We start from the raw sequence: 288358 nt of genomic DNA, 5'->3' as shown, positions 1-288358 counted from the left end.
TCCAACAAATCTAAACGTAATAGACCTGTGGGGGTCTGAGGCTCTTTTAGCTCACCCAGCTACTACCCAAGCCCTAGCCTCCACTGGTTTTACACATCTCTGCAGAACTCTCTTCAGCAGTGGTGTTTCAGTAGGTGGCACTCTGTCCTTGGGGTCTGCCTGGAGCCCAGCATGGACTTCCAGCAGACGAGAAAGTCAATTCTACTTCAGTCCCTTGGCTGTTGCAAAGGGTTGCTTTGGTCAGTACTGCAGCGTCCCTCACCCCCCAGCTCAGCCCTTCTCTCCCTCCATCGTGGCCGTGCTGCCCTCTAGGAGGGCTGAAATTCAGTGGTCAGTGGAGCAATCTGTCTGAAAGCTGTATTAGTTTCGCAGAGGCAATGGACATTGTCATGTTCAGTAAGCAAAGAGTTAACCTCTTAAAGCACTGCAAATCAGCTCTAGAATGACACAGGATTTTGTTATATACTACTCAGTTAGTATAAGGAAAAAACAAAGCCCACACATAAGAAGGAAAAAAGGTGCAGTCCAGGGTTCAATATTCAGCTGCAGTGGCTATCTGGAAACCAAATTGTATTCATTTGGCTTTCCAGAAAGTACACCACAGAGGTAGTTGATGACAGTAACAGCTGGTGCCCAGGACAGAGAATCGCGCCCGAAATGTAAATCAAGGGACAGGGTAGTTTGATCAGTAGGTGAGCGAACAGCTGTTTGTCTGCGGAAGTCAGTACAGAAGGATCATTAACTTCTCCTTGAAGTCACTTTCTTGTACTCAGGAAACTTGGTGAAGGCATGATTACTGTTGGTACCACCCACTATGTTTTCTTTTGCTGTTTATCCATGAAATTCATTTGCACTGGGTGGATTTGCAGGCAAGCTGTTGTCCAGGCTCACGGGGACTCAGGACCAGGTTATTGTTCTGCATGGATTTTTCAGCTGCATTCAATGACACTATTGAAAACTCACTGATTAAGAGATTCAGCTGACATGTATAACAACAGAAAGTCTACAGGGATGGCTAGTAAGAAAACCAGGAAAATCTGCACAACAAATACTTGGTTAAAACTGTGTTTGGAAAATGGATGAACATTTATTTCGGTAGTAAAACTTCATTCTAGAGGAAACACAGTACAAAGGCAATCACTACGCAAAGGCAGAACACTGTCTTCCATTTTCTTAGAGCTGCTCGTTTCTAATGTTGGCAAGTATCTCCTAAAGTAGCTTAATGAAATGAAACAATGCTTGATGTCGTAATAGGGTAGCATGGTAATTGCAATCAAATTTAAGAATTAACAATCATACTTTTACTATGAATTCGCATGGCTTTCAGCACCATAAGACTTAATTTATTCAACACTTGTTCTCAATTAAAGTTATAATTACTCAACCTTATTTTTTCCTGCCCCCTAATAACTTACAGGCAATTGAAAACGAATGTTTGTATTTATGAAGCAACGCAAGGCTTGTAGGGGAAATAATTTCTTTCAGCAGCCCAACAGAGCAGGCGACCACCCCAAAATATCACTCTGGTAAAGTAGATTGGTAAATACTAGCAGGTTATCCAGAGAGCTATAGTCATAACTTTGCATTAAGAGACAGTTGGCCAGAGAAGGTGTGCACTGGAAGATTCACACCCACCTCATCCAATTCAGTCCTGCTCCTTACAAATAACACAAGTACATAGGTCCATCATTTCAATGACCAGTTATTGTTTAGGAAATAATCAAGAAAGAAGTGGTATTTTCTTGTCATTCTTTGAAAGCACAAGGGATTATCACAATCTCAGATCCCTCATGACAGGCAAGGATGATCAGAAAAGGAGCCTTTTCTGTGCCTTCTTGCCATCCTCCTGACTTTTATATGCTGTTTAAAAGTCTGGAGAAGCTGTGCTCCTCTGAGCTGAACACAGACACCCCAACATCCTTAGGAGAGTCTTCCTCCTCTCCAACTGCTACATTACAGCTGCATTACAGCTTACTCTTTTGCAGTTATTCTCACAAGATAAGAAACCACAGATTCTAAGACTAGATTTCTTAAGGAAAGGTGAAAAACACACCTTTTGTAAGTAACAAATGGGCAAGGAACAAAGACTACAAGTTACCCCGGTAACCAGACCCACAAAAACACCATTAGAAATTTTGGATATTTGTAGTTATTCCAGATGCCTACAAGTGTTTTTCAAAATCACTTGTTTTAAAGGAATAACAAATCATGATCACATAAGTAAATTGTTAAAGTGGCATGGACAGCTGGTGCAATACCTGTTAAAGAAACACGGAAACCCATTCTCCAAGTAGCCCTCTCAAAGAGGACATTTAACAGGAACCTGTGTTGAATGTGGAGCCAATGAAACAGGCTCCACATATGTAGGCTTGTACCACTTCAGAAGACCACTCCAAAAACTACAGGAGATATTTGAACCTGATGTCAGCTGCTTATCATCTGAGGTTTGCGGCCTGAGGTTTTTTTTTCTAGTAGTTTAACTTAGACTTAGCAAAACTGACTTCTCTCTGAATCTGCTCTCTTTGCATGCTTATCTCTTGTTTTCCCTTTCAACTTCTTAATCCTATTCCTGGGTTTTTCTTCTTTCTTCTACTTTTAACTCTCCTTGTAATCCATCTAACATAGTTTCACTTGACTAATGAGGAGTACCTCCTTATTCCTAATTCTGATTGATGCTATACATTGTTAAGTGAGAGCAGTATCTAGAGCTTGTGGCCAAGCAGAACTACCTTTTGCTGCTGCCATGAGTTAGACTTTTACCATCCCAATATACATTTGAGCAATATGCTGACTGTGAAAGACACAAGCCTTCCCTCTGCTTCTTTAATGTGGAACTGAGACCAGTGAGAAGGAGAAAACAGGGATTCCACCATAAAGACACTGACAGAGCAGGAATTGTTGCAGAGGGTGATGGATACAGATAACCATAAAAAAACTCAGCTTTTGAAGCTTCCGAAAGCAAATGTTATCTTCCTCCTTTTCATGGCTATTATAATCACCTGACTTCCATTTGGTTACAAGAAGTTTCAGATTCACTCTCTCATAACTTAAATTTTTGTTGTATTTTTACCTGCACTGTACAGGTCACTAAAGGGACCAAGTGGGGCATTTGAAAACATCCCCTGAAACCTCACTTGGAGGACTGTTAAATGTCCCTCTGTGGAATACAACATGATGGTCTGGCAACCATCAAATGCTCCTGCAATGAGCAACACTTGGTGCCTTCCTGGCCCAGTGCTCACAACAAGTAAGGCATCAGTAAGCAGAGAGCAGATGGAAACCTCAGTGTTCACAGCACATCAGGAATTCATGCCAGAACTTCCTCCCTCCTCTCTTTTAATTTTTATTAAAGCTGCTGCATTTTTAGTAGTTTGTTGCTGTCAGTTTATAATTATATTTATCTGCACATAATGTTAATCAGATTTTTTTAAAAACCTCCTTTTGGATCTCCATTTCTAGAATTAATAAACAAGTTTCATACTAACGCTATGTATTTATGTAAGACATCAAATGGAAGGATTTTGCTCCTGAAACTTTTCCTGGTTTATTAATCTGATAGAGCTGGAGAAGAGATACTGTAGCCCATACAAACCTTGCTTGTATGTATAAATCAGTTTAAAAAAAAAGTCTCCAGTAGTTGTCTATACTTCAGCTGTCCTATTTTTCTGTGAGCATTCTGGTCTCTTAATATTACTCAAAGGAGAAATAAAAACTCACAAAAATTAACTCAGAAAAAGAAGTCTCAAATAATATTAAGAATTTTATTTCAGCCTGCATGAAGTTCAAGATATTTCATTTGCCCTCAATACATCCCATTGTGTAAGCGATTCCACAGAATGAGGATTCTTACAGACCATACATGACATGGTATCTACCCTAAACCCTACATTTCCCCCTTCCTGGTCCCCCCTTTCAAATTTAATTTGGGCTTTCAAAGTTGTTTTTTGAATAGGCACGGGGCAGGGGGAGGGGGCAGCGTGGAGAGGGAAGGGTGATTCACTTGCTAGTTTTGTAATTGTGTTTGTTCCCATACATATTGTTCTGTAATGACGCATACTATGAACTCTCAGTAATCCTGGAACCAGCATTTCAGCCCAGGCTACACCCTTCCACTGGTTAGAAAAAAGCATCATCATGTTAAACAACATTCATGTAAAACAAATGGTAGAGCAAAAGACAATGACAAATAAACAAAGGAAGAGAATGAACCAGAGAGCGGTTTCAATGAATGGCATTAAGTATGAAAAGCAAGTTTTCCTCCTGGCATAATTCTTTAGTATTAATCTGTGTTGATTTATGACCTGATCACAATGGATATTTTTGTATATCTGAACTGAGAAGAGAGAAGCATGCCTATAGAAAGGGGCATCAGCACACATGCACACAAGTTGTTACTGTGTGTTTCCTTCTTTCACTAGTGAATACACAGGTCTTGGATGTAGATTTTTCCTCTCTAGAACAAGAACATCTCATATACTTTGTCACTTAGCAATCTGACAATCATAAGGGGATTTGAGAATTTAGGATAAAAAAAATAAACCATTTTACAGATGTTTATTCACAGCGCATTACATTAGACATTTCCAGAGGTCTGATTATCTTCTTATCACATACTCATTTTCCAGACAGAGAACCTACACAGCATCGCTTCACACCTGTGGAACAACTAATGGAGGCACAGCATGCCTGCTGCCTTCCAGCTAGGTTGGAGTGCATTACTTTTGAATGCTCGTTATGTTTGGTTTGATTTTTGGTTTGGGTTTATACACGTATGTAACATATGCCCATCCCTGCAAAGTCCAGTAAGACCAACCCCAGAAGTCATTTGGACTGTAGTGAGCAGCAGCTCAACCATGGAGATACAATCCAGTTTGCTGTATCCTTCTGTATCTTATGGACACTAAGGATGAGTTTCTGACAATTGTTCTGTTTCCCTTAACTGTTCCCGCTGTTCCGGTGTTGTTTGCTCTCCTAGTTGGGCACAGACATATCCCATTTCAATATGTATTAACCTCACAGGGAGTAGAAAGATACACAAAAGGAGAACCATTTGGTGCAGAAACAGTCACCTGCTTCTTAATTAGAAGACCAACTGTCCAAACAAAAGACTGAATTGCATTCCTGGTTTACTGTGATAGAGTGAAAGGAAGCCTCAAATTACATGATTTACAAAGAAGATGACACCTCTGCTACAGCCCACCTATTTGCAGCACGTAATCAGGAGATGGCAAGGTCAGATTTTTACACAATGATGAAAATTTGGCAATTCTTTTTTCTCTCTTCTTTTTTTTGCAACTTAAGGGATTACTAAAAGCCTAAACATCTCAGACCATGTATGTTAAAAACAAACAAACAAACAAACAAACAAACAAAAACCAGCAAAAACCAAAACTGAAAGTCAAGTAGCTTGTCCCAAACAACAGAAACATGAGAAACATGTCCTTGGCATGAACTTCTTTATTCTTTTGTTGATTACTGCAAGACCTTCCATTTCTCACATTTCTTACAGATAGTTTTAAACTTCATAATTATAATGGTATTATGAAATGACTGTAACTTGATTTAGCCAAAACCTGAGTGTGTATAGTTCCCACTGCCTACAGTGATAGTGATGGGAGAGGAGTGTTAGAATACTTTAAAGTTTTTATCTGTCAAGCAGATAAAAACTCTGGTAGTGCCCCCTGCACCCAATCAAAGTGAGGATTTTTAGCTAACCAGATTGCATTTATATTCCGAACATTAGTGCTAACAGAAATCTGTGCATGTATAAGCATGCAACTGTCTTAGAAGAAATGACAGTCTTTTGTGCGCACACACCACCCTCTCCTCCTCCTTCTTTTAAACCAAAGCTTTTCCATGTGATTTGGGATGTGCAGAGCTAGCATACTATCTTCAGTGATTTGCTCCAGCCCAGAGGTACATACATCATATGAGAGCTGTCAGCACAAGTTGTTGCTGCCTGGGGCTACATACTCAATATGTATATATATAATAGAATTCAGTAAATATATCAGAATTCGGTAGCTGTACCCACCCCCTGACTTTTGCAGCATTGTCTAAAAACGATGCAAGTCTTAGCATCCTGGGCTCACTGCTGGAGTCTCTGCCCAGGCAAAACTACCATTCAATTCAGAGAGCGCTTTGCCTAGGTAAGCCCTAAGAACCAAGAGCATTACTTTTCCAGGTACCAATCCTGATCCAGGAATGTAGTTAAGCCTACTCGTTCTGCTGGGTCAGCCTGAGGTAAGATCAGAATCTTTTAAGCATGAGTCCCTTATTCTGGGCTTATGCAAATAGGAATGTCAGGATTCACAGGCAAACTTCCAAGATCTAGGTCATCCTTTGACAGGAGTCAGGGTCTTGCTGCAGCAAAATGTGTGCAGGCTACATACACACACTACGTGTCTTAAGGGAAGAAGAATAATTAACTGCAAGTTTGAGAACAGGCAGAAGGAAGCCAGTTGGGGTAATCTATAGTAGACCATCCTATTTGCAAGGAGAGAAAGTGTCTGTTGAGCAGCTGCTCTCAGACTGCACCAGCTCAAACATTTCATCCCTCTGGACCAAACAATTTTACTCAGGCTTTGCCTTGAGCAGAGTTTGGATCTTGCTCCAAATCTTTACCATACGAGCAAGAAGATACACCACTCAGCCCCAACTACTCACTTAATACCCTGTTGCACTGCCCAAGAAAGAAGGCAGCAAATGATGCTCAGAAAGCGAGGAGTGAAATGACTCCCAGGTAATTTTGAATGTTGTAGAGGAAGAAGATGGGGTTTGTTTATTCTTTGGAGAAGTCTACGTATAATTTCAAGGAAATTCACTTGGCTGTCTGGAATAAGTACTAATTCTCAACAGAAAAACTTGATAATCTGTCTCCTGACAATTCTGCTTAATCTTTGCTTGTTATAAGTAACAATAACATATGTTACATATTTTGACACAATGAATATTTTAAACTGATTTGAATGAACAGATACATTAAGCTTTCTAAAATGAGAAATGTGCAGTTTCCCCTCTCTGGCAGCCTTTTCAAGCTGATTGTGAGCTAATGCAGGTTGCAAAAGCCTTGTTTTACTTGTTTTACTTTTCCCTGAACTTACAAGAATAAAGCAATCAGGATACAAAATGCTTGTGCTGTGCAGGCCCAAGCTCCAGTCACAGATTAATTAAGCAAGTACATCCTAAGCATTTGGCATTTCTCTCCAAAATCAACAGCCTGCATTAACAAAACCCTGTTTGCTGTCATTGAAATACTATTGCTGTTGATACAGTTTAGGTGTAAATGCTAACAGCACAGCTGGTGTTTCATGAGCTCTTAATATCTAGGTCCTTAAACTGAAAAGTTTCATATCATAGACAGCTAGAAGCTAGGGCATCTGTATTGACTACAAAAGGACAATGCTGTCTGGTGCCAGAGCTTTCTCTGTGATCACAAAACAATTTCTCAGCCATTGCTTTAATTCTCTTTTAACAGAAAAGAATGTCTCCTGTAGATCCCTGCTGTTGATTCATAAAATAGCCAGGCTATGCATCGTGACTACTGAGATCTTTTGTAAGTTTTAATACATATCCAGAGCTATCCATTTTCAGAAATGTTACTTTGTTGTTATTGCAAAGCATCTAACAAAAGATCAAGAGAACAATACAGAATTTCTTCTCCTTGAGTATCTACAACAAGCTTATTACAACAGAACTGAATAGCTGAAGTTAAAACAATAGGAACCTCTTCCCACGTATAAGAAAAATTGCTGCCAAGTCATCTAAGACCTTTTGGAGCTACCATTAATGTGTTGATAATTACATCAATCCATTACTGGCTTGTTGCTTAAAGAAAAGAAAAAAACACCAAATATCAAGTTAGAAGAGAAGGCAATCTCCATGAAATAGAGAGGGTTTTCAGTTCCCATTTGTAGTGTACAAGTATTTTCCAGGAAATACAGAAATTACAAACCTACCACTTACACTCTCTGTAACATTAAGGATAGGGTACTGTATTAATATTCTTCCATAAGGAAAAGGAAAAGATAGTGATCCCACAGTAACAAGAAGCCAGACATACTGAAAACATTTAATCATTTCTTTAAATGGCCTGACTACAATCCAACTTCCACCTCTCTGCAACTTCTGCACAGCTCAGACTTGTTTCTGCTGTGTGCCTGCTTTTTGGTGCAGAACATAAGCCAACACAGGAAATATGTAACATGACAGATTTTGTCACAACTGGGTCTTGCAGTTCCATCTACATTAAGCATCAATCTCTGGAAAATGAAGGAGGTCACTCCCTATTTCCTCCTTTCTCTCTTCAAATGATTCTTTAATACATCTTTATTATTCAAAGACATCTTATAGGCTTTCTGCACAGACTATTGAGCATTGCCATGTAAGTGGTCACACACACAAACATGTTAAAATCATTGGTGGCCACAGTATATTAGGCAGGAGCCCTATGGACTATTCCAGTGAGAAAGAGTGTATTGAAGCACTGAAGACAAGAAATCCACTGACACTGCTAAGATACTTCAGTTTGTATGACTAGAGGTGATTATACCAGCTAAGTTAGAGAAGAGAATAGAAATGATATAAAAAGACATTGAAGACAGAAGTTATGAAAAGAAGCAAAACCAGCAAGGTCCATCACCAAGTATGTGAAACGTGGAAGTGCTGCAGATGGCAACCTTCTATTGATCATTTCAGACCAGGGGTGCAAGGGAGCACTAACTCTCTCACAGCTCTTCTGAAAATGAAACCTTCATCTGGGCAGCCACATGCTATATTGGAGGTTTGGTTGTTAAGGATAAGACTTCACATCTCTATTGCATGTTGCATCCTCCACTCAGAAGAACTTACTAGTATTACTGGCATTAAACAATAAAACATACCAAGTGTCCCCAAATCAAAAGATTTTGTAAAAGGATAAATTCCAGGTCATTTTCATTTGATTCCTTGGTTTAAGCTTTCTCCAAGCTTCTCATTACCAGTGCTTTCGTTTCTTCAAGGGAGGGATAAGATGCACGGACACTTGGGACAGTGGGAAGAAGAGGAAATATCACAAAACACAAAGTAAAGCTGCAAGCATTTGTAATTCTGAGTGCTTACCTCAGAAGCACGTTATTAGGATTAACAAGAACGATTAGTGGTGTAGAATGCAAGACTGTGTAATTCACTGTGGGGGAAGTTCTGCATCTGTCCAATGTCCATACATTCGTGTTTTGCAGTTGGCAAGCCCTCACATGCAGTTGCAAGTATTTATACACCCACATAGACATGGTTTAGGTAATTATCATGCTATTTACACTACTCAAAGGTGTGCACTTCCATTTTGAATGTTGGAAATCTGTGGCCATGTAGAAACAGAAACCAGATATTTTGGTTGAAAAAAAATGAGGAAAATCAGACTTCTTTTCTGTCCTTGCTATCCTTGGGCAGGCAGTCCCATCCACTCCTTTGTACCTGTTCCGATGTTTTCACTGACCCAATTCAAGTTATTAACCTGGCAAAAGATATTTTTGTTGGTTGGATTTTCTGTCAATTTTCTGCTTTGAGCAAAGGGGAATGGAGGCTCCTCTGCTTAATAGTATTGGTAGCACTAAACTGTTAAAATCAGTTCAATCCAAAACACGCAACTTTGTATTTAAAGTCATGCATAATCAGCCACAGTACAATGAAAGAGACTATGATGTAAAAAATGACTCTTTTTCCATGAAAACACATTAAAATAAACAAACATACACTTGTATTTAAATGAGAATGAATTTTTAAAATTAAAATGTGGGTCTCCCTTCATGTTTTACCTCTTTTACCTTTTCTTTGCAAGGTATACAAGTTAAGTCCTACAAATCAGTCTTTTGCCTTTGTTGTTTCAGTGACGTCTTGTTAATAACAAATCCCATATACGACCAGTAACCATGATAAATTGGCACATTAAAGAGCTCTGCTGGGGTAATTTTAACAAGTGGCTTTGTTTTTCCTCGTACAAGTAACACACTTGAAGGAGGAAAGAAATTACTTAATTTTTGAAATAGCAAATGACCTCTATTTCTCTCATACCAGTGAGCAGAGAAGTCATCAGCAAGGGCTAATTGTTACTTTAAAATTAAGGTCTTTGTACAGAAGAGGAAAAATTCAGAGTTCTCCTGGGACCACTGAGTCCCTGCTTGGATTGTGCTATGGGAAAAAGAACTGGGGCTGTTGCTCTAAGCAGGATTTTTTCTGTCCTACCTGCAGGCTAGGCTCATCCATGCAGGATTTTTTTACTGTAACATATGTTGTATTTTCATAGAGCTGAAGGGCTTTCACAAACTTACCAGTTTGGTCTGGACTGGAGCAGATAAAGGTGCTGCCACCTAGCCTGGACCAAGCATTAGTGATTTGTAAAGCAAAAGTCTTTGATTTTCACACATGCTGCAGTAGTAATTAAGTTTCTTCCCAGACAAGGATGAGATCCTGATAAAAAGTTGCAGGTTCACTTGAGTCAAACCTATTGCCTAGAAATGTCTTCTTTATTAAGAAATAATCAGCTGTCTTTCCAACAGCTAGAGAAAGCTGTCTGCACAGGGCTCAGATATGCTAGTTATTTGTAAAAGAAAAAGAGTAACGGAGAGGCTCGCAGACAGTTTCCAAGGTTACTCAGGAGGGTCTGCTAGACTGCTTCTCCACTCACCTTCCCACATTCCTGCAGCTCTCCTAATGGAGAAGCTCTGCTGGGATATAGCAAGCTCTAGACATCACTCCTCACTTGAATGGGTAAGACCCTCCCTGTTTGGAAGACTGTTTGAACATTCAAGAGGGACAACATGCATTTTTTCCTGGTCTCTTCTAAATCCATTTTTCAAAAGTTTTAGGGTCTTTTCCCCTTTCTTTTTCCTCTTATCCTCTCTAGTCAACTGGATTTTTCTCAGCAATAGAAAACAGCTGATCAGTCCTAACAGGTAAATATTAAAATGTCGGTCTGGAGAAATACAGTCTTTTTCTGTTCACATTCTACAGTATTTTCACTTGGAGCCCCATTTAAATTTGGAGCAATTCCAGGACCCAAATGGGAAAATAGCCTTTCACAAGCCCTTGGTAGGCAGAATAAAGAAGCTATTGAATGGGCATTGATAAAGGCAGATATGACTCCTACTTCTAAGATCAGAGAGGTACTTATACTTGGAGAGTTTTTTTCCTGTAGTCTATTTTTTACATGATCTAACAGACCCTTCCTTTGAACAATATCAGTGTCTATGACATTTTATCAACTGAAAACATTCCCTCCTCAAAAGTTTCCCCATACTCCATGTAGTGGTAATTCTCTAGATTACCCTTGTAAGTACTGAAGTGAGTACTTATCACTGCCTTAAAGAAAAAGTGGGATCAAAGAAAAGAATTTTTAAAAAACCTTCAAGCTACACATTCACTGTTTCTCCACAATCAAATGGGACAAAATATTGGACTGTAGCTCAATTTTGGCAAATATACTGTGCATCCTTGTGGGAACAGTCAGTTCAGATGGAGCATAAGACATCAATTATTTTCTAAGGAAAGCTTAAAGTATCAGAAGTAAAACCAAAGTGATATTCTGGTTAAAACACACCTCACATTCAAAGACAGCTGCAACATTTTGGGGATTAATATTCTACCCATGCTTCTCTATGTGTTTTCAAGGTCACCAAAGTACTTGCTGAATGAAAACTTTACAGAACCATTTCTCTTTCCTTAAGGATTTGACTGAACAAAAAAAAAAAAAAAAAAGCGCCTGCAGATGCAGGGGACAGCAGAACTTCGTCAGAGAGCGTTTTCTACTGGATGGGAAAAATCTTTGGCTATTACACCATTACAGGTTTCTCTGGTGAAGTGCATTTGTTCTGATGAAACAGAAAATGAAGGGGGCAATGAAGTTGACTACCCTTTACGTTTTTGTAAAGCATAATTTCCCACACAAACATCTTACAATACCAGAGTGCTGATATTTCAAGGATGGTCTCAGTATAAAAATAATTCTGAAGTTTTTGGACAGGCCAGACTGCTAGCAAAATAATGTGCATGCAGACACATGCAGATATGTCTTCATAAGTCAAGATTAATTCGCTATGCTGTTTAATGAAAGATTTGCCTCAAGTACCAATGCCATCTTAAAATATATGCACAAAGAGTGCTATCACTTTAGTATAACATGCAAAAAACCTTGAACCTTTAATTAAGCCTTATCTTCCCCACAATATAGTGAAGCCACTGAAAGGAAGTAAGCATGAACAAAACAGAAACTCAATTTTAAATAGTCTGATGGGAAATCCTTCCTAATTTTATCCACCCAACTGCTACACTCCAGCCTTCCTGTTTCACTGTTTAATTTCTTCCCAAAGAATCCACCATCCTCTACAAAATCATAACTTCTAAGTTTTTGAACACAGAGCCCAACAGAATCTGTCTTTTCTCTCAAACAAAAGAAACAAAACCCCCCACATACTACAACCACAACCATTCAGACTTTTGAAGCCACTGCAAAATGCACTAACTCCTCCACACCACTTCTGTCCACCTCACACCTCTTTATGTGTTACTAAGTTTCTAAGATTAGTTTAGAGAAAAGATGTCATCATTCCAGGATAGTATATTTCTTGCTAGGAACTATATTTGATACAGTAAGTTATAAAAAATAAGAAAACTGAGATGATAACAGACTTTTACTCAACTCCATAGTGTCCAGGGTGTCACAGATACTATGACAATGTATGCTGAGATATGCCACAGTAGACTGAGGAGAAACACACAGAGAAAAACACAGCTGTTGTGGACTGCAAACTAGCTAGTTCCTACAGACAGGTCATGATAAATTGGGGGTGTGTGTGGTTTTTTTTTTTTTTCTTTTTACAAAGAAAAATAAAGTTCACGAGTGAATGAAAGTCCTGCAATGAACTGCCTCATGAGTGGCAACCAAATAAAAGCAGCACTTACTACATTATTCATCCAGCAGTCTTGTCGGAGATATTCAACATGTTTAGTCTTATGCTAACGTTTAAAGAGGAGGAAGTGGTACCATCAGATAAACTGAACATGTTCATAGTAAGGAAAAAAAAACACTGAAAAAGAATTGGATGAGGAAAGCCACTTATGGACATAGATGCAACTGGTTAGATTCAATAACATTTGAAAAGTTGAGAAACCATGCAAAAATAAATACATATTCAGCAACCATATGGGAAATCTCTGTAAAGCCCTACTTAAACTAAAGTACACACACATTTATTTCAAGCAAAGAAGAAACAATATGTAGTACTTGGCACCACACACTGTTTTTATTTATCTGGGTGGGCTTAGGCTGTATGTGGCCACTATAATAACTAATAGTCTGGGGAGAGAAATATTAAGGCAGAATTAACAACTTTCCCAGGCTATGCACAAAATCTAAGCCAGAGCTGCCTGGTAGTTGGCAGTCAATTTTTCTAAGAATAAGTCAATTGTACCCAGAAAGCAAGCAAGAGGCATGGCAGCAGTTCCTTATGCTCACTCTGTTTTCAACTTTCTACAGCAGAAACTTGTTTTGTTAAGTACCTCAGCTGTGAAAACGAAGGATTTAAATGAAATATACTCAAATCCTTGGGTTTAGTCCTACAAGGAAACCTCTGTGCATGAGTAAATCTCTTTGAAGTCAGTGAATACCTTGAGTCCTTTATAGCGCCTGCTTGCACACACTCAGTGGTGCATAGTCATGGTCTATTTGGGGAAGAGGATGCCACATGCCTGGAGCACCCCCTCCCTGTGGGTGCAACCATTTGAGTCACAAACGTCTGAGAGGTGAGTGGTGTCACCTATAGCAGAAATACGCCAGTTTCATGTAGGCAGGAAAAGGCAGAAAAAAAGACTATTATACCAGACTATGAAGAGCCCTAATCAACCTCTTCACAAAAGAATCACTCTGCTGAAATAGTTTCCCACTGATTTTTCCTTGAAAGAAAAATTACATTCTGTTGCAGGCTACCTCTTCTGTCACCCAAGCTCTGAATGAGAGATACGAAGTACATATTTATTTACAAGGTCTGAAACGCTGTATATTGCCCTCACAAAACAGGTGTCTATGTACCTGATTGGTTTAATCTTGTTCCCCATTGACATGTCTAGAAATGGAAACAAAGCAGTTTGACTAAATACATAGCCATTCACAAGTCACCAGAGATGTACAAATGTGTTTGCCTGTTAATGTGAGTTTTATTATTTGAGCTATGAAAATGAGATACACTAGAGAGCCAAAGGATTACATCTTTTTAATTAAAAAAAATTAGAGTAATCATCTGGTTGGAAGATTTATTCTTTTCTAATTATATGTCATTTTGTAAGTTCTCTTGGGTTAATAGAACTTATTTCTTAAATGCTAGTGATCTGAAAACAAGACTGTGCTGCGGGACTTGTTTCAAGTACAGTGCTAGAAAAACTGTTTCATTTTTCACACATAATATATATCAGGCACTTATGTAAAAGGTTAGAGAAAAAATTATTAATGTTTTGATGTAATCAAGTGCTGGAGGTCAATATTTTGAATTCTAAAAAAAATTTGCACTACGCCTTGGGACAGAGTTAAACACAGCCAAAGGATAGGGAAAGGTTTTTTTCATTGAAATTGGGACAGCCTCTGGGTGAAAATCATTCAGCAGAATTTAACAGCCAGGAAAAAGCTGCTCTGAAGCAGCATTACACTACTTACTGAAAGAGACAGTATATTTTTGAGGTAGGTGTAGACCAATTAGGCCCAAACTAACATTTTACTTAGCAATGATTCACCTTGCCCCAGGATGAACTGCAGTCTAGGAAGGCCACTTATGTTGTATGTTGTCTTTGGAATGCTATGGCAGATCTCACCAGGCATAAACATGAAAGCAGGGAATACGGCCCAGAATCTGCCTCTTCCCTGCTTTTGAGCTGCCTTTCTTTTGCGCCTTGAGCCAAGGTCACGTCCTACACCTCTCCAAGACAGCCACTGTATTTTGTGAGGGACAACATAGGCCAAGGAGCTCCCTTGGTTCTTGCCCTTTCCACCCACCTTGTCAGGGAGTAGATGTCACCTGCTCAATTAAGAGTGTCAGAGCAAATAGTTTCTTTTTCCATGCAAAATCTTTAGTTATCTACATTGTCATGGGTTAATTAAGGTCACAGAGCAACAAGATGTGAACATTACCTAGGCTTTTGTGCAGAAAGAAAGATGGGAGGGTGAGGCTCAGTCCCAAATGGAGCAGATGCAGCTGGAGGGAAGCAAAAAACCCCTTTTATGGTTAGCAATTACACCAAGTTAGGCAAAGGTAAGGTGGTGAACTCCCACTTGTCCTGAGCACATTTATAAGTAGAGCTGTGTATGCCTCATAACCATGTAAGAGTGTCAGATGAACATTGTTAAAATCTTCATTATCATGCAGTAAGATGCACAGCACAGTTTTCTGATGATTCAGTTTATGAAGAGGTTGTGCGAGCTCTTCCTTTCCTGGTAACAGCTCTCGGCTTTTCACCTTTAGTGTCAGCCTTAAAATAGAAATATCTGTCAGTTTTGACAGTGACAAAACCTACAGAAACATCCCTGATCCATCAGAATTAATCTAAATGCAATTCTCCCTCTCTCCCAGCAATGCAAACAAACTATTTTTATCTCTGTCACATCTCTTCTGTTTTCATGTTTTCCATAATGGCATTAGACTCAATAACAAAGTCAAATGTAATGTAAACACTCAGTAAAGACTTCTTTGAAGCTTGGTTAGCTCAATGGATTGATTGACCAGGATTCATGTCTAGATTTTGAAGCAGCCAGAATGAGTTTGGCGGACTGAAAGTAGGACTGACAAAAATTTTTGCTACCTTATCCTGATGCAATGTGGCAACGAAAAGCATTATCATGAGTAACCATGCACTTATTTCCAGCACCAGGCATCGCAGCAAGAAGATCAAGCACTGTCTTCTTTCAGTAACAAGCTCACTTCAAGTCCACATCATTTTGTACTACTAGAAGCCACCAAATTATTTGCAAACAACCTGTCCAGTGAATTTAGCCGTGTTTTCTGGCCTGCTTCCTACAAAGACACTCACTATTCCAACATATTTGTTATTTCCCACAAACAGCCTGGCAAAAGGCAATCTAACAGCTCCCAGGCACCTCAATTGGCTTCAGCTGATCAGGAGACCATGTCATGTCCACTGACCCCTCCCCAAACTAGTAACTGCCAAATATCAACAGCTATTCTGCACTAACAAGGAGAGCAAGAACACATCCGAGATTGACACCTCTCATGTGCAAAGTCAGAACATGTGGAAAACTTCTTTTCACCATGGAAATGAATCCCTGTTTATGAAGGGGAGGTTTTTATAACAGTAGGTTATCACTATTATTTTTAGTTTGTAAGAGTTGTTTTCAGCACACAAAAGAAGCCAGGTCCTTGGAGGGCTTTCATCTCGGCAGAACAACTTCCTCCTCATTACAAGCACAGAAATATATCTATTTTCTCTATGTGCCATCTGTAAACAGAGGATGCAATTTGTTAAGGGCCCCTCTTGAGGTTTTACATGGCCTGTAGACACCTGTAGTGGGGAAAATTAGTTCAATCATTAAGAGTACCAGAGTACCTCCAAAGGCCACCTAACTTGCTAAAATATTTCCTTTCTTACTAGGCTTAGGATAAGCTCCAGCAGAGAAGGGGCAGAGTTTTTTGCATTTTTTTTTAATGTGTTAAAAATTCAATCTTGCAAGCAGGGAAGGGCAAGCTGTTGAGTCTAAGACCACCTATGCACAAGCTGGATTTTGCCTTGAGAGTGCTGGAACTGCATTTTGTCATTCTCCGAATATTCCTCTTTAAAGCAATAGGGCCTTCCATATGCTTCCGTATATTAAGCTTACATAAAGCCTTCGAGGCACAAGCACATTGAAAGCTACAGGCAAAATAAAAATATATTTGTTATTGTTTAGTATTACAGATCTGGTTGTGGTCCTTTTATTGTCTGATTCACTGAGCAGCCTCTCAATGAAACTGAAACTGTTAAAAAGATACTTGGGGATATATTCATGTTAAGAACAAAAGCTTTAATTCATTTGGAAAGGTTTGATGTTCTCAATAGAAAGAGGATTTGCTCTGCAGAAGCACAAGGCTGATAAAATTGTCAAAATTTATGACTCTTACTATTTTTTGCATCCCTTAGGAATGGCTCTTCACCTCTGAAAAAACATGTTTTAAGGCTATGCTGGAACAGTAAAAGGGCTGATTGGTACACCACCACAGAAAAGCAAGTTAATTTATCACGTAACAGCGTCATGGCATATCTGAAAGTAACTCAATATCACATGCAAAATTCAGAATTTACGGCAAAGAAGCATAAATAATAATACCAAGAGAGAAAGGACTTTTGCATATAGCAGCGATTTTTGACACATCTATTAATAACAGGATGAGAAAGAAGGGAATAACATTTACCTTCAGCCTAATTTGCCTTAGGAATGATAATGTATGGCAGAATTGAGCAGCAAGCCGGCAAAGAACCACAGGTCTATGAGGTGCTGACAGGGGATTTTGCACTTCCAGGTAGCTGGAACTGAGCAAGAGGCTGAGCTATAGCTGCCCTCAGATATCTCTGGGCTCAGGACAATTGCACCAGCTACTGCTCTGCCCCCAGGTAATTTTCATATCTTGTATTTGAGCCCTAAACTGCAATCCAACTCTTTCTCCTCCCAGAAAATCCTTAAAACCAAAGAGTAAAAACACCAGTGAGCAAGTTTGACTTTGTCAGCCAAAGTGCTTCTACTTTTAGCTGACTGAAAGCCATGTTTCTTCAGAATGGGAAAGTAATTGCTACAGTCTGCTATTTAACCCTTCAAAATTGGAGTGGAAGTGTGGATTTCAGAGGTTGTTTCCTGTATAATACAATAAAAAGCTGAGAACTGCCATTCTCCTGCCACTCTGGAGCTGTAGTGATGTGAAATTGTAACATAGTGGAACAGAAGGACTAGGGTCATCCTACTTCAAACAATAACATTTTAATAGTAACACATACAACAGTACAGCACACTCTTGAGAGATGCTCTTTTATATAGTGTAAATACATGATGTTGATGATATTCCTTCATTGTGCTTTTCCATGGCATCTGCTAACCTCAGTTGAGCTCAGCAACCCAATGTGCGGGATCTAGTACAAAGACTTCGTCTTTCCAGTACACCCAACAGTATAAAACTGCATCATACAATGAGATGTAAGGGGTTCGTCACTGTCACAACAGGGTTGTCAAACCAAAGGGTTTCTATGAAAGGCTAACAAGCTTTTTTATCAGGGGAGAAGTGAAGTTTTTTCAATCTGTACAGTTGAGGGTTCATACGCATTTTTTCCTTTGACATTATATGGCATGAAATGGAAAACATGTCTTTAAGGTTATTGCCCACTTGTGATAACAATAACCCAAACCCTTGGATACTATCACAGCCAAAAAAATTAAGACTAACTAGGTACATGAGCTCCTGTTAAAAGTTGCCAATGACACTCCACTAAAGAGTTCTCACAGGTCATCTTTCATAGAATCATAGAGTCATAGAATCATAGAATGGTTTGGATTGGAAGGGACCTTTAAAGGTCATTTAATCCAACCCCCCTGCAATAAGCAGGGCCATCTTCAACTAGATCAGGTTGCTCAGAGCCCCATCCAACCTGACCTTGAGTGTTTCCACGGATGGGGCACCTACAACCTCTCAGGGCAAGAGAAGACAGCAGAAGAGCATCAGGGAAGGTACAGCTGCAGAAATGGCTTTCCAAGCTGTGCACGTGTGCCAGTATTGCATTCATCTAGCACTCGGGATCCTAGAGTCACTTCCTAGGTAATTTCATAGAAAGGTATCTTTGCAGTGAAGATCCCCTGCACAACCTTTCATTGAGTAGCTAGGGAAGGTGTGGACCTGGAACAGAGAATAAAAATGACACCAACTTCCAAATACCTCCCATCTCCCTAGCTACAGCCAGTTCAGCTATCCTTCATGTGAAAGACATATGACACTCTTCAGAGAAACAAAAGGTTCTAGATATACTTGCTGTGAAAAAATACTTAACTTTTTACTCTGTTCTTCTCTTGTGGCACTTCACCATGTGCTGAAACTGTGTTAGGCAAGACATTCACCAAGCATGTTGACCTAGGACTAGAAATGTCACGGGCAAGTTCCATATTTTTAAAGCCAGCCAGATAAACTAAAAATCTCTGGGCAAGTTACTGGCCATCAAAGCCAATAGAAGGTTCCCTGTTCATTTAAATTCATTGGTTTACTCTTTATAATTAAGTCAAGTCCTCATTAATACAATTGTTGACAATTGATTATCAGAAGTGAAATAATTAATTAATATAGCTATTTAACATGTTTGTCTTTTTGCCCTGACACTAAGGGTCCAACTCACTGGGAGAATCCCACGGATTTTGGTAGGATTCTATCTATTTTATATTCTAGTTAATGATAAGAGTAGTTAGCTTACAGTTTGCTCACCTGAAATACTTATTATTTTTCTTTTATTTCTGATGGCTTTCTGGCCATTTTGTGCAACTTCCTTAGTTGAATCTTTCTTAGTTGAATCTCACATTCAGTGAGATTCATTCTGAATTTAAATAACAAATCATGTCTTCAGACTTTTTTCCTGTATTGGTGACTTCTTTTCAGATCATTCATGTGAGTAATCCTAGTAAAACACATTCATCCCTTGCAAACCCATTGAAGTCAATGCATTTACCTCCATTCTGACTTTAGATTCTTTGCATTCTTTGGTCTTCTAAATAGAGATTGAGTTTTACTATACATCGGTATAAAGAAACACCTCCTACACACCCTGCTGTGCATAAAGGCAACTGGGGCTATTCATGTAAAGTTAGCAAAACTTATCCCCTAAGCCTTATGATAGAGTTTTCTTTATCTGGTTTTCCTTACATCTGCTCCACATCGCCTTTTTTTTTTTCTGAAAAAAAGATTTTCTTTCTCTTATTTCTTGCCTGAGGAAGAAGCATTTTCTCAAGGCTATTAACCCAAAATCCAAAGTTGAGTGATAACTGTGAGTTAGACAGCTTAATGGACCAAGATCTGGCCTTTCACCTCTGTCAGTGGTAAAAATGTAAGAAAGACCTTTGTTTATTCATATTATAGGTACAGGGGACACAGCTGTGAACAATGGTCCATAAAACTAATTTCTTAATGACTTAAATAGGTGACTTGGAAAGCCTGATGCAAGGTTTGTGTTAGTGTGTATGGTGTATAGATGTGTACACAAGGATGAGTAAGAATTGGATTCTTCATGTTGGCACATCATTGAGCGTTTTCCAGAGTTAAAACACTATACCAGCTATCAAGGAGTTATGTCAAATATCAGGGTACTATGTATTCCCTAATGCTCGTTTGCCTAATTAATAAAAAATAAAATAGTAGATTGTACTGTAAGGAGGTAAAAAAAGAAAGTTTTATCCTAAGGTTAAAGAAATTGCAACACCCTTAAAGAGTAATCTTAATTCAGTGCTGAAGCGTTTGATAGAGAGAAATATAATTAGTGAATGTCTTAAAGCACTAAAAAAGGTTCAATTTTAATTATATTTAGAAAGTAGTTTTTCTTTTCATAAGAAATCTATGCCATGACCAGACAAGGTCTCAATAGTTCAGTAGGACTAATGGATCCACAAAGACCCTCTTCACACATCTACTGCAATGCCTCCTCCGCTCTTTATACTCTCATTGTAACTATATGCTTTCTGACAACTAACAAGGGACGTAACTTAATCCACACCAGCAATATCATACTCTCTGGTGCCATCAACTTAACTCCCGTACTCCATTAATAGGAAAGATTTCATTACTTCAATAGTTCAGGAATGATTTGCAAATTAATTGTGTTTTGAATCCTTCTAATACAGAACAGTGTTCTTGAGTTTATCTGCCAAATTAATCCCTCTGAGTGCACCTAAGAGAGGCAATAATCTTGGGAAATAGCCAGGAAATTGGACCTAGCCTCAAATTTCAATTGCTTGTATCAATGTTGTTATTAGTTTCTGGTGTTAGGCTTGAAAATAATCCAATTAAATTGCTTCAGGAAATGGCACTGTATGATAACAGACGTTTGGCTTCCTGCATGTGCAGAATGTGTGTGTGTGTGTGTACAAACTAGAAAGCCAAGGCAAACATTTCAAAGGAACAGAAGACAGTGTAATGAAAAGCAGTGTATTTCTTGTTAGATGTATACAGATTAGGCACATTAAAATCAAATAATATTTATTATAGTCTGAGACATTGCAAGAACAATGGATTGATCATTGTTGCTGAACACTTTATTTTCTATAAACATCCCCATGGTGTTGAGGGACTGCTGGGCAAGGTGAGAAAGATGAAATGTCTATTTTGAATTAGTATCTATTACTTTGCACTGACAAAAGTACATTTTCTTTCCACAGGACAATCATTATTAATGCTTTCAATCTTCTCAAATCTTTTAATCTTTTCAAAGGCTCTATGCAAATTTGCTTTACATATTGCTCACAAGAACAGCAGTCTCAAAACGTAATTCATCAGTGTGAAGGAGAGAAGCTTAAACTGTGACCTCAGATTCCTTTCAACTCAAACATTGACATCATCCTTGCCCTGTAAACTCATCAATTGCCTTTCCCCTCCCCCCCAATGTGACATCATAAAACATGACATTGGACTGGAATTACTCATGTCCAAATCTCTGTAAAGACTCTGTACGATTATCTCTACTGTCAGAGATCTTGTTTTACAGCCTATGATCAAACTTGTGCATGCAAATACCTAAGGGGCAAAAAATAATAATCAATCAATTATCTCCCCATCCCAGCATTTTGGTTACATAGTAGCAGATACTACACGCACACAAGACCTTTTTCCTTTTAGGCATTTTCTATTTACTTTCAGCTGATGACACTTGTGGTCACTCAGTTGTAACATAGAGCATACTCATATTTTACTAACCAAATACAGAATCATTTTAATGGGTAGAAGCAGTCTTGGGCCAGTTCATCTTGTCCCACTGGAGAAAAAGGAAGCAGGGTCAGGCTTTTCTCTAAGGTTAACATTTACTGTTACTAGGAGGGAGGAGACTATTTCCTAAAAAGTGACTTGGCAGTCATATCCTCAGAGGCTTCACACCACTCCTTTGCAAAGGTACTTCCCATTCACTACTGGGACAGGTAAAATCCTATGAAAATAAAGGACTGCTGTTCCAGCAGCAAAGGCGACAATGGGTAACATGTCTGCAAGCAATGGACCCAACTCAGGGCTCATGCCAGCCCCCCCCAGGACAGTTTCACAGTAGAGACATCTGTGAGAGAAATCTATCCACTTGACAAATCGTTTTCCAAAGGGGCATGGAGAGGCTAAATCTGCCTCTAACCTCACTAAAGTCAATTCACCTTTTCAGTCAATGCAGTGGAGAGTACAGTCCTTGGGATATGTTATGCCTGGTCTGCATTCACACATCTGAGTTTTCTTCTGCCAGGACTCTGTAGAGCTCACTCATGGGGCTCGCCAGCAGAAAATTCAGTTACAAATCTATGAAAACAACATGCTTGACTCCTCTTTGCTCTAGGCCATGGTTTTACTCTAATATTTACCTGCTTCAGAGTCTGACCTTTTTTCTGTATTCCAATGATTGACCTCTGGTGAACAAAATACCTCTATGCAATACTCAGCTGGCAAAAGACACACACTTTGAACAGAGCCAAACCGGAATGATGATGGTAGAAAAATCTTGTTTGGTTCATCCCTATTAGTTTTCCTCTTTGTCTCTTGTTTCTCCTCTTGGTTTTTGTTTTGTTTTGTTTTGTTTTCCTGCAAGTTTGATTTTTTTTCTTAACCTTGCAGATGAGCATTTAATCTCCACATCCTTTCATTTCTGCTTGAGCTGACCTTTTCTTTCTCTTTTGGAGCATGGGTATGGGGGACAAAATGGGTTAACTTCACTTCAGGATGAGCACAGAGCTGATCTAACTATGAAATGAGTGCCAGCAAGATGGCAACACAATCACTCCTGTGATGTCCAAGGAACTTCTACAGGGAAAACTCAAATATCCTCATTTTTCATTTCTTCAGTCAAAAAGAACAAGGTCAGTTTGGAGCCTGGTGGGGTTTCGTTTGGCCTTTTGGGGGGGTTTATAACTCCAGTTTGTTTGTTCAAGCCATATGGTTTTGCCAAAAAGAATTTGCTTGTGTTTACCAGGAACAAACAGTCAGTGGAGCAAGCATTCATTATGATAAATAGTGTTTGGCATGAAGGGACAAATCGGAGAAGCACAGCCACTATAAAAGCTGTTCTTTTGCTGAAAGAGAATGTTAATGACACTCGTTCAGTGATGAACTAATTCAAAACACTACGTTACTGGAAAGAAATCCTTGACTTCAAGAAATATGCTTGTGTTGCTGTTGAGTCAGAAGCTGGCAGGAGCAACACTGACATAAATATTTTCTTAAATATGTACTTTTTTGCTTTTTCTATGCATATTTCATGACCCTAAAAGAGGTCACTAAAGAGTGTCCTAGTTTTTTTTTTGTATTTCAAATTGGAACTATGCTCTTGCCATAGTCTACCAAGTTCTTTCTCTGTCATTTAAAAGCAACCAAACAAAAAGCAATCAGCAATTCGTCCCATCCTCAGTGATGTGTTTATATATCTGAGTCTAATAGTTTAGCCTGTCACACCAATAATCCATGTTTTGCATGTTTCCTAAGGATGTATTTAAAAATTCAGTGGTTTGGATCTGCATGTTTAAAAGGCTGCCTTTTTCCTCATGTTATAGTGCTGCAGTTGTACTCAGCAAAGGTGCTTGGGCTGAAGCCTGCTTTCCTCAATGAGTGTTCAGCAGGGCATCTTGGTTTGAAGAGTCCACAGAGGCGGGAACCACCTCCTCTCTTTCCAAACATCTGCAAGGCAGTAGCATTTAGGACATGCTGCTGAGCTTCAGAGAGGGGAAAAAAAAAAAAAAGAAAAAAAAAAAATGGAGAACTTCATAAAGGTGTCTCTTTGCGTTTTTCTGCATTCAGATTTTCTCCCTGGCTGGTTGTTTGCTGTTGCAGGATGGAAAGAAACTGCCGCTTCATTGTACTTTTTTCTTAATTTGCACTATCTAAAAAACCCAGGTTTTTAAGGATGTGAAGTCCAGTCTCCAGAGTCAGCACTGGACTGAAGTTTCAGAGCCTTAATTCTGCCCCCTTGTGCTCATGTATAATGGTACAATCTTTAACTGAATTACCACATGCTATTTTTCCACAGAACTCCAGCCTCATTCTGTGCACAGGATGGACTGCCTTCGCTGAATAATAGCTATTCAGTACTCCTGCAAGATCTTCTTCATTCACTGTGGCACATGCCTTATTTACTCATTATTCATAATGCCACTGTGAAGACAGAATTATTAATTTACTTTTGATGCCACTCATCCATTTCACAGCTATTCTGCAACATTTTGAGACTACTGGGCTCAGAGACAGAAGTTGCAAGATTCACCTCCAGTGCTGCATGTCCTACCACTCCCCTTCCGTCCCCGTCATCACATGCCATGCCCATGTCAGTCTTCTCTCTCCCATCCTCCAACTTTTGAACCTTGTTTCCAACCTCTTTAGTCAGCAAATCTGTCTCTCCTCCCTTTCTTACTCCCAAATGGCAGCAACGTCATGACCCCGTGCCTGTGGGAGCAGTGATTGCGGGTAAAGCCCTGCTCAGTCAGTCCAGCAGCATGCACGTTCAGCGCAGATGGAGTCTTTGGAGAACTGGCTGCTAAACTTTAACAAGTCTCTATGGAGCATGTGAATAAGATTTTTCAAAGGCTTATAACTTGGCCAAATTTAAGCAGTTTTTCATAGAGATGAAAAAGCACATTCCTGTCACCAAGGCAACCCACTTGCCTAATTTCAAGTTCCTCTGCCAAAACATTGCAGCGCTAGCATTTCTCAACAAACACTTTGCAAGAATTTTTCTCTCTCTCTCTCTCTTTTTAGAAAACATGGCAAAAACAATATCATTTGCTCTAATCCTCTTCTCAGAAACAGCCGAACCAGTTTTACTCAATTTTTCCAAAGACAGTCTGAGTCAGAAACACAGCATGGAAAACTTAAGCCCAAATCATTAAAGTCTGGCAAAGCTATAAGCAACTAGAAATGGGATCTTTACCCTGAGAGGTGTCAGGCAGCCAGAGAGATAGATGGAGCTACCAAATGCACCTAGAAAGGGAGGTATCTTGAATTTTGGAGGTGTTCGTGTTTCCTTCCTCATTTCTTTTACTTAGATAACAAATAAAATGTCATGATTCTCTCTGTTTCAGCTCTTGGTTGGGTTGCTACACTCCTTTTTTCTTTACTTTTGTGGTAAGAGAAGATTTTTCTTTACTTTTGTGGTAAGAACACAGACAACTGTCACAAGATAAATCACACTAAAAATCCTGAAGTAGCTAAGCAAAAGGCCTATGAGGAAATAAAATTCAGCTCTGAAGCTGATTGTCTGGGTATGAAGGCATGAGTAGGGGTTGGCCACAGTTGGCTATATCTTTATTAGATTTATATTGCTGCAGTATGCGTGCAGAGCTGGCAATCAAAAAGCAGGGCTCTAGTGTGTGAGCTCAGTCCAAACACGGAGTTAATAACTTACTCCTACTCTCTGGAGCTTCCAAGATACAAAAGAAGGATGAGATAGCAGTAGAACAACCCAAATGCTGCACAATAAACCACAGTCTCTGCTTCCTTCCCATCTGTACAGATTGAGAGCAATTTTACACTCCAGGCACACAACAACAAAAACCAGACACTGCTTTCTGTTGGGAAGGTGGTGAGGGGGAAAAGGGATGCATCTTTACAATGTTATCTTCATGAAGAAACACACACACTTACCTGGTGACAGCTGGAGCTCAGTTTGCATCTCCTGCCCTGCATCTGCTCAACTTAAAACAAATGACACAGAATTACTGAAGACAAGAATCCCACTCCCACAGCCTGCCACTAGTGTCATGAGGGTATAGTAGCAGTGGGCTGTGGCTCACTGGCTCTTTTTTTTTTTTCACTTAGCAGGCAAAGAAGAGCCCATAGGCTATTTCTGGCAGGGGGGTCACCTTTATTTGAGTGTGTTTGGAAAAAGCAATGAGTGAGTGATTGAATTTTGAAATGCTTGGAGTCCCTTTGTCTCCTGCCGGAAGGCTGTCAACATAAAGGGGCCTTGCTAAAACACTGATAAAGTTTGCAGGGTGGACTGGGAGGGCTGAATCCTAGCTTCCATATACTACCATATGGGCACATGATAAGTAATATACGCATAGAGGACAGAAGAAAACAGGGCAAAGGTAAACATGCACCCTGCACCACAAGGTGAGGAAATTGAAGACATGTACATTAGCTCCCTTCTTTCAGTTACTGCAGGTCCCAGGCAGAACCACAGCAAAAATCAGGATGCACCAAGTATTTGAACTGCACAGCTGAGCTCTTTGAATTTATGTGGAGGGAGGACATCTTCTTGCCAGGTTCAGGAGAATACTTGGAACAAAAGGATGTGAAAACAATTATGACAGAGAAAAGGTGTAGTAGGACCTCCATGAAAAAAACTGCATAAAGTGACTATTAGAAATCTGAAGCCAATGCACAGGAAGAGATTCAATGAGGAGTCTGGGCATCTGACTATAGAGTCAGAGAAGAAAAGTGGGAAAGAGGAGGCAATTTTGGAGCCTTCCTCGTGCACTGACTTGTTCTTTAGATGACTAAGTTGCATAAAATTAGATATTATTATCTTCCTTGCCACAGCCTGACACCCTTTCTTCTGGCTGGCAAAAGCAAGCAGTCAGAATCAGGCAGTGGTCAACAGCAGTAGACAGAAACTTCTAAGATCTCCCACTCCCATCCCTGGTAACAATTACTTTATTTCACTTCTTGTATTGTATTGTTTGACTTTCCAAAGCCATGTGCCTTAAATATGTCAATGATAGAAGCAACATTCCTAAGACTTCCCTTTCTGTCAGTAATAGGAAAGACAACCATTGCACATAGAAGCCAATACATTATGTCCCTGTTGTATTTGGAAAAGACATCTTTATGATAAAAATAGCAATGGTGCAGTAAGATAAAAAAGGAAATTACCGAATACATAAGACCTTGTCCAGTAGCTTGGTTACTTCTTTCTTAAGGACTGAATTATCCATTAGATAACATTGTCCTGAAAGAGGTATGATTTGCTACTAAGCATGAAAAAAAATTGACCTTTTTTTCTAGTCATGAGGTGACAAAAATGCTTCAACAGTTTTTGAAAAGTGACAGGTCTCTGAATTTCCAAAGTCTCATGACTCTAAAAATACTGTGTCCTCAAAATTCCCAGCACTGAGGCTATTATCCCTTCTACATGGAGACAGGCAGTAAACGTTAGATAGAAAGAAACTAGTTTCTGAAAACTGTATATAGGAAGAAGACTCAAAAGGTTTTCTTAATTAACTGTAAAGCCACTACATTACTATGTAAGATCAGGGAAAAGGAAGATGTTCTGGATTTAAACTTGAGAGCTCTGGAGTTGATCAAAATGGGGGAGTATTTTTCTGCCAGATTTTCATCAGTAAACATGCTTGCTTCACTGCTTTCCTTACTGCAGGTCCACTTACCTCTCTGTGGAACCCACAAGGGATGCAAGAAAAATGCTGCAGGTCTGTATCTTCCTGCTTCAGACAGCAAAGCGGTGGTCAGGTCCACCTGTGCACTCTACAGCAGCTCCCTTTAAGAAGCAATGTAGGGAGCCACAACACACCATAAGGTACCTAATTTTTGTTCTTCCTTTTGGATAGGTTCTATCACACACAAGTGCCAATCTATGTTTTCATGGTATGTCTCCCGTTTTCCCCACATTTGTATGTTTTAACGTGCAAATCAACATCTGCAGTCTGCTTGTGTCTTTCATTTTCCTTCCCGGGACTTGAAAAAGAAAAAAAAAAAAAAAAAAAAGGCTCTGTAATCAGGGTCTTGATACATTTGTTTTGTTGAATTCTATTCATTGACACAAGAATCAGAACAATTGTCTTCCCTAATCTGCTGTTCATAAGGCAGATAACTTCCAGGGAACTGAAAACACAACCTGAATTTCAAAGTAGCCAAATAGAGCAAGAAGCAGGAGCCAAAGCTCAAAGAGCAACACTGATAAAGTAGTGCCTGTTACTGGCAGGGCAAACACCTTACCAGGAAAAAACACTGGCAGACATCTACTGTGGAGAGCAGCTCAGCACCAGCCAGGGAATGCATAGGATAACCTACAGGTTATTTCTCCACTTTCCTTTTTACCTTCCTGCCATTCTGCTCTCTCCTTACTCCACTATTTTTTGGTTGATTAGAATAATAATTAACATTAATTAATATCTGAACACTACTTCAATTAATATCTTAATAAAATAAAGGAATATGGATTTTTAATGAAAAAAGGAGCACTGTGTATTTTGGTCTCTGGCAGGAAGGGAGCTGTGTGGTTACTACGAGGTAGTTTCTGCTTCTGGGTTTCTGGAAAGTCAAATAAAGGCAGCTAGCAGCATTTTATTTATAAAATGAAGCCTTCAAAATTATGACTGGTTTTGCTGGTTTGTGAATTCAGTATCACACTACGCGAACAGTCCACAAGAAGAAATTAATTCCAGCTGAATTAGCATTTAGCAGAGAGGACTGTCCTACACAACAAGAAATGTCTTTGTGTTCCCTGAAATGTATGTTGAGGATGAGTTTTTATCATATTTTGAAAGCCAGTCTTTGTATTGCCAAAGCCCTGCAGCTAAATAAATATAATTTACTTGTTAAAACATAGCTGTACTTATCTTCATTGAATTTCAACAAGCAGAGATGTTAGCAAAAGATGGGAAGCTTTCCAACATTTACTAGTGAACTGCAGAAAGAACTTATTTCAAGATGTAAAATTTTGCTTTTCATCTTCCACTGAAGACCATGGGAGCTGTCATTACTCATAAAAGACAAGGGTCTGGTTAGTCAGCGTTTATTTGGAACAAACTGGATTAGCAGCTGTCAGTCCACCTTGTTCTGCAAGTCTGCTAAGCTCTGCAGGCAATACTAGAAACACAGTTTCCTCTTCTAAAGTCCCTAGTGTTGCTTTCAGGTCATCTGACACACACTCTTCAGATTATAAGAGTTCATGTCTGAGCCAAACAAAAGAGCAAAGTAATTTCTAATAGCCCCCACCCCTCCTTGCTTTAAAATACTGTGATTTCCTAAAGCAGTGACTCCCTCAGTTCCTCTTATTAAACATATGGAGACTGGCCAGGTATTTCAAGGCTTGGAGTTCACAGTCATCCTCCTGACTCAGAGTCATTGCGCCAGTCCAGACCCAGAGCCATCAGAACTCAGAAAAGCTGCAAGGCTGCCTGGTTTTAGTTTTGATTCCCTGCCAGCCTAGGGACAGGGTAGCAGAAAGGTGGCTGAGAACTATTGGTGCAAGTCTCTGAAAATGTTTGGAGGTCCAGAGAGGAAAAGTGTCTCCTACCAGCTCTGACTGGCACTGGAGTTAACTCAGCAGATTTACACCACTGAAACACCATTTCCTATACCTGTAAATGGAGTCTTTCCAGATTTGCACCAGCACAAACAAGATCAGAAAAATCAAATCTGTCCCTCAAAGGAGTTTTGGGGAACTGAATTCTCAATGCCACAAATAAATCTGATGTTTACTAAAGATCAGGCCAAGATCTGGTTGCTGTATTACTACAAATCACATTCAGCTTTATGTCCTAGGAGAATACATTTTAAAAGAAATGCTAAGGCTTAAACTTTAGTTTGGAGATACCAAAAATCGATGTAGATTAAGGTATTAATGAAATGCTTTCATATAAATCCTTAATAGACCCTTTTCTATCCAATTCCTACTTTGTTCCCAGCTGGTAGACTCATTATCATCCTTTGGATCCTTGCACTACACTTATGTGTTGGTCTGCTCTCGTGATCATGATCTCAAATGTAAAAAGCTGGGTGTTGTTTGATTTTACCGCTCCAAAAACTGCAGCTTACTGCTGCAAGTAAAAATTATCCTACTTTGTTAAGAAACAAATCAGAATGGATGCAAATGATTAAAGAAGTAACCACTGCACCTCAGTCTTCATAATCATATAGATTTTCTTAAACCTCTGCCCCTCCAAAGCTAAACAGGAGGTCTTGAATATGCTAATTCACATTTCCATCCCCAGCTGGTACAGCAGGTGCATATATGTCCAGATATCTGACTGAAATAAACTCTTTATGCTAGTTCTGTCTACTTACCTAACATAATTAAGGGAATTGCACTGTGTTAAAATTTGAACATACATTACTAACATTACGCATAAATTTCAATGTCCTGTAGACAACCATTTGTCTAAAATGACTGGTTTAAGAGAATTATCACATTTCAGAAAGCGGTATTTAACTTTTCATTGAGTACTACTGTCCAATAAGCAATTCTCTGCCCTTTTGATGGCCCTGTATGACAAGCTGACATCTAATACACTTTCTACATCTCAAAGCAGGTGTTCTGTTGACAATAGAATTACACAGAATAAACACTGCCACTACACACCAACAATGTGATTTGAAACAAATATTGTAACAAGTATGAATGAAATATTTTCCTAATAATATTTGTCAGCTTCTGTGCATTTCACTCTTCTGCACTATTACCAATCAGCCAGTCACAGAGCCTCCACAATGCTTTATCCATCACAGAAAAGCAGACTTGTTAGAAGCATGCCTATAGTGCCAAGTAAATATATTCTTTCTTATTGTAGTTATTTATGGTTACATATTTGTTTCCTGGCAGCACGCACACATGATGCTGAAAAGTAAAATTCTCCTCTTTTATTATTTACAAAGGAAACTACATCAGAATGCCAGAGTGATTTCCATTTTATCTTTTATGTGTCCTGTTGTGCAGAAAGTGAACTACTGCACAATGTTTTTCTGCATAATACTGAGGCTGTTCCTTTCAAAAGTAATCTGGAATGGCAGCATTGTCAGCCACTCCAGAAGGGCTGGCTTCACGTCTTTTCTTTTCCCAAATCAGGTATTATCTACCATCTTTTACTGCTATTTCATGTAAGTATGGCCAACAAAGCCAGAGTCTGTTTTCTGAACCAAGATTTATAGTGCTCCATGCTGCACAACTGCATTCTGTTGTACTGTAAGTGATAATGTGTCTTACAAATCCAAACATTCAGTAGTTTCTGATACACCCTGGCTGCTAAATAATCATTCTTATTGTTGTGGTAATTTAATAACTAATCACCCTGTATGTCAATATCCGAGATTCTGCAGGAACATTTGAAGTGTTGCATTGAAGCTGCAAGTATTGCAAAAATCAAAGTACTGAACACATACCGTAAAAAATTTATTTGCTAGGTATCAAAATACTTTTACATGTGCTAATCTTTACAACATGGTAGCAAATCAATTTGATTAGTAAACCAAGATGTAATTTGTTGCATGTCCTACAGAAAGCTCAAGAACCAAGCTGATGAAATCAGGACTACAGGACCCATGCTGAACAAGGTGGTAGATTTCCACAGTCCATAAATTTGGGCCTGCATAGCATATCTGCCTCATCCTGCTCTATGTCTTTTCCTTCCCATCTCTCTGAATGCCTAACTAAGCTGATAATTTACTTTGAAACAGTTCCTGCTACCTGACCTATTGTACCTCCCTGCGTCTTACGTGCCATTGAACAACATCAGTGCAGAAAGAATGTCCTTTTCTTGTGTAATTCCTCCCTGTAATATCATATCACCTTCTTCCAAGAGAATTATTTTCATTTCCGTAGGAAATAATCTCAGTGTATTGTCCTCTTGAGATATCTCATGATACAAGCTGACCGAGTGAAGTAATAATAATAATCATGCCAAAAGAAGCTGCAAGTTCCTGTTTACATTGATGTCAGTATGTGCATTGTGTAGAACAGAGCAGGCTTTACATAGAAAGATGATCCTGAGTAATTTTTTTTGCCACTGGGAAATTTAAAAACCTGACTAGTAGATAATACACTTACGGCTTCCAGAGTCCTCCAGTAGGTTTAGAGGTATATTTTCCAGGCTGTTTCTGAAAAGTAATAACTGGCAAATGCTGAGACAGGGCGTGCACTAGTTTGTGATCCCAGACAAGAGGATCAGAGATCAGCCTGGAGAAACAGCAAAAAGATGACAGCTGAAGAAGAATCACTAACAAAATGTACAGTCAGTTTCTACTTCATTAAATTTGTCCTGGATAAATGCCTAGCTTTGTTTCTCCTGTAGATCATCCATGGGATAAGTCAGAAACTGTCAGACTTTATACAATAGACCAAGAGTCCTCTACCTGTTGCACTGCAGACTAACAGGTATACCTGTTCACAAGCACTTAACATACATTAAAGAAAGGAAAGTATCCACTTCTGATGTGAAAGGGGTGTTTGGTATATTTTTGTGTCCCTACCCTTCTTTCCTCTTTCCCTCCTACCCAAATCTCAAGCTCCTATTTAGAATGAAGCATCCACATTTTCTTCTTGTTAACAGCAGTGCAACATTGGTGACTTCAGGGAAACTGCTGCTTCTGGAGCCTTATCACCAGCAGCTGCATCAGCCCAGACTGCTGCATCTGGCCATTATAAGGAGCCTCCTATGACAAAAAGTTTTCCATTAGGAAACATTTCATACAATGGATGATGTAAATTGTAATGATTGTAAAGTGGTATTGAAATCTCAGGGTGTTAACCAAGTCCATGATTAGACACTACATGGTGGCCATGGTGACCCACATCTTGGAAAAGTCCTCAGAGCAAGACTGCTGAAAGACGTGGAACAAATTAACTTCTAGGCCAAAAGCAGTCACCCTGTCTAGTCTTAGATTGTATATAGATAAAGAACACAAAGTGCACTGCACAGAAAATCCAAGGCAGAAGTCCCTGAAAACTGCAATACTGGCATTACATTTGCGGAGGCACCCAAGGCTCAACAACAACTGGCATACTGAGAAAGATGCAGGGAGAGAAAAAGTTCTACATCATCCTTCAAGATTTTGCAAAAACTAGTTCTGTAGAGTAAAAGTTTTGTCACAAGTGGCGTTATTAGCTCAAACAAACTCTTCCTAGAAGTACTGGATATTGCAGCTGGAGATTATGATCAGTTAAGCCTGGCACAAGAGTTTTTATTCATTTTAATTTGGACACTGGCAAACCAATCCAGGTGTGGCAAAACTATCCTGGTAGTTTCCGTACAGACACAAAAAGGTCACAAGGAAAATGCATGGGTAGGGAGAGGGATCAGAGCTCCATAACCAACTTTTTCCCATTAAAGGCATTGATAAACAGATTGGGCAGAAACCAGAGAACAAAACAGAAAAACCAGCACAGGTTGTAACATCACTGTCAAGTTAGCACCAATTTTTACAACTGTCACACACACTGCTTGCTGGACTTCAGGTTTTATAACCAGTTCCACCATCAGTGGTATTCAAAATTAGAAAAATGATAATTCGCTTGTTCCCTTTCCTCTTCCAGTCAACTAGCTTATAGGCTTGACAAGACTGATCCTAGCTGGGTGGTGAAGCTTATTAAAATGTAAGAACAGCTCAGTGTTGTGCAAAAAAACAACACAGACCAGGCCCACTGGCCTGTCTCCTACTGCAGTGATAAACAGAGCAAGAGGGCCAGCATCCATGTCATACACCCCCTGCTATTCTGTTAGCTTCTTATTTCCAGCTCAGGAGACATGGCAAATACGAAGCAGCTTGCCTTTTCAGTGAGCCCCTGCGGATCTCTCTGCTGGTGCACCCATCCAGTCTCTCCTGGAATGAAGGTGAATTTTTTGTGCTTGTAACGGCCTCAGGCAGTAGCTCCAGTCTCCAATGTGATGCATGGAAATGGAGGTGCTAATTTCATTTGATTGATACTCAGTCTTGTACTGGAAGAGTCCTACCTGCTTTCCTCATGCCACTTGAGAGACTCCAGAACACCCATGCATCAGTGTAAGTTATCCAAACCTGGGACTGGATAGTAACACATTAGAGGTATCCAAAATGTTGCAATTTTTCACAGCTTTTACACCAGTGAGAATAAATCCAGTACCCTGTCCAGAGAAATATTACATCTTGACACTATCTAAGCCAACAGAAATGAAGATTTGGTATTGAGCTACCTCTGCTGGGTACACTGTGCACTGTGGTTTGTACAAATCACAATGGTAGGACTTTATGCTGCTGCATCGTAACTCAACCATACCATTTTAATAGCTTCAATTTTAGTCCACCATGGATGCTGGAAAATTTTTTATGCAATAGAAAGTTCAAATGATCTGTCACTTCTCCTGGCAGACTTCCCCTTGCCGCTCTTTTGGTTCACTTACCTGATCTGACCAGTAATCTGCCCATCATTGAGCTGAGCATGAAACAGCTCCATGCCCAGGTGAACAGTTTCAGCCAGAATTAGACTCAGCTAATTCCTCCTCTGTCCTCTGAGTCTAGATTTTCATGTAGTTTCTAATCTTCCAACATGAAAGCCATTACTGATCCTGTCATGTTATCACAGCTACATACATTAGATACCTGGTGCGTTAAACTGCTTTAAAAAGGATTTTTATACATACTTTGAAACATAAAGCAACTCCTTTGTAATGCTACATCTTGAGGAAAACAGAGACAGAGAAGAATGAAGATCAAGGAGACAAAAAATTGTATCTATCTTTTCTTTTGCTCTGATTCAGAAAATTAAAAGGGAACAACCTTACATTTCTCACTTTTGACCACACAGTCAGAAAAATCAAATCTGTATTTTCTGCCTTTCCTGGGTGCTGTGGAGCTGAGTGCCCTTCAGAAAGGCAGCACTTGTAGGTGAGATTCCAGAGGAACAAAACAGTGGTAAAAAATGGTCTGCAGGGTAGGAGATCTGCAATGATATTTTTCAGGTTTGGCTGACACTTTGATCTGCCAGTTCAGATGCTGGAACAGGACCAGACAAACCAGACTCACTGCCCCGAAACTCTTCCTTGGATGCACATCTCTTTCCCAGTGTGCAGTCTCAACCTTTGTATATCCACTCAGCAAATATTACAGTCAGTGTCTCCATTCTGGGCCAACGTGTTCTCTTGGCATATGCTGAGGAAAAAAACATGGTATATCCTTCTGACATGAAGACTATGACATGCTGTCCAAAGTCAGCAAAAATCCAAGTCTCCCCCAAAAAATGTTGGCACAATCATCTTCCTGATATCCCTATCAACTGTTTTGATGTTCTCATCTGAAATACCTAAGTGCAAACAAACTCCACCTGCAGTAAGGTCCCCATCTCCAAAATACTCAGGTAACAGTGGACCAGTGGATTTCAGACCCACAAGAAATTAATTATAAGGCTACCTTGCTGCAGGATAACCAGTGTTTGGTCATTGATGCTAACAAAAGGAGGTCTTCCACAGAGAGACAAGAATTGTTTTATGATGGTATAGTACCCTTTTCTCTATGAACTCCTCCAGAATGGGTTGCAAACGCAGACCTACAAACACATCAGTAGGCTAACACCACTTCTGTCCAAAGGACACACAAATTTTCCTGCAGCGCACTGTGGTATTTTACAGAGACGTAATCTGTGTTTAAACCAGGCCAAAAACTCAAACCAGTCACTATTCTCTACATGATCACTAAAATCCTTTGTCTTGTCCACTTCCATTACTATATGAACTTTTCATAAGCAGGCAGCCCTCTATGTCAAGAACTTTGGAAAACATCATATTGTCTTAATTCTCGCAGACTTACCTCTCCTGCCAGCTGCTTTTCTCCAGGGTCTGAGTTGCTATATAATAGAAGTAATGTCACCTCCTCACTGATTTCAAGTAGGTTTGTGTCCATACTGTGATTTCCCCCAAAACCAAGCAAGTAGGAGAATGTGTACAAATCCACTGAGATTGTACACATAAAGCACAGCAATGTGTGAGAGGGGGATTTCTTGCTGCAGTATGTAAACCAATGAGCTATTGCTTATTGAACCATCTGCACTGCTGATCCAAACCCCAGTCTGCTGAATACAGCTTTATATAAGTTTGAAGGGACAGATCCCCAGAGTCAGTGGGAATAGGAGGCAATCACTGTTTTGCAGGTTCAATGTTATTAAGTAGAGTGTTTCTAACACATAGTACTCTTAATGCAAAGAAGCTGTAGGGTTTATTGTATGCCAAGCAGAGATCTAGTAACTGGTCTTCATCCAAAGGTTGAATTTTACCTCTCCCACCCAGGAAACAGGTAAAAAAAGATTTCTTTTGCAGAGAAACTTTTGACAACAAAATCACAAAGTATTAAAAAAAACACCACTTTTAAACATTAATAAAGTATTATTGAATAACAAGTAGATTCTCAGAGTGGAATTGCAATATACTGGCACACCGAAGGACTTTGTAAATGCTGGAAATGAGGATATATTTGTCACATGAACTGTGCTTCAAATGGAGCTGGACCAGTAATATTTATTCAATTGTCAGTTCACTGATTCTATTTATATTTTAATACTTTGTTCTAAAATATTATCACTCCAGCCACTAACAAAGGAAGGAAGATAATCCATTAATATACATGATTTGTAGAGTATAACTTTCCTATGTAGATATACATTTTAAAGATTCACATAGGCTTTGGTTGGGAAATCACTAGAGGGGCAGATTATCTCTATGTGGTATCTTTGGGCATGGGAGATGTAAATTCATTTCCCATCTTATTGCACCCCCTTGATTAAACCACTTCATCTCTCTGTGCCTCAGTTTCCCATCTACAGAAGGAGGAATGTCTGTGCCAGTCTTTACTTACTCAAACCGAAGAGCACTCAACAATATTACTAATAAGTAAGGAAGTGAATGCTTGCTGAATTAAACCTAAATTCAGCCAGAAAAGCAAAGCCAGGTAACTAAGGGGTTTTGCTTTTTTCTTTTCTTTTTTTTTTTTTTTTTTTTTCATGAGTACTCAGTAAATCCTTCAGAAACAATTTGAAAGACAGAAGCAAAACCTGCCTCAAGATCTCTTGAAAGGAGATTGGAACTATCAAAACACTAAGCTCAGATCATGAGGTGAATGCAGCCTAGCTCAGCATGCAGCACTTGCAGCCCTCAAGTGCTAAGCTGCCTCTCCCTGTGTAACTTTTGTCTCCCTACATGTTAAATGGACAAGGCAGGCATCTTACTTAGACATTTGCATAGTCTATTGTGGATGCACAGTTGATCAAACAATGCTCCTATTGCTCTAATCAAGCAACCTGAAAGCTACCAGATGATTACAAAATACAAATGCCCGAAGCAACCCAAAGCCTCAAAAGACAACCCAGGGAGCCTCAGCCCATGGCACCTTCCCTGCCCCAGCCACAGGGCAGCACAATGTTACAACAGCCCTGCGCAACTAAACAGTTTCCTTTCTGCAGAAAGGAGGTCACTAACTGCAGTAGAGATAAAGTTTGAAATTCTGGTTACAATATCAAACCAACATTTAAGAAGTAGATCGGCATCTTTTCTGCAGCCAGCACTTCCAGGCTTTACTGAACACCCACTTCAGATGTCCACTACAGAGAGAACTCACGCTGACAAACAGGGAGAAGTTCAGAGCTAGCCAACAGCTCCTATCAGAAGTGACAGTTTCTTACTGAGAAACACTTCATATATTTCATATTATCACAAAGACATACATTTTAATGGTTTGTGATAGCTTTACCCTGACTTCTAAATTCACTTCTTCACATCACTTCCCTACCTTTATCCCTACACGGATATTTACATTACTGCTGTTTACTCTCTACATTTCTACTTCATCTTCCAAAGGTGTCATAATTCACACCACCAACACTGTTTCAAATTAATCTTTCTACTCACAGCAACTGGATATCATCAGTGAATAGGTGAGAGCTTTATTCCTTCCCAAAGCTTCCTGTCAAAAAAAACCCAACCTCAAGCAACTAACCCTTAAAAAGCACCCATGTAGCACAGAACAACCAACTTCTATGTTTTCCACTGTGATTTTACTGGGCAATTAATTTCAGATGCCATTTATCTGTGACTTAAGAAGATACTAAGAATTTAATCTCTAGGAATGCACTTATTGTTGATTACACCTGTAAAACCTCTGGAGTTAATCAGGGGCTACTTAAGAAAAGAAGAGAGCCAAGGTATGCCACCCAACTATTTTCTGTGATCACAAACAAAATCAAATAATTTAAATAATTTCCTTGATGTGTCATTATTGAACAAATTTGGGTTTTCTTGGGGCTGATTTACCATGGCCATGGAGTGATGATCTAAGCCACATCTGTAAAATGACCTTCACTCCTCTCCTTTGAGTACAGGCACATTGTCCAGGAGAATGCATGTTCCCACTAGCAACCACAGTCCAGAGGAAGGAAACATGCTCAGCAATGAATTCCTTTTGCACCTCAGTAACTCATACTATAGCACAAAAAGAGTCAAGCTGTCTTGGTGCTTTAATTCCTTATGTCTACATTGCAATAGTCCGATATATGGGTGGAGACATTAGGTAGAAAGTCTCTGACAGAGATGAAGAAAAATCGTATATCTTATAAAAGAATATTCTGATGTAGGCATGCATTGCAGAAAAAAATACTGTTTAAAAGCAGAGAATCAGCTTCCACGAATCTACTTTACAAGTTTTACTGTGAGTGAACGCTAGAGGGTACCAGTATTTAAAATAGATCATAGCTATAATGGTAACTTGCCAATAGGGGAAAGCAACGCAGGAGAGAGACATGTTCTTCCTCTCTCCAGTCTGAAAGAACACATTGTGTAACTTGTGCCTGTTATTCTGTGTGATGCACAGCCTCCAAGTTATGAATTAAGTTATACAGATGTTGTCTGAGTCCATTTATCTTGTCCCTGACTTACAGACATTGGCTGAACTGTAGGGTTTGTAAGGCTGGTTAAAAAGAAATTCAACTGCAACATTTTTTATTTGCAGAGAATTATCATTTTGGGTGAAAATAAAGCCTTGATATTGTCATTAAAACATGTTTCAGGCAGGAAAGTTGGTTTTCCTTAGCTGAACTCCAATATTAATTTGCTTTGTTTTTACCCAGGAGCATCTTCAGCATAAATGAGCTTTGATGAATGTTCAAATTGTCATCAAATTAAAAAACACACACACATAAAAACTTCTTGTAGATAATAAGTATCATTTAAAATTGCTCTGTCCAGAGAATAATTTTTTTAAGTACTTGTGCAATTGATGGAGCACAAATGCACAGAACTTCTGCTGGTGAATACAATACAGGTGCCAAATTCTGCTGGTGAATACAATACAGGTGCCAAAGTCTCTCTGATATGAAAAGGATTTAGATAATGAACTAGTTTTATGGATTTTGTTCTTCCTTACTTAAAAGCAATTCATATGAGATCAAACTATTTTTTGCTGCCCACCTGGCATGCACTTCTGCAGTATGACAGAAAAATCTTGACACCTGAAATACCATACACAGGAGGAGGAATACAGGACAATTATAAACGTGCTAAAACTTTGGATTCAGGAAACATCCCTGACCACAGTACATTTGGTGATCTGTGTCCCTTAGAACTTCAATTCCTTCTTTTCCATGTCAGGTAAACTCTTCTTACAGAAGTCCAGTCTTGTACTGCTAGTATATGAGGCATGGATCTTTTCCGAGGTTCATCAATAAAATGACATACAGAAATAACACACAGTGCCTGCCTGCTTTATCACGCCTACCTAGAGCAAGTGCTATTAGTCTTTTCTTTCATGAGCAATTCAGCAAAACATTTAAAAATGCAAGGGGGGTAGAAAAGATAATAAATTAAGATCATAAGATAAATGAGGGGAAAGATTTACACCTTTCAAGTAGAGGCCTGAGAGCAAAGTCTTATACTGACATTCTACAAAGACATCACATGATAATCCCAAGAAATTATTTAGTGCTGAGGATAACACTGCCACTGAACAATGAAGGAGTTTGCTGGCAGAAATGCTGAAAGACTGACATCAATCAAAGTTAACTGCAGCATCTTTGCTCATGCTGCGCATCCTGGAGGGCTGCCAAAGTGTGTCTCAGGTGCAACTGATGATGAGGCTATAGATGACTGTGATGATGACTGATGTGACACTTGTGGCAATGTTTGGCTTCTGAAGGTATCTTCGGTTTCCTTTCTCTCACTTTTTGTTCTTTTCTTTTTAAATATAGCCTGTTATTTTATTTATTAATTGGAGCTTAATAAAGACGCATACTTCATCAAATTAAAAAAGCCTAAATCTTACAGCCGAGGCTAATACTGACAGCATTCTCTTTTTCCCTCAGCTGGCTGATCAGGACCCTTTATTCTCTTTTAACTGCCCCATGCCTTCTTTGTGAATGTTAAGGAGCCAAATTAATTTTACATATTGCTATGAAACAAAACAACTCCATATTTAACTGGCGCAAAGGGAAAGGAAATAAGAGGCCCTTTCTCTGACCACTACCACCTTTAGAGTGGATTTCAGTTCAACTCATTCTTGTACAAAAGAAATAAACAACTTAGTTTACCCACATGGCTGTCACAAACTGCACATAATGCCCAGAGAGTACTCACAGTTATTTATTGCAGTTTATTAGCTTGCTCTTACCTCACTAGTTCATGCTGAAGGTAAAAGGAAGTCCCTAGCACTGGAGAGGGTTTGTAGACAAATGGTGCAGAAGGGAAGACTGTAAGAAGTGCTGTACAATGCAAGCTTCATTTAGCTTTGGACACACTTTATGAATAGGTCCCCAGTGCAGGCACAGCATGTGCAGTCTCAGTCTACAGCAAGACCTCTCCATGCAGCGACACTCCATAGAAGCAAAGTAAAGATCTGTGGAACATACAGAGACATTAAAGAAGTCAGTTTCTTTTACTATATTGGACATGAGAACAGTAATGTAACTCTTGCAATTCACTCTCTGCTCTTTAATGTAATAGCATACTAATGTCACATAAACCTACCCCTAGTGCTTTAGTTCTCAAGTTGTTGTTGAACTGGATCCCATGAGAGAAAGGAAATACATTTCTTTAGCCCTAGGATGCTTCCCTTGCCACCCTTCAAACAGCTGCTGCGAAAAACGAGTCAGCATAACTTTAAAAAGGTCCCAAGGATCTTTTGTCATAGGAGGTGTTAGGGACCACTAGCAGCTTCTCTGTTATTATTATAATTACCTACTCGTTAAACTAGTTAGAGAAGAAACAGTTACTGTTAGCACAGGAATTGGCACGATTTGACTCCCTTTAACAGAAATGGGGCAATTAACACCTCCGATAAGTTTCTCACAAGACATTTCAGAATTCAGAATTACAGTCTTGCACTGCTTTGCATTTTGCTTGCCTTCTCCATTAGACTTGGACATAACTTTGCATTTATAGGCTCACATCTTCACTTTTTTTATTCTGAGGCGGGAGGTGATGTCTGCAACCCACAGCACATAAAGCACTAGCTGTGCATTGGGTATGGCCCCACATATCAAGTGGTTGATTAGGAGGTATCTTCTGTCTTTCACTTTATACAAGACAAGTTCAGCCTACCTGCTTGGAAACACTGTTTTTTAGTCTTATCTGTTTTATATGTGTTCAGTCTGTGCTTACATGTGGTGTTGAGTTTTTAACTTGGATAAGTGACAGAGACTTGCTTTTCCTTGAAACAGATGTAGGACAAATACAGACCAACTCCATGCTGATTATTACACTCTAGCTCTAAGTGAAGGAATTATTCAGCACATGAGGGAGAGATACTTGCTGTCTCTCCACTTTAATAATAAGTAATTCTACAGGACTTAAAAAGTCCCCTGAAGTTATATCCAGGAGAACCAGAGGAGAAGCTGGATAGGACACAGATCTGCTCCTTAAGAAAGCAGAACTGTGAAATTAAAAGTGTGCAAATGGTAAGGTGGAACCTATGAGCAGTTCGTATATAGCAGTGACAAATTGTCTCTCTCTGCTTGTGGATCAGCATCCCCTAACACAGCTGCCTTCTGCAGCTTAGATGGCACAGTCTGTCACAAGCATGTGGCTGCACCTGAATGAACTGACTTATCAATAGAAATCATTATCATTCATAGAATCAGAGAACCACAGAATACCAGGCTGGAAGGGACCTCAAGGATCATCTGGTCCAACCTTTCTTGGCAAAAGCACGGTCCAGACAAGATAGCCCAGCATGCTGTCCAGCTGAATCTTAAAAGTGTTCAATGTTGAGGAATCCACCACCTCCCTGGGGAGATTATTCCAATGGCTGATTGTTCTCATTGTGAAAAATTTTCCTCTTGTGTCCAGTCAGAATCTCCCCAGGAGTAACTTGTACCCATTACCCCCCAGCTTTTCCATGTGACTTCTTGTAAAAAGGGAGTCTCCACCTTCTTTGCAGCCACCCTTTAAATACTGGAACCTGGTGATGAGGTCTGCCCTAAGCTTTCTTTCCTCAAGGCTGAACAAACACAGTTCTCTCAGCCTTTCCTCATATGGCAGGCTTCCCAGTCCTTTGATCATCTTTGTGGTCCTTCTCTGGATCCTCTCCACCCTGTCCACATCTTTTTTTTATAGCAGGGACCAAAACTGAACACATTATTCCAGGTGCGGCCTGACAAGTGCTGAGTAGAGTGGGATAATGACTTCCTTATCTCTGCTGGTGATGCCCTTGTTGATGCAACCCAGCATCCTGTTGGCTTTCTTGTCTGCAGCAGCACACTCTTCACTCATATTGATGTGCTTGTCCAACCAGACCCCCAGGTCCCTTTCCACAGAGCTGCTCCCCAGCTGGGTAGATCCCAGCCTGTGCTGCACTCCTGAAGTATGTTTCCCCAGACCTTATATTTGTCTTTGTTGAACTTCATAAAGTTCTTGTTAGCCCACTCTTCCAGCCTACCCAGGTCTTCCTGCAGGGTGGCCCTCCCTTCCAAAGTTTCCACTCTCCACTCAGTTTGTGGAATATTCTTTACAGTTAAGGATCCCAGCCTTATTGTGATCCAGGTTGCAGTGGCATACAATTGGAGAGACTGAAGTTACACAAGAAGCCTGAACTCACTGAGCTCTTTCTTGCCTCTTCCTTCTTCCACACCCTACCTACTCCTTGCTGTCCTCACTGGTACTTGCCTTGTTCCACAAGCTGATTTACAAATGCTGCAAAACACCTGTTCATAAAAACAAACTGGAACAGTAAATAAAATCAGCCCAGGGGTCTGAGGAGGGTTTCATGGGTGCAAATCCTGGCACAAGAAGTGGGGATAGAACAGCATAATGGGTGGAGACAGGTGGAACTCAATGACTGACACAAATCTCAATCTAAACAGATCCAGAGAGACTGGAAAATATGCCACAACCCAGAGGTTTGTGACTCATCCTTTTCTTTAAAGAGTCTTTAACTCCAATCATATTGGGAACTGCTTATGCTTGAAATGACACAGGTCCATGTTAGTTTTAATGAAACACCTTTGACAAAGAGATGGTTATCACCTGAACAAACAAGTTTTTCAACTCTGGAGAGGGGGTGGTAACTAAACAGCAAAACCAAACAACAAATTAGCTGGTGGGATAGTTTAGATTAGGATGAAAACACAAGAAATGGATCAGGACCACTTGATGAATGCATATGGATGTTAAAAAAGAAATGGCCTTTAAACACCAATTTGAGTACTAAGAAAGCAAGATATCTTTTTTTCCTTGTACAGCTATACACTGGAGGATGAAACAGAAGAGAACAGGAGCAGAAGGGAAAGTTTAAAAAAATTTCCTAGAATAAAAGGCATGTTCTGATTTGCTGGAATAGCTGCATGAATCCTAGACGCAGCTGGTTCATACTGACATGTGCTTAAGGAGTGGTCCAGAGCCACAGATAAAATGAGGTATGAATGAGCAAGCAGGTACTTCTTATTTTGACTATTTCTCTTTCTTTTTTTACTAGCTATTCCTTCTGTGTGTAAACCCAGAAGGCTTCTTCACATCTGAGAAAGCATAAACTGCAAAATTGTAGAGTCCATATGGGTCTTTAGAGTGCAGTGTAATCCAAATGCAAATTCCTTTTTTTGCAGAAGCACGGTGCTTCTAGAAAGCATGTCAGAAAGTCTAAGGCAAATGACACTGCTGCAGCTCATGGTCTAGACAGCACTCAGGACCAATGTGAGGGGAAAACTATACCATATGGCAGCCTGACAAAGATCTCCTGGATAGCTTAATCAAGGGCTCAGCCAGAAAGACTAGCCTATATCTTAAAATATTTGTTTTACGTGTTTTTTACAGATGAAAGTAGCATGGGACAAAATAAATGTGGATTACATTAAAAGGAGCCACAAAAAAAACAAAAAAAGGGAAAAAAAAGGAGTGACAGAAAAGAAGAATCAGGAAAAGATCAAAGGACATAGAGAAATCTCAGGGATCAGAATAGTTTTGTGAGAAACAGTGAAAGATTGAGAGAAGTGTGGAGGAAGCAGCAAGCAAAGAAGAAAAAGTGTCTATAACCAACCAAAACTGCTCTAATGGCAACAGCATGCCCTGCAACCTCCCAACGGCTTAGTTTGATCCGGTCCTGCATGCTAGCCTGCTCTGTGAGCCACTGGGCAGAAGGGAGCTGCCATCCCTCTATTACATGTTTCAGCTAGCAACGGACTCTCCCATTCTCCATTCAAGGTTCTCTATTTCTGTATAACCCAGAGGACATGACCTGAATTTAGGTTGTGAGCCATGTAAGTGAATACATGTTGTTCGTTTGCTTTTCTGCTTACAGCTTGTGCTGTAGTATGTAATTGGGCATCACTACAGTTTGGTTCTGAATGAAACTCTTATTATTTATGCTGAAGTACCGTAGAACAGCACCATGCCCATGCTTGCTGCATTTGCTGGATCAAACTCTCTCTGTCTACTGTTTTAATTGATTACTAATTCTAAATATAACTTTACTTTCAGTTCTTATACTTGGCTGTATGTCCTACAAGTTCCTAGACCCTTTCTCTATCTACTGTTCTTCATGCCCTCAAAAGAGCTGTTGGGCAAAAGAGAGCTCAGGAATAGCTAAAAATGTTATGAACATACTGACTGCCTAAGGACATTAGTTTGGATCTCTATCCTTTGTTAAGCCAGCAATTCCCTTGAAATATTCAGCAGCATCACTGTCTTTGATGAGAACTGGCCAATGGCTGAAAAAAATTTTTTCAGGGGATGGAAAGCATATCGCAGGCATTATTTTGCTGGAAAATCACATTAAAAATCCTTATTAGATTCCTCCCCCTGACTTTAACAGTGTTCAGAAATGGTTGCTGACTGTGTAAAACAAGAAAACAGACTGATGCAAAATACTTCAAAACAGTCCTATAACCATTGATTGTGTATGACTTGTACAGTGATGATAGAGTGCTTTCATCCATCCACACACAAGATCCGCACTCTGTTTTGTTACATAATATTTTTTCATTTAATTCCTGACACCATTGAGTTACAGCTGACTTTTAGATAAAGGATATGGAACAGATTTCAAACACTGGGAAGGAGCATTTGTATCCAAATTTCCAGGTCAACTGTTTATACAGAGGGCCATTGGAAGAATTTACATTTCCCCACCTCTAGAAACCATAAGTTTATGTAACTGAGACCTTGGCTCAAGTCCATCTCTGCATCTGCCATCTAACACAGGCAGTAAACTGTCCCCATGCTGTATACTTTTACTTTCAAAACATCCCTTCCGGGTAGAAATAATATCACACACATACCTTTTCTTTCAATTATAAAAGTGGTGTTTTCCCTTGATCGGTAAGACTTTATAACTGACTTGGAGGCAAATGATTACAGCTCACACCTTTTTATTACTCCAAAGCAAAAGAGAAAAGCAAGGTATAACCAGAGTGAAATGCTAGAATGCTAAGTCAGGATGGAAAATAAGTCAAACAGGAAGCTGGAGCTGCCTTCTTTCCTTTTATTTCATAACTAGGCTGCCATGTTAAATATCTTTGTAGAATAAATAGTGCAAAATAGCTTTTTCCTATTTTACACTCTATTGTTGAAACCAGTTAAGATACACAGCAGAGTATGCAGGGCTTCTGTGAACACTTTCATCAGGGAAGCAGCCATTTCACTGTCACTTCACCATGGACACTATAGCTGTCAGCTTACACTGCAATGAGTTTATATTATATTAATCAACACCATTAAAAACAGGTTCCAATTACAGTTTTAATACAAAACAATATAAGTGCAAAGTATTGTTATTATCCTTCTATCTGCTGATCTCAAAGTGCTTTTCATACATTACCAAGCCAAGCCCCATAATTCACAATGATATAATGTTTCAGGAAGTCAAAGCAAGTTGCAATCCATGCTGCTTTTCTGGGTCAAATACTGCTTACAGAGTCCTTTACTCCCTGCAGTAGGTCAGTGATACTTTCTCAGGAGTTCACTGCATTGCCTATGTGGTTTACTGAGATACTTAGATCAGGATTCAGAGAGGTTCTTCAAGGCGAAATGAACCTTTTCTCTTAATCACAAAATCTCCTATCTGTCTTGGAAATTATTTATATGATCCTTAAATCTGCACTACCTGAGCAACAGAGAGCAAAGAATAGATAGGTCTGGCTTCTGCAAGTTTGAAAGGTGCTTTTGGAAGAGGGAAATGGAGATAGAAATGGTTAGCAACCAGAATAATTTGAAAAGCAAAGAAAGAGTGCTGATCCTAGAGATAAGAAAGGAGATGTCCTCCTGCTTTGGGCACTGGGACTTAATGTTTTCCTTTACTTAGATTTTCAGTATGTTCTGCTCAGTTCTAGTGCCTGAAGAGCTCCCATAATTCCTGGATTGTGCTTAAAAAGACTCAGGACCACTGATTCTTAAGGAAAACAAGATAGTTCTCCTTCCAATACAAACTACCAATACAGTGGTGGTCAGTTACAGATCCTGTGTATAACTGGTTTGTAAACAGAAAAAAACCAACCAAACAAACCAAAACACTATAGAAACCCTCGCCACTTTTAAAACAAGAACATTGCAATAAAAAGGGCTTGTCTTACCCTGGGTTGGGTAAGAGAGGCAAATCCAGATGGGGTAAGAGAGGCAGTAGTGAGCGGAAAGACTGTATCATATGCATAATGCAAATTAGTCATTAGAAAGACCATTCTCATGATCCTTCCTGACTTTCCTTTGAATTCAAACCAAGGTAAAATGCTATGATTGGAAGAGTGAAGCTTGGTAAAGATGTGGATACTGAACAGCTGTAGTTATTGTGTTGGATTTACCCTCTTTGAAAGGTAAGGGATGTAACTACCAACCCACATTTAAATTAGTTATAAAAAGAGACAAAGAATGGCACGTTTTGGAGTGCAGAAATCTTGTTCATAAGCTCACAGGAGTTATTATCCTTAAATTCTCTCTCCAGAGCAGGTGAAAAATTGAACAGAAGGTAAATATAATCCTCAAACATTTTATTCCTTTCCTCATTGTCAACTATTCTGCCTATAAAACTTACCTCTGTCTGGATGTTCTTTGACCTGAACATGTGTAATGTTTTAAAAGGAGCATTCAAAACAGACAGCATGGCTTCGTAGTCTCAGTCTTTCCCACAAGAGGATGTTATGCCAATTAGAGATTGGATTTGTTACCTAATGCAAAATGCACTGGCCCTGTTGACAAGTAATCTGGGATACAGTTAGAAGACAAAGTTTGGAATAGCTTAGCCTGCTTTTTGGCTTTCAGCTAGCTGAAGCAATTTCTGTTTGCTATGTATATATTTATTATTCATAGACTACACACTGCTGTATCAGGATCATTCCATTGGAACTGTTCTGTGAGGTCTTGCTTGTGTAACACAACTACATAAGCACTTTTGCTGCTCCACAAACCTGTAGATATTAACCCTTCTGCTCCTTATCAAACAATGTGACAAGATCTACAGACAAACCAAACAAACTGTGGATCTACAACAGTTCACACTTACTTTTGAACAGAACAACTGCAACAACCACTTCACAACTTTGGCACAAATCTTTCTTCTAATAAGCACAATTTGAAATTTAAGAAAATAAGCTCAGATGCTAGATTATAAATGTTTTCAGATCTATTGCTGCTTACAAGCCTGGAAGGAATGGAATAAAAGACATATTTTCAAGAGTGTGTGCATGTATTTGCACATAACATTCAAAATGTTTGCACTCCTGTACTAGGATAAAATGTGTTACCACAGCATACCAAAAGCAGAGGACTAAATTGAGGTTCACCTTTGCAAATTAGTCTGGTAATATGATCCTTCTGGATGATCTTCTCATTTATTCTTTAGATATAACAAAAAAGCCATGATACATTGCTAACTTTCCGTTTATTCAATGTTTCTGAGATGCTTATAGAGGAATTCCAAAGAAGTGTGCAAGTAAAAGCTCACTACAGAAGAAAACAGCAAGCAGTCAGCCACTAAAAGAGGAAGAAAAGAGAAATGGACTAGTCAGTTTTGCTCTGGCCCTGATACAGCTACACCAATACTCTCAAACTCTCTTCTTCATGAGGATTCACGTTCTCACTTTCAAAAGTGAGCTTCTAGTTCCACTCCCTGTTGATTCATTTATGTTCAACATTCAGTATATGTATTCCTTCCACTTCTCCATTACTTAGATGCGTCTGTTTCTGTGTAGCCTTTCTTTCTAAATAACCTGTCTCTCGCCCTAACTTCCCTTAACATTCTTAGAATGATTCCCACTGTGACCTTTAGCACCTCAGTGCATGTTTTTTTGTGCCAGCAACCTACAGTCCCTTCTCCATATATAAATGTCACCGCCTGAGCAAGGATTCTTCACATTAAGTTCAAATCACAGGTCCGAATCCTGCAAACCCTTCACATGCATAGTCCCTACTCAGAGGTCTCCCTTATGTGTAAAGTGTGCAAGATCAGTTTTCCAGTTTGAATGTAATGCTTTTCCATTGAAAGAAGTTGGATTTGCATTTCTATTCTGGCCCTGCCTCATTGACATTTCCAGCCCTATTTCTTTGTATGCAAAGGATAGATTTATTGAAAAAAGGGTGCTTTTTTTCCCCATGAAAACGTATTTTCCAGTGCCACAGAGAGATGTATTCTGACTTCTCTGATTTGAAATTTCACTAAGATTTTTATTTGCATGAGACTAGGGCATAACTATGACCCTACTAGGGTATCATTCTGAATTTACATCTTCTGCAGTGAGTGTGGGGGGAAGGTTGAATCAGTGTCATCTGTCTAAACAAATGGAATTTAAATGTTCATTTCCACAGAAAAGGGTGAAGTGTATTCATTTCAAATATCAGCAACAGCAAAGCCACCACACAGTTTTGAAACAGTGATAGTATTTCGGTATTTTAATTAAAAGGACATTTGCCATATGCAATGCAATATAATCAAATGAAGGAAAAAATATTTATGATCAATTAACACTACCAACTGTCAGATAACTCTTTATTAAAATCAAATAAAGGCATGGTAGTGAGAGTTCTATGATAAGCAGTAGAAGTACAGGACACACAGGATACTTGTCTTCCTTAGCCTCACCATTCTTCCAGCTATTCAGCCAATTCCAGAAGGACATATAAGGCTACCGAGCCATTTCCAGAAACCCTTCTTTCCCATTTTAGAAAGATTTTGAAATGCTGGACCCTAAAATGGCAACATTATGATTTATGGAAAAGCTTGTACCAATTGATTGTACCAATCAAAATTGTGTAACCTTCTAAACAGTATCAAAATAACTTCTTTGGCTTCCACAAATGAGGACAGAGGAGAAAGTGAAAAGAACCCTTCCTATCCTGATAACTGACCAATCACCCCATGGAAAAGATTACTATGCAGGCAAAATACGAGTTCAGCTATATAAAAAGGCAGGAAGCTTGGGAAACACAGATGAATTTGGGAAGAGTAGAATGTAGAAGCTCAGTGACATATAAAAAGCAAAATTCTGGCTCCACTAAGTCAAAAAAAGAGAAGTTTAAAATAAAGAGGAAAAACAAAGTATAGGAAAGAAAAGTGAGGGCTTTTTCAGGACAAAGAAACAAGCATCAAAAATGAAATACAGAGAATAAGGACGAATACAGGTGAAAGAATGAACTGAGAGGGAATGCTTTAAGGTGAGAGGAAGGAGAAAGACAAAACAAGAGAAAGAGGAGAGACTGCCAGGTGGAGCAAAGGGAAAGGTTCCTGAGTGAAAGCAATGACTTTTTTTTCCATCCTTTAAAAAGCTTGACAACTTCTTTGGCAGAAAATGCTTGGCAGAGGAGATAGGAACAGAGCAGGAGGTTTTAGAGGAAATTCAGAAATAGCAAAGAATTGAAGGAAGAAAGGTCATGCTAGTTTAAGAGAAAAGGAAAATAAAGATATTGGTCAAGTGACAGAGAAATGGGTAAGAAAAGAGAAAATCTTGTGTGGAATTGAAAACACCATGATGCTCACAGTATCTTTCTTCAGCAAGGCATGGTGACACTAAAGTAGGGCAAAATCAGTGAAAGATGGAACAGTAAAAAAATACAAAAAAGGATACCTTTTAAAAGGACCCCAAGGAAGCAAAAGGAAAAAGGTACAGTGAAGGACAGAAGATCAGGCAAGAGAGCTAAGAACAGCTAACAAAATGAATTAGAACAAGTTAAGAGGGTCAGAAGAAAGTAATTCAGTGAAACGCTGCAGTAGGCAGAAATCACAGTGCCTGGCTAAGAGCATGGGTCCGTACAATGACCCCAAGATACTGCAAGGGAGGGTAGGTGGGACACCATGGCATGAGAAGGACCTTCACTGTGGGAGCCACAGTTCCCCGAGCCTGACTGGAAAACTGAGGAAAAAGGGAGAGCCAGAATTACCGAAGGAATAGGAAGGAGAATCAAAAGAATGGCAGATGAGAGCAACAGAGGCAGATGAGGGCAGAGGAAGGAAGAATCAGATATGACAGATCCCATCTGCATTGATATGTCTTGTTACTTCTTGGGCAACTTGCAGTAGTATTGTGAAATGTTGGGAAAAAAGAAGCTGAATTCGGTTTTAACCATTCCTCCTAAAAAAGTCCCAAAACACTGGAAAAGCTTCCAGTAATCCAAGTCTATCTCGGCTATAAACCAAATTCAGATTTCAGATTTGAATGGAAACCCAAAGATATCTGGAATTATGTTTTTTTATGGCTTTAAACATTTATGAATTAAATGAAGTAGCTCTTTAAAAAAGAGTACACACTCATATACATACATGATAAGGATGATTTGTTCTCTGAAATACTGCTCCTGGGAAGATATGAAAACATCTGATGAAACGTGTAAGGCATGTATCACCTTTGTTTGTTGGACTGCACATATATATCAAGCACATCTTAAAAAGAAATCATATGATAACTAAAAGTGATGGTTGTTGCAAAAAATTTGACACTACACATCTTAGTACAGGAGAAATTTCTGAAGCAGAGTTTTCAAAGCAAGGCTAAAAGAAAGATCTTGCAGCTCATAAGGAAACTACAACTGTTCATTACAATGACAGATAATTGAAATTACTATTCAGATTTTTAAGACTATACAACAGGATATCACAAATGCATGATTTGTATTTAATCATTAAATCTCATTCCTTTGTGGCTCAGAAAGCAACAAGCATACAATCAGTACATAACTTTTTCATTAAACAGAGAATTTTTTGGGCTTATTAAGAATTCAGCTGTGGCTTGCCACATGTTCTGCATAAAGAGATGCACTAAGTGTCCTAGGAAAAGCACAGTTTCTTCCCTCCTTTATCCTGGGGCAGAAATAAAGGACACAAGCAGCAATTCGATGCACTGTCACAAGCAGCCAGCAGTAAACCTTTCTGTATCACAACTCCAGCAGCAGATGCCTTCCATCTGAAATGAGGCACATCCAGAGTGGGGGATGATTATTCCTGCATGGAGGGTCTGTGTTTACTAACCATTAGCCACTTGTTCCTTTCAGAATTTCTGAAAGAAAATGAGGAGGAAAACTGCCTGATCCTTGAACATAGCTGCTTTTCAATGCAGTCAGCATTTTTTTTTTCTCCAGGAAAGGATACCATTTTGTTTTGTAACTGTGGAGTGGTTTTGCTGGACAGTTCCTCTATAGAAGAAACCAGCAAGATCAGCAGGAGAGAGTCTGACATATCCTTGACTCATCCTACTTCTCCTTAATGCTGCAAATTACCTTGCAAAACCCCAGGGAGGTACTGCAGTCCTGGGTGGAGGCTTGCTCCCCCCTAGCAGTTTCAATTCTCATTCTGTACAAGGCTGCTGGCTAATTAGTGGTTGGGTGCAAGCATCAAAAAGCCCCACTCTTTTTGGTGTTAGTTTATAAAAAATAGATATTAAAGCAAAACACAAACTCAGTTTCTGAGAGGCTTCTGAAGAGAGAGAAAAATGGTATCTAAAACAGATGTGAGGGTCATTCCTGAAGAAATTTTAATCAAGTATTTCTGTATTATTTGAGCTTTTCTGTATTAGACTTGAGTCTGATCCTGGAAAGTACTGAATGCCTATGATCCTCAGGGAAGTCTGAGACAGCTGTCAGCATTGGGCACCATATAGCCATACTTGTAAGTTAAAGATGTCCCTGGCTCATTCATAAAGCCTAAAAGTGGCATTTTGGGGAAGGGAACTGGTGCTTTATCCCCTTCCTCAGACTTACTGGATTTTTGGAAAAGACAAATTGAAATAAATCAGGAAGAGTTTTCCCACAGTAAAGAATGAAGGAAGACTTAGTTCTTTAGAGTCAATAGCTACACCATAAAAAATCCCAGTTTATGGACAAGATTTACATTTCAAGCACTTTGAATAGTTCTTCAAAATGTGATGGCCTTTGGCAGACAGTTGTACTATTACTACTGTCAGAGCTAAGTTGATCTGTATTCTGTGATTTATGTTTCCTGGGACAAATATTTTGAAAAATTAAATCCCTATCTGGAGTCAGAGTATTATAATTTGGGGAATGTTCAGTCCTGGGCTATTGTCTCACTCTCTCCCCCAATCTCAGATATATCCAAAGTTACAGAAATTCTCAGTGATTACATTCTGTCAGTCTCTGTAAGAGTGTAATGTATTGAAAAGCCACCTTATTTGCTCAGTACTACTATCTGATCATCTAGATAGTCTGGTAGCATTCACACCTACCCTCCCCCTTTCTTCCTTTGTCATCAACATTTTTTTTTGCATTTGAATAATAAAGTAATTAACAGACAAGTGCCTGTAAAAGTATTTAAGGTAGAGAGACAGACAACAAGGAAACAACCAATAAAATTCCTGTTCCTAAGATAACAGATCTTATTTAGACAGCAGTGAGCTACCAAAAAAAAAGCCCAACAAAAAGCTGTCATGACAGGAAACATGACATGACTGCCAAAGCATTTCTAACTAATTCAACATGTGAAAATCTGTTCCAAACTGCTGTGAAGGGTTGGTTCAAGACACGTCCCGAAGAAGGCACAACAGCTGAAACATTAGCATGTCTAATCTGATACAGCTAGGCAAGCACAAACTTTTAACTGATGCACATACAGTTTGTGTGTGTTAAATGAGGGTGAATGGACTTTAATTTCCCTCTTCCGGTCTACTGGCAGCCCCAGATCACTTTAAGGTAAGTGACTGGAAGAAAGTTAAAGATCACAGCTTCTATGACCAACTTTCTTACATAACTTAACTCACTGAAAGAACTGAAACAATGGTTAAATCACAACTGTTACTGCTATTAAACTAAAAATTAATATTGTTGTTTCACTCTTAAAAGATTTTGGTTTTATCTCTACATTTATTTATGCATGGAACATCTTGCCAGCAGAAGACACACACAGAGAGAAATAGGAGAAGAGGTTCATTATTCCATAATCCCAGCTCCTATGTTCTTGCAACATCCTGGTTTGCAGATTCAACAAATGAATTTGCAGTAATCTTTCTCCTTGTGAGTTATGCACTCACCATCTTCAATCCACAGGTATATTGCCACCAAATTTTTGTGTACAATAGAAGAAAAAATTAGTAGTCTTCACTATGATCAGTCTTTCATTTTTCTTAATGAAACCAAAAAGCCAGAAAAAGGAACCCATCTGATAATCTTGAAATTTATACAGTTTCTAGAGGAGAATTAGAGAACAAACAATAGAACCCAAGAATGTACCCTCTGTTTCTTAAGCACTCAAGTTCTTAAAGATTATTTGGAACAGGAGATAGTTGGGCCATGTAGGGTCAAGTAATATCTCTTATCAGAGACATCGTTGATCTGTAGCTTATGTTATAAGCCTTGAGGGCAGGTATTTTGGATGACCAACTGTATCAGTTGTCAGTACCCCAATAAAACTGCAAGAAGTGGAGAACATACGGAGGATAGCATAGGTGTGGTACAAACAGCAGCAGCCCGTGGGACAGCAAAGCCTGTAGCACGCTGATGGGGAAAGGGTTGGTGTCACAGAGCCCTCTCTCTCCCAGCTGTGCATAGCTGGTGCACTGGCACCAACTCTAGCAGGCCTCTGGCCCTCCAGGAATTACATTAGCTCACCAAGCCACAGTTGAGTTATTCAAGGTTCATTTTCCAAAATCCCGCATCTCCCAGGCACAAGGAACATAAGATCTGCCATATCAAGTTGGACAAAAGGTTTTTCTAGCCTGCACATCCTGTCTTCACTGGTGGCCATATGCGGATGCCTAGGGAGAAAATACCTGAAATCAGATTATGAGTATCATTTCAGTCCACTGATTTCTCATCTGCTTTTGAGGAGACAGTGAAGCAATATTCATTTATCCTCCATCATTTTAGCTCAGCTAATGGGTTTTCTCTTAATCCTCCCATTTCTCCCCCCCCCAGAACCTGCATAAATAAACTTTTCTATCTCACAGAATGAAAAAAACTCCCAATAATACACTATTTTTAAGGAGGCCATATGTAGCTATTCATGTCCACTGAAAAATCTGTGAAGCACCCAGCGTAATTGCAGACATGCAGCATCTGTCTCCTCAAAGAAAACAAAAGGAGAAACACAACAGAAGTAGCCTGTCAAGCAAAGTGATGGACCAAGTAGCTATACATGATCCCTCTCACTGCAGCTGCTTGTCACTGCCATCACTACAAAGCCAACTCCAGACAGTCATGCTGAGGAAAGGGAAGTTCCTGCAGTAAATCCAGTCTACATAGGAAAGAGTAGAGCTCAAGCAATTTAGAAAATGTTTCTGCTCTTTCTATTGTGCATTGTATCACAGCTTGGTCTTATTTTGGTAAACTAACCTACTTACTCCCTGTCCCCTTTTAGTGCCTCCTGCCTTCTCTTAAGACTACGAGTTCTTTAGAAAATGATGGATGACACCTGTGGTGATCATTCAAAGGATCTGCTTTATTTTCTATTTGGTTTTAATTGGCTGTGCATAATAACAAAAAGGGCTTCACAGCCCCCTGCCCACAGTCTCTGCCTGTGAACCTCAGCCCTTAAAGGCACAGTCCACAATGCCACAGCATTCTCTTGAAGCTGAGAGAGTAACATTTAAAAAGGTACACAGTAAACAGACAGACTTACATCAACCTCATAAACGTACAAACTGTTGTCTATGTAGACACACAGCTAGTTTATAGTTGCATATTGCAGTCAGTTATGTTTACAGTATGGTACAGGCACTTACTTAACACCATCTGTGCATTGGCTTATCTGAGAGCAACCTATCTGTGAGAAACAGGGACCATTTTAAGATGAGCATGTTAATTACTGGCGACTGAAAGGTGACAATTGAGTCTCTTTGGGCTTCTTTTTTTCCCCTCTCTGTCCCTAGCTGAGATAGGTGTTTTAACTCAGTTACGTAGTTTAAATCAGCATAAGCCAATCCTAATGCCCTAAAATTGGTCCTAACAGCACAAGCTCTTGTGTGGCCACTCGGTGAAATGGATTAGGAAACTGATGCAGGTTAAAATTAACTCAGCAAAGTAGGGAAAGGGGAAAAAAAAAAAAAAAAAAAGAGAGAGAAAGAAGGCACAGCTTTAACACCTTGAGGAGGAGGAAGAGGGGAAGAACCAAGTAGTCCTGGTGGGAAGAGAGCACATATCATTTTTGCAATAGTGCCAGTTCATGTTAGCTTACATTATTTGTGGAATTTAGATATCAAAGCATGCTTTTTCATGTCATATTAAATCCAGTCTGACTGTGGGATGCCACCAAATAGGGTAGCCCTGTATTCTTCACATATGTCACTCCCTTGCCTCTTGCTGGATCTCACAAGTGTGGTGTATATCAGGTCATCTTTAGTGGTCCCATTTGCTCCCCAGTTTGCACCCTGTAGACATGCAGTGTCAAAGCTAGTGCAAGGATGGGGGGAAGGTGAAGGTGGTGTGGAGTGGGAGGAAGGGCACTCAGTGTCAGCCTGCAGTTAAATCTGATTAAGGATACAGTGAAATTGCACCCAAAGGCCACAGAGGCAACAGAAGAGTGTCTTACTCAAAAGCTCTTTTCTCCCACTTACTCATACTGGTCTGACAAGCTTTGAAGGCAGATTTTGTCACAAGGGCACTGGTTATCAGAGTTTGGGACTCCTATCATGCCCAGCTTCTCCAGGAAAGATTCACTTCTGGTTAAATCATTAAAAGACAAAACCACAGCTATTATTTGTTTTGGTTTGCTTGGTTTTGTTTTCTGGAGTATAATCAGCAGAGAACATGAAGAAAGCATGTACACAACTATTCATCCTACCAACTGAACTTAAAACGCCACGTTCTCATTGACTTCAGTTCCCTGAAACGTAGACAGGAACCACGGAGCTTCCCTAAAATGCTAGCACTACTTCTGGGAGCACGTATCTGGTTGTGCAAAGCCTTGGGGTCCTCACCCTGTGACACATATTGCCTGTCTGGGCAAACTCGCAAATACGGTATGTCTCCTCTTCAAAAAGGGAAGAAAGAAGCACCCACCTAACTAGTGGTAATGTATTACATTCTGTTTCCTACTTATTTATTCCTTGGTGAATGAGATCTATACACAAGTTAAGGAGATCCACGCTTTTTCTCACCCTCTCCTCTTGGCCTTGTGATTCATCAGCCATGCCTTCATGAGAAAACTGATGGATTAGGGCATATATGCTGTATACAAAATATTGTAGACTCATTAGAAAAACTAGTTCAGTTCAAACTCACTCTGTGGATACAAATTTGTTCCAAAAAAAAAAGTATTTAAAGGGTAACTTTGTCCTGGCAGATTTTCTGCCAGATCACATATCACCTGTCCTCCTGCAGTGAGCATGAAGCCAGAATAAATAGTGTACCATGTGTTCTACCTAATTTGACAGAAATGCAGTCATACCCTCAGGCCTGATCCAACCCAAATCTGTAATAAGAGGTCATCTGGTGGTGTACAGCTCTGATATTCCTGAACAGAGAGCCATAGCCCCAGCACAATAAAACTAACTAAATCCTCTTTTAATCCTCCACCTAAAGTTGCAGGGGATTTCTAGCAGCACAAACCATGCCACATGGATTGTTTTCTATTTTCTCAGTTCTGAGCAGAGTGTTCTGTAAGAGTTCCTCAACTCCTTCCTCAGTTGCTCTGGGGTCTTGAATCTACTGACGAGCTCCAGGGCTCAGCACAGAGTACCGCAGCAAATTCCTGCCTATCCAAACATTTTACTCCCCTGTGCCTGCAGTGAGGAGAAGCTTAGCAGTGGGAACCTACAGTTTAATTGCTTACTTTCAGAGGTATTGGCTTTTTTTCAGTGTAAACAAAACTGCTTTTTGTGTAATTTGTTGCCAGAAACAATGTCCAAAGTAATTTAATAGATGCTCTAATTGCTTTCAAATTAATAGTCCAATCATTTCCCATATTGCTCAACACTCCCAGAGAAAATCCTCTGAATTAATGGTGCTGTTGTTACTCTCTGTGTCTGTGGTGTGCTCCACATGCATACACTGCAGCACTAATGCAAATTCTTGCCGACTCACAGCTCATACTGCCCCATGCTGCTCCGCTGGACTCTAAATCTGCAGTACATGCAGTCCTCTGTGTTTCTTTAAATGGTTTTTGTGTAACAACTTTTATGTTCTCCACTTTACTAGAATATTGACTACCTTCCATAAATTTTCATCAGGATATGGGGAAATCTCTTCTTTTACAAATTCCAGGTATCTTCCTAAAGTCTTCCCAGCAGTCTGGAGTGTTTGAAATCTGGCCTCCTCAGGGGATTCAGAACCCAAAATTTCAAAATCAGTTCTTTCTGAGTCTGTCTTATGAGGAGAAATTGTGAACTCCTGTTATTTTATCTCTTGTCTGATGCTCTTGTTTAAAATCATGCCATTCATATATATTTTCAACTTCCCATGGAGTGTATCATTCTTCAGATAGAATTAAGTTTTCTCAATATTCTATTCTGCCTGAAGAAATTATTCAATTCAGAATTATTACACCCATCCGTTGCCAGAGATAATGGGAGCTTTTGTCTTCTTCTTTGCTGCTTCCTTTATTTGCAATGTAATCAAAATTAAATGGAGTAAAGTACAGCTTAAATCTTCTTTGGTTATTCTCTTTACTCACAGAGAATTTAAGATGCGAGGGGTTTCTAAAGTTCCTTCCTTCCATGCAGCACTTTCACAGATTTGTTTTCTTTGTGGTACATTCAGGTTTCAGTTTTCCCCAGAGGCAGCAGTTTTTGCAGAACATCTGTTTTATTTGGTGCCCAGATTCAACTTGAAGTGTCAAATGAAGACAGAGGAACTCTCCATCAGCAGGGGCCAGACAGAAGCAGCCACATCCAGCAAAAGAGGATGGCAAATGTCATCAGCAGGACCTGGAAGGTGGGGTAGGATTGAGCTTTACCCTGCCTCAGTCTCTAAAGGCTGCGGTTTATGGAGCTTCCATATGGAGGCTGCAAGTGTGTGAAAGAGCTGCAACCTCATTCTTGAAGCTGGTCTCTCTGCCTGTCTTCCACATCTGCTCATTTATTCTGGAGAACTGAGGAAAGATGCCATAAGTAAGGAGAGGGTGGCCAACACCAATATAAAGCTCTCAGCCTCACAGGTCAGGCTGCCATTAGGGCACTGATTAGTACCAACAGTGGGGAAGGAAGGCAAATATGTATCACACACTATAAAATATTAACAGAAGAAAAAAATACTTAATAATAGCCAGCCTGTTCCACATTTGGTCTTATAATATGACTTCATATCAGTATCCACCATTGAAAGCCATCCTGCTCAATAATTCTGAGTAGCCATGCTCCCCTGATCATGAAAAAAAAGACAACCTTTCCAAAGAATGCTATTTCTGTGAGAAGGTACTACACAGGCACCAAGACGTACCCTATAGACAGACAGGGAGCAGAAGGTAAAGGATATGAAAAGGGATGTGATGACAAGCATGGAACAAGGCAAAATCAGTTGACATTTTGAACATGATTGTGTTCTAGTATATAGTCAGCAAAACTGGACAGGAAATGTCATGAGTACAGGCTTTCTTATGCCATTTACAGTACTTCCCGCTTCCAGGCACACCAGATACTTCACCAGAAAAGGCTATTAGCTTTCTACTGTGCAAAGAACAAGGAAGTACAAAAATGCACCAAAAAAAAAAAAAAAAAAAAGATATTAAAGTAATTAGCACAGTGTTTTCAACCTTTGAAAGAGGGCTGCTCCCACTGCATCTTGGCTATGACTTTGAGTTTATTTCATCTTGTTTTTCTTTACTTTACCCATTTTCACTACAAAAGATGGTCCCAATGCACAAAGCTTGCATGCAAATCTTAACTTTCTTAACTTTGGGTATGTCTGGATATAAGGATTTGGTTCAGGCTGAGTAGAAATAACCTCTGGTCTGAATCTTACTTGTATTTGAAAGTCTGAGGTGCCTGGAACTAGGCTTAGAGGCATCTCAGTCTGATGTGCACATATAGAATGAGAAGTCTTTAGAATTTTAGAATGAGCCCAAATCTCAGGAAAAACAAAACACTTTAGATGATGCAACAGGTTACTGGGTCTGGCTAGGATGGAGTTAATTTTCTTCACAGCAGCCAGTATGGTGCTGAGCTTTGGATCTGTGACCAAAACACTGCTGACAACTCACCAATGTTTTAGCTACTGCTGAGCAGTGCTTGCACAGCATCAAGGCTTTCTGTGTTACTCTGTCCTCTAGAAGCAAGTAGGCCAGGGATGGGCAAGAGGCTGGCAGGGGACACAGCTGGGACAGCTGACCTCAACTGACCAAAGGGATGTCCCATGCCACATAACATCATGCTCAGCAACAAAGACTTGTGGGGGAGTCTTTTCAAAGTAGCCGTTGCTCAGAGACTGGCTGGGCATCAGCCTGCTTGTGGGAGGTGGTGAGTGATTGCTTTTGCATCACTTGGTTTTTGTGGGTTTTTTTGTTTTTTTCTCCTTCACTTATTTAATTGTCTTTATCTTGACCCATTGTGGTGGGTCGACCCTGGCTGGATGTTAGGTGACCACCCACACCACTCTATCACTCCCCCTCCTCAGCTGGACGTGGGAGAGAAAATATAATGAAAAGCTTGTGGGTCAAGATAAGGACAGGGAGAGATCATTCACCAATTACCATCATGGGCAAAACAGACTCGACTTGAGGAAATTAGCTTAATTTATTACCAATCAAATCAGAGTAGGGTAATGAGAAATAAAACCAAACCTTAAAACACCTTCCCCCCATCCCTCCCTTCTTCTCAGGCTTAACTTTACTCCCAATTTTCTCTACCTCCTCCCCCACAGCAGCACGGGGGGGTTGCAGTAAGTTCATTGTGAGTTGTCTCTGCTGCTCCTTCCTTCTCAGGAGGAGGACTCCTCACACTCTTCCCTTGCTCCAGCATGGGGTCCCTCCTACAGGAGACAGTCCTCCACAAACCTCTCCAATGTGGGTCCTGCCCGTGGGCTACAGTTCTTTACAAACTGCTCCAGTGTGGGTCCCTTCCATGGGGTGCAGTCCTTCAGGAGCAGACTGCTCCAGCATGGGTTCCCCACAGAGTCACAAGTCCTGCCAGCAAACCTGCTCCTGCGTGGCCTCCTCTCTCTCCACAGGTCCACAGGTCCTGCCAGGAGCCTGCTCCAGCATGGGCTTCCCATGGGGTCACAGCCTCCTTCAGGCATCCACCTGCTCCAGCATGGGGTCCTCCATGGGCTGCAGGTGGATATCTGCTCCACCAGGACCTCCATGGGCTGCAGGGGCACAGCCTGCCTCACTGTGGTCTTCACCATGGGCTGCAGCGGAATCTCTGCTCCCACGCCTGAAGCACTTCCTCCTTCTCCACTGACCTGGGTGTCTGCAGGGCTGTTTCTCTCACACATTCTCACTCCTCTGCCCGGCTGCAATTGTGCAGGGTTTTTTTTCCCCTTCTTAAATATGTTATGACAGAGGTGCTACCACCACCACTGATTGGCTTGCCCTTGGCCAGCGGCGGTTCTGTCTTGGAGCCGCCTGGTATTGGCTCTACTGGACATAGGGGAAGCTTCTAGCAGCTCCTCACAGAAGCCACACTTGTAGCCCCTGCTGCTACCAAAACCTTGCCATGCAAACCCAATACACCCACGAGGTTTTTCTCACATTTGCTCTTCCAGTCCTCTCCCCCATCCCAATGAGGGGGGAGTGAACGCGCAGCTAGTGGGTGCTTAATTGGTGGCCAGATTCAACCAACCACAAAGAGGAAAGTATATAATTTTTCAAAGAGAAGAAATGAAAATAAAATTATTTCTGTGCTAATTCTATTGAATTGAAGTAGAAATGAAATAGGAAAAACACTCTTCACTTTTCAAGCCAGGGTATGTTCAGGGGCTATACCCTATGGCTACACTTAAGCACGTAACAAACATTTGTCTCAGGTTCCACTTCATCACTAGCCTCTAGATTTGGGTAGCCTGATTAGGTTTCCACTCCATAAAATTGGGCTTCCTAACTATGAACAGAAGTTTTATCACTGCTCATGTCTCAAGAACAAATATTGAGAGAGGCCTATAAAACTTTCGCTCCTCTATAGCAAATGCACTATGCAGACACAAACTAAGTTTCACAACACAAGAATGAGACAGATAAGAATGTTTTATTATCCCATTTTAAAGAAAAGGAAATCAAGAAAGAGACAAGGAGCCACCTGAGCAAGGCTACAGAGAGTTAGTGTCAGAGTCAGGGCTGGCTGGCCTGCCTTCAGGTCTGTGGATGACATTCTGCTTCTGCTGATAGTCCCTGTAGTTTTACTTTGTTTCTTTAGGAATCCTGAGATAGCAGAACATTCAGAGTAGGATATGTTTGATACATTTGCTACAATTATGTTAAAAATACCTACTCATGATGAACCACTACCTCTGTCATGCATGACTGATATACCAATTTGTGCAGCTCAAAAAGGCCAGAGAGGTCCATAGTTTAATTTTGTTTATTTATGCTTGCCAATTTAATCCTTTCTTTAATAATTCAACAATGGCACTGCTGCCCCTCCCCCTTAATTAGTCACTGGCTCTTTAAACTGAATGGTGATGATCGTAAGAGTTTCTTCATGTCTTTCATGTTATAGTAAAGGACTCTCAGATATTTTTTCCCTTAAGTCGTTGTTGAATTTGACAGCAGGACTATTCATTGCAGAACTAGCTGCAATTAAAGCAATTATGCAGATCGCATGTCTTTCCAGTTTAATAGCTGGGGGTTTTGTTTTGTTTTTCTTTTTTTTTTTTTTTTTTTCTTCTCTTACTGCAGCTTCTCTAAGCCAAACAGGAGGATAAGGAAAGACAGACAGACAAGTGGACCACCTACTGACTAGGTCCCACCATGGAATTGGAGAATTTGTTAAATACCTTTGTGCCAGAGGAAATTCCTGCGGGGTGCTTTGCATCTCAGTTTGCCAAAGGTCATCATGACAACAGCACTCCGTGCTCTGTTCCTGCTTCCCAGGCAGGAAAGGGATGGCACACTCTGCAAACACTGATATACCTCTGTTCTCTGCAAAGTGGTTTGGAGAGGATAACTGAACCAAACTATGAATCAGAGGGGAACCAACACAAAGAACAGCAGATATAGAGAGGCCTTCCTTGTAAAAGCTGCAGAAGGAAAAAGATCTTAGTCTCGGGCACCTGTTTACCTAGCCCCTGACTCACAAAGAAAAAACTTTGGTTTTAGGTCACTAATTAACACATACAGCACAATATGATCTGGTTTTGTCACTGAAAGAGCATACTGACTTCAGTAAAAACTGTGGGCTTACAGACCATCTTTCAAATATCTATCCTCGGTCACACTAGATAGCTCTATGCATGTGAGATCCCAACCTTCAAAGAACAGTGTGACCAAAGTAAGAAACTGCTGTTCCACAAGGCATAGTTATGAGCATAATTCTGGTTCTCCAGATCCATAAACACTTAAAAGCCTAAAAATCTGAGTATTGCCATTAAATACTTAACTGAAAGGAAAATTAGAGAGACTGACAGTCATCTGTAACATGATCTACTGCCTTGTCAACAATCCCTTCTAGTCCTTCTTTTTCAAATTTGCTATCAAGAAAGTATCTCAAATTGCCTGTGAAGCAAGCAGAAGTATCATGTGCAGGCTTCAAAATTACACAGATAACTTTACAAACAAATAAGTTGCTCTGTGACATCTTCTAAACACACAAACAAAATGGAGTTAGACAATTGACCACCCCTGAAAAAGATCATGCAGTAACATGACAAAGAACTGTTGGCATATCAATTGCATTTTTTAATTCCAGACAAACTTTCAAAACAAGCCAAACATATCCTTAAAGCAAACATGATGGTACAGATATGTTACCTTCCACGTGGACCACTTGGCTTCCTGTGAGAGCTCAATTAGCGGCAAACATTACACATAAGTTTGCGAAACATTTTAGACAACAATTCAATATAAGAAGAGTTAAAACTTTGAAAAATTTGCCTTTTGGATATGTGGATTTTTGCCTGTAGACATCAGGAGAGGTGAAGATATTTATGAGGTTAAACAGAATTGTTTTTATTATTTGTTAGTTCTAGGAATGCAAAAATATATTTCTTACATGTGTGTGCATGTTATGCAGCCTTCTATCCCCGCCATCCCATCCCTGCATAGCTCACAGACAGGGGATACATTCACGTCCAAATGTGAAAAGAATATTCTAATTATGAAGGTCTGACAATGAGCTGCTGCACTCACATTGTCAAAACCTCCAGCACAGTACAGCCCTTTTGTGTTGTCTTGCTGGAAGAAACAGATCCAAGAAGGCTCAAATTTCACTGCTCATTCTCCTTGTGAGACTATAGTAAGAAATGTGTAATACAGACAGTTTTACATCGTAACAAGTTGGGGACCTGCATCTGTCTTTTGAGATAATTTGCAACTAGTATAAGATAAAGTAGGGAAAAAATTTAAGGAGGTTTGCAGTAAAATCAATGGAGTTTAAAGGTGAGCTGTAAGCCATATTCTGTACGTCTCCCTACCTTCTTATTCTGTGAGCTATGCAGACCAACTGCACGAATAGGACTAGATTCATAGACAAATACATTACACACACATATATAGACCTTCTTAACTTGGCCTGCATCTGTATATGGGACTGATTTTAAAAGCCTTTAATAAAATTACTCTCATTAATGTCAAATGGCTTTTAATCAGGTCCCTAATCAAGCAGTTTGACACTAATGAGACTCATTTTATTAAGGACTTCCTAAAAGTTTGAGTTCAAACCTTGATTTTACTTGATGTATAGCAAAAGCCCACGTGAAATGCATAGAACAATTATTTTACCTTTAATTAGGCTTTATTAAGGCCTTCAAATGATTTAAATATTTATGCTACTTTGACAGTCAATTAAGGACATCAGTTTACTGTAAAGGTTTGAAAAGGGTAATGTAAGCTTTTAACTTGTCACGTCTAAAGCACAAGAAGCTCTTCATCTACTTGTAGCTTCTACCTATTCAGATAAACAAAATGAATAATGTTACCTGGAGCTTCCAATGTGTTATAACAACTAGACAGTCTGCAGCAGCAGGAAAATTTTAGTTATGTTTGCAATATACAGTTTCACACAGGCAAGCATGATAGGTATGAGAAGTTGCTCCTCTAATAAATACAGGGTTATGAGATGACCTCAAGTTGCCCCTTGTCATTTCCATGGTCTCCTCCTAATGCACACAGGAGGGAAGGGGCAAGGAGCAATGTCATAGCAGACATCAAATGTGTCTGGTATTTATCTGCGCTGCTGCATTGAGGTACCATATGCTGCACTTTGTATAAACCCAGTATAGTAACCTCTTTCTGTAAGTCACTATTTCCTCAAATTAGTTTCCCTGGCTGCTCCAGGGGCAGCAGAGCAGCCTGGTTTTCCTAATAATGAGTTCATGGTAAAGCCAGAATTCTGCTCAGATAATTTTAGCAGTTTTTCATGGAATGTCCAGATGTATTTCTGAATGTAACTGCTTTTCTGATTTTGTTTTAGTTTGTTTTACGTACACTTACAGGTGGTTTTCCAACATACCATGCAACATACTATCTTTTAAAAATTTTCTTTGAACACCTGGAGATAAAATTTTTGAATTAACAGTCACATTTTCATCATTTTTAGAGTCTGTCAGGCTTTGAGCTTCACTTTCTTGCCTTTCCAAGAATAAATCTGGTAAACTCTTTGAGTTTTATCAGGTCACTCCAACTTTCTGTGATACTCCTTGTGAATGGATTTCATTATCTAAGACCAAGTTTCCTTGAGACATTTAGTTGCTACAGCTGGCTTCCATGTGTTAACTTCTCATCCTGACAGTGTCTCCCTGTGACAATAGAGATAAAAACCTTGCCAGTTGTGTTATATTGTTTTCTCTGTTTATGTTGAAAGGTTTTCTGTTTGGTCCTCACCTGTGCTGAACAAAGCGTGTTCTGTTGGAGGAGGAATTTTTGTTCTTCTAATGCATGCAGTTGCATTCAAGTATCATTTCCTGTAGCTGAAGCAACAGGAACAATATTATTCAGAAATGGTTGCATCTTTTTTGTCATCTTGAAACCATCTCACAGCCAAGTTAACAAAATTTGTCTGTGCATCTAGACAATCCAAATCAGGAATAAATACACATTTGGACCCACTCCAGAGATAGTCAGCCAGCATCATACAGTTATGTGACCTGAATCAGTGCCCTCCCCCAAATATACTGGAAACACATCACCCTGATTCAGTGAGCCAGATGCTGTTCACTGCTACACTAATGTAAAGCTGGAGTATTTCTTCTGATGACAACAGAGAGCGATATACAGCTGTGGAGCTGATCAGAAAACTGGCCAGAACTAGAGCTGACCAAGCAACTCAGAACACAATTGACTAAGTGAGCACAGGGCATTGTCCTTGGGTGTCTGTTGCATGTTGCTGGATTCCTTTGCCACACTGGAAGTAACAAGACTGAGGGGTCAGTTCCTTTTACTTTTTATTGAATGTCTACCAAAAATTGCCATTTCTTATTTGTTATTTTAGTGCTGGGGGTGATTATATTTTATCTGGTTTTGTTTACTTCATGGATGGATAGAGGAAGTAAAAACAGGATATAGCAAAATCCGTGTTGGCAAGTTTTAACTGATCAAGTAAATCAGAGGGTATTGCTTCTGTCTCTGATGGTACAAGTGTGACTCTTCTGGTCAGAAGGAGGTCTTCAGAAAGCCCAGTCTTTTTCATCTCTCAGGAAGAGCTAGCATGGATTGAACATTTTAAGCTGCTGTCCCTCAGGGTCACACAGGCCTTGTCCAAAGCACCATTCCCCGAAAAAAAAAGATGGTTATAAGATTTATTTGCTGGGTAGAGCTTCAAAATGTAACTTTTAAATGTCACACACACATCCTGTGTGTATCTGTGAGCATGATTTTGTTGCATTCATGAGGCTCTTATGAAAGGTTCAGGGAACTTAATGAGCTGGTATAAGAGTGGTGGTGATAATTTATATACTATAGATATACTTCTTATACTGTGAATATTCAAGTTTAGGGCTATGACCTGCAGAACTGACAAAAACAAATCCTTTCTTGCATTTCAGCACATAGTTACATGGTAATGTACATACCTCTCACTGAGGAAACAATTCTTCTGAATACAAGAAGGTTAAAGCTTTCCAATGTGCAAACACCATCGCCTTCACGGCGGATCTCCATAGGTGCTCTTTTTTTTTTAATGATTATTTTTTGGAACTGCTAACTATCACAGATATGCATTGTGTACATTAAACAGGTCCCTGCATCATATTTATTTCATGGAATAATCTGCATTTTACAGCATGAAGAAAAACAGTGTAAATGAAAAGGGCCACAGAGAAGTGTCAGACTTTTAAGAGGTATCTTGGCAAATGTTCTCACTTGCTTTGTTTGCCCTGTAATTGCTCAGTTGCTGAATCAAAAATTTAAAAATACAAATATTTGGCTCTGAATTATCCAACTGAGGACTCAACACAGAAGAGATGAAGGGGATGTAAGGCTGACACAGAAGGGAGGAAAGAGTAGAGTACTTATGGGTGTAGAAGAACTTGACGTAATTTAGAACCAGTGTTTTATATTTCTTCCAGAATGAGTGAAACTTTTCTGGGAGCAATCTAATTTCCTCATGAACTGTGGGAATTTAATTTCCTAACAGCAGAGAAAGGTGGCAAAAACTGTCTTTTGCATCACTCACAACATAAATCCAAACCAAAATCACTTTCATTTTAAAAAACAGTTAAGCCCCCCTAGAAACTGTACTTTATTGTCAGTATCACATCATTTACAAAGCTGGGGCATTTAACAGCAAGGAAATTAATATTTAAGAAGATCGTAAATAATATATTACCCACATAGTAAAGTCACACAGTATTCTTATCAGTTATAAAAAAAAATGTCTATTTTTGCCTTAACTCTGACCAGTGGCTTAACTTTTCTAGCCTTATTTTGGTAATTAATTATTTTCTTTTATTAATTCCTTCTTTCATTCCTTCCTTACCTTTTCTGTCACCTATGCCCTTCTCTCTTACTCTTGTTACACAACAAAATATACCAGAATCCAAAGTCCATCTAAACATGATCTGTAGATAAACAATTAAGAGCTTTTAGCTGAACTTAAGACTCAGATGATGCTTTGTGGTTATAGATGTATTAAATTCACTTGTTAGTTATCATCATTCTGCAGACACCACATTTCAGACAATAAACACACAAGTGAGCACAAATGGACACATAGGAGGCTTATGTAAAATACAACATTCCCAGAACTTTCTGGGAGAAATGAGTTGTCTGAATTACTGAGCAGCTAAACACATCCAGATCCCTCTTCTTCCCTCACAGGTTACTTCCTCCAGTGCTGGTTTACACGTCACTGTGCTGAAGACTCACCAGTGCTATAACTTCTGATCCCTTACCATTACCATTACATCCGTTATCATTAATTATCACTGTAGGACTCTGCACTTTGAACATGGACTACCAGTTATGGAACACTAGGATACTACCTATAATGAAGATATGATACCTTAGTGAGGATCGCTCAGCAATGCTGTACTAGATACGCATCATCATGGTCATTATCATTCATGAAAACTTTCAGCTATGACATCCCTTGTTTTTCATGATAAACAGAGTTGAGCACAGAGAATAACATCCCATAAGTAGGACATACAGAATAGATGTCTTGGTGAGAATGAAGGGGAGAAATAATGGGATGGACAAAGAGGGAAGACAAAAATCTTTCCAGCAGCAGAAAGATGAGCAGAGACGGAAAAGCAGATAGACTGCAAAAAGTTAAAAAAAAATGTTTTTAAGAAAAGCATACAAAGGCAAGAATTTGGGAAAGGAAAGAGCTCTCATCAATGGATTACTTTGTCCATTGTGCCAAATCAAAGAACACCAAAGAGGCTGTGACAGAAACTGTCAGTGCACCTCTGCTCTTCAGCAGGCAGAGCACAGAGGCATTTGCAGAGATGTGCATTTTCTCTATCCATTGTAACAGAAACGCCAGAACTGTCTCCTTAACAAATCAACACAGAAAAATGAATTTCTGAGGTAAGAGATCAGTGTTATCCCCTTGGAAAAAACCACTTTGCACTCATAGTATCTTTCTTTGTAGCTGGGCCATTCTTACTGGGTGTCTTGTGTTTCTGCCATCCATCTCCTTTCAGACTTAAAATCAGCCAGGATGTATCTGTAGCTAAATCTTTTTCCATTTTTGTTTAAAACTAAAAAACAATGAGCGGGAACTTCCATTTTTGCACTCCTGGCATTGGTTTAATTACTACTACAACAGGGAAGGGCATATACAGTTCCACCAGTGATCACACCGCCCTTCTGTTTGGTAAACCCTTGACTTCTTCACAATTCAGGAGCAAGAAAGTTTGTGAATGGTATCTTAGGAGAAAAGGATGCTCCACAGCTGTGACCCTGAACTCCCTGAAGAGGGAATTATTACAGAATTATAACAGAATTATTTCTTATTCAACCACAAATAAATAGAGGTTATATATCCTAAAATACCCCTTCCCAACTTCTTCCTTGTCTGGAACACAGTGTTCAAAAACTTGCCATACTTCCTAAATGATAGGTTGGTGTTCTTTCAGCCTCCTTCCCCATTAATAAGCTCACCACTTCCGGGTCATATCTTTTGTTAGACACAGGCTGAAGTAAAGAAGCTCTTTTTCATTTCAAGGCCCAACAAATTGCACTGAACAAGTTCCATGCAAAGAAATGGCAGGCATATAACTCATAGGAGTTGTACTGGGAGCAGTGGGGAGCCCCAAGTTAAAAGGGATGCTCTAAAACTATTATTTCTACACTTTATTCAGTGGAAAAGGTGCCCAGGTTCTCTTACAGATTAAAGACATGACTTCTACTTCCTCACACAACAAGAAGAGGGCAAAGAAGATTAAGCATTATCACCCTATCATGAAGTTAGTTTCTTAGGCATGTACGTGAATAACATGACAAGATAAGTCTCACGGAAGCACGTGAACAAAGAGAAGGGAAGAAGAACTGAGAAGAAAATCCAACATCTAAAGCAGGTAGCGAATGTAGCTGTGAAGAAGCTAAATACTAGCTCTCCTAGCGAACGGTCTGCAATAGTCTTTGAGAGGGGTTTGGGCACAAATGGAACTAGCCCAACTAGAGCTCGTGAAATGAGGGTGGGCCATACTGGAAGATGCAGCATTACATTTTCTCTCTTCAGGGAAGGACATTTAGCTACTATTTTTAATGATGTTTATATTTTGAAAATTGGGTTGGATTCTCACTTGCCACTGGACCGCTCTTTTTAGCAAGAATATTATCTCAGTTATATGCTAACAACAACATATTGGCCTAAGAAAAGAACAGTGAAATAAACAGTGCTTTTGCCTCTGATGGTTTCTAGGATACTATAACAGGAAAGGAAGATCCTATAGCTACTTACAGCACAGCTGAGTCAGCTTTACAGAGAAGGGTAGCTATAATAATTCTGACTCGGGACGATTGAGAAACAAGTTAACTGGAATGTTAACTCAAGTGAGCTTGGTTGAAAAAAACCAACTTCTCTTATGTGGATGAATTTACTCAGATGAGTCATTTCAGATAAACGATCTTTCCACCATCATACTGAAGGGGCCCAAGAAAATTTCCATAGCCAAAATTCATAGCCAAAAACTAGAAATGTCATTTTGATGCTTACTTTCTGTGTGTATTTGAGATTCTATAACTGAAACTTTATAATCCAATGAGAAGTTGGAGAGGGAAAATGTGTGGTTGTTCTTCTGAAAAGAACTCGGGATTTAGTGTCACAAGATGCTGGGTCAGGCACTCAAGACAGCTGAAAAAGATTCCTGCTTCCACCATCCTTTTCCCTCCATGCCTTAGCCATTCATCCTAGCTATGCACTGTGGGTTGCCAGTAAAGTTAGTACAGCTATTTGCAGTCAACTAGATCTCTGAAATTAAACAAAAAGGAAAAAAAGAAAGATGTAAGTTACCATTATTTTAATGACACAGTTTAGATTTCAGCCCAGCCAAAGAGATGCATCTGCACAAATGGGAAGATGGCAAACAAGCATGCTGGCACAGGTGTCAGTACAAGGACTGGGAGTCTCTTCATAGAGTTTTGCAACTAATGCTAGCATACTTTCAAATTATGCCTGCCAGTATGGTCAGAACTATGATGAGGTGGGAGCCAATCCTTCAAAAAAGACAATAAACACAATCACGGAAGGAAAGGTAAGAGAACGCACAGGGTGAACAGAATGGAAAAATATGCAGTGCAGCCTTATTCATAAAAATAAAATGAAATCTACATGGTAACTGAATGAGGCAGTATCAGCCCCATTATCAGTGATCAGGAAAAGCCCAGACTCACGTCTGTTCCAAGGTCCAGACCCAGATTCTGTTTCTTCACTACCAACAGACAGGAAATAAAGGATCCTGCCCTTTATTCCCTTATGTGAATCACTGAACTTCTGCCACTAAACTGCTCAAGGGAAATGCAAGGCTTGGGCTGGAGGACTGCTCTGCCAAGGCCCTGTCCCAATTTCTTTCTGTTCCTTTCTCTTGCCCCAGACTCTTTATCCCAGTGGAGTACTTTCACCCGGCCCGTTTCTTGTCTTCTCTACATTCAGGGCAGAAGGCTTTCCTCCTCTGCATTGCCAGAAGGCTCATTAAAGACAGCTGTCAATTATCATGCTCGATCCCACAGGGACCAACAAGAAGTGGGAACAGCAATTGCTGCATAAAGTCATGCTTTGCTGTGGACCGCACACAGGCTTAGGGGTACAGACCCCATAGTCTACACACTAGGAACAGTGAGAGGCATGCCCAGTAAGGGTGAGCAATCTCGAGGTATCAGCTGCTGAACGCAAAAAAGTGTCTAATGTACAGGTGAAAACTGTCACTCAAAAGTTCAACATACATAGGAGGCTTTTTGTGAGAACAGCAATGTGCCCAAAACAGCCATCACATCCTGTTTCAAAGCATAAGGAGGCAGGTATTTGCTAAGGAAAAAACTGGTAACATAATTGATCATGTGCAAAATCAGGGTTTTATTTTTAAGAAAACTCCAAACTTTAGTCTTTTCAAAAGCAGCTGAAGTTAAAAGTAAATAAAATCAGAGGCAAGCCTGAAGCATGGAAAACTGCAGATCAAAGAACAGTGTACCAGCAAATTGGATCGTGTGGTAGCTGGTGTCAAGTGACCTAGCTGCACTGTTTATAAAAAACAGTTATGGTTGAAACTAAGGAAATCTGAATACTCTTTTGGATTCCAAAACTATCCATCTTTCTAAGGCAACCTCTAAATGACTCCCTGACACAACCTCCATTCTTTGAAGATTTCTCTTCTCTTCCCTGAAGAGTATTCTTTCATCTACTATGCTCTAGACTCTCCCACTCCAAAAGCTGATGAACACGTACCCCCCGTTCCTTCTGAAAACGGTCTCTGTTCCGGAAGGTCTTCAGGGGCCAGCACGTCTGCTTGCAGGACTTCTTCCTGGAGGACTTTGGGCTGCCACTTCCTTTGAATAGATATGCTCTCTGTGGTTTCCTCCTTAATTATGACCCCAGGGTGCCTAACACATCTCTGGAGCACTGATCTGCGAAACTCACATAGAAAAGTGCTGGAAAGTTGAAATTAAGCACAGCACAGTAGAGAGGCTGCCAGAGCTGGTGAGCCAGAGGGATTTTCAGGCTGGGAAAGGACTAGAAAGGAAAGAATAATTTCAGGACTAGGTAGGCAAAATAGTGAGACGAGAGGCAATTAGATCAAAGAGGAGGAAAGTGAGAACAGAGACTGAGGTCAGATTCTGTATCACCATCATTTGGAACTAACAATAGAGGAGGGATTCAGGGATTAGTATCAATAAGTAAAGGACAAGACAGAGACACAAGGAAACTTGCATTTTGAGCAGTCAGCCAGATATTGATTTTGATCATAGCAGAGGGGTAAGCATGTGGGGAAAAAAAAAAAAAAAAAAAAGAGATAAAAGGCACAGGTTGTGAAACAGTGATGAAATGGACCAATTTAGTGCCCTTGCTCAGAGGAGAAAAAACTTTCCCCAGAGTGTGGTGTGTACAGACAAGCTATCTGGCCTCCAATAGAGTATGGAAGCAAGCTCAGCTACCAGCTACAAGCAGTCCACATACAGCAGGAATGCTGAATAAAACTACAGCACTGCTGACAGTCCCCTCAGTGGTCTCTCCACTCACCTGATGCCCAGTATACTTACTTCCTAGCTGTGTCAGAAAGAAACAGCTTAAATTAGAACACAGCACGGGTTAAGAATGTGGGAGTTCTCACCTTTTTTTTTTGGGGGGGGGGGGGGGGCAGGGAGGGGAGTGCAGTCCCCCCTTAAGGATGTGGCTATGATGAGGTACTCAGCAAAACTTTGCAGTTTGGGGTTCATGCTGAAACGAGTTCAAATACTCCACTTTACGACCAATGTCCAAATGCTCCCACAGTAGCAATGACTGCCATCTGCCTCAGTGGCTTCAGCAAAGAGGACTCTATAATCATAGAAAAAATGCCTCTGGGGACTACGTCCCTCCTTTTTCAGTGGCTGTTTTTAGGTATAGCGTAACTTTCACAACATTTTTGTTAGGCTACACGATGCAATGCAGCATTAGGAAAAGGTACTTGAGGACAATGATGTGTTTATCAAGTCTACTGATTCCTAGCGGCTTTGGTGCCTGTGTATAAAACACTCTGTCATATAAGCGAAGTTGGAAGTAGATACATGATCGCGCTTTATTTTTTGCTTGCAGTTTGTGCCTTTTGTGCCAGAAAAAAAAACCACGACGTATAGCTGGAAATAAGGCAGTCAAAACAACACTAAAACTCACTGAGAAAAGATCAGAAAATAGATTTTTAATTTATCCTCTTCAGAAAAACAAACTGATAATGCACAACGTTCAGGTTTTGTGACCCATTGATTGCTATGTACTTCAGTAAGGTGGCCATTCATGATTAAACATACTTCAGGCACTCCAGATATAGGAAGAGAGGTGACTTGTGTCATTATCATTGAACCAATCAAAAAGGTGGGCTAATTGCTAGAGGAGATATAATGTCATATTCAATGACTGTATATTTATGAATATTAGCTGCGAGATGTAACCGTCTGGGCCTAACACTGTTCCTGCTGAATCCGATGAGAGTGTTGATTGTGGTTTCAGTAGAAGAATGATTTGCTAAACAGTGAGCCATCACCTGTGAAATCCCAGGGAAGGTGAGCCGCGTCGAGGTCTTGACTCTACAAACAGGACTAAATAGTACGTTGTAATACACTGAGCAAATGATAATGCAAACTACAGGAAAAAAATACTAACAGGGAAAAGCTAATCACTGGCAAATAAATTTTTGGAGACATAGAACAAACCGGGAGGCAGAGAATGGATTTCCCCCTTTTCTCCCCTTTAAAAACAATGAGAGGATGTGGGAAGATGTTAGTCATTAATATAATACTGATGTTTAAGGGAAAAATGAATGAACTTAAGGCAGGGAATGGTTTAAAGTGAAACACGTGGTTTTGGCTGTCTGCATTTTACTATGTCTACTTTATTAGGAAAAGAGTGGTTTTAAAGGTAGGAGCACAGGTCTTGGGGGAGGTGAAAAGGAACTCCATGTTACTGTATGACTTTCTGTAAAGCATTTAACTTCTCATACTTCACATCCCCATGAAAAGGAGAATGATGGCTGCCAGACTTTGTAGGACATCTTAGGTTCCTCAGAGAAAAAACCACACATTTACGTTAGTACAGTAGTATTTCTCGTGTTCAAATTCCTTCACAACCTGTAATGGATCCTCACAGTGGGTCCGCTGGACTGAATTTTATAGATGCGTATTCTAACTTTCAAATAAAAGGGAGCAGATCTACAGGTTGTCCAAAGGCATTGTAGTGGCTCTAAGGTTTAGTCCTGTAAGTGACAGTCTGGGCTTGGGTGGACGTGAGTTTTCTCCTACCCAACCCGGGCACCTCCAGTTGCTGGTGGTGTTTGGGCTGCGACACAACCAGGAGCATCTTTCCCAGGCCCACATGAGCTCCGCTGCTGGAAGCGCTTCCCAGCAAGGTGGCAGGAGCTGCGGCCATGCTGCACGTGGACAGGGACGACGGAGCACCGGGGAGTCCATGCTCCTCGGCTGGACCACTGCGCCTCTGCTGAAGCGGCAGCCGCCTACTTTTCTTTCCGAATGTGGTGACCACGAATGGACTTTGGTGGTCACTTCAACGTTAAATGATGCCAAGCAACGTCTGTAGAAGAACGGCCAGCAGACTCCGGCAAGGCGCAGCCCGTGACTGCCGCTGAGGCAGCTTTGAGGCTGTTTGTGTCCCGCCTGGTACCCCGGCCCACTCTCCCGCGGCCGGCGGGGCGGGCCTGGTCTGGCCGTGCGGGGGCAGCCGGGGCCCTCCCGCCGCCCCTCCTGGCCCGCGGCACCCCGCGGGGGCAGGGCCGGGGGGGGCGCAGCCGCGGCCGGGCACGGGGCCTTGCCGCAGGCCTCGCACCTCGCCGCGTCTCCCGCAGCCCCACCGGCGGGGCCGCGGCCTCCCAGCCCGGCGGGGAAGACGGGGCAGCCCTCGGGGGCGGCGGCGCCCGGGGCCGGCGGTAGCCGCGGGCCCGGGAGCGCGGGGGTCGGCGGAGCGCGGGGCCAGCGCGGCTGCCATTTCCCCTGGCCCTCGGCGCTGCCGGGCGGGCGGGCGGGAGCGAGGGCGGGCGGGAGCGGCGGAGGAGGAGGAGGAGAAGGAGGAGGAGAGGAGGAGGAGGAGGAGGAGGAGGAGGAGAAGGAGGAGGAGGAGGAGGGAGGGGAGAGGAAAGGAGAGGGAGGTGGCCGAGCCGGAGTGAACTGAGGCGCTCAGCTGCCAACACTCACACACCGCCTGCCGCCGCAGCCGCGCTGCTCCCGGACTCCGGGCGAGAGGGAGAGAGGGAAGGCGAGGAAAAGCCAGAGGCGGGAGAGGAGGCAGAAGATCGCTGGCAGGGGGAAGGAAGTCAGAGGGGAGGGAAGCGCGGAGAGAGGGAGAAGGAGCCCTCCTCCCAGCGGAGAGACGACTTCCCATGCAGCTGGGGACAGAGGGAGAAGCTGGCGCTCAGAAACTGTGAGAGCAGCTTTCCAAGCAAGTTACTTAATCCCCGAAGAGCGGCGGGAGGAGGGGACAGCAGCAATCACCGATCATAACCATTATTCCCAACCCCTCATCGTTTAACCCCCGGGCGGTTCAATGCACTACTCCAAGCTCTTCCTAGTTTCTTCCTCGGGGTAACTTGGGAGGACGCTCCGCCGGTGCCGCCCGGAGGTGAGGAGAAGAGCCTCGGAAGAAGGAAGAAGTTTTGTGGGGGTTGTGAGCGGAGGAGGAGAAGATGGGCTGGAAGCGCCGCTGCTGCTGGGGAGGCGGAGGCGGCGGGGACCTTCTCTGCCGGCTCACCCTGCTGCTGGGGTTCCTGCTGCCCGCCTGCAGGACGCGCCTGTACACCAACCACTGGGCTGTGCGGATAACTGGGGGGCTGCCGGAGGCCAACCGGATAGCTAGCAAATACGGATACATCAACATCGGACAGGTAACCCTACTTACAACTACTTCCGAGCGGGCGCCGGCGCCGGCGGCGCGGCCGGCGGGCGGGCGGGCAGGGTCCGCTGCCGGCGCCTTGCGCCGCCGGGGCAGGGGCAAGGGACGGGCAGCTCCGCGGCCGCCGCACGACCCCGGCCCCGCCGCGGGCCCCGCCGCCGCCGCTGCGCGGCGGCCGGCGAAGCCCCCCGCCGCCCCGGCCTCCCGCCGCGGGCCGGCGGAGGTGATGCGCGGGGGCAGGTACGCCGGAGCCGCGCCGGAGGGGTCGAGGCCGGGGCCCAGCGGAGCCGCCCGCGGGCCGGGGCGGGGGGGGGGCGGGGGGCCCCGCCGGGGTCTGCCCGCCGCCGCGCTGACTCGGCGGCGGCTGAACTTTGCGCTGCGCGCCTGGCACCCTCCGGCCTCCCTTGCAGAGAAGAAACCGCCAGCGCAAGAGGAGCTCGTCCGGCAGCGAGCGCCCGTCTCCCCGGCAGCCAGGACGTGGCAGCTGCGGCCGCCGGCCCGCCGCGGGGGGCGTCCCGACCCCCCTTGTGGCGGGGCGTGCGGAAGGAGAAGGTGACAGGGGTGGCCCCGGTGTCCCGGAGCGGCTGCCGGGCGTGCGGCGGCCGCCGGGGTCCCGCGGGGACGGGGACCGCGGCCGAGGGGGCCGGGGCTGCCCCGGGGTGGGAGCCGGCCCGCCGGCCGCCGCGGCCCCGGCTGCTGTCCCGCCGCCCGGGCTGCTGTCCCGCCGCCCGCTCCGCTCGCTTTCCGCCGGGTTGGTTGTGAAACGAGGGGAGAAAAGAAGTCTCTCGGATGCCGGCGCCGCAGGCAGAGCTTCCCCGGCCCGCGCCGGGCCGGTTGGGCAGCACCGGAGCTCTGCAGAGCCCGCAGGTGTTTCTCTAGAAAACACCTGGACTGGCTAGATACAGAGATCACCCCGTGCGAAAATTCTTGGGTCCAGCCAGGGCCAGGAACTGCAAGTGAGGAAACACCTGGTTCTCACTGGATCCCATCATGCTGAAAAATCCCTCGCTGCTACAGCTAGGCACAGTTGCTGTTTAAAATGTCCAAAGATGACTTTTCCTCTTAGGCTTTCCTGACAATTATCCTGAAAATACGAGTTGCACATGTAGGGTTTAGCAAGGTGAATGCCTAAAAAATAAACAATTCCATTGCACGCTTGCATGTGAACATCCAAGCACAGTCTTTCTAGACAGTAGTTTATATTACATGAATTGAAAGTTTAGAAATGAGCATTTACAGGTACAGAAGGCTTCATCGTATACATGAGATTCACAAAAACGCAGCTGCGTTTACACAGCAGGCCTTTTACATCGAGATCAAAGTGAGACCCGATTTTTATTTGTGTTTTAGAATCAGTTCCCATGTATTGCGTTATTGACTCAAAAGTTTGAAGCGCACATCTCAACTGTTCCCAGTCATTGCAAGCCTGAATAAGACAGCTGTGCAGTCTATTAAGATGAATAATTTGCATAAGAAAAGCTGGAAAATGGCACTGAGGTTGCAGAAAACATGATGTGTAAAGATGCAGTTACTTAAAAAAACTGAGTACCAACTTCCCTCTTGGAGCACTTGGGCAGGTAGGCAATGTTATTCCCACTTGGAGGCACAAAAATCTGGGAGGAAGTTTTCATGTCAAAGTTGAACCCCCGCCTTGAAACTGCCATTTAGGAGTCTTAAGTGCAAAGTTTTTTGCATTGATGTCTTTCTTTTTTGTATTACACACGTCTTTTGCTCAAGGTGTTTCTTTGTATTCCTAGCTGGGCCTTTATAGTGCCAAAGTAAGCAAGAGTTAGTCAATTGGAGGATGCACTTCTTCCTCTTTTGTCAGGCCAGCTGGCTAACTTGGAGCCTGCTTTTTTATGCCTTGCACATCCAAACCTCATGTGGAATTAAGGAAAGAATGTAGTAAGCCACTGTTCCTTCTTATGTGTCAGTGAAAGTGCCATGTACACAGCTATGAGATATTAATAATAGATACATTACTGATCAGGTGTACAGATGGGAATGAGAGAAAATAGAGACTATGAATAATGAAAAACTGGAAAATACATTACTGGGCATGCAGGTGAAAAGAGAGCATATGTGAAGGGAGCCAATACCGTTACTTAGTTATGCAGATAGAGAAAGTGCAAGTAGAAGAAGAATATAAGAATGTTAAATGATAGATGAGAAAGAAAACTTCAGCAATAATATGAAGTAGACAGATGGGTGATTCCTCATCTTCTGACTGTAACCAGCCTTTAAGAACAAGAAGCAGGCGGTGGGCATAGGTAAAGAAACTGCATAGAGCTTCCTGTATGTATTTTGGATTGGAGTAACTGGGTGCTAGATGTCATTATGCTGTGCCAATGTAGAGCTCAGCGTGCTGCTGTAACAGTTACATGCCCTAAGAAGCGTTGTGCATTTGCGCAAAGTCTTACATGGAGTTTCCTTTCATGGGTACCTTTTTAAGATGGCCAGTGTTCAGTTTCCAATAATTTCTTGCAAAATCATCTCCATATGGTATTTCTGTGACTGCATGTTTGTTAGTATGTTGGTGGTCAGTCTAATGTCTGTTCTTTTATTCCCTGCTAGTGCTTATAGAACTTTCATTAGACTGACCTGGTCGCTAGATAGCATTTATAATTTGAGAATTCAGAGTTCATAAAATAATCCAAGTGGCTGTGGTCTGACCATGCGTAGTTTAACATGTAAATATATGGTTCAAAGCCTATGTAAAAGAATTCTATAACTGTATTTCTTAAAAATAAAAAAAAATGTGCATCGTTTTCTGTGAAGCTTATTGATCACTCTTTGTAGACTGTATCACTTGATAAAGATGGGTAAAGGGAGTAACGTATTAACTTTTAGAGAAAGGAAGTCACGAATGGTCTGGACTGATGAGGTAGATTTGCCCATTATGGGCCTTTTGCATAGGTTTGTAAAAGCAGGAATGTATTTGGCACAGAACAGGAAGCACAAAAGTGTATGACAATGGGGCAAGAATTTACTGTTTATTATTGAGAGACAACTGCAAGCAATTTAAAAATCTGTATGTGGTGTGAGATGTTGAAAGACATTCTTTTAGCTGAATACACTGTGAAAACACTGAAAGAGATAACCAGAAAGCAGAATTCTCTGTTAGAGGCAGGACTTCACAAGCTTCATGTCTGTATATAGTAGCAGCTATGGCCAGGCAATTAAACTTTGGTTTTGCAGATAATATCTCTCCTGGGTAAGCTGAAATATTATAATTAAAGCTGCAAGTGTCAGTAAAAGCTAAGCTGTTTACTTCTGCTTGAAGAAGGTAATTACAAATCTCATAAAAATACACATCAAAAGTAGTCTGAAGTAGACTAAAAAAACCTAGTGTAATGCATTAAGCATAATATTTTTCGTTAAATTAAATTTGTGAGCTCACCTTTAAGAATAAAGTGCAAAAAGCTAAATCCGAATCCCACTATGGCTGGCCCAAAGAACTGACTCAGTACAAATGACCCAGAAAAAACAATGGAATTAAAATAATCAAAATAAGAGGCGGTGAAACTGTGTATAAAAAAAATGAAAGTCAAGTCGGTGCAGTTGCAAAGTTGCAAACCAGGAGTGTTCTAACGAGGAGTTAATTGCATGATTAGAGCTGAAGGGAATAGTGGAAAACAGGGGTTCTGAAGGCCTTATTCTTACCAGCCACCCTGTTAATTTTGCATGAGTGGAGATGCAAGGTGCTATGGAAGAGAGAGAGATTAGGGTAGGTTAGGAGTAAAACACTTAACAGTAGGCAATATTTGGGTTGTGTTTCTGGAAATCTGGCATTGAAAGGTACATTAAGTTGATCAGTGGAAGACAAGACAGGAACGCTGTGCATCATAAACACTGGACAACATCCCTTCTCCCAGTTTTTGTTATTTGGTGCATTCCTGGTAACAGGCGGAATTTAGCTTCCCCTTTTTTTGGTGCTCGTGTGATTTGGAGAATACCCAGCTGAGTCTTGAAATACCTCTTAAGTCCATTTTCATTGCCATGGTGATGGCAGGAAAGCTACAAAGCCTATCTGAACAATGGGACGAGTCAGTCAGAAATAGATGGCAGAAAGGGACATTAAAAGAGGCCTTGAGATCACCTGCTGGTGAGCGATTGAGAACTGCAACTCACAGCTTCTGGCAAACTCCTGTTGCCTTCAAACTTCTGTGGTCCTCATCTCTTGTTATAGGAATTTGAAGCTTTAGCTTCTCCGCTTATTGAAAAGAGTTTTCCAGTAATTTTTCGGGGACATGGCGCAACAGAGAAAGAATCCTCTTTTACTCTGTTTTTCCAGGCTACACGTTCTGGTTCTTGTTTCCTACAAATTGTTCCAAGGTACTGCTCATTTATCCTGTATTTCTTTGCCATTACCAATGTGAAGTTGACAGTAGACATAGAAGCTTGTTCTTCAAAGATACTTAAACTCTTGCAATGAATCTAGTGAGACTGTCATTAATTTTCTTCATCCATGGCTTGGAAAAGCATAGAGCAGCAACTTAGATGTATCATTGTGTCAACTGTTATTCAGTTTCTGTTGGAAAACTCTTTCCCCCACAGGACTGCGCGAAGGTTACGTGTCACAAAAACAGAGGCAGTAGATCCCCTTGCTGATCGATGCAAGTGGGCAGGTTAAACTTCAGAAAGCCAGCGATTTTGATTGCTGCCATTAGTGCCATCAGTTTGGAGCTTCTGATTTGGACAGTAGCGCCCACTTGAGCTGACACTCAAATTAACAGGCTTTCTTTTAACAGGCCTATTGAAGGCCTGTCCCATAACTTTAGGCTTGAGTACTTCGTTACTGGTAACCTCATTTCTGTGGCATAACCACAGCTGCATTAAAGACGATGGAGCAAACACAGTGAAGCATCAGCATAAGCTACAAAAGAATTGGCCCAAGGTCTCCTGTGTTTCACTGGGCTTTGAAATTGCACAAACATGTAACATCAGGACTTAAATGCATGGAGTTGACTTTTTTTTCCTTTTCCCATGTATTGCAGGCATTTCTGGCCTACCGTTGAAGTGCAATTAGTAGTTTCTCTAGCAAGTGAATCCTTGTCTCATGGAAAAAAAATGCCTCTATTCTTTTTGCATGAGTCTTTTAAGAAAGTGGTCTGGACTAGCAATCCCTCTGGGACTGTGATAAGGTAGTATAATGCAAAGCAGCTTAGGAGCTGTTCGAAGTTACACACTGGATGGAGCAATTTGAGATATACTGCATCCCCCAGCAGCACCTTGCTGACATATTTTACCCTTCTACCTTTCAGTGGCTGCACTAAGCAGACCTTTCTCTTAGAGCAAAGGATCTGTCACTGAGTTTTGGGAAAGTTACTTTCACTGTTGGCAGCTGCAGAGGGTTAAACATATAGTCTGCGTAGCATTTTGTACAATTGGCATAAATATTATGACTGTGTTGATAGCGTGGAGGTTCGTTACTATACAGTGAAAGAATGAAGCTTTCTTTTGATACAGCCATGAAAATTAAGGTATACTGATATGTCATCTTGATTCCCATGAATTTCCTCATTTCTTGTAAACACAGCTTCTCACTGGATATCAGTTTGTGGTTTGGTGTTAAAATATTCCCAATAGACCGGGGAAAGGAACACCAGCTTATAGAGGGATGACTTGTGAAGCATCTGAGAGGCTGGGAATGCTACTCCAGGCTCCGATGCTGAAGGCTTTTGTGCTCTTGAGCTGTTGACTTAAGCTTTTTCCCCTCACTTCTTCGTCTATATAGATGAAAGAGGAGGAGCTCCAGTAACTGACTCTGGGCACATGAGTTTACTTTGACTTGAAATGTGTGGGCTTCAAAATAAGAAAGGTTTTCTAGGTTTGTGCTGTTCTAGAAAGTGGTGCCTCATCAGTTTCAGGTTGCTGTCATCAGGTGCCAGGAGTTTCTCATTCAGGCAGGAGACTTCCCTTGACAGTGCAGGAGAGTAGGAGAAACAAACGGCTAATACCCCAAAGGTGATGGAAGAATGGAAGAGATAAAGATATCTTATCTGTGGCTCCAACAAGGGAGAGAAATGCTGTGTTAATTAGTATAGGAGTAAACTTTAGATCCGTTCTATTCCTTTTTCTTTCTTAATTCTAGGCAGGGGCTTAGGATGGGTCAGCACTTTTCCACATCACATCTTTGCTCTCCTAATTGTATTCTTCCAGTAATTTTTCTTTTCTGATCTCTTCCAGGGTCTAGTGGCCTACTCCCCACCCTTGGCAAGTGACAGACTACCCTTTTCCTCCAATTTTCTTCCTGCAAGGAATACACACTGTTTGCCAAAAGACACCTGAGTGTGCTAAGCTTGAGGTGTGGCCCAGGAGTCACTGTTAGATATACAGATGTGGTTTTTAAGATAATATAAATGCTGATGTGATTTGTGAAAAGGTGTGGGGTTTGTTGTTGTTTTTTTGTTTTTTTTTTTTTAATTGGGATTTTATAGATTTAAAGCCAGCAAATCACACAAAGAGGTAATAAATATTAGTTCATTTCAAACCTCAGGTCCCAGTGATGGCACACAGAACACATTGTGTAACAAGATCAATTGATCAGAAAGAATGGGAGGAGTGGCTGTTTTCCATTTTCAAAATCTATTCCTGATAGGAGGCAAAAGGAAGTTTTGCAAACTAAGTAGCTGAAATTGGAAGACTAGGAAAAAAGCATTCAGTTAAGAGAAAAGGGAGCTTATTTTAAGATAAAGAGCCTAAAGCAAGGTTGTTGTCTTCAGCAAAGGAAGGAGTTTGCTGCCATAATCCCCACCACCTTACACGGATGACTCAAAAAAGCAGGATGGTAGGCCTCTGTGTGCAAAGAAGTTCAGTTACACCAGAATAATAATATAGACAGTTAACAGAAGAGACATACCCCTTAAAAGCCTGTGGTCACAGCACTGAAACAGAGTACACTCTTACTAAAATTTAATACCTGGGGTAAGTTTAATGAAGTCCTGAGTATTAAAGATGCAAGTACCAGGACCTATCATATTAAAAGAATCAAAGCTAGGTGTACTCTAAGCTGCACGCACATGCACATGTAGTGGGGTTACACAGGTACACCAAGGAAAATCGAATTTTCTCTTATTCATGGCCGAAAAAAGTACATTTAGGGACTGGTAGAGAATAACCACCAGATGGAAAGGTCTTTGGAAAATGTAAGCACTGAAATAACATTCTTGCAAATGCTCACATGCCACAAAAAGAGAAACCCAGCACATATTGGAGAATACAAAGGGTATGCCATGGCTAATTACTTCATACTTAGCGGTAGTTCTCTTGTCTGTGCAGTTAAAAATGGGAGGGAGGAAAGAGAGCAGAGCTTACTACTACTATATGTGAGCTTTCATTAGGAGTTGGATGAAGAAAAGGATGTGCCAAATGGGTTCTGGTGATAGAGGCAATCTAATAGTCTTTGTATGTTGTTACAAAATGAGGGAAGATGAGAATCTCATTTAACAGCATTGTAGTCAAGCTACAAATTATGTGATGATTTTTTGTTTAAAGCCCTTAGGTAAACACACTCTAAATTACACTTTTAAGAATAGCAATTAGTTGCAAGCCCAGCTTACAAATGGCAATGTTTGTGGGAACTGCTCCTCTCAAACAAAATACATAAAGAAGTGGACCAGGCTAGATTAAAACAGAAGAACCAGAAGAAATCTTTAAAAAGTATTGAGGTAAATCAGTAGTGCGTTATAACCTCTGGCTGACAATGGCTGACAGTTGTAGAAGTGAAGGGCAAGGGGGCCATCTCTACAGATCAGCTTGTCCATCTCTAGTGCCCTTGAGGAGGATCAGAGATGCCCACATCTTTCCTGGCAGATACTTAACCAGTTTTCAAAGATCTTCAGTAAGGAAGCTCCACAGTGCCAGGGCATGGTCGATTCTAGTGGCTCGTTATCCTCTTTGCCCCAGTGAAGCCTAAGCCATATCTGTCTTCCTGCAGTTCAAAGCCTGTGTTTCTTGTTCCTCTGTGCACGTAAAGAGTAGCAACATCAGAAAAGTTGTAGCATTCCACTCTTCATGCCACCCACTTTTATCTTTTTTCATCCAAGCCCAGTCCTTTCCCTTGTTTCGCATAGGTCAGGCTTGCACTGATCAGTCTTGCTGTTGGGTCTTTCTAAATCATCCTCATCTTCTTGAGCAAGGAGCTGCTAGACCATTACAGATGAGTACAGCATAAGAATTCCTTCAGTTGCCTTGAGGACAGCACTCCTACTTATGTAGCCCATTGTAGCGTTTGTCTATCCTTTAGCCGTATGACATAGTTGACTTAGTTCAGCTTGTGATCTGCTATTGGTCACAGATTGATTCTGCCAAATTCCTAGCCTGTTGTTCTCCAGCCTGAATTTGTCCAGTAGATTATTATTGATTAGGTGTAGTACTTTGCATATGCCTTTGCTGAATCTTGCCCTGTTTTTCCAGACCTTGTTTTACAGTTTCAGTTTGTTTTGAATTCTGTTCCTGCCCCTGAACGTGCTTGCAGATCCTCTCTGCATGTCTGTTTAATAGGTGTCTTTCCTATGCCAATATTCAGGTCACTAGTTGAAATATTGACCAAAACAGTTTCTAGAGGAACTCTGGCAGGTAGTCGTTTGCTGCCCTGCTGTAATAAATAGATATATCAATGTTAGTTACATAGTTTTGACCTACTATTCCATATTTTAATTTTATGCCCTACTTCAGGAATTTGAGGGGGACTGTTAATCAAATAGTACTTGAGGATAGATACTGTTTTTAATTTGCAACGTATCAGCTCAAAATAAATACAACAATCGCGAGGATATTGGATTAGACTGGATCATCAGTGATTGCTATTATATACCTTAAGGTGGGCATCAGTGGATTTTTTACCCCAGTTTTAAACAACTCTAAAACTAACCAGTTTTAAAACTGATTTTGTTACTTGTCCTCAGTCTGGAAAGCTTTTTTTTTTTTTTTTCCCCACACTGACTTCCAACTTACAGACTGAATTTAGTCATGGCCAGTATATATCTGTTGTTGTGCTTAAGTGGCTCAGCTGTTTCTCCAGCAGATTTGCAGGGGGACCCAGCTTTCACTTTTGCTTCTGTAGCTTCTGGTTTCCTGTTAGAAGATAGGCTTCCCACTCCCACAGTCATCCTGGTTGCTGTGTTTTGATTGACATCTCTTTGCCTTGACCAGAAAAGACAGCCAGCTTGTATACAACCTCCCCGCTGCTTTATACAATGTCATAAATAATTCTCTAGACTTTGTCAGGCAAGATATTTCCAGTATCATATTTGCATGTTTTGCAGCTGTGTTCTGTGGTTCTGTGCTTGACCAGTATATCTTTGTCTGACTCACCAAATGATGAATTGTAAGATCACAAAGTGGGGAGATACATATGTCAGCCATGGATGTGAATAAATCATATGATCCCTAGTGAGGAACTGTGGTGCTCTTTGTCACCTGCCAAACACAGGAAAAAATGTGATCAAACAGAATCCTGCTTGCCAGAGATATATAGCTTAATACAATAAGTGATTATTTGGCAACATGCTGGACCCAATTTGATTGATATTTACAGAATGAAAAACTCTTTGGAATGAAACATTGGCAAGTCCAGAAGAGTGTCAGAGCTACACTATGAAATCCTGCCAGAATAGCTTGTTGGGAAATTTTTGTGGATTACGTGGTGGTGTATGATGGAGATGAGATTGTAAAAGGCACGTTAGCCAGGCATGATCATGGATTATATAGTTCTAAACAAATTAGGAAAGAAAAAAATTCTCAGCATAGACTCTTCCATATAGAAGGAATCTGTTCCCAGGGAAACAGCACGCTTCTAAATGAGGGATAGCCATCAAGAAGGGGCCATTTTTGGTCAAGTTATGGGTTTTCTCCTTTTTTTTGTTTTTAGAGATGTTTTTGTGCCAGCAGGGAATGGGCCTCATTTATGTTTGTTTCCCAGGGCCAAACTGAAGTTATAGGGATGTTACAAGTCACAATTAAAACCTTTGCTGCATTCTATTATTCATTCTTGTTCAAACTGGAATAAAACCACTGGTTTTTGTGCAGGAGTGCTTAGTGGGCAGTGAAAGTGTTACTGAGTAGTGCTGTGTGGCTGAAATTCAAGCCTAGAATTGGATAACATTCTCCTTTTTTAAATATTTAGCTTAATCAATGGTAGCATGTGGCCTCCCCTCTGGATAAACCTAGACAACATTTTTTTGCTTTTATTGAGCTTTTCTTTGTAGTGCATATTAACACAGTAACCTGATGTCTAAAAAAAAAAAAAAAGGAAAGAAAATGTATGCTGTGTCGCACCTCTGAAGCCAGTAGTATGACATCTAGGGTGTAGAGATGTAGTTCCTCTAACATTTTTGTTCACGTGAACAGTCTTTATTCAAATAGACCCATAAAGATGCAAGGCCATTCTGGGTCAGTTAGAAGATCCATCTACCCTGCCTCCCTATGGCAGTGGTGTTAAATTACTGTCTGTGGGAGAGAATGAACAAAACAACCATCCGATGCTTCTTCCTAACACTCCCTTCAGCTGTTTTCAGCACAGGAGACTGCCTGAGCCAGATATGGTTTCTGCTTACTTAGAAATTCTCAGTGTTTTTTTTGTCCAGACGCTTGTCCAGTCTTTCAAATAAAAGTAAACTTTCAGCATCCACAATATTCTTTGGCAAGGATTTTACAAGTTTTCTACTTCACTGCATGAAGAACCACCTCTCTTTTCCTTGTTACTTACTAGCTTCATTTGATGGCTACTGAAAAAGACGGTGGAAGTCAATCTCTGTCGGCTCTTCTTATGCCATGCATGATTTTTTAGATTTCTGATATTTTCCCCTAAATTATGTCATATCTAGACTGAATAGTCTTAGCTTACTTGGCTATTTCCCATACAGAGGGTGTACCATATCTTTGTCCATCTTTCTTCTCCCACTTGAAAACTTTTCCAGCTCTACTATGTCTTCTTTGAATAGAATGAACTAGAACTGCACACAGTACTCAAAGTATGGCAAAACCTTGGATTATTCTTACACTGCCCTGTTCTCTGCTTTATTCTCCATACTTCTATTGATCATGTCTAGTATGTCATTTGCTGTTGGGACTTCTACTGAGCTGAGTTTCTGTGCATTAGTCTGCCATAACCCTGAGATCATCACTCCTCAGTGGTCCTGGGCAGCTCAAAACAGTTCATTTTAGTGTGAGGTTAGGTTTGTACATCAGTTCATCTACATGTCTACATTGAATTTAGTTTGCCATTTTATTGTCATCGCTCAGTTTTGCAGGTTCCTTCTGCAGCTCATGCACAGTCAGCCGCAGTCTTTACATCTATGATCGTTAGCAATAGCTGACATCTACACCTCATTGCTCGCTCCCTTTTCCATGTAATTTTTTTTCGTGAAATAATATAGGTCTCAGGAGAGGTTCTGCCATGGACCACAGCAGGACTCCAGCAGGGATCTCCACCCACTGCAAGAAGCTACTTGCTTTCTAATAAACAAATTAATTACTCCTAAGCTTTGTTTTCAGTCTTTTAAATGATTGCATGCTTCTGCAAAGACCTTACGCCATGGGTTCTTAAATTCTTAAAAGCTGTTGGTGAAGGACATTGTCAAAAGCCTTTTGGAAGTCCAGAGTATACCTATCTACCACATATAGATATACCAGAGTATATCTATCTACCCATCTTTATCTATATGCTTGACCTCTTTGAAGAGCACTAATAAATTTGTAAGGCAGAATTTTCCTCTGTTTAACTGTTTCCAAAGTGGTAATTTTTTATCCAAGTGTCCATTAATTCTCTTATTTCTTAGTTTCTACTCATTTGCCTGGTAGTGTCTTGCAAGTCCATAGTGCTTCAGATCTCCTTTTAAAAATGGACATCACATTTCTCACCCAGCTGTTCTGAAATGTGAAAACTGTTTTTTAAGTGAGAGATTTCATGCCACTGCTTCTATTGGTTTCAATTACTTTAATTTACTGAGTGTTTTTATTCAGCTTTTTCATCCATATTCCTTCCACACTCCGGACTGCAGAATATTTATACTTCAAGTATCGTATCTTGAGTAACCCATGGAGCTGAACTGAAGCAAACAAATCAATCAAATGCTAAACTTCTTTGAAAAAAATTCAATACTTTGTGAGTATGCTGGGTTCCAGTGAGCCAAGCATGAATGAACAGCAATGGCAGGGCTTTAAGCTGAGAAAGTTCCCTTACCCCTCTAGGAAATGAGTAGCACCGCTTCCCTGCAGGAATGCACTGCAGAGTAAGCTCTGTTTTCTCTTGAGCAACCAAGGCCTGTCCTGCACAAGGAGCAGTAGTTTTACCAGTTGGGAGTGGAGTGAAGCCAATGCAGATACCTGAACAGTGATCTTACAGCTCAGATTAGCTTTTTCTCCTTTTGAAGAAAAACACTTCTCTCACTGGACCTTAAAGAGAGTCTCTGAAATTTAGCTTAACAAAGTATTCAGTTGCAGTTGGTAAAGGCTTCAATAGCTTTTTAGTATGAATATTAGAAATGCATTTGCAGGTATCCCAGTTATATTAGAAAGTCAAACAGATCAGATGTGTCCCATCACTGCCACACAACAAGGGCTCCAGGCCTAACTAGCATGACAGTATTAACTATGATACTGTTTTCACTTTTCCTCTTGGAAGATTCCCTTTTGCTCCATTGTAAGCCAAATCATTCTCCTTCCTTGGGCCAAAAGCACAACATTAGTAGGATTTTATTCACACCTATTTGAAGTACAAGGTCATTTCCAGAGAGGACATGTATGACAACATCTGGGATTTCCTTGACACTCTTGACACATGCCCATCTCTGCATTACTGTCATTACTCCTTTCTGCCTGTCTGACCAAGCAATACCTTTGCTTCAGCTCAGAGAAGTTTAAATATACATTGTCAGTGAATGGATTCCTCCCAATAATTCTTAGGCCAGTGCATGATGGTCGTGGCCAACTGACAAATCACAGAGCCATCGCCTGGGAAAACTGTTAACTGGAATAAAACAGGGTTGCTGAGCCTTTCTTTCTAAAAGAGTTAGCCATCCCGTGACCTAAAGGGGCTCTGGAGTGCGTTGGCATCACAGGTCTTATCAATAAGTGGTTCTACCATTGCAACAGATTGCTCTTTTGGAAGCTTTCTTATAGATAAATACCATTCCCATCTTGTGAAATTTGAGTAATTTCTGTTTCTTGCCTGGCAACTACAAATATTAATCTGACACACTTAACTGCACAGTGAGCAGTTCTAGTGGTGGCAGGAATCTGTGTTGATTTCCTGATGTTTCTGATCTTGTAGGACTCATTTGACATGAAAACAAATGTTTCAAAACGGAAATGCAAATCCATTTATAAAGAAGAATACATGGTTTTATCCAATTCATTGCTACCATTCTAACTGACCACCTTTACCCTATTTCAGTATTTTGGTATTATATATTTAATACCAACATGTTAAACAAATATACAGTAGAAACATTTCTCCTTTCTCCGAGAGAATCTACTTTCAGTTACACAGCTAAGCATTCACTCAGCCCTCAGGTTGTAAGATTTTGCTCTCCAAACAAGAAGGCCACCAAGGAATATTCTTTAAATGTGTGAAATGGACAGTGTCAGAAAGCTGTGACCTGTTTTTCATTGGTTTTAGTAAATTTAGATACTTCATCATGAATTGGATATCAGTTCTCCTTGACTTTTCTCTGTAGTCTGAAATAAATTAGAAGCTGGTATATGAACCTAGATATTAGGATGCTATCTGAATCTACAGTGTAGGCCTCACTGAGCTCTGGATTAAAAAAAAAAATGTTTCTTCATCAAGTGCTTAGTGGAAGATCCCACTGATTCCAATGAAAGCTGAATTGAATCTTAATCTCTCTTCTGGCACTATGGAAGTTGGTACAGCAGGAGAGACCTGCGTATATCTGAATTAATACGTCACCTTTTTTTTTTGTTATTGTGATTGCAAATAGCTGCTTTAAGTGGAATATTGCATGAGTATGCTAGAATTAACAGTCCCTTGGTGTGCTGTAATATTTTTTTGAAATCTTCACTAAACATTAGTTATGGTGATGTTGATGTTTTTTTTCTTACTAGGTTTGAATGCCACATAATACAATCATTTGGGGGATTATTTTTTGGTCTTGTTTGCTTACTTACTTGCTTTTTCTTTAGGTGTATCCTTAGATGCTGTCAAAGAGAGAATTATTTTGTTTTCATACTGTTAAACTATAAGATCCTCTCCAGAAACTGTTACTCAATATGAATAGTTGTTGCTTAAGTTGTCTTATCAAAGTCAATGAGATTACATGTGGGTGTGGAGACTGCTTATGTAAATAATGGATACTGGCAAACCTTACTTTTACACAAAAAAGTCTAAACTTTTGTACAGCTCTAGCATTAACCAAATAAGATAGGTGAATGTGTCATCATCATGCCTGGTTCTAGTCAAGTTGCGTGCTTCTCTGTATTCAGTTAAGCATGTCGTACAGAGTGGAAGATCATCAGACTTTGATACAGTACAAAGATGAGGATGTATGATCTAGGTTCGCCGTAAAAGAGCGTTGGATTTAATGCCTACACACACCACATAGATGAACTTAACTCAGTCCCTAGGTATTCCCATGAGTCACTTCTTTATTACTCTTCAGTAAATTATATTGGTGATAGAGGAGGAAATTGCTTAAATCAAGTCTCATGAGAAAGTCAGTTAAATGAAAACATTGTATTTACTATGACCAATAAGAGCTGAATTCAGACTTGTAAGACAAAGTACAGCGTGAAAAGGTTTATTGCTGGCAATATAAATGTTCACTGGAAACAGTATGACTACTGTAGGTCACTGCATTAGTCATTTTGAATGTTATAAACTCTCTTGCTATGAATGTGCTTAAGAGTTTTATATTGATGTTTAAATAACTGGATAGAGATATAACAGTATATCTAACTTGGTGCCCAGTTCTTAAATCTTTTGTTCATACAAGTACCCCCATTAGATTTGATTGCACTTGATTTATGCCTCTTAAATTCCATTAGCTTCAACAGAGTTACTTCTGATTTATGGTTTTGTAAATGAGAAGGGACTTGATCCCAGTGGGACTATGCAGATGTTTACAAGTTTCAGGACAGGGACGGTACTTATTAAATATTTAATGATCAAGATTTAAAAGGAAATGAATATGAACATTCTTTGCTGTGAAACTTCTCTTGCTGTAGTTTGTTAAAAAATAAAACCTATTTCTTAACTACCCTTTATACTGTTTGCATGATTCAAATAGCAGTGTCAGAACTTTGTCAAGCCTCATTCTTATGCTTTACTATAATTACATATCAGAGAGTACAGATTATGAAGAAACAATAATCCTTAGAGTCTGGAGTAGCTAATAATGTATGGAATATGGCAGTTCTGTTTCCTGCTTAATTAGACCTTTATGGTACTGCATGAGTATCCGTCCTCGTTCTCTCATCATTTTACATTTGTTCAGTGATTCAACATGAAATAGGATTGAAAGTCAATAAAATAGTGACAAAGCTCATTTCAGGCAATGCAGTATGTCATTTAGATGTTTTAAATTACAGGGTAGTGAGTTAGGAAAGGGAAAAGACATTTCAGAAAGCAGTGGCAATTTAGTTGACCCCTCAAAATGTTAAAGGTATTTGTTTCCTATTCGATGGCTTCTTTATGGGGCCTGTTTACTGAAACAAGCATTACCATATTGCCTAACAGCTTCTTTGCAGATACAAACAACATTTGTTACGGCTTGAACTTGCAATGCATGATGACTGTGTTGAAGTCACTTGAAATATTGCAGAGGTTAAGTTTGTTCGTACAGCAGAAAATAAATACACTTTGTTGCACTCATTTTTACTTGCAGAAATAAGGTGGTGACTCATTGGGCTTCACAAAAAGGGGCATGAACTACCAGTTTACATTGCACTGCTTTCTGTATTGAAAAGAAACAACAGAAAAGATTAATGGGAATGAAGGCAGTAATTGATTTCCTTTTGAGAATTTTCATGAAATGTGTAATGTTGCCCTGAAACTGCAAACCCACGGTCACAGGTTGCTGAGCAACCTTGCATTGCTTTATTTGATAGGGACACGAACTTGCCAATTGCTGTGATGCCTCCTTAGGTGAACCTCTCAGTGACACTGAGGTTGCAATTATTAATATCCATCATTGTACTCAAATTGTAACATTTCACATGACAGATGTGAAAATGGCTTCCTTTGCCATCTCCCACCAACTTTTTTAGGCTAATATATCTGTTGGAAGATGAAACCTGCACTTTATAAAAAAACTTTCCCTCCCCATAATTAAGGACTCTGTGTTCATTAATTTTTAGCTACTTTTTTGAACATTGTTCTAATAGTCACAACCTATTTATCAGTCCTAGAGAGGAAGTGGATGAAACTCTTCCTTACTGACTTTAAAAGAAAGATTTCAAGTACTATAGTGAGATTTCTTTCAATTTAATGTTTGAACAATCAACATAGTGTCCAGATCTTTTCCACTTCTCACATTTTATTAATTCTTAACTTCACTGAGGGCATATTTGTATGTCCTAGTGTCTGGGGAAGTGGTACCACACAGCAAGCGTTCAGGGGGTACCAACGCACAGCACAGTTCAGATTCAAGGAGGGCTGCCAGCTCTTGTCCTCCTGTAAAGACTGATGCATGTTCTTGTTCTCGGAGGTGCAACAGAGAAAGGTAGAGGCCAAGCACAGGCTCTACTTCTGTCATAATTTTTTGAAGGAATATGTATTTACTGTGGTCTCATGTGACCTGTGGTGTATAAGCCACAGTTCTCTGCTCATCCATGTAAGACCCAAACATCATTTTCACCTGGTCTTTATTCAGGAAGCTTTTTGTTGGCTTTATTTACCTGACAGGTGTCTGTCTTTGGTATTTCTTTTTCTATGGTTTGGCTTGAGTATTCTTTTTTTCCCTGCACTTTTAGAAGTAGCATTGTTTGTAATTAAACAAAATCAAAGTGTATTTTTATTTTAAAGAAAATGAGCTAACCTCTCCCTCTTTTCACAACTCAATTAATAAGGCAGAAAGATCTTCATTCCAATATCCACAGGATTTATATGAATATATAATCCAAAAAAGATGCCACAATCCTCTTTGGAAGGATTGTTCATCCTGTATAGTAGGGTAGATTAAATTAATAAATCTTAGTGTGATTTAGCATGTATTAGAATAAAGCTGTGATGCAGTTCTAATTTATATCTTCCTAATATCTGAACTTATTTTATAGATTCATATTACCTCCTGAGACTTGTGACCTCTTTTATGACTTAATGCTTTCCCATTCTTGCAAAGATAATTGTGCTAGAACTTAGTTGTCTTACATGACAAAACATGTATTTTTTAATGAAGCAAAATATTTGATGTTGCCATTTGGTTGTTAGTTTTTTTCTCTTTTCTTTCCAAGTAATTTCACATGTTAAGTAAGGTATATGGTATGGAATAGCCCTTTGGTCAGTTGGGGTCAGCAGTCCCAGCCGTGTCCCCTCCCAGCCTCTTGTGCACCCCCAGCCTACTCGCTGGTGGGGTGGGGTGAGAAGCAGAAAAGGCCTTGACTCTGTGTAAGCACTGCTCAGCGATAACGAAAACATCCCTGTATTAACAACACTGTTTTCAGCACAAATCCAAAACATAGCATCATACTAGCTTCTATGAAGAAAACTAACTCTATCCCAGCTGAAACCAGCACATCTAGGAAGCTTTTTCCAGTTTACCTGAACTTTGTAAAAGTTATAGGCCAATTATCAGTCTCAGAGGAAACTTGATTGTTTTATATAGCTAAGTATATTTTACAGTATATTTAGAATAGAATATTTCTCTATTTAGAGAAGTAGAATTTTGGAACTGTAAAAATATTTTAGAATAACTCTAACTAGGAATTTAGAATTCTACATTTAAATTTAGATTTTAATTTGAATTAAATTTTAATTATAGTTTAGAATTGAGACTCTAAATATATTTAGATTATACTCTGGAACACAGTAGAAAGCCTTGAAAAGAAAACCTATTAGAAAAAGTTTTTTTATAGAGATAATCCAAAATTAAATATACCAACTCATGTAAAGAATTTCCACTGCAAATTGAAATGTTCTTTTTATGTTCTTTTTAATCTGCATTTTTACTTAGTTTAGCTGCAGTAGTATTTTCTGAGAATTATAAAGCTTCCTAACAGATAAATAAAAATTCAATTTCACATTAAAGTTTACGAAGTGACTTTGAAATACTCTCAGCCTTGATACCGAATTAGAATGATATCAAGAATTATAATTGACCTCAAGATATTGTTACTTTTTTATCCTACTAACAAAGGCACATGAAAAGTTAAAAGACTAGAGAGCTTATGTTTATTTTTCCAGTGAAAGACTTAATGTGCTACTTTATTTTTAAAGCAACATACAGCAACATGTAAGCAACAGCATTGACGTTATCCAAAAGAACATAATGCAGAGCTACTTTATTGTAATGGCTTTGTTATTCATTTTTGGCATCAACTGTTTAAAAAGCCAAACTGTACTTTCCCAGCTGAAGGTAAGTACCAAGACAAAATTTCTGCATTCAAATAGGTGAAACACAAAGGAAAAATACAAAAGAAGTCTGGAGTGGTGTATGTTATTTCAGTAAGGTGATACATTTTTCTCCCCATTTAAACAGGAGGAGAGGGAATGTCAATGGTAAAGTGGTAAAGTGTTAGCATATTCCTACCATGTGAAGAGAGACAACCTGATTTATTTCTATGGAAATTGTGATGTTTCTGCTGTAATAACCATGTGGTTTAATTTATCTGCCTGTTTTGGAGTTTTGTTTATTTTTCGTATGCAGGTGGTTCAGAAGGGAATCTTCTTTTTCCAGCTGAACTGTCCTGTCCTCCAGACCAAAGATTTAACAAACTGTACAAGAACTATTGATTACAGCATAGTTTTTTTTCCATCTACAAGACACAAAAAATGTTTCAAGAATCATAGTATCATAGAATGCTTTAGGATTGAAGGGACCTTTAACGGTCATCTAGTCCATCCACTCTGCAATCAGCAGGGACATCTACAACTAGGTCAGGTTGCTCAGTGCCCCATCCAGCCTGTCCTTGAATGTTGCCAAGGATGGGGCATCTACCACCTCTCTGGGTACCCATTCCAGTGTTTCACTACCCTCATTGTTAAAAATTTCTTCCTTATATCATAGTCTGAATCTACCGTCTTTTAGTTTAAAACCATTACCCCTTGTCCTATCGCTATTGGCCCTACTAAAAAGTCTGTCCCCATCTTTCTTATAAGCCCCCCTTAAGTACTGAAAGGCTGCAATAAGGTCTCCCTGGAGCCTTCTCTTCTCCAGGCTGTAGAACCCCAGCTCTTTCAGCCTTTCATAGCAGAGGTGTTCCATCCCTCTGATCATTTTTGTGGCCCTAAGAAGGAGGGGTGCATTTAAGACCAAGTCCAACTTATTCTGACTGTCACTATTCAGGAAAAACAACGCTCTGCAGACCTATCGGTTCCCTTTCAGACAAACCTGAAGAGAAAGGAATGTGAGAGAAGCAAAGATATGAACTGGCAAGTTAGGCTATTCCTACCTTGAGCTCATACAGAGATGTTTTTACAACTTGGGCTGTCGAATTTCTGTTAGCTAATTGGGTTTAAAATAGAGCTGAGAACTGGGTTACTTGGACATTTGAGCATATCTGGAATTCAACCCTTCAGAGTAGTCTGGGTTGCGTCTGAGGTGACAATCTGTGTTCATATCCACATCACTTTGGTTCTGCTGTTGCTTCAAATTGGTTTAGTTGACTAAGTTTGGGCACATTAAAAGTGCACTTATTTCCCCCACCTGGTAGATATTTGTGTAATGTACAGCTTCAGAGCCCCTGTAATAAAGAGACTAAACACCATTATTTCCATCCTTTAGACTAGTCATCAGCACAATATTATCTTGCTACTGCAGCTCAAGACAAGACCATAGCGTTCAGTAGTGCTGGTGGTTTTGGCATTTTTTTTTAATGTTATCTGCCTGTAGTAATCCAAGAAGCTATTTTAACTAACTCATGCAGGGTAGGATATCAGCCCAACAGGGGACTAGTAGAGAGCTTAAATATTTGGATAGAGGCCTCTTCTTAAGAGTTGGAATTTTAGGTTTTAGGCTGAGTAAGGTCTGGAGGGCCTGTGCTTCTGTCTCCTAAATATTTCATAAACTGATCTTTCTGATAGCCCCAAATTTTCCAAAACTGAGAGTAGTCCAATCTTTCACTTCACTGCAGTGTGCCATATGTGGGCAAACTTTGCTATTATTTCTTGTGAATGACACGTAGTGGGTGAAATTCCCCTTTCTGATGACAAAAAAACAATAAAAAAGCTTGTGATTAAAGGGTATATTTGGGAGAGAAAGAGCCCCCATCTCAGTCTGCAGGTCAGATGGGGGAGCAGCTCTGCAGCTGCCGTCATGGTGGTTGCTTCTCCAGCCTCAGTGTGATGGACATCTGTCAGTGCTGACCCAAGAGTGGGGTTTTGGGCAAGAAAGCTGGAGGTTAGCAAAGCGTGGTCACTATTGCAGTATCTTATGGGGAAAAAAACCCACCCCACCCCCCAAAAAACTCCAGTACACAGTTTTGCTGCTTGGAATACAAGTCAAGATCAGGTTCCAGGTCTTGGATGAACATGCCCTTTCCAGATATGGGTGCTTTAATTTGAGTAGGTCAGTGAACAGCTAACAGCTTCTGCAGGGCTTTCTTGCCCCTAAATGCTGAGATCAGAACCGTGGTTTTAAGATGTTTAATACTTCCTAAGTCTGGAGGAACACAAGAAGGAAAGGGAGCAACAGTTTTCTGTAGTATCAGTGAACCTGTCTTCACCTGTGGATAACAAGGAGCGAACGGGGATCAGAATTAAGGCCTATGGTCTCAGCTACGTCGAAGGAGCGTAAGCGGTATTGTAACCTGTGTCAACCTTTGGTTCTGTCAAAATGCTTTGTGATACTGGGTTGGTTTCAATGGCATTTAATGCAGGGAAGAAAGCTCTGGTAATAGCAACACAATCTGTTTCAACCTTTTCAGACTGAAACATTTTCATTTTTGCTCTGAAACATCATTTCCAGTGTACTTGTATAATATGACAACATTTTAAACATTTTAAAGTTTGAAATATAGTTGAAGTGATTTTGTCAAAATGAGATGATGGTAAATAAACCTGATAAACTTTCTTCATCTCTCTGTTCTTGGTATTTCATTCTGCCAAGGACTTTAGCAATCTGGAAGTTTGTTGCAATTCTGAAAGAAGTGAAGGGTCAGATCTTCAGCCCCATGTGAGATACAATGCTGTACCTATTTATAACAGTCTATGTTCCAGGTCTGCACAGAGGTAGCAGATCTGTGCTTCTTTGGCTCTTCTAGCACTTCATAGAGTTCAGAACCAGATTTGGACCTGATCTGCCTTCCTTTCCCAATCCATTTAGGACCAAAATCATTAAAGACTGGAGAAACAGGGACCCTTACAATATATCTTCCAATTCACCAACTCAACAGCATATTGTTTTCCATTCAGCCCACTGGGAGAAGTGTTCTTTGCAGCCAGATGTCTAGATGATTCTTCTCTTAAAAAAAAAAAAATTATCCACTAGATAAGAAACTGTTTGGAAGGCATCTCTTGGGTTCCTTCCCATTAGCTTGAACAACTTCCTTGTTCATTTTCTGCTACATGGAAGTTTCAGTTGTAGTTTCAGAGCTTAGTTGGATATGTCAGTTTGGTGATCATATGTATATATATATTTGATGTGTATTTAACAGGCAGCTTTCACATTTGTATTTCCTTACAGAGTTTATGAGGACACAATGTGGATGAAGATGAATTAATTCAGTAATTATGTCCTAAATTACCTTAATATTGTCTTAGACTATAAAACTACATATGGAAGAAATATTTTCCAAGGACAAGCCTAGGAAGTTTGGCTCTTGTTTCATATTATCTTTAAAATTCACACATTTTCTCAACTTTAAATAGAAAATAAGACCTAATAAATACAAAAGTAATGTAAATATGCAGATACTTTGATTTTCTGGGATTCCACTGTGATATTGTAGGACTATCACTTCCAGGAGTTATTTCATCCTTGAATAAACATAGTATGGTACTATTAAAATATATGTATATATCTATTTAAAATGTTCAGTGATGAAGATTACTTCTAAAGAGAGTAAGTCTCCCCTGCCCCCACCATCCATTCTCCTTGCTTTTGGCCAGGCAATTCCTCAGGAATGTTTCTCTATTTCTTTTTAAAGAAATCAGGTCCTCCAGGTCAAAAAGGAGATTACAAAGATTTCCCAAGGATAAAACAGTTAAATTGCAATCAGTCTCTTAAGGTAGTTAGCTCTGCAGTCTGGTGTTTCTGTCTTTGCATTGCTTTTCCTCTGAGAGTGCCTCTAAGACCTGGTAGTTAAAAGTATAAAAAACAATTTAACAAGAACATCCATAATGATAAGTTTTATTGTGCTATATTTCCATGGTTTAACTGTTCTCCAAGTGGTCCAAGGATTTGGAAGGTCTAAGTAAATTCCCATGAAGGGAAAAGAGAGCAATAAAATTTTTAATAACACTGGTGTTACCTTACTGTGAGAGGCACTGGCAGTTAGTGAATATGAATTAAATTCCATTTAAAAGATTTGGGATCCTTTTATTTCATTGACAGTTATGAGCTAAAGCTGTAGATCTCAACATTTTAAATAATTATTATTATTAATAATTGTTATTATCTGAAAACTGATGGTTCCTGGAAGACATGGCATTACAATTACCACACTTAATTCTAAGGGCTTAATTCTGTCTCCTGAGCCCCAGATCTCAGAGGGAGTACAGCTGTCAAGTATTACAAAGCCTCAGGCTGTCCCCCTTTGGCTGGAAGGTAGAGCATGCAGATCCCTCCAGTCTCTTCTGTGAGTGGCTAGTGCTGCTAAACTGTAGGACCTCCAGGAGTGCAATTAGGTCATCCCCTAAATTTGCTGGTTTGGATGCCATCAGAGGGGTCAGCTAGAGTTTATCTGTGGTAAATAAATAAAGAAATAGAAATCCTCAAACTAGTGCGAGACAAGCCACAGAGAACTGGGTGATATTGAGATCTGTGTAGCACAAGACAGGACAGATGTTTATTTTCCCTAAAATATGACCTTTCTATTTATGTAGTTCTGTGCAGTGGTAAAATACAGTTACCTGCTTGAGCTGTGTCTTTTCAGTAATATGTGTTCTTGTGTAGACACACACACACACACACACACACACACGGAGTGGTAGGTTTCTAATTCACTCTGAAGACAGCAAGGTCCATAAAAGGTCTGTAACCTTTGTAGAGTACTCTGATATGGTGAATATGCACTTTACTGGTCTCTGAGGACTTAAGGAGCAAGAGTAGCATCACTTTTGAGTAGTTAGCACTTCAACTCTCTTTGAGGCTACTGACAAGTCCAGGAAACATCCAGCAAGTGACTGATTACACCCCTTTGTCTCAGGGAAGCATGCCATCACCTGCACTGGTGCTGACCCTGGTACCAAATTTCAATGTTTAATATAAATAATAATAATTCAACAAGGGTGCAACAGTAGCCTGATGCTAAGGGGCATCCAATGTGCTACAGGCTGTTAAACTCATAATAAACTCTAGTTAATGTAGTAAAAAGTGATGCAGTAGAATAGAATAGACTAGACTATTCCAGTTAGAAGGGACCTACAACAATCATCTAGTCTAACTGCCTGACCAATTCTGGGCTGACCAAGTTAAAGCATGTTATTATTTATCCAAATGCCTCTTAAACACTGACAGCCATGGGGCATCAACCACCTCTCTAGGAAGCCTGTTCCAGTGTTTGACCACCCTCTCGGTAAAGAAATGCTTCCTAATGTCCAGTCTAAACCTCCCCTGGCGCAGCTTTGAGGCATTCCCATCTGTCCTGTCACCGGATCTGAAGGAAAGCTCAGCACCTTCTTCTCCACTTACCCTTCTCAGGAAGCTTTAGAGATCAATGAGGTCACCCCTCAGCCTCCTTCTCTCCAAACGAGACAAGCCCAGAGTCCTTAGCTGCTCCTCACAGGACATGCCTTCCGGCCCTTCCACCAGCTTTGCTGCCCTCCTCTGGATGCAATCAAGGACCTTCACATCCTTCTTGAATTGTGGGGCCCAGAACTGCACACAGTATTCAAGATGAGGCCACACCAATCCTGAACACAGCTGGATAATCACCTCTTTTGAAAGGCTGGTTATACTGTGTTTGATACACCTCAGATGTGGTTTGCCCTCTTGGCTGCCAGGGCACACTGCTGACTCATATTGACCCTGCTGTCAACCAGCACCCCAGATCCCTTTCTGCAGGGCTGCTCTCCAGCCACTCCTCTCCCAATTTATACTTGTGCCTGGCATTAGTCCGTTACTAGGTGCAGAATCCAGCATTTGGACTTGTTAAATTTCATCCCATTAATTGTAGGCCAATGCTCCATCTATCTAGATCCCTCTGCAAGGCCTCTTGTCTCTCAAGAGAGTCAACAGCACCTCCCAGTTTGGTATCACCAGCAAACTTGCTAATGGTGCATTCAACTCCTATGTCCACATCATTGATAAATATATTGAACAGAACTGGCCCTAGAATTGAGCCGTGAGGAATGGCACTGGTGACCAGTCGCCAGCCAGATGTGGCCCTATTCACTACAACCTTTTGAGCTGTGCCCTTCAGCCAGTTCTTCACCCAGCGCACCGTGTACCTACTCATCTCACAGTCGGACAACTTCTCCAGAAGGGTGCTGTGAAGGACAATATTAAAAGCCTTACTAAAATCCAGAAAATCTACATCCACCACCTTCCCTTCACCCACTAGACGGGTGACCTTATTGAAGGATATCAAATTAGTTAAACAGGACTTTCCCTTTGTAAACCCATGTTGACTGTGCCTGATGATTGCATTATTCTTTATATGCCTTTCCGTAATACCCAGTATAATCGTCTCCATAATTTTGCCACGAACTGAGGTTAGACTAACGGGTCTGTAGTTCACTGTGTCTTTCTTCATGCCCTTTTTGTAGTCTGGAATAACATTGGCTAGCTTCTAGTCAGCAAGGACCTCTCCAGAACGCCTAGGGTCCTGCAGCTCTTTAAGGTGTCCACAAGAAGACTTCCCCATATATGTTTAAGGAGGGTTTATTCGAGGGCTTGCATGTGGAGATGTGAGACCAGGCTCATCCATGCCACAGAGTTGCACCACTTCATCTGGAGTTGCCTTTCAAAGAGAAGGCAGCATAAAAATCATTATTGCAATGCTAATATACTTTAATTAGGCTTAGTCAAACCACTTCCTATTTAATTTATGATAAACTAACTTGGTTTGACTGAATGTTTTGGTATTTGACTTAAAATAAACATAAGTTATTCTTCCTGAAATGGAGATATCAATGGACCAACTGCATAGACTGGGATTAATATCTTAGACCCTGTTGCAGTTTTGCCCATTAGGTGAATTCATTTGAATTGTTGATTTTTTTTTTTCCAAAAAGGTTCTTCATTCCCCTGTGCTGTTTACATCTTTCAAATTTAAAGTGCTCCTTGAGAATAATAATTTTCTATCAATATTTCTTCTCAGTCTACTTTGATATTTTCTCAAGATTTAAATTTTCTAATATTGTAAAAGCATATTCTTGGAGTTTTTCAATGGCTTATTTCCAGTTCTCTTTGAACCTTTACTGTTGAACTCTCAAGTTTCCTACATGTGTATTCTTATAGATGCAAATTCAGGATACTGTTTTTTTTAAGATTAGAGTTTTTGAGTGTTGCTCCATCCTTTCTGGTGATTTCATTCAGATTTATTTGCAAAACCAAGCCTGTTTTCTGAGGTCACTTTGAATTTCAATTTGAAATGACAGTAAGCTCAATTGTCCCTTTTTTGCTCATCATTAAGGAACTTTTAACTAAATTATTAAGTGTCTTACAAGATTTGCAGTGCAATAGAAGGTCAAATTCCAAATGAGTTGGAGAGACATTCTCCCTAAAGACAAGGAGGCTGAATGTTTGTTTATAGGTGTGTGAAACTAAAGTTTCGGGTTATGAATGTTTAGATATTAATGACTCTGGAAAGGAAAATTTCTTTGTCAAATTGTGTGGCTGTCTTAGTTTAATATTTTCATTGCTACTGTGTACTGATGGGATGAATAAGAAGTATTTTTATTGTACTGTTGTGAAATTTGCCATTTTGCATTAATTGATTTTGTACTTTGAGCTAGTCATTATCCTATGAAGTTACCATTTCCGTCTTTCTTCTACTTCTTTCTTGCCCACATTTGGCAGAAAGAGAAGTCTATTCCTGTTGTATAGTGAATGATGCTGTGAATGTCCTTTTTATAATTTAATTATATAAATAACTGAATCTAGTGCATTTTACAGTGCATTTCCTTAAGCAAACTAGATGGAATGCTTTTTAATAACCATATAGCCATTTGATGATTTTTATACTTGCCATTTGAAGATAATATGGATATAGATTGATATAGAATTACTTAAAGTACTGCATATAAATTAAACATTAAAAAGGTAGATACAGCCAGACTAAGCAGCTCAATTATAATCTTTGGTTATGCAGTTAATGCCTCAAGGACACTCCATCCATTTAATATCATATGTCCTTCTTTTGAAAGATGATCAGTGGATTCAAGTAACATTTCAGCACACAGGAAATTGCATAATTTATAGACTTTTAGAAATGAAAAACAGAAAACTGGTTTTCATAAATTAAATCTCCCTCTCTTTTTTTCTTCTCTCCCCTTACAGATTGGAACACTGAAGGATTACTACCACTTCTACCATAGTAAAACAATTAAAAGGTCAGTTCTCTCAAGTAGAGGTACCCACAGCTTCATTTCAATGGAACCAAAGGTAAGAAAATCCACCTGTGTGTCTGAGGCAAAAGCCTTTGCATTTTTTATATGAAATATCATACCAGAGGACATTCACCTGAATGGCATATAGCATTACAAGAACTGACACACTATCTATTCACTAAGGTTCTGCTTCCCATTAAAACTAAGCGAAAACAATACCATGCTATTAAGTATGTGCTATTCTTGGAACATAAGGTCCAACATTATTCATGGAGGAGTACAGGAATTTTGTTAATGCACTAATCACTGTGCTGTGCTTCTCTGCAAAACCACGTGGGTAACATTCACGTCTGCAGATCTCCTTCTGTAACTCAACCAGCTTTCAGAATGAATATGAGCAATGTGGGATGGTATGATGTTCAGACAAAAGTTTCTCTTGCTTTTTTCTGGTCTTTTGCTGGACTTGGTGTATAGGATTAAAGTAAGAATGCTCTTTTCTGTGGTCCTTTTGGCAGTTCCTACTGATCTTATTTAAGATCTGTTTGAAAAATGGTGTCATATCTTTGGAGTATATACTGTAACAGGTAACTGTCAACATAATTTAATTACTGATTTATTGTTAAGTATAATATTGTCTTGTATCTGTACTTACTTTTGACACACTTTTGTTTTAATCCTTTAATTTCAGTTGGTAGTAGCTTCATCACTGACTGTAGAATTGGATTTCCTCTGGTTTTCTTTTAGAAAGGAAGTTTGGAGAAGATCTCATTAGCTTTTTTATCCTGTTCATGCAGCCCACTATTGCCATCAAACCCACAAGTCCCTGGTGTTTTTTAGTGGTGATAACAGAGTCAAGCTTTTTTTAAGTCCTTGGATAATGACTGTTGCCTGTGAAGGATTTGTCAGGTTTTACTTGACAAATAATTTATGAGAAGTAGAAGTTATCACTAAAAGACACTTTGAATACTGTAGATGTACAGTGTACAAGTTGAGCATCATACAGGAATACTTCCGCAGTCTGGAAAGCCGTATTTAGGGCTGAAGTTCCTCCTGAGGATGGGACAAGACTAGGGAAGCGCACACAAAATGTTTTCACCCCCTTGTTGATAGGGTTGAACTGCTTAACCCTTTAAGAGCACCAGCAGCTTTGCTGAGCAGCATATTTTGGTGATTGGTATGAAAATGATCAGGGCCCAAACCTCTGTTCCCACGAGTGCTGAGACCCACCATTCAAACAACAAGCACTGCACTTAAAATAGGCGATACTGCAAAAGGAAGGGAGAGTGTTCACATGTGCATCAGTCCACGCTCTTTCCTGTGTGCACAGAGGTGGAGCGATTTACACACAAATACACAAGTTTCCATGTGCGTACCACCATAAACTTTGGTGTCACATCCAGCTTCCAGATACCCTTTCTGCGCCTTTGGCAGCCAGCCCAGACTACTGTGGCCATAATTGTGAAAGACTCTAAGCCAAAGCACAGCAGAAAATCAGAACCATCCTTTATTTTCCAGCACTTTCCATGTTATGGCATTTCGGTCTTGTCCGCAATCTGTGCTGCTGCTGGTACAGAATTTCTGAATTTCTGAATCATTGTTAAATATCACTTTAATATTGAGAAGCTCTAGTGAGGGTTGTGCAAGGTACTCAACCCTGTTAATGATTCTGTACCCAAAGAGAAGTTGACAGTCTAATGCCTAGATCTGGCAAAAGTGTTTGTGATTGAGACTACTCCACTGAACCTGGGCTTGGGAATTCTTGTGTGGCTGCAGACATGTCAATATATGGACATGTATTTGTAGAATAAAGGCCAGTTTGTCCTCAGTGTGTATAACATTTAATGATTATTAAAGCAGAATGGAAATTTAATTCTGTTATATAAACTGGACCTTTTAAAAACAATAAGTTTAATCTTAAATAGGGCACATTGCACGGCTGTAAGAATTTTAAAGGACCAGTACTGTGTGCTATTATATTTATGAGTGTGACTGTATCTAATGCCAATATTTGTAGCAGATTAGATGGCATGTGTATTTGTGAACAAAGGAACACTGAGGTTTGTTTACTTTCCAAATCATTTAATGGTAGTTTACTTAATGCTTAAAATCCTCGCCGTGTAACATGCACACACAATTAACTTGATCTGTGCTTGCTTCAGATGTGGATCACTAATTTCCTTCTTTATGAAATTTTAAATGATGGAATTTTTATTGAGTGGTAATTCATTATGTAAATAACCTGCATATAATGGAAGAACCATTATGAAATCTGGTATTTCCAAACTATTTGTGTGGATAGTGTTTGATTCCACTGTGCGAATGTGCAGGGAAAGATATATAGGTAGTACAAAATTGTACTATTGTGGATTTCAATTAATTAATTGCTTTGAAGATCTTTGGTTTGATTTTTTCTTCTGGAAAAGCCTCTTGACACTGTTATAAACAATATGAATAGATCCAACAGGGAGCATAAACTGAAGACATGTGGATTAAACATTTTGACAATTTCCTCAGCATTAACCACACATTACTCTGTATTTAGATGAAAAGATAAAGGATATGCAGTGTAACGCAATTTTGTCCATTATCATCCACATCCTTGCCTAGCTGCTACGTGTTGTCATTTAGATATGAAATGGATTAAGTAGTTTTTGGAAGAGATGCCCAAATGAGGCTTTAATATCCCTAACATAGATTTTCATGTAGAAAATTTGAAACACAGCTTTATCCACAGCATCTTTTCTAGGCCTGGGTATAGTGTTTTCTATGTGTTGACAGAAAAACAAAGAAATGAGAGAAGTTTGTGGATTCAAAGCAGAGATTAGTACTATGCCTCAAAGTTAAGCGTTGAATGAAATATATTACAGAGGTTTCCTCTCTCTCCAGCTGATGCGCTGCTTGTGGTTGGCCTTTGGCAGGGGACAATGAAAGCACCATACCATGAATCGAGAGCCTTTTTAAGCTCCATAGAGTTTGCTCAGCAAAGTTATTTTGGTGACACTACAATGCATGAAACAATGGGAACAGGAGCGAAAAGGAAGTTGGAAGGTGGACAGAATCAGTCCAAGGCTGAAAGGTGTCGTGAAGCTCTAATTCAACTATTAAATAGTTGAGTTTATTGCCAGTAGGCCCTCTATTGAAATCAGACTATTACAGCACTTCCAGGGTGGGAATAAAGAGCTGTGGTACACCTCTGGGTTTGCTGCAGTGGTGAAATGAAGAGTCACAAAGTGGAAAAAATTGCAAAGAATGATTGCAACCTCCATCTGTAAGTCAGACTTTACATCAATGTACGATGTATTCCTTTACATAAGGAAAATCAAGTGGAGCTTTTCTATCACTGAAGAGATTGCAGTTTCAATGAAATGTCAGAGTTGAAGCAGCTACGCATGACAATAATACACAAAAGTTAAATGGACAGTATAGATGAGAAAGCTGTCTTTTTATACTGGACTATTATGTGAGATTAAGAGTTTGTAGTGAAGGGCTGTGATAATGAAATTTGTGACTCATATGGTGAAAAATATCCCACAGAATCAAGTAGCATAAATGGCAAAGCAATAATCCTAGAAGAACATAATTCTTAAGGTAATAAAAGGCAGTTTTTAGATTGATAATATATTCAAATTGATGTACATACGAACGAAAGTTTGTTGCATTTTGCCTATGATGTCCCCAGTGCTTTGCATCACAATGGAGATCTGAAAAAGACATGTGGCCCGTAGCAATGCTCAAAAATGTAAAATTAATAATTCAAGTTCCTGTAAAGTGTCACATTTACTAATAGGGAAAACACTTTTCAGCATTAATGTTTGTTTATCAAGCTCAACTAAGATGACATCTCATCTTTTTTAATTTTAATTAATTTTAGGTAAGTTTATTTGGGGTTTCAACTCCTGGTTGATGGGTCAGGTTCACTCATCTTGTGGAAATGGAGAGATTTCCATTCTCAATCCCACTGAAATAAGAAGTAAAGCTACCTAATTTCAGCAAGATACCCTGCTTGTCCAGGATTTTGTCGAAGTGTCATGCCTTTGTCACCTCTGCTCCAGGATCAGAATACCTGGGGAAACATTACTCCAGGCATTTACATTTTACCCAGCCTCACCTAACCACACATAGAGCAGATCTGTATGACCTGGTGATACAAAAACGTTAGTACCGGGGGGCAGGGGGAGAGAGATTCTTATCTTTGCCATAACAAGCTGAACAGAACTGGTGGTAGCCACATGTAAAATGCGGCAAGCGTATCTTTGATGAGACAACATCAAATGATCTGGGCTACCTTTAGAGGATAGGAAAGTAATGCCAGAATCCTCTCCTCATTACTGGTAGGACATTTTGGATGTTCGTGAGAGGGCGGAGAGGAGCAGAACTGGAGCAGCATGTTTCATCATGTTGCTATGTAGTTGCACCAGTTCATATTACTAAATAATATCCCGGGTTGATACGGGAGATGGCCGTCTAAAGAGTAGGGGAAAAGATGGATTTCACCACAAGGTGATGGTCTTGCTTTGGCAAGGAGTATGCCACTACTCCTGGAGTGTGCCTTTGGGATCACTCTAGATCAGGCTGTTCATTGCAAATAGAGAGGAGGGTTAAAATTTTCAGTGCTAAGAGGGTTGTCGTCAAGTTGTGTTTTCCAATTATTTACGAATGTAAATGTTCCAAGATTGCAGTATGAGGTTGAGTAAGGAGAAAATAAAGCTTTGAACAATTTGGATTTAATGCAGGGGGCACAAAATTCAGCAGGAATGAAGAATGTTACTACAGTGATAAAGCCCAGGCTTTTAAAAGCCTGCATCATGGACTTAGAGCTTAGAGAAATTCAGATGAAAATGTTGTTACGGGTAAGGTTGTGTTTCATATTGGCAATGCTAAGTGTTAAGTTGTTAAACCTCATTACTGAACAAAAAGATTTTGTTAGCCAAATATAATAACACAACAGTTAAACACTGGGACCAGGTGAGTTACTGATGTCTGCCTGGGTAGCCATAATCTGTACAAGCACTCAGAGGACAAAGAATCAATACTACTCTACTTGGTTGCAAAATAATAGGAACTGTCATGCTGTTTTCCATGTTCAGAGTTTAACTGGAGGTTTTAGTTAGTAATGCAATATTTACCACTGTGGACCCTTTATTTAATTGCCTCTAAAAGATTTTACATGAGCAATCCTTCCATCTTTAGCTTAGTCAAAATCAAGAATCAGACTTGCTATTTCCAAGGAGCCTGTTGCTGGGTGAGTTAGGACATGAACTGAATCGCAATGTGTGAGAGGGCATAGCAACATCTTCCTTTAGCACCTGCCTCCAGAGCATTAAAAAGTTTCACGTAAACATGAGCAAATAGTCCTACAACTTGGACCTTTTTTCAGGGCTTTTTGAGACATGAAGTTGCTGTTCGATGACAAAGAACAGCATTAGATGCTGCTGTAATTAGTGTTGTTCTAACAGCTTGTCATGTTGTTGTAAAGTTTGCAAAAGGTGGTTGGGATTTTGTTTGCTTAATGGTGATTGAAATCTGTAATTATAGGGGTGCCTGGTGTATTAATTTTAGCTTAAACCACATTCTTCATCAGCAAAAATCCCTGGGAAGTCTGTGTTGCTTCAGCAGGAATCAAGAATAAGTTTACCATGCTGAGGATTCATCAGACTTATTTTTATTTGTGACCCAGTATGGACTAGACTGCAGTTCACAATATACCTAGACCTACAGGAAAACCACAGTGATAAACCCCAGTGCATAGAGCAATAATGGAGTGGAATTGCAGCCACATTTTGTAGCAGGTTTCTCCCTTGTCTGCACCAATCCAATACCTGAAACACTTGAGAAGGTAGGGTGAAATATCTAATAGTTCTGAGGAATAGCAACCTAAAATTTGGTGTTTCTTTTTGGCACATGGTCTGTGGATGACACAAAACCACTCAAAACTGAGCCTTGGGTGACCGTAACCTGAAGATGAAAAGCTTAATCCAGAGCATATACAGACAGTATCATGTGAATATACATGGCCTTCCCCTTGCACTGTACTGACCAAATCCAGTGCTGCTGTAGCAGGAGGTAACTGTTCTTCAGTCAGCAAATTTTGTTGTATAATAGTAATTTCTCTTCATTTATCTACAATAGGTAGAAATATTTAATGAAGTTAATTGTCATGGGACTGAGGTTTATTTGTGAAGAATAAAAGCTTTGTTAATGTCTAATTCTATTTCTATAATCACGAGATAGCTGACTTTTCTGTTAGTACTTAAAGAAACCCTCAATAAATAATCACTAAAGCTTCCTAGTGGAATTACCTTTTGATATTTTCTACTAAAAGCCAAAAAATGGCCAGTAGGAATTCGGTGTAATATAATTTTAGAAAAGGAAAATATCCGCTGTCAGGGAATATGGAAGTGTTTCCTGAAATAAATTATTTTGTTTGATTATTTACACTTATATTTCCATTTCATCATGATTATCCCAATTGTTAGTGCCTGCCTCAAAGGGGTTTTGTCCCCTTGATATTGCTAATTGCATGTGCATTAAAAAGAAATATTAGATTTCAGAACATTCCAATTTTCTGGTTGCCAAGTAATTTTACAGAACTCCTTGGCAATGACAATCTCACTGTTAACTTTTGGGCAAGAACTGGAGATTAGTCGAGAGGTTTTAACTGGCTCACTTCCTAATTAGTGTAGCAAATGGTTTGAGGAATGAAAAAGACATTATTCAGCAGGATTGCATTCTCTTGCTATTCTCATATTGTTATTTTCTTAAGCTGGTAATGAGATAGGCAGGGAAATTGGAAGACCACAGGATAGCAAGGAGTTGGGTCAAGATTTTGACTAGTAGTGTGCTGTGAAAAACTTCAGTGCCCCACCCTTTTTAGCAAGTTATTGCAACATCACAGAAGCCCAGTGTCAGACCAGCTGTCAGATATCCCATTCCAGCACTCAGTAGTTTATGGAGATTGCGGCAGAGCTGCTATTATGGTCTCTGGACTTCATGGTCAATGAGAAAGATGTTGGCTGACTCTAAAGAGGCAGTCAAAGACTCAGCCGTCTCTCAGAGAAGTAGCTAAAATCTTCTGAGACAAGAATATTCAAAATGCAGCAGATTGCATTGGTCTCTTGAGTTTGATGTATTTGGAGCCTAAGCAAAAGACCCTACATATATGCAATAGCCTGGGGCTTTGCAAGGGACAAACTCTTATCAAGGGGAAAAAAAAAAAAGTAGTAATCTATTCTGAATTTTGCAGAGCAGCATGTGCCTTGAACATAGTAAGTCTTGAAGACTTCAAAAAATGAGCTGGATTGTAGCTGGATTTTAGCTGAGACCTGTTTAAAAACATGGGGGATTTTTCTTTTGAGAAATTTTGTTCTTTGGCCTCTCTGCACTTGGTGAATCTCAGGCTCCTGCCAACAGGACTTCTTGGGTTTTGCATCATAGTGTGTGTTCTGCTGTTAAAATGCATTGTCTTTGCAGTAAACATGTCAAGCAGAGGTTAGGATTAGTGGCAACATTTGTGACTGTAGTCTATATCTTGTTACAGAAATTTGTTTAGGAACCTTCAGAAATACATAGAAATGTTCCTTAGGAGTGATGGAGAGGAAAACTCCCTTCAGGGGATACTTTTGCTGTGTAGGGAACAAATATTTCTGAAAGTGCATGTTATACTGTGCTACATTCACAATTTAAGATTTAAGATTCGAAAAGTAACATACCTCTTAAATTTCTTGAATTTGAGGACAAATTAGGGAAAATAATTTTGTACATGCTTTCCCTTCACAGTCACTAGTGGAAGCTCAACAAAAAACTATATTTACGTATCTTAAAGGATAAATCTAACCCGTTCATATGTGATAGTGGTCACAATTTTCTTGTGAAGACAGATCTTTACTGGAGCTGCAATGCTAATCCCAGCAATGGATAAATTCAGAAAAATGTCTTACTAGACCTAACTGCAAATTTAACATTGGCTTTAGCATTTGTCATCTTACTTTAGAAAATAAAAGTACTTAGGATATAGTTAATTAGTTGTAAATACTTGTTTTGCTTTCTACCTTATACTCTTTAGGTATTAGAACATTTCAAGGTAGCATAATTGCAAAGTTGACTGTACATTAATGAAATAAAAAAAAACAAGGAAGAAAAAAAACCTCTGTCCATCCATTGCTTTATCAGAGGACACTTCAGCATCACAACCATGGTGGTAAAGGTTGGAGAAATTACTTGGGCAGCATACACTCCAGTATGGTGCAGCATGCTATGGGATTCTCCAGCTGGCAATTGATTTGAGCAGGGACTAGTAGAGATCCCAGACACTTTTGCAGAGAGTGTAAAAGGTATGTGTGGCATGCTGTGTAGCTAACTTAATTAGGCATCATTAGATTCATCTTGTGTACCTTGAGTTATCTAAATGCTTTCTAAAATCTCTCCATTCTGGGATAAGATTTTCTCAGCAGCTCTCTGTCAGGATTTTTAAACACATGGCTGTTGCTTTCTTGCTTAACGGCACATCTGCCTGGTCAGCTTTCCCCATGCAAGCTGGGAGTGCTCATCCTCATTCCAAGTGAGACCATTCATAAGTGACATACAGTGAATATGCAGCCGGATCACACAGGCTTCTGCAGCTTTATTTTGTAAGTGCAAATGCTATGTTAAAAAAAAAGGAAAACCCATTTGCAGCCTAAAAAGGAAAAGGGTGTTACAATTCAGGAACTGCGAATGGATTTTGCTCAGCCTTAACAATGACAAAAGCACTTTAGGTAAATCTATGTGTGGGAAATTTAAACCTGTAAAGTGACTATTTCATCATAGCAGTTATAAACATGTAAAAGCACAGGGTTATAAAGGAACCTGCTTGGCAATCCTTAGTCCAGGGATGCGAGTAGGTGTTAATAACATTTGAGTTTCTTTACAGTTCCAGTAAACCAGTACACGCTCCTGTGTTTTTTAGCAGCAAAGTGGGCTTTTAGATGAAAAATGATAGGGCAACTAAATGTTTAAAAAAAGGTAAGGAGAATTAGCCCTTTCATTGTTAATCTGTGTTCCAAGAGCTCTCCAGGGAAGACAGCGGCTCTGACAGCTGCAATGGTCTTGTGTTTTATTAAGTGTGCTTTTGCTGTCGTTAGAGTCAATTTGCATTGCTAGTGGCAGAGAGATGGCAAATTGCTGTTTTGGCTACTGGGCTATAAAATTGCTGGATATCAGAAAGAGTCAGAAGAGGAGGAAGTGGAGACATCCTAATTTTGAACTAGGGAAACATGCACCATTCTGGAAGAAGCTGATCCTGCAGGGCCAAATGCCAGAACACTGCGGGGGGTGGCAGGGAGAGATTGAAAGAAAACACATTTTGGAAAGGAGCATCTCAGAGCAGATTGTCTAGGAATGTCACAGAACAGCTTCTACACACCATTTCCTGAGGCGATCCAGCTTCATCTGATACTGATGATATTGGTTGTAGTGCAGGATATTCCTAGAAAAATGGATTAAAGGTCTTCCCCCCTCCTTACATTTGGTAAATTTTCTGGCAGCAATGGATGTTCCTGATGTAATGCATCAACATTTTTATGCATCTGTCTGCCTGCTTCTGACAGGCAAGACAATAATGTTTAATTCTAGTGGTTGTTATCTCATCCAGCTATTCTAAATGGTGAAATCATGATCCACATAGATAACTTGTCATATCTAGCATTATTAACAGGTAATTAAAGTCAGGGACAGGGAGCTGGAAAGATATCCCTCCCCCCCAAAAAAGCAAAAGAATCTCCCCCCTGCCCAGCTTTTTGTGTGTAACAACCTCATTTCTTTTAGGATCATTTTTAAAAGTCAATGTCACTGGAAAGCCCCTCATTTTCCTTGGCTGATCTGTTTCACTCTAGCAGATCTTCACCATCCTTCGAGCTGCAAGTGTTAACGGCTCAGAGGAGGTGCCAAGCAGCTATGTCCTGTTCACAGCTGTGCTGCTTGAATGTGTCTGGCCTTTGTCATACGACTTCGCTCCTTCATGCTTCTGCCTCCCTACCTGTGAAATGGGGACAATGCTGACAGCTGAATAAAAACTTCTGCAAATGGCAAATGCACAGGAAGTACTATGTATTTTATTCTGTGGAAGTGTATTTCTCTTGATGTCACACAGAGCATTTTATGAATACAAACAACATTTTAGTAGAATAAAACACTCATTCTAAATCCTTTCCATATAATCCACTTAAAGCAGTGATACGCATTGGTGTGTTGACTGTTGCTTACATAAGCTGTGTTTAACCTAGATTATTGTTTGACTTTTTTTCCCCCCCCTTTTTTGAGGGGGAGTAAATGCTGTCACTCCCATTGATGCTGAAGTTCTAAATAAATATAAAGGCCAGAATATCAGTTTATCTTTGCTTTGGTAAAGGATCCAAATTAAAAATTTCTTTTTAGGTATGTTTACCAAACTCAGAGTCAATCCACTGTTTCATCAGTAGCCGTTATAACAACTTTGTGTGATCATATGATAAAACTAGAATTTCTGAATTCTAAACAGTTTTCTATTTTCCAGGGTGTTCCTAAGAAGCTCTTTCTCCAAAGTAAGTTGCCAATAGACTCATAGTCTGTAAGACCAAAGGAAACATTGTGGTCATCCAGTCAAGCCATGTTTGACCAGATGTCATATAGCTCACCAGAATTAATTTCTATTTGAAGCAGAGCATAGCTTTTAGAAATCTTCCAATTTTAATTAAAACACTGCCAGCAATTGAGAGTTTCTGGAAGTTTTTAAGATGTTCTATTTTTGCTTTATCTGAGCTATTTGGCTCAGATAAGTTATCTAGCTTCAATTCTAGCCATTTCACACTGCTATAACTCTCTGTGAGTTTGAAGAATACTCCTCTATAGCAGTTTGATGACCTGCATATGTGTTTGGACACCGTGACCTAAATGCCCATGAACTTCCCTTTCCTCAGCTAGGAACACCTCCTAGAACCACTTCCCTGTGGATCTATTTTTCTTTTCATCATTTTTGGGCTTCTTTCCTGGGTCCTTGCTGTGTCAACATGCTTCACTTGCCTTGAATGCAGGAAGCTAGCAGTGAGATTTGCAACCCTGCTCAGGGCAGATGTATGGTAAACTCACTTGTCATTTTATGAGCCCAAATACACTTTGATGAGGTAGTCTGAAGAATGTGTTGAGGTAATTTAATACTGTCATCTTTGTGAGAGACTGAGATTTCTTACCATCTCTTTTGACTTTCATACTGTCGTGACAAATAGTAGAAATCCATCCAGGTGGTTTTAAGCTGTTATCTGATAATAATATGTGTTGTTAATCCACCAGAGTTCAGTTTTGTCTTTCAGTCGCTCCTATCAGCAGGTAAAGGAACTGGATGGATGATTAGAGATATAATAACAGTACTAATAGGAAAGTTTATGAAAGCCATAACAGTTTTTGAAGCTCCTGAAATCTCTTCCCTGGCAAGAGCAGACATCTTCTGTAGCACATCCCGGATTATATCAAACAAAGCTTATGTTTGTATGCTTCGGACGATACATGTTTGCCCATTTGAAGATTGTCTTAATCAGAAGAAAAAAGGCTTTATTGGTACATAGAATATTAATAGCCTGTAATCATATACAGAATCACATTTGTATGAGGCCATTTTAAAGTCCATATATCCCAACAGAAGACAAAGCAGAAATAACTCATAAAGATTGCTATCGAATGACATAAACATAGATAACAGAAATTTTGGCAAGACTGTAGAGACCACACTGCAACCTCATATAAGTGGTTCAATTGGAGACTGAAAAGCTTTAGTATATGCAGTTGAAAAAGTCTATTGTATAAATGATAGCCATGGAGATAATGCTCTTTATTTTCTTTTTCTCAATTTGTAATAGGACAAGTGTTGTCAATTATGAGCACAGAGAAATGAATCTGTAACTAAGTGACTGTTGTTGGCACATTTCTAATGTCAGAATGTGCACAGGGACCATCCAGGAGTTGCAAAGCTGAGATGTTGCCCTTGTTTCAGCCAGGGCTTTAAAATAAATAAAAGCAGTAACCAGCAGGTACATTAATCAAGCATCACTCCAGCTTTTATGTGGTCTGACTTGCAGAAATTGAGAGATACCACCTCACTGGAAGCACTGTCAGCAATTTGTGAGGTGTGGGAACAGTACTTCAGTTGGAAAAACATTTGCTTTTCTTCAGCCTACTGAATGTAGGAAAAGAAACTTCAGTCCTTTTTCATTTGCCTGGGGGGCTGGACTGCAATGTTTCCTCAGGCTGGCTATATGTGTCTTTCACAGGCAGCCTTTCGCAGATTATTTCACATGGTGATGATGTTTAATAGCTGCAGCAATCAATATTTTAATAGCAGCAAACTTCACTGACAGCTACAAGACTGGAGTTCAGGACAGAAAAAGGTATGCTGGAGCTTGGGTCACAGGCTGACGAAAAGAGAGATTAAGTCAGCAATGACTTAAAGGGACACAGGATGTTTCCCTTTTCTGTTTTTGTTTGTGTTTTTTTTTCACTACAGTTTGTGCCAGAGAAGACAATGCTAATGATTCCCCTCTCTTGATTTGAAGGGATAGATCAGAGACAAACATGCTGGCCGTGAAAGAAATAGGAGTATTTATCAAGTTGTGCTACAAAGGCATCTGAAATGCCAAAGAACTAGTGAAATGAGGTGGTGTAAAATATGCCACTGATACTTCCATAAAGAGCAAAACCCAAATACTTTTAATATTTCAAAACTCTAAAACCGAAGCTTGATATAAGCACTTTTGGCTCAATTCTGAATTTTAGACACCTACTAAGTATATAATATAAACAGGGTAGGTTTGGAAAAAAATAACTGATCCTTTTCTTATGGTTAGGGATCTACTATAGTGATGCAGACAAAATAAAAAAATCCAAATGGGATCAACTTTTCCTATGGTTTAAAGTACTCTGATCAGAAAACTACTCAATTCGATATTTAATATATGCTTTGTGACTGAATTTTTCTGTGGCGGATTTATGTCAAAGATTTCCTTGTTGGCAGAGCATCATTAAGCAAAAGTGCTGGAAATACACTGAGTAGTAGGTGATAGTTTCTTCCTTTGTAGAGAGCAACAATATTGTATGAGGACAATTTCAAGGGGTTTTTGGATAGTGAAGAGACTACCCAGGAGAAGTATTTGCTTTGGCAAGATCATTATACCACTGTTGGATATTATATATCACTTAATTATGGAATACTTTTACTGTTTCACTAATTCTCAGTGGATTTGCTGAACTGCTGTGGATATCTATGGCAATAGAAGCCATGGCAAACCCCTGACTGAGTCAACACCTTTGGAATTACACTGGTATTTTTGACATTTGAATTTGACCCCATGGGAGAGATTCGTCTTCCTAAGAAGTCATTTAGTAAATGATTTAAGGCCATCTTAAATTAGCCCATGCAGATGTCTGAAGGACTTAAATGATTTATGATGAGAGTAGTAGGACTAGCCTAAGAAAAGAAAAAAAATCCATCAGAAATTTCTACAGTATTTTTTAGCATATATCATCATTGCTACAGTAATATAAACATAAAACCCAAGATATTTCAACTGCCAGATGTTAGACTCCAAAGCTAATTAAGTTTAGATAGCTTAAAGTTTTATCCCCTAGTGGATACTGGATTTAGCATCAGCCTTTCAGTTCATTAAGAAGATGCAATTTTAGGCCTAAGTTAGATGGAGTTACGACATATCAGATTGCATTCAGAGTGATATTAATACTAATCCTCATGGTGTATTGAAATTCTAGAAGATTACACTGTCCCAAGGCTAGATATACTAATGTTGTATATAATGGTGTAAGCAGAGCTTTAGGTACTCTACCAAGCAGACCTATCAGTTAGAGGTCTTTTTTTAAATTGTGTTGCCTTGTAGCTCTTGAGTTGTTACGAGGTGAGTTGTATGACTTGTGGCTATAAATGATAAAGTACCTTGTATAAATATAAGAGTTACTTTTAAGCTGGTACAGCAAAGATTTTTCCTCACTTTTCCGAGGCTGAGTTATTTTGGAAACTGAACCAGAGCATCTGAGCTGGTAAGGGCACTTCAGATCTGAGGAAGGGAAAAATCCCCAACTGCTTGAGATATGCTTTGCCTATGACAGCTGGGGCTGGTGCTGCTGGAAGCCACCAGGCAGGAGCCCAGGCTCCCTGGAACTTGTTCTCAGCTCTGCCACAAAGCTGCTGTGTGATTTTCATCCTGTAATTTTGAACTGCTCTGTGGTCTGCTGTGGTACAGCGCACAAGAGGGGAGGTTGGGCCGAAGCCGTGGCTACGTTCGCTCGGCAGTTGCTATAGTTGCACCTATGACTAGAAAACCTGCAGAGACGTCCCCAGGGAGAGAAAATGTGGGTCTTTTTGCCTTTCATTGTTCCTTCCTTTTCCAGTGGGACATGAGTCCTGGCCAACAGCAGATGCGCTGAGCTTCTCCAGAATTTTAGTGTGAAGCTTGTCCATCCTAGCAGCTCTGGCTGCTAATAAACTGCCTTGGGGCAAAGACTGTGCATCTCCACCACTAGCCGGGCTGTGCCCTTTTCTGTTGCCAACTTATTCCTCTACAGTCTTGCTCCTAAAGCAGGAAGAAGACTTTACTGCCACACACAATTGTAGGCTGATATGTATTGATATTTGTGGAGAGCTCTGAGCTCTGGGGGTGGGAAGGGTGCAGAGGAAAGGCAAAGGGCATTTCAGATATGTTAAAATGCACAGCTGTGGATCATTGTACCTCATGGATGTGGAAGTATGGATGTAGTGCTGCAATGGACTACTTGTATGTAGCAAAGTAGGTGGAAACCACTTAATTCATATCAGCGGTAGCTTGCCATGCTGTTGTGCAAGATGTGTTTCTTTGGGCTTAAGTGGTAATTTCAAGCATTCTCTGCTGCCTTTTCTCCTCCTCTGCTTTTCTTTTCTCTCCTCAGCCTGTCCTAACATCTGTTTCTTTTTTTATCTTGCTTTTTTCAGAATATGTAGCATAATTATGATAACGGCTCTGATTGTGGATTGTCATTGACCCTTGCTGAAGAAGCACTTTGTCAATCAGCAAGAATGCATCACTTAGCGCTGCTGGATTCATTGACTTTTTATCCAACTTTAGACCCCTACAGTTTGTGAAATGGTATCTGCAATAATTTTCCATGCTCTTGACCTATGTCAACAGCTACTTTACCCAACTGTCTTCATCTATTTTTATAGTGCAAACTGGCTGCTGTTACTGCGAGTCAGAGAATACTGATAGGTTAGGAGAATAGACTGGTGTTTAATTATAATTTAAAACACCCACAAAATTCTTCTTAAGCTGAATAGTCCAGCTTTTGGGGGTCTCACTTTTGTAACTCTGCACTTGGACAACAGGAGGTGTGCCAACAGTCTTGGTCGCCCCTCCTGCATTGCCAAATACAGTTGTTCAGTAACCAGGATATGGCCCTTGGATATTGGTATATCCTCCTATGCACTTTAATCCCAAATTTATTGACTTCTTGTTTTCATTACAACGTGAAATGCAAAAAGAGAGTGTTGTCAAATTATATGCTTAAGTAGAGCTTGTGTCACAGAAAATTTCATGATGGGACAATTAAGGTACATACTGGTTTTGTTAGAATCATAGAATCATAGAATGGTTCCAGTCGGAAGGGACCTTAAAGATCATCTGGTTCCAACCCCTCTGCCATGGGCTGGGATACCTTCCACTAGATCAGGTTGCTCAAAGCCTTATCCAGTCTGGCACTGAACACTTCCAGGGAGGGGGCATCCACAGCTTCTCTAGGTAACCTGTTCCAGTGTCTCACCACCCTCACAGTAAAGAATTTCTTCCTAATATCTAATCTAAATCTACCCTCTTTCAGTTTAAAATTGCTACCCCTCATCCTATCACTACAGTCCCTGCTAAGAAGTCCCTTCTCATCTTTCCTGTAGGCCCCCTTTAAGTACTGGAAGGCCGCTATAGGGTCTCCCCAGAGCCTTCTCTTCTCCAGGCTGAACAACCCCAACTCTCTCAGACTGTCTAAGATGCTCCAGCCTTCTGATCATCTTCATGGCCCTCCTCTGAACCTGGTCAAGCAGGTCCATGTCTTTCTTATGACGGGGGCCCCAGAGCTGAATGCAGTACTCCCGGTGGGGTTTCACGAGAGCAGAGTACAGGGGGAGAATCACCTCCTTTGACCAGCTAGTCACACTTCTTTTGATGCAGCCCAGGATACAATTGGCTTTGTGGGCTGCAAGCAGACATTTCCAGCTCATATTCAGTTTTGCATCCACCAATACCCCAGGTCTTTCTCCGCAGGGCTGCTCTCAATCCACTCATCACCCAGCCTGTATCCATGATTGGGATTGCCCCAAGCAAGGAACAGAACTTGGCCTTGTTCATCGCCATGCAGTTCACATGGGCCCACCTCTCTAGCCTGTCAAGGTCCCTCTGGATGGCGTCCCTTCCCTCTAGAGTAGGAACTGTAAGAATGATTTTTCTCCTGTGGCCTGTTCTGGGCCAAGGACAGTCTCATGTTCTGTCTCTGAGAGTGCCAGCCTCACTCCTGTCCTTTTTCAGCCTGGTCTATCAGAACTCATGTGCATGTGAGTGTTGAGGGTCTTTAGGTAAGTGAAGAATGAAGTGTGCCAGGTGCAGCGTGAGACCATCACCACGGGGAGGGAGGATGCCCAGAGCAATTCCTCTATAGACAAACTCCAAGTAAAAGTGCTGCAATATTGTCCAGTGCCAGCTTCCCACATGATGAGTGTGGCCCCTTTTGCTCATCTGTCCTGGCTCCATACAGATTCACTGCTTGCTTGGCGATACTTTCCATGTCCCCTATCTGACTTTTCTCTCTTTTTCTCTTTAATCTATAGTGTTCCTGTGGCACCTGCTTTCTTGTTACCTGAGCAGGAATTTCTAATTTCTTCTTACAGGCGTAGGACAGATTGAGGTGAATGATGGCAGTACAAGGGATAAATCCACGATTACATTTGGGAGTGGCACCTTCAGCAACTCTTCATTACAGATTGAAGACCCACACCTTCATGTTTAATTCTGCAACATAAAAATTATAGATTCTGGTATTAAATGTATAACGTACTTCAGAGTTAGGGTGGTTTTTTTTTCCCCCATGCATGCTTTCCTCAAAATGGAAACGATTACACCTTCAGCTTGCCTGTAAGTTCTGCTTTGTAGTAGTGGCAGTTTCACATACTGGACTTGACACAGTTTTAATCAATCATTTAATCAATGATATATTTGGAAAAGTACTCTTTCACAACAGTGTCTAGTGTTTGTATGTTAAAAAGCACACTGCTTTGATAAACTGGTGGATTATTCTTTTCAGCATATTAATTTTTTTCCATTTTTCAAACTTTTTTCTTCACAGCTTTTTACACTCGATGAGGTCTTTACTGCAGCATACTTACCTGGGGCTTCTTTCCCAAGAATTCTATTGAATCAGTGAGAGTGAAAATGGTAGAAAGTAGTTTTGTTTCACACAGAGATAACATTTCATTATCATTTTTAGCACTAAAGAGAACAAAAGAGTGGTATGCTTGAATTAGCTCAGAGCAGCTTTTATGCCATAGCACTGTTCCATGCAGGTCTATGAAGAAGAGCTACATCGTGCACAGAACAACCCTGGGAGTGCTGAAGTGAGGAGACTGGAAATGATGATTTTTTTAAAATAGTTTGGTCTCCAATCTGGCTTGGCTTTGATTTCTAGACATTCAGGAAATGGAACTTTCAAAGCTGAAGTCGATGGGAAAATGTGCACTGTTCCCCCTCAGTAAGCGTGACTTTATGGAAATGTTAAAATGCACCTCATTGTTTGCATAGAGTGTCCTTTTGGTAAGAAACAGGAATCTGTATAATCAATTACTCCAGAGATTTTCCTTCAAGGCCTTTGGGTTAGAAAGTGTGGACACTAGAAAATATTTTTATACAAATGAGCTCTTTTCTTACAGAATCAAACAAATCCAAGACATACCAGTGATTTGACAGTGACATGTGGATGAATACCCATAAAATACTCAAAGGAAATATATGTCAGAATACTAAAATAACTGCTGAGTCTTGATCTTGTGTTCATTAGTATAACCCAGTGCTTGTACAATTTAACTTAAACTGAAGACTACTGGCAAGTTTTTCTGTTGATTTATTGGAGAAAACCTCCAAACCCTGTGGTTCAGTGGAGTAAGCTATTCTCTTTATATAGCAATGATATTTTCTGTAAACCAGATTTTATGCACTGACTTCTCAGATGAGAAAATTGCCTTCCTGTGATGTTTTTAATTATATTCTAGATGACTGTATCAGTACATCCTCAGAATAAAAACAATTAGTAAGCAGATCTCAACATAAGGTGTTTGCTAAAAATCTAACAGACAAGGCTATAATCAGGACTGTGATCAGGCATGTTGTTATGTTTTAGGTTACTCTTTCCAGGAACCTGTACCATCTTCCTCATGGCAGTGCACATTCACTGACTGGGAATGGTCATTTTGACTTTCCCCTTTCACTGGTGTGGATATCTGTAGTGCTCAAAGTGAGTCCTAATGTTTTACACCAGGTTTGTCTAGTTTGGAGAAGAGGAAGCTGAGGGGCAACCTCATTTGTCTCTACAGCTTCCTGAGGAGGGGAAGTGGAGGTGCTGAGCTCTTCTCCCTGGGATTCAGTGATAGGATGAGTGGGGATGGTTGAAAGCTGTGCCAGGGGAGGCTTAGACTGGTCATTAGGAAGCATTTCTTTACCAAGAGGGTGGTCAGACACTGGAACAGGCTTCCTAGAGGGGTCGTAGGTGCCCCATGCCTGTCAATGTTTAAGAGGCATTTGGACAATGCCCTTAATAACATGCTTTAACTTCCGATGAGCCCTGGAGTGGTCAGGCAGTTGGACTAGATGATTGTTTTAGGTCCCTTCCAACTGAAATGTTCTCTTCTCTTCTCTTCTCTTCTCTTCTCTTCTCTTCTCTTCTCTTCTCTTCTCTTCTCTTCTCTTCTCTTCTCTTCTCTTCTCTTCTCTTCTCTTCTCTTCTCTTCTCTTCTCTTCTCTTCTCTTCTCTTCTCTTCTCTTCTCTTCTCTTCTCTTCTCTTCTCTTCTCTTCCCTTCCCTTCCCTTCCCTTCCCTTCCCTTCCCTTCCCTTCCCTTCCCTTCCCTTCCCTTCCCTTCCCTTCCCTTCCCTTCCCTTCCCTCCCCTCCCCTCCCCTCCCCTCCCCTCCCCTCCCCTCCCCTCCCCTCCCCTCCCCTCCCCTCCCCTCCCCTCCCCTTCTCTTCCATTCCATTCCATTCCATTCCATTCCATTCCATTCCATTCCATCATTAGAGAGCTACCTGCACTGTCTTCCCATATGCATACTCAGGCAAGCATATAATTTACCCCTCTCTGTATTTGTTTGAAATCAAATGGCTATTTTACTTACAGTAATTTTATGCATACATAAAATTGTCATTTGGTCTTATGGGAAGACGAGAAGTTTATTTTTCTGGTTTTGGGTCTGATCATGCAAGCTGCACAGCCCTTCTGCAAAATTACTCTTTCATATGTTTCCCCTAACTTTGCTAGGAGTTGAGGAAATAGGAATTATGGACAACATCCAGCATCTAATAGGGGCAGACCCTGCAACAGATACATAACCTGAAGTACAGTCACTTACTTTTTTTTGTTAAAAGGCGTTAGATAAGATACAGAAAAATATTTATCCATACCTCACTAAAATCTAACCGCCTACTATACTACATGCTTGCAGATTAACTCAGTTGATACAAGCTCTTGTACAAGTATATGCATGTACATAAATAACCCACATATATACAATAAACTGGAACTGTGCAGTGAGACAGTGTTTATGAGTGGTTGGACTAAAGAACTGATAAGTCTTCTTGACAAAGTTGTCTGGAATAAAGCAAACAGAGAGAAAATTAATTAATTGGGCTTTTTTTCAGGCATCAATGTATGCATGTATCAGTCTCCACAAGTACTATGCTGCCTTTATGTTTATTTACTGGTTAGCAGATATTTGCAGCTGAATAGGCAGTAAATAAATGGAGACAACATATTTTCACAGTGAAGAGTTTTGCAATTTGTCTTGTTGAGAAAACCCCTTTCATTTATCCATATAGAAATGGTATGAAGTTGTTGAAGTTCTGCTTAAACTTGCATGTTGCACAGGCTCCTGGAATATTTTACACTCCCTTGTCTCTATTTACAAAAGAAAGATGTTTTTCAAAAACTTCTCACAGTTGCTAATGGTAGTTCTTATAGGACCCTTGATGCACGGGAGTCCCTAATGCCAAATTAGGTGCCCTGGGTGTCTGATTTACGGCTCCTCTAGACAATAGTAGTGTTGGTGACTACCTTTTTCCATTAATGTTCATGCATCTAAATCAGAGGTAGCAGTGGTAGAAAGTTTAATCCTCTTCTGCTGAGTCTATCTCATTGTTTTCTCTTTGTGGACACTCTTAATCAGATCCTCAGATTGTGTTGGTGGTAGACGTTTGTAACTCCTCCCTGCAGACTAAAGATATAAATGAGTTTTCATAATGAGTTACCATGCATGGCTTGGTGTGCTCTGTGTGGTCTTGGCCTGTGCAGTGTTGAAATTTGTTGACTTAAACAATTTTCTCAATGTGGTAACATTCTCATGTGATTAATTCCTGCAGCTAAGGATGAGTCAAGATGACAATAAATACTCTTGCAGCATAGAAGCCTGAGACCCCTCACTCAGTTGAAAATGTTTCCAGCACTGAGACCCAAATCTCATAATAAGGCTTGGAAGGTGGATCTGTATAAGCCCTGAAAAACATGGTTCCTTATTCAGACCCATTGAAGCTTTTTTGTCCTTGATTGCTACATACTAGTAACAGAAGAAGAGCAGTCCATGACCTATGGCAATCCAGGCAGCTGCGGAGTCAGAGGTCAAATGGTACATAGGATGCCTCTCAGTTGGCTTCAGATGTGTTGGGAGGACTGGGCTACCTGCAAGGAAAGAAACATTGAAGGAAAACAAGCTTCTATTGTGAGGGTCTGGAAAAGAAAGCATGTATTAGCAGCAGGTGACAAGGAAGTAGGGTGCATTGTAAGTCAGTTATAAATCAGCCTTTTTCATGGAGGCGAGATCCAGTTAAGAGGGTTGTTGATCCCACTTTAAAGCAGCCATAATGCTTAGTGCTTACCAAAATCTTCTGGATGTCCTTCTGTCCTGGTTTCAGCTGGGATAGAGTTAATTTTCTTCTTGGTAGCTGGTATGGGGCTGTGTTTTGGGTTTAGGATGAGAACAATGTCGAGGATACACTGACGTTTTGTTCTTGCTAAGTAGCTGCTAAGTGGCGCTCACAGTGGTAAAGGACTTTTCAGCTGCCCATGCTCTGCCGGGTGCACAAGAAGCTGGGAGGGGGCACAGCCAGGACAGCTGGCCCAGACTGGCCAAAGGGCTATTCCATACCATGTGACGTCATGCTCAGTATATATACTGGGGGAGCTAGCCGGGGGAGGGGGCAACGATCGCTGCTTGGGGGACGGGCTGGCCATCGGTCGGAGGGTGGTGAGCAATTGTAGAGTGTATCGTTTGCTTTGTATTACTATTGTACTATTATTACTTGTTATTATTATTATTGTTATTATTATTATTATTATTATTACTGTTCTATTTTTATTTTACTTTAGTTATTAAACTGTTCTTATCTCAAGCCACGAGTTTTCTCCCTTTTACCCTTCTGATTCTCTCCCCCATCCCACTGGTGGGGAGTGAGCGAGCGGCTGCGTGGTGCTTAGTTGCTGGCTGGGGCTAAACCACGACACCTTCCTTTGGCCTTTGGCCAGATATGCTCTGTGCATCTTACAGGCCTCCAGACTTTGTTACATCAAATGGTGCCTAAGACTGATTAGCTGTCTGCTCCCGCTGAAGGGGCCTCTGGATCATGTAAGATCTGAAGGGGGCAGTCAGCTCTCGGCTTCTCGAGAGGGCATCCACCAAGATGGATTTCAGCCTGAGCTGAAAGAGAAGCACAATAACAAGGAAAGAAAGGCACACTATCTAGTTTCTCAGTTCTCTTAGAAGCAGAAAGAGATCTATGTTTGTTACTAGAAGATTTAACAGAGAAATGGATTTCAGTGTGAACACCACCTGATAGTCTGTATTCTTAAACTGCATAATTTCTTCTCTAGAAGAATACTCTTGACCCTGAAGTTAATTCTTGGGCAGGGGAAAAATTCATTTCTTCTTTATAAAGAAAGTCATGAAGCCTTTCCAACATCTATAAGGAATGTCTTAGGAATCCTCTCATGCCAGATTCAGGGATGTCCTCCTGTATTTTCATGTGACCAAGAAGTAGAGGCCAGAGTGGTATGGTAGAGGTGGCAGAGGCAGGCATGGTATGGATCTCAAGCAGAATTTCTGTTAATGTCAATGGACCTATGTCTGTCTAAGGATTTGAAGCTGAGTTGTGGATGTACAGTAGAGAAATGAGCCTGCTAAGGGAAAACATTAATACCATCTCTGACAAGTGACAAAGAAATACGTGAGCTGACAGTAAACTTCTTTTGTATATTTGTATGTTTGTGTGAATACACGGATATTCATAAACAGCACAAATAAAAGGTGCAGAGTTGGCTGATAGTAGGAAATGGCTGTCTTGCTTGGGGAGAGGTGAATTGAATTTTTATGGTTATATCCCATGAAACAATTCAGCAGAAATATGAGCTGTCAGGAAGCTAGATGTGTGTAAATATAACTTGGGTTTCTCTGTGGATAGTTTATATTATTTACATTTATAGAAACTAGCTCCCATTTAGAATAGCTAATGCAGAGATGACTGCAGAGTCCTGTCTGCTCTAAGGTTGATGTCACTTTTGGTGTCGCCCTTTCTGGATGTGTCATGAATCTTTGAAGAGGTGTCAGACAGACAAGAATATAACTTTCAGAATTAGATTTTTAACCCTTATATTTATTTTCCTGTTTCCAGCTTCTTTTTTTTTATTGTTGTTGTAATTTGACCTGTTGCTCAGTACCCAGCTGTTTCTCCCTGGGGATAGCTTAGTATAAAATAAAGTTCCAGGATGCCTGGGTGAGAGAATCTTGACAAAGAATCACTCTGCTAAAAATACAGTTGAATTTTGTTTTTTCACTCCAAGCAGTGAAGGTGATTTAGATATTAGTTAAGCAAAATGTTTGAATATTTTACTGACTGTTTTTGTTTTCAGGAACAGACTTAAATAAAAATTAAAAACAGAAACCAAAACAGAAAAAACACCACGCTGTCAGAAAATTAATTAATTTCTTATTATAATAGACTGTTATGTTTTGTAAAAGTCACTGGTTTTATAAATTTGAAAGAAGCACTAGTCTAATAATGAAAAATAATAAAAATAATGGCATTCGAAAGATGATAGCCAATGAAGTCCTTCTAGCAGGGGATGAGAGTAGTTGTTCAGGGAGATCTGTAGCACTAACTAAATTGGACGTATTCCTTAGTGAACAGTATGCCAAGGTGAGCTGTGCGCTCATACTGCCAAAATGAACTCTTTAACATGAAATATGTATTGGACTATGGTAATGGAAAACTTCCCAAGATTTCACACATTTCTTGATAATCTCCATGGAACCCTAACACTTACCATATGTTTTCCTGGTTGGCAGGTGGAGTGGATACAACAGCAGGTGGTTAAAAGAAGGATAAAGAGAGATTATAAACCTGGTGGTACCCAATCCACTTACTTCAATGATCCCAAGTGGCCAAGCATGTGGTACATGGTGAGTACATACAGGGTCATTGGCTCTGTTTCATTCTAGTGTTCAGTTGTCTGCTGTGATATTTTCAAAAGGCCAGAATAGTATGTTCAGAAAAAGCAAATTTGTTTTTTTTTATGTAGCTAATGAAGGTCTGTAAACTCCTTACAAGTATTATAAAGAATTCCCAGTGGGCCCTGCAATAGGAAACATTTTATTAATGCATTCATTCATGAATGCTTCCTATTGCAAGATGTCGTGGGAGTTACTTATTAGAGGATAAACTTTCAGCAATGAGAAGAGAAGAAACTTAGCCACAATCTGTGAGAGCAGTGAAACCACTTGTTTTCAATGTGCCTAATTCACTTTGTCCAACATCAATGTGATATAAACGTCTTGTGTCCTGAAACAGGAGAACAGAGCCGCGAACACTGACTGTTTAGTGTTATAATTACACTGTTTTTAGAAATGAACAATTGCATTGTCTAAATAAATGGATTGTTTGTGCTGCTTCCTGTCTTACATGAGTTGCATGTTTTCTAAGCAAAAAAATTTTTTTTTTTTTTGAACCAATAGTCACAGTTAAAGCCTGGAGTGAAACTTCTGTATTCACAGTGGTTTTAAAAATATCCTCATGTTGTCTAGGAAGGTGCAAATGAAAAGTTGTATTTAGTAAGCAGTTGACTCCAGCTGACACGTCTCCATTTTGGCTGATAAAAGATTTGCTGTCTTTCTCTACTATCGTGTTGATGTAGTCCTAAATTCCTATATGTTCTTTTCTCACTATAACACGTACATTGCTGACATGAAGACACTTGGAATGTTTTGTGACTTGATAGGTTGAATTGTTTCAGACAGGGAGAAGGCAACAGATAATTTTCCTGTAAGTAGATACTGTCTTTTCAGGTATTTTTTGTTACTTTTAAAGCATTAATTTAGTATTTCAGGTGAATGAACAAGATTGTCCTAACACAGCTTTAAAGTATTTTAAAGTTTTTGTTCATTTCATTCTGACTTGTAATTCATTGTTGCATACATTGAAAAACAAAAAAAGTCATAGGTAATTTGTAACTAACAGTAAACAGTTGCTGTTAGTAAACTCAGTCAGAAGTCCTTATCTTCACGTATATATTATATGAGCATGTCATCAGTCAGAAAGTCTAGTAGCTTTGCTATTCAGTTTCCTGAATTGTTGTATTTTAATGAGAGGCTAAGTAATAACTTTACTTCCAACATTCCTCTTATTTTTATTAAAGAACTGTACTACTGACTCTTCTTTTCCGATAGAAAAATTGTTCCATATTACTTTTTCTGAGCTATTAGAGATCTGTGTCTTCAGGCAGTAACTCACCTCATACAGTAGAAATGTATTTCATTTATATTTCATTGCAGTACTAGGTTGATGTAGCTAAGGGGTTTTTTTTAGCAGTTCATTGTCCACTTTGAAAACAGCTTTTATCCAAAATGTAGTTCTTTTTAATTGTTTGTGATAGCTGTGTTATTTTGGGTCATGGGATCATGGCAGATCTTTTTCCCAGTTTATTGAAATGTGTATATTTGTCTGTCTCCTCTAATATGTATGTTTCTTCAGTCTGCCTATCCTATAAATATGTCCATAAGGTGACAGACAGATTCCAATAAATGGCAGATCATGATATTGTGTCCTGTCAGTTTTAATTTTTTAAAAATTTTATTTCAGCATTTTTAGCTGAAACTAGAAAATAACAGTGATTTACCTTTAGGTAGTCTGCTGTTATTGCTACAGACTTTCAGCTCTGTGTTAGACTAAAAAGAGGGAGGCCAAATTTCAAGAGAATAATAGTAGTCAAGCAAAAGCCCACTATATATGGTGTAGGGTAGCTTACGTAATTTTTCCTTTGTGCTCCTAGATTTGTATACAAGGTTTTTAGTGCCACCATAGCTTTTTGGTGGAACTAGATTAGTGGGGTGTTTTTTAACTGATAATAGATGCTTATAGCAGTTGCCTCTAATTTTGTTCAAGAAGGTAGCAGTTTCCTATTTATAAATCAGTTGTATTGCCTAGCCACACTGCTTCACAGCTGCCCCACAACTGCCAGTCTAATACAGAAGGCATTTTAGGGCAGCAAATGGACTTTACTGATTGTCTTGTCCAAGTTTCAGAATATTGTTATTTCTATACCTGTAGAAGAAAGTCCTTACTTGCGGACCCTCTAGGAAGGGGCTGTTGCTGACTGATTGTATTTACTGCCACTGAATAATTCTGTGTATTTGTGATATCTTTAGTGGTACTGGTTTAATGGCATTTTGTTGAGAGTGATCACTAAAGTATTAGTGTGTACACTATTTCAGCAGAGAGAATAGCTAAAAATACTTGAATGGGTTGGCTTCAGGACTGACTTGGGTCATTACCAGATATCCTCATATGACTGTGATTGTATCCATAGCTACTTTTAAAAATCTTATTTACCTTTTTAAGTTGAAGGGAAAAAGGAATTCGAGATTAGTTAATGTTTTCAGTCATTGCTATGTCAGAAAGAGGTTTTTAGGTTGCTGGCTGCAGACGTGTTATTGAGAAAGTAATAAAGTATTATCATGTACAGGTTTGTGTTTGATTAATAAGTAACTTCATTGTGGGTTAAGATTGATACCTTTGGCCGTTGAACTGGCATAATCTCTAACAGGGCCGTAAATGTAGTTCAGATTTGTTGACACAAGTCCTTTTATTCGAAGACTTTGTCAAACAATATCTGATTGATGTTTTTCCTCCCCCAACTCTTTCTTCAGAAGTACCACCCCTTGTAATTTTAATTGTCTGGGCTAGAAATAATACATTTTTGTTTGTGTGATATCCATGGCAAGAAGTTACAAGTGGGATTCAGGCCTTCTTTGTCTTTTGAGCCATCACAAAGTTTAAAAGTATCTCTCTCAAGAACTATTCTGTGAACAAATTAAAAGGTCTTTTTTTAATCACTCTATTTTTCTCCATTTACTCTAAACACATACCTGGAAAGAGTAGCAAGATTAGGAATATAGTTATTTACCAACTTATGGTTCTGTGCAAGCCGAAGCAGACAGACCTTCCAGAGCCACTCATCACCTGAACAAGTATACTTGTACTTTTCATTACCAGGGGATTATCTATTGAGAAATTACAGCTTCTCATGCTTTCTAATAACAAGGAAAAGGCAATTTTGTTCTGACTTCCCTCCTTCAAAGCAAGGAAAGCTGGAAAAAAACCAACTGCTTTATAATGACCTCTGAATCCTGAGGCGTCTGTGCTTAAGAGTAAAATAGAATATTTTTATAGATTAACCCATGAAACTTCACCTGTTCAACTATTATTCAAAACTGGCATACAGAATTGAGTCCAGCTTGCTCAGAATGAACTGCTATCAAAGAAATAAAGGGAACAAAGGTCCCTAGTTAACATCCCTTTCCAAATTTTGAGTCGGGAGAAACCTAAGTCCCATGTGCCACCCCCAGAGCTCATCTATCTTTGTATCATCACGTTTATATCTAATAAATTTCTTCTCTTTCATTGATGTTGACAAAATAGCCTGTTTGTCAATAACTGGATGAACCATATACAATCAGTTTGAATAACTGAAAGAGGTCGAAGTCAACCCTGAAGCCCTACTGCTATCTAAAAATGTTTTACTTAACTTGTAATAACAACAAACAGCATCTTTGGAATGACTAAGGGGACTTTGTGCCTAACCAATGTCACTGTACCTGCCAGTTGGTTTAATGAGTTTCCTCATCTTGCCTGCATGGAAAAATGATCATAAAAACTAGAGAAGGTAAATACAAAAAAATTAAAATATATGCAAAGATATGGTTAATGTAACTAACTTTGACTTTCATAGTCTTCAGTCACAAGACTCTCCTTGCTGACCATTTCTTTTTGCTCCCCACTTCAGGAGAGCTTCATCGTGATCAGCTTAAATTGTAATCACACAGGCATACAAGCACAGCTTCCTGCAGCTGTAATCTAGCTCTGCTGTGAAGCTGGGCTCCATTGCATATTTTTTAAAAATAGAACATAACTGGAAGAAATTAATTTAACCGTTGTTTATTTTTTAACAAACCATTGTTAGACTACAAAGACGCTGACGATGTTTTTGCAGTCAGTTCAGACAGACACTAGTCTTTTTCAACACTGATCAAGAGTAATCCTCTCCAGTACTGTTATCATCCCTTCTATTGTTAATAATGTCTAGTGCTGACAGGATTCTCTAATTTGGAGAAGTTTCCACTTCCTACCAGGTTCTTCCCACTTTGCATGGCCTAGTTACTGCTGGGCAGGAATTGAACATATAATAGGATATTTCTGAGGGACTGAGAATTTACTACAGGAGAGTATGATGTTTTGAGATGAGAAGCTGGAGGGAGAGGCACTGTTCTGTTACAGCACCTAAGAATAAATGGGATAGTTAAAGTGTGTAAGCCAAGTGTTTTCTTATCACTGGATGCCACTTCATCAGAGAAAGAGGAAATGTGTATCCAGAGGTTACTCCTTATAGCTGGAGAAGGTATGGCACTGTCAGAGAGAAACAGGGGAAAGCTGGAACTTCCATTGCAGTAAATCACTGGGGCAAGATGGTATTCCTCTGAGAAACTACAGCATGAAATAAACTGAGCTACCCACAAAAATAAATAATATAACTTTAAAAACAGAGTTATACTCAAAGAAGAAGCTAGTCAGGGTCTCTAAAATGCATACTTGGGGGTCATCCTGAACATTTTTATGGCAGTGAAACTTACCTGAAAACATAGGGAAGTAGCTGAAAATATCACTGAAGTTGTAAACCACAGCAAGAAGTGGAATATGGGAACTTGCCTGTCAGCTTCTCAGAAAATGGGCAAGATAGTCACATTCATAAGCTGCTTAGAATGGAGGAAGAAGGACACCAGCTATTACATATCTAAATCAGAGAAAACGGCGTCTTTTAATTGTCATTGCTAAACACATCCCACACCAGCATAAAGTATAATTCAAAGTCTCACTGAAGTAAAACTTCCATTTTGTTTTATATATATATTAAGTCCACAGTGATGTCAGCTCACCTTCTCTTTTAAATCATTTTAAGGTCTGTTTTTGCTGTTGATCTCTACAAACGAAGTACTTCCTCTTTTGAAAATTCTTTTTCCTTTTTCAGAATCACCTTCCTTTTCTCAGCCTTTGTTATTTTCTCTTCACATTTATTCCTCATTATTTGTTCTTTCTAGACATAACCGTGCTTTGGGAGAGTAGGTGGAAGACAAAAATGCATTTGGAGGAGTGCTAAAAGCAGGCGACTTCACAGTCTTCTGTTTGGAGCCCATAAGAAGGGCTTTTGTAAAGCTGCATTGTACATCTCCACAGTCTGTGAGTTTTCTCTGAGAGGTAGCAATGTAATGGAAAAGGACTATAAGACACTGTAATTGACATAGCCTTTTTAGAAATAAGAAAAAAAAAATTAGGTAAATATAATGCACTTCAGTTGCTAAAAGAGTCAAATTTTCTTACAAAACTTCTGAAAAGATACTCTAATCTGTAAACCTAGGAAAAGATACAATGTCTGGCTGTGCTGTTTCTCAAACTGCTTATGTTATGACTTAGCTGTTGGGGCTTTTAGAATAGCATTCCCAATTTCCAAAACTGGACTAAAAGGACAAGCAGATGCCACAAATGCAGAGTTTTAGGGGATTCAAGGTGGAAGAGGATTATAGCAGTGCCAGCAGGGAACAATAAAATTAGGTGAACTGAGCCACAGTAGAAACTAATGTTTATAAATTACTTGGTGAATAATACTCGGTGAATTACTTGGATGAGACAGCTATAAAATATTGTTGCACAATTATAGATGTAGTGTGATGTTACTGAGATTTTTAGAAAGCTATTGAAGATAAAAGACTTGCTGAGAATCTTAACTTGTCAGCCAATATTTATCAGTCATCCTTTTATTTTTGCACTGTAAGATTTCTGGTATAGACAGATGAAATATAATTTATATTGCAACTGAGAGTAGTCCATGCAGACTAATGAGATCTGAATTAGTTGCATCTAGGGCTGGCTGGTCTTGAGCTCTGATGCTGAAACCAGAACCCAGGAAAAGTTGCTTACTTCTCTCTTTCAGTGAGGACTGTGAAGTCAGCATTGCTTTGAGCTTTGGTGAAGGATCTGGTGAACGCAGCTTACTTTGTTTCTTCAGAAAACTCCCCCAGTATGTTCCATAATGCTCTCCAGTTCTATTTGTGAGCTCCCAGGTGAGCTGTACTGGCATTAACAGGGAGGGACAGACACTCCTGTTCTGACACAGTATAGTTGACTCTGGACAGCAGCCAGAATGTGGCTAATAAGCCTTTATCAGCAGTGAGTAATGTGAGTCTCCTAAGGTCCTGTAGCCATGAAATAAGGTGCAGGGGAAGAGTTAGACAGGCCAATTGCCTCCCTTATGCTGCTGATGAGATCTATGGGGAGTTGGCTTATCTTATGCCTTTTTTCCAACCCCAAGGGCAAGCAGCAGAGCAGAGCAAAGGATTTTGTGTCCCTGGCCTGGCCCTTAATGAGGTCAGCTAAGGTAAGTGGGGCTGTGGAAGAAGACAGCAGGGACAAAGGAAGGAGTGACAGGCGCCTGATGGGACAGGCTGGAGAGAGGCGAAGGGAGGAGAGGTCACACTGGGTCCGAGTGCAAGCCTGGGCACAGGGGAGACAGAATTTGGGACCGAATTTCATCTGCCAAATGCTAATGCCACAGCAAATGAATACGTGTCACCCTCCTTTGCAGCCTCCTAAAAATTTATTTCCAGCCCACCTATGCCAGACAGTGGCAGCTAAGGGAAAACCTCACTCTCTTTTTATTGCCTCTCAAGAATTGTTCTCTCTCTCTCTCTTTTCGTCTGGGCAGTGGAAGCCAAATCATTGTTCTTTCTGAGGTGGAATGGCATGCTTGTAAGTGTTCTGCATATTTTGTAACTTGGTTTGGTTGTTGCATGCACTTTTTGTGTTTGTGTTTTTTATTGCACGAGAAGATCAAGCTTTTGGTGTTTTAGAAAGTTAAGAAGATGATCTGTGACTTAACTTCAGTAGAAGTGCTGCTAGAAAGAATCAAACTGCCTGTCAAAACATTACCTTGCAAATATGCATGTGGAAACACACCTATTGTTTTCTTTGAACAAGGTAGAACTAGTAACATAAGGTCAGGTAATACACAATTTTACCTAAATTCATTTCCTGTTGGAACATGACAGCATACTTTAAGTAATCAAAACCCTGTAGAAGTGGATTTATCCTGATCTACTGAAAGGAGATTATTAGTGCAACTAGTTTAGCAAGACTAGGAAATAGTTTAAAGACAGAACAACCAGATAGGCTACTTGATCTATTCCTCTGGGACACTCAGTTCTGACTTCCAGATAAGCAGCTCTGGAAGCACCCAGGAAACACAAAATGGAAGTCAGCACTGTTCAGGGGTTGTGCCAGCATTTTCACTGAACCAAGAAGCAGCAATACTGAGATCATTTCCATACTTGCTTTGGGAGAGATATTTCTGAGTGTCAAAGATTTGGTAATAAATCATAGAGCAATAGCGCACATTCCTCTCTCTCTTTACTACAGTGATTTTATCTTCAGAGGGAGAGTATCCACTTTTATTTTATCTTTCAAGAATTTATTTAAAATGGAATTTTTTTTCTGGGCAACAACTGAGTCGCATTAAGAAACTGCAGGTACTTTTCTGTATAATGTCGTTTGTGAAATATCATTTGTGTATAATACTGTGTTTTTCTGAACTGCCTTTTTCTGACTAGTTTCTGCAATTAGTAAGGAAATGATAGTGCCACAAAGTCTTTGCTGAATTTCTAATGAGGTATAATAAATATCTGCCTTTAGCTTTAGTTCAAACTAAACAGCTAACAATAAAATATATGGAATATAAATAGATAGAAAATTGCTAACATTACCAAATGTAAAGTGTGCCATACTGGGGCACAATTTGGTGTATTTTAGTTTTTATCTCTCATAGGACTTCAGCAGGAAAAACGTTCATGTATATGCAGAGGTACACATTTATCTGGAAGTACGCTTTTTCTGTTTTCAAAGGAGAAGGAATTTTCCCATCATTACTTTCTAACAACAGTTTTCCAAGAACAACTGCTTAGTTAGCTACCCACTTTTCAGATTTTTTTAATCAAAATCAAGTAATATTAACTAGAGAAACAATTTCTTTGTTGTGCAATACTGAGTACTCTATTAACATTACTGCAAAAAGGAAGAGGTAATTTAATTAATTGTAAAAAATACTGCCTTGTTTCAAACATTTTATGTGTTTTTTTGTTTGCATGCTAAAATTGCAGATACTTCAGGAAATGGATTGCTAAATATTATATCTACTTAACTAATATTTTATAGCTTTTTTTGACATAAAGAACACAATACAAACATCAGGAACCCCAAAATGACCAGAAGTGCACAGCCACAGTACAGAAAAATCGATTCTGAAGCTTGCCTGTCTTGTGGTCTGATTGCTAAAGAATGAACTGGTGTGACATGTTCAGTTTGCCCTCATCAGAAGCAAAATCATAACCTATGAGACTTATATAAATTTCTGACACAACCAGTAGCTATATCACTTCCCAGTCAGGGAGCAAAAATTAGTGTTGGGCTTCTATAAGGCAGTTTCCTAACCGTTCTTTACAGAGGAGAGCCTGATCTGTGTAGTGTCTTTTGCAAAGGAGAAATTGGGGAACGACTATTTTGCTGTAGGATGTTAGATCTTGTACCAGTCTTTAAATATCATTATGCCCTTCTTTACTGAAGATAGATGCCACGTGACATAGGATACCATGAGAATGGGGACATCAAAACTTCAGCTTTCCTGATTCCTGCATCCATGCTCTAACGTGTCCTCCTGTATATCGCATGAGCAAACATTGTGACTAAAATTACAAGTATGCAGAGGACTTCAATTCTCACTGACCCTTTTTTGACCTTAATTCATGCTCCTTTTTCAACCATGTTTAAACAACAACAAAAAAAACAACCAAAAAACAACAACAACAAAAAACCACCCCAGAACACAGTGAGGATGGAGACTTCAATATAAAAGTGTGTTCTGCACTACTTCATTAGATGCAGGTCATCCTTGGCATTGCTTGTAGCTGCTTCTAATGTCATGAAACCTGCTGTGAATTACATCTGCTGCTCAAGCCCTGTGAAGAGGATTTTTTTCCAGCCAAATAAGAAACAGATAACAGAGGACACTAAAAGTATAGCAAACTCTATCACTGCCATTTTGGAGAGAAATCCAGCAAGTGTTTGCATATATGCATGACTTTTAAATACAGTTTTGATGAAAGTTAACCTAAATAAATTAAGTGATAATTTTGAACTGAGTCATTGAATATAGGAGACTGTGTCAGCACAGGACCCCAAATCTCCTCAAAGAGAGGCAGTAGGGCTTTTTGGAAAATATGCCAATTCTAAGGTGAGGAGCAATACAGGCAGCACCTGTGCTTGCTTTTTTGCTGTGGAGGTTATAAATTCTGCAAAAACTTAAACACTGGCTGTTTCAATATAAATTCATTTCCAACAAACAGCAGAAATGCATCAGGGTCAGGGGGAGGAAGTGTGCAGAAGGGAAGAGCCTCAGACATCCCCAAGAGATGGAAATGAAAAAGAGATGGAAATGAAAAAGGAAAAATCTTTTACAGCATTGATACCACTTTTGTCTTACCCTTTCTATTGCATTAGAGTCCACTAATCCATGAGTAGCATGCCATTTAAGCATATAATTGCCCTGTCTTTATCTATTTTTTGTGAATTCATCACAGAACAAAGCAAGTTATTTTCAGTTTTGAAAACAATTCAAAACAATATTGAGCCCAAGTAGTATAAGCACCGAAGTCTAAGGAGAGGCAGATATATATATACATGAGAGACTAAACATTAAGTATGTAGTGGGGTTTTCCTCTTCTGTGTCTTTTGGATAAGACAGTTTATTAATAAACAGTAAACTACTGCTTGGGAGATAGTGTTTTGTTTTTTACGAATATCAACTTCTGGTTACAAGATTACATTTGGGAGCCAGAAAACACGTTTAGGAAAAAATAAAGACAAGCGAAGAAAACATATTTCTGAAGTTACAAAGAGGTTGAATAACTTCTCCTTTGTTCACCTTCATGTACTCTCCCACATCCAGGTTTAATCTTGAATCAGGAGGAGACTTTTTTTCCGTATAAGTCTCCTGGTCTGGCTGCAAGTAGGCTGTTGAGGAAAGTTTGTTAAGTGCAAGCTTTTAGACGCAATGTTTGAATGGGCTTTATGTGATCCCAGCTGCTGAAACACTGAAATCCGTATATCCTTGATTAACTAAGTCCCCATCTACATGAATGGAAACATGGATAAAAGAGTTAATACAGCCTACTTAGAAAATGTTACAGCCCTTACATCTCGGTAAGGAGTCTGACTGCTTACAGAAAACATGATTCTGGAAAAAATCCCTGAATTTTTGTAGCCCACTGAATTTGTGTCTGAGGACTTCCTCAGAGCCCTCATCTGATGGCAAAGTTTCCCAAGACAGTAAAGATAACTTGAGGCTCTGTGTGTCACATCCTGTGACCTACAGTATCTTTGCCCACAGCTTTTCAATCCTGTCCCAGTCCCTTACACCATCTCTTATGACTACTTGAACAGCAGAGACAAAAAAAAAAAAAAAAAAAAAAAAAGGAGCAAGATTAACTTTTCTGACAACACTGAGAAGTTAGATTGGTTCAGCATTCTTGAGGATCTTGAAAGTCTATTTAGGGTGTCTACTCTTAGTTTTTATTTTACTATTAGGTGTATTTACTACCCTTATATGGTTTTCCTTTTTAAAACATTGTCTCCTGCAGTTTCCATCTGCTCCCACTCCAGACTGGTGATGAACTACTACATAAAAGTATTGTGAAAGTGAAAGGATTCTTGTATTTTATGTCTGTCCTTTGAAAATGTTTGCCCAAACACACTGTTATGACATTGATCCATGTTTGGTTAACAGGGAAGTTTCATGATACTGACCAGTGAGAGAGAACAAAAATCTGAAAGGTTCCTGTCTTTTAAGCCCACTTACATTGGGCATGTGGTCTGCTTTCACTATGTCTGGCTGCTGCTTCTTCTCCAGTATTCAAAAGTTTCAAGTATTGACCACAACTGTGTATAGCAGCTTTGATCTTGTTTGGGACTTCAAACATGCTGATAGCGTTAGACCATGTCATACATTGTGTAAACTATTACCAGTGAAACATTCTGAGGACTAATTCAGTAGATATTCTCAATGAATGCATCTACAAGGGTGGCCAAAACCCCTTTGTAAGCTTGGTTTGTTATTTTGCCAAGCCCTAGAAAAAGTCTTAGGTTGTCTCAACATTTGAAAGACTCACACACAAGATTTATTCCACAATCTAATAGGAAAAATAAACCTAAGCATGAGCCATTCATCTCTTTGCCGCTTAACAGGTAAATGTTGTATGTATGACTGTGACTGTGAATGAAACAGAGGTTATGACCCACGTTTCCTCCAGGCAGGCACTAAGGAGCAGAGATCTCCTGATGCAGTTGTATTGTATGGGGAAGGACAGGAACAATTTACATGTCTGTATATGTGTTTAGATGAAAAATTCTAAGTCATCACCATTCTTCTTGTAGGAAGTTGTGAATAGGGGTGCTACTAGGAAATTGATTCAAATAGGAAAATTCAAATTAAATGTAAGGAAGGCATGCAATGACAGCATTGAGCAGATTTCCCCCATTTCTCCTTTCTGTAGCAAATTTGTGATTGTAGTCACACTGCATCAAGTTGTTAATTTCATTCATGTGTTGGTTTTGGGAGAGAGGCAAGGAGAAAAATATAGGGAAATCAAATAAAACATTTATTGTGAATTGAAAAGTTCTCACCTAGCTTCTTGTTTTGCCCTTTGTGTCAATTTTAAATCCTGGCATCCATAAGTCAAAGGATGATAGGTTAATTGAGAGAAAGTGGCTGAACAGGAGAAAAAAAAAAAAGCTGTTTTGGCTGATCATAAGGAAAAAAGAGAAATCTTTAATAATAACGTGGCTACTTGCAACGGTGCTGTTAATGAGATGCTGTGCAACAAAGTACACAGGCATGTGATGAGGTCTCATGCACCTCACTGGAATTAGGCATGCACCTGAATGCTTTGCAGATCAAGGATAGATTTAAGCGTATTCCTAAACTTAAGCATGCACTTAAAAGTTTTGCCGATTTTTTCAGTGTCACCCAAACCAACATTAATTGTCTGCTAACTGACCCAAACTTTGTGTTTAAATAAGTCTGTTATTACATTGTGATTACTCTTTAATTGGTTTTGTGGATTGTTTTATGTCAAGCCCTAGATCTATACAGCAATTGACCAGGGTGTCTGTAACAACACTATGAAACGGATCTTCAGTTGAATCAATTCAAAAGCCTCATTTATTTTATATAGCACCAAGATCATAAAAAGAAAACCAACTTTCTTCTTACTTTTAGAAACCTTTTTTCCTTGCAAGATCTTTATCTTTCATACAAATAGCAGAGCAACTACATACACTTATATTTTTCTCTTTTAAAACAATACATATCTATGCACAGAGATGCGCATCAATTAAAATTTCTAGATTTTGCTCCAGAAGTAATAAAAAAATATTTTTTCAAAATTTTTTGTCACCCACTCCTAAATGTAAAGGTCAAAGGGGAAAATACCTGAGAACATCACCTCATTTGAATGTTTCATGTCAAGTCCCTTTTGACATTATTGCTGTGCATATTTAATTGAGTTTTATTGATAGTCATTAATGTTTCTGTGTGTATTTAGAGTGCAGTTGTTCAGGATACGCTTATATTTAAAGCAACACCTAACTGCAGACACCAAAACACCCTCTCAAAGTATTTGAAGGCAGTTAAGTGGCAGAAAGAAGTTTGTTTCTCCCAGATTGTACTTTCTACTGAGGCTTCTGTGGAGTTTTCCCTGACACAGAGCTGCTTTAGTCTCACAGAAGCCAGCATCAGGATCTGAACTCCTTTGGTTGATTCATTTCACAGATATGGCAGAGGATTGTATGGTCATTTCATTTGATCAACAATCAGTACAACTGGTAATCTGCAATCACAAGCCCAGAACTTCTAATTAAGCTGCAGTATGATTAGATAAAAGATCACATTTGTAAAAGAGTCACATCTATAAGAATATTGTCGTAATGATTAACTATTAAAAATCTTATACCTTGTAGTTGCGTGTTTATCTTGCTCTGCACTTACCTTGTTAGGCCATGCTCTACTAGATTAAAGAAATGTTTCCACCTTCAAAAATCTCATCTGTGTTGAGTTACTTGAATGCTGCAATCAAGTCATGTCTTCACCTTCTCCTAGATAAAATAAATTCTTTGAGCTTGTTAAGAATTGCTGGACATTGTGTTTCCAGCACTTAGTTCAGAAAACAAGCAGCAAGGACTCATCCTTTTTGAAATGTCAATACTAGGCACATGCACATGTCGTTCCAGGAATAGTATCATTGCTGTCATTAAAAAAAGTGTGTTAATCCACTTCTCTTGCTATCCCACTGTTTAACTGTCAAAGAATAGTACATGGCTTCATTCAGCATTTTCTTGAAGTTGTAGGTGACTGTCTACCTTGCATCTTAAATCCTTTTCACCATTACTGTGTTTCTGGACACTTTCTCTCACTTTATGCCTTGCATTCTCAGTCCTACATGCATAATTTTATGTATGATTTTATATAAAATTATCTTACAAACACAACACTTACTTACATAGGTTCACCTTCATAAGTGATCCAGATCACTCTGTCTCTGTTGCCATCATTACTTCCCACTCCACTAATTTCTGTCATTAGATCTGAGAGTGTGCTACAGGAGAATGTAATTGCAACTTTCCTGAACTACAGTGAGGCATTGTAGCCTCTTAAGACTTGAGACTTAATAATTGCACATGCTCAGTAATGTTTCCTTAAACAAAATGCGTATATCTATATCTGTTAAGCCATCATAATGGCTTCAAAGTACAGACTGACATGTCAAATCCTCTGTTAACTTCCTTATGAGTGGCTATGTTATTAAGTGCTTACAGATTCATACTACATCTCTAATGGATCCAAAGATCTCATTGCAGATTTTAAGTAAATAAAAATGTTTTTGTAACTGCCTTGTGTATTTCCATGGTAGAACATAACAGTTGAAAAAAACAATTAGTTTACTGGAGGTACATTATATTTCCCCGAGAATTCCCCCTTTTACTTGGAAGACCCTTCTTAGCTTTGCAATGTATTTTTGGTACACATTCATGTTAAAATAGTTTTTTTCAGTTAAAGAGCAGAGCCAGTAGGAGAAATAAAACAAACAAGTCAAAGAAGACCCATTTACAGCTGAGATTTGAAAATGGAGAAAGCTGAGAGTCGGAAGGCCAATTGACAGGAATCACGGAAGAGATGGATAGAGACAGTAGGAATGACAAGGAAGAATGCAGACCACAGAGAAGGGGAGCCATAAAGAGTATTTTGCAGCTGTAGTACTAGGAGAAGCGGTGGATGCAGAGGAATTGTCAACAATCATAAAATTAAGAACTCTTACACTTTATTTCTGATCGTGGATAGTTCTCCCTTCTGACAATGCTCTAATCATAATTTTCTTTAGTACTTTCCCCAGGTGTCTCATCTGCTGATTTCCTGGGTTTTTAAGATACCTGGAAATGCAGTTATCATTAATGGGTATCATTTCAAAGTTGAAACTGCCCTATGCACAGACTCTATATAAGCCTGACAGTCATGAATGTGATTTTCCTCCTAGTCCCAGTTAGACAAATTACATTTGTCAGTCTTTGATGTGCATAAAAGGTGATTATACTGAGGTTGTATATTCTATCATCTGTCTACAAGAATACATTCCTCCAGTATCAGTTCAAAATTACCTACTCAGATCAGTTCCACATATTCAATGACTTTATTTGCAACTGGGGGAAGTTCATTCAAAGTACTGCTGCAGTGAACACAATCTAGGTGTCTTTAATGATAAAGTTGGGGGTTTAGTTTAGCAGCAGCTCCCCACGTCCCTTAAAGTCCTGTTACTAGAAGGCTCCATAGACATTGGTCTGTGTCCAGTTCTCCATAAAAACAGTGTTTGCAGATATATTGGACTTCTCAGAACCTTTCTACCATATCTATATTCTGAGATAGCTTGAATCCTGACACTCTGCTGAGATTTCCTTTAAGACACTGTCGTGGTTTAACCCCAGCCAGCAACTAAGCACCACACGGCCACTCACTTACTCCCCCCTCAGTGGGATGGGGGAGAGAATCGGAAGAGTAAAAGTGAGAAAACTCATGGGTTGAGATAAAGACAGTTTAATAGGTACAGCAAAAGCCACGCGCGCAAGCAAAGCAAAGCAAGGAATTCTTTCCCTACTTCCCATTGGCAGGCAGGTGTTCAGCCATGCTCAGGAAAGCAGGACTCCATCACACGTAACGGTTACTTGGGAAGACAAACGCCATCACTCCGAACGTCCCCCCCTTCCTCCTTCTTCCAGCTTTATATACTGAGCATGACGTCATATGGTATGGAATAGCCCTTGGGCCAGTCTGGGTCAGCTGTCCTGGCTATGCTCCCTCCCAGCTTCTTATGCACCTGGCAGAGCACAAGAAGCTGAAAAGTCCTTGACTAGTGTAAACTCTGCTCAGCAAGAACCAAAACATCAGCGTGTTATCAACATTATTCTCATCCTAAATCCAAAACACAGCACTATACCAGTTACTAAGAAGAAAATTAACTCTATCCCAGCTGAAACCAGGACAGACACTTCACAATTTTCACAACATTTTTACATTTGTTGCCTATTTTGCACAGTTTTGCATGCACAGCTATGTCATATGTCTCTGGACTGACCTTCTTCAGCATTGTAGAAGGACTTTAACATTTAATCAGCAGAGTCAAATTTCCTGAGATAGTAACAAGAGTAACTGTGTGGTACTTTTTTGCCTTAGGCAAATCTTTTGTTTTGTTTTGTTCTTGAATAGCTTTTTCTTTTCCTTCCCAGGCCTCACTAGATTTCTCTGGGCTAGTTCTCTCATTTCTGCCAGATGATCTCATCTGCAAAATATAACTAGCCACTCCCTCTAGTGGTTTGGCCTTATCTTCCCAGGTTTCTCTTATAATACATAGTGGGCCTTGCATTCATCAACCATAGCACGTTCAAATGGTGAAAAGCCCATTGGTGCCTGGGGTACTTACTTCCCTATAGGCAAACTAAAATAGCAGCCATTCATCTTAGTCTGATCCTGTACTGTTAATGAATTTTCACAGCATGCATTTCAGTGTTAGATTAAACATTTCTGTAAGGCTGTCTAAGGAGGGTATGGAGTGATTTTTATACTTCTGTCCCAAGAGAATAGTTTCATGAGCTTAAAGTTTGTCCTCTGGCAAGTTATAATCTCCTCTGACATACCAAACAAGCAAATAATGGGACCAAGGGTACAATAACCCGATGGCTTTTTTATGGTTCTTAGGGAAAAGGCTTCTAGGTATCGAGTAGCATAGATGTTTATTGCTGAAGTAAAGGCGCTGTGAAACAGTTCCAGCCTCAGAACATCCACATGCCTACAAGAAAATGGGAAAACTCCTTCTCCATTACTAATAATGGAATATGGGGCTGTCATCATATTCTGACCTATATATGCCCCGCTTTTCCTACCCTCTTTTGTCCCTTGAGGAGGAGTAGGGACATGTATCTTTCCTTCAGCCTCCTGAACAAGTCCTGTTGTCACACATCCCTCCCTCTCATTGTCCCTCTCTCCCTCCTTCTCCCCCAGGACATCCCACCATTAACACCAAATGTCACCAAGCTATTGCCTCATGGATCAGAGGGACCTGAACACAACATAAAATAGAGAAAAAAGGACTGCAGTAGTGCAACAGTCCTTAAAATTTGGGTATGAGCATTCAGAGCCAACATCTCTTCATCTGTTTCCTTATGAGTCCTCTCATTCCCTCAAATTCATAACATTCTTAAAAAAAAAAAATTCCTAGTCTGTCCTAAATCAGCTCCCTGCTCACCCCCCAACATTCCTGTAACAGCATATCCTTCTTAAACATCACTTTTCTCTTTTCCCTGTAAAAGAAAAGAGATAGGAAGGGGACAGAAGGGGGTTTATATAAACCCCAGGCTCCTCCCACTCTCATCAGTTTCTGGGAAGGTTAATGATTAATTGAAGCCATCTGCTCAGGGCCTTCTCTCCATGTGGTTAGTTCAATTCTGTCACATATGTTCACACGAAGTCTAAATAAAACCACCTTTCTCTCCCATGCTTCTTAACAAATTGAGATAGAAGTAATGGTCTTTGACTTGAAAACAGCTTAAAAAGTGAATTGTGAAGAGCCTGTCTTTAGTAGTTGTCGTGGTTTAACCCCAGCCAGCAACCAAGCACCACGCAGCCGCTCGCTCACTCCCCACCAGTGGGATGGGGGAGAGAATCAGAAGGGTAAAAGGGAGGAAACTCGTGGGTTGAGATAAGAACAGTTTAATAATTGAAGTAAAATAAATTAGAACAGTTAAATAGGCAAAGCAAAAACCGTGCACGCAAACAAAACAAAACAAGGAATTCATTCACTACTTCCCATGGGCAGGCAGGTGTTCAGCCATCCCCAGGAAAGCAGGGCTCCATCACGCGTAACGGTTACTTGGGAAGACAAACGCCATCGCACCTAATGTCCCCCTCCTTCCTTCTTCTTCCCCCAGCTTATATATACTGAGCATGATGTCATATGGTATGGAATAGCCCTTGGGCCAGTCTGGGCCAGCTGTCCTGGCTGTGCCCCCTCCCAGCTTCTTGTGCACCCGGCAGAGCATGGGCAGTTGAAAAGTCCTTTACCACTGTGAGCGCCACTTAACACCTATTTAGAGACAGCTTAGCACTACTTAGCAAGAACCAAAGCATCAGTGTATCATCATCGACATTGTTCTCATCCTAAACCCAAAACACAGCCCCCATACCGGCTACCAAGACGAAAGTTAACTCTATCCCAGCTGAAACCAGGACAGTAGTGTAGAAAGAATCCCTAGAAACTTATGAAAACCATTTTAAAGCAAGACTTACCATCTCTCTGTTTAATTGTTATCTTAGAAATAATGAAAACATCAAGTCTAGCTTGAGAGAGAGAGAGAGAGAGAGGGAGAAACTTGGTCTTACTAGATAACTGTGACTCCATGAACTGATGCATTAAAAAAAAAAGGTCATCTTGGGACTTTCTGTGAAACTGCCCTATTTTTCTTTCTTTTTTGGGACTTAGAGAAGGTCAAATAAAAATGTGAGGCAAAGGCCACAAAAAATGGTAGAATGGAAAGAATTGTCTCTCTGAGGAATTATTCATCCTTCCTGAATACTGGATCCCCAGGGTTGATGGTGCACAGCTGAGGCCAGGAAGCAGCTTTTCTTTTCACATATTCTCTCAAATTAATAAAAGAATTGCCATACTTTTTTTTTTCCTAGGCAGGGCCTCAGGCAGGTAAAAATACATTAACTTTTGATCCACTTGCTGGCCTTTTCTTGCTAAGTAGACTATTTATATAGTAGTGGTAGTATCAGTAGTAGCAGCAGCAGGAGCAGCAGCAGTAGTAGTAGCAGTAAGTCATCATACAGTCGTCTTGAGAGAATAGAGCCATATGTAGAGATATGTTTCCATGCATGCTTCTTTCCTTCCTGCCACAGGCTGTGGAAATTACTTCTTTTCTCCCTTCTCTGTCCTTTACTGACTCCCCAAGATGTTCTGCATCAGACTCTCATATTTCTCCCAACACCTCCCAGGGAGAAATCTGTCCATACCTTGACACATACCTCTCAGTATGTGAGCACTGATTCAAGGATATACAAGATGCACCAGGTCTGTAATATGCCGTTCACATGGATGATTTTTGCATCCAGGGTAAAATGGACACATTCTGGCTGCCTTTATTCACAATTTCTTCTCCTTCATCTTCTTCTTTCAATTCTTTCTGTAGATATACATATTTTTGCTCTTTGGAATGATGTAGTGGAACTTTTCCAGGTTTTGTGAATGTCGCTTTTCCTATTTGCCTCTTAGTGGAGGTGGCAGAACATGCACAATGACCATGAGGCATTTTTAGCTACATTTCTCTCTTTGCCTTGAAGGAGTCTCTCATGTTGCTGCCACATGGGAAAGAAACAGGACTAGAGTCAAACATCCTAATGGAGCCACAGATCATGCCCCATGTAGAAAGAAGAGCTAATATTAGAGGCAGATTATTTCTGTGCCTCTACTGGTTCCAGAACTTGCACCTGGTAGAGAAACTTTGCTGTATACAGACCTAGAAGCAGGGGGAGTTTCCACACTCCTAAAAAGGGTGTGCTGTCATCAGCCTGTGGAACATGGACATACAGGGCTTCCCTGAATTAGCTCATGTTTAAGCCAACACACAGGTTACAGAAAAACAACCACTGTTGACTTTAAAAAAGTGCCAGTGATGGAAAAGTGATGGAATTGTCTTGAATACAAATTTAACACATTATGAATTATTCAGGTTTTGGAAAGAATAGCAATGTAATCACAGCCAAAGAATAAGATTTATGAGCTCCTTATTTTTCACTGCAAAACCCCATATATATAGTCTTGTAAATTATTTTTGTCTCACTATAGCCATCAGATACTCCTGTGAATACAGGAAGCCTTTTTATATTGATTTCCTGTTCTCCTTCATTACTTAAACAGGCATAAAATAATGTATGCCTGCGATTGTTCTTATTGGCCTCTAAGTGTATTTTTGTTTGTTAACTTAAAGAATCAATAAAGCTTAAGAATCAAATTCATCTCTGAGGTAAATTAACTAAACCTTCTGAAGTTGCACAAGAAATAAATTGGTGTTAAATATTTAATATGGTACACTCTTGAAATATTTCTCTTGATACAGACACAGATTTAAAAAAAGTAGCAATTCAGTAAAGCATGACTCCAGAAGTCGGAGAGTATTTAATGCAAAAAATCTTGTATTTGAGATGAATCAGACTTTATATTATCTGCCTGTTCCTGCTAGAGCTTATATTATTGTGTGCAGCAATAATCAGAAATTATTTAAAGGTGAAACTCTAAAGAAAATAATTTCCTATGCAGTTAGCAATTGCTGTGTATCATGCACTAAATATCAGGTTACGTCTGAGAAAAATAAAAAAAAAAAAATCTGCAAGTACACCTTCTCTTTCTAAAAATCCTTCTTTCACCTTCTGTTTGTTGTGATGAAAGAATAAAAAAAGTGATAAATACTTTTAAAAGGAAACATTATTTTAATAGTCATCTTAGAAAATGTAGCTTTCAAGTGCTTACTCTAGAGAAGCCAAAAAATAATTTCAGTAGATCACATTAGCTTTACAGGTTATGATGCTCTTGAAAGCATGTTGTCGTGATTTCTATTACATTACACAAGCCATTTTAATAAGGAGCCTACCTTTCCAACTCTCTTGATTACCTCCCTGCTTACTTCTTTCATTCCACTTTAAAATTGGATCACATCAAGAGCATAAAGAAAAGAGATTATTTGTCTTTTTTGCAGGAAAAGAGACAACAATTGACAAGGTTTAACTTAGAACACTGCACAAAACTGTACCTCAGAAAGCTGAACGTAGCATAAGGATGTCTCCTCTACTAAAGTTAAAAGCTGATAAACTTTGCTGCCTGTGCATTTGCCTGGACCAGCTAAGAGTGCCAAATGCCCCACATTACATTCCCTTCACAGAACAGGTAGATGGTCTCTTTTTTCTGATAGTTTCACAAAATGCCAGGATCCATTCCTGTGTGTCCCCCTTCTCCCTGCTTGTGTTGACCAAGGTCAATGAGTAGGCCCTTGACTGCCCTTATTCTTCTATGTGCAAACTTGCGCAACTTCTGTCCTCTCCATGCTTGCAGGTTAGTAGCTGTCAAAACCCCCTGATGTAGAGAATGTGACTGTAGTCTGCTTCTTTCTGTCTGTGCCAAAGACCGTTTAATTACAGCTCTAATGAAACCAGGAAGACTGTCTTCCTGTTCTTGTTCTTGTTCTTCATCTTCTTTGTCTTCTTCTTCTTCTTCCTCTTCTTCTTCTTCCTTTCCTTCTTCTTCTTCTTCTTTTTCTTCTTTGCAGTTAAAGGGTCTATCTTTTCTAATCTCTGACTGGGAACCAACATTTCAGAGCTTTCCTGGGATCAGAAGCCTATGTAATGTTCCACTGAATGAGATCCAGGACCTGCCAGTTCACAACCGGTCTTTACAATTGTGCCATTCTGATTGTCATCTTGTGTTTCTCTGTATCCCCTTAGATATTGACAAGATCTTGTCAAAGAACTCATTGTAACTCAAAAACTACAGGAAACCAATGCAAGATACCTCATGAAGACTTAGAGAGGGCACAATATGCCATTTCTGAGAGACTGCATGTAACAGGATTAGAAACCTCTGTTTCTACTGTTCTTATAGACTAACAAGCATTACAAAAGTCAGAAGAGAATTTTATAGTCATTATTCTTTTAATTTGATTTTAAGCTCTGGAATTCCAAAAGATTTTGACCATTGATACAATTCTTGATTTCTCAGTTTAACTGTTTAGTTTTGTTATTGATCCCTAACTGGGTACACCAAGCCTTCAACCACAGAAATTAGTGCAGCAGACAAGAAACATTAAGATAATGATAATGACCATAAGCTAGTTTTTAGAGAGAATTTCACAAAATAGCTAAGAGAATCCAGGCCCACGTCTGATACTGAAAGCATATATTCTAATCTTATGTCTGCTTGTTAAGTGCACAAAGGCAGGCTTCCAAATTGTCTGTCCAAAGATGTCTAAGTGATTCTTTTGTCTTTTTATGCTCATAAGCATTGAATTTCAAGTATGAAAAAAGTTCAATATTTGAGATTTTTCTTACTATAACCCTTTTTCTTCATATGTGTACTTCAAGAGTCTCTCAACCTTGCAGATGGTTTCTATTAAATACTAATGGTGGTATCATCAGCATTTTCCAATTAAAAAGTCCAAAGAAAAACATCATCCTTTGAATGTCTTTTAAAAATCTCAACAAAATTACTCTATGTAACTGGGCAAGAAGTTGTTTATTCCTTTTGATGGTATCCTCTAGGCAATAGATGAAAACAATATATGTTGAAATAGTGCTGGCTTACTGCAGTTGTCTAGTCATATTACCAATGCAGAAAATTTCTGAATTACTTTATCTGCTTGGAGAGGGGGTAAATTCTGTAGACTAACCTATTTTATACTATTCCCTTTAAAATTCAGAAAACAACAGTTCAAAGATTAACAGATCTAATAAAAACTTGCAAGCACACAGCTTTTGTACGTTATCATGACAAAGTTTGTTTTTATTCTAAAAAGAGAGAATAGGAAAAATAGATAGAAAATTAACTATAAAGTTCAGTACTTGCCCATTGATATAAAATTCACTCACTACATAATTTTTATTTTCATGACAAATATTTTATTATTTTTTATGTGGGTAACACTGTAAATTGAAACAGTGCTTCCAAATTCATTAAAAAACAGCCCTCTGCTAAGAATCTGACAATGTAATTTGGATAGGTGGTAAAGAAGCAGCACATGGTTAAAGAAAAATTGTAGAATGGAACCCAGTAGCAGAAAATTCCTTACAAGAAATATTTTTGAAGGAAAGAGGAATTTAAAGGGACAGGAAAGAGTGCAAGTGAAACCAAGTAATACATGGCATCTTAGATGCTGTTCAATGTGGAACAGCATATCTATACCATATTATATAGTGTTTGAAGAGTAATTGCCCTTCAAGTTTTAAAGTGTTCCTGATAAAAGCCAAATCTGACTGCTTTGAGAAAAAAGTCACAATCTGATTAATCTGGAGAAAATCACACACGAATCCAGGGGAAAGTATAGTTTGTAGTTAAAATATGGGAATCTGAGATTAGATGTTGAACCAAACAAAACTGGAATTTAAGTGGTAAAAGACAGTATTGGAAGAGAAGAACAAGGCTAGGAGCAGGGAGGGAAAAGCATAGATAGAAACCTAATTGAGAGGAGGAAGAAGAGTAAAGAATAGAGGTGAAAAGAAAACAAAGATGCTATTTTTAATAGGAGTTGAGAATAAGTTATATATTGTAACCATAAGAACTGAACCCTTCATCTGCTGTTGAACTACTCCCACTTGGATGCTTCTCTGCTGCCTTTGCATTTTGAATCCATATGTTACATATGCTGTGATCCAAAGTTATAAGTGGCATGTAGTTATGCGTGCTTTACCCCTGGAATTTCTTTTATGCAGAAAAATTGTTTAGACTAGCTTTCTGCCCAGTCTTGGAGCAGAGCAAGATAATTTGAATATCAATTTGATCTGGCACATCTCTTGAGAGAATCATCAGAGCACGCAGTAAAGCAAGAGATGTCTCTTATGTTTGGCTACATGCATGTAGCAAAGCAGCTGATGAGTTAGCCCCCTTCAGCCACCACCACAAAAGCAGAACTTCAGGTAAGGTAAGTGAGGGCAACTGACTGTGCCGGCATCATTAAGGGAAAAAGCAGTGATCTTCTGGTGGAGAGCCAAAGAGCTTGCAAGGGAATGAGGATTAAAAACCCATATGCTTGCTCAGCCTGAGTGGTTTGACTGACATGGAAGCAAAACAATAAGCTCATCCCCTAGGAAGAGAGGACGAGAAAGTCAGCAAAGCAGCCAAAGGGTCATTTGGCATTTCAGAGAAGGGGATGAAGGGGCAGGGTAATGGCCCAGGAAATTTGACTGGAGGTCAGAGCCAGGAATCCTGATTACCCATTGCAGCTCTCTCTTGGGTTTACTCTGTGGCTAGAGGCTGGTGCTTCCATCTTTTTGTCTCCTTGTCTTCACATCAGTAAAATCTGAATGATGATATTCATAGCTTTTGCAGATATTTTCTGATGCTTATTTCAGTAACATTTTTGAAAAATGCAGAGGCATCTGGAAACATTACACGCTTTTAACCCCCTTGTTTGTACATTAGAAAGCCTCATGTGTACAACCATTACATTCAGTGTACAGATGGCAAGTTTAGACTGTAATTAATTTCATAAAGCCAGCAGCGTGATCATTTCCACACAATACACAGAACAAAAGCATTAAGCCTGCCCTATACATTCCTTGGAACTGGTCCCTGAAGTCAGAGACAGATACTTGCAGACAAAAGGGAAAGACCATGAGAGAGACTTTACACTATGTACTTATATATAGTGCCTAATAATATAATCTTGCTTTAGTAACAGCAAATGACCAGTCTTAAATCCTCTGGTTTGCATACGACAGTACAGGGTGGTAAACTGAAGAAAAAGGAGGAGGAAAATTATGACTTAATAGTAATCTGATGTCCGTTTGCACCCAGTATGGCTAACAGTTCTTCAGTGTGCTTACGTTCAGGAGAGGGATGGACTAAGTCAAGGCGGAGTGCATCCTTCTGAATGTATTTATACTCCTTACAAATTGTAGAGTGCCAGAACGTGAGGCTGAAGTGGGGACATGAGGCAGTGGGGCAGGGAGTGAGGTGGAGCATGATCATGTAGCCACTGTTGCTATGATACAAGTTTCTTTTTTAATTTCTTTTTCGTCCCTCCCACCCTTTGCTTTTCCTCTTCCCTGCACCCTCTTTTTTTATTTTTTTTGCCTGTTACTCTGTCTGAGTCTGGAGGAGCTGGAGGAAAGCAGTGCGGATGAGAGGCTCATTGAACTCACTTCACAGAGGAGGGCTCTTCGTGTGGGTTAAAGAGTCGCTAATGGGGCATACAAATACCTGAGGGTCATGTCTCATTGCCATGGCAAGCCAGATTTCTTCACGTGAGCTGGGTGCATTCATATCAAGGAAGAGGCTTTCAGTTTTAATGTACCCTAAACTTTCTTTCTTCACCACACTGGACTTAGTTGCTCTGAAAGCTGTACTCCGGGCTATTCTCAATCTAACTATCTACAATTCATCAGACACCTTAAGCTGCAAGTTTTTCAGGGTGTTGTTTTGGTTACAGGTTCTTAACTGCTGCTCATCTCCTGCTGATATTGCACAAAACCTGCCAAAAGACTTCTTTTGTAGATAGAAATGAATCTGGATTAGTTTCCAGACATTCTGTCAAGAAATTATACAGCACATAAGCTCCAAAAAGCAAGTTTTGTTTCCATGACCATTTCTGTATAGGCATTTTTCTACTTTTATCCACATATGGTTTGTTTTTCTGAAAAAATTCAAATAATTCAAATGTACATTTCAAATGAGTGTGCTTAACAGCCAGGAATAGTTGCTTTGTTTCACACATGGCTTCTAGTGGTTCAGTATGGCTGGATGTTTCCCTTTTCTATTGCTTAGCAGGAAGAGCAATCTGAAAGAGAAATAAGCAGGTCTAGCAATTTTAATTTAATTTGGCATTTCTTTTTAAATTATGTTCTGTCTAAATGAAGGTGGTGATCTTGTATAGTTGCTATTCAAATCAATATGGTCAGGTACTGGTTTAAATGGTAATGTTAATGTAAGTAAGTAGGATAATATCTCAATCCCACACTGCTCACTAATCTACAACATCCAACATCTTTATCTCCTCTTCTCTTCCCAGCACTGCAGTGATAACACCCACCATTGCCAATCAGATATGAATATAGTAGGTGCTTGGAAGAGAGGTTATACTGGAAAGAACGTTGTGGTCACCATCCTGGACGATGGCATTGAAAGAAACCATCCAGACTTGATGCAGAACTATGTGAGTGTCCACAGGAGTCCAGATTTGCTGTTTTATTATTACCGTGAATAAATTTGCTACTCCTGGAAAGATGGAGGGAGGGAGGAGGGAAGGAGGAATAATCATGCAAGGGTTTCCTCAAATGTTGACACCAATGGGAGGAAGGGAGACAGCTTTTGGTAATCTGTATTGGTTTAGTTAAGACTGTTCAGTCGAACGTATTTAATATCTGGATGCCTCTTGTAGATTAGTCCTGAATTTCTGAAGGACTGGAACTAATCATCGCATGTTTTTTCTCTTTTCTGTAATTATTTTGCTTCATATCGTCACGCTCTCAGAACTTAGAAATCGAATACACGGCTCTTCAGTTAATGCATGCAGCTGAAGTCCATTTTTGGCCAATACATTTAGCTAGCAAGACAGTAGCTTCTCTCAAATACTGTAATTTTAGTCATATCCTTCCATGCATTTATTTTTAAAGCTATTTATCTTACTGCTAGAAATAATATTAAAGGAAAAGGAAATAATATTAAAGGAAAAGGACATGACTTGTTATGATTCACTCAGTTTAAAAACAGGTGTAGAATAATTTAGGGTCTTTCTAGTAAATCTCTCTTAACTCCAGTGAGTTACAATTTGTAATAGAGCTTTGTTTTCTGCACCCTATGTTTCATGTCACCTCAGGAGGTTTCTATTTGCTTGTGGTTCATCATATTTAAATGACTGTTTAATATACCTTGGAAGGATTGTAAAATGTGAGGAGAAGCTGCTTCTCTAGTGGGTGACTAGTGGGTGTTAGTGTTAGAGTTTGAAGCTGTTCAGAGCATCAGGACCATGCTTTGCTGAGTAATTAGTCTTGTGCTTTGGGCGTAGGCATTACCTGAAAGCACATGACCGTGAGGACCTTATCATTTTTCTGAAATAAAGTGTGCAAGGTGTACATCCGCACAAGGTAAGAAAACAAGCAAATACATTTGAATTGAGATGGAATGGTGAAGATGACCAGTGCAAAGCATGCATATACCTTCAGTCCCATTACAGACGTAGATCTTGTAAAAAAGCCCTGAACGCAGGCTTTTTGCCAGCAAGCATATCATCTTGACAGAGCATTGAAGAGATGAAGGTGACAAAACCATCTTTAACAACCCATCAAAAGCTACAGTCGTGTCCACAGTTTAAAGCCGTTTATTTTAAATTAGGCATACTTACATCCATATCCTTCCCCATGCTGCACAAGGAACTCAGCTTTGAAGTACATGAGGAGGACTGCACAAACACAAGTGACAGGCAGTTGCCCTATTTGTCAATGTATGCTTGATCCTAATGCATGCCACATCTTTCATTTTAATCTCTTAAGTTATTTAAACAAGCCAAATATAATTTTACCTCCTCAATGAATGACCCAGATTGTAACATATGTCACCTCATCCCAGTACTGTCCTTCCACTGAATTTAAAGAAGCTATTTATTCCCTTACCACCTCCTCGCTCCCTTTCCTCACACCAACAAGGAATTCCCCCAAAGCAGTACACATTGCTTGTGTGATGACAAATGCCTTCTATATGTCAGATTATTGCTGGTGTGGCTGCAAACAGAATATTTGAGGTGGATGTGGTAACTGGTTTTGAACAAAGAAGAGATTAAAAAGAGCTGCTTGCCATGTCAACACACCACATGCTACTGCATCAATTAATGGGAGCCATACAAACCAGCAGCTATTTACTCTATAAACTATTTTCAGCTGTAAGAGTCCTGGTAAATGTAAAATATGGAACAAAAATATGGAGATATCCGGCAAATATTTGAAACAGTTACACTCCCAGGGAAATGGGAATGAAGTTTATGTTGCATTTCAAGCTGTATTTTTATAACAATATTCTTAAGAAAATTGTATTATTCCTTGAAACTATGACTGAAATTTCAGTCATCATTGTGCAGATAATTTCTTGAATCTCGAAACATTTAGCAAAATCCCAATTTTGAGAATGAACTCTTAACTTCCAAAAGTTTCTTAGAAGAAATGTAGTCTTCTGGCTTAATGAAACAGCACTTTCTATTTCCTCTCTGACACGGGAACTATGCTTTTTCAGAGCATCTGTTATCCTTCTCCCTTTTCCAAAAATAAAATAAAATATGTAAATCCTGTAATTATTAAATATGTAATCCTTTCCTAAAACATACAATCATCATAAAACCGCAGGAATGTTAGTTAACCTAATTACTCTCTTGTAGGAACCTGCTGAAGAATGTATAGGCCACATGAGTCAATGGCTAATTAATGAGAAACTGGTTTTCTTTCTCCTGTTGGCTACAGGATTCGCAGGCCAGTTTTGATGTCAATGGAAATGATTTTGACCCTATGCCTCGATATGATGCCAGCAACGAGAACAAGTAAGGCGCTATGACATTCATGACATTTTCAATCTAGTTCGTCAAGTAGAAAGTACCAGTTCTCCTATGAAAGTCTAGGAAACTTGAATCCTCATAAAGCAGCATGATTTGCATTTAAATCTTTGTGAAATACGTATTTATGTCTCTTCCATGCACACTGCATGACGCTTACTCTTTGAAAGCATTTGGAGCCATCCAAAAACACAAAAAAATTAGTTTGAGAGTTCTGAGCACATGAAATGAACTATTTTCAGTCCCTTTGGGATGCAGAATATAGGGGGTGACTCTTACTTTTCTCAGATATTATCTCATTGAGTTATTGGGCGGTTATTATGTGTGACAACTGGCTTGCTTCTGACTCTCTTGAACTTTATAGACTTTGTGTATTGAAGAAATAGACAAGTTAATGGAGATTTTTTTTCTCTAATCTTGTCTTTTAAAGTGATGGAGATTTTACATGTGGAGGTTTGACAGAAACCTTATAAACCTAGAACTGACAATTCTGCTGGATTATATTATCTGTGTCACATGACTGGTTGGATATATCTCCATAAATGACATATTTCTCCTTCAGAGATCAGCTTCCTGATATTCGTCATTCCAACTCTGCTCTTTAGATGTGCCGTGGTGGAGGCTGGGGGAGACACTGGGAGGGACACGTCAACTCAGTAAACAGGCCACTTTTCTGCCTCCATAGGTATTTGAGGGCAGTTATTTGTTGGTAACGTTCTTTTAACTAGGTACTTGGCAGAAAGAAATACCTTTCTGTGGAATTGCATTAATTAGAGGAAGGCTAATCCTACTATCTATCAACATGCTGACTCTGCATTTTGTTTTCTTGAGGTCTGTTTTTTTTTTTTTTAATTGTGGAAAGCATTTAGTATTCTTTGCCTGCAGGAGAGAAACTACAAGAGGTGAAACTTCATCCTTTACACAACTGAAATGCTTCTGGGTTTGTGTTGTCTCTTCCCTGCAATCCCACAGACTTTATCCAGAAGAATGCAGCAGGTGTGAGCTGGGAGTCAGCAGCAAAACTTAACATTGGTTTGACTGGAGAAACCAACTGGAGCAACCTTGGATCACACTTTGATGGGAGAATCCTCTCCTGGTCAAAACCTTCTTCATAACAGCAGGGAACCATGTATGGACAGGCTGAAGAACAGGGCCTCATTACACATAGCTGCCTGTTACGTATAGATCCACTTGTCCTGTCTTACAGTGAATCTCAAGGAGCTGTCATAGCTACTTTCAGCCATAGGGTGAAATAACTGTGAAAACTTAGGTGAATTCTGCCAAATACTTTTTTGGTCAGTCAGCCTGATCCTGCCTGATAGGCCGAGATGAGAAATATGTAAGGATTTAGCTCTTAGAAACCATGTAAATAAATGTAGATACACACACACACAAATCTTAGTTGTGATGACTAGAAATACTGTTTAACATAGAAACACATTATGTTGGTATTAATTTGAATAATAGTTTATTTATTTGAGACTGCAATCTTGGCCTATGTTCTCATTCAGTTGTTCTTATTTGATGCTGTTTACGTGCTGCCAAATATTTTTGTCTAGAAACAAGTGCATGCAAGAGCTGTTTCTTTCCCTTTTGCCTGTTAGGCATATCTTTCTCATCCTATTTTCATACAGAAGCTCAGTTTACTGAATCGTATCTGCCTGTTCTTCACTAGAAATCTCCTAAAGCAAGAGTACCATAAGAGAATAAAAACAGAAATTCAACCCTTTGTTTTGAAATGTGTAAACATTCTGCACATGCAGGCTAGTTTAAGTTTAAGCAAAAAGAAAACACTGATGTGGAACAAATGGTAGATAGACCCGGTTGCTGCATTGCCTCAGTTAAGTTAGTTAAAAGTGGAGGATTTCAGAGCTAGATGCTCATATGGAAAATCCTACTACTACACTGAAGGTGTTAGGAGATATCCTCAAGACATGTTCATTGAAACAGAAGAATGAATAACAGTCTATCAACTCTTACTCTTTCCAAAGCCTTCTATTTTTCTTACAATTGAGGAATTTCATGTGCCATTGTTATCTCAGTTTTAGATGAGTCCTGTCACTGGTGTAGAAAGGTCAGAATCAGCAAACGTGCTATAAATTTTTGGTGGCTAATAAGAGAAATCTTTGGTTGGGCTTATGAGAGGTCTCAGGACTACAAGCAAGGTATATAAACATGCTAGTTACCTGAAAACAGTTGGAACATAGGAACATAAATTCTTTACAGCCCAGAGTATGTAGGCATTGCCACTCAGCATGCTGCAACAACTAATTTGTATGACTGACTGCTTCAGCCTCATTCCTAGCTTTGAACCAGGTGTCTATATTATAGCCCTGTACAAAGATTTGGAAGAGCAAAACTGCGGTTGCATGATCACCACAAAAGGGTGGTCACCCCCACTCCTTACCTCATGTTTGCTCCTTCCTCCTTTCCCCAGCCTTTGTGCAGCTCTCCAGAGTGAATCACATTGAAAACTGCACTGCCAACAACAGCAACAACAAATTGCATTTTCAGTCAGGTCAGGCAGGTACCTCATTCAGCTCAGCCTGAGGTCAGAGGAGAGCAAGACAGGCACAAGTGGGGAAAATGAAGCATGGCCTGACCCTCTCACTGGCAATGCCAGTTTCAGTGAACTAAGGTGACCGTATGACAATGCCCCAAGTGCCTATGACTGTTGTCCAGAAATCTGAGTGTGATGGACAGGCAGGTGCCAGCAGTGGCCTCCAAGGAGTTTTGAGAAAAGACATGACAGTCAGCCTGGCCCTCTGCGAATACTCCTCAACTGAGCTGCGGGTTTGCATAACAGCACGTCCCTCTCTCCTGCTGTCCACCACCCCCCATCCCCACACACACTTTGGGGACACATCCTGGCTCATCTGCATGAAGATGCTCCAGTCCTTGGAGCTGGGGCATGACGAGGGTACACTCGGAAGCCTCCCAGTTTAGATGCACTTTCAGGGATTCACTCTCTGGTGCTGCGAGGAGCAGCATAGCTCCAGCTGTGAATCACAGCTGAATCTTTTTCTTTGGCTGGGTGCTGAAGTCATCATTTTCTTACAAAGCATGTCCAGAGAAGGGAGGCTGCTTTCTATTTTGCTGCTAGGTAGAGTTTTATATGGGATATAAAACTGGACCGATTCATTTCTCTCCTAGTGCTGGGGGATTTGAGTTTTCGTACCATACCTCCCTGGCGAATACTCTCACTGCCCAACCCCTAAGGTCCTGCGGTGAGGTGTGGTGATGGGAGGGCAGATGCTGCACTATACTGAGCTTTGTTAGTGTTATCAGGAGGTACAGCGTCGGTGTAGAGTCAGCTTTTGGACACAGAGGATACACGAAGCATGATTTCAGTGGAAGATTACTTGGCAACCTAACCTCCACTTCCAATTAGCAGATACACTGAGCCTGGTAAGCAGCACCTAAGCACATTCAACTTTTGGGGCTGTCTCCCTTCCTTCCCTAGTTCCTACTGGAGTCAACAAGAATTAAATGACTACATAGGTACTGAAAAGCACTACTAGTAGCCTGTCTATTTTTATGTGTCTAAAATATCTTCAGAAATTGGAGCAGAAATTCTGATTATCCAGCATACGTGGTCATTTGGCACTAGATACTGAAGTTGTGCCTGGAAATTGAGGTAACCACAACCAGGAAACATTCTGAAAGCCATACTTTGCAAAGAATTCATAATGTGCAAGATCAATTTGGTTGATTCCTGCTTCCTGCTATAGCAACTGGACAACATTGTGTAATGGTGATTTGTGTCTTCCAGTAAAGGTGGGATGTACAAATGCGCCATTGTCTTGTGAAATGTCTAGTTTATTCTGCCTCATTTTATAACCCAACCTTAAGGGATGGAATGATAAAGAGTAGAAAGAATTGCTGTAAAAATAAGCAGGTGTCTCTGGGCAGCTTTGCACGCAGCTGTGAAACATCAGGGTATTGGGTCTGTTTGCTAGCTTTTCAGTTTTCATTAGTAGTGAAGGCTTTCTGTTGCCAAGGCTTACTGGTGAGGAAAAAAGGAATGAGAAAAAATTAACTGTGGGTTTGTGAAGTGACCGAAGATAACCAGAATGGCACTTTCCAGAATTATATTTTTGAAGTTTTACATTAAATCTTCTGTTAGCCAAGGAGAATACGAGGGTAGAAAGAAATATTAGACTAATCTTTCAAGGCTTGTAGTCAAAATCAGGGTGGGACGATAGTTTCTTTAACTACTATGGTATGTAGGAGTCCTGCCAGAAGTTTACTTTGGTTTCTACAAATTGGCAGCAAATCACGAAGCTTGTAAATGGTACAGACCTATACTAGAGCTTCCTTTTGCTCAGAGGCTAAAGACAGCAGTCAGCTGTGGATGAAGTCATTCCTGCTATGCAAAGCATCTTGTTTTGGTTTACTGCTGAGTGTTGCTGCTTCATTCTTTTTCTGTTATTCCACCGTTACCTGTAAACATCTACGTTGAAACAACTAGGCATTATCAGTCACAGGTCCTTAGACAGAATGCAGATGGGATCACTGAAATGTTACTCTATCTGTTGTATAGCCTCAGAAATAAAACAGAAAAGTTCAGAGTATTAAAACATTTTGCTATTTTGACCAAACAAAAATGGGTTTTTCTGTTTCATGAGAAATTTCTTGGCGATGACATTTTAGAGCTTAGGTCTTATTCCACTGACAGGTACTTTTATAAAACAGAGGACCTTTTAAAAAAATTTCTTTAAATAATACCAGTTGACTTTAATGCAGTTCTTACTAAACTTATGTAAGAAAAAGTAAAAGTAAGCTGTCATTTCTGTTTTGGAGATACTGAGTCACTCTTTGGATGCCTCTTCAATATTTTTCAGTGATGCATCCCACTACATAAATAAATTATTTTAATAATCTTCTAAATTATTTTTTAATGAGTGTAAGATTTTTGGGAGACAACCATTTTTGCTGTTCAAAAATCATAAGAAACACAAGCTACTTATGTCTAAACTTTGCAGTACCTGGACAGCTTTACATCTTTTCTCACAACATAAAAAAAGTTAATGAATTAATGAACTTCACTCCTGCTTGATCCAGACACTGACATTGTTTTTCTGTGGCATCAATTCCCATTCATTAGTACTTTCCTTTGTCAGTCACATTAATGTAGATGCTCAATAAAATACCAAAGGCTTATTTTTCTTCCAAAAGTGACAAGCTGCTAGTTTATATTGTCTGCTTATGTCAAAGACCTGTAGTATGTCTTCAGTCATTTAATCAGAATGGATACTAGATATTGGACAGGCAGACCAGCTTCTGTTGCCTACTGGATGGTCAATAGAGTAAAAGTAAAAGGCTTCATTGACTGCTGTAACAAGGATTCAGAGCAGATATCTGAAGAACTGAGCACAGTCAAACACAGGGAGCCTTAAGTCTCTCATTGCTGGCTTGGAAGATCATCTCAAAAAGGTTCCCACTGCAGCAGTGTGATAGAAGGGAGTGCTGACAACTGGGGGTATCTGTCCATGTAGTTTATGCATTTTGATTGCCAGTATGCACCTGTTGCTATTGCTTTGAGATTGGCTGTATCACCTCCTGCAGACAAAACTGAAAGGAAGATAAGCTGTACCAAGAAGCACTGCTGCACCATCTTGTGCTTTATCTATCTTCTGTGTAAAAAACAATTCTGCTCTCAGATGGCTAGTCATAACAACAAAAAAAGAGCTTGGCAATTTTTTAGACTAGTCACTACTTTTTTTGCTTGTGCCTGCTCAAGGCTTTCAAACAGGACTGAACTGCAGATCCCAAGGCTCGCTGCTGCAGGGAGGATCTGGGAAAGCCAGTGATTAAACTGTGGAAGGAGCCTGGAAATAAATTGGAGCAGGGTATCAGCTCTCAGGAAAAGGCTTTTTTCAGAGGGAATCTCCATTGTGTCTGCTCTTTTTCTGACTTTTCATCTTGACTTTCTCCAGTCTCTGGAGTCTTAAAACCCAAAGGATTCAGTGATGGTGGTGTCTGGCAGAGTGTGGTCTGTCTGATGTCAGTGAAGCATCTGTGACAGCAGATAAATCTTCCTTAACAGGAAGGTAATTTAGAGTAGAGAATTAACTTAATATGTATATGTATTTCAGATCAGTAGATCAAATGCTTACGCTGAGTGTCGTATTGTTAATTCCACGTACCAATGACTGAGTGTCACGTGTCTAATATGTCTCAGTGTCACTGCAAATTTAATGGACTTTGGTTAGGATTGTTAGGAAACTGCAGATTTTGGATTGTTTTCTATGAACTGGTGAAGTGTTCATTTATGAAACCAGGGTCTGAACCAAACAGTCAGAGGTCATTGGCATAGAAGCTGCAGTCAGAGATTACAATCCTGATTTATCATGTTTTGGTTCTATTCCGATTTTAAACTCATTGCCCTTGTGGCCATATCCTATTGTGCTGCAATTTTAGCAGATGTTAATAATGAAGTAGGGTTCAGTCTGTGTCAGCTTACAGTGAGATTGCCACATTTTACAGGGAGCGGTGTTAGTGATTCATCAGCTAGCTTCCAAGTTAATTACAATCTAGTGACCCAACCAAGTGCCTAGGGGCATGATGCAGGCTGGAGATCATGAGATATTAGATCTGCGTTGCTTGCCAGTTGCTGCAGTTAAAGGTCCCAGTGTAAAATTTTAAAAATAAGGGAGATAGATAGATAAACATATTGCAGCTTGCAGAATTGTACTGTGCTGAAATAGGATAATTTTACAGATTCATTTGGAGCATATTTTTCTTCACTTTCTGTTTTAACTGTTACTTAGAGTCTCTGTGTGCTGTTACCCAATGAACATGTCTGTCCTTCAGATGGCAATACCTCAAGGGTAATCATCATGCATCCTTTGTTTCTCTCAGGGAAGGACTGAAGGACTTGATGCATGTGTGTGAAATTTTTTAGAGGAAAACTTTTTTTCCTTGAAAGAAAAATATTGTAGAAACATGGAGCATGAATCTCCACCACACAGTGCATTTGATAATGTTTTTCTTTTAATCTAAAACAGGTTTTTAACCTGTGGGAAGAGATAAGGTCTGCATTAAAACAGAACAGAAAACAAGCTAAGTGTTGATGTTTTGAAATTCTCATGTCTTCCTCCTTCAGAATAAAATGTGTGTTCATTTGAAGCTTTTTGAGAGAAAGTGAGACCCCAGAATTGCTGGTGGCTGAGGACAATTAGCAGGGCTAGAGGAGAGGCAGTCTTTGTCGAGTTGATTCATTGACCCGCAACAAGCACCCTCATCACTGGTCTCTATGGTCAGTCCCTTGTGAGAACATTTCATATTGACAAGACAATGAAAAATTCATTGGACTACAAGGCTTGATTCAGTAGCCTTTTGATCCAGGTTCCAGCTTCAATAGTGGAAAATATCCTAATGAAAGTTTTGTCGAACTGCCAAAAATTGTCTTTTTGGTAAACTTCTAATCTGCTCATTATATTATCACACTGCATTACATAATCCCCTCTGAAGTCCACAAGTGGTATGAATTATAATTTCTTGAGAGCCAAAGGAAAGACATTTCTTTGAGTAGTCATTGAAAGTGACAGAAATCAAGCAGAGGAATAAGCAAAAACAAAGTTCAGCCAGAATTCCAGTTGCTCAAAGATGAAAAAATTAGTCCTTTTTCACTACCTTGGTATCAGTCACTGAGCGGTATTTCTCACCACCTAACTGGTGTTTGAGGAGTAGCACTCTTCCTTTTTCTAATGTATAAGACTCTCATGGTCTCAAAACATTTAACCACAACACTACAGGAAAGCCTTTTTCCTGTTTCTAATTACTGAAGTACCAGACAATGAGCTCAGAAATAAAATGACATTCTGAAGCATTATGCAACTGCTTCTAGTTCTTTTATGTAAATAATTGATAACAATGAGTCAGATCTTCCCTTCCCATTCAAAGTCAACAACAGGAGGGATATAAGCTTTGATAGTTAAGGTATTTGTGGCATTCACTTTTCTGAATTCTTTTTTTATGGAAAGTTAGAAATGAAAGGTTTTTTTTCAGATGGTCTTTTTCCCAGAGTTGGTATTTCCTCTAAGTATGTATCTGTATTTTGAGGCTTTGAACTTAAGAGGAGAGAGTCTGCAACTACAGCAGGCAAGTTTTGATTCAGTAAAATAGTACACCAGTTTCAATTTGCATACGTTTATACACACAGGTCTACAGCCGAGTAGAATTTGAGAGCACAAATACATTTCTATTTATTGTCCCCTTTTTAGACATTATAGGTATTAGAGAAAGTTAAAGAGTGGATCCACACTGTGTATGTGGTAATTGGTTTTGCCAGCTGATTTCACAGTAGTCAGCTCAGTCAAATGCAGTGCAAAATGTGGTTCATTGAGACTTCTCAGCCAGCACATATATTCACAAAGCATAGTATTGATTCCCCCTTTAACACTTGTGGCATCAAAAGCAGACCTCTAATTACAAGTTTGATAAAGCAATTGTGAATCCAGTGTCAAAAGCTTTTTAATGGAAGCATTTTTCTAAATAACATGCTATTAACTTGAACTCTGCAAAGTTATGCTATAAGCAAATGTCTTAATGGAATTAGTAGATGTTTTTATAAGACATTTTCAGAATAAAACTCTCAGATGTTGTTTTTTCTTGCAAATGAAAAAATATACATCTGTGTAGGTTTATTGCTGTAGGCAGGCTTATTTTTTCTAGCCTTCTTTTACGTTACTGTGATTTTGTTATTTTTCTTAAAGATACATGGTCAAATTATTATATTTGACATTTTAAGTGAAGTGGGATTGCTCTCTGGAAGATAAGTTTCTTTCTTTCCTGAAGGAAAGCAATCAAGGTAGAGAAATTCAGATGCAGAAGTAAAGCAATGGGTATCCATCACAGATGTAGGTTGCACTGCTGGGGTCTATGCTACAAAAGTTTAACCTGCTTTGGAAATTATTTGTATTGGTATAGAGTCCCAAGGCAATCATCAAATCTCTGATTTTAGCAAACTGAGATAAAGACTACGGCTTGTTTAATTCTCTAACACGAGGCATGGTGCAGCTGTTGGCTAGAGGTGGCAAAGTGTGCCAAAGAGAGTGTACTGAGAAGGTCTATGTACTTTGCCTTTCAGCCCAGACTTACGTCCCTGCACTACTCTTCTTAACACTTCATAAACATCAGATGAAGAGCTACCAACTTGTTCTACAGTGTAGTGAGTGTGTGAGAATTAGACATCTTACGGTGAAACCCCTTTTCCAATTAGGAGCAAACCTTACTCCTGCTGAATCAATGATACAAGTTTCATTAAAAAACAATTATCAACACAGATAAGAGCAGGAATTAAACTTATTTCAACAATTTCCTTATTCATCTTTGAAATACAGCTCTAAAGAGAAATGAGAGGTCCGTTTGATGCAGAACAGCATGAAGTGAAATTTAGGATTAAGCACAGTACATATCTTGCACAGTGCAATTAAAATTGCACTCAATTCAAAATGGGTATGAAGTATGTCTCTGAGCTGGAATATGGTGGAAAATGTTGTCACAGCAATCATCTACTATTAGAAATGGAGTACGCAGAATGGGTAAAGACCCATCTGTGACCTGCCTGCACATTACTGTATTGCTCCTGTTTTTTGCCTTATGACCTTAGGATCCTTGCATCTGTCAGTATCTTTCTTGCATGAAAGCATAATCATCTTTTTTCCCTAAACGCATTCCCCCAGACCGTTGTTAGGAGGTCCAATGGACTGCTTTTCCTGCCAAGGAGGTCTAAACATAAAACTCCAGATCTGCATTCTTGTACTCCTAGGATATTTTTCATTTCTGCTTAGGTGTGATTTCAGTAGAACTGATGCAAAATATTTTTGAGAAGGGTTTTTTTCTGTTTCATTTGTTTTTTCATTGCATAGAAATGATGGGGCTCTAATGTGGAGATTTTTAAGTAAAAGGAGATTGCTCAAGCACCTGAGATCTCTCCAGCTGATATACTTTGGTGTCAGTCTGGATGAAAAACATGAATCAGGATGAATAGTGACTGATAATATACTGTCATACGAAAGCTTGTGAAACCAAAGATGTGGAATGGAAGATAAAATACCTAAGTACAGAATGTATCTGTAACAGAGCGGGCTTATGGCCATGAATTTAAGGTGATAAAGAACATAGGCATTAATGTTACTTTGTTTGTAACGAGTTGTAACTAGTGTTACATGGTGGTCTAGGAAGATGAGCAGTCCTGGTAAAGGACTTTTAATGGCTTATTTTTCCTAGTTATACCAAGTTGTACTGGATCTTGTTGGGGCAGAGTCCATTTTCTCCACAGCAGCCCATATGGTACTATGTTTCAGATATGTGACGAGAACAGTGTTGATAACCTGTGTTTTAGCTACTGCTGAACTGTGCTTGCACAGTGTCAAGGCCTTCTCTGTTTCTCACACTGCCCCCTCAAGGAAGGAGGCTGATGGTGGACAAGAGGCTGCAAGGGGACACAGCTGGGACAGCTGATCCCAACTGACCAAAGAGATATCCCATGTCATATAACATCATGCTCAGCAATAAAGCTGGGGGGGAAGTTTTTCCAAAGTAGCTGTTGCTTGGAGAGTAGCTGGGCATTGGTGTGCAGGTGTAAGGTGATGGGTAATTGCCTATGCATCACTTGGTTGTGTTTTTTTCTTTTTTTTCCCCTTTATTTATTAAATTGGTTTTATCTCAAGTGACAAGTTTTTCTCACATTTGGTCTTCCAATTCTCTCCCCTGTCCCAATGGGAAGGAGGGAGCGAGTGGCTGGGTGAGGGTTAGCTGCTTGCTAGGGTCAATACTCCAACCTTTTAATAATGTACTAGTTCCCTGGAGTAATTCTAATAGCTTTGAAAGTGTTCTTTATGGTAACAGATATCTGAAGCATTATCCCTGCAAGACCGGTGTCATGGTGAAGCTGACCACAAGATCTCTGATGAGATAAGTTACTCTCTGCATATGTAGGCATGTTCTGGTAGAAGGGATTTATGCTCCAGAGAAGTATCCAAATGTGGAGCTGTTGCAGAGCTGCTGGTCCCACAGTTGCTGTGCTGATCCATTGGTCCCTGAAAAGCAACACATAACTGACACCTGTAGCAGTGGAATTGACGGGATGAAGTGTGGGGCAACCCAGGTAGAAAACAGAAGAAGGAAAGTAGAAGAACATCTTTACTTCGTCACTTCCATTAACTCATATCATTTCAGGTATGGCATGTAGCAACAGCAGGTACACTTGTCAGAGGAATTTGTGATATCTGCAGATGTCAGATATATAGGACATTTCAAATACATAGGAAACTTATCACCAAAACAGGTGAAGGTCCCCTGAAAATCTCAGAAATCAGCTTGCCAGCTATAAGATCAAATAGATGAAAAGCATTAACCAAATAAATTCCATCACTTGGTTTCTTCATGCACGATTAGGCTGCAATGTAAAGTCTTTTAATTCACATGGCAGACCTCTATCGTGAGGCAGCAGTAATGTGGAAAAAAACATTCCTGCCTGTCACTGGCTTACAGGCAGTTTGCTAACTTATGCAGGGGTGCTGATAAATTGCAGTCTGAAGTTTTATTCTTGACTTTGTTTACAGATGCAATATGATGATTTGCTTACAGAGCAAAGAAAAGGGTGTAAAATTTACATATTTATTCTGAAAGTTATCCTTATTAAGCTGTGGCCACTCTAGTAGAGGTGTTCCTTCTAGTCTCAGATTTGCAACTGAACCTCTTGGTACCTCTTCAGTAGAATGAGAATAGTAGTATTTTCTTACATCCAACAGTACAACTTTTTAAGATTATAGATGTTATAGTAAAAGGTGGCAAAATGCAAACGGGGGGGGAAGCAAATTTGCAGGTTTTAGTTAATCACTTTTTTTCCTTTGCTCAAAAACCAGATGACAGACTACTTCACCTGTATCCATATCATCCAATGCTCTTCTTTATGCCTACTGTATAGATAACATAGTATAGCCAGTACACAGTGAGCTTTCTCAAGTACAAGCATGTTCACTGTAGGTGGTACATTTGGAAGTTCCAGCAGCAAATTTCTAGCAAGCTTTACTCGTTGTGTCCCAGCCTGTGTTTTCTAAGGCTAATATCTTAGATAAATATGGGTGGATTTTCCTAGGAATAGCAAATGCATGGCCTAGCCAAAAATACTCGTTGTGTCAGTATTCCAGTTCTTACCCTAAAGCTTTTAAAAAATGTTGAAAATTATATCATCAACTTCAGATAGCCGTATATTCAGAAACACTGAAAATGTTTCATTAGTGAAACTTAATAAATAAACCTGCAGCTTAAGTTAAGTTAATAAGAAGCATTCATTCCAATAAGAATTCATTCCAATATGAAGCATTCATACCAAGAGTTTTGATTTGTGTAAAGTAATATTGGGAGTGACACTAACTTCCTTTGCAATCTGAGGCCTTGTTCCCAAATTAGGATTAATTTTGGACTCCAAAAACATTAACAAAACCTTAAACTATGCTCATTATCCATATAGTTGCAAAAGAACAATTAGTGTAAGGACTTATTTTCCAAGTCTCATCTTAAATACACTTGTGTCAGGTTGAAATATTTTATTTTTGTAATTAACAAGGGTAAATTAAGGTGATGTAAAACATTGTTAAAATGGTACAAGAAGCTATCTGCAAAGATTTTAGCTTGTTTGTTTAAATACATTTACTTTTACGTCTTCCCAGTTAAATCAGTGCAATTTTTAAGTAAAATAGTTGTTGATGAAGCAACGTATCTGCTGACAACATCTAGAAACATATCTAGTGATTTTGTGAAGTTTCCTTTTGACTTCTATATTTCTTTCCAGTCTCCTTTTATGAAGACATATGGATGTTTTCAGGTTTGGGTGTTTGTTTGATTGCTTTGGGGGTTTTGTATTTTCAATTAGAAATCAGTGTAGTGTATTGACTATGAAAATGACAAGATGACCTTTGTGTCACAACTGATTTTTTTTGCAAGGATCTAAAAGTCTCTTGCATGCAGATGCAGATGCAGAGTTAAACTTGAATATAGCATTATTAAGACTTTAGAGGACAGTGCATTGGCTGCAGCATGGGAATATGAACTGTCAGGGACATTATTTCCTCTGCAGCTTCCATGTTCAGGGTCTTGCTATTATTTCCATAGGTGTTTTTTTCGCTCTCCAAGTGTTACTTTCCCCCAGTAACTCAGCAACTCACAGGTGCTCCTCTGAGAGACAAGTTGGTATAGAGAAGGGAATCATGAAGGCTGTATGTCCCATGTTTTCCTGTGTCCCCTCCCTCTGCTTTTTCCTATGTCCAGCATCTGACTGCTCTGTCTTTGGGATTAGAATTGCATTGATATTAAAGCATAACGTGCCCAATATTTAGTGCTTCAAACACGTTTCATTAATTCCTGTATGATATGACTGCTCTTTATAACCGTGACAGTAACTGAGGCAAGGGAGAAACAGTCCTCCATGGTTGTCCACCATACCACATGACACAGAATGAGAAATAGCAAACAAAATCAGCAAATAATATTTAGCCAAGTATATAGTTTTATGTATTAAAAATAAAAAGAATTATTTACTGATGTCATAATACATTTTAACCCAAGGTAAAGTAAGTAAGGTTATCGAGATGCTGCAGAATCTAAGTTCTAGGATTATGTTCTGTTCACTGAGACTGTTGCAGACTGGGAAAAGACAATTTAATTATTGTGTTGAACCAGTAATTCCAAGCGTAAAAAATTAGCTAGATTAACCACTTTTATAAGGTTACAAGAATTTTCTCATGTAAAAATGCATGTCTGATTTTGTCCATCTTCTTCCCTCATTAAGTTGTACACTGCAGTAATTCTCCTTACTATTTTGTTAGCCATGTTCCAAAAAGATTTGAAATTGAGCTTCTGTTTGTCCTTTTTTTTCTGTATGTCATGAGTGAAATGATAAAACTGTCTAGTCTCACAGGTTAAAAATGAGAAAAGTATAGACAGATACTCAGTTCTTTCCAAGTGTGTATGCTACTCTATTCTTCAGGCTGCACACAAAAAGGGATCAACAACCCTCATATGCATAAAATGATTGCCAGAATTGCTTGGAGCACATCTTCCTTGTTCTATGACTTTCCATCCCTTCTACAGCCTCTCAACCAGCTTGAATTAGGTTAAAAAAAAGATCTTTTTTCCTTATGTGGCAGGGAAGCCTTGAAGCCTAAGCAACCTCGTATTCTTCAGTTTCAAAAGCAAATGAAATAGTCCTTTTGATTAGGTGTATCTAGGTAGCGATATACTGTTCCAAAGTAATACTAGCCTTGATATTGCTGCTGAACAGATTTAATTCCAGTGCACAGGAACTAAGCTGTACTGCTTTTACTTGTGATTTACTTTAATGAATGAGAACAAGAATTGGATTATGCACCTTAAGAAGGTTACTGTACAGTTAATGTGAAAGGCTGTATGAAGAAAAAAAAAAAGTCAGATGAAAGTTTTGCTTTTTGCTGGCTTTTGAACTGTTTTATTTCTTCTCACCAATGCCTTTTTCCCTCCAGAAAAGAGACTAAATTAAAATTTTGCTTTGGGTTAAAACATGTTAAGACATCAATAAATATTTTTTTTTTATTTTTAATATATAAAACTATATACTTGGCTAAATATATTATTTGCTGGTTTTGTTTGCTGTTTCTCATTCTATGTCAAATTTCATTGGCTACATCAGACCTTCTATTCACTGTTTGTTTTGCCTTTGGTAAAAAATACAGACAAAAGGCATATTTGTTTTATACATTCAGATTCATTTGCCTACTCACAAAAACAAAACTGTAAAATGGTAATTAATATTGTAGAAGCACAGTGCTTTGCTGAGCTCATGTCGGAACTTCACACTTGTGACGAATTAGCTGCTTACTGCTAACAGCTAACAAATGTAGAGAGAGTGGCAAGGCAGCATCGCTGTTACCCACGCTGTTAAGTTTAAAAGATGTGCGTGTCTGAGATGTGAAATGTCCCATGTGTTTGTTTTAATGCTGTCACCTTTGATTTTATTTGTCAGAAACAGGTGAGTTATCTTCAAGTTATTCTTTAAGTAACTTCCCATAATCATGCAAAAAGTCATTAGCCTTGGGGACCTTGACTCAAGACATCTTCCAGTCCTGTGCTGTAACCACACTATGACACTGTATTTGATGCTCAGAAACAGGATCCTGTCTGTGATGTAACACCCAAGTCTTTGGCATTTTTCCTGATATCTCGCATTGGAGATTTGTGTAACTTGTTTTTCACATTTACTCTGTCATTTCTTTCTCCGCTGTTAATATCCAAATATCTCTCCTTTGTGAAATAGCTTTATTCTTATTATTTTTCAGCTGTAGTAGATTGTGTTTTAAAGGCTAAAGATTGAGATTTTCCTTGCCCATGCTTTTAACTTCTGACAGTTCTTTTACATCTCCTTTTTCATATGTTCCTAGAAGAACATTCCAACCCAGTGCCAGTTTGGAAACTATTTTTCATCCTCCGGATTATTAGAAACCATTTGTATGTGAGCAGCTCTAAAAAATTATTTCTTCTGCACTACATAAGACATTACTCTTGGATGCAATAAAATGCATTGCTGATGAAATGCATTTCTGATGATTACTGTTCAAATATATATTTTCTCCAGCAGTTATTACATTGTGGTGTCTCAGATATCACTTTTTCCTGTTTACGAATATATACCAATGTAAGAGAGATCTTTGAAAACATTTGGAAATTTAATTAAAGAAGAGTTTTGCAAAAAACAAATGACAACTCAGATATTTTCCTACAGTTAACAATGGCTACCTAAAATTCCATTCTTCCTCTCCGAATAGAGGTTTGAAAATTATTTTAACATTTAAAGTTCCTTTAGTCCTATAATTTTCAATGTCCAACAACAACATAATTTAGTTCATGTTACATGTTCGATTCCTGGGATTCTACTCTAATTCATAATAAAGACTAAGTAATTTTTTTCTTAATATTAATGCATTGCCTTTATGCGTGGGGAATATGCTTATTACGTAATTATGCTGAGAATGGAAGTTGGCAGTTATCAAAAATACGCTGTTCAAGCACAGCCTATTAAAATGTATATAACCTTGTGTAAACTTTTAGACTATCTATTCTAACCTTTTTACAATTAAATAATATCCACTCTTACAGTATGTGCAGCATGGAATTTGCAAAGGATGTGAAGTTTTCTTCTTATCTGTAGACATTTCTCTGGATTAAAAAAAAAAAAAAAAACAACAACCCCAAACAAACAAAGCACACTTCCCCAAAGCTCCCACTGTTTTCTTCATTTATTTACAAACCAGTTCCTGTGCTGAGTATCTCTTAGAAAACCTCGGTAAATTACTGGTATGCCCAGAGACATTTGTGATGGGCTTGCATTGAGATACTCTGAAACTCTTTTTTCCTTAAGTTCCCATTCTGAAAAGACTCATTGGTGACAGGTTGAAGTGGGTTGGACTATAATGTTAGTGTCATGAAAAGACAGAGGGCTTTAAATCCTCCAGTCCCCTGAGCTTTTTGTGTTCTAAAATACTTGAGGGACTCCAGAAGAATAAAATACGAGAAAGAAATGCACGGTCAGAGTGTTTGTGGAATTCAAAGAATAGCTGTCAGAGATGGAGGCTCTGAAATGCAGATGCAATTTACATGGCAGGGGCTTTTCAAATTACCAGCAGCTGTCTTCACTAACTCTGAATATTTCCTTACTGTAAACGTTCAGAGGCAAGCTTAATTAACTTTTATTTTAAAGAGGTTCCTGGTGCCTTATACCTTCTTCCTCTTCTGAAAAGCAAATTAAGAGTGGTTATTGAAAGATAAATGTCTTATGTTTAAATTATGTTGGTGGGATGGGGAGTGATAGTTAATCACAGAACATGCACCTTTTCTCTTTCCATCATTGCCTGCAATACTGAGCCATTTCTGTCTCAGAAAATAACTGTTACTGAAAAAAGTTACTTTGTGTAACAGATTAGCGCGTAGCTCTTAAATTTCTCTTATCTTGTATTTAGAGAGCCATCAAAAAACTGTACCTCTAGCATCTGGGTGCGCAAGCACTATTCATGCATGCAGCAGAAAAAAGTAACATATGCCTTTTCATAGAATTGTATTTCTTCAACAATTTCTTTCAAGTTCTCCATATAATAGTGAGGGCATCACAAGGCAAAAAAAATTATCTTTACTAAGGTCTTCCTGAGTAGGTCTTTGACACCTTACTGACTTGTTGTTAATGACAGACTGACAAATTTCTTCCTTATAAAAAGATAAGAAAATTGATCCTAATTGCCTGCATATTTTCTTTGTTCTTTGTGTTCTGTCTCTCTGATATGCAAAAATGAAAATAAATGCATTTCTGAAAAAGTTGTGCTTATTTGCCTGGAATGGAAGAATTAGATAAAGCAGTTAAAGCCAGGCAGAATCATAAAAGATGGTTTTATGGTGGAAAATGCCGGCCAACTTTATAAGCATCTAAGTTCAACTTTTTTGGAAGATAATGCCTGTGACATCTTATTTCTTTTACCTGGTGGCCTTTTGAGCCTAAATCTGTCTTTGAATAGCAATTTTTCATGTCTCTCCTCATGAGACAAACAAACAACAACAACAAAACTTTTTTTCTTTCCATTTCTTTTCTTTTTGTTACACTCCAGGTAGGAGATGTTTGTAGATGGGCAGAATGTCTCATAACCAAGCTTTCTTTCATGTTCTATTCTGTGATACTACATCACACTGACATTAACACAAAGGACAAGTGCAAAACCTTTTAGCTGAGTGTCTCTTCAAAGTACCATTTAATAGCCTGGGAACTTACTTCCCTTCAACATAAGCTGGCAAAGGATCCAGTGAAATGAAGCATTGACCCTTAAAGTTTATCAAGATAGGCCTTTGTAGAAGGGCAGTCATGCTTTGTTCTAGGACTGCATCAACTTTTTAAACAAGTTGTATGTGATGCAGGCGTCCCACAAAGACAGGAGATTGTTGTGTTTTGACATATAAATACATTCGCAAAAAAATGCTAACTTGAAAGCACCTCTTGTTTTGCCTCTTGTTACTGGTTATGCTGCCTCCATAAACTGGTTGTAATTTGAAGTTTTCAGGATTTCATGCTCAGTAGAAGTTTTCATAGCTTTAAAGCAGACTTAATCAATTTCAGGCATCAGTTTCATCATATTTGTTTAAGTTAGTTAAGAAATTAGTGTAATGACTAATCAGAAGTCTTCTAATTTTAACTGCAGAATTCAGAGTCTTCTCCAAACTGTAGACCTCAAGCAAAAATCTAGGACAGAGAAAATTAAAAGCAGTGTGGAAAGAACATAATTTTTTATATGCAGATTTTTTAGAAAGTGTTCCTTTTCACAGCATAATTGAAATATTACTTAAAGGACCTGTAAAAGATAACATATTAAAACAAATTGACTTGTATATATGATTGATTCTCACAGTGGGAAACTGATTGTAAGAAGTGCAATTTTATACATATGACCTTGAAATGAATAAAACAACTTTTAATTTTGTCATTTCCATTATAAATGTAGAATATAATTAACAATAATATTGGCAGAGAAGCAAGGGTCTAACATAAAAATTTGCTTACAAAATAAATTTATACCATTACTGGACTTAAAATATGATAAAAAGAAGGATTTTCCAATACATGAGGACTAGTGAAATATTCAGCAAATTTAATTTAACTCACATGTTGTAAAACTGTCCAAAGATTTAATTATCCCTGGAATATGCTTTTTTCTATGAGAAATTTACATGAAATTTCTTACTGTGCTTTAATTCAATAAATATGTGTCATGATACTTCCATACCAGTCCTTTGAAGCCTTAGCTACTTTTTGCTGAAGTTACATCTACCATTGCAGCTACTTCCACTTCAGCTGGAATTTAGGGTACAGTTTCATGTTGCTGTTAATCCCATGTTACTGTGGGTTACTGCTGGGAGGTGCAGTCACAGTGTGAACCCCCCACAGCCACCACACATCCCCTCTGTTTCCCCTCTACAAACATTACATGGCCCTGGGGTGACGAGGGTATGTTTGGTAATCTGGTGGAAATCTAATGCTTTTGACGGTGCTCGGTGGATGTAGCTAACAAAGTAGCAGGTGTCCATATACTCTGCTGGGAACCACAGGGAAACTTGAACTGTTTCATCTATTCTTCTTCAGGCAGCCTCCTTCCTCCAGGCGTGATTTCTGTCAGTCCCCTTTCTCTACTGAAAAGCCTTCCTCTCATCAGGGCTTTCTAAACTTGGTACCCAGGAGGGGTTTCATGCCAATGCATTCTCCCTCTGGGAAGCTGCGGCTCAACCACATGCATTTCACCAGGAAGGCAGTGGTTTATTAATAAATTATATGCACTGAGGTGATGTGTGCGGGTATGTTACACCTGCATTTCTAGAGTATATTCATCCGTGCTTTGGTGTGTGAGTGATAATGCCTCTAAAATTCTATGTGGCACGTAACAGTATCATAATGAGAAGGAGAGAAGTTTGGGAATCATGTGTCTTGTAAATAATTCTTAAGCCAGGCATTTTCCTATAAATATTAATACATTTTAAAAAGACACTGCTTCAAACAAACACAGAGCTAGAATACTATTTGAAAATACTTGAAAATGAAGAAGGTTCTTTTTAAAACTTGTTTTCATCTCTGATTGCTGAATTATTTACTTCAGACTTTTCAAAATAATTCTGTAATAGGATAAGACGTTGGTTTATCAATTAGAGTTAGATAGGCTTTCATCAAATGAAGAAAATTAGGCTTGAAAATTAGGCTTCATAGGAAAAATAAACTTCAAATTCAGTCTTGAAAAATTCTCTGATCAAGTTTAGCAACCAAATAATGAATTGTAAACAGATTAATAGGAAATGAGTTGAGATATACATATAATTGTGAAACCTTGATCCAGCTTTAGGATTTATCAGTATCCAACTTGTCACTTTGATTTTGTGAATAAAGACTACACTTTTCTCATAGATTATATATATATCTTACTGATCTGATAAACTGAATGATCTCCTTTCAAATTCTAACAGGTTAACATTGATCAGTTATATTGCTTATTTTTTTGTTTCCCCTCTTTTTTCCCTAGTCCTATTTGTTGTTGTTCTTGTTTTATATTAATCCACTCCAAACAACTTATCTTAGTGCTTCTCATCTAAGTGTCTCAAAAGGTTAAAGGAAAAAAGTTGCACTAATAACAAGGAAATAAGGAGTGACTCTACCCAAAACAAGCTGTACCAAGAGAAAGCAACTGTGATTCTTGCCTGTAATATGGGCGTCAACCTCAGTTCAAAAACACCAGTGTTCTCCAGATGTCTATGTAAACAGTCTGTCAACCACCACCAGCAGAAGAGTGCCTGTGTACACAACTGACCTCACTTAGCCTTCTCTGAAGTGCTTGCCATGTTGTTATCTATTTTTTGCCTTGACTTTTTAAACTTCATTCTTTGTGGCTACCCAAGCCTTACATTATCTTTCTATCTCTGTCTCATCAACTCCCCATCTCTTTTCCTGTCTGGTCTGAAACTCCATATCTCCTCTCCACAACAGCTCTCTAAAGTTCCCTGTCTGCATCTTGTTGCTTGTGTCGCATTTCTGCAATGGAGTTGCTTAACTGCATAAGGATGATGGCAAAACTTCCTGGTAGAAAACACGCTGTGAAACCTATATTGCAGGTAAAAATCACAAAACACAGGGACAGCTTTCCTAACACAGTGGCCACTGTCACCTCATAGAAAGCATGGATCAGGACTAGGCAAGGCATCCCACTGTGGCTTTGCACAATGGGGAAGGGGGTGAGCAACCACTGGAGGTTTTGTGTTTTCCTTCAGCAGCTTCTTAAGATTATACCCTTGCAGCCCATCTCTGCTTCCAGGCACAGGGTATACCTCTGGTGTGGAGGGTACTTCAGCTGTTTTTTCTGCTCCGAGAAAGGCAGCAGGCTTGGCCCAAGGCATTACCAGGATGTGCCTAAACAGAAGCTTTGAGCATACCTGGCATATAGCCAGTCTTGGGATGGCCTCTAAACAGCAGTGTGGGCATTGGTGCAATCTCATCTTACTCATGGAAAAGTGTGGTACATGCTGTGCCTACTGGAGGTTGTATGGAGATCTGCATACTAGCAACATGAGTGGTTAAGGCAGAATGCAGGACAAAAATTCTGCCTATAATGTAAGATTTTGTTCAAAATCAAGAACTGGTATCCAAGACTTCTTTCTGTTGCTTTGGATTACGTATCATCGTTGTAAGTCTTTGTTGTTACAAACTATGTGTGTTTCCAGCAGCTAGAAAGCGTACCATGAAGAGTTTAATATGATTGTAATAATGATGTTAAAATGTGTTCAGAGGAATATTGTAACATGGGTATAAATTACTATGGGGGATTAAGTAATGCAAGACATTGTGGATAGTTGTGCTTTTAGCACCTGAGGATGGGCAAAGTCAAAGCCTTTAATGCCAACAGTCTGTGCTTACTTGGAAAAATGTTTGTCTGACTGCAGGCATGGAACCCGTTGTGCTGGAGAAGTGGCAGCCACGGCAAACAACTCACACTGCACAGTAGGAATCGCCTTTAATGCCAAGATTGGAGGTATGTGAAACAATCTCCCGCCAAAAAAAAAAGTAACCAAAGAGCCATTTGTGCTAAATGGTACCTTTAGACCTTTCTCAACAAGAGAAGGAGATTTGTATGGATAACAAACCTAGCTGTGTTAACAAGTAAGTCTCAGTTGTACAGTGGTCGTTAAGTACCAGTACTGAAGGAGTTTGTCTGCGGTGACACTTCTCCAGTGCTCCCTGGAACACTGCCTCTCAGTACACATAGAAAAATAGAAAGTGAGACCTTTGATGAAAACACAAAACACAGAATTAGGATATTTGGGTTTTCTTACAGGTTCAGAGCTCTAAGTGATGAACTTTGAGAAACCAGAAGTAAATGTACACATCAGGAATATTGCCTTGCATATTAACCCCAAACAAAACACTGTCAAAACATAAAACAATTTTGTGTTGTTTGGCTGTGGTTGAAGAGAATCTTCTTTTGATCCCTCTGTGTGCCTGAAATATGGATTCAATTGCACTTTTTTATTCATTCAGCCAAGAGGTTCCAAGTGGCTTCTATGAATTCTTAGTTAATGGCCGCTCAATTAAGACCTTTGGCTTAATTTGTGGGGATAACTATCAAGGTGCCATCTACATGTCTCCTAGGCTGTAGCCCGCCTGTGCCAGATTTTAATGCTTCAAGTGAAGTTTTATCCTGTATTTTTCATGAAATCATGGGATTGGTTAATATTGGCTTTCAGTAGAAAGACCTATAGCTCAAACTCATTAATTGTTGATTTTCTGTCCCAAAATAGAGCCCATCTGTGAAAACAGAAACATGTTTACCTATGTATACACCAGAGGACAGTTCAAAAATATGAACAGGCAGAGTTGAGGTCATGTTTCCACAATTAATAGTACTGTATCTGTTCTCTACTGGATCAGTACAAGGTTGGTCCAAATCAAATGTGAGCACAGCTGCATTTCAAATTAGCCAAAGCACACAACGTTGTCCTAACGTCAGCTTTCTGTTTTCCTGCTGGCTTCAAGAGGATAGACAATATCTGATCCAGCATAAGGTTAGAGTGATGCAGAAAACCAATTTCCCCTCAGGTGGAGAGCCTGCCTGCACAAAGTTACCCTGTCAGAGTGGTTTAGAAAATCTGAACTGGCTAAGTGAGTGAATTTGTAGCACATGAACAGGCTGTCTCATGTGGACATGGCATTTGGTCGTGTACCAGCAGCTATGAAATCAGATTTATTTTGTTGTCAAACTACGAGTCAGAGGAGAGTTAGTGCACTGATAGAGATAAAAGATGGCTTCTGGAGAGGTTTCATTTGTGAGTTGGATAGTCACACAACCTGCAACAGCTTGGGCATGTCCTTGAAAAGTTCTCCATTAGTAACAGTGGCCTCTTAATAGGTTATTATTTATTAAACGTTAGGACTGTGCCATAATAATGTTTTAGAAACCCTCCAGGCATATTAGCTGAATCACTGCCTTTTCTAAATATAGTGTAAAAACTGACTCAGGTGGACATAGTATGAACGCAGTTAATGTAAACAGTAAAGACTGGATACGTGTGCCTTTTCATAATATATTTATTTATTTATTTATTTTGTATGAAGAATACAATAGCCTTCAAGAAATTTCACTGGTCTAAGTGAAATAAAAATTTTATCCACTCCATTTGTCACCACAATTCTGTAGAGCCGTGACTAACACTGTTCTTAAAAGAAAGCTGGAAAGTATAACAGTGTGTAAATCTCACTTGAGGTAACGTACCACCTTTTAAAAGCATTGGCATTTGAAAATAAGACTTCAGGAGGCTCAGCAGATAATCTGCAAAAAGTCAGAGGCAAAAGGGAATTCCAGGGTATCAAGAAGGGAGGTTAAGCTTCCCCTTGCACTAGGTGTATATATTTAAGTTTCATTGCTGCTGATCTCTAGTTGGTGCGCCTCCCTCCCTTCATTCCTTCAGAAAAGCCGTAAGCTACACATGTGAACATGCAGTGGTTGTGTTCCCTCTCCGCAGGACAGATAGAGTGTAAAAAAGTTGAATCACATTATGCTGAACTAGTGTTCAGCTTGCTTGTTTCCCAGGGATTTAAAGACCCCCCCCCTTGGGCCTTCTTGGAGAAAAAACTAGTCTCAAGCTAAAGCAATTACATTGTCCTTACACAGAGGAGCATCTGCCAAGAGTGATGTTGAATTTGCTCCACCAAGATAAGTATTCTTTATTTCAAACCAAAACACATCTGTGGACATGTAAGGTATAGCAAGGAGATAAAGCAAAGGGGAAAAGAAATCCTTTCTATCAATATTCCATCAAATTCTGGCAGCTGAACAAATCCAATTAATGATCTTTGTGATGGAAAGTCGTTAACAAGATACCTACCAGTAATGCTTACTTTTTTTTCTAAATGTGTTTGTACTCCTTGTCTCATTTCCACACATTTAAGAAGCTCTCACCACAAATAGGACAAAAATCGGACCCTTAGAAATTCTGAGCCTTCTCTTACAATGGTGTAAGTGGGAATGTGATCTGTAGATAAGAAAATTTGAGTAACATTGCCATCTGGACCTTTGGTTCTTTTACAGGTTGTGGGATGTTTCTTATAAAAAATTATGCACTATGCCTGCAGTTTGTGCTTAGCTAAGCTACAGGTCCTTTCACTAAAAGGCAAACCAGTGCACCAAAGGGGTAGATCTTTTTTTTTAATGTGATTCTCTGGAGTAGTCACACGTAGCAAATTACCACCTACAGAGCTTGTGAGACTTTTTATAGGAAGGGATGGTTAGCCTGTTGGTATTGTTGCAGACTGATTGTGGAAGTTGCAAAGCATCTGTGGGGATTTGGGTGCTTAGTTACTTGGCTGGGCTCGAGTCCTGATGGGAAAACAGTTACAGTGAATTATGGCACAACAGATGTAGATTGTCTTCAGCTGACGAGGAATTAGTTCAGCTGTTTCTTTAAGTCAGATGCTGATTAAAAACAAACGTTTTAAAAGAAAACTTGCTTTTAGCTCAGTTTTGCATATTTCCTGTGATTCATTGAAAGTTTGTTCTGACTAAAATGCCACTTACATTTTGGCAATTACTGCAAATAATACTGGAAAAATTTGACAGAGCTCTAAAGTCTTAGGTGAAACAGTCTCCAAATGCAGTCTGTTAATTGCCTTCTGGACAGCTTTTGTTGCGCTATCACCACATGCCAAATGCAGTTTGGAGGTTTTGTGATCGGCAGAATTAACTACTCCAAACATTTGGGGAAAAGAGAGAGAGAGGGAGAGAGAGGGAGGAAGGAAAGAGAGAGAGAAAGGAATTATTTTTGGTTTAAATAGCCAATGAGACATGTGTTGTTCAAAGTCACTCTTGAAGCATGTCTATCAGTTGTTGGCCAGAGAGAGCAACACCTAAGTCACAGCCTTGTACATATTGCTTTAGATTTGACCACTTCACCATTAGCAAAAAAACCTGGTGTGAATTACTTCAGGTGCCAATGGCAGACTTTGGAGTTATTGTTCACCGGGTGCATGTTATATTATTTAGGCTTGCTACGCAGTAACAGAAGCATAAAGGGAAGCTTTATTTTCCTTCTTTCAAAAGCGATGTACGTTTTATTGTCTTTATTTAGAGCTAAATATATTTTAATGTGCTTGAAAGAAATTGAGAACACAACTTCCACCCATCATCAATTTTCTGAGATTATGCTGAGGAAGAAAAATAAAACCTGAGAATCCCAGAGTTGGTTTAATGACTTTTTTTATAAAGTAAAGTTCATAGTGAGATCACTGTTTGTAAAAGTTTATTATCTCACAAAACATGGGCAGCTTTTGTGTGAACTTAGAAATATGATCACTTTTCATTTTTGAGTCAATTAGAGTAAAGAAAAAAAAAAGACCCTTTATCAACAAAGCACCCCCTATGCCTTTTGTTAATTGGAAGTTAAGGTCTTGGTAGACACTCAAGTTACTTCAGTCTGAGCTCATGAACAAAATTAAATGAGCCTGTAATTAAAAATATGTAAATTTGGCTTATAAATAGCAGTGGCCTTTTAAAAGGGAAAGAGCATCAAATTTCTTAATTGTGGAAGTAATCATTACTTTGTACTATCATATAGTTACATGCTAATTACTATTTAATGTTTAACATTCCTTTGATCAGATGTCACGCTAGCTGTATGTAGGTCTTTTTTCCTGTTTAGGTTAAAACTGGCATCGGCAGTTTTCTCAGTCAGAATTAACTTCAGTCAAAGTCTTACAGTTAGTCAAAAGAACAACTTTAAAATTTTCTGTTTCCAGATTTAAGCCTACCTTATTCAGTCTGGTGATCTTAAAACATCATGATGCCATTCACTTTAGAAGAGCTGGCATATTGGCTTGTCCAAACCCACATGAATGGATTTTTTTAACACAAGAATTTCAGATTATACCTTAAACAACCTTCTTCTGCACAGAGGATGATGTTCACAATATCGTAGTTTCAGGCTGAATAATGTTATATAGAGGATATTTGTTAGTACCTTCCTGTAATCGCCTTGCTATTGTGTATGGCAATCGTTCTGTGCACATGAGCTTTCTCCCGAGTTTCTTCTTTGCAGCCTCGTACAATGAAGGAATAATCCCATGTTTATCTCTCAGCAGAGATCCTTTTATTACATCTGTCAACATACTTAGGACTGTGAATGATGCAAATTAGGAGCTGCAGTTTAACTGCGGTATAAAAGGGGAAACAAAATCATATATTATCTTCAAGTGAGACATACAAACATGTCAAGGTTCAAGTCTTTTTTTAAGTTTACTTTAGCATAAAAGTTTGTTGTTGAAGTTCGAAGGCTGTATAGTGGATAAATGACTTGTAGATAATTTTTAAAACTTGAAGAAAGACCAAAATATTCCTTCCTTTTTTGTATTTTTTCATCTAGAGACTTTTTTCCATTGGAAAAACACATATCCAAACAGGTTTTAGTTTTTTTTAACAGCAGTAGAAATCCTTATGATGATTCAGTCCAATGTCCTACACAACAATTTTCTCTGAGGGGAAATAAAAAAGCAGCATTTTGACTTGGTTGGTCCCATTCATTGTATCTTTCATTCTGAAGGTGTACGGATGCTGGATGGAGATGTGACAGACATGGTAGAAGCAAAGTCTCTAAGCCTTAATCCCCAGCACATCCACATCTACAGTGCCAGCTGGGGGCCTGATGACGACGGTAAAACTGTGGATGGACCTGCTTCCCTAGCTCGTCAGGCCTTTGAGAATGGCATCAGAATGGTAGGTTGGCATCAAAGTGCATCTCCTAGATCTGCTCTCGTGTGCAAGTGTAAGGGTACATGTGCCCAGTATGTGCAAATGCACAGCAAGGGGAAGAGGAAAGAATTCTGAAGGAAAGAAGAAAAGCTTCCTTTGCATAAAACTAAAAATGCATTTTCCTTCTATAGTGACCTGATGGTCAGTCCTTCCTAAAGTATCAGCTCTGTTCATTTTCAGTTGGAATACGTCATCCTCAGCGTCCTTTAAAACTGCGCTGAGGTAATGATGTAATTCTGCAAGAAAAAATAAGACTGAAAAATGCTACTTTGCACAGCAGTGCCAAGTCATCAAATCTGAATTGCAATGAAATTTTAAAGCAAAAGCCTTGACTGTTTTTCCTTCTTCCTTCCTTTCTTTAATTGCTTTGTTTTACTTGATTTCTTAATGGAAGTTTGATGATTTTATTAGGGAGTTGGGGGCTAAAAAAAGTCTACATCCATGTTTCTTTTAGCATTTATGTCTGGTTTCAGAGAACTTACACCCTATTTATAACTTACGTATACATTTCTCTACAAGTCTGTGCTGTTACATTTTCTCTCTGATGTAGCCCAGAGATCTTCAATAATACAACATACAAAATCCCAAACACCCCTATATATAAAAATCTAAGACCTTTTCAATTTTCTTCAATAATTTCCTGTCAAACAAGTAAGACCACAGAAGGAAATGAGTAGTTAGAGGAACTTTTGATGTCAGAGGCCAGTTTTTAGTTCTTCCTTTTACCCTCCTGCCTGTTAAATAGATTAGGGAATTCCTCATTTTCCAGCGCTCACACCTCTTTCAGTTATATAGGACTGGTGGAAAGGATTTTACAGCTTTGCACTTGAAGGTCTGAGCATTATTTTGAATGCAGCAGGAGATTTGCTAGTTCAGTGGTAGGTTGCTCTAGGATCAGAAAAGAGGGGTGATTAGCACAAAGCATTTGTTTAAAGAGACTGAAACTGTTGGACCAAAGTGGAACTGGAACGTAGTTGCTGGAACATGGTAACACTGTGCAGCAAGATTGGAAAGTGCAGCTATTATTGACGTCAATAAGCATTTTAACCAGGTATGCCAAGACTGATTTTAGCAAACTATAGCTAACACTCAGCCTGGAAGATTCATGCCACGTGTAGGAGACAGTGTCTGCCACTGAGAGACTGTATTAATTTAAAGTATACCATAAAAAGCAGTCATAACAAAAAACAGGGACAATGGATGCAGAGTGGTAATAGACAAAGTTACGAGAGCACCTGGTCGAGCTGACAGTCTGTATGCACAGTGCAGTGTTTCAGGTGATTTACAGTATACTTGACTGTAAGTTGTAAATAGAATCATAGAATCATTAAGTTTGGAAGGAACCTCTGAGATCATTGAGTCCAACCGTTAACCTAACTGCCAGGTCCACCTCTAAACCATGTCCCTAAGAACCACATCCACACATTTTTTAAATACTTCCAGGGACTGTGATTGCTCCACTTATAAATATATCATAAATAAATAAATGAACACATCGTAAATAAAAACATCATAAAATTGATACCCAGTATCACCATACACATTTCCTAGCAGCACAAGCCTAGGAGGTGTGAATTCACATCTAATCACAGCTGCATCTCTGGCTTATTTCAGTTTCCTCGAGAAAGTTGCATAAATTTCTTACTCTCACCCTTGTCCTCCCTGCCCCAAATGTGTATAGTAATACATGCTCAGCTACCCAGCAGGTAAGTTATGAAGAGCAATTACTGAAATACTAAATTAATGACAGGGACTTTGTGCTTCCTATGCTACGTGATGTTAAAGACTTGTCTCTCAAACTCAGTTTGGTGAATGCTTTTCTAATCATGCAGCCACAGACCGCTGCCTTCCTTTCACTTGGTCATATGATGACCATTCGGTATGGAGCTGCAGATACACGCTTTTGCTTGTTGTACATTATGTTACATGTGAAGCCTAGCATAACAAAATACTCAAGCATGTACTTCACATTACCCTGTGAGGAATTCCAGGAGCTTAGCAGTTAAACACATTTAGGGACACTGGTAGATTCTGACCCAGAGAGCTCTGCTGTATTTAGTAATCATTATTAAAAGAGTTGTTGAAGTGCTCTTAGAACAGTATAACAAGTATGTAGAAGGCCAAATGCATCTCCATAACTGCTTCCCATGCATCATCACTCCTTCTTTCAAATGGATTGTCAGCGCTCCCCATCACCCAACTAGAGTTTACTACTGTTTGACACTGACCATAGAGAAGAAAAAAAATAAATTGATGAAGGGGATCCTAATGGAACTGCAGGATGCAGGGGAACATATATATGTGTTAGTTTAAATGTCTCATTTCATGTAGGTAAGACAATCATGAAAAATTCAGCCCAAATTTCTGTACCAGGAGATTTCAGCCATTTCCTCATTGAAATCTCAAACTGGGGATAAATCCAGTATAAATCAAAAATGTAGAATAATTTGCCAAGAGCGTGGATCTTACCTACAAGCATTACTGTTCCACTGTTATTATTATAGCTGTAATATGAGAGGATACCCTGCAGAACCCAGATGAATTTCATTTTACCAGCACATTGTTCTATATTGTCAGTAAGTACCAGTATATAGTGAAAACATAGTATTTAATTTTAAAATTCTGAGGTCATCTTTTTTCTGATAACAATGCAGAAAAAGAGTTTGGTATATTATTTTGAGAAATAGTAGAAGTCATATTTGGTGCAAGTCAAATTATTATTTTTACAATTTAGCTTCTATTTCATTTTATTGACTTTTTGTTTGGCCCAAAGTTGCCCATGCAGAGTTGAATAGATCTAAATATTTACATATATTTGGAAATTTTGTCTAGCTCTGATTATGAAAGCTATTTCATTTCTACTAAGGAAATAAAAGTTCTCTTTAAAACTTACAGAAAATCATACTGGTAAGAAATACAAAATGTTAAGGTTAATTGCTAATTTTCATTCTTTAAAATGTAATATAGACTGAAAGATTGTAAATGTATGTCTCAATTACCACCTTCCTTAATAGGCTTAGTTTCCAGACCAGAAGTTACTTTAAGATTAACCTGCTATTTTTCTTTTTAATAAACCATGCCTTTCCATGTTCAGATAGAGGTACTTTTTCTATATTTCCTTACACTGCCATAAGATGTGTCATTTTAAAAGATGAGGGACATGGGAGAAGAAAAGACAAATTATTTCTGTGCCAAAATATTCCTAAAATCAGATCAATGTCCAAGGTAATGACTAGATACTCAGCCAAACATAGATTTCTCCAAGCAATCACAGTAATTGTGCAAATAATAATAGGCAGACAAAAATGCTTATTATGGTTTTTACAGATCTTGGCTTTCCTTTTTTAGAAATATTGAACTGAACAACGACAGTATTACATCTAGTATAGCATCTGTGACGTAAATTAAAGTAACTGGTACAGGAAAATTTGGCAAGATCTACTTTCAGATCTACACAAAGGTTCAAGATTGATATTCTTCATTTATTGTGCATATGCACACACAACTGAATATGATTTTTTTTAAAATGGGACAGCAAAGGGAAAGGTCAAGATTTTTTAAAAGCATCTGAAAAGGAAATTATGCTCAGCTTGTTTAATTAGGAAAAACAAAGGTGGTGCTGAATAATAACTTGATTAGAGTATAATTAAACTGAATTATTACTTTTAGTTATCATATTCATGAAGTAAAAATGAAATGGATGCAAGAGCCACAGTTTCTTATTCAGTTTGCTGAGAGACTGGAATCCATGAAAAAAATGCCTGGTGTATCTTTAGTGCATATTATTCCAATTAACAGCTCATGCAGTGTGTTTTAGAACTATTATTATTTTTAAATCTGCTGAGCTAATATGATTACTCGTTCCAAATCCTGCAGAAAATAACAAAGATAAATGACTGTACAGTTTTTCCATAGAGTCCCACAGAGACAGCACATGCCATGAATTGAAATAGACAAATCTATTTAAAGAAAGGATACTGAGTAATAACTGAGTTTATGAAATGACAACCTAACCCACAAGTTAAATATGTTTTAAAAATTCTACCCAGCATCAAGGTAAAGGAAGAGGAAACCAATTTTTAAACCTGTCTCAAGTATCATGATTTTCTGTCATCTTTAGGGTATTTTGTTTAATTCTATTAAATTTGCATACTTGAGTTCAAAGAGAAACCTTGGAGACTTTGCTATCAAACAATTTCTATGCAAATATAAAAGCTCCCTTTATATCCTGCTTCCAGTTGACAAGGTCCTTTTCTTGGAAATAGTGTAGTCATAAGGGTGGAAAATTCTAGAGGCTTGTGTTTTAAATACCAGTGTATTAGAAGTTATAGACCTAATAATCACAAAAATAATTCCATTATAATCACACAGAACCTTCCTGAAAAAAAATCAGATGAAGGGCAGTATATCCAAAAGTAACATATTCAAGAAATATTAGGTATGCAATGTCACAATTTACCCTGTGTTCAAGAACAAACAGACTTAGCATTCTAAAACATGATTGTGGCCAAATCATGTAATAAGACTGTGCAGAGTCTGGGACAAAAGGGAGAACACAAAAGCCTTTCCTTGATTCAGAAAGATAAAACCAAACTACTATTAGATTTTAAGATGACTGTCTGTATCTCACAGTCTATAAGCACAATGCTATAAGCAGTTGAGAGACTTAGGCTCACTGATTCATGGCTCTGTGATACAGCATTCAGACTCGTTCGTTTCTATTCATACAAATAAGCCTGTTATTCTGGGATCAGTCTCAACAACACTTGGAGAGTAATGCTTTTCAGATAGTCTGACTTGTTCTTTCACTGCTGTTTGGCAAAGACCTAATAGTCAAGTTTCTGGATATATGACCCCTGTTGATATTTTACGTTGCAGGGTTTCAAAGAGCTGGTTATCTCACCTCTCCAAACATCTCACCAACTGCATGCTTTATGTTGTTTGTTCTGCACTACCCATAAGGTAGTCCAAATCAGCAACAGGGCAGGTCATCCTTAATACAACCTAAGAAGCAGGGAAATCTACATGGAAAATTTTGGCTTTCTGCCTGTGTTGGCACAGGGGCCTTCATCTTATTGCCATGACACCGTTCTGTTTAGCAAGCTGGACACAAGCCAAAATGTTTGATGGACATTAATGATCAGATGCTGTGTGGCTGAACCTCTTGTGAGAACTTGGCTTGGTGCCTTCTCTCCCATCATCACTGCCCCTTCTCATCTCTCTCGCTTCACCAACTTTGGCTGCAGAGTGTGTGTTCAAAGTGTTTGCTGGGAGCAGAAGGCTCTCTTACAATCAATAAACAAGCCTCCTACCCACATGCAAGAGAGGAAAGGCAAGGGAAGATAAAGGAAGGGAAGAAAAGGGAAGAGAAGAAAAGGGAAAGGGGAAAAGAAAGAAAAGGATTTCACTTATGATTATTGTTACTACCACTACTGCTAGTACTACTACTACTACTACTACTGTGTGCTTCTACTTCAAAAGTAGAAGAGATTGTTCATAATTTGCAAGTGTCCAGGCAAAGGTTTGCTGCCTGTGTTGCACCACCAATGTTTCTCTTAAATTTATTTGTCCTGTCATCACTTCTCTGCATCATTCTGAGTAGGATGTGTTGACTACACAAAGAGGAGTTATTCTGTTCTGCTTTGCCAGAGAATTGCACTATAAAAATCAAAGACAAAAGTTACTGCAAGAAGACTTCCAGTCAAATGTGTCAGAATAGCTTCCAAAATGGCTGTCATTTTATACATTGAAATATTGTGATGCACAGAGGTTAAGACCAGATTTTTTAAACTGTGTGTTCTGTTTGTCCACCTTGTACAGCTGCCATTTGAGACTTAGTAACTCATATCTGTGTGTATGCATATCTCAGATTATATATAGATACGTTTTGCATGCACAAGACCTCCTGCACATTTCTAATTAGTTGGCCAAAAACTGCTTGTTGAAGATCAATCAGAAGAATTAGTGCTGTGCTTGGTGAAGATCTCAGAAGACATGACTTCCCATATGCTGATGTAACCTAATGTTAGGTCCTGGCATTTATCTTTTATATGATTTGCATAGAAATGGTGTATCAGTTTAGCATCTATGATGTAATATCTAAACACGTGATGTTATAGTTACTTCAACATACTGAGTTAAACGTTGGGTGGCTCTCTACTACAGGTGGTTGCTGACTATGTACCATAACTGGAAAAGTCATATGGCATTTTAACATTGCAATTCTTCCTTCTGACATCATGAGACATAGCATCATTGACTTGAAATAACATTCATAGTTCTAACATCAGAAAAGGTGATTATCATCTAGTCCTGGCGTTCATCATAAGCCAGATCAGCAAAATTTCATCCAATTATTACTGCATCAATACAACTGTTTTCTTGATTCATCTATTATTTTCTGTTTTCTGTATGTCTTTTGGGAAGAGCCAGTCTTGACTGAAACCTCTTATGTCCGTGGCTGTGCAAGCCACTAACAACCTTCACTATTAAAAATATGTAGCTTGTTACTCATCTCAATTGCTTAGTTTCCTTTCCACTGTAAAACGCCTCTTCTGCTGTATTTATGGTGCATCTTATGGTGTTAGAAATCTCCACATGTAAGTAATTACAGATTTTGGCCAAGTGATGTCTTGGATAAATTAAATTGGAACATAGGGACATAAGACAGGAAATACCGGCGCAGGTCATCCAGTACAGTTCTCTACTATCACAGGCGTCATGTCCTATAAATACATTCAGTAATTTCTATTCTAGAATGAATTAGAAATTTTTTCCCCTCTGTTTCTGTTGGGAGACCGTTTCACAGGCATCCCTAATCTATTGGTTAAAGACTTTCTTCTAAGTTACAGCCAGGTTTACTCATGTGCAGGTTTTTGCCCAGTTGTTCCATGGCCAAAATTGTGCTTCAGCTTAAATACCTTTTCTCCTTCCATTTTTCTTTCTGACATATTTATAGAACACAGTCCCCTCTCAGACTTCCTTTTGATGTGATAAACAAAACACACTCATTAATCGCTTGAAAACTAGGCTGTCGATCTCCTTGCTTATCAGAGTGGTGCTTCTCTGCACATCTTCCAGCCTGCATTCTTTTCTTGAATCCAGTTGATCATAATTACTAGGTTCACTAACATGTTCTTTCTTTTTACGTCAAAATCACCTAATAACTTTGTTTCCCTGGCTCATCCTTAAAATACTCTGCTCATAACTTCCTTAACACCTGTGTTTCTCCAGCACAGCCCACATCATCTCCAGTGCAACCATTTCCACCTCCACCTCACTGTTACATTAACCTTCATTTTCATGGAATCATAGAATCATAGAATCATGGAATCGTCAAGGTTGGAAAAGACCCTTAAGATCATCGAGTCCAACTATTAACCTATCACTGCCAAGTGCATCTATACCATGTCTTCGAGCACCGTATCTATGCATTCTTTAAATACCTCCAGGGATGGAGACTCAACCACTTCCCTGGGCAGCCTGTTTCTTTTGTTTCATTACTGATTTCTTGGAGGGCTCATCACATGTTTTGCAGAAACCAGACAGTCTGGTTCTAATACATTTCTCTGCATAAAATAAGTCACCAGAGAAAAACTTAACAAATTTACCTGGAATTCTAAAGTCTGTCTTGTATTTTAACCTGGTTCCATTAATGCTAGTGCCTCTTACCGTCCTTCAAAATCTGTTCTACAGCCTTAACAGTAATGTTTTGTATAGTCAGTTTCCTTCTGTTAGTCAGAATTTCCAAACCACAGTTCATTCCTGTAGTTCTTTCTGAAACACTTTCTGTTTCCCGGCATTACTTTTTCAAGTGTGGATACCGGAATGGGGCATGGAAGTTGTATCCTTCTCTATGCATGCATAGTACTGTTTCCCTGTTCCCTGCACGTCTTATTCACCCTGCTTACTGACCCAACGAGCAGACTAAATTTTAGGGCAGCTCATTGCCAGTTGGTTATCTGCCATGACCCTAAACTCCCTTTCAGAGTCACTGCTTTCCAGGATTTTGCCCACCTGTCTGTATTCTTACCAACAAGCTTCATTTCTAGGTCTCATTACATTGCATTTGGCTGATATACATATCTCAGGATGCATTAATGGCTTTGCAAATGTAATTTGTACTTGAGACGATTTAGTTTTCTTCAGACTGAAATTGCCCAGCAAAAATCGGGTTAGGTGACAACCTTAACACATCATTAAGCTAATAATAATTCTTTGCTTTACCATTTGCACATAGTTAGCAACTTTCAGCATTCAGCCAAAGTAGAATTAGGGATACTGCCTTCCAGTAAATGAAAAACAGTTTAGGCTCAGTGATACCTGGATGAACTTCGATACTATGCACTTTATTTTCTTTTGGAAATACATAAACAAAGCTATCCTTAAAATTTCTTTCCTTTGCTTTCTGTGAAAAGTGAGCTTTTTCACAGTCAGCATGTAGTTCAAAAAAAAAAAAATGCAGAAAAAGAAATAATATACCAGAAATGTTCTTACATTACATTCAGTGGAATATACAAATCCTAAAAGGCAGGAAAATTTGGAATGAGAGTTACAGGAAAATATACCTCAAAATGTGCAGTTTCCTTACAATGTCACAAAGTGTACTGGAAACCAAAATTGTTTAGTTACCTCATCCCATCTCACACATATATGGAAACTGTTGTAACGAGCCAGAATAGCATTACTGCTTTTGGACTTGTCGTCAAAAGTGGCCTCTGGTTTTGGGTGCCCAGCCTGAAACAGGTGATATATTTGAACATAAAAAAACATGCCATTCTTGTTGTGGGGTAAATCTTAATTTGGAAAGCCAATACCAAAAAGCGGCTTTGGCAAATGAGTCTCTTTCCACACACTTAAATACATACATTTCAGAGATCTGGTTAATTTGTGGGGGCAAATCACACATCCACTTCACTCGTGCTGAACAACAGCAGAATCTGTATATTTATACATGTCATGTGGGAAAAAATAGATTTCTGAAAAGCTAATTGCTGGAAGTTTGGCTTCAAGAGTTTTCTGTGCATAGAATTTAACTTTTAGGGCACAAAACCGTGAGGGCAATGATTTTGCACACAGCCGAAGTGCATTGTTTCCTCCTAAAAGAATGCTATGGGAGACAAACTGCACAATGCGATTACTGCAGTCCTCAGTCTGCAGAGGTAGAAGTGGAGCAGCCTTATTTTCCTGCTCATCTACTGAAAAGAGCTAAATTTGCTGAAAATTGAGGTTCTTTGTTGAACCTCAGAAGTTCGACATACATCTCAAAACATGAAGTTTTCCATAAGGAAGAGTCTGACGTAAGCAGTGAAACATCAACTGTGTGAACTTGGTGGCCATGGACTCCTCTCAAGAGTGTTTAATCAGACAGTAATATACAGGCAACAAGAACTGCCTGAACCCACTCCACAGAATAGGCGTGTGTGTGTGAAGTCCATTGCATATCCAGTCCTAACAGCTATCTTTCTTGTGCACTGCCTGTTTAATTTGGCTTTGCATGCAGAGACAATTTCACCTATCATTAACTGGAGACTCTGTGCAGCTGAAGTTTTGGAAAACCCAGCTCTTGTTTTATCACAGGTGTTTACAATATACAACTTGCTTTATCCCAGTAACAATATCAGCAACAACAACAATAGTAATGATAATATGGAGAGAGAGCCTGAACCAGAACTGCAATTCATGCAGCCCTGTAGCTGGCTCTATTTTGTTTAGGAAAATGAGAAATTCATTCCAGCATTCCACAGGTTCAGATTTCAGGTTTCAGCCAACACTTCTTTTGGTTGCACTTTAAGCACTAATTATAGCTCTGTGGGGAATATCTTGGAGCTGTTTAAGCTGTTGTTCTAGTGAAGAATAAAATAAAAAATACACCACATGCAAGGATGCATGTTGAAATGTTCCACTGATATATCCCAATAATTATTGTGTTAATGCCTAGGTGCTTGTGGTTATTCAATATGTTATTTTTTATGCACACATTAAAACATTTTCACACTTCAGTATTTTAAAGGTATCATATCCTATGAGCTAACAAAATACATTTTTCCTTCTTTTTGTCGTGATTATTTTGTCTTTCCTTTTCTTAATTAAGAAGCTGGTTCAGAAGTAGCCAAAAAGTTTAACTTTATTAGCAACAACTTGCCTTTTCAACAATATAAGGTAATAGTTGCTCTTTGTAAGTAGTGACAGATCTCACGTTATATATGTATTGTGCATATGCCTGTTCCAGAGCTAGGAAATATTTTCTTGACTTCCTAGTTTTCCTAAGAGTAAAAACATGACTGCTAATATAAAAACACAGGACTTAATTTTTAGACATTCCCTCAAACATGCGTCTTTATTTATGTACACCTGTTGGGCTTATTACTCATTTCTTCATAGGTATCATAGGTTCACATTTTTAATGAACTGATGCACAAAGTGAATTTTTCTGAGATCATGGATACTTCAACAGAATTAATGGCCTCAGAAATTTCTCCATTTGTTCTTGAATTTTTGATTTTAATACCCAAGGAGACTGTTTTAATAAAAAATAATCTGTTTGGCTATCTTCTGATATCACTTCAGAATTGCTGGCTTGGACTCACAGCTTACCATTATCTGTTTTGATGAGATGCCTACTTTCAAGTGAGAGTGTTGTGCAGTCTACAGAAGAGTCTTTTGAGGGTGGTGTGCCAGACTATTTTTCATTCCCAGACTAGAGGTTAAGTGGACTAGTAGAAATGCAGCAGGAGCTGGGAGATGCTGCTTCTCAAAAGCAAAATGCTGCCAGTCAGCAGATTGGGCAGCAGCGTCCAGCTTCCAGGGAGTGCAGAAATCAGTGGAAGCTGGAAGCAAGGAGATGCTGCCTCTCACAGGTGCATCTGTCAGGATGCTGTGATCCTTGGTGCCTGGCTCTACAGTGATTGTACTATGCTGCACGCAAAATCATGCCTTCATAGTATTTTTTTTAGGTCTCCAAAGTGCTGACCTCCATTCTGCACATTCGGTTATGAACATTTCCTATTTAGGAATTAGTTTTTAAGGAAGAGGTCATACCATGGGCTACTTTTTCCAGCTTCCACATCAAGATCAATTTCACTTCCCAGCAGTAGTTTTTGTTCTTGGAAGCACTAAGTAATTTTAGAACAGTATTGGGGATAATAGAGGAAATTAAATGTTTAGGCTGTAGGTGTCGGTAGAGCATCCCTCCTTCTCTCTCCATTTTATGTTTTTGTGATTTGTTTTCTGCTCATGGGTGTGGGATTTCTAGCATATTGGTGCCAAATTACCACTCCCTGGCTGCAACTCCTGTACCTCTAATTACTCCAGGTCAGTGGTTCTGTCCTCTGCCTTTCCTGCTCCTTCACATTTGCTTCCCTGTCCCTTGGTAAATTTGATCACTTCTGTAGAGACAGCGACTCACCCCATAGGCAGGGAGGGTTATTGGGGCATTCAGTTCCTGGGCAGGAAAACATCAGGATTCACAGGCTGGATTAAGGCAGCTTGACTTGTAAAGCAGTGAATGAATGTACAGTCTAAACTTTGTAAAATAGTGTGAATAAATCTTGCTCCACTGGCTCAAACTACACCTCGTAGATGGAAACTGTTTTTATTAGATGGAAGTGTGCTGGAAGCAACTTGAAAGTATATGGGGCTGCTGGTTGTCCTTAGATGAGTGTGTGAAGACCTCTACCTTATAATGGTTCCTGCCAGTACCTCTAAGGCATTCACTCATAAAGATGTGGTTTATATGTATACACACACACATACACACACTTGGAGTGGGGGATGTTCTTTTAATAGTGTTAGGAAATTCTGCAGATGTCATTACGAACATGTTCATACTGGCTCTGGTTCTTGGCAGACTAACCCTTCCGTGCTGTTGAACTGGAAAAAAAAGAGCTTTCGTATCACTTACCCTGCTTGCAACTTGCTGACCAAGGAAAAGGAGGCACCAGCAGAGAAAAAGTGGGAATGCCCCAAGATTCTTGTGCCATGCTTTTACAGGTGCAATTTCTGCCTTGGGCCTTTTTGTCAATGACCTGAGTCCATTTCATTCAAGGTCAGCTTTGTGTTGAGGACACTGGCTTTGCCCAGGAATTGTGCTAGAAAATTGGACTGTGACTAGGTCAACAGCAAGTCTTAGTTGTCAGTGAAAGACTTTTTCCTTTCCATAATGGAACACTTGATTTATTTTTTTTTTATTATTATCTGACATTTTATGCAATTTAGGAAAGTAGACAAAACAAAAGGAGAATATTTCATAATGGTCTGACATGTGCACTTACAAGCATAAGTGAAGTTATGCACACCTTGCAGAGTTTCTAAGAGAGAGTCAGTAGCTATCATTGCAAAAGGAAGAGCAGAAACAGCACTGTGCCTAGAAGGAGAGGTGATGCATTTTTAAAATCATGGGGCAAGCACTGATTGTACTTTGCTGTGCACCCATTCCACCCTGGTCTATGCCTGTGCTATAGTTCACTAACTCTCTTAGTTTTGCTCAAGTTGTGCCCATGTGGTTTGTAAATGCACCTTTGCTTTTGAGTAATAAATGACACATGGCTTCTTTGGCAGCTCAAGGCTTGACTTTTCATCTTGACACCCTTGGGCATCTGGCAGATGACAGATGATAGATTTAGACAAACAGTAAAAGCTACAGAGTGCCTTGCATGTGTGTTTATCTTAACTTTGTAACACGGTCCAAATGTTATTTAACTTTATGTATTTAAAGGAGACCAATTGGGAATGGCATTCACATACAGTAGGACAGCTGATGCTGTTGCTCTAATTACTTGTTTGGTATAGTTACTAGCAAGTTTATAATTTCCTGAGCATGACTGGGTCTATTGAATTAAAGTAGGGTGTTTGGAAACAGGGAGAAAGAGGAAACCAAATGGCAGTTTAACAATAGGCAGTAAATGTAAACCAGAACTTATTTACTTGATACATTATTTTAGTCAGGTTGAATTTAGTTTGGGGGTTTGCTCTTTTTTTTTTTTTTTTTTTTTTTTTAAGGCTGCAATTTGCTTTGCCAAATTGCTTCTAGGAACAAGATCTTTAGCATGTTTTCTAGACTGAAGTTGATGCTGTTGTTTTCTGTGAAATGCTGAGTTGTTAAATGTGCAATATTCCAGTGTGTTAGGGGAATGGGAATTCTTTCTTTGTATGTATTAGAAAATACTCTTTTCCATTAGTCAGTGCACCTGGTACTTATTTTTTTATTGCAATAACAGAGATGTCGATACTTTATATATTTGCAGGAGACATTAGTTTTGAAGAAATATTTGTTATTATTTGTTTACAAAAAACTTAGCATGGGAAGGTAAATTTGGGTGCAAATGGCTGTTATTTTTAAAGCCCCGTCATTACTATTAAAATCTAAATTGGTATTTATTATTTTTAAATACTGCATTGCAGAATTTCTAACATCCATTGGCATATTTTCATCAGGACTACATTTTGTGCCCCGAAATGTATTCACATATCTGCTTCTGCAGCTCATATTTCATTATTAGTACAGCACCATAAGTATGCGTCTAAAGAAATATAGACAGATTCTCTGTGCAGAGAAGCTAATAATTCAAGGGTTGCTCCTGCAAAATTTACACAAAGTACAGTCCTACCCTGCTGTGAAAAGGTTTTCATTGCATGAGTGGAACAAGTCATGTTATACTGCTGTTTGCAGACAAAACCAGCTGATGACATTTTCCTGTATGCATATGTTTTTGAGAATTTTTTTTACAAAACTTTTTTTAAAAAGTGGAAGATCAACTTTTAGCCAAAATATTAAAATAGTTAGATTCCATTTTTCTCCTCCTTGGATCTGTGGTTTGATTACCCTCGTTTCTTCTCTCTTGGTTGTATTCGTGGGTTAAGTCTGAATTTCCCATAGGGTATCCATTTGACCAAATGTTACATAATACTGTGCTTTCTAGAAACACATGTGAAGAAGAAAAATGTAAAATTCTTCAGATAGCAGATACTTGTGAAAATTCATCAAAAAAAAGTTTTGATGGAATATTTTGACATGTTCTGGAAGTAGAAGTGTGTCTGTATAATATGTTTTTTTCTGTGTATTCTACCTGCCTGTACACATATTAACATTGTTGGGGTGCGTGTGTATGTAGGAGAGAGAAGTTATTTTTTAAGGGCAGTGTAGGACCAGACAGGCATCTGTACATGACTCTGAAACAGATGTCAGAATTGACAGTCAAGCCAAAAATTATCATTGAGGAGACGGAAGATGAAAACAAGTAATAGAATACTGCTGGGAAGCATGATCTAAAGGCAAGAGATGGTGGGATGAAACCAAAACAAAACCAGCAAAAATCAAACAGGAGCACATTAAAAAGTAGAGAACCAGTATATCTTCAGAGTAATCCTCCATCTCATTCCCCACAAACATACAGTGCACATAATTTCTGGCTCCCTGAGCTGCTGGGATAATAAATTGGTGAATATGCATGAAATAATCTTTCCATTTACCCTTCCTTTTGTCTATTTCATCAGATGTTTTCAGAATGGAGGAGTAAGAAGTAGAGGTATGCAAAGGGAGATGACTAGATGGTAGAATGAAAGAGAAGTGGTTCATAAACCAGTTCCAGCCCCATGAAGTTGCAAAACACATCCACTGGCTTTGAGAGGCTCTGAATCAGACTCTGCTGGCTGAGAAAAGCGGCAAAAACAGAACCCCAAATGGAAAGGGGGTTTTGATTTGGCAAGAGTTCATAATGTGGGGAAGGAGAGCTGTAACACTTCATAAAGGTTGTCTTAGAACAACGAAAAATGTTGCGATTTTGCAACTTTTTGCTGGAATAGTAGCTAAGATCAACTAAAGGAAGTGAAAGAAGTTGAAATAATTACGCTTCCTGGCTAGTCAGACTGATCTTGTATGGACAATGTCGATTTCATAAAACATTTAACTTGGCACCCTGGGATTTTTTTCTCTGCTTGAAATGTTTTTTTTAATGAGAAGTTGCATTTTAGAGACATGACCTTATGTAAACACTAGCCAGGAGAATTTGATATTTAACTTATTTTGCTGGAGAGAAGAGTCTCTCCAGGTAGTATACTTTTTTTAAACTCACAAAATGAAATTCATCAATGTTTGAGAACTCAAGCCTGGATTGTGAACTGTGAGGGGGTTTTGTCTTACATTGATGTAGGTTCAGTTATGTTCAGCACAAAAAGCCCTCGTGAAACCCCTCTGAGCATCTGGATTAAATGAATCTTTGAATTGCTAATTGTTTAAAGTTGACTTGGTGGATGTCCAACAGGTATCTTTATGTTGTTTGTGGTACACAATTGCACTCTGTTTAGAAAAAAAAAAAAAACAACCAAACAAGCAAACTCCTCCCATGGCCAAGCAATTAATTCTTGTGCAAAAAGTGGTGGTTTATGCCTTATAACATTAAGTTATCATATACAGGGGTGGGCCTACCCAAAAACTGGGTAGATACTACATGATGAGTTGCAAGCGAATGAGGTATAAATGAGACTGTTAGCATAATTATAACTGAAAGGGATGTCCTGTGCTTTGAGAGGATTTCATGTAAGAAAAGGTGACACAATTTAGCTTAATCGAAGACAACTTTAGTCCTTTGGTGAACCTTTGTATCTGAATGGTAAAGTGCCTCCAGATAGTGAGTGCTGATAATTAATGCAGATCATACAGTTGCATGAATCTGAATTTCATTCACTGGCATGAAATATGTAAATATAAATCACGAAAAGCCCAATTACTCATATATCAGTAATTCTCAGTTCCCCTATATTAGCAATACAGGTTATTTGCTCAGCTTCACTTTTCATATCAATGCCTATATAAGAGTACTAGCACCACCAAAAATGTTTTGATTCATTTGGACATTATATAACTTCGGTGTATTAAGAAAATATCAAGGTGAGGTTACCTATTTTTAAGTCCTCATTTGAAATTATGAATATGCCTGAGTAACTTGCCCGGCTAGTCATGTATTTAAAATATCATGCTGAACTAATGCTTTAGTGCTTCATTATAATAGATTTATAAGAATCTTTTATGTTTGTCTGTCCTTTTTTGTTTATATATTGTGTTGTGCATTTGGTATTCATAACGGACTAGATGGGTTGGACTAGATGACCTGAGGTCCCTTCCCATCTCAGGTATCCTGTGATTCTGTGATTTATAGTGTCTGTGAAACAATGATGCTCTGGTTCAATGTATATGATGCTACCCAAACAATACCTAGTGCCACCAGGCAATCCAAGAACAAACAGCTAAGAGTGCCCTAATAAATGAAAGGTATCAACCGTTACAAAGGGCTTTATTTTCAAGTATGCTATTTCTTTTCCTTTTCCAACCCAGTATGATGTTTTAATGCTTTCTGTGAGTCTTCAGCACCTCTTTCTTGGTACGGCTGTACAGCATAGATGCAGAGCAACAAACAGACACTGTATAAAAGTTGTTTCTGAAGATGTGGTCATACCACTCATTTTCTGAATTTTTCTGATGTCTGATTCTGAACTCTGCTAAATCCTGTTTTCATTTCAGATTCTTCTCAGTGAGCGAGTTTCTTTTATTGCCTTTCTCTCATCAGATGTCTTTTTTGGAGGAAAAGACCTGTTTCTTAAGCACGTGAAGGGGAAAAGAATTAGTAATCAAATCTTTTGTGCTGTTTCCAAACAGGGACGAAGAGGCTTAGGTTCAGTCTTTGTTTGGGCATCTGGAAATGGTGGAAGAAGTCGAGACCACTGCTCCTGTGATGGCTACACCAATAGCATCTACACTATCTCCATAAGCAGCACAGCTGAAAGTGGGAAGAAGCCATGGTATCTGGAAGAATGTGCATCCACCCTAGCTACAACATACAGCAGTGGGGAATCCTATGACAGGAAAATAGTACGGTTTTTAATTTTTTTTTATGTATATGGGTTTGTGTTTTGCATAGTGACTTTGAGGAGAGGGAGAGAGAGCAAGCTCTTTTATACTAATTAATGGACTGCTTTAGAAAAAAATCATATGTGGGCAAGTTCATTTAGCCTCAGTGTGTTACTTGGTTGGAGTCACCAGCTTAGGTATCTGTGCATATTGCAGCCCAATGCAGTGCAGGTATACCCAGTTCATAGCAGATTTTTCCAGTCACCTAGTTGCTGCTGTCTCTGAGTGATGCTTTCAAAGATGCTATTGCCACTGCCACCAAAACAGATTTCTGTCATTACCAATATCTTGTAGCCCATCAGTAGGCCTGAGAACATATCCTCCTTTTCTTTTTAATCCAGTTATCAATAGTTTTCCTATTTGACACGCATGATATTAGCGGTTTTCCTACATACCTCTCTATTTTCTCAGATTAATTTTGATACAGTGTCATTCCTTTTTTACATTCAGTGATGGTCAGTTATTACTAATATTACTGCCTATTCCACCTAGCTGATTATGTAAGCAAGATTAAGCTCAGTGCTCATCTTTCCTGTATTGTTTCTCATCTCATTCCTAAACAGCCAGTGTCCATTTTCCATTATGTTCTCATCTTGGCTGGAAACGGATAAATTGTTTTAATTCTGTTTGATAATCTATTGATACCCTTAGCATTTGTATGCTAAACCTGCTTTTTCAAATTGAGTGCATTCAATATATTTTTCAATATTTAATATACTACTCCTTTTAACCTTTTAAACCTTTGTACTATGATTATTCAGGTTTGTTAATATTGTCCTCTTCCCAGCTTATTTGTTCTAGTGTATAACTTAGATATCTAAATTTCTTCCTGAACAGAAAATTTAGGGATTTTGGTTTTTGTTTTCCCCCCAGATGTTTTCTTAAACACCCATCTAACATTACACTCTTAGCAGATACCTCTCTTGGTGTCAGTGAGGAGTTAAAAAATCTTGCAGCTATGTTTTTTAATAGTGTCTGCCTTGTCTTTCAGGATTCTGGGATGCTGGCCATCCGTTCTTGGATCCTCCTTTATTTTCAGATGATCTAATTTTTGTTTTAAACTTGTTCTGAGGTACTTCTTCATTCCAGTAATTTTTCTGTTCTTAACTTGGTTCTCTCCACTGAAACCTTATCTCTCGTCCTGGCGTGTTTCTTGTTCTCCCTGATAAATAATAACAAAGAAAAGAAATTACTCTGTCTCCTAGCAGTCCTCACTTCTGTGATTAAATTCCCTCTACTGTCCTTTAAAAGACCTCACTACCTTCTTCATGTTTAAGTGAGACTGATACAATATGAGGTAGGCAGAGGCGGTTGTGGTTCCCCAGTCTGACTTCTTGCTTAGGCAAGTCTGTAGGACTTCCCTGAGTCCTTCAAATCCAGCAGTTGCTGTCAATTCAACAGTAATTTTCATAAATACAATCAATCTTGCTTTCAAAGTTTCCAGTGACAGAAAATCCACTTAAATTTAGGGCAAGTGGTTTTAATTACCCATTGCCATTAAAAAATTTCTCTTGTTTGCTATCTGAGCTCCTCTATCTTCAATTTCTAGGCAATTGGTTGTGTTACAGATTTTGGTGCTAGTATGAAGAGCACGCTGGTTGTCTTTCTCTCTACCCATGTAGCCTGATCAGTTAATCCCTTTTGATAAATGAAGGTAAGCTTCTTGCATCATTCTGTGTAAGGCATGTTTTCTTATAACCAACCCCTCTCCCATTTTATGAGTTTTGAGCACCCAAACTGGACACAGGTACTAGCAGTATCAGTACCAAATGCACAGGAAAATGTGTATCCATGAGTGCCAGCTCAGTTTGCCTCTTTTCATACATTGAGCCTGACTGAGATTTGTTAGCTTCCCTGTCATGTAATGTGTTCATCATTGTGTGATGTCCAACCTGCTTTCAGAGCTGCAGCTTCTCTTTTTCAGAGTTGGTGGTCCAAGGACAGATATGAAGGTAGTTATGGTGTGTTTATTGCACCATTTACCACTGGCTGTACTGGTTTAGTACTCAGTCCAGACCAGCCCTCATCATCACTTTCTTTAATGTTTCTCCAAGTGCAACATTCATCAGAAAGTGCTGGTGTTTGTTTTCTTCCAGGTCTTTGGTAAAAGCTTTAGGTCATATTAAGGCCAAGAACCGAATTGTCAAAGGCCTGATTAGAAACAAGGCTCATTTCTTATATGTGCTATAAGCATATATGTAATTTCTCTGCTTCTGAGTATATATCTGATTTCTTATATATGCTTACATTTTGAGACCTCGTAATTATCCCATTTTAAATCTCTATTATGTATCATGTACATTTTTAATGTCTTAAATTTAAATAATTTTTAAATTTTTTTAATGTGCAGTATCACATTATGTGCCATGTAGAATCCTGACTATACTACTTTCAACAAAAGTGGTGGCCAGAAAAAAAATACTGCAACACTTTGGCAAGCCCTCTTTTCCAGTAGCTTATGTTATCCACCATTAACTATACTACTAGTTAATGAATTTATTAATAATCAGTTTAGATCCTGTATCAGCTGTTTTACACTAGATAAAAACTTGGTAAATAGATGAAATTATTAAGGCAATACTGCTTACCCTTTCAAAATATTGACACTGCGGGTTTTCTTTCAATCTTCTGGAACTTCTCCAGTGTTCAAAGACTTGCTAAAATCAACAGTACAGTCTAGCATGTTCCCTGTCCAGCTCTTGTAAAAAGTCTTTGGTGCTTCCAAACTTTCTGATTTAAACTTGCTATTTAAAATATCTTTAAATAGGGATATGATTTATCATCTTTGTATGTTCTGAAAACTTAATTTAGATTTTTTTTCCAAAAAGGAACATTCAGTGAAATAGCCATTTACTATACACTGCTATTAATTATTCTGTTATTTCTGGACAATTAAAACAATATTGGTTTGGGGGTTCTTTTACTTCTGATGTATTTGAAAATAAAACATCCTTATACTTTATTCTGTTCTTGTAGGCTTCACCATTTGGCCTTTGTCTTTCCTTACTACCTCTATGCACCTTCTATCTTCTAATTTTTATTCATTGCTATCCACTTAATCTTTTATTCACTTTTATTTATTTATTACTTCTTGCACCTGTCAATACTTGTTTTGTTGACCAGTATATCCTTGCTCATTTTTTAAAAATCTAGTAAAATATCTGTATGTTTCTCAGTCCATCTTTGTAGTTTTCTACTTAGCTGATTTAATCTTTGTGCATTCCTCTAATTTTTTAATAGCTGTAGTTTTCTTGATGATTGTCTTCCATACTTTTGAATTAGCATGGACTTTCTGCTTTTACAGAATTACTATTTCATTAAGAGACCATTGCTTATTTCTCACGTGTCACTCCCTTATGACTTACACTAGAATCAAAAACACTTGGAGGTGATCTCACCTTTATTGTTAAAGACTTTCTTATGAACCATGAGAATAGATAGGTTTTTAGTTTACTGAAGTATAGTACCCATCGCTTCTAGAATTTATGCACTGTGCTAATATTTACAGGTTTATATTTTGTTGTAAGATTTTTGAAAGGCATACTTTACAACTAAAAGATTAATTATTATATATAGAATGAACGTACGTTATCCCATAATTAGGCAAACAATGAAGAGATTTTACATAAGCATTATTGTAAAGACTTAAAGATATGCCTCTTTAAAAATGTCCTTAGTTTGGAGTCTCCATTGGGGATCTGACACAGCCTATCAAAGATAAGTAAAAATAACTTTTACCTGAAATCCATCAATTCTGTAAGCACTGATTGCTTTTACAAATCAGATCCTCCATTCTTTTGGGAGCAATCCAGTTGCATATGCCAATTTTAGATTATTCCTACAGAGTGCATCATTTTGCAGAGTGAATGGTAAAAGCGTAAGTGTACTGAAGAGCCAGAACAATTAACCCAAGTCCGTTGATCCTTTGTTTACCAGGACTTAATTTACCCTTGCACTCTTGTGCAAAGCAAATTTGATGTTGCCTGTGCTGAGATTCACTGATCTCAAACGCTTGAATATCAGACCATAAATATTCCCTCCAAGAGTCTTTTTCCTGTACTATATTATCAGCTGGCTTCTGAAACACACAATCTATCTGAGGATGTTTTACTACTGGTACTTGGCATTTAAAGCCAGGCAAACCTGTTTGCCTTCCAGATGCTTGAAGTGACAAAGCAGAACAGTGTATAGTGGATGCAGTCAATAGCTTTCTGTTTGTGTTGCATGTAAACCAGTTATCCCCATAAGGGATAACAACTACGTGCTTCTGTTATGCTCCAGCCTGGCAAGAAATGACGTGAAATTGTGAAGCCAGCTTTCCTAACTGAGTATCAAGCAGTCCTTTCAACACACACACACACATGGAGACAGGGACATTGCTCTCACCTGTGTGATTCTCTTGCTGGTAGCCTGGTTTTGAGACCCATAATGTTAGCATCGCTATTCTCTTCTCCAACTTGTCTACTAAAATCCAGTTTTCCTAAACACCTATCAAACCTTTACCTTGGAAAGAAGTCTTGTTTGAAACAAGAACTGAACTAAAGACAGAACTGAAAATTTTGAGGACAAAGTTTTTCAACTGCTATAAAATGCTGAAAGAGTCTAGTGTAAAGAAGGTGTGTATTTTTCATTGTTGTACCACACATCCTTTTCACTGCAGCATGGCTCACATTTTTGTTTAGACTGCTGCTCCTTTTGGGTCAGATTGTCTTCATATCTTTCCACAAAAAGCTTAGAGCTTGCAGTAAGTTTAAAGGGAAAAATAACAATAGAAGAAGAACAGAAAGATTGTTATTAAATTTAAATTCTCCAAATTCTCTTATGCTTGTAAATTTATATGCAATATACAAATCAGCTATGAAGGGCTCAACTTCATGCCATAATATGAAAAGAGCAACAATATTTGATCAAGGCATATGGTGATTTGGTTTGTTGGACTGAGACTCCTATATTCAAAAAAGAAAAAAAAAATACTACTGCAGTAAATTGGAAGAAGTGACCTGGCGTGGGATTTGCAATCAAAATCAACTTAACTCATTCTTATTTATTGTCATGTAACTCAGAGCAAACTCCAATATCATGTGAGATTCTGCAATGTTGTAGTACAGAAATACCTATCCACGATTAAGGGACAGTGAATGGTTACAACTTTATAGTGTCATATTCCACAGTTCCTTCATATCTTTCATTGCAGTTCTTCAGTTTAATATCTTTTTTTTATTTTCTGTTTTTCTATCCAATATGTGCAGAATGTATTATAAGGTAGATGAACAAACAGTAACCAAATGTTAGGCACTCATTGTGTGGACTAAAAAGTCTTATTAAAATGTTTTGATTTCAGGATGGACTAATAGAAGCACCCACACCTTTATAAATACACAAAAGACTTTTTTTTTCTATTTCATTACTATGCATTTTTATAATTGCTTGTTACATATATAGGATGTAACATAATTTTAGATGGTTTTCTAGTCTGCGGGTTTTTTTTGGTCTTGTACAATGATAGCTTAAGAATATAATTTCATCTACGCAACTCTGTTTTCCATATGGAGCTTTTTTCACTGACTTGAACTAAAGTAAATGGAAGCAAATTCTGGCCTGAAATAATCTGAACTAACGATTACAGTTAAACACACACTGATGTTACCATCTTGCATGAATTCCTTGTTGCTCAGGGAAGGGACTCCAAGTGTCCTTGACTTCATGCTGTACCGAATTTTATTGCAGTAACTGCTAGCCCATTATGGACTGAGTTTCCAACCTTTGGATGTATTAACAAACCCAAAGCTTACAATCTTTTCACAGATGTAGCTGGATGTATGCCTTTTACATAGACTTTTAGAGAAAAGAAATAGAATTACTTTTCGGTGTTTTAAAGAGCAGCTACAAAGTGCCAGCAGGGGTATAGGCATAGGAACTCACACTCTGGGACAAAGGCAAATCAACAGTAGGTAAAGACTATAAAAATATACTTCTTTATAGAAGTTATTTCTCATAGCAGAGTGAATGCAGAAGTATTGGTTAATAATATACAGTTGTCAATATATTTTTTCCTATTATTCTCTTCTCTGCTATTTTGCATACTGTAGGACAATGCTGAAAGCATTCCCCACACCAGACCATGCAGCTCGGATAGGTTAAGCACGACCTAATATAGTTATCTGTATGGGCCTTTCATTTATCAAACATGTTGCACAAATGCATCACATTTCCTTTGAATTCGTTTTTCAAATTATTCCTTAAAGCACTAAGGAATTTACATATGAAAGTCCCTCACAGATACAATTTATAAACCTATTACATGACTTACCTTCTGAAAATAACCTCTCTACATACTGTTCCACCTATTTCTTTGTTTTCCAAAAAATGCCAATTCATCTGCTGAGTTTCTTTCTCTTCTAAGATATATTTCTGCCTTGCTGACTAGCTTCTGCTCTAAGCAGACCTTGAAAAAAAACCACAAAAAAAAATCTCCTGCCAGTTCTTAAAACACAAACAAAAACCTCCTCTTGTTCAGAAACTGTTTCAGGGTATCAAGATACACACAACATGGCACCTTCAATTTTGGGTAGATACAGATACACAAAGGATGTGAGAAGGAACAGTAGATTTTTGTTAAACCCTTGTCACTTCTAGGGACACAGGTTCATAGAAACCAACGTATCTTGAAGAACTGTAGTAGAAGGTAAAAAATGGTTCAATCAGTTCAGAAAGCTTATGTCATGAAACAGGAAATAGCAAGAAATGCAGAGCCTTGGGAGAGGAAGAGTAAGCATGTTCTCTGCTAAGGGAAATCCCGTTTTTGACCTTAGTCATTAACCTCCCAATCGGTGAAACTACAGAAAGATTGATGATGCAGCCTTAATAATGACTGTACAGAAATGGCATCTCCTTAATTCTTCAGTGCAAGTTGCTTCTGTAAAACTATTACAGTGAGCTTTTTCTTTAATAAATGTGTGCATTTTATGAAAGCTGTTGGACTTCTGCAGATGGCAGGTATTACAGTGCTTTGTGGTGACTCTATCATTTTTGTCTGCCTTTCGTCAGGGCATCTGTCCTAGGTTGCTAATTTCATGTTGATTAAAGTACGCCAGTAGCAGAAACATTGTCACTGTCTTCAGTCAAATCTAGTTGATTTAAAAGATTTAGAAGTGGATATAACTCATGGCCCTAGAAATATTGCATGGGCTCCTCTTGGGTAGTCTGGTCAGCATTTTCATAGATCAGTAGTTGTTACAAAGATATTTGAAGCGTACAAAAGTGTTGTACTCAACAAAAGATTCAAAAATTTCTCCTTTTCCCCACCCTATTGATCAGAATGACAGCTAATATACACTAATGACAGCTTCATGGTGCTGTCAAATACCACGTCCTTTTATTGTGATTAATGATGTTGCCCTCATGTGGTTCAGGAATTTGGGGGACTATTTTTTCTTCTTGAAACTTGCTCATTTGTTGGTGGTCCTGTACTCTTTTCTTCTCAGAGTAGACGCGACACTTCTCTGACAGTGAATCCATAGTGCTGAAAAACATGCCTCAGATCTTGGAGGTAATTTACACCTAAACATCCCAGCTCCTGTCAGTAACTTTCCTTTGAAATAGCTGAAATGGGATTTCTATTTAACAAGCTTTCCCTACACATTTTCTGCTGAAGTATTTGCTGAGTGAAAGAGAGGGATAAGGGTCTGTAGGTCAAACTGCTGCCATAACATCTGCTTAGAACAAGAGACAACACAGCCGAGTAAAGAGGTGTCATGGTTTATTGTTCTTGATATCTGTAGCTATAGGACAATAAAAACTCTGGAAGCATGTTCTTCCAGAGAATGAGAAACACAGATAGCACAAGGCAGTGTGCTTTTCACTGGATTGAGAGTGGCTGTCTCTTAAGGAAAAGCTGCTATGAGGACACATCTCCCTGCCTGAGGTCCTGTAGGCTTTGCTGCCCTTTGGTCCTCTGAGGAAAGCACCTGCTGCACCATTTTTTTGCAGGGGACAAGGTACCAGGCTACAAAAGAGAGGAGCATGTATTAGTCCCTTTTTCTGCCCTCTTTCCTGGCCTTCCTTCCACTCCTCACCACAGCACTGACCAATGTTTTTCCAAACGGGACACCTGAATCTTGTGTGTCTCTATTTGGGTGCATGTCATCCTGTAGTCATTGGCTGTGTTAATCCCACCTGCAAAATCACTACTTGCACTTGCACATATAGGCAGTGTAATGTTAGGGCTGTTCCTGCTGAAGTTTCATCTCTTAATATTGTCAGGGCATTTATGGAATTTGCATGCATAAATTTTTTCCAGCACTATTAATTTTCATTGTCTAAATTAATACAGAGTCAGTAGGAGGGAAGGCAAGAGATAAAGAAATTATATGAACATTTTATTTATGGGTTCAACTTTTAGCTGATGACAGATAAAAGAAATTGTTTAACAAGGTGTGCATTAAATAATAGGGAAAAAAATGTCCTTTCGAGACTTCATTGTTCTTGAATCTGGCCTTTGCAAGTTCAATAATGTAAGGATGTGACATTATAAATGCTTTAATCCATCTTTCTCAACTTCTAGAATCTTCCATTTTGTTTCACTTGCTCACTACTTCCTTTCAACAATCGTTTCCTGGGTGCTGTTAGCTCCTTCTCTATTACAAGTCTTTTGTGTTAGCTTGCATATGCTTACATGTGAAAACTTTCAGCAGCCTTATACAAATTATGTAATATGTATACTATGGAATATGGCTAATGCAGATGTGTGAAACCTATACCTCCTACATGCAATTGCTTGTATTCTGCCTAGGTGGGATGTGGCTGTTTTTTCAGATCATATTTTGCATATCTTTCAGTTTCAAAACTAGACGGGCATTTTTACATGCCCTGTGCTTTTTTGTGATTTTTCAATCCTCTGGTCCTCTCCTCCTCCCATCTTTGTGCATATCTGTGTTGCAAATGAAGTATGATACTAGTGAATTAGATGAAATGGAGAAATAATAATTCTGTATACTTAGGTAAGAAGCTGTGTAAGCAACTTCTCTGCCCCTCAGGCAGATATTTTATGTCTACTAGTGAATGAATCTCAGGGATCAGCTGAAATGCTGAGAATAAGGCTTGGCATCACAGGTCATTCACTACCACCTTCATGGAGGTTTGCATGCTGGGGACTGCTGTCTGCTAGTAACTGTTCTCAAGTCCACATGGGTTTTGCTTGAGCTTCTGTTAGGTAATAGTGACTTCTTGTCTCTAATGCCTTGCTCTTGCTAGGAACAACTTCTTCAGAACGAAGGGCTTGGATTAGAATCACTTTAGATTAACATTGGCTGAAAGAAGCAGAATTTAGAATAAACACATTTGTGTGTGTGATTTACTGTCTTACAGAAAGAATCCACCTAAAATTCATTATGAGATAGGAACATCCTAACACTTGAGTAGAAGGCTGTGCCTCTGGTTGGTATTGCACATTATAGTTTATACATCCACCTAGATTACACAGAAAAATATGTGGCAGCATGTAATTAAGCAATACATAACCATTTAAAACTGCAGTTAACTGATTGGCTGGTGATGTCTAGGCCAAATTTGTCATTACATCAGGATTTTCCAATGAATTGTTGCTAAATTTCATGTGAATTATTGTGTAAGGCATGAAGCAAGGATTAAACACAGTACTTAGCATGACCCCAACTGTATTCTATTCTTTCACATACTTACACTCTGACTTCAGGAAACTTAATTAACCCCTCCATACCTCTTTTATAGTCTCTAAAATGAGCATAACCAGTCTATATATAGGGAGCACTGTAAGATTTAGTTCATTCCTGTTTGTAAAGCACTTTGAGATTCTTGGATGGAAAGTGCTCTGTAAATGCAAATAGAAGGACAGAGTTCTAATTGTGCAGTTTTAAAATCCTCTGCAGGTTTTTCTAATTTATAAGTCTTTTTGTTGATCATGCCATAAAAAAAAATGAGACTAACATGTTTTCAGTGAGATACAGAGAACACTTTTCCAACTTCACAAGTGACTTCAAGCTCAGAAGATGTAATGTCATGTATTCAGACACCCTTTTTTTTTGCCTTTCCTTGCAATGAAAGAAGGAAATACCATCTATGTACATGCTACTCATTCAAGCAAATGAAGCCTGTTCTGATTTCTGAAGCTGTGTTCTAAATTTCACACATTCAATTTCTTCCAGATCACCACAGACCTGAGACAGCGTTGCACAGACAGCCATACCGGAACCTCAGCCTCTGCACCTATGGCTGCAGGCATCATTGCACTGGCACTGGAAGCAAAGTAAGATCTGAGTTATACTCTGGAAAAAAAAAAAAATAAGCATACGAAAAGATCTTTTTCACTCATCCAGCATCTTTATCCAGGGATCTCAAAGTGCTTTGGAAATTTTGTTGTAGGAATTCACAGTACCCTTCCAAGGGTAGGAAAGATCCGCGTGCTTATTTCACATGCAGGAAAGCTTACACCATGGAAATGACAGCAAAGTACTCAGTGTTGAAATAACTTGAAACGGTGTTGAGCACAGGTAGTTTCCACTAAATGATGTATGGGATCCTCACAATGTCTTGCAGTACCCTCACAGTGCTGCCCAGATACGCTGTACTCTGCAGTCTACTGTAGGTCGCCTCTTGCATTTGTCAGGCTCCGCTTAGCAGTGTCTGTTCTTGAACATTGAAGAAAGTTTGGGGACGGTGTTAGGCTACTATGAACAGCAATTAATACAGTATGAAAAATAAAAATTCTCAACTTCTGCATGCTGACAAAAGTCTGTTTTTTCTAATGGGTTAAGTTCCTCACCTGTAAAAACCATGGACAGTGTACCTCCATAGTCTTTTTACCTGTAACTCAGAAGAGTTTCCGTCTTAGAAGCATTTTCTCCGCTGCAGGATTTTGTTGTTTGTGTCTAATGTATATCTTTAATGTACTTTATGGAGCAGCAGAAATGCTGGAGATTTATCAGGGAAATCTGTATTTCAGAAGCTTTTGCATTGCTTTGCACTGCATTGGATAAGATTTGCAGGTCTAAGGTGGAATGCTTTACCCCAAATCCTGATTGAAATCAAAAGTTTTAAGTGCTAGGAGATTGATTCTATTAAATTCTGAAGAAAACCGGTTTCCTCTGGGGTCAGCCAGCTCCTTCAAAGGAAGTAAAAAATTTGCACACGATAGTTATTTCAAATTGTATGTAATTCATAGCAGCAGAATTATGTTTCCATCTTTAATGTTGCTTTTTTGAAGAAATCATGGGCCAATATTGAACACAGAATACTTTTTTGCTGTTGAGTTATAGTCATGAGAATAAGGGTTAGTAATTGAAGAACTGACATAATCTTAAGTAGTGCAGTGCTTGCATCATTATAATTAGATTTGCTTAATGTAGTCATTAGAAACAAAGGTATTTTGAAAAGTTAATCTAATGCTAATATTTTTTTAGAAATCTTTTTAATGTCTTTTTAATCTCAGTTTTAAAATCCTTAAGTTCATTTTAAACAATCTGCACATGCAGATAAAATTGCCTGTGCATAAGTTTCATTCTGCTGAAAGTTTTTCTAATTATTTCTCAATGAAAGGAGGTTGCTTGTAATTTATGGTTTGTATTTTATATGATATTTTGTGTGAATTTTCTAACAAATTATTGTTGTAATTGAAAGTTTCAAAGAGTTAAAGCACATAATACCTACAATCAAGCTATTGCTGATTGTGACATCTTAAAACACACTAAGAAGCTTACACTTTACACAGCCTTTTTTCAAGAGATTCAGGGTGAAAATGTATTGATTTTGCGTCCTTTCAGTTTCTGTTCAGTTTCAGTATCTGGAGGGTTCTTACTTATTTCCAAATCTTAGCCTATGCATTTGCATAGATCCAAAGGAATTATATTAATATTATCATAAATGTGGTTTTCCTCATTTGTATTCCATTCACTAACTTTTCTCTCCTATGTGTACTTACAACCAATTTTCTGAACACAGCCACCATCAAGAAATGAAAGAAAAAATTTTTAAAAAAAAAGGAAACTAGGGAGATAAATATTTTCAGGTTTACCATGCTGTTTTTTCCCATACATTAATGCAGTCCTAGAGTTGGAGAAACCTTTGGCCTTGTGAAGTTATAAATTATGAAGTAAGGCCTTTAATATTACAAGGAGATCATATCATAATATATTCAATTTTAATGTCTGGGATTTGTTTGTATGAAATCTATTCGAATTACTTTAAGCAGTTTCTGAATGGTAATTCTTATTTATTTACCTGATCTGAAAATTCAGATGGTATTTTCACCTGTGATACCTGCCAGTTTAGGTGATCCTAAATAAATGCTAGGAATTAAAGTACACAAAAAGAAGTTTTGAAGCCATTTTAAGTATTTTCTCCAATACTTTTAAGATATATGGCGTGTAAAGGACACATAATATTGTGGCTTAGCATAACGGCTTACTGGAACTAGTTTGCATTCAAACAGAGTTTGCGTTTACACAGATTCTTCGTTAGATTCCATGTTAGTGCCTGTGCTAATAGCACTAGTGTTTATATGAGATTTTTTAAAAAGACTAGTTGGAAAGGGGTTTTGCAAGGTTAATTATGCTCTTCATACAACAAGCTGCTTAAAAATTGGAGCACTTAGTCCTGAAGACTTCTTGAATATGTCTGTAATAATGTATACTTTCATTCCACTTTGTGCTGAAAAACACAACAAATTATACCGTGGAAGGGTTTTGAGCCTATGAGGTCGGTTTTCCCCAGTAGCCAAGTTCTGTTCCTGGGAGACATTAGGAAGTGAACAGAGCACTAGTCTGGCCTGGATAGGAGTTAGAACAGCCAAGAGGTTGCTTCAACTCACACGCAAAGGCACATTAAAACAATGGAAAATGAGCAAGACAGATTTCCACTCCAACCTGACACCTTCTTTCTTTGATAAGCCTCATACGGTAGTATCGGCAAATAGCTGATGGAGGACCTCTTACCTGCCTACTGATTTAAGCCCTCTACTTAGCTAGTTTTTCCAACTGGGATCCACTCCTGAAATCCTGGCAACAAATCGTTTTGGGGTGGTGGTCTGCTTACTACCCCAATTTCAAATAATGCGAACACATCTTTTTTATGAGTTGCATTTTTGGTCCAGTATTTGAGTATCAAGTGGATGTTTTTCTGCAGTAACCAAAGAAGTGTAACTGAGTTTCAGACTGGTTGTTTGGAATCCCCGAGGGTGTAATGCAGAAATGTAGATATGCAACAACTGTCACACAAAGACAGACATCTCTTAATCTTCACATTCTATGGTTTTCTTATGGTATTCAAGTGGTTAATTGTTTTATCTGATGGTTCCTAGTGTATCTAGTATCCTGTTCAGGCTCTATGAATAAACACTTGCTTGTGTATTGCACTTCTTAGTCATTATATAAGGTTGATTTTTGCTAATTGTCAACCAGAAATTATGGGTATAAAGTATAATTGATTTAGTCAGCAGAGGCAGCAGTCTTCTTACTAAAAATAAACTATTTGCATTGCATAGTACCATCTACTGTTGATATCAGAAATACCCTTTCTTATTGATGAAAGGTTTGCATTTGGGATTTGGGCAAATCAGAGTCAGGAGAAAAAGTATGCCCACATTTGTTCCAGTGGGCATTGTCACATGCTCCTTTGGAGAAGACAAATTTTAAAAAAATCTTATGTTGCTGGCGGAAGAATACGTTATACATCCCCAACTGAACTGCATGCTTCACTATCTGTAAGCCAATGCATGTTTTCCAACCCATGGTATATAAACTGCAGTTACATGAGTAAAAAGTAGCACCTGAAATGGAAGTATTAATCTGCTATGTTTCTACTGTGTGGTATACTCAGTGGTATTGCTTTGGGGAGAGTCTATTTTCTTCCATGATTCTCTTCACATGAGCCGTATACTTCATTTGTCTTTGGCTACGTGAAACCAAAGCTAGAACAAGGTAGTGTTGGGAAGAGATAAAGCATATCAGTGAATTCTGATACCTATGATCCATTCAGAAAAGTGACTATGCGTCGCGTTCATCTAAAAGGTACTATAACCGAGTGTAATTACTGAGATGAAATAAAAATGGAGTTCACATTGCAAGGGGTCAAGGATGTCAGAGGAAGATACTTTGGGTTTCTGAAAACTGATCAGATACTTGCAATACTTCCCATATTGACTGATTTTCTTACAGAAAGGAGAAAAGCAGTATACTGTCTGACAAGGAGCAGTTTTGGATACAGAGAACATATTTCTGTGCCATCAAAGTTATGAGGAGTTTGCCTGTTCATAAATATAGTCAGAGGCTAAAGGTGATGAGACAGTTGAGGTGAACTGTGGAAGTCCCGTCAAGTGACCTCCTTATGTAGGCTTCCAGTGTAAGAGAAGGAGAGGTTATCTTTTAAATCTATTAGCTTTAGTTAGGTCTTTGCTCTATTGATTGACTGCCTATTATAAAAGGGAACACTAGAGTGTGTGAGTTAGAAATCATTTTGTGAATCTTTGCATTTTTGGAATACCTTTAAAGTAATGCTCTTAATGGTGAAATATTTGAAAAATGTAAACATAAATAAATGCTTAATTTAGAACCTGTTTTTCTCTTGAGCTTTACCCACCTGTGCCACTTATGCAATTTCAGTTATTATATTGAGATTGACTTGGAAGTGCTTTCCTGAATTCAAGTTGCCCAGTGTTTCCCATTTTAAGGTCCTGTTTTCAGTTACATGTAACTTTGCCAAGGAATAATCATTTGGTCTGAAATTTTCCATGTAACTTGCTTTAAAAAGGTTTCAAGAAAATTCCACCCAGACATTTCTTAAACTGAGTCTAGGTTAAAAAAAATGTTTGACTGGGATAATTTTTAACTTTTTCATTGAGTTTTTACTGTGTCTACGCTTTGGAGGAACAGCTAGAAATAGAACAAGTGGATAGCCGTTCTTCTGGTGCCAGGGCAATGCCTTTCACTTTCACAAGCTTTTCAAAAATTTCAGTTGGCATGTGCTCAGTTGAGAGTTTTAAGAGTTTGGCAGCTTTATCCCCCATAGTTTCTTGGTTCTCCAAGTGCTCCCCAGCCTCAGCTTTTAGAGGCTGCTTAGGGTTGTCTCTGAAGTTGCCGTTAGGGGTGCTGCTGGCTGTTCACCTTGAGAGCAGGGAGCCCATCTACTTTTCCCTGTCTGTGTTCTTGCAGCGAGAGGAAAACGAAGATGGAAGAGGAGCAGGTTCACTGGATTGCAGTCTCCCTGCAGTCTTTCTTTTAAGATTCCTTGCACCACGATGTCGTAGCTCAACTATATTAAAAGTGAACAGTATCACTGGACTGGGCAAATAGGTCAAATCAATAGCCTGGGTACTATGCTAATCATAATTGCCTGCATTAATCTAAGATAATGTAAGGCTTCCTCACATGCACAGTCACAGCTGGTTCTAAAATTGGCAACTGACCCAAGGTTTTTGTTGCTGTTGCTTCCATGCTGATGTCCCTCAGCAGACTGTGCGCGCTGTCTTTTTGGCAGTCCCATTCCATTCTTCCTCTAGAGAAAGCACAATAAGGGATGTGATTCAGGTACTTCTCTCTCAAGGGACTTCTGCTCAGAAAGTCATCATTATCAACCTGCAGTTGGGCCATTGATTTTTTTCTCTTTGGCACTTAGGATTTTCTGTCTCTGGGAAAAACATGATACTCTGTAGGCTCTGGAATCTGCCACCACTGAGTGCACTGCAGATTTGACACAGGTACACCAGAACATCATTGCTGGTGGATGTATGGCTGCTTATCCTGCTGTTCATCTAAAGGAATATATCTGTCATGTCATATCACAACTTGTCTGTATTCTATCCTAAAAAACAATATGAAGATAATCCAAAAGATGGTTGTAGCCAATGCAAAAGCCTTCAGACACTGACTCATGAAGAGACTAGGATGGATTGCAGAAACTATGGAGATGCTGCAGGAGTATAAACTGAATGACATAAATTAGAGCCAGACATAAACTGATAAAGATGATGGTGTACAGGCAAATGCTATTACCTTGAAAAGATGGTGAAAAAGCTATAGCTTTGACTGGAAAATGCTGATTTTGTAGAATTTGTGAGCTTAAGATGTTTAAGATTAATGTGTTTAAAATATGAGTGATATACTGAAGTTATTTAGTGACTGTTGAAATGGACGGATCCAGTGTGTCTTTTCACAGTGAAACTTGGCAAATATCAGGACAGTTCTGAATGTAATTGGTTTAAATTACATGTTCTTAATGGGTTTTAGTCAGCAATTTGTTTTCAGTTGTGTATCATCACTGCTCTTCTTTGTCCAGTACCTAAATTAAGCTATTAACAGAAGAAGAGGTGGAATATGACAATTAGCATAAAAGGCAATTTTGATCCTAGAAAGATATTTTCCCAAAATTTCATTAATTGCAGATCTCTTTAGACATAGGTCTATTGCATATGCCATTAATACTACTAATAACTGACCTTTGACTTAGAGTATTTTCAGTTGCCATTATCTTTTTAAAGGGATTGTCATCCTTAGCAAGGCTTAGGTTTCTTTCAAAGGGATATCATTGGGCAAAATTCAATGCGAATCAGAAATTAGCAGGAGAAATGACACATTTCTGACAAGCAATCTGGAACCCAGAAAAGAAGGGTGAGCAAAGAAGGAACTGAGAGCTAACTCTGAAGTAACCAAATAGTTTTGTTTGATATACTAGTTGAATGAACAGTGGTTTACCAGGTCAGAAAATGAAAAAGCCACTAGAGCAGAAACTTAAGTTACGTTTACAGGGAAAGAGCTACATGCTGATCAGCAAACACGTCTTTACTTTTCTAGCAGGAAGTTAACAATATTATTTGCAGTGTATATGACAATTAGAACCTGTAAGGGTGTCAGACATGTCAAAACCACGTGTTTTGTTTGTCCGTGTGTATACATGACTGGATTATTAAACACTGGGGTCCATTTTTGTATCTTCTCATTTTCAGGAATGAAATGGTTATGGTGTAGACCATTTAGACACTTACTTACACACAGGATAAGCACAATTAGAGGCTGTCTTCATGCCTCATCCCTCTTAAAATTCTGCAACAGGCGTCTTCACACTGACTCTTTATGTGACCTGGGAAAGAAGAATGTCTCCCATTAACATAGATAATATTCCTGTTCATGAGGCTATATATTGGAGTCATTAGGACAGGTAGTAGCATTGTAGATCTCATGGGACAATTCGGCTGACTTGTGAGTGATGAGAATGTGTGAATTAACCAGGCAACTGTTTCTTATGGTTTTTTTAATAAATTTATCATAAAGCCCTTAAGGGTGGCGTTATGCAGAAATTAATGAGGAAAATTATCTCCTACTGCTCTACAAGATGTCTAGGGCACAGAGACTCATTTTTATAGCAATAATTATCCATGTCTGTTCTCTCATAGCCAGGATTTCCAAAGAAGGTTATTTGATATTTCCAGATTGAATGGTGATCCTCTTCATAATCCACCCTGTGATATTGTGTTTTTCCTTAATTCTTTGGAGAAAAGTTTATTGTATTCTTCCAGCAATTCTCATCAGACTCTGCCATTTTGGCAAGAAATATTTTTTCAGATAGGCCACCTTTGTCAGATTTAAATTGCTGGTTATGAAGATAATGTAACAATCATTATTCATGTTGCTAAATATATCATTTTGCTAAAAAAACCCCAAAGTTTCACCCTATTTGTTTATTGCATTGAGTGATATTTTTGCTAATTGTCTCTTTTGCACCAATTATTTATTCTGAACAGTTATTTTTGGCACAGTATCATTATGCAAAAGGATAGAGCCAGAATTCTTTACTATTTCCAAGATTAGCCCAGTTGTCACTAGGGAGACTACTTATGGAATGAAGAAATCAGATTTGGCCAAAAATTATGATCTACTATTTCTAAGCAGCCTGTTTAAAGATAGGGTTAAATAAATCTCAAATGAATGTTACTGTAATATAATTTATTTGTTTTATTTAATTTTTTCTCATTTACCTTGTTTCATAAACATTTTGAGAAGCCTGAGAGAAGAGGGCTGTACCTTAGAGTATAACTATTAGTTAAGGACACAACATTCATTATTTTTTGGCTGCTGTACAAGCACTTTTGTATGTAATTGTTCTCACTTCTGCTTATTCTGGTTTGATTTTGAGTATTGTCTGGTATGTGTAATCCCAAGGCAATTTCAGATGAGACATTGAAAAAAAATTTTCTGGAAGGAAATTGCCCATTTTTTTGAAATCAATCCATTATCAAGCAGAGTTAGTACTGTTCTTGTTAAAGCATTTGTTCATTTCAAGATGTTTAGCCATTAATTCTTCTGAGGTTAATCAAGTGGTAAATCAATTAACATCAGTGACATCTTGTCTGGATCTGGGGCCCACATGGCTAGCAAACAACTGTTTACTCACTGAGGATCCAAGTTTAACATGTTTTACAAATATTTGACCAATTCTGTGATTTTTCCAGATGCTTTAAAATTGGCTGCTAGACTATGTTGTTTAAAAAAACAAAACAAAAAAATCCCTCTTCTTTCTCCAAATGAACTGCTATTTTGACATCATTCCAGTCTCTTTCTTTTTTATTCTTTTTTTTTTTTTTTTTGTTAAAGTTTCTGAAAAAAAATATGGGCAAACAATTGCAGACCTATTTTATTTCAAATGAGGTGTCTACTGTAGAGAGAAAATTTTAATCTGGCAATAGCTCAATTCTTAGTATAGTGAAGGTCCTATAATAGGCTACAGAAATTGGTTTGAATACTGTTCTTATGCTGTTAAATCTCTTAGATATAAATATTCCCAAACTGCCATTCCTTGAGAAGACAACATAAAAATCTTATGAATTATACACTAAGCAAGCAGATTTGGAGGTTGCATAAGAGACAGATTGATTTAACTATATACCATGTTGTGTCCAGGAAATCAGACCTTTCGTCAAGGTTTTCTACACCAGAATTCTTTCTTACATTATTTTTTATGATTAGATAAGGATGGTAGATAAAACAGTGAATGGCCCGGTTTTCAAGATCTGCCGTGATTATTGTTTTTAGAAGTAAACCATGATTCTGAGACATAATCTCATTTGCTGACTGAGCAACTAAGACCAATTTATGAGTGGTTAGTATTATCAAGTAAGACTACTATATCTTTACATCCTTTATCTAGGCATAGTTAGATCCACCATTAGATCCATCGTTCCTCTTTAAATAATCAGTTGAGTGTGCCCTATCTTGAATCTCTCCTTGAGAAGTTGAGAGGAGTGTTTCAGTGCCTTATTTTTCACCGGTAGCATGGACAGCTTGCTTTATAGAACAACAGATTGTTTAGATTCCAAAGAATGCAGCTCTCGGGATTCCTGGAGGTCTTCCTGAAGGCCTGAAACATGTTTTTCTAAGACTTTAGACAGGCTCCCAGTGGAATTCCTGAGCTGGTATAAAATCATACTGATTTTTTTTTCTTGAAGCATGTTACGTGACTGTCCAAGCATACCCTATCTTACAAACCCTTAATGCTCCTTATATTCCGTGACATTTTTTTCTTTTTTTTTTCAGTCATTTTTACCAGCTCAGCTGGATAAACAATTACTGTCATTCTAGTCCAACTGTCTAGTGCAAGAAATTCCACTTTAAGAAAAAAAATGTATCTATGGGCATATTAATGCTTTAATAAATGCTCAGAGACAGAAGGCATCAGCTCTCCTTGAAAAGAACAGAATAATTTAAACATGGGAATACCCTTATATATTGTAGACAAAAACAGAGAGAAATTAAGTGGCCAGGAATTGGTACAGCTTGGAAGAAATTACAGAAAAATCTGGCTACAATTAATAAGAGATTCACTTAAGAATCATCTTCCTTCTTCAGATTATTCCATTTCCTCCTCCTGTTTCAACAACGAGCATAGACAGGACTTTCTGTGTTGACTCTAGAAGAATACATGCTGCTTCCTGTCGTGTCCCAGATGTAGATAGAAACGTGCTAGGTTACGTCAGCGTACCCATGATCCACACATCTACTGGGAAGTGTTCTGTAATGGAAAAGATACAGTCAGAATTAAAATCATATTACTGCAAAGGAAATGAGAAAAATATGTATGGTTAAATGGTTTGGTCCTTGTCTTTGCATTATTCCTTACAATCTTGTTACATAAAAGAAGTCTGACATTTTTAGGCAACTCATGCTTGTTTTCAAGCATATGGATGATAAGGCTGTTGGAAAGTAAAATGTGTAAAAATCAGTTATGTGTGAGTGAATGTCCTATATGTCCCAAGTTTTTCTGTCCTGTATGGAATTATGGACAATGGTTCTGAAATTGGTTTTCATTTTCAGTAATTCCACCAACCTATGTGAACTTCTATTGGTTAATACCCATGAATATATGTCTAGGAGCAATTTTTTCTATAAACAAGATGACCACAAGTTTACAATAACTTCTGCATGCCTGCTGCCTTCTCCTAAAGCTGCAGCTTGTGGAAGCTGAAATTGTCACCTAAAAACCTAAACTGATGCATCTTGAATGAAAAAGAAAGTGCTTATTTTTTAATAGATTATCACATATATTCACTGATTGCTTCCTCAAAGCTTGATTTCAGCTTGCAGGATAAGCAGGATTCTACTTCCATACTTAAGTGCCATAAAGCACTGGTCACTCAAGTATTTCCAAAAAGATATTCTCTTGACAAAACAAGTTCTGGAAGATATGAAACAATGTGTGCAGGATGCCAATCCACACAACATACACTTGTGTACATCAAACAGAGAGATGATTGAGATTTTTCTGTGTCTTCCACTGTCAGTGGGACTTAGAGAAGAACAAGATATTTCTGCATGTTTGTTGTTATCCTGTGTCTGCTTCCCAAAGAAATTTCTCATTGAAATTTCTAATAACTCGACTACGTGTTGGTTTAAGAGTGTAGAGTCACTCCATGTAATGGCAATGTCCCACTCACCCCAGAAAGCAAGCCACTCACTATCACCCATGTGTTGACCTTCCCACACTGTTGTGGCTGTTGCCTTGGTGTAGTTTGTACCTGCAAGTGGAAGCAGAGCCCAAGTATCGTGCCCTAAAGATAAGTGCCAAGAATGTCACTTGTCTGCCAGCTTAACTGACTTGTTGGTCTGAGAGGCATGAGAGCATGCACTAAGGAACTGAATCAAGGTTTCCTAGGTTTTCAATGACTGTCTAGTCCTGGACAGTGTAGATAGCCAATGCTGGGTCTGATAAACTTCATTCTGGTCTATCTTCATCATTACAATTGAGTGGATTTGTGCAAGTGAGTGCAGTAGGGGCAGCTAATGATACTCTGATAATGATATTAAGTGACTGGTGGTGTGCACTGCAATACTTTTTACCTCTTCATTATTTAGTGGCTCAGTTTATCATTCCCTCTACTAAACTGCATTTTTAAACGGGATACTATTCATCTTCTTACAGATGATAGAAAACTGAGAAATTGGAAGGAGAAAGAAAAAATACCCCAATTATGGCCATGCACCTTTAGATCATCTTCTAAGGAAAGAAATTCTCCTTGGGATGGATCTAAGAGAAACAAGAAAACTATACTCCCTAAAGATTTGATCTAGTCCTGCAAGATAAATGGGTATTAATGTCATAGTGAGGATGCAAATGGCATCTTCTTTCACCTTCCCAGTGAAAAGGTTATTAGGAATCCCTTAAAGGAATACACATCTGTGCAATCAGGCAGTTGCTCTGTAACTATTCACATTCAGTGCTGGCTGCTTGGTCTTCTTGAAGAATACACATAGACCTTCAGTGAATTCCAGGACTGGGGGTAATAGACAAATTAATAACAACAGAGGCACCTGAAATAGCTTCAATAGGAGCTGAAAGTCTAAAGGAATTGCAGACTGGAGCACACAGTTAGTAAGATTTAGTAGAGCTTTTCAGCAAGCCAACATTTTACATTTTTTACCTTTGCACTGGTCAAGGTAGATAACATAGAGTAGTTGGTGGTCATACAAATTCCCTCTGTGTGAAGCATACTCCTCAATCTATCCTTAAGTTTTATATAATAGAATATTATCATATATCATTATAGTCTGCTTAATGCAAACCTCCCAGCTGTATAAATAAATTCATGTAGTAATTCTGTAAAATTAGGACGCATTCTTTTGAATGGAGCAAAGGAAAGCAGAGAAGAGAAATTAAGGTTGTTTTGGTTTGGATATTTTTTAGCTTGCATGACCTTGTATTCCTACATTCTGGTAAAATATGTCTGATCTGTGACTTTTGTCTTTCCCCTTTTTCATAGCCCGTTTCTGACCTGGAGAGACATACAGCATATTATTGTCAGGACTTCACGTGCAGGACATCTGAATGCTAATGACTGGAAAACTAATGCGGCTGGTTATAAGGGTGAGAGCTTCCTTTCTTCTTTGTCATCAGAGGCAGCATATTATTTGATATTTTTGAAGAAGAAATAATCTCAAGTAGTTTGTTTGACCCTATGTTGTTGTTGTTAAGTCCCAGTCTGATTGTCAGGCTCGGGGAAGGTTTGTAATGATCCCAAGGGCGAAATTAAGACACAAACGAGGTCATATGCCGCCAATCAGACGTTTTATTGGGTAAATATAAAAGAGTAAAGTGATAGGAAAGGCAGGAAATATTAGGAGGAAATTAAGCAAGCATTCAGAGAGATAAGCAAAGGATAGTCACCACCATGGATCCAGCGGTGTCCCGTTGGTCCTGTCTTCAGTTTTCGGTGGTGGATGGCCACACTCGGGTTTCATTGTGCCGTCTTTTATCTGGTGTTGGAGAGGGAGTTTGGCCTCTCGTTTCCGTTTGGTTACCCAGGGCAACATCAGGTACCCAACACATGCACATCTACTGGTGGGGCAAGCAGCCTGACCGGATACCAGTTGGTGTCCTCTTCTTGGTGGTGCCTGATAAGCCAAAGAATGGCCTGCTGCTTCAGCAAGTTTGCACAGGTTTCCTTGCCAGATGGTGGTACTTGATAAGCCAAAGAGTGGTCTGCCCTCGGGTCTCGTCAGACAAAAGAGTGGTCTACTGTCTGGTCTTATCAGATAAACACACAAGCAAGCTTTGAGACAATTGTTCTTAACACCAGTCTCTTACAGTTGTGCATAGTTTTGAGACTTTTCAGGCTCCAACTGAAGGGGCCTATCTTCTCTTTTAGAAGGAAAACCTCTTAGAATGACTAAACCCAAAAATAGCAGCTACAAAATGCATTGGCCAGATCTTCTTAGTCCTTTTCAGTCCTATTTCATGCACTGCTGGCAGAAAACTAAGTAAATTGGTGTTTTTTATTTTTCCTTGTATAGCTAGTATTCTGAGAAAATAGTCTAGAGTTGAAGATACAGCAGTTTCTGGATTCAGACCGTGTTTTCATTCAGAATTGTTGACAATTTTGATTAAAAATGACAACACAGTATTTTCAAATTTCTGTTTTATATGATTCACCTGACATTATTTATATTTAAGATTTCTGTCAGATTTAGGATAAAATCAAATCTTGAGCTATCAGGACTTTTAATGGGACAGAAATCATACTATTCAGTCAGTTGTCATGTAGGTTTCTAAAATTTTGTACAGTCTTGTAATTTTGTATTAAAGTTACATCTTTTTATCGTTATTCTCTTTTGTAATGCAATCAGAGGTAAACATTTGTGCCATTAAATAAGATGCATATTTTCAGGATGGGTTAAAACTGGACCTTGAATCCATACAACATTGTATTTCAACACAGATTGGCTTCTGATTCCCATTCACTAAATTCTTACTGCTTTCAGTTTGGATTGCATCTAAAAAAAACCCCAGAATTTCTGGTTCTCTTTTCCTGAATTCCACCCAAGACTGCAGTACTTCTTTTAAGATGAGATTTGAACTGTTTTGTGCTAGGATCTCCTGAGAGAAGAATGTAATATACAAGAACCATCAAATCTTTACCCTGGTTTCACTTTAAAACTGTAGGCTAGCTTTAATCTATTTCAGATCAAGGCACTGCTACCATAGAGCATCTTTAATATATCATTCTGACCTATGACATTTCTGCTGCAATGGAATAGAAACCAAACCAAAAAAACTTTCATTTTTTGATCCAAACCAGGATCTAACTACACACGGTAGACTTAGAAATGGGTATTTGACTCGAACCCCCTCATCACATGAAGGTTCTGACATTCAAGAGCCTGGTTTTGTCCCACTTACAAGCGCATGCCCACACAGAAAAACACATACAGTGAGAAACAGATACTTCCTTAATTGCAATAACATTACAGTATTTGTTATTGTGAAACATCTCCCAGGATTTAAAAAGTTTTGGCAGGAGACTATGACTGCATTATCATTTTGCTGGAGCTATCTGAAATTCAAACAATGCTTTTCAAGTAGCATAAAGTAGAGTGTTTTTTTTCCATAACTCACTTCCAAAATTCTATATTTTTATGCTTTTCCACTTATTGCCCAAGAGAAGCAAACACCCTGTGAGGCATTTCACAGCAGCTGTCACTCATTATCAAAGGAGAGGTCACACTAACACACCAGCAGTAGCAACACTGGCAGCAGGACTTGCACTGTTGCACCACTGGAGCCTGCTTATTCTGAATCCTTGGAGCCACACATTTTTCTATGCATTGTAGCAGATAGTGAGGAAAAGAGCTGAAAAAAGGTTTCTTCTCCACTTGTGCAAAATCACAAACATAGATAAGCTCAGCTGGGGGACTGGGATTCAGGAAATACAACTTGAGCTGGCAGAGCTCTGCTGTAGACTCCATGGTGGACTGAAAAAAAGGAAGACAAACTAAGTGCCTCGACCTCTGTGGAGCTCAGGAATCAACCTTAACCCAAATAAAAGCACTAGTTTTAACTAAATTATTTTGGCAACTTAGGCTGAGCAAATGGTTCCAATAAAAATGCAGCTCTTTTTAAACCTCTGTTGGTTTTGGAAGAAGGAGAAGCAAAAGATTTAGATTAAATCACAACATCCAAACCTGAATTCAAAAGGGGGTTTGCACACCACTGCTGGCAAGACTGAAACAGTTTTTTTACTATTGCACGTGGCAATATTTAGTATAATATTACACTATTATCCTTCACTGTTGCCAAGAGTAACAATTAAAGTCTGTTTTTTCATAGATTAATTACTCTGATCAAACTGAGTTCCTTAAGGAATTGTATCATAATTTTGTTGATGGCAAGATCCATATTGCTTCCACAGCATGTTCTTAACAAAGGAAGGGTGAAGATTTTTTTTCTTTTTTTTTTTTTTTTTTGTTGTTAAATTAGCTGAAGCAATGACAGTCACAAGAAACAATCTGCCTTTCTTCCATGCATACTGGGGAAGAAAGAAAAAAAGGAGGAGAAAGAGAGAGACAGGCTTGCTCCTTTAGAAATGAGAACTGAATGGGTGGAAACAACAAAAACTTGGAAGAACCTCTCACTCAACAAAGGGTCAGCAAGAGTTGGTAGTTGAAAGTGGGTCAGCATGCCTTTTCAGGGGGCTGTTTTGCTGGGCTGCATGGCAACCCTGTCCCTCACTATAGTCCCTGGCAGTGTTTTGCCATTGCAGAACACACTGAAGGAGCTCACAGATGTCATTACTGGTTGCAAAATCTCCTTTTTTTTCTGTCTTACATTCATAAAAAGAAAGATTAATTCATGAAAAACACTTAAGCCAGCTAGTGATTTGCTAAAGCAGTGCCCGTTATTTGTTTAATTTTCTGGCAAGTAAACAGCATTCGTTAAATGCATGTCAATAGAATTAGCTCAGGAATGGGCAAGAATTTTTTCTTGGTAATTTTTTTATTATTGTTTTGTTGTCAGCCAGCATGTATCTTTCCTCAGAAACTTATTACCTGCTAGTCTCAAAAAGAGAGACTTAAATACTCATTTTGGGATATTCTCTGGTTAGTCAGTTGTCATATAATTTGTCACTGGATAAAAAGATATGTTATGCTCAATTTCGCTTCAAAATCAGAGGGGTTTTTTTTATAATTAAAGCAGTTAATTAGCTGATGATATGGAAAAATATTAGAGAACATCTGTTTTTGTGAAGATATCAAAACTGTTCATCTGGTTTTGCTAAGGCAGATTGGTATTGCAAAGGCTTCTTGTACTGTCAGTTGTTTGGTCAACAACAGAGTATGTAACTGCATTCATAAAAAGGGAATACTGCGTTAATGGCGACTTGTCTCTAGGTTGAAAGATACAGGATGAAACTGCAGTTTTAAAAACAGTATTCAAATCATCTGAACAATTCTTTATCTGTAAGTGAAACTCCAAATACTGACAAATACTGTCTCTGGGGAAACAGACCATTCGCAGTGAAGGAATACTATTAATTTGCAGTGAGAGTTTCTAGACAACATCCTTCACTCTTCCTGGCTCTAAAGTGTAGACAATGACACTTCAGTACAGTGGAATAAAATGCTACTGAAAGATACAAGGAAATCAAAACTCTAGCCACTTTTTTTTCATTTTCAGACCATTCGTAGGCCCAGTGGAGGTATTCTTCCTACAGAAACCAGGAGTCATTTCATTTGCCTGGGAGTGACAAACTGCCAGAGTTATGTCACATCCCTTTAGGTTACCCAAAGTATCTGCTGCTTCCACTGGAAAGTGACCGCTGGAGAGTATAGGTCACTTAATATTTTACTGCCTTTTAATATAATTGCATAATTACGGTATTTAATAAAACTGGTGATTGTTCTTGTTGTGAGCAGAGTATTACCAGTTTGGGAGTGAGAAAAAGATGAGCCTATCTATGTCCCTTAATAAGACACCTAGACTGGCCAGATTTAAATTTCTGTGACCAGTAACCAGACACAAATTCAGAGACCAGGAAGAAAATCTTCACAATAATATGTACATTTCAGAGAAGACAAATAAACTATTCATAAACACACTGCTGCATATTTTCAATAACTTTAAAATTATATTTTTAAATCATTGTTAGAAGCTGGCATAAGACTTTTGAAAAATAGCAAGCACTCGTGAATGGGTATGTATGTCAACCAATCAAAGCTATTCCTCTATCAAAAGACCTTCAAGTCTTACAGATGCTAACTGATATTTTCATATGCCGTAAGAAGCCAATATCAACTCCTACTCACCCCTAACGCCCATACACATGGTGCACGGAGCAAGTGAAACACGGGCTTTGAGTTTAGCTGTTGTAATATCCTAGTTTTGCGTAGTTGGCAATCTGACACCAAATGGATGAAGTTGCATTGGTCTTTGTAGGAATGAGGAAGACTATATCCTATGCAAGCTGGACTAATGATTTTTTGTGCTTGAAAGATTAAGCTGATATTTTCAGGTAGACAACTTAGAATGCTGTTGATAAGTTTCTTGTTCAACTTGTTGATGAACATGGGCAAATGAAAGCTATCTCACATGTGACTTGTTTCTCTCGCTCTCCCTGGGCTGTGTTGACTCAAAGCAGTGTTTCCTCACCAGAAACACCCCTAGCACCATGTCCTCCGGCCACCTGCTCTTCTCAGCAGGCCCATGGCTTCATTGCCAAGCGTTGACACAGAGCTATTTCTGCAGCTCTACAGCACCCAGGGAATCCCTCTAAGCCAGATTTTGTGTCCAAATACATTAGTCCTTGGAAGGGGCTCCAGGTTAGTAGTGTCGCTCTCTAAACCACTGGTGTAATGACAACATCATCAGACGAATCTGACATCTGGAGTCCTATTTACCAGACATTAAGCTACACGATTTTAATGTTGTGGGAATTACGTTTATCAAGAAACAAGCATATAACATACCATTTCCAAATGTGAGCCACACGACTGAGAACCTTACTAAGTAAGGCTTTTCATGTAGGCAGCAATGAAGTTGCAATAAGAAGTCCAAGGGCAATCAAAAGAGACTTCAGGGCCTTGGAATGACTGGTTAAGTGATCAGGGGCACAAGCAGTGTTCTCTATCCTTCCAATTGCAGGGTATGATGAAGGAAGAAACAGGAAGACCCAGCAGGTCAATAACTGGCCCCGAAACTGGTATCACCAGCAAAATTTGGGGTTTTTTGATCATGGGTCAATCTACACAACACCAGGTCTGCTAGCAGCAGATCGGGTACACCTGTCTCAAAGAGAGAAAACGACCTTTGCGCGGGAGTTAGCAGGGCTCATTGAAAGAGCTTTAAACTTGATTTGAAGGGGGAAAGGGATAAAACCAGGCTTACTGGAGATAAGCCTGGGGGTGGCATGCCAGTGTTTGAGGGACAGCGTGCTAGCAAGGTCCTCTGGTCTGCTCCACAATGTGCTGAGTACACTGGAGCACATTTGCAAAGTCCCTGTACTAATGTGCACAGCACCCTAGCCATCTCAGCAGAGGCAGGGGATGGAGATCCACACAGCAGCAAAGGCACAAGGGTTGTTGATGTGTTAGAAACCACAGAAGCACCTGAGAACAGTCACATAGGAATTAGGGCTTCTCCCCCCAAAAAGGTGGCAGGATCAATAGCCCAACTGAAGTGCATGTACACCAGTGAACACAGCACAGGCAACAAACAGGAGGAGCTGGAAGCCATTGTGCAGCTGGAAAACTATGATGTAATTGCAATCACGTAAACATGGTGGGATGACTCACACAACTGGAGTGCTGCAATGGATGGCTATAAACTCTTCAGAAAGGACAGGCAAGGAAGGAGAGGCAGTGGGGTAGCTGTGTATGTTAGGGAGGGTTTGGACTGTCTAGAGCTTGATGATGATGATGAAAGGGTAAAGCGTTTATGGGTAAGAATCAGGGGAAAGGCCAACAAGGCAGATATCATGGTGGGAGTCTGTTATAAACCACCCAACCAGAATGAAGAGGCAGATGAAGTATTCTATAAGCAGCTGGGAGAAGTCTCACAATCACTAGCCCTTGTTTTCCTGGAGGACTTCTACTTACCAGATTTCTGCTGGAAATAAAATACCACAGAGAGGAAACAGTCTTGGAGGTTCCTGGAGTGTGTGTAAGATAACTTCCTGACACAGCTGGTGAGGGAGCCAACTAGGGAGAGCACCCCACTGGACCTGTTGTCTGTGAACAGAGAAGGACTGGTGGGTGATGTGATGGTTGAAGGCTGTCTTGGGCACAGCAATCATGAAATGATAGTTTTCAATTCTTATAGAAGTAAGGAGGGTGGTTAGCAGAACTGCTACCTTGGACTTTCGGAGAACAGACTTTGGCCTGTTCAGGGGCCTGGTTGACAGAGTCCCTTGGGAGGCAGTCCTGAAGGGCAAAGAACTCCAGGAAGGCTGGACATTCTTCAAGAAGAAAATCTTGAAGGCGTAGGAGCAGGCCATCCCTATGTGCCAAAAGACGAGCTAGCGGGGAAGAAGACTGGCCTGGCTGAACAGAGAGCTTTGGCTGGAATTCAGGAAGAAAAATAGAGTTTATGACCCTCGGAAGACAGAGCAGACAACTCTGGAGGACTACAAGGATGTCATGAGGTCATGCAGGGAGAAAATTAGAAGGGCCAAAGACTAATTAGAACATAATTTGGCTACTGCCGTAAAAGACAACAAAAAATGTTTCTACAAATACATTAACAACAAAAGGAGAGCTAAGGAGAATCTCCATCCTTTATTGGATGCAGGGGGAAACATAGTGACAAGGGATGAGGAAAAGGCTGAGGTAATTAATGTCTTCTTTGCCGCAGTCTTTAATAGTCAGACCAGTTCTTCTTGGATTACTCAGCCCCCTGATCTGGAAGACAGGGACAGGGAGCAGAATGAAGCCCCATAATCCAAGGGGAAATGGTTAGCGACCTGCTACACCACTTAGACACGCACAGGTCTCTGGGGCCGGATGGGATACACCCAAGGGTACTGAGGGAGCTGGCAGAAGTGCTCACCAAGCCACTTTCCATCATCTATCAGCAGTCCTGGCTAACTGAGGAGGTCCCAGTTGACTGGAGGTTAGCAAATGTGACACCCATCTACAAGAAGGGCTGGAAGGAGGATCTGGGAAACTACAGGCCTGTCAGTCTGACCTTGGTGCCGAGGAATGTTATGAAGCAGATCATCCTGAGTGCTATCACGTGGCACGTACAGGACAACCAGGGGTTCAGGCCCAGTCATCATGGGTTTATGAAAGGCAGGTCCTGCTTGACTAACTTGATCTCCTTCTGTGACGAGGTGACCTGCTTAGTGGATGAGGGGAAGGCTGTGGATGTTGTCTACCTGGACTTTAGTGAGGTTGACACCATTTCCCACCACATTCTCCTGGAGAAACTGGCTGCTCATGGCTTGGACAGGCATACTCTTTGCTGGGTAAAAAACTGGCTGGATGGCTGGGCCCAAAGAGTTGTGGTGAATGGAGTTAAATGCAGTTGGTGGCCAGTCACAAGTGATGTTCCCCAGGGCTCAGTATTGGGGCCAGTTCTGTTTAATATCTTTATCAATGAACTGGACATGGGGATCAAGTACTCCCCCAGTAAGTTGGCAGACAACACCAAGTTGGGTGGGAGTGTTGATCTGCTGGAGGGTAGGAAGTCTCTACAGAGGGATCTGGACAGGCTGAATCAATGAGCTGAGGCCAACTGTATGAGGTTCAGCAAGGCTAAAAGTGCCGGGTCCTGCCCTTGGGTCACAACAACCCCATGCAACACTACAGGCTTAGGGAAGAGTGGCTGGAGAGCTGCCTGGCAGAAAAGGACCTGGGGGTGTTGGTCCACAGCTGGCTGAATATGAGCCAGCAATGTGCCCAGGTGGCCAAGAGGGCCAATGGTATCCTGGCTTGTATCAGAAATAGTGTAGCCAGCAGGACTAGGGAATTGATCGTTCCCCTGTGCTGGGCACTGGTGAGGCCACACCTCGAGTACTGTGTTCAGTTTTGGGCCTCTCACTACAAGAAGGACATTGAGGTGCTGGAGAGTGTCCAGAGGAGGGCAATGAAGTTGGTGAAGGGTCTAGAGCGCAAGTCTTATGAGGAGCGGCTGAGGGAGCTGGGGTTGTTTAGTTTGGAGAAAAGGAGGCTGAGGGGAGACCTTATTGCTCTCTACAACTACCTGAAAGGAGGCTGTAGCCAGGTGGGGGTCGGTCACTTCTCCCAAGTGACAAGTGATTAAACAAGAGGAAACAGCCTGAAGTTGTGCCAGGGGAAGTTTAGATTGGATATCAGGAAAATTTTCTTCACCAAAAGGGTTGTCAAGCATTGGAACAGGCTGCCCAGGAAGTGCTTGAGAGGCCATCCCTGGAAGTATTTAAAAGACATGTAGGTGCAGTACTTAGGGATATGGTTTAGTGGCGGTCTTGGCAGTGTTAGGTTTATAGTTGGACTCGATGATCTTTTCCAACCTAAATGATTTATGATTCTGAGTAGACAGCTGACTGCAAGAGTTCTGGAAAAGCAAATGTATTTTTAGAAAAGGCAATCTAGCCATACATACATGATCAAGTCGTCAACAAATTGGTGGATGTAAAGTCTGATAGAGACGTTGGCACTCACTCACATAGGTAGTCTTTAGTCTTATATTAGCTGAACTGGTTAGATTAATCTGAGCACTTTTTGCCTTCTAGCCCCTGCTTGGAAGTTGTTTGAAGTCAGAGCAGCATTTAGTTTAGCACCAGGAAAGGACAGAAGCAAATCAGCTACAATTCATAGCTAGTCTAACAGTGAGTGGAAGTGTCTCCCCCAGCACTGACAAAACATGTATGATAGGAAAAGGTCTGTGTCCTCAGGAATCTCAAACCACATTTAAATATCATAGGAGTCACAGGTTCAATACCATAACTTTTATCATTGCTTCATACAGAAAGCATTGCTGTAGTTTAAGAAAATATCGGAGGTGGGATTTGGAAATTAAGATAGTTGAGGAAACGTGGAGTAAAACCATGCATTTTTTAGCTGCAAGTTTAAAGTGATTGTCTTTTTATTGTATGGTCACTGCAACCTTTCTAGATGGCTCTTGTTTCCTCCTCACATGCAACAATTCAACTCACAGCTATAAATAGTTTTCTTAAATTTAATATTAAAATTGCATTAGGAATTTTTCAGTGTTTCATATGTTAAACCCAAACAAATTGCCAGGTATCTGAACTCTGCTAGCCATGAACAAGACCTAAAAAATCTCTTTGGGATTTGAGGAAGGTAGCTGGAAAATATGTCAAACTCTGCAGCCTAGATCATGGTTATTGGATTTTTTTTTCCCCTAGCACAAATTGAGATCCATACAATGTTGCTTCCAGTTGAAAGACATGTAAGATCAAGAATATATCCATATAGTTCCAGAAATGGAGATGTACAAAGCAGGAGAGGGAATCTCTCAGAGAAGCTGGGGAGGTGTCATTAGTTCCCCCAGCCTCAAACTCTTCATTATCAAAGCTTCTCATTACTTGTCAGCTCTGCAGCACTCTGTTCCCTGCTGGGTCTGAAAAGCAAGGAATGAAGCTGTGAATGTAAAACAGAGTCTAAGCAGAAACTTCAGGCCTGTGGTAGGATACATAAAGAAAAGTAGATTGACATTTTGTGTTACAGTTGGTTGCTTTCCTGGGGTCATATATTGTCATATATTGTGAGTCAAACTTACATGTGTTAAATGTAAATTAAATAGCTCTAAAGCAGGAGTAACAGCAGGCAAAAGGCAAAATTAGGCTTTAAATTTCTATTATAGTAGCACTCAGAATTGTCACCAAACCATGATCAGCATTGCAGACAAAGAATTTAAAAAGATAGTACCTCTGCTCAACAACTGACAGACTTGATGTCCATCTGTCCTAGATATAAAGCTATGCACAATTACTATGCTTTGCACCTCCTAGTATTCCAAACATTGCCAAGTGGACTGACAACACTAACAGGATGCACACTATGGGAATGACAACCTTTGACATTATTTTCTTTTAACAAGCCCAACTCAGACCTTTAGCAAAACCCTGCAAAGGACTGGGGCGGCAAGGAGGAAGGGGAGGGATAGAAGTTTTCCGCTATAAACTCATAACCTAAGAGTCTACCACTTAATGTGATGTGTAGATTTCCATTTTGCAATATTAAGAAAGAATAAACAGGATCGACGAATTTAAAAAGTGAATGATAAACTGATACAATTCTCCGAAGTAGAATGCTTTAATTTAGACAATGAAGACTGCATTTTAAAGGAAAAGTCCTTCGAAGTTATATGCAATTTCATGACCTCTTTATATACTAATTATCAAAGCAGTACACTTGTGAGAATGTTCTAGGCAACTATCTATCCATACTTGTGTACATCCATGGCAATGGTGAACATCTTGTGCACGGGGTAGTTCTGTCTTTTTTAAAAAACAACAAGCACCTGCCTTTGAGAATACCAAAGCTCTTCATTGCTGTTGCATTGCTATAGTGCATTTCAGTAATTACAAAACTGGCAGTTGTTTTATTATCAGAGTGTATGCACGTTAGTGGAACTAGGATTCAGGCAAGTTATGAAGCAGATCTCACCATCTACTATACAGTATCTTAAGCACTTAGAGCATCCTGGCAGGATGTAGAACATCTAATAATAGGGGAAGATAAGGCCCTCCATAGGACAACTCAGATCAGTTAGATGCCCGAAGTTGTTTATAACTCTATCACTTTTTCCCTCCAGAAAAATCAGCTATCGGAAACTTGCTTTTAAGTCAACGGATGCAGAAATTCATCCACAAGGTCTATTACCAGCATTACTGGTCCAGCTATCAGCTATCTGGCCTATTGTTTAATTTTCTTTTGCTTCAGGTTACCGATCAGAATCGACTACATAGCTCTATGGGGATAGTGTGAAGTCCACTTAGTTAATTAATAATTTCTCTGCTTTGGGGTGAGGTTGGTATAGTTTCAGTTCTAAAAATCACCATCATTATTATTAAATAATTTGCAAAACACTTTGTTACAACTTTCTGCATATTTGTGTATATCCTTCCTCTGCCAAAATCTGCTACAGCCCTATGCTCACTGAGGAATTAGTTTGAGTGTAAATATCCCTCTGGAGCACAGACAGTTCTGAACAGACACAGCCACTGTGCAAGACAGAACAAGAAGGATGTTCTGCACCATGTGTCTGATACACCTGACAGCACTGAAATGCTATCTTTGTGACTGCTGCTAACGATCTGTCAGCATTTCCACTTACAGTGCCTTTGACTCATCTGTCATCATCTGTTCTGAGATGAAGCCTAGCATAGAGGCGCTCACCAAAAGGTGTTTTTATTGTTTGATAGGGTAAAATGACATTTCGCTGCTTTTGAGTTATTGGGGAATCCTAAATGTACCTCTGAGGGTAAATTTGCTCCTAATAGAGAAAATGAGTACATTTTCTTAAAAGGTGTTCCATGGTGCAGTCACAAAATGGCTTTTTTTGTTCAAAGAAAATTTGCAGGCTCCCATGTTTTTCAATGGATTTTTGTGCTTTTTGGAAAATAAAATCCAACATTAAAAGACTATCACTAGTTAAAAAATTATAGCTTCTATTACTGTAGATGGTCCTTAGCCAACTTTATTTTGGCAAACTTTTTTCTCCCTTCTAAATGCACATAATCCTCAGATTTATTCCATTCACATAAGCTGGCTCATGTTAAGTGATATAAATGAATATCTTCAGTAGAGGCTTTATGATTTACAGCCAAATGCTGCTGCAGAGAAGCAGCAGCTTGTCTGTCTTAGCAATCACCAGCCAGCAGTAGTCAGGTTTTCTTTTTCTATCACAACCCTGCTCCTTCAGAAGCAGAGAAATAAACCAGTCTTCCTGGTCACTCTGCTGAGGTTTTCAGCAAGGCTCACTGGTATTTTCTCTGACTCTGGGGAAAATGTCCCCATATGCAGGGCACAGTAGATACCATGTGCTCTGAGGGCTGCATTAACCTGGTTTACTCATACCTAAACAAGCTCGGAGAAGTAAATCAGGAACTGATTCAGGTCTTACTGCAGGCAGGGGAGAACTTGGCATGGCCATGCTGGGTACATATGGGTGCTCACTGCTGACCATGGACCGTGGGGTGGCCAAATCTAATGACCTCTGGCTGCAAGCTGCTAACACTCATGAGAGGGGGAAGTATTTAGGTGGTACTTGCTGTCACTACTAGTAAAGACTGACTCTACTAGTCTGATGACCCAAAAGTGTATTTCGCTCTTAGTCCTTTTTTGTCAACCAATGACTACTGTTAATAACCATATGTGTTTTAAATTCCTGAAGTAGATAAATAGTGCCAGGATGTGAATGCAAATGTGATCTTCAATTTAATTCCTTAATGTTTTAAGATGGTGTATTTTAGAGCTATTTTTTAAGTGGCTGCAAAGACTCATAGTAGGTGATGTAGTGTCAGAATTGCATGCAGAAACTATTCGCAAAGGTACGCTGGCTACTGGAGGTTTAGCTTCAACTAGCTGTCCCACTAGTGTTCCTGGGCAATCCATATTTTTTCTTATCAATGAATAGGAGCTTTTTGGCAGACAGAAAAAATGTAAAATCCAGAGGGCTGATCTTTTTTGTCAAATCTATTATCAGGTAAATCCACAGTTAGTATTATTGAAGAGACTGTACCAATACAAAAATCAGAAATTGACATAAACACAACTGGAAGCTCAATAAGAGCAATTTTTAAGTGTTCTTTTAGCACCTTTCTGACCACAAAAATGGTCATAGGGCTGGAACAGCTCTCCTATGAAGAAAGGCTGAGAGAGCTGGGGTTGTTCAGCCTGGAGAAGAGAAGGCTACAGGGAGACCTTGCTGTGACCTTTCAATATATAAAGGGGGCTCCTAATAAAGATGGTGAGACTTTTTACCAAGGCCTGTAGTGACAAGACAAGGGGCAATAGTTTTAAACAGAAAGAGGGTAGATTTAGATTGGACATAAAGAAGAAATTTTTTATGATGGCGGCGGTGAGACACTGGAACAGATTGCCCAGAGAAGTTGTGGATGTCCCATCACTGGAAGTGTTCAAGGTCAGGTTCGACAGGGCTTTGAACAACCTGATCTAGTAAGATGTCCCTGCCCATGGCAGGGAGGTCAGACTAGATGATCTTGAAAGGTCCCTTCCAACCTGAACTATTCTGTGCGTCTGATTCTATGATACAGAGGCCCTTCATTTTCTCATTGTGCATCTTTGTAGCTGCCACTTTTGAGACAGATCTATTCGGCAACTTTCTGTCCTTCAAATCCTTCTCTGGTGTCATGGTAAGAGTACGAACTCAATGTTCTGCCATTCCTGCTGAGTCTCTAAAGATACCTGGATTAAAGGGGATTCTGTGGGAAGGGAGGACTGAGTTTGCTGTTTGCTTTGTCTTTAAGTAGAAAAAATGAGGGGTTGGTTCTGTGTAAAATATAAAAATGCAAATAATGTGCTTAATCTAAAAAGCATGAGGGACTTGGTTTTACAAGCAAGAATGAAAAAAAATGTTCTTGCACAGTTGGGTTATTGGCTTGCAAAGCAGTTATGTGTTTCAGAAATCACATCCAGTTATCACAGATTACTGGTCATAGGTTGACATGAAATGGGAATATGGCTGAAACAAGATGAATTCTCATTCAAGATCGATGTTCTCTTAGTCAGGACATGACAAAACAAAATTAAAATTGTTTAAGCCATGTGTCATCATAGCATTTCTCCTTTTTTGTCCCTTGATTTTCTTTAGACAATTGTCTTTCCTGGCTGAAGCATTTTGATATTCTAAGCAAATGACAGAAACTTAGTGTAATAAAGAATTAGAGCTTTATATTTGCAAATAAAATGTCAAATGTAAAAGAAATACTGGTGTAGGTCAGTTTGAAGTATTTATAGAATGAGAGTAACTCGAGAGTCTCACATCTTCTAGTCTTGTTAAGCAACATTTAAGAAAACCACAGTATAAGGGTCATTTTAGAGTCCTGCTTTATTGATATCATTTTGGATGAGACTGGATCAAGATCCTAAAGTACCATAAATGAACAAGTCATAATAATTTACATGTCAAACAGATGAATCTAGTTTAGGAAAGCTGCATAGTCCTCATTGGACAAACTGGTTATTACCATTTCTCTCCTGATTTAGTGTTTGATATGTGTATACAAAATATTTATATTTGCAATGCTGCTTTCACAGTATAGAAAATTAAAGGCCAAAAATATAGTAGGGAGAAAATATTCTGCAATGTTTTTTGTCAGATGAGCAAAATAGCAAGGGAGGTTTAGCATCTAAGCTACTGAAGAGACATCTTGATGACAGGCAATGAAACTGCAGCCTAACAAATCAAGTTTAGCTGTACTGAGGCACCGGAAATGCTGTTTTTTCAGTGTCTGGGCCCAGTTTTCCTGGAGTCTGCATGATTCTGTGTTATGATTTATCAAAACCAGCCATTCATATTTCTCTTAGTCAACTCAAGTGGGATATACATGCTGCCTTTAGATTTGGGGGGAGCTCTACGTACTCTTTGTATATAAATGAGAAACTTATTGAATTTTCAATAGCAGTTTCAGACAAAAACAAAGGGATTACGAAAAAGCTGGGGAAGTCTATCCAGCAGCTGAGCAGGCCTTGATTTCATGGTGCACTAATAAAGGAAGTGCTCCAGGGATAAATAAATGGACTTTAGCCCCAAGAAATGTTATTTTCTTTAATGATAAGAAGAGTAAAGAGATCAGCTAAAACTCAATATTTACTTTGTGTTGCAGGAGGCAAGTTTTTCTCTGAAACTTGTCCTGCATCTGTAAAGCTCTGTGTATGCCTGTGATTTTGCAGAAATAGGAATGGATCAGTTTGCATTGCTGCATGAGTAGAGAGAGGATTCAAGGACAGTTCTGCCCATGGACACCTTGATCACAAGGAGATCAAAGTTTTAGCCCTTCAGCTCAACAAGAGCAACGGTCTGCTCCTTAGTCACTAGCTTACATTACACCAACCTCACATTCCTATTCTGCCTCTGAAAGGCAAATTAGCTTCTTATAAAACAGCCCTATACCCCGTCTGACATGGTCAGTGATTCCTAGCAACAACCGAGCCCGGTAGCAATTCACAGCAATTCATTACAGTGGTGACATAGAGCACATAAGTGGGTATGTGCAAGATCCTGGGGTATTTTGCACTTGCAGTCAACTTATCTCACTCTGAAATCATCAGTATCTTTCAAATATTGCCTTTCTATCTGGGTTACCAGAAGCGAGCTCAGTACCATTCACATACAAATCAGTGGCAGTTGCAGATGATTCCCAGAAGACATTTATGACCCTGTGTGGACCATTGAGGTAATTTTTAACCTCTGGGAGAGGCACCCTGGCATAGAGTTCACAGAAGTACTGGCATATATACAGATGAAGGGGTGCAATTTGAAGGCAGTAGGAAACAAAATCTGCTTTCTTCTCTAAGACACAGGAGATCAACTACTTTTGTTAACTCTGTGATTCTTTCCTATATTGCTATTATTTAGTCTTTGAAAATTATGGGCCTCAGCTGGTACCTGCAGCTGCTAACCAACCCACCGGATCAAGGGCTTTGAAGTGCAAACATTGCAGACAGCCAAATGTCAGCTGCCTTGAAGCTTCCCATGTGGACAGATTTAGGAGCACCCCTGACTGTCAGGAAGTTTTTATTTTGATGGGAAGGCCTTTCAAGGAAAAAATGTCTGTTTCAGCTATGGAAAAAAAAGCCAGCAGGTGCAGAACTTCTCACTCCCACCTCTGCTCTCATGCAAGAGAGTTTAAGCATTGAATCATGGACAACTAACACAACCACGTAAGCTTGGGTGGTAATTTTTTCTCCTGGATGAAAAATGAACACAATTCTACCTTCCAAGTAATTTTTAGTGTAGGAAAGATGTAAAGTTCACTCTCTAGATTTTATTTGTATTTTTAATGTGCATATTAGGGAAAAAAATTTCTAGGGAGAGGTGGCTTAAAAGCCACTTTAAGTTTCCATCAGAAGGTCACTGCCTGGTGTTGGCAATGTTAGGTGCTCTTCTGCCCTTATTTCTGGGTGAGAGAAGGTGAGTTGAGGAGAAATTTGGCTCTTCTTTGAGCTCAGTAGTTGCACACAGCACTAGTAGTACACACAGCATTTTACAGCTGGACATCTTGAGCACTAACCCAGTGCAGGTTGCTACCTGTCAGGAATTAAAAATGCGTTTTCCATGGGTTAGCTCAAAAGATTTTTCCATTCATGAAAATTTAACCTCTCACTGTTTAAATGTAGTACTATACTGAGTAACTGTGTACAGTTACTGACCATGTGAGTTAACACTCTTGTTCTTCCCACTGTTCTTCAGAGCCGAGAGAATGATTATTAATTAAAATTTTAAATATCAGAGCAATGCATGCAGTGTAAGAACAGACAAATTACTTCACATATAAATATGCTGTCATCAGTAGATGCAGTTTTTGCAAGATGACATCTATGACCCAGGAGACTTCCATCCCAGGAACCATCTTTACAGTACAGTTTCTCCACCTAAGCTTTCCTTGCCCTTTTTCTGGCTGCCTCCCCCGATGTGTAAAAATAGGATGTCTCTTTCCCTGTCCATTTGTTTGTGGAATACATTAAAGAGAATTCAGAAGTCTGAAGGAGGGCTGAATTTAATTATTTTCATATATTTTAGTCGTTGTGTTTCATTTCTGAAAACGGTACCTACCTCATTTGGCAGAAGAACTGTGTTTAGTTCTCTCCAGATGAACATTTCCATGCTATGTGCACTTCAGTTTGGGGCTGAAGAGGAAGGAGATGGGAAAAAAACCAGTTCATTACACAGTCGTTACGCCTTGCAGTATTTTCCATTGAGGAACCCTCTTCAGTTGGCAGTTGCAGACAGTATTAGATACTGCCATATTTGGAAGATGGGATCCTGAAGCACTGATTATTTTTATGCTTTGAACTGCTATTTGTTTTACAAGGTTGGGGTTTTTTTGGATGCAGTCCTTTGAATTCTGGTTTGGCAATGAATGGAGGCTGCATTCACAAACCCTCTGCAAAGTGCAGTTGGAAAGACTTACACCATGCCTTGTCGCATTACTGATTAAAATAGCACTTATGTTTTTCTGAGGGTTTTCTGGTAGCACTGTCTGTGGTAGCAAGTAAAACTGATTTATTAATATTTGTGATCTAAACTCCTCCCTCTGGAAGCTTTTTTCTTTCAACTTCTCCTGTCAGAACTTTACTAAGAGCACTGATTCTCACAATAAAAAGACATGGCTAGCAGATCTTTCTAATTCATCAAAATCCATTTGCGAGCTTCTGTTTTGATTGGAACAGCAACCAAAAACGCAGAGCTGATTCAGTAAGTGAAACTTTTAGCCTTTGTGAACTGCTGGAACTCTTGAAATAGTTACATCAAGTTAAGTACTCTTAAAAGTACAAAAAAGTGAAAGACACAGACTTGGCACAAGTCTGTTGGAAATACTTCACCTTGTCTAGGTGTTGGGCATTTGAAAGTCTGATTTTTTGTATCCTAAGAAAGATGATGCTTTAAAGCCTTCTGCTTTTTTGAGTAGAAGGCATTCCAGCATTAAAGTTAAATTACTAGGCATTTAGTTTCTTGCAAGGGGACCATTGTTGACTCTCCATGGCGTCAAAGGCAGAGAGAGGTGAGGACTAACATTGAGGAATGAGCATTAACAGAGTGCTAATCTCCAGGCATGGATGCTGAGCACTACTGTGTGTGCGATGCATGCAGTAGGTAATATCAGAAGTCGACAGCAATGTTAACAGCTCTCTCCAGCAGTAACTTCATCTGCAGATCTGTCCTTCATCTTCAGATCCACACAGGAGGTAGAGGAAGAAGCCTTTCTGACACAGACTCTGCATGAGAACCAGATAATCTTTAGGGCTCTGGATTTCAAATACCTCTGCTTTTCACCCTCATTATGCAGACAGCTTTAGGGAGATGTTGGATCTGGCTGGTTGGCTGGCCAGTGGCAACCATGCTGCGTACAGCAATAGGAGAGCATCCACATGCTGCTTACACTCAGGGAAGTTAAGAGTGTACAGCAGTTACAAAAGACATCTGTTCCTTCTTAAATTTATTGTCTCGATTACCTTCAATATTTACATACATGCATGTGTTTGGTATTTAAGTAACAGAAATAACCCTCCTCTGGTTCTTTACACCTTTTAACATTATGCCATATAAGAGGACTGGGCTGAATTAAGGCACATGGACAAAAGGCAATCGGAGGCAATTGTACTCCCTGGTGTTCTGCAGTTCTGGTCCACACCTCTCATGGTAAGGCAGTGTAATTCATGATGGTCATTTGCTGCTTCTGTAATAAAGCAGTGAACAGATTCAGTGAACAAATTAGATACAGTCATTATTGTTTCTAGCAAGGAGATTTTTGAGCTTTGCGCAAAAGCAAGGAAGAAGTAGAAAAGAAGCAGTTCCTGTTAGGATATGACTCTCTGTAATTAGTCTATGATGAAAAACAAGGGTTTATGCTATAATTGCAACAATTCTGTTTGTACCTTGCAGTGAGCCACCTCTATGGATTTGGACTGATGGATGCTGAAGCAATGGTGATAGAAGCAGAAAAGTGGACAACAGTCCCTCCACAGCACGTGTGTGTGGAGAACACGGATCGGCAAATCAAGTAATACCCGCTGCCAAAACTCTTGCTGGCATAAACTTATGGAAAGAAATTGGGTATAATTTACCCCTCCCTTGCATTTGTATAATGTGTGATTTTGAAAGCTATACTGGGGATCTCTGTCACCTTCACAAAAGTCAGATCATTTGCATGCAAAGGTTGTTCCCTGTAGTGCTTGGAAAAAGGCCCTAGCTTAAAGAACGCCTCAGAAGTTGAAGGTGTAAAACAAGCTGGGCTGGATAATGATTGATTCTGGTATAGATGATGCACCGAAGAAGAATGTTTGGTTGAGTGCACTGCAGTCGCCTTTGTAAGATGAGTACAAACTTATCAGTCCAGGATCTAACAAGCAAATACCCTTTTTATGAAAGTACTGCATGATATTATCTCTCTCAAACAGTCTCAGGAGAGTCTCTAGCTCAGAGGCTAAGACTAAACTGCTTTCCGCTTGCTAGGATAGGGTCTCTAAAGAGCCAGGCTTAAGAGCAAAATTCTGTGTGTGCACTCTCTGGATACAGAGACAGCATCAGCCATAAGGCACACTTCCAAATCATTAAGATTATTGTTTGATAAATATGCTTGACAGGCTCCATAACTGGTATAGTCTGCAAGGATGTCGTGTCAATTTAAACCAGCTGAGTCAGATGCCATTTGGTACAGTTAACATGTAATACTTGCTATTACGTAAGCAAGGCCTATGTCTATGCCAGGCATTTCCTGGGGCTTAACAACCAGCTGTGATCCCATGACGATCCCAACAATTCTCAGCTGGCGACTAATCCACAAAAATGCTTTGTCCCAAAGGCTTATTCCTATAACAGGTTTTTCACTTGTTCTCTTTTAGCATGTGTACATGCTTAACAGAAAGCCAGATAGTTGCCATTAGTTGCAGTAAAATAATTACCCTGTGGTGATAGTTTCAGCTAGGAAATAAGTGTTAAAATTAAGGGTTATAAGCTACTGACTTCTCAGAAACAATTGTCAAACACTGTCATTCACTACCAAGCAAAAACAATGTGGTTGTCTTGTTTTACAGAACAAGCAAGAAATGCTGATGTTGTTTTGTATGCTTATGTTATAGAACAATACGACCTGACAGCGTTGTCCGTTCAATTTACAAAGCCACTGGCTGTTCAGATAATCCTAACCACCATGTGATCTACTTGGAGCATGTCGTTGTGCGCATCACTATTACTCACCCTCGACGTGGAGACTTGGCAATTTACCTAACCTCTCCTTCTGGAACTAGGTCACAGCTCTTGGCCAACAGGTATAGTATGACAATGCAACTTCACAGTCCACTCAGCATGCAGAGCCTGCACTGAGATTGCAGCATCAGCAAAGAACAGTCAAGTCGTTACAGTAGGTTCACTGGCAGGCATAGGCTAATTATTTTTTCTACAAGAGATGGGGAGTGAAGTGAAAATGAACTCAAAGATGCAATCTCAGTCTTTATCAGTAGAAGAGTAGGCTGTAAAGCTGTTGAAGGACATCATCTCCAAAACAAATATTAGTCAATTTTGATAGCCTTGTGTGACTCACCAATTATTAGATGGCTGGAAATGTGAAGAAAATAGTAACAGGCTCAGTGTTACAGAAGGAAGCTGAGTGGAAGTGTGTTTCTACATACCATTGGCACTTATTTTTTATTTTTCTCCTTTCTCATCCTTTGTTCACTGTTAGTAAAAATCAGACAAAATAGTAGTTCTCTACTACTATTTTCTTTAAGCTTTGTGAGTATGGTTATGGCTTCTGATGTTACCAATTTCCATATTCTTTTTTTGCCCTTGCTTATTGAAGTAGTATGCCCAACCCATGAAAGGCTCCTAGTAGGACAATGCTGAGAAGTTGCACTCGTACTTCGAAATGAATGGGTCCATTTAAAAACAGCCTATTAAAATCTTTAAGAGTCAGCCATATCCTTCGTCCCACATAACTGTGATGGATACTTGCTTTTGAATGTCCACCCACTCTTAACATCAACCACTAAGAAAGATCAATCCTTTTTCTTATCCTGTCACCTCTGTGTTATGTTCTTGGAGAAACTGTGACGCTGCATCAAATAGTCTCTTTTTCTCCAGACTGGACTCAAGCAAGTATCTCTTTATCCAATGTAGTATTTCCAACATGAGTGCAATTTCGGTCCCTGGAGATGAGGGGCATCATTTTGTGTATTTGTGCTCAGCAAATTGAAAGACTTCCCAGTGATAATTCTGTTTCTCTGGTCTACTAGCAGAAATTTTCTTGGAAGAAAACATTGCCAGTCCTTCCCAGATAAATCTTGCTAAATCAGTGATCAAGAGCACTGCCTCCTACCAGAGATGGTTAAAGCACTAAGAAACCCCAGAAACCTTCTCAAACTCTACCCCTTTTCCAAATGTGCAAATAAGTTGCAGTTACACTAAGAAATGCTTCTATACTTCTCCAACTGGCTAGAAAATCTTCCTGATGAGACCATAGTATGATAGGGAAAACGTTTTCTTTGGTGACTAGCAGATTTAGATGACTGCCATTCTGCTGGACACAGCATGGCTCCCACACAAAAGTTGGTGTTAGCTGATGTTATATATCTCAGAAACAGCAAAAGCTGCGAAGTGTCAAACCTAAGTTGTGAGAACTTTTCTGCCGTCCCGCTCAAGTCTTCACAAAAGTTTATATCCCCAGTCCTACTCTTCAGGGCTTTTAATAAATTGGCAGTTGCCTGCTTTCCAGAGTGCCTTGTCATCCACATTCCCCCAGCCAGATTTGCTGATATAGTGACTATCTAGCCCTGGAGACTTGCTTGTCTTCCTGTCCCTCAGTGGTAGAAGGACTTATCTTTCCTCTTGAAAGGAAAGACCTGTTCTGGAGGCAGGTGGAGCTCAAATGGACTGGTTTCTGATTGAGGTGTGAACCCACATTTTCATTAGAGATTAGGTTAATTTAAAAGAAAAGATATACTGAGAATACTCTTCAAGCCGTAGACGTTAATTGATCAAATGGAGAGAAAGTTGTCCTGGAATTTTGGAGCCCTCTAGAATATCTCTTGTGTTTCATTACGAGTGTTGTCAATGCCTTGCTGAAAAAGCGTATGGGCACACACATCTATGTATCTCCCTGCTACACTGAACAAATAATTTGTCCTCTCCTATAACCAGTGCAGTGGCAGACTTCTACCCTCTAAGCAGGTATGAAACCAGATTTTGTTTTTCTCTTTGAAGAAATTCTTCTTTAGTTTTCTATTCCATCTTCATGCGGCAGTTCTTCTGTCCTTCAAAATGAAAAAATTAGAAGTCCTCCAACTAGGTATCCAAACAAAACAATCTCGTGTAAACCCAGTGGTCTTAACACAGCTAACTTTTGGCTCTAGGCTTTCATGTCTTGCAACTGACTCACAGCAAGTGGGAGATAAAGACATTCCAGTATTCACAGTTCACCTCTGGTGATGACTGGTATGTGGAACAGGCACAAAGTTTAATTCAATCAGTCTCTTTGTAACCCCTGTATCTTAGAAAGTAATTATTTTCTGTACCTGTGGTAAAGAGAGAGAACGCAAATGTATGTATTAAAATAAGGTGATGTTCAGCTGTTTCTTATCCTATATTATCAGAAGGCTAACCAGAAAACAAAGAAACCTGAAAGGCCTTTTAATGTTTTGCCACTTTCCAAAAAACAAATTATTCATGACAGAGCAAATACTCATACAGTTGCACCAGAAATTCCCTTCCCATGCAAGCTTCAGAGATATACTGACTTGTGAGTCATATTTGACTGAAACAAACAACTCTGGGCTACTACTATTAAGGAATAAATGTATTTTGCAAACTCTAGGTCTGAAATACCTAGCATCTTCACAAGCCCTTTCTTAGGGTAAAGTGATGGATATGGGCACAGTACTTTTCAAAATGGTATTTGAAGGCTTGTTTTATTTTGTCTTGCTGGAAGAAGTCTTACAGCTTAGTTGTCTTGCAATTAGTAGTATACTGAGTGTTGTTGAGCCTATATGTTTTAGCATCATGTTATTAAAAAAAACCTTGGAGTAGGAGTGTTGTTATTCACTAATATGAGAATTTAGTTATGAGGCATTTAATTTGTAAAGTATTATTGATGAGGGCATCAGAATAAATGCATTCAAGTACAAGTAGCATGCAGGGATGCATTGCCAGCAAGTGGTCTGTTTTTTTTTTCTATAGGCAAAGGTCCTAGAGGCTGTTGTACAGTGCTACTACCTGACTGAGACGCTTTTCTCAGACATACAAGACCTTTTAATGCACACATACATGATTAATAGCAGCAATACCAGCTGTTTTTACTGAACCCAGGGAAAACCTCATTGCTTTACCATTACTCATCTGGGTTTAATTTGAAACAGTTTGCTGGTAAAATGTCTTAAAGTGCAAAAGGTATATTTTACACATGTGCACTTCTTCTCCACCAATTCTGGAAGAAGAGTCATTGTGTAGTTTCTGGTGCATTGACGAGTAGGTCCCTCAAGGCAATATCTGGCCTTTTTTCTGCATATTTTATCCTTAATGCTGGCATCCCCTAAAATGACTTCAGTAAGAAAACTTGTTAGTCAGAGATGTGGATTCCTTTGCAGGCATTTGGTGGATTACACTGTCACTGGCTTGAGCCTCATGTGCATTCTTCAAAAACTGCATTACAGAGAACATCTGCTTTGTTGTTTGGAAAGTACTAAACATGATTACATTGGATGTACTGCAGCAGAGGAAAATACGGGCTTGGAAAAACTGGCTGGTGTGAGGATGAGGCTACAGTTAAGTCCAAAGGGGAACAGTATCCCCTTTTTAAAAACAATGGATGGCCATTGGATTTGGCAGCATGGGTTTCTGAGTGTTTTTGAGACGTACCAAGGCCAGTTCTAACAGACACTCAGTACAGGGGGGCTATGGAGGAGAAGCTAAGTATAAAGAGGATAGAAGAAAACTTAGGGCTTGTTTGTCTCCCACTGAAGTCATGGCTTGTTTAGTTCTTGCCCTTTAAATTTAAAGCAGCTGCTGCCATTTGAACTGCGTAACTGAAATTTTTTAGCCACGTGGTGGCAAGTTTCCAGGCCACTAGCTTCCTATGCTTATATGGCAATGACATTAATAATACGTCTATTCAGTAACAAAGGCAAGTATTTTCGTGACCATCTTTTCCCTATCATGAAACCTTAGATAATCAGTAAATTTTGATAATACCCTCTTCTGCAGGAAAATCTTAGATCAAAAACAAGGTATTCTCATCTAATCTTACTTGCTAGTTTGCTTCATAAAAAGTCTTGGTGATCAGAAGTAGAGGAATCCTTTTCTTTATAGAAAAGGAGCACATTTTGATTTCTGGACTGGTCCATCTTACATCTTTATTGCAGTTTACACATTATATTTTCATAACAAAACCAACATTTTATGTATCCAAATATGATGAAAAGGGTAGGGCCAACCTTCATGTTGAGTCTCACTGTTACAGTAACTGAAAAGGACTCTGTGGTGGTATTATTAAGTCCAGGATGAGTAAACAATAATCCTCTGCTTGTACTATGTCTACAGGATGAAGCAATTTTTGGAAAACTATTTCTCCCAACTGACACTTGCTATGTTTTATTTCCTTCAGGTTGTCTATACCTTTTTTTCTTTTTTTTTATTTCAGGGGGCGGGGTGAATAGACATCCCTCTACCTTTCTACCATCCATTCTTTGAACAATTGCAATGTCAATACCTCTAAAAATCCTTTTTGTTACACCCTGGCAGTATTAGCAGTAGATAGGGTGGGGAGTTCTGGGGATACTACAGACACAACATCAATTTAAAAAAAAAGTAAACTCTCTTGTTATCAAAGAGGGGAAAAAATACGGTTCATTTGCCCAGCTGTGCACAAAAGACTAATGGGGTTTATGTGAAAAAGAGTAAATGAATGCATGTAAGTGACACTATTTTCCATGTAACTCTAAAACTGATCCTGGAACTTGCTCAAAGAAAAATGTGGAAGAATGAAATGCAGAATATCTGAGATTCAGAGTGACAGATACCTTTCTTTGATGACTTAGACTAGTAAAGAATTCATCAGGGATCTGCAGAGTAGGCATGTATTGGCTTTTAGAATTCAATACCTCAAGTTCAGTTTCAGTGGAACATTACAACCCATTATTATTGGATGCAGGGGAAAAATAGTGACATAGTGACAATGGATGAGGAAGTCTGAGGTACCTAATGCCTTCTTTGCCTCAGTCTTTAATAGTCAGACCAGTTCTTCTTCGGGTACCTAGCCCCCTGAGCTGGAAGACAGGGACAGGGAGCAGAATGAAGCCCCATAATCCAAGGGGAAATGGTTAGCGACCTGCTACACCACTTAGACACGCACAGGTCTCTGGGGCCGGATGGGATACACCCAAGGGTACTGAGGGAGCTGGCAGAAGTGCTCACCAAGCCACTTTCCATCATCTATCAGCAGTCCTGGCTAACTGAGGAGGTCCCAGTTGACTGGAGGTTAGCAAATGTGACACCCATCTACAAGAAGGGCTGGAAGGAGGATCTGGGAAACTACAGGCCTGTCAGTCTGACCTTGGTGCCGAGGAATGTTATGAAGCAAATCATCCTGAGTGCTATCACGTGGCACGTACAGGACAACCAGGGGTTCAGGCCCAGTCATCATGGGTTTATGAAAGGCAGGTCCTGCTTGACTAACTTGATCTCCTTCTGTGACGAGGTGACCTGCTTAGTGGATGAGGGGAAGGCTGTGGATGTTGTCTACCTGGACTTTAGTGAGGTTGACACCATTTCCCACCACATTCTCCTGGAGAAACTGGCTGCTCATGGCTTGGACAGGCATACTCTTTGCTGGGTAAAAAACTGGCTGGATGGCTGGGCCCAAAGAGTTGTGGTGAATGGAGTTAAATGCAGTTGGTGGCCAGTCACAAGTGATGTTCCCCAGGGCTCAGTATTGGGGCCAGTTCTGTTTAATATCTTTATCAATGAACTGGACATGGGGATCAAGTACTCCCCCAGTAAGTTGGCAGACAACACCAAGTTGGGTGGGAGTGTTGATCTGCTGGAGGGTAGGAAGTCTCTACAGAGGGATCTGGACAGGCTGAATCAATGAGCTGAGGCCAACTGTATGAGGTTCAGCAAGGCTAAAAGTGCCGGGTCCTGCCCTTGGGTCACAACAACCCCATGCAACACTACAGGCTTAGGGAAGAGTGGCTGGAGAGCTGCCTGGCAGAAAAGGACCTGGGGGTGTTGGTCCACAGCTGGCTGAATATGAGCCAGCAATGTGCCCAGGTGGCCAAGAGGGCCAATGGTATCCTGGCTTGTATCAGAAATAGTGTAGCCAGCAGGACTAGGGAATTGATCATCGCCCTGTACTTGGCAACATCTTTATCATGGCAGCTCAGAGATCTCCATTGCTTCATAAAATTAACTGTTATAATCAGATGTAAAATGGAAATGAAATACAAAAAAGTGTATGCATACATTTTAAATAAATCTTCTTTAGATCCACATCCAGAAGTCTTAAGTGATCTTCCCTGACACATGTAGGTGAGAAAGCTTCTGAAGTGTGCATGTGCTCCCTGGCCATTTCTTTTTTTCCTGAATACTTCAGTGCAGGTGGGCAGTAGGGTCTGGCCGAAGTTCTGGTTAAGTCAGTTTGGGCTGTCTGCAGTTCCTCAAGGGCTACATCTCACAGGGAGCTGGTGGTTGAACCCTGTGGAGAAGAGCTGCTCTAAGGAGAATAGTTGACCAAAGCATTTTCAGGTGCATGCCTCGGGAAGGCACTCCGTACTCTTTTCAAACTGTGAGCTCACTTGAAGTCTTGTGGCCAACGAGACTAGTAAAAAGGACCACTTGCCTGTCAGGCTGCCAATTTAGTAGGCTGGAGCACATCATAAACAAAGACTGCTTCTACAGAGGAGCAAATAACCTTCTCTTGCCCCCTACTCCACTGCAGCCCCAGCCATCAGCCAGTGCAGGACTTCCTGGCTCTTGATGTGGTCAGTTCAATATACAAGCATGGCTGTCAGTCAGGTGCAGCTGCACCTCCTGAGATGAAAAAAAGATCCTGATACTAAAAAAAGCTCCTTTTATGCATTTACCTTTTATTGTTCATGATCAGTGATGGCGGTGTTACCAAATGGATCCCTTACCCCGACTGCCCTTTCTCACATGAAATTAAAAATTAAAACAAATTAAAACGAATTCTTCTCAGCATTTAGGAACTTAGAGATTCTTTGCTAAAAAGCTGACACACTTATTTTTAACGCTAGTAGATTTAGCTGTGAGAGATTAGCCTTATATTCCCAGTTGTGGAATTCCAAGAAAGTGGCTAATTGCCTTCCTCTGGGTCTAAAATTTGATTACAGATGAATAGTTCTGCTTGAAGTTATATTCTTAAGTGGAAGGGTGATGCAATTTCTAGGCTGAAGTGGTGGCAGAAGAAGAGACCAAGACTCGAATTTGTTTTAAGGAAATAATTATTTTACTCTGCACTCTGTAACATATATATTCTTATATAGACCTACATATGGCATGTGATGAGTACGTCATAAAATTTCTCAGAGAGAGAAGGGTCATTATTTTTAAATGTAATGCTATTCATTGTAAGCAGCAGCCCATAATTAGTTTCTCTGGATATAGTCAGTCATGTAGTCACATCCATCCTAACCTGAATGTCCTGTTACTAAGAGAGGTCACCTGAGTAACTGAATAACAGATCTGGCATTCTGTTGTGGTTATGTTAACAAATAAGTTATAAATATTCAAATGCTATTACTCACTTTGGTACTTAAAAGAATGTTACATGCATGAGCACAGGTGTTGCAGATGTATATGATCATGGTCATAAAAATTAGCAGATTATTCTAATAATCTTGCTTAACTATTTTAATCTATAATAACCTGTAATAGTCAACTAACAGTTCATCAGACCATATACTAATAATTTACTAGTCCATGGTAAGCTGTGTGTAACTGTGGCCTTAATATGAATTTTGACTCAGTATCAATCTGACAAATAACAAAACCAATTAACTATCTGGACTGGATCCATGCTCCTTAAAAGATCCTATTCCATATGTATTTCTTTCTGAATAAGAAAAAGTACACCTGAACATTTGATCATTTCATTCATTCAGCACCACTGAAAGGGAAATGCATGCACTGCCTCACAGGTTCTTTGATTTGAGTTTAGTGCATAAGCAGAGCAACACAAAAATACTTGAACAACATACACACACGGACAGCCTCAGAGTCGCTTTCTACTTTTTTTTAACTGTTCTTTTGATCTGTCTGTAGCTTTTTGACTCGTTTGTAGAATCTTTTGTAGAAACACAGTTCATACATTAAAAGATTCCAATTTAAACCTTACTTTATAAAATTCAAACCTTTCCCAAAGAAATATTCTTTCCAAAAACCAGTCAATTTTCTGTGAAAGAATATTAACAGATTTTCCCCATTTCCATGAATGGAGATATGAAAGCTTACAGTTTCAGCCATAGCATATTTTAGGTAAAGGTGGTTTTATATACCTATGATAAAGTCATAAGGAATTTTTGTCTCTTTCTCCCAAAATTACTTAAAAGAATAATGCACTATTAAAATGGAAATCTGACAGCAATTTAAAATTCCAAAACATGACAAATAAACACCCCTAAACAAAAATACTGTGGGAAATATTGGACTAATTACAGTAAAAATAAACAGCGACTTGTGTTTCTATGTATGTGAATGGAAGCCCAGTGAACAGAGAATTTACAGTATAATCGCACGGTACTTACATAATACTATATAATTTAGTTGCCACAATGGCAAAGAGGAATATTGCTTCCTTGACGGATTGACAGGGTGTTTAGAAAGTAATACATTAGTTAGTTATCAGCAAAACACGGTATGACAATTTGACTAACTGTTGGAAATAACCTACATAATTACTTAAATTGAACATACCCACATGCAAACACTGGGTAATAACTGCCTAATAGTTTCTACCCTTTCAGTAAATGATGTGTGCCATGTGTTTGTGAGATGTGCTGTATTCAAACAACTGATTTAATGGTGACATGAAACAGGCCAATTCTGCTGGCAGAATATATATATATATATATATACACACACGCATAGACACACACACACACACAGAGGCACAGAACTGCATCAGAAGAAAATCTCATGCAATTATCAGTGCAGATGAAGCCTAATTCTAATTATATATCTATATTTTAATTTAATGTTATCAACACCAATAAAAAAGAGTATTATTATAGGCATTCATTTAAAATGGAAAAAGCTTGCACAAATAAGAGCATGAAAATCGGCTTTGGACTGAGTCCTATAAAGTATACCAGGCATGCAGGTCCATACAGGTCCTATTGAACTAAGTGTGGATACACAGTACCTGACCCCATGCCTTTGACTGACCAAAGTTTTCAGCAAGAAGTATGGCATTTTATTCACATCCTCTGTGGCGATTTTTACCAGAGATTGACACATACTCACATTGCTACAAAAGTATCCTGCTTTCCCAATGTTTGCTGAACTTCACAACCTTTTGGGAATAAAGCTTGAAATTAGCTTAGAAAATAACAGTAAAGAATCAAGTGAGTGTAAAATATCGTAATATTTTTGTAGTCTAATACTAGATTTTTCTCTACTTTATGGAAAAGGGTTTTAAATCTATTGGATTTTCTACTGTGGAGATCTTGTTTTACAAAAAATATTTATGCATAGCTATTACCAGTGGAATTTTCACATATAAAGACCAAATTAAAATAGTGATAAATATATATACATACATATATATGTGTGTGTATATATGTCTATTTTTTAAAGCTGAGCCGTGCCATTTTATTGGAGGCAACAGTCTTAATTAGAATGCACGTCCCATCAATAGCTTTGGAGTACCAGGCAACATGCTGTAAGCACTGAATAAAAGTGCAAATTCTCTTGTGTCTTTCCAAAATCTCATTAATAAATTCCAGTTTTAGGTAATAAAATCTCTGGCCAGTCCTCCTTCCCTTTGCCCCATGGGATCAGCATCACATTGCAGCCTCTGAACTGGGCCCCCATACTAGAAATTATTGTAATCCAGGCCTAAGCTCCAACCTCTTCACCCACGACCTGGGTAATTAAATTATGGTAATGTTGGTTAGATGAAACCATCAGATGCCATTAGCCTCTCATTTTTACCCAAACTCAATTCTGTCAAGTGTTTGAAGAGGGTGATACCTTGGTCATTTGAGGATTAAGACCAATGTCTCAGTTACATTTTATTTCCTCACAAGAAGTCACATATATTGAATTGCTAATATTGTCTCAATCATGTAATACTTTTTATTGGTTTTAAACCAATCCAAAGCCAAAAATAAATGTTACATAAATTTTCCAACTTATGAGTTGTTTGTATTTACATCACGCTGTTAAAGCAGTGGATATGCTGTATTGTATGCACTTTTCTCAAGACACATGAATCCCATTAAACAGTATTAACAATTTTTTTTTTTTTTGCAATGAATTCTCTTTCCATTCTCTTCCATGTTATGACAAATGATGGCATGTAAAGAATCTCTTCCATCAAAACAACAAGAAACTGTTGAATGTACTTGAAATATGTGTGGGAAAACCATCATGAGCAACATTATGTAAAGGCACAGATGAATGAACTGGCTAATTAGTACATCATTCAAGAGTTTGCAGACTTGGAGGCTTAGCTCCCCAAATAAAATGGTTCACTTAAAATAATGTCATGATTTATTTTAGGCTATTTGATCATTCCATGGAAGGATTCAAAAACTGGGAGTTTATGACTACTCACTGCTGGAGTGAAAAAGCAGCAGGTGACTGGATCTTGGAAATCTGTGACACACCATCTCAGCTGAGAAATTTCAAGACTCCAGGTATGACTCTAACCTCTATTTGGGCTCAGTGAATTCCGAAGAATGCTTGCAGTTGCTAATACTGCCTTGGCTGTTTTCCAACTTTTATTTACAGCTGGAACATCTCACCAGTTTTAGTGTGAAGGCAGAGCTGTGAAGAGCATTATTCTTAATTTCAGTTATCAATACACTCTTCATTTTTATGTTGCTGTTGTTTGCCATTTAAGACACATGGTTCTCTTTTATTCTGAACTTACCTGTGGTTTCCATGGAGAATTTCATCTTCTCAGGGCTAAACTGCCCTCTTTCTTGCAGTCACATGTGTTGCCTCAAAGTATAAAAAAAGACTTTGGCCATTTAGAACTACATCATACCAGACATGAATTCTTCAAGCAGAGATAGACCACTGTACCATCTGACAGGTTACCAAGAGTCAGTGTTTTAAACAAAGCCATATCTTTACTAGCCGCAGTTTTCAAGGAAAAACATATGAAGCTGCATGTGCCACATTTGAAATAAGTTATACTATCTCCATATGCAGGCATCTGTTTTCTTGGATGTTGAATATAGATTTATCAGACAGGTCTTCAACATAAGTTAGAGCAGCACAGAGTTACTCTGCTGTATTCATATTGCCTGTGACATTCACAGCTGATGTAGGGCCCATATTTACTTGGCCTATATCAGCTATATAGGGCTCAGGGATTTATTTTCATGTTGTTTCTCTTTGCTTTGTATTTTTTATCCTACCCATAAGAAAAAGTGTCATTTATCTCTAGTCTAGTTGTTTACACAACTAGAAAATCCCACTATACAAGAGAAAGAAATTTATGGCTTGCTACCACTGGTAGGTTGCATTGTGCTCCTGTGTGTATGGGCAGAGTGCTCAGACCTGGCATTCGTCCACTCACGAACTGTGCTCTTAGTAAGAATTTTTGAGGCTACAGACATTCTTCTGCTTTTAATTCCCACTGCACAGTTCAGTTTCATTCACATATTTCAGTATGAGCACTTCGAAAAAAACAGAGATTGAGAGAAGGGCTTTCAAAGAGACTCATGGGAGTACATGCTTACTTCTACTTGCTGGTTATGAGAGATGAGTATATACTTGCCTTTGGACTTATGGAAAATTTAAACCTTAGAAACCATTTTGAAATAGATACATTATACACAGACAAAAATAGCACTGTTTATGCATGAATACTGAATGAATATAGTCCTTCGTTCAGAGCCCCACATCAAAGTAAGTGGAAACCCTTTAATAAAAATAGTCAAAGGTGCAATATCACTTAAGCAAATAATCTAGATTAAAACATGTTAGAGAGATGACTACTACTGATGTATTGGAAATCATTTATCACTAAATCTAAATTAACACTTGCTCTGATGGGACAGCATGTCAGAATGCAATAATATTACATTGGAAGTGATAAATCTAGATGACTACTGCTTTCTGATAGATAAAAATTAATTAAAAGAATTCTGCTATGAAATATATTTAGGTCTACAATGACATTAGCAATAGAATTGGTTTATAATTCAGTCAAATAAAAGATACATTCCATCTCAGGCAGCTAAGTAAACTCACAAAGCAGTAAGAGTTTTCTAATTGATTTGCTAAAAATCAATTCTGAATTTTAAGACATAGATATTAACTTAAAGTACTTGAAGCTATAAAAATATAATTTTGTGAACTTAACAACAGGGGATTTTTAAGCACATTTGTTCCTGAATTAGTAGGTTATTGGAAGTCATTAAAACTATTCAAATGTGCCTTGCTAAGTACTTTTATTGTTTCTACTATATGAAAAAGCACACATAAAGAAACGTTGACTAAAATGCAAACTGAAGTGCTTAAAAGCTTTGAGTTTAAAATAAGAAAGGCTAGTGTGATAGGGCATGTGCATGTGGCTGACTCTTCTAGAAGAATGTTAATTGTCCAAGAAAGGCCCATTAATGTTTCTGGCACCAGATATGGAGATGGAGTACTTTTGTCTTCCTCTTGGTTGAAATTTGGTTTGTTACATTATTCAGTTTGGAATGAAGCCTATGTGCAGTTCACCTGTTCAAGGTAAATGTGCGTTTCTGGGAGGCCAGCTGGTCCAATCACTCCTGCAGCTTACAAACTCTCTAGGACTATTTCCATCATGACTTTGAGCAAGCCAGGGCACAGGAGGAATTCTAATGTGTGAACATGGAGTTGTCCAGTCTCCTTCCTATTCCAAGTATTGCATAGGCCAAACTCAACTGGGTTTATATATTTTACTTCAAACAAAAATGAACCCTCTCATTTCAAAATTAAGACAAAATGGAAGGGCTGATTTTATGCTGCTTAGATAATTTTATGTCTAAAAGATCTAACACGCAGATCAGCCTCACTCAACTGCTGTTGAAATTGATGGAATTGAATGAGAATTTTAGTTCTGTATTTCTGCTCTTCATTAGCAGAGTTACATTCTTTTTAATGCAGCAGATGGCCAGATAGCCAGTCTGTCTGCTTTTTAATAAAGTTTCTCTGCCTGCCTGACCATCAAATCATATTCTCTTACTGCCTGTCTCAGTTTTCTGCATAACCTGAATTTTTTTTTTAGAATGCTAAACCAGCAGTCATAAGCCAAAGTTTTTAAAACCTGTTACGTAGCATGAGGCAAGTAAGTCTCTATTGAAGACCAAGATGATCAGTGTGATTTTCAAAATTGCTGAGCAGTGAAGAACTTTTTAATAAAGTCTGTGGTAACTCTAGGGTGGCCAGTGTCATTTAAATGTCAGCTGTATACTCAAGTGGTTAACTTTAAGCATGGCATTTTGAAGATCTTGATTGTCATCCTCTAGAGCTCTGAAAGGAAAAACCAGCATTGCCAGGGTTTCGATTTTCACTTCATTTTTATCTGCACTGATCACTTCTCACCATGGTTTTGCAGCGGTGAAAAGTTCTTAGCTAAGTGATCTTAATTGCACCAGTAAAGGCACGGCAAAGTTTCCAGTACACTAAAAAGGGGTATTCATTAAATGTATTTGGAAAAGCAGACATAGACTGTGAGCTGAACTGTTCAGGGATTTGGGGGGAAGTTTGCTGTTTGGGTTTTTTTTTTATTTTAGAATCAATTTTTTTTTATTTTAGAATTTGATAGAGGGGAGGTATTAAACAACAACAAAGTAACTTAATTTTAATCAGATTACTGAAAAGAGACAAAAATCAATGATTTTCAACTCCATCTTGCGCTTGTTATTCCTGACGCAGCCAAGAATGTCTCTGGCTTAAGGACAAGTTAAGGTAGCTCTTCACCTTTGTGTGTACCGGAACCCATGGTTCATCCTACAGATATGAAGGAGAACCACAGTGCAACACATTTCAGATGTCTCCCTCTTCTCTCTTCCCTGGCATGCTCCCTGCATTAAAGCCTAGCAAAGAGGTACCATGGAGCAATTTTGCAAACTGTTCATCTGGGCTATTCTCCAGACATCTTTTACAGCCCTTTTATGTCACCAGGACAGTCTAAAAGTGACCAGCTAAATTTCCAGCTTTACATGTTAAAAGCTGTTCCTGCACACTCCTGTTTTACATATTTAGTTGTATAGATCTTACTGATTTATTGATTTCAATACTTTATATATACTCTTGTCAGTGCTACAGTGACTAATCTCATGGGACTGATTTCTTTTGCCCTGTGAGGACTAAGGCCTACAGACCCAATTCTGGAAGAAAAGGGGCAGTGAGGCTAGGGAATGTGGAGAAAGTAGACCAGCCCAACCAAGGGTTGTGGAGGAAGTTGATACACTGAAGGAATCCTGCTTTACTTTCTTTTAACCGCAGTGTGAAACAGTGCTTGAGACTGATTAGGTTTTTACATGCATTTGGATTTCACAAGATGCAGTCTGGTTGTGAATTTGGATCCTGGTTCATGTATACTGTCTAGTAATAAGTTCCCTCAACTTTCTAGAGCGGTGATTGCCCTGTGATGGAAGCTGTCCAGTAACACTTCTGTTCAGAAAGATTTGAAAGTGCCTGCCATATACCAGTGGTGGATAAACTCAGCTGTTTGGGCATGTCAGGGTTAGTCTTCGCATTGAACAGAACATGAAGTAAACAAAAGGTGCTTAAACACCATTTATGGTGCCTCTCTGGTTTATCACTGTAGCCTGCAGTTTATCATCACACTGATATCACCATCATGCCTGTTTCTTGTTTCTGTTGTGTGCGTGTGTTTGTTTAGCTATTGAAAGGTCTTATAATTAAGAGCTGCAGTTTTTCTGTAATCAAATTGAGAACAAAGAGCCAACATGTCATCATATCCCTGCATTGGTAAGGTAATGCCACATCTGTTACCCGTAAAGAAATGCAGGGTCCAGTTCATAAAAGCAGTGCATGTGATTTCTGCATTTAATTCTGTAGAGTTTATGGAGGTGGACATGTGCTTGCTGTGAAACACTGTGATATACCCTTTCTCCTATACATACAATATGGGACCCCTGTCTCATACGAAATAAAAGCAGGGTAAAGGATTATTCTAGCCAAACTAAATGATGGAATCAGCCAAAAATGGGGAAAGAAAGATTTTGGCTTAAATGTACACACTTTGTTTATTCATTATAAAAGTGCGTGTGTAGGTATATACTTAGTTACTGAAATATTTTCATTGTCCAAATTAAACCTGCCTTGAGGCAGACTTCATTTATTTGCTGGCAAGTCACATGAATTTTTCCCCTCTTTATTTACTGAACCATTCTTAAAAGGCAACTAATCTCCTGAGAGACCCTGCATTATTCCCCTTGCTGCCCTTTTGCATTAGGTGTACATTCAAAGCACCAATCCTTCCTGCGGTAATGTTAGTACACACCCTTCCATGTGTGTGGATTCCAGACACAACACACTGTGCCTGAGCAGCATCTTTACCTGTGGTTATTTTTAGTGGGTCCTTGCAAAGACTTTTTTCTAGTATTCAGTATTTTTAGGAAGAAGTATAAAATCAGCCCTTGGAAAGTCTAGTGATCTTTGGAGCATAATAATGACGAGGATGAAAAGATCTGAACAACTTAGCAAAACACACATTTTTGATTGCATCCAATATATTGTAGTCCATATGCTGTAGAAGTGGGTTAACACAAAAAGGACAGAGACTGTATGTGGATGAGCTGTAGCTTTGAAAAGGCTTTAGAGATGACTACATATGTGATTAAAAATGAGCTCCCTGTGTGACTCCTTTCCTAAAAAGAAAAGTGCCTTTAAGGACCCAGCTGAATCACTCTAAAGAATATTGAGAGATAACTTGATCCCCACATGTCTATATAGGAAGAAACCATGTGCTTTGGTTCTTTTTAATCTAGTGGGCACTAAAAAGCTACATGGATGTGAGCTAGTGGTAGGAAAAGACAAATTGAAAATAAGGTGCATGCAGTTCTACAGCCAAGGTAATTAGCCAGTAGTTTGGCAAGCAGGTTTGGTAGACTCTTCATCAGTTAATTTTTTTAAATCAGGATTGAATGTCTCTTTAAAAATAGTAATGCTTTGCTTTAGCTGTGAAAAGTTGTAAGCCACTGTGTGAAGCAACTGTCATGTGATGTATTGTCTTGCCTATAGTTTCTTCTCAAAAACTGAGTATAGGGCAGAGAAGGTTTCATACAAAGTATAGAGATTTCTATCCCAGAAAGCTTAAACTGGAGTGGCAAGAGACAGAGAGATAACAGAGATTCCCATCTTTAACCCCAGTATAAAACATTTAAAAGAACTTGGATATCATCTGTCAGATTGTGGTTTTGCTTGTTGTTGCTTACTGCTTGAAGGGTGAATGTAAAAGCAGAGACATAATGTGTTGTCTTGGTTGTATCAATGGAGGATACCAGATAACATTGGGAAAAATACAGAAAATCACTTGTAAAAGTCAAAGTAATTTGCTTGCACAGGTTGAAAGAGTCCTAGCGAACAATATGAAACCTCGAATTATTAAGTATCATTAAAATGAAAGAAGAGGAAGATTGCTTGAATTTAATTTTACATGACATATACTAAATGAGTTTCTTGAGAAGAGACATACCTGGATTGCATTTCTTTTTAAATAATAGTTCTAAGGGAAGAGTATTTTAACCACAGAACAGCCTCCAAAACAGGATCTTTCAAATTCAGAAAAGAAATACTTCCTGCTCCTCTGTTTCTTTTCTCTTCTGATGAGAATTTACATTTACAACTAGCTACTCCAACATAGATAAATATAATCAAGAGAATAGGATAAGACCAAACTTATGGTCCATCTTTTCAAGTAGGGATGTGGGTTTTGTGCATCATTACATTAGGCATTATTTCAGGCCTGAGTCCTTTTGCTCTTTCACAGAATCAATTCACCAGGTAGTATAGACAGAAAGGTGGGAACTGGAAGTTCAACTTTGTGTCCTGACAGCCTGAACCGATGGCTTGATACACATTTACCTTTTTATTCTTCCACAAAAAAACATGCCAAAAAGTCAGATGATGTTTCAGGCAGGCAAACATGTTTTTCTTTCTTCATTCAAGTACTGAGAGGATAAAATATTAGTGGTGAACGCAGACAATGCAGTGATATATCTGCCAAATAATTAGGGCAAATAAATAAGATATTATGCTGGTTTGGGAGGGGACACTGATATTCTGACATAGAGATTTTAAAAGAAGTTGTTTCCTGTTCATCGAGATGTGTCCTGTAAGCCAATGAAAAGTACTCTTGAGTAATAAACGGAATGTAACCCCTTTCTTAAGTCAGAATTCTGAATACAGCTAGTTAGCTAAGAGATCTCAAATAATAATTACTGGATATTTAATGTTCTGAGGGAAAGTGAAATCCAGAGCAAAAACTCCTTGTTGAGCACCATATATATTTTCCAAATAACTGTATGGCCAAAGGTTTTGTTTTTTTATTGTTTATATTGAGTTCAACCCATGGTGCAAACTTTTACAGACCTACAAGAGGCTGGAGCACAATGAAAATACCATGTACAAATCTGATTGAAGAAAGTATGCTTTCTCAGTTTATAGTGAAGCAGCGATTGCACTGTCCGTATTAAACTGAAGACACTTATTTGAAAAGCAATGCCTTCCATACCTGCTCACAAAGTCACGTTTACAAATTATATGTTTTTGTAAGACACAGAAAATAGAAACGGTTTCTAAAACTAGATTTTAAATACTTAACTTCTAGGCAAATTGAAAGAGTGGTCCTTAGTACTGTATGGAACATCTATCCAGCCTTACTCACCAAGACATGATTTTCCAAAAGTGGAAAGAGTGCGCTCTAGTCCAGTTGAAGACCCTACAGAAGATTATGGAACAGATGACTATTCAGGTGTGTACATTCATTTACTCTGATTGTGCATTTACTGAACACATAATAGGTTGAAGGAGTGACTGGAAACTCTGCATATGTAAAATGTTCAGTGAAGTGGATTCTTAATTTAAGATCAGAACTATTTGCTTCATAATTTAAAGTTACATATTTTCATTTCATCCTTATGAGTTTGTAAGCATAGTTAGATATTTTTAAGGTACGCTTCACATACTATGACAAATGCTCTGCTTTTCGTAGAAGTATACAAAAATATATATACACACATACGCACACATGTACATATGAAGAACACTATCTTCTACATCTGTGTTGTTTCTCACTGATCCCTAAAGTTTTTCAACCTTTTCATTAGACTTTGATAGAGTTAGATTTTTGGCACTGCAAAATAAGTCAAGTTGGCAGTTTCCTACATGTAATCCAACATTATGAGCATCATGTAGATGGTTAGGGCTGATGAAGCTCAAGTATAGCTCGGGCAAGCAAACAGCAGGACAATGTTCAATTTAGAAGTTTCTGTTATTACAGTTTCCTGCCACAGCATGTCAGACCCACAGTCCCTATTTTAGATTGAGAGTGGCTGAACTCCTTGTTTTGCTAGATGATGAAACACTACTATCTCTGTTGTAAAGGTCACTAACTTCTTAAGTTTTTGCATGAAGCAAACTCACTTTACTTCAAGTTTACCTGATGTTAGGAGAAATTTCAAGGTGGCTGGCAAACTCAATGCATTTCATTCGTGAGACAGCAGTGATCCTGAAAGTTATAACTTCACCCACAGACTTTGTTCACCTACATAAAGGCAAGAGTTGATGGTTCTCTCCTCCTATAGGAGAAAAGACCTACTTGAAAACTGTAAACATAGAATCATAGAATATCTCGAGTTGGAAGGGACCCAAGAGGATCATTGAGTCCAACACGAGTGTGGGTGAGACGGAAGACTTGCTCATCAGCAAGTATTAGCTGAGGCTTTTGCAGCACGTAGCAGCACAGAGGGAAGCGCTTCTGGGCCCTGGTGGCTGGTTCAGTTAGGTTGTGCCAGACACTTGACCCAGTTGTTACTCAGTTGGTAACCTGACTAGCCACTGGTCATGTTGTTCATCATGTATGTTGACCTGATTGTTATAAGGGATTTTGCTAATAATTCCCTATTATGAATTACAGAAGCCTTTGCCTATTTCTGAATAAAATTCAGAATGATTTGTTACTCATTAGGAAAGCATCTGTTTTCTCATTGATAGATTCTATAGAGGATGCCACACTTGCTAAAAATTATAAATCGTTGTGGATAAATAGTGAGGACAGGATTTGCAAGGTCTTCAGGTACTAAAAAACTTTTCTTTTTGATGGAGCCAAATTACTATTTGGAATTCAAATAGAACAGGGAAACAGAGTAATTGCATTCTGCATTAAAATACTATGTGTTAAGGGGTGTTAAGTACTAAATGAGAAGTTTTAACCCCTTCCCCCCCTATATCCTGGTTTTGTTACAGGTCCCTGCAATGCAGAATGCAGTAAAGTAGGGTGTGATGGACCAGGACCAGATCATTGTACTGACTGTCTGCATTACTACTACAAATCTAAGAACAACACACGGTAAGACCAAGAGAAAAAATCTTTACTTCATATATTTCTTAGTGTATATCTTAACTTCCTTTCCTCTTCTCTTTGCTGCAGTTATGGAAAAATTGTTTTCCACTGAATTTGACAAATTTTCTTAGGAGGTGAAAAAAAAAACTAGCTAATCAGAATTTAAAGTACAGCCTTCAAACCCCTTTCTCTGATTCTTTCCCCGTCTCTTGATTATTTTTTCATAAGAGGATATATATTTATATAGATATAAAAAAAAACCAAACTGTGCTAGCTACTACAGCTTCTGTGATTGAGTTTGAACAAGATAGGAAGAAATGTAGATGGTCAAGAATGATACTGTATGACTGTCTGACAAGGCATTTGCCAGTGAGATAGCAGATGCTGTAGGGAAATAAATGGACGAGAAGAGACAGCTTGATACAATGCTTTGGAAGGTTACATCTTAGTAAACATGTGATCATTAGAAAAGCAGCAATGCTGAGAAATACTTCTGCTTTGCAGTCATGGTCCAGGAATGTGGTGGCAGGTTATTTCATTAACGACTCTGCCTTCTCTTCCCTGCTGTCTGCAGGATCTGTGTTTCGACCTGCCCACCTGGTCACTACAATGCAGACAAGAAACGCTGTAAAAAATGCTCACCCAATTGTGAAACCTGTGTTGGAGGCCATAGTGACCAGTGCATGACCTGTAAATCTGGCTACTACCTGAATGAAGTAACCAATAGCTGTATTACCAACTGCCCTGATGGGTTTTACCTGGATAAGAGTTAGTATTTCTTGTTGTTTCTTTATTGTGGGCTACAGAATTTGATCTGGGGAGGTTGCTGGAATACTTACAAGCAGGAAAAGTGTTATGTTGATGCATCTATCTCTTATCCTATTCCTCTTATTAAATTGCTGCCAAGTGTGATCAAAAAGCCCCTCACAAATCTTCCTTTGTTTTAAAAACCATACTTAGTGGCAGGATGTCTTTTCTTCTTGTGGCTGGGAGCAACAGTAGCAGAATGAGGGCAGTTCAAGAGCAAGTCAGCAGCAGGACAGAGTAGCTTATCACTACTCCAGGAAGGGACAGGCAGCACCTGCATTCTGAACATGAGGCATTCGCCATTCCCCCAAATTCAAATATGGCACCAGATAGAAGAGAGAGTTGAGGAATCAACCATGGACACTGAACTGGAGCTCTAAGAAAAATAGACTCCTCAGACGTAAAACGTGGTTGCAATTAATGTTTCTGACAGACCTAAGTACCTGCAGTGATGTGATGACCCAAGAGCAGTAATTGTCTGCCATGTGAGACACCTGCCTTCTGTTTCCTCCTGTGAGTGCCAAGTAGACTGCTCCCGTTTAATTTCCAGCTTTGGCTAGCAAAAATGCTTAGACATATATTCAAACATGCGCTTAAAACTGCAGTGACTTCAGTTATCTTCATACACATCCTTAGAACATAAATAAGTTGCTCAGGAGCTTTGTTCATCTAGGTACCTAACCTGCTTTCTGCATCATGAAGCTGTGTGTTCATTTTTGAGGATTAGTAAAAACAGGTACTGCTTTAATTCTTCCATTTTTCACTGTGTGAGAACTACAGTAAAGGGAATTCCTTTCTGCCCAATTAAGATGGATAGATGAAAATTTAGGATTAAATGGGAACATAAGGTTTTTCTTCTCAGAAAGGTACACAGCACTGCAGCTCAAAAGACAGCACATCTGAAGAGAGAGAGACATCTCTGTAGGGACCTCCTGAGATGAAAAGGCAGGTGTTAAGTAATTTATTTGTTGGCTTTGTTAAGATCAGACCTGTTCATGCAGGTGTGTCTTTAAGCACCAAATCAGGTAAGACAGGACAGGCTGCCTGCACGGAAAGTGTAAGAGGTAAATTGCAGAACAGTCTCTGCAACACATGATAATCATTACTGCATATCACTGCTGTATGAAAAGATTATTTAGGTCCATATTATAAATAGTTAATGTAAATTTAGAATGTTTATGAAGAATTTTTAACGACCTCAAAGCATATTTTTTGTCAACTTTAACTTCAAATGTTTAGAAATAGATTAAACCATCTGATGTTTGATGGAAAAAGCTAATGATAGGCAGAATTTAGCTATTTTAGTCTGGCTTGCAGCTTCTTTTCCTGGTGTCAAGCTAGAAAGCAATAAGTCATGTAATAATATACCCATATAGTTTTATTAAACGTAACTGACCAAGGTTTTCTGGGCTGTTTTCTTTTTTTCCTTTGTAGATAAGATTGTTTGCCGAAAATGTAGTGAAAACTGTAAGACATGTGTTGAATTCCAAATCTGCACAGAATGCAAACATGGCCTAAGGTAAGGAAATGATGGATGTAGCTAAACACAATACCTGAAGAGGCTTACAAGGCTGTGGATACACAATGAAGAACATCAGATAGCTATTTAACCTTGAGTGGCCCTCATTTCATGTGTTCCATTGCAGTTTAGTTTTTTCTTGAGCTGCTTTGTGCTAGTTTGGCTAACAATGGATTTTTGGAAGACCTTTCATTTCAGGTAAAATAAAAGCCATAATCATGTGGAAAGCTGGCTTCATCACTTTTTTGACCTACAGTGTGGCAGTCAAGGATTATTTTAGAGGTAGAGCTGATGAATCATATTAATCTTTCTGATTCATTTCTGTGATAGTTAGAAACTATTTTCTTATCTTTATTGTATTTCTTCATACATCCAGTCATTCACTTATCTTAAGTACCTCAGGCTCAATTCTATTACGATATAGTGTGCACATATTTTAAACAGCAGTGGATATTTTTTATTCGTAGGGGGACTTAATCATTCTTGAAACTGATAGGTAAAACCTACAAGGCAGCAGTACACATTTCAAGCTTCTTTATGAATGAATGACCTTTTGATCCAAGCAGCAAAGGTCAAAAATCTTATAAAACTCATGACGGAATGTATGCTGGCTGTATGCCACAAAAAATATGAAGTCAGTATTCAGTATCTGTAGGGGTTCTTCTTGCAGAATATGAGTGTTCTGTGAATGTTTTAACACTGAGCTTTTACTTTGTCAAAGTGGATTTTCATCTCTTAGTAAAAGCTGAATGTTGTTTGTTTCTAGGACATCAAGAGCTGGATTCCTTTACATTTTGTAAAGTAATTCTCATTTCTGTGTATTTGTGTTGCATCTAGATTTTCTAAGTGCCTGCACAATTTTTATTATGAATATCTCTATTTCTTTAAAAGTGACTCTTTGAAAAGGAAGTGTGATTTAATGGGAAGGAAAGCATGTGATCAGATCAGAACATTGGTCTATTTACATTCTCTGTGAAATATGAGTATCTGCTTCCCTTTTAAAATGTTTTTAAACTTTGCAGTCCATGTTAAGATTTTGGAGCATTTTAACAGACTCAGAATGACCTTCTGTGTATCTGCAAAATCAGATTAGTAAATTAGCAGTTCAGAAGTTACTACAATGGGCAAATATGTCAGGAGGACAAAGATTACATAGATTTGTGACCTTATAGGACACAGTTTTTATAGAAAAGTTATACCCATGTTTTCTTTATTTCTCAGGAACTGAGTTTCCCTGTCCATTAACACAAACAGCAGCTTGTAGCACCACTGAAGAAAGTAGACAAGTCCACTCAGTGTGAGAAGAGAAAGAGAAATTGAAATATAAAAAATCAAAAGAACCCAAACTTCATGTTTTCTTGGGCAATATTAGCAAACTGAGATTGATTTTTTGTAACATTTTGAAAAAACACCATCTGTGTGGGTGTGACAGATAAATGGAGTCTTGCAGGACATGCATTTCATATTTCCCAGTTGTTTGAAACTTGCTGTGTTTTTTTGGCAGTTATCAATGGGCAGGGCCCTGGGTGGAACTTGGGAGACCTGGATTTCAGTTCTGATCGTGTTACTCGCCCATTAAAGAAACTTGGGCAAATTATTAGTTTTCCCATCTGTAAAAAAATGATAATGCTACCTGCCTTGTAAAGCACTGTGAAGTGTGTGGCTGAGGAAAAATAATAAGAAAGCAGGGGCTGTTAGGTGTGTTCAACTGCTACTTTATTTTTTTTCTAAATTGAGACCATATACAGTCTTGAAAATTTCCAGTGGTGCTGAGCACACACAACTTTTGCTGGATCCAATCTCTAAAACAGGGTTAGCACTCACTCAGGGTCGTAATCCCCGGAGCTGAAGAGCATTTTTAGAGAAAGAGTTAAATTGGATGAAAGCTGAGGTTCCACAGAAGATGGCAAACACAGCAGAGAAGTCCTAGCTTAAAAAGAAAAAAAAAATAAACCAAACCTGCTGTAGACACCTTATAACATGAAAGCATAAACAGCTATTTAGAGGGAAGCATGGAAATGTGACTCTTTATGCTATTTCTTTTTCCTCTGTTACTCACTCTTTTGTGCTGTCTCTCAGAAGTGCCTGCAGGCAGAATACCTCTGACTGTAATCTTGACAAATCTCCCAGGCCACTCAGAACTGGCATTCAGTTAGGAGGTTTCAAAGGAAACTGCTATTGCAGAAAGAGGTGGTGATTTCCTTCACTGTGAATCTGTTCTTAGCCTGTGCTGTAGCAATAGTATCAGGAGATGCTACTGGTCTTTCAAGAGAAGCATGAGATTTTGTTAACAAGTCCCTTTGCATTTTTTTTAATACAGTGGTGCTGACCCTGTGCCAAATTCCTTGTGGGTAATTGCATTTTACATGGCTGAATTTTTAGTACTCTTTGGCATTATTCATTTTCTTTTCTGGCCCCTACTACTTGGTAGTATTTACAATGAGTTTGTAAACAGTTTCTGTATTTCACCATGGGCAAAACTGCATTTCATTCCCACTTGAAGTGATTGCTGTCTCTAAATTTATAACATATGACCAATGAAGGAAGCTGGTGAATTCTAATATATGGATAGTTCTTTTAATAAAAGAGAACTATTGGTTTGTGCATGACCTCGTTGTCCTCTGTTGCTGTTATCTGCCCAAACACTGTGCTTTTTTCCTTTCTACAATAGTTTGCATGGCACTAAATGTGCTATCCGCTGTGAAGAAGGAAAATACCATAATGGTAAAGAATGTGAACCATGTCACCGTTCCTGTGCAACATGTGCAGGTACCCCACTATTTTTAGCTCTGATTTTATTCTACTATATCACAGTTACAGTATAACGTGATTGTTTACATATAAAAACTTAATTCTCTTGATAGTTCTTTAATATATTTTTAATACAGCAGAACTCTTTCAGCTAACATGAAAATCTAAGTTTTCTAATTGAAAGTGTACATACACTCTTTTTTTTCTTTTTTTCTCTTTTTTCCCTTTTTTTTTTTTTTCCCTTTTAGCAGAGCTCATTCTGATTTCCAGTAATGCCCTCCATTTTCCTTCTGGGATGGAATAATGACTGATAGGTTTTGTGTGAACTTTAGAACTACCAACAGCCATTTATTTCAGAAAAAGATATACTGAAATTATGTAATGTTGTTTATTCTAACCATGTACCTTTATTGCTTGATGTTACTGTTTGAAAGAAAGTAAGGCAGGTAAAACATAGTTCCCAAAATTGTAAAATTTTGCTACAGTTAGAGGTGGTGTCTGTTAGGCAATAAGAGGAACTAGCCAGTAATACAATGTGTTTTCTTTCTGGTTTAAGGTGCTGGAGTAGATGCCTGTATAAACTGCACACAGGGTTATTTTATGGAAGATGGAAGATGTGTACAGTCCTGTAGTAGTGGTTACTACCTTGATCACTCTGCTGAAAGTGGATACAAAAGCTGCAAAAGGTATGTCTGATGTTTGGCAGAATATTAGCTATTACTGTGTTGAAAAAGTTAATACTTATGAGAACATAAAATGCTACTGACTTCAAAAAATAGGAAAAATATATTACATGCTAAGCAAATGAAGGAAAAGCTTTTTTTTTTTTTTCATTTTAGTCTGAGTTATATTCATGCAGGTCTTCTAAAAGTGTTTTTTCTTGGACGTATATGTCTGTCCTTCGCTTTAAAAAAGCCTGTAGTGAGAATCTAAGCAGACATCCATAGAAATGTAAAATTTGCAAATCTGGCAGAGGATCTGCATTTCTGAGTAACAAACCAAAATAGTCAAATTAAGTTGGGTTTTTTTAAATTGCAAGTTAATTACTATTCATAAGGACCATTTCAGTTCTTCAGCTGCATATTCACAAACAATGGCACAAGTATATTACCAGATTACTGTCCAGAATAGCTGACTTGACTCAATGTACAAATGGGTGGACAAATCTTGGACAAGGCTGTGCTGTGCAAGGAGGGGACATTTTTTTTCTATTCCATTCTTTGTTAAATAAATACCATTTGTTGCCCTTTGGAATCATTTATTATTGACTCACTTTGAGTTCAGGGCAGGAAGGCAATCACCATGTGTTACAGGTTTCCACACAAAAAATTTATCAATACACAATGAAAATATGATGGACCCAGAAAGCTGATGAAAGGACTGGGCAGCAGGTCAGTCTTTTCCATCCTGCCGCTTTAGCTCATACCTTGCTGGTGCACGTATGCATGATCAGCTTAATACTTTTGTTGATTAGTTCTGCGTAGTTACAAAATACTAGAATAATGCAGCTGTTTAGTAAAAGAGTGTGAACAGAAAGCGGTTGGAGGAAAAAGGCAGGACTGGGTTGCAGAGGAAGTTAATTATTTTTAATTATTATTATTGTTATTAGAGCAGCAAACAAGCCCTTTGCGATACAGAAGAGGTCTCCTAGGAGCTCTTATATGTGAGGAGGCCGTAAGACCAATTCCTGCCATTGTCTTTCAGATGCGATGCCAGCTGTTTGGATTGCAGTGGTCAAGGAGACAGAAACTGTACAAGCTGTCCAAGTGGCTATAACCTAGACACTGGTGTCTGTGTAGTGGGAACTGTCTGCAAGGATGGTGAGTGCAATTCTCTGAAAAGATCGTTTTACCACTGTCAGCTTCTTTTTTTATATGTATTGGGTTGGTTTGGTCTGTTTCTTTTCTTTTCTTTTGTTACAGTCTTGATTTGAGGTCTACATTACTTCTTAATTTTTTCAGGTTTATGAAAAGGAGAAAACTACATTTGCATGCATTAACAAGATTAGTCACATCCACTTTACCTGAATTTTCCTAGGATTCCCCCCTGCCAACAACCTACTTTTCCTTCCTTGTCTGTTTTTCAAAAGCCATTGCTTTCAAAAGATTTTTATATGAAGGCCCTAGTGTACTATCAGTAGAATCACATCTATTTTGCCACTTTAAACTGTGAAAATGCTGGTAAGTAGAAAGGATTTTAAGTGCCTGCAGTATTGCTTGAATTATGTGAAAGGGTAATGAGAACAAAAGAATTCTGAAATAGGGGGCACCAATTTGTGGTGGAGTTTCGAACTTCCTCCACGTTCTCTGTGGCAATCAAGATAGCATTCTTATTGCATATGATTGGCTTAATTATTCACTAATATTCCTTTCAAATGTCACAATTACAGAGACACTTAGGTAACACCGTGCTTCCCCAAAAATGTTACTATGTGAATTACTTGGAGATACAGCCCAACAAGTGCAGTCCAACAGGAAAATCATACCAGAACAAAGTCCAGTGTTAAGCCATGTGGAAGAGACCTGACATCTGATGTACAAAAAGCTAACAATGACTCTTGGGTACAGCTCATTTCCACTAGATTTAGTAAGAGTTTTACCAAAGACTTAAAAAAAGAAAACAGAAAGAGTGCAGGGCTGAGTCTTGTTTCTGTGGTCCTTACATCTCCTGTTGGAATTTAGGCCTTCAAACCTTTAAAAGTATCCTGTCCATTGTAAAGTTACATTACAGGTATTGGTAAACGAGTCATGAGACCTTTTCACGTCAGGACATTAGAAGTGTCATTGTAATCTAGAGCAAGTCCAGAGAAGGTCAGATATAGACAGACAAATGAAGAGGAAGTGTAATGCTAAGAGTTTTGAGTAAGCACAGTCTCAGCATGGTATTGCAGTTAAATTCTGCAATGCAAACATTTGACATACCAGTTTGGTCTTTAATGTGGTTGGATGAAACTGTCCTCATTTGTACACATGCAACTTCAATCAGATACACATGTAGTTGCCCAAGACTAGGGACGCCCCATCTCAGTAGCGTCTCCCCCATTCTTCCAAGTGCAGCTGCCATGAAAGGGGAACATATCAGTGTGTGGGCCTTCAGGCAATTGCAATGCACCATGCTGGATCCCACCACACAGCTCGTGTTCTCAACAGTCTAGGGTAGCCAATGAAAGTTCAGAAGGTTTGTTTTTTTTTTCTGTTAATTTACAAAGCATAGAGGGTCTCATTTCACTGACTGGCAATCAAGCACTGGTTGCTAGTCTAACTCACTCTATAGGATTTGTGTTTCTGTTGAGAATGTTTTATTCTTTTTCTGTGGTTTGACTGTTTTATTCTTTTGATTCATAAAAATTGAGAACAAATTCCTTTGCTGTAAATATCACTGTTTTCTAATTATTCTGTTTCTAATCTTTTTTTCTTTTTCACAAATGGATACCAATCATTCCCTGTCGGACCACACAATATCTCTTCCTGAAAAAAAAAAAAAAAAATGCTGTTGACTGAAATTCCTTTTGATGGACCAAATTTCCTACTTGCTACCTGCTCCTGAATGGTCTCTTCAACCAAATCTGCCTGTCTGACCAATTAAATCTTCTTCCATTGTACACGCCATGCTCTCCAAACCTTCAACCTCCCCTCCTTCTCTTGCTGCTGCCCTCCGGAAGCCACGGAAGAGTCCTGGGCCGAGGGAGGATTCTGTATGCTGGTGAAAAAGAACAATCTCTGCCAGCGGAAAGTGCTTCAGCAATTGTGTTGCAGAACATGTACGCACAAGGGGTGAACTGACACCTCCCAGCGTCCTCCTGCTCCTGTAGACTTATAGATTAATCCGTATTATTGAAAAAGGAAAAAAGGAAAAAAAAAAAAAAGAAAAAAAAAAAAAGAAAGCCACCTCTCTCTCTCCCCCCTCTTTGTCTGGGGAGATGGTGAACTGTTTGTTGGAACTTAAATGGAAAAACTACAACACACCTACCTTTCATAACTGGGTGTCTAGAGCTGAGCATCCAGGATCACAGAGTCAGTATTGTGTGACCAAAGCATTTGATGCCAAAATTAACGTTTAACTCATGATTTGATTTCCTGTCAACCTTAGGATTATTCCTGTTTTTTGAAGGTCCTTTTTCTTCCCTTTTTTTCCTGCTTCTTTCCCCTTCAAGATGTTTAAAGAGTGTTTCAAGAATACAACACAAGTTTACATGGATTAAAACTAAACAATACAAAAATGTTTGCATTAGTCTTTTTTGTGCTATATGTATTGACAGGGGGAACTTGAGTTCCTGAGGGGATCAGAAATATCATTAGATGCAGGACTAAGTTCTGCCCCTTTTGTAACAGTATTTAAAAAAAGAAAAGTGAACATTTCTGCACACATTTATTTCTTACTTCCTCTGCTGTGTGCTGTTTTTTGTATCACATGCAGTATGTATATATGTTTGCCCAAAATGTGGTTTTGGTCATATAGATTTCATTTTTAGACAGCTAGCTTATTAACAGATATGCTAGGATTTTTATTTTATTTTTTTAAATTGTCAAAGCTATTTCAAATAAACTTTAAAATAAACATTGTTCCTGTAGTGAACAAATTAAAAAGATACTACTTCTCTTGGTTTGCATAAGCGAGAGTAATGTATACGCTCAAAAGTCAGAAAACGTTGCTAACATGTAAGAAGTATTCATAAATTATTGTTGTCTTGTAACTTTCACAAAAAAGGGGATATTATCATACAGATATATGGAGCTATTTCATAGTGCCCATACATAAATGTCAGTGTGACTATATGCAACAGGATGTGTTTACAGGACTGGATTTATAATTATGCCATATACATCTCCAGGAATAATTACATATAGGGCAATAAATCAATGGTTCTCTTGGTGTAACGATCGTCATGATTGGCCTGAATCTGCTTTTAACTGCTCACAATAGAAATTTCAGCAGGAATAGTCCTGCTCAGGCCAATGGAGTTACCTCACTGTAAAACCATCCTGGGTGGTGAGAGAAGCAGCCGCTGCCTTTCTCTCTTTACCCAGGCGCACGGCTGCCAGTACAAATTTCTGTTTAATATGTCTTCATCAGTTGCATTAGCATACTGTTCAAGAGACAGTCATTTAGCAGAAAACAGAAAATTGAACTTCAAAGATACTGTTTTCAGGGGATAATACTTAAAACGTGCAAAGTGTCTTTCTTAGTTATCTTTAGAGGAAACACAAATAGAAAATGGATTGCAGGTGTTTAAGCATGTAAATGTTAGATAATAAAGAGGATCAAAAATTATTGTGGAAGTTTTACAAATGAATGGGTACAAACCTAAAGGTAATGATGTGCCACCTTTGGTGGAGAGCACATAAACTATTACAACCTGGTTCAGTATGACAGGGGGCCAATCAAGCTCCTTTTGTGCCCATTACAAATTTCCTGATAAACATTTAAATTTAAAATAATTCAATTTGTGCTAGTTTAACTACTAGTCTATTACTGCCTCATTTCTCAGTATAACATGTTTAACTAGAACATAATGCTTTCAAAGTTTAAGTTAATATTATATATATATATTATATATAAATATATATTCATAATTGAGATTTAATGTAATGGATTGTAAAGAATTTGTTTGGATACTTACAAATGCCTCTAACACTATTATAGAGAAAAATTAATATCTTTGTTTTCTTTAAAAAAACACACGTTGTTATATCCAAATTCATTTTTACTGAAAAAATACTGTACATGTGTAAAATGTTCAGTTGTTATTTGTAAAATAGGGTAGTTCTGTTGTAATTGATATTGGCCAAAATCAATGTTATTCCATATTTTATTTTTTCTATTAAATTAACCTAAATTCCTGTTCTTTTGGTCTGGAAAAACATGTTGATAATCTATATGTAAAATATCTTTGTTGAAGGGCACAGGTAGCTTTATGGTATAGAGTACTTAGATACCACATGCAAGTCATTGAAGTAAATTGGGAGGGTAAAGGTGTTTAATTTTATTGCGGATGTTTGTTGTTTTAAGTGATGGAATTTATGATTGCAGAAATGTCTGGTTTCCATGGAGGACACCTTTTGTGTAGTAGCAGTACAGCCATGTCTGAACCCTAGTGGGTAACAAGTTGGCTTCCTCTGACCTGTAAGAGTTTGTGATGAGCCTGATCTCTTAGGATTAAAAAGTGAAATGCATAACTACCTATTAGCTCAGACAGTTTAGGAGGAAGGTTTCATCTTTGCAGTCATGCGTGGCCATTTGCACAGTGAGATATTGATATCTGTTCACATGCCAATACTCACATCCAGTACACCTCAGATCACAACGCCAGACTGCCACTTGAGAACAGCAGGCTGTCTGTCCTTGCCAGTAGATCAAAAGGGCTCCACGTAGACTCATCTGTGACCCCTGCAGGGTGAGATCCTCCATTGACATTAGCTGATGCTCTCGTTCATTTCCCACTTAGTCCTACAACTTGAGTGGAGATTGAAATGGCAAGATTATCCAAGAAGTTGTATATTCAGATGACATTTTAAGCACATTCACTGAGGCCAGGTAAAGGATTTCCTGAAAAAAACCCACTTTTCAGCCTTATACACCTCATTGTCACCAACTGGGTTTCAAAACAAGGAGTTAGGTCATCATTCTCACAGTTTCCCTGTCAGCCCTGGGAGCAAGCGTATGTGGGATGGCACATTCTTAGCAGTAGTTTGGTAAGACCACACCTGGAAAAAGGGTTGGCCTAATCTTCCTTACACCAATACTGCATGAAGAGCTTCTTTCAGCTCCCACCCCACCTTCATCTTCCAACTGGTATGAGAAATTCAATCAATTGTGGTGTCTTTTATTGTCGAGATTTATCTTCTTTGGGTACGAAACATACAAAGAGTGATAAGTAATCTATTATAGCTCCGGCCAAAGAAGTTTGCCGTAGAGGCCATATCTGTAAATGTTGAGCTGCGAAGTCTCACAGACAAGTAAGCATAGAACTGAGTTTTAGGCTGAAAACCAGTACTTTCTGGTGTCAGCTCAGACTCTTTGAACATTTTTATTTGTGATGCTTTAATAGCAGTGGCCAGATGCAAGCAGAATTCGTAAGCAGCACTATAGTTAGTCCTTGTACAAGAGAATTGCTGCAGCAACAGGATTGCAATTGAAGGAAGCTGGTTTGTTCCAAGCTGCAGAGTTTTCTTAGGTGATCGATCCTCCCTCTCTAATTCAATGGTGAGTAGCTTGGAGTGTTCAGTATTTGACACTGTGTTGTTGGCATGCAGAACAGATATGGACCATTTTAGGAAGATCAGAAGCTGCTAAGCATGAACAAAATGATATCTTTCTCCATGTCTGAAAGGACTGTGGATGGCATCAGTCCAAATCTGTTCATTGATTTCTGCCTTATTTATATCACAAGTCAAAAAACAATGACAAAGTGAAGATGCTCTTCTAGGTAAGACATGTCGCTTCCATGGTAAAGTAGTTGCCAGTTCATGTCTATTTAGGAGAATCCTTACACAATCCTTGATTTAAATGCAAACTGGACACCCAACTAGACCTCTTCTTTACTAAAAGTTTCAAAGACAATGACAGCTTTGGTCCAAAAAAAAATAATCTCATATATGTGCTAACACTATTTTTAACCAGAAAAGTTTAGCATTCCCCAGACATGCAGAACATCCTGCAGAAGCCTGTTGTGTGAGGGTATCATTTTATAATAGAAGTGTTTCTTTTTCTGCAATGGGGTTACAGCCTTACTCCCTTTCTAGCTGCAGCTCTCCACCTCAGCCACACACCAGTGTTGTGGGATCAGCAAATCAGATACCTGCCTCGATATGTCGGTGTAAACGTTATGCTTCTGACCAGTACCTCCTGTGGCTCTTGGCTTAGACCCTACCTACCCACACACCAGTCTCCGCTGGCACATCCTGCCTCTTTCTGGGAAGGCTTTGCAAACAAACACACACCCCCCATGGAGAACACTCTTTTCTAATAAAGATTTTCCTATGAGACCTTACAGACTACCCCAATTTCTGTTGAGATTGTAATTTTCCAATGTCCTGTGAAATTCTGAGCAACCCCTGCTACTGAATATATTGTGTAATAGCAGGGCTGCTGCTTGTTCCACATTGTCAGGTAATGACAAGAGGTATGAGCCTTGAAGATGAGGAAACCTATATACAGAGATACTAGAGCTGGCTACAGCAGTTTTACCCATCACTAAATACAACTTGCAACTGGTGATGACCAAGTTAATCCTCTTAATAGCCACATCACAAACAGAGTGAGCATTATCTGTATGAGTGGCCACTTTAGGTAACTATCTGCTACTTTTTTTAATGAAATTATTTTATGAACTGAATGACTGTAAGAAGGCCTGTTATAAATTCAAGATTCCTGTAAAGACATTTAAGTAACTGCTTGTATGAGTCAAAGCTTTCAATTTGCAGTGCACCTCGCGGAACAATAACTTGTCTGTGATACATTACCATGCCTTATATTTATACTTGATATGTCATTGTCATGTCATTGGTACAGAATGAATCAAGAAAAGTTCTGCCATTAGATGTTTGTGCAAAATATTTTAAGCAATCATTAAAAAAGTTTTACAGCATACAAAGACAAATCCTAGTCAAGTTTTCATCAAAAAGAAACCGATACCAATAACTTGCATGAGCTTGTTCAGAATATGCAGTTTCAATATATGAAAAAAATGGTTGAAAATGTATTTTTGATTAACATTTTGTTTATCAGGGGAAAAACTAATTTCTGTTTGGCATAATTTTAATTTACTTGTCTTACTTAAACTATCTTGGGAGATTTCAATTTTTGATGAAATTTATTATCTGATTATTTACTACCACCTGTCATGAGAATGTATTGGGGCTTAAATCCTCCTCATTAGCAAGGACTAAAGAATTGTGAGTAGCAACACAGTGTCCTTGCGAACAAACTAAGGCTCTGAACCTTAGGATTGCATCCAACCCGTGGAAGTACAACCAACACCTGCATTTCCACCATTGGTTCCACACTGATGAGCAAAGAGAATTCAGATCTGTTGAGATCCAGGGACATTTCTGTGAAGTCTCAGAGCACAGCAACATTGAGTCTCACTAGGGAAACTGTTTTGAAATCCTCGGGATAAAGCCAGAGAGACTGCAGTAATGTTCACCTGCTGTGCAAGGGTAGCAGACACCACCACAGAATTATATTTTAATAGCCACACTATGATTGAAACAATCGTGTAAGGACTTTCTTTCTGGATTAGAAAGCAATGTTTATTGCATAAAAATGGAGGCAATTTTCACTTCTAGCATGGGAAATGTAGTCAAAGGAAAGCATATTATGGTGAGAAGGCTCTGAGCATTTAAAAAAACCAATTCCAGTAAGCAGCAATTGCAGCCTCTCAGTGCCACACCAAAAGCTGGTTTTTGTTAAATCTCTTTTTTTATAAGCAGCTCATGCATTTTGCTGCCAAAGATGGGCAAGGCACAGCTTAGAAGAATGCCCCTTGTACAATCATTTATTTATCAGTGTTTCTCAGTGTTTGGGGGATGGATTTGTTGAAGGTCTTCTGGGAAAACAACATCACTTTTCAAAGCAAAAAGTACTGTCCTGTCACAAAACACAGTAGATGTCTTTGCTTTATGGTGTTACGCAATGAGTTGATTAAGTACCCATTTTTCCCATCAGCCTGGGGGGGAGAAGCTGGAACATCATTGACCGGTGGTGAATATTTATTTACCCAAGGAGAATTAATGGCTCCATCATGGAAACTCAATAATAGCACTGAATGTTCACTGAAGCGTGACTATTGTGATTTAGTTACAATTCAAATAATACTGCATATCTTTTCCACTTCCAATTGTGCTTGGCCTGCCCACTGCCCTGTTCCTGATGCCTGCAGATGTTCTTTGAGATGTGGGTTGGAAGGAAAGTCTAGCACCTGGTTGCCAGTCCCCATGGATCACGTTGCTGTCAGCCATGGTGCTTGTGACCATGCTAATGTGCTGTTCTGTGCAAAGCCACTGGATCAAAAGACATAAGTAACTCAAATATTCATTCCCAAATAAAGTAGCCCCTTTTCTTACTCCAAGAGCAAGACCATACTAAACTGAAGTTGTGTAAATGCAGCTCTTGCTGGATCTCCCTCTATCACAGCCTCCCTGAATGCTTTCAATCCCAAGGCTGAAAGAAGGGTTCAAAGAGCTCCTGTAGCCAAACAGTGCCACAAAGCCTGTTTCTACCTGTATCTGAATTAGAAGGGCTGTGTCATTTACCCGTTTCTGCACCCTCAGCAGGGAACATGATCATTAAAGGGAACATCCTGGACTGTGCTTTTTCATCAAAAGCGATAACCTTGGATATTCCTGAAATGCTTATAGTGGAGATGAGGAACCAGAAGAGATTTTAAGCAAGAGAAGCTCACCAATGTAAGGGTATTGAGTTGGCTGAAGAGTTACAGATAGGAATAAAATTTATTCCTTTATACCTCTGATTAAAAGACTTAATTTGATCTGATCCTTACTTCCAAGGAGATAAACTTGTATCTTTTTGGCAGATTTCTTTCAGGCTTTAATATATATTCAACTCCGCAAATTAAACAGAAATTGCATTTGATTATCAGTATGAATCTATGTTGTTATATCTTGTCAGGGCAAAAGTTTGCCTGCTGAAATCTGCCCAGTTATCAGCAGATCAGCAGATCTGTGTTCACATCCTGATTAAGTTGGAGATCTCCAGTACAAACACTCTGCGCAGGGATCTCTGTTTAAGATGGATGACACCACTGAAACACTGCCCTGAGACATCCAGCTCCTTCCCATTTCAGGTTTATGTCTATCCAAGTCAGACTGCAGAAATCCTGTGGACAGGGAAGGCTCTGCATATACAAATTACATACTCCTTGCTGTATGACATAGGAGAGAGACATCATGTTACCATGGTTGGAGTATGACACATGTTTTCCTCCAGCACTGAAAGGTCCTATCTTTAGTGTACTCCAGGTGCAAATAACACCAGCTTTACTCAATGTATACAGTCAGCTTCCACCTTTCTTTTGTGTATTTCACAGGAAACTACCTGGATTTCCAAAGCAGTACTATCAGCACAATGAGATAATTTTCAGTGAGATTCAGGTGTCTCCATTCAACTGCCCTTTAGGAAATTCCCAGCTACTGAGCTTCATGAAAAAATAGGAAGCTTGACAAGATCAGACAGGGAAATTTCCAGTTGGAAAACTCCAAAAAATGGAGAGGCTAAACAGAATTTTTTCAATTGTCAGTCTAAAATTTTGACTGTGACATAGTATTTCCTCCTCCTTCAAGTGAGAAGGGTACAGAACAGTGTCAGCAATGCAGATCGGGATTGTGCCATTCCCCTTCCCACTTTCTCATGGGGCTGTCAAATTTCAGGCTCCAGGTGAGCTGTAGAAACACCTTGCCAGGCTCTGACCATTGTGCTTACACAGGCAAGGGATCCTTGCCAGCTTTTACTTCCAGGCATCCACATTATTAGTACAAAAGGAGGTTTAAAGCTGATTTTTAAAATGCTAAAAAAAAATTGTACAAATGGAGGTTTAAAGATGATTTTTTAAAATGCTAAAAAATGTCTTTCTGGAATCTATTTATGCCCACTCAGTACCCTTGAGGGCTCTGGCTCTTCAATGGGTTTCTAACATCTATTGTATAAATACTACGTAGAAATGAGGGAAGAAACACACAGAGTAAAGAGGGGGGAAAATCCCTTTGTGTCAGCAAAAAGGGCAGCTTTGGCTAATGTAAATATTTTTATTCTGCAGGGGAAAGAATAGAGGGCTGTGTAAGATAGTGTAGTTGATAAAGGCAGTTGCCTCTCTCCTGCCTATCACGATTAAAGCTAACCTGAGGCTCTGTGTGATCTCAGCTAATCCTGCAACAAAAGGGTCTTTCATCCTAAAATCATTATATCACACTCAGCTCCTCACACCACTGTTCAGGGAAGAGATGTTCAGCCCTTTTCAAGGTTCAGTTTTGTCCCTTGGCACAAGGTGGGTCTTCAGTGACTTAGGAACCAACATCCTAATTTCAGCCTTCTGGTTCACTGCCTAGAGCACTTTTGAAAAGAAGACTTCCACTCTTGAATCCTGCTTATCACCTCAAATCATAGGACCCCAAAGTTTTGCCCATGAAGGGTATCTTCTTTGTCCCTTCAGCACATCCAAATAGGGAGACAGAAATTTGGTCATTGTGTAAAATGACTTAGTGGAGAAGAATAATGAGCAGGAGGCTGAAAGCTGAAGCTAGACAAATAATTAGAAACCAGGCTCAAATTTTGTATGACTGCCCAAAATCTGGGGGGAAAGGAAATGCCGTAATCTCTATGTCCTAACATTTTCAAGATGAAGACAGGATCTCTTTCAGGGAGCTGTAATCTATCAAACATTAAGCCTTTGGGCTAAACAGAGGGATAACTTTAAGAGGAATCCTCAGGGTGAATTTTAATGGCTTGTTATATGCAAGTTAATCTAAGTTCCTTATGGACTTAAGCTTTATGGATAAATATTTCTTCAGCAAAACTCAAGGAGTTGGTTGCATGAGCCAGCCAAAATAAAATGTATCGAGGCCAAACATGGAAGAAGCAGAGAGCTCCCTAAGACCAAATGCTCTTGCTTCTCATTGCTGACTGATGAAAAACAATTCTGATCGATGTTTCTTTATCTGCTCTGTGAAACTTTTGTAACCCATAAGATTACATACAAAAGCCTAAGTACAAAATCCATATCCAGGTTCCCATGAAAGTGAACAAGCAAAAGGGAGGAAATAAGGTAATTTTTTCCATTGATTATAAAGAAAAGCCACTGGGGCAATGCTATAGAAGACAACCAATGAACATTTTTAAATTAGATAAAGTGCTGTTTTGATTAAGAAAAGTGAGGAAGTAACACATGACTGGCAGTGACTAAGTCTCATGGGGGGGCTACAAGAGAAAGATTCATTTATGACTGCCAGCACATAAAATTGTATCTCTCCAGTCATAACCTACAAGGATATTCCAACACTCATCTAACTGTTCTCCTGAAACACTATGTGTTGTCAATGAATGGCACAGCTTTTGGAAAGCAGGAGAGAAATAGTGACAAGATAAGGGCTGTACGCTTAACACTGCTTATGCAAAGACATAGCAATAACCTGGTAACTACAACAGTGCCCTAGTCTGGGACTCAGGAGAGACAGGTTCTAGTTTGCTATTACACCCTAACTTGATGATCTTACTGCAACTCCATTTTTCTGCCTCCTTAATAGGAGATAATTGTCCTTAGCTCATGTTAAAATGCATCATATCAACTGATACGAACTCACTGTAAGTGTAGGCTTTTGTATGCAGTTAAAGGCACAGCCTGCAACCTGATGTGGCCCAGATGTGGAATTAAATGTTTCTAATTAGGGACACAAAAAAATATACATTAAAATCTTCCCACTATGAGGCATTATGTCTGTTAACATAGCCTTATTCCTATAATATCTTCGGTTCCTTTTTTTAAACAAGGTGACAAATGTTTTTAAATAACATGACAAGGTAACAGAATTGAGAAATAAATGAAGGTTAATATGGGATGATCCAACATAACTAACTGATGAGCATTGCCTGATTGAAGGCATAGCTGAGATGCATTGAAGAGAGTATTCCCCCATTATGTGTGTTGGACAGACAAAGAATTTTAATATAGAAGGAAAAAAAAAGAGAGTTGAGGTTTTGGTAATTTGTATTTATCTAGCAAGATTTGTAAAGAAATATATCGCCCATAAGGAACTCTGGCAAGCAATTGAACGGCCTTGTGGAATAGTTTAAAAGTCTTCTTTAAAGTTGCATTTCAGTATTAACTCTTTGAATATCCACTAAAAACTATTATGTTAACATTTAGTGGCAGATCTTCAGCTCTAGATGTGACTTGCAATTCAGAGGACCTAATATGTCAGTATTTTCCAGTGCACATTCTTATAATAGTATGCTTTAAAATGCTTCAACTCAGAGCATAAAGTAAGCAGAGAACTGGTCTTCCTGGCACTATTCCAGCACAGCTGAAATGAATTACAGCACTTCCAATGAAAGGTGTAACAAAAAAATAACAAAAACCTTTTAAAACTAAGCACTTCTACCATGTGGGAAGGATTTGACTGGGCATAGCTGAGGTATATGAGTTGGTAGCTCAGGTCCGATGGGTAAGCATCCACGCAGTGCCAGTAAATAAAGTGAAGGACTGGAGAAACAAACAGTTTTTCTAACATGTATCACAAAACAACATCAGGGAAGCAATTATTTAACAACACTGCCCTGACAGATTTCCCAGTGATGTAAACCTGGTAGTATAAAGCACTGAGGCACCAGACCTGCAATAGGAAGACCTTCCACATACTGCATTTTTTCATGGTTGTGTATTGTCTAAATATATGTGTGTGTATATATGTATGTATCAAATTATATTTTAAAATCTCATAAAGCATTTGAGATCATGGGATTCCATGTTATACCCTCTGAATATGTATCAGAAAGACTGAAGAGGCCTACATTAAGCAAATCTGTCAATGGCCTGATGACCTACTGGACAGCAGGCCACAGTCTTTTTTTCTAGAAAGTGAGAATTATAAATACTCTGTACTGTGATATTTATTCATCAATACAACATTTTATCTCAGTAATATCTGGATAAATTCAGAATCCTGCTGAATTCGATGTCAAACAGTTATACAATTGGTAGTTTTTACCATTAGTCCTTTATAAAACAATCTATCATACAAGGTACAGTGTTGCAGTTCAGAAAACTACACCACTTCCATGGAATTATGTCAATTTACACGATTCAAGGTTTGGCCTGTATGAACATGTGTGGGATTACATAAATGCATGTAAATATATATATACAAAATGTTTTTTGGATAATGAGAACTAGAAAAATATGTGAATGTATATGCATACACAGATTTCTCTTTCCCTGATCTTACCGAGAGATTGTTCATTTGTTCCCAGTTCTGAACTTCTTCCCAGTTAGCACTGATCCCAGACCAGCCTAAGAGGAGCACTGTCTTCATGTTTTATATGGCTTTGTCACTGGCTTTTAGCTTGTCTTTTACGTTTTTCCTTTCTTCTGGAGACACACTAACCTTTACAAAATGAAAATTGTATCTTTAACTACATTTTGGGTACCTCAGCTCTGGCCCACAGTTGGTTGGATGTTCCAGTTGGTATGCCTTTATAACTATACTGGTCCCTTCTCCTTAAGCATGAAAAGTACAATGCAAGTGGAAAGAGTTTCTCCATATTGACGTATCCATAGAAACTGCAGGGTTTATGTATTAACATAGGACTCTGTGCCCAACCTCTTCCATTACTTAAGAATAAAGGAACAGCTAATTCTCTCAAATATATAGACTCAGTTAGAATAATTTTTCCCATAAAAAACTGACATAAAAGACTCAATCTTGAGCTTTCTAAAACTGTTTGATAAACTGATTTACTGTCCCCACACAGATACAGAATTCATGCTACTTACCAAATATCTCTGCTCTTGAGAGTTATGAAGCATACAGCTTACCAGTTTGTAGCAATATTTTTATTAATATTCAGTAAATAAAAAGGCAAACTTCGCACTTGGTGCCATAATAGTACTAGTGCATTCACGATCTGGAAGTGTTTATATCTTTATCTCAGTTTTAAGGCAACAATTCGTATAATACAAATTTGTTTTTTCAAGTCCAAACAGGCACTTGGGCACCAAATTTTCATTCAGCCTAAATGAGAGCCTAGGTCTTTTAGATGTGGAGTCTTCCAGCAGCAGCTTGGGAGGGGGACAAAACACATTATAGCTAGAGGTCTGGGGAGCACCAACTTGTTTCTGACTAATGGAAGCTTACTCAAATCCTTCTCCTCACATAACATACCCCACACCCATGAGAGCACGCTCTTTATGCTGCAGCTTGCAATCAGAAGCACATTGCAGCTGCACCAAAGGACATTACGTAATGAATACTCCTAGGTACCCCTGGTTTTGATGTAACTCTCCATGGTGAATCTTAAAGAGTCCCATTACTTCAACTGATGCAAAAGAAATAGCATTAACCTGAACAAGAATCGCTCTCTGTCAGATTCACATGGAAAATAAAAATAAATATATAAGGACTAGAAACTACTAATTCTGAGTATCCTGGTTCCCCAAGGGAGCCAGTACTTGTTTTCCTGATACCACAGGGAAATGTGTTCCTTTCAGTAATTCAAAATGCATCTAATTCCTTTCACGCATTAAATTTTGCAGCCTGGCTTGGTGCATGTTTTTTTTTTTTAATGATGTGAGATGTTGATCTGAAATAAATTTTTTTCTACCAGGGGAATATCTTGATGATTCCCAAGAATGTCAGTTGTGTGACGCATCCTGTCAGAAGTGCATTGGACCTGAGCAGGACAACTGCATCAGCTGCCTGCTCACAAGGTAATTGTCTCCTACCACAGTGGAGCACAAAGACCTCGCATCATCATCTGGAGAAGTGGCTGTATGGTCTTTAGCACTAGCTTGCAGAGTCGACTAAAGAAGCAAGCAATGATTAGGGAAAGCAAAATCAGGGCAAGTGAGAAAACAAATGTTATGTGAACAAGACAGCTGGCTACACAGACAGTTGGTGTTTAGCCAGATGATTCCCACAGATACAGCAAAATTTCTTTTAATGCATGAAATACTCTTTCTTTCATTGTTATCATTTCAAAATCATAGCTGCTAGAATCACAACGGTGACAAATTTAGCAACAAGAGTCTAGGGGATCTGTAGTTGTACACAGCTATGGAGTTTGGCACAAGGCATGAATATGGACGCTGGGGCTAACATTCAGCTAATTTGGGAGATACTTATAACACCTAAACATCGTCTGTCCCCTAACAGAGGTGTTTTAATTTAGCCTGATTTTTCTAACCTGCCATGAGGTGTGAACAGAACTAGAATGAAGCTTTACCACAGGACATTGCAGATCAGAGGCTTATGTTTAGGTCATCTCGCACCAAATCCTGGAGTTTACTGGTTTTAAACTCATATCCTACCAATAGCTTTATTCTTGCACTGATAGCTCTGGTTCTGTTGCACTGGATTGCATAGTAGCCAGGTGATATTTACACTGGTATGAAATCAGAATTAATCAGGTCCTGTAAGGCACAGAAAAAAAATCCCCAAGCAATCCTGCAATTTACCCTGCAAATATCTATGATATGGCTATGCCAATAAAAGACACACCAGGACCAGTGGAGTCCAAACAAATTCATAACTGAGGAAACAATATTGAATTAAGGTGTGTTATGTTAGAAATGGCATTAGCGCAGGAAGTCTGGGCAGAATTTTGGACTGCAGACTGGATTTCTCTGATTCGCAATTGCATTTAAATTAGCCTGTCTGTGTTTCATTGCAACGTATTTTCTGAGCTTTACACAGAGATATCCACAAAACAAAGAAGGTACAGAACAATGCTATTAGGCAAAACCATCTAGGCATTTACAGGAATGAGGTCTCTGTGACCTTTTGGAAAGGTGCTGCTGTCTCCCCCGTAACAAATCTTCTAATGGTTTGCAATGTTGGTATCTAAGAGTTTCCAAAAGCTTTCTGTGCTCCTTCTGCATATTATGAAAGCTGCCAGAAAAAGTCATATTAGGACATTCCGTAGCAAAAGAAATAATAGTAAAGAAAAATCTCACCGAGAGGATAAAGTGTAAATCCTTCCAGTGGACATTATTCATTATGTACTTGAAATAGACCTGTTTAATTGAAGCAGAATTATAAATCCTGCCGCTCTTGAGAGCTTCAGATCATGTCTATTGAAGACAGAAATGAGTGGCCATTAGATAATACAGGCTAAAATTCAGCAGTGCTGCTTTCCTACAGGGGAACACCTTTCCTCTTTGAAAAGGATGAAAAGGCTTGGCAGGGGGGATTACTGAAAAATAATGTGAAAATGAAAACATTGAACAATCCCCATTCTTTGTGAAAATTCAACAGTAGATGTCACCTTATTTCGTAATAAAATTACTGTCAGATCATCTTCTTCTTTGACAATTCAAAATGCTGTGACCTATTTTTAAAAAATTATGGAATTGTATTTTTTTGTCTAGCCAAACTGATTTTCATTAAATTCCTCATCCATCTGTTTACTGTTTGAGCTACAAAGGTTAGTGACAAGATCTGACCTGCCGGTGCCTTTCATTAGGGGCAACATAACAAAAAGCAAGAAAAATGTACTTTACCACTGTGTGAGCTGTTTGTAAGGATGGCTGTCATTACAGCTGGTATATGCAGTAGAATACAGTAATATTTGCATGTCATACAAGCATAGCTCAGCTACCTCCAGTACTTCTGTCACATCATCCCATTTGCACAGAAAGCAACCAGAGAGGGCTGCAGTCCCCATGAAGAGCCAAATAATGATCCTAAACATGCAGGTATATGAGCTACAGTCTGCATAGGACTATCTTAATGTTAGACTCCAGAGCAGAGACACATCTTTGCTGAATACTTTGTATAGCCATACAGGCTTCTCCCTGATTCCCTCCAGCAGCCTGTCTTCAGCCTCACAAGTCTTTTTAATCAATTCCTATGTTTTCTTTGATACATGCACTTCAGGAAGGCTGTTTGCATGATAGCCTATTCTTCTATCTTCACACTTCATAAGCCTAGACTTTTCCAATCACAGTAAATTTTAAATGGTTTCAAAGACTATTTGACAAAATTGGTTTTAAACTTTGCAGATATTTTTCTCCCCTTCTTTCAGAATAAATCTGACAATGACCAACCAACTCAAACTTATGAAGGCACATTGCAGACATTCTCTAATGCCATTGGCTGGCTCCAAGGAAGCATGCACTATCTTAATGGTACGGAAAGCCTGCTGTTCCTTAGGTATATGGACAAGCTGATAGTCTCAAAATCTGTACTAAGATCCTGAATGGTGCTCAGCTTCTCTAGAAATTGAGTCCCAAGTCCTCAGATACCAAACTGGTCAAAGGAGTTAAGTCTGGAAGATTGCAGTCTCTCCTCTCTTATTTTCTTAATATTGAAAAGGCTGCCAAATTCTAGCCAACTTGTTTCATATTCTTTTAATAGTCATATCTGTATTGATGCTTTTCTACTTTTCTCCCAAACAGATTAAAACCAGTAGACATTAAGTAGCAGTGAAAAATGGACCAGAAATTTTCATCATATAAAAGGATTCTGTAGCAAGTATTTCATTACCCAGCCAAAGGGGAACATTTAGCAGCAAAATTCCCAAGTGTTTGCAGATATGCAAGTCTAAAAATACAGCTCCTAAAGGCCAAGATTCAAAGAGATGTTTGACTATATGTACAAAGTCATTGCTGTGAAGCCATAGTACTGTTCACAGGAAGCCTTTAAAGTAAAACTAATAGGAAACTTCAACAGATAGATTGTTCCTTCATGGAGAAAGACCAAGTCTTCCTTTCCTTCTAACAGACATAAGTGACCACTGTAGGGATTGTGGTAGAAGGACATCTAGGTACAGGACCAAAAGGTGATTTTTCTCAGAAAAATCTCAGAAAAAAGTAATCTCTGAAGTCTAAGATCCAGGTTCAAAACATGGTTAACTTTCCACTTAATAAATACTATAAACAAGATCAGGAAAATTAAGAAGTAATGTGTAAAGACTCTTGCAAATAGAGTGAATGATGGGTTCTTGGGTTTCTTGTTAGTTTCCTTTCAATTTAAAGAACAAGTAGTTGCTGTATTTGTAATTATGCCTCTCTTTGCCTCAAAAGAGTCTTTGATGATGGTAGCTGTGTTATGCAATGCCCCAGAGGAAAGTTTGAATTCAAAGGACAATGTCATTTGTGCCATCATACCTGCCTGGACTGCAGTGGAAGTGAACCTAACAAATGCACTGCTTGTGGAACAGGTAAGAAAGATTTAGTCTTGAAGCTTTTTCCCCTTCCTTGGCCTACCTTTTCCCTCTGCTCTCAGGACCAGTTATGAGACCCAATAAAGTAAGTACTGCTTTTGCTGTTGATCTGCATGATAGTCTGGTTTTAACCCTGAAGGGGAACTCAATTTATTTTTTAAAAAGTACAAGAAAAGACAACTCTGCATTGTCCTTGCATCTTTATGCATTTCCCTTGGTATGTTTTGAATAGGAGCTATGTTAACAGAAACAGAAGTAACAGGGGGAAAAAAAGGACAGAAAATGTACTGTGCTGGTTTTGGCTGGGGTAGAGTTAATTTTCTTAGTATCTAGCATGGGGCTATGTTTTGGATTTGTGCTGAAAACGCTGTTTATAATACAGAGATGTTTTCATTGTCGCTGAGCAGTACTTACACAGAGTCAAGGCCTTTTCTCCTGCTCACACCACCCCACCAGCAAGTAGGCTGGGGGTGCACAAGAGGCTGGGATGGGACACAGCCGGGACAGCTGACCCCAACTGACCAAAGGGCTATTCCATACCATATGATGTCATGCTCAGCATATAAAGCTGGAAGAATAAGGAATGGGGGGATGTTCGGAGTGATGGCGTTTGTCTTCCCAAGTAACCATTACGCGTCATGGAGCCCAGCTTTCCTGGAAGTGGCTGAACAATAGGAAGCAGTGAATGAATTCCTTGTTTTGTTTTGCTTGCATGTGTGGCTTTTGCTTTCCCTGCTAAACTGTCTCTATCGCAACCCACAAGTTTTCTTACTTTTACTCTTCCAATTCTCTCCCCCTTTCCACTGCAGGGGAGTGAGTGAGTGGCTGTGTGGTGCTTAGGTGCTGGCTGGGGTTAAACCATGATACCTACATAGCCTGCTTCTGGAAAAGAAAGCACTATACATGCCTCCCCCAGCCTCTACACAGTATGTGCTACACTGAAATGGAGCAAGCTTTCTGCACAAGCAGGCAGGGAGCCAGGGTGCTTTCCAAAACATCTGTCTGGGGAAGGCTAGGAAACAAGCACAGTGGGTTCCACTGCAGACTGTGTCCCTACAGCTGGGCAAACAGGGCCTGCAAAGAGAACCTTACCACTAACACACATAGAAACCTATCTTTTTGGCACATTTTTATAGAGCTTAAGTTGACAGAGAGGGTAATATAGTTAAATTTGTGGTTGTTCCAAAAAGCAACTCCTCTCCTTTTGAAGGTCCATTATAAAAATTATTCCCTCTTACTTCTGTAACACCTGATGGGCAAAGAACTTGAGGCTATTATATACAAGTATGTGTAACTAGCCTGAACAACCCTTGGAAATGACTATATAAGATTTAACTTTCAATTCACTTAATAAAAAGGAATTTTTGATGAGCTTTTTCTGAGGACTCACAATGAATTCACAGCATTTTTCCTTTCAGCTGCTACTTCCAGTTCAGTCCTAGTCACTAATGGCCCAGGTTTTATTTAGTAATAAGTGTCCAGGTAACAAGAAAACACCAGTATGGCTGGCATTAATTTGTCATACTGATGATGAGATTGACTTTCTTACTTTGGGAATGTGATTGAGTAGACGCAGTTTTCAAATGGTACTTCAGGTCCAGTATGAGGGAGAAGTTTGTGTTCCCCGTCTCTCCCTATGGTGGACAGCAATATAAATTTCTGTATTTCTGTGTATCAAGAAATGAAGACACTGATGAGAGTCACACCCTGAGGAGGCTGGAAAAGATCATTCTAAAGATTTGTACATGAAAAGAAAAAGAAACAAAGTCTGACTAGTTCTGCTATGGTGTAGCAATTATTCCCTATTATAGATGCTTTCTCTGCAGTTTCAAAAGTAAATTATGGTAAGCAAATTCTTGCTCTATAGTTAAAGCAAGCAAACACATTTAGCACAATGATGTATGTAATTTATACTGTAGGGAAACCCATTAGAAAACTCCCCGTGTTGCAGCACATGGCACATGGAGTTGTAGGTGTTTTCATAGGTTTCATTCAGAAGTAAGGGACCTCCCAGTTCCCTATGCACTAGAGAATGCAATTGCTCTGACAGCAAGTAGATGCACACTTGCTATTCAGATTCAAATCTTTATGATTCCAGAGTCTAGCTGTGACTAGGATGAGGATTACAGTTTAACCTACTACAGACACAGACTGATCCTTTCCAAAGGTGAAGTGGGCAGCTTTGCTTTCCTAATGGCAATTCTACGTCTGCATGTACAATACAGTACAATTACTTGTATGTTCACTGCAAGGAAACTCAGTAATGGAAAACTCTTGATCCTTACTTTATTAGATTGATGGATGTAAACAGTAATTATTCACCAGCATGATATCTTTATATGTCATAAATCTCCAGGAGTGTGGAAGGTTTGAGGGTCTGAAACTTTTATACATATTAGCTCATC

General features: G+C 39.1%; 1 protein-coding gene across 1 annotated transcript; it reads left to right on the top strand.

Annotated features, from left to right (window-relative positions):
* Positions 1 to 76153: 76153 nt before the first annotated feature.
* PCSK5 (proprotein convertase subtilisin/kexin type 5) lies at positions 76154 to 269857 on the top strand (the record flags this gene model as incomplete). Its single annotated transcript, XM_082335751.1, has 21 exons — positions 76154 to 76351; positions 103143 to 103247; positions 126816 to 126929; positions 152491 to 152634; positions 154928 to 155004; positions 176512 to 176600; positions 181657 to 181829; positions 198517 to 198729; positions 208950 to 209050; positions 221042 to 221145; positions 240127 to 240244; positions 241323 to 241511; positions 251971 to 252107; positions 259253 to 259396; positions 260890 to 260992; positions 261561 to 261754; positions 263228 to 263312; positions 265984 to 266081; positions 266620 to 266749; positions 267768 to 267883; positions 269725 to 269857. 21 exons carry the CDS (start codon positions 76154 to 76156, stop codon positions 269838 to 269840), a joined length of 2748 nt encoding a protein of 915 aa, XP_082191877.1. The 3' UTR covers positions 269841 to 269857.
* Between the last annotated feature and the right edge of the window lie 18501 nt (positions 269858 to 288358).

This window comes from Platalea leucorodia (assembly GCF_965183815.1).
Source record: "Platalea leucorodia genome assembly, chromosome: Z".
Taxonomy (NCBI): Eukaryota; Metazoa; Chordata; class Aves; order Pelecaniformes; family Threskiornithidae; genus Platalea; species Platalea leucorodia.
The sequence above is the reverse complement of the archived record's forward strand: the minus strand, read 5'-3'. Positions and strand labels throughout refer to the sequence as shown.